Source organism: Sorghum bicolor, chromosome 2 (genome assembly GCF_000003195.3).
Source record: "Sorghum bicolor cultivar BTx623 chromosome 2, Sorghum_bicolor_NCBIv3, whole genome shotgun sequence".
NCBI lineage: Eukaryota > Viridiplantae > Streptophyta > Magnoliopsida > Poales > Poaceae > Sorghum > Sorghum bicolor.
Window position 1 is genome coordinate 75618473 of NC_012871.2, and position 280648 is coordinate 75899120.

Sequence of the window (280648 nt, forward strand, 5' to 3'; positions counted from 1 at the left end):
CATATTGGGGAAGATCAATGCTCATGAGATGTACATGCACATGAACCCTCAAGATGGCTCCTCGTCGGCCAAGAAAGAAAAGAAGGACTTGGCTCTCAAAGCTTCTCACAAGGGCAAAGCCAAGAAGATTGAAGTTGAGTCATCAACTTCAAGTGATGATGATGCATCTATTGCCCTCTTGGTGAGAAGAACCACAAAGATGTTGAAGAAGCTCAACAAGAATGGAGTCAACTTTGACTCCAAGAAGAAGAAGTTCTTCACAAGTAGCAAGAGGAAGCCCATCTCCAAGATGGATTGCTACAATTGTGGTGAGCTTGGTCATCTTGCTCATCAATGTCCAAAGCCCAAGAAGGACAAGTACAAGAAGAAAAACAAAGAGCAAGATGACTCAAGTGATGATGAGAAGAATGACAAGAAGCAATACAAGAAGAAAGGTGGCAAGAAGAAGGAGCACTACAAGAAGAAGAATGGCAAGGCTTACATTGTTGGTGATTGGCTCACCGACATTGAGAGCTCAAGTGGTGAATCCTCCGGCAACGAAAGTGATGATGAGAAGGTTGCCGTCATTGCCATCGATGCTCCATCACCATCATCTTCACCACCATCTACATCCTCTACACACCTATGCCTCATGGCCAAAGGTGACCGGAAGGTACAAAGTGAGGATGAGAGTAGTGAAAGTGATAGTGAATATGAATCACCCTCTTATGATGAACTTGTAAAATTGCTAAACAAGTACACAAAAGTCATAAGAAAGACTAGAAGTGAAAATGAAAAGCTTGAACTTGAAAATGACACACTTCTAGCAAAGCTTAAGTCTAGTGATGAGCTTAGAGACCAAAATGAGATCATGACCACTAAGCTCAAGGAGCTCAAACTCTCTCTAAAAGAGCTCAAAGAAAAACATGATAAACTTGAGAGTGTTCATGATGAGCTTATCACTAGATATAGAGCAATGAAAGAAGAACTAACAACTCTAAAAGCAAACTATGACAACCTTGAGATTGCTTATGAACTTGCAATTGATGAAACACATGTTGCTACTAACAATGTTACTAAGCTTGATGTAGCCACATCTTGTGATGACTTACTTGTGGAGAGCACAAGCAAATGTGTTGATTGCAAAGGCAAGAAAGTGGTAGTGGCCGAGAGTTATGAGGACACTATCAAGCTCAAGGATGAAATTGTCATGCTCAAGAAAGAGTTGCAAGACCAAGCCAAGCACAAGACCATTGTGATTGAGACACTTGATCAAGACAAGAAACTTGCATATGAGAACAAGTTACTCAAGGAAGAAAATCAATATCTCAAGCTTGGTTTGATGTATGACAAGCAAGAAGAAGATGAGACATTCATCTTGGATGAGTTAGCTAGCAACAATGACCCAATCATCAAGAAGCTAACTCAAGAGAACAACAAGCTCAAAAAAGAGAAGGAACACCTAACCATGGGGTTAGCAAAGTTCACAAAGGGGAAGGACCTTCAAAGTGAGCTTTTTATGAACACCGTCATGAAGATGGACAAGAGTGGGATTGGCTACAAGGCTCATCAAACAAAGCTCATCAAGTCACTAGCTACTCATGATCAATCAAGCAAGCTAAAGCCAAAGATATGCTTTGAGTGTGGTCAAGAAGGACACTTTGCTCATGAGTGTAAGGCACCACTACCACCACCCTTGCCCAAGCATGCAAGACCATTTGCCTTCAATGCTCACTACATTGTAAGGAAAGACAAGTGTGGCAAGGTCAAGGTTAGCTTCATGGGGCCGCCCAACAAGCAAAGGCCAAAGAAGATTTGGGTGCCAAAGCAACTAGTAGAGAAGGTCAAGGGCCCTAAGCAAGTGTGGGTCCCTAAATTTCAAGCTTGATCTCTTGTGTGTAGGTGAACTACAAGACCGGTGGATCACATTGGGTAATTGATAGTGGTTGCACTCAACATATGACCGGAGATCCCCGGATGTTCACCTCTCTTGATGAAGATGTTGACAACCAAGAGAAGATCACATTTGGTGACAATTCAAAAGGAAAGGTCAAGGGGCTAGGAAAGGTTGCTATATCAAATGACAACTCAATCACCAATGTGCTCTATGTGCAATCTTTGAGTTTCAACTTGCTCTCGGTTGGACAACTTTGTGATCTTGGATTTGAATGCCTATTCAAGAAGAAGGAAGTAATTGTGACCAAGGAAGATGACAATGAAGTGATATTCAAAGGCTTCCGACACAACAACTTATATGTAGTTGATTTCTCATCAAATGAAGTTGATGTCAAGACTTGCTTATTCACCAAGACTTCACTTGGGTGGTTGTGGCATAGAAGGTTAGCACATGTTGGAATGGGCACACTCAAGAAGTTGATGAAGAAAGAATTGATTAGAGGCTTGAAGGATGTGACATTTGAAAAGGACAAACTTTGTAGTGCATGTCAAGCGGGCAAACAAGTTGCAAACACTCATCCAACCAAAGCCTATCTTTCTACTTCAAGAGTGCTTGAGCTACTTCACATGGATTTGTTTGGACCAACCACATATGCTAGTCTTGGAGGCAACAAATATTGCTTGGTCATAGTTGATGATTTCTCCCGGTACACTTGGACATTCTTCTTACAAGACAAAGCCGAAGTTGCATCAATATTCAAGAAGTTTGCAAAGAATGCCCAAAATCAATTTGATGTGAAGATCAAGAAAATTAGAAGTGACAATGGCAAAGAGTTTGACAACACCAACATTGAAGAGTATTGTGATGAAGTGGGAATCAAGCATGAGTTCTCCTCAACATACACACCACAACAAAATGGGGTTGTAGAAAGAAAGAACCGGACATTGATCACCTTGGCAAGAACAATGCTAGATGAGTACAGCACTTCGGAGAAGATGTGGGCCGAGGCAATCAACACTGCATGCTATGCTTCAAACCGGCTCTTTCCTCACAAGTTCCTAGACAAGACACCATATGAGTTGCTCAATGGGAAGAAGCCCGATGTCTCATTCTTTAGAGTGTTTGGGTGCAAATGCTACATCTACAAGAAGCGCCAACACTTGGGAAAATTCCAAAGAAGATGTGACATTGGTTATTTGGTTGGCTATTCATCAAAGTCCAAGGCATATAGAGTCTTTAACCATGCCACAAACATGGTTGAAGAAACATTTGATGTTGAAATTGATGAAACTAATGGCTCCCAAGGAGCAAGTGATAATCTTGATGATGTAGGTGGTGAACCATTGAGGGATGTGATGAAGAACATGCCCGTGGGAGACATCAAGCCTAAAGAAGATGATGATGATGTGCAAGTCATTGAGCCACCATCCACCTCACAAGGTCCACAAGACGAAGACAAGGATGTGAGAGATGCTCATGAAGACACCCAAGTCACTCATGAGCAAGCGGTGGCACAAGCACAAGATGTTGATGCTCCCCAACCAACCCCTCAAGTGGCACCAAGAAGAACATCACATCTCCTCCTAGATCACTCTCAAGATCTCATCATCGGGAGTCCATCACATGGTGTAACTACTCGTTCTAGACATGCTTTATTTATTGAACATCACGCGTTTGTGTCTCTTGAAGATGAACCAAAGACTATAGAGGAAGCTCTTCGTGATGCGGATTGGATCATGGCCATGCAAGAGGAGTTGAACAACTTCTCTCGCAATCAAGTATGGACACTTGAAGAGCGACCCAAAGATGCAAGAGTAATTGGAACAAAGTGGGTCTTCCGGAACAAGAAGGATGATCAAGGCAAAGTGGTGCGCAACAAGGCAAGGCTTGTGGCAAAAGGCTTTTCACAAGTGGAAGGTCTTGACTTTGGTGAAACCTTTGCACCAGTGGCAAGACTTGAAGCAATCCGTATCCTACTTGCATATGCACCTAGTCATGATATCAAGTTATTTCAAATGGATGTGAAAAGTGCCTTTTTAAATGGTTATATTAATGAGCTTGTCTATGTTGAGCAACCCCCCGGTTTTGAAGACCCTAGGAGTTTGAGATGTCCATGATTGGCGAGCTATCCCTCTTCCTAGGATTTCAAGTCAAGCAAATGAAGGAAGGGGTCTTTATCTCTCAAGAAAAGTACACTCAAGATCTTCTCAAGAGGTTCAAGATGATGGATTGCAAGCCAATCAAGACTCTCATGGCATCAAATGGGCATCTCGACTTGGATGAGGGAGGTAACCCAATTGACAAGACTCTCTATCGCTCCATGATAGGAAGTCTACTCTACCTCACCGCATCTAGGCCCGATATAATGTTTAGTGTGTGTATGTGTGCAAGATATCAAGCAATGCCTATGGAAACTCACTTGATTGCGGTCAAGAGAATTCTTAGGTATCTAAAATACACACCTTGCCTAGGCTTGTGGTATCCTAAAGGTGCAAGATTCCAACTTGTAGGCTATTCCGATTTGGATTATGCCGGGTGCCGGATTGATAGAAAAAGCACATCCGGAGGGTGCCACTTCCTAGGTAGATCACTTGTCTCTTGGATGTCAAAGAAACAAAATAGTGTTGCCTTGTCAACGGCCGAGGCGGAATACATTGCCGCCGGTGCTTGTTGTGCACAAATACTCTACATGAAACAAACTTTGCTAGACTATGAAGTAGTGCTAGACAAAGTACCTTTGTTGTGTGACAACGAAAGTGCCGTAAAACTTGCAAATAACCCGGTTCAACACACCCGCACAAAACATATTGACATCCGCCACCACTTCCTTAGGGATCATGTTGCTAAAGGTGACATATCTCTAGAGAATGTGGGGACGGAAAATCAATTGGCGGATATCTTCACAAACCCCCTAGATGAGGCTAGGTTTTGTATGTTGAGAAATGAACTTAATGTGCTTGACCTATCCAATTTCTCTAAAAGATAAAAGGTGTGTGTTGAAACTTGTTAATAACTTTTGCTTTGCATATCATGCATACTAAAACAAAAAATCCAACTTGCATATAGGGCTTGTCTAACATGGTTAAGATAACCCCCTTGTGTGTGTGAAAAAGCTTAACCTTGGATCAAACTTGACAAGCATTAGTTTACTTTCAAGTATTGCATTACAACTCATATCATATGCATGCTTGTTAGTTGACCGTTTCTTTTCAGTTATTCGTTGAGCATCCGCTGTGTTCGTCCATAGATAGGGGGAGCATTCAAAGCTCATTGTGATTTAAACCCCTAGCTTTATGGCCATATGATGCTCCTTGGTGATTTTCTCGAATTATTTTCTTAAAAAAATTACTACGCCTATGGCTAAATATTTGTGAAAATTTTGAGGGTTGAGTAAAGTCACTCACATCAGTTCCATTTGGTGTTTACCTGTGTGTTTTTAAAAATGGAACTTGGTTGGGTCAAAGTCGGACGTGGTGCTTAGTTGAGAAAGTGCTCAGAGGAGCACCGGACGATGCACCGGACGCTGCCTCTGTGCGTCCGGTGCGGTGAGTGTGCCAGATTGCACTCACCGGACGCAGGAACAGTGTCTCTGCTGCGTCCGGTGCGGTGCGTCCGGTGCTCACCTGGCGTGACCTGAAGCACCGGACGATAAAGCCAGCGTCCGGTGCCCATCGTTCGGTGCAATGCAATTTTGCATATCTCTCTGCGCATGAGTCCGGTGGTCACCGGACGCGTCCGGTGCCATATAAAGAGCGTCCGGTGACCCCGCGGCGGGCGCATAAAGCCCGCGCCCAGGAGTTCTCGTGGACGGCTTCTGTCCTTCTCTCTCAACCGTGCCCGTGCCCTAACCCGCCGCAGGCCGAGCCGCCGTCTTCCCTCCGTCGAACTCGGCTGATCCGCGGTGCCCTCGGCCTCTCCTCACGCCAGATCTACTCCGAGGCCCTCTCCTTTTTCCCTCTCCTCGCTAGAGCTCTCTTCTCTGCGAAGTGTTAGGGTTTGGTGTAAGTCCTTTGATCTGTGCCCCCAAGGTGCTCGAGTTTATGTGTCATTGGATAAGAAAGGTGTTTTGATCTCGATCTTGTTCATCTATTCCTTGTAGCACCTTGAGGAGAGGATTCGTGGTCTCCGGCAGTCTTCGATCGAGAGATTTCTTCCGGAACGCGTCTCGTCCGTGGATCCGCGTTGTTCTCCATAGTCAGTCGGTTGTTTGTCGGACGCTTGTTTTGCAATGGCTCGTACCAAGAACGTTAGTGGTCCGGCAGCTGGCTCAGGAGGTTCCCCAGGGAGTGATGGAGGAGGTGATCCTCCCCGTCGCCTGTCAGCGGCAGAGAAAGGGAAAGGCAAGAAGCTGGCCACCAAGAAGCGGAAGGCCAGTGACAGAGATGCAGAGGTCGCAGAGGCAGTTGCAGCAGCGGCTGAGGCAGCCGAGAGGGGTGGTCGTTCAGGTGCCCTGAGGATTGGGGATGACCTCACGCCACGGCAGCGGCGTGCAGTTCTTGAGACAGAGGCATTCCATGGATCCCCTCCAGGCACCGTGACGATTGGAGGACAGAGGATTAGGCTTGTGGTCAGGGATCCAGCTCAGGAGGATCCAGACACTGAGACAGAGACCCAGGCAGAGGGTCCAGCACAGGAGCAGCCCCTCCGGAGGTCGACTCGCGCTCGTACCCAGGCCACTCCTTGGACTGGTACGCAGGGTCAGTCCACCTCCACTGCTCGTGCTACACCAGCTAGAGGCACTCTAGCTTCTCGACCGAGGCCAGTCAGGATCCACAGGGATCTTTCTCTTGTGTCAGCCAGAGAGATCCAGCAGCTGCGGTTCGTTCCGTTTCCCACCTGGTTTCCAGCTACGAGGGATCCCAGAGTCGGTGCCAGGTTCTACACAGTAGTCGAGGAGGACATCTACGAGGCACTGGTTCGCTCTGAGGCACAGTTCAGGGAGCACAGAGTGATAGACCTAGAGATACTGGGGAACGTGGTTGGAGGAGACATTCGTCAGTACTTCACCTACCTCCACGGACTTCCAGAGTTACTAGCACTCCCCGGCACCTACTGTGAGCAGTGGGTCAGAGAGTTCTATGCGTCAGTGTGGGTCTCTCCAGATCACAGTTACATCCACTACGCACTGGCAGGCACAGACTACAGAGTGACAGCTCAGAGGGCCAGAGAGGTGCTTGGGCTGCGAGCCTCTCCCACCAGGATTCACCAGTTGTGCTACGGGAACGTCGAGCCCCCTCGTCGTCCTCACGGTGGTGAGATACCACCGGTTGACTTCGTGGCTCCCTGTTTCCGTCCACCTTTTGGGGAGGGTTCCAGCAGGACAGTGGGAGATTTGACACGCCCAGCTAGGATCCTCGACTTTGTGTTGAGGAAGACTCTTCTCCCCAGGACAGGTTACAGAGACGGCTTCACTCGTATCCAGCAGTGGCTCGTCGCTCACCTCATCTCCCAGACGTAGTTTGACTTATGGGATTTGATCGTCTCGGAGATAGAGGACACCATCTCAGAGAGCTTTAGGGGCCGGCGACAGTTGCCCTACGCACATTGGATCACCTTGCTTATACTTCGTGCTAGGCCCCTGCCCCTGCCAGCTCACTTGCAGAGGGAGTTGACAGAGTCCGACACTGTCTTCCCCCACTACGACCCCAGGCAGATGTTGAGAGCGCACCACGACCTTCGCGGTGCCCCTCCTCCTCGTGCTCCACGTGGACCGATGCCCCCACCTTCTCCTAGGGGCACTCGCAGTACAGCAGCAGTTGCAGAGACAGAGGAGCAGCAGGATATAGCTATTGGTGCTTTCGCAGATGCAGAGGCAGAGGGCGAGTTTGACTTCGCCTCAGACAGTTCTGATGACGACTATCAGCCGCCAGTGACAGATCTCCCTCCCAGAGCACACGACCATGAGGCAGGCGGTTCTTCGAGTGCTTAAGACCCCGCCCTGCTTGCTATCTTAGAGGGGATGAGGGCAGATCAGCGCCGCGCAGCTGAGGAGCAGGCGAGGCGAGACAGGGATCAGGCTGCCATCAATGCAATCGTGCAGGCTAGGCAGGATGAGCTCTAGTGTCAGTTTCTCACCTTTCAGGAGCAGCAGCTTGCTTTCCAGGCCCAGCAGACAGCGATGATGGCCGCTCTCATGGCCGCCTCAGGGATTCAGCTACCGCAGATTCAGCTCCCAGGCACGTCGACTGTCAGGCCACCTACTCTAGCGCCTCAGACTCAGAGTCAGTCACAGCAGCCTCTCCAGCTACCAGCTCAGAGTCAGCCGTTCTCGACGCCACAGCACCAGGTCTCCCAAGGTGCTATTTCTTCAGGCTTTGAGCAGGTACCTCAGTTCACTCCTCTTCGCTCTGGCTTCACTCCTCAGTCAGCGTCAGCGTCACAGCTTGTGTGGGACTCGCAGACAGATCCGCACCTCAGCTTCACCTACAGTGCTCTGACTGGTGACCCTACGCCTCCTCCTCTGCAGGCCCCTGCAGTCTTTACGGCGCCAGTTACCACTACAGAGCTTCTGTCGTCGTCTGTAGCGTCGTCCGAGCAGCTTGCACCGTCTTCTACAGTACCAGAGACGACAGCTACCACGACCGAGCCCGTGCCTGCTTCGTCAGCCGGACTCGAGCAGCCAGCACAGCCTGTGACAGCTCCAGAGCAGACCCGGACCGCTTCACCAGCTCCTGCAGCTTCAGAGGGTCACTCCACCTCCTCTGCCTCGACGGCCGACAGTTCAGATGATGCAGCTCGCTTCGTGGCCGTGCCGAGGGACTCCTCTGCTCCGTCTCCTCCACCGTCTTCTTAGGTTTTTGGCACTTGATGCCAAAGGGGGAGAGAGGCGTATGATAGAGTTAGGAGTTAGGGGGAGCTAGAGAGGGTGTTTAGGAGTTAGGGGGAGCTAGAGAGGGTGTTTAGATGTTTAGATGTTCATTCTTTTGAAATACTTTTTATGTGTGCTACTTTTTCTTTATCATGCATCACGTTTACTTTCATGCATTGAACTTGTGTGAGATACTATGGTTGTGAGACATGACTTGTGCTTAATGTGATATCTTAATGTCATGTGTTTTGGCTCATGTTACCTTTGCTTCCGCGTTTTACTCCGATGAACTTATGAGCCTTATGTTTATATCCGGTCATATATCTCTCACATATTTGGATGCAGGGTATTGGACTTGGTTGATATAAGCATGACTAATCCCTTGCTCTTATTGTAACATGCTTATTGAAACCAAGTCACTTTAAAAACCTCAACTCTTTTCATACTCGAGGTTGTCATCAATCACCAAAAAGGGGGAGATTGAAAGAGCATCTAGGCCCCTAGTGATTTTAGTGATTAATGACATTATTGATTACTATGACTAACGTGTGTTTTGCAGAGGCAAAGTCATAGGTAAGGTCATGGTAAATAGGTACTCGATGGACAGGGACGTACATGTCTACTTAATAGTGGAAATCGTTTCGGTTTTCAAAGGATTGATGGACTTTGTCAAGACTAGACTAGGTCTAAGTGTCGTATGGTGAAGAAGGGCACTTAGAGTAGTTTAGGACTTTGTTTTCCTTTGACCGTACTATTAAGAGGGGCTTTGATCTAGTAGCTTGACTTAGGCAAGGCATTAGGTTTAGGTGTGGTGCACACTTGGTAAACCTAGCACTAGGCAGCTCAGAGGTAGTCCTTAGATCGAGAGGAACCAACTTGGTTTTGGAGCGATCGCGTTTCGACGAAGTTAGGGTGCCCAAGGGGGCACCGGACGCTGCACCGGACGCTCTGTGAGTGCGTCCGGTGAGGTCCTTAGCCGTTGGAACAACTTGGTGCTTAGGCTTAGGCACCGGACGCTAGCACCGGACGCACCGGGTAGTGTCCGGTCCCATACCCAGGGAGGTTGCAAGCCTTCCCTGAGCACCGGACGCTAGCACCGGACGCACCGGGTAGCGTCCGGTCCCATGCGCAGGGAGCTTGTAAAGTTCCCTCGAGCACCGGATGGTGCACCGGACGCTGGGAGTTAGCGTCCGGTGACCTGTCAGAGTGAAGTACAGGTAGCCGTTATGAAGCACCGGACGCTCGGTGCAGTGCGTCCGGTGCAACATAATGTGCGTCCGGTGACTCCGTTTTCAGTGGAAAACGGTTGGGCGACCTTTGGACTTCGTGGATAGTATTTATACTCCTCCACCTCGTCCATGAGAGCTCTCTTGCCCATTTGAACATCTGAGAAACTTGTTGTGGAGCAAGAGAGAAGCAAGAGCCTAGAGAGGATTGAGATTTGAGTGATTTCTTGATAGAATCCTTCTCTAGTGAGTTCCAAGAGTCAAGTGTGCATCCACCACTCTCTAGAGCCTTGGTTGGGTCAAGTGAGAGTTCATTGCTTGTTACTCTTGGTGATCGCCATCACCTAGACGGTTCGGTGGTGATTGGAGGCACGAAGACCGCCCGGAGTTCTTGTGGGTGGCTCGTGTCAAGCTTGTGAGCGGTTTTGGGCGATTCACCGCGACAGAGTGTCGAAGAATCAGCCCATAGAGAGCACTTGGTCCTTGCGCGGACCAAGGGGGAGCAAGACCCTTGCGCGGGTGCTCCAACGAGGACTAGTGGAGAGTGGCGACTCTCCGATACCTCGGCAAAACATCGCCGAGCACTTTCTTCCACTACTCCTTTACCTTCTAGCATTTACCTTGTTCTTTTACATTCTTAGAATTGCCATGCTAGAATAGGATTGGAACTAGGTTGCAAAACTTTTATCCGGTAGCTCTCTACGACACTCTAGGCACAAGGGGTTGAATTGGAGCTTATAGGTTGCTTAAATTTTTAGAGAAGCCCAATTCACCCCCCCTCTTGGGCATCTTGATCCTTTCAGCTGTCTAAATGGATACTCGGGGTTCTTCTTTAGTATAATTTATTATGAACTAAAGAGACAATTTCTTTCCTCATTTTTTTATTTAGTTCATTTAGTTACAGTAGAGAGAATGACGGTACTCGTTTGGAGCACCGTCCCCATCCTTAAGTACATGTCAGAAGACTAGCTCTAAGGCAACAACATTGTCGACCTCATACCCAGAGATGGTCATCGGCTCACCGCCGCCAATGGAATATCTCAAGATTAATGTGGATGGCGCCGCCTTCAAGGAGTCCAAGTCTTTGGTGCATGGGGCTTCATAATCCGGGACCATGAGGGTTAATTTCGCCGTTCTGACTAGGGTAGAGAACATGATGCCTTGCTTGTAGAGACGATGGCATGCAAACAGGCACTAAGGCCATTCTCAATGGGAGTTTTATAGCCCAGTTTCTAACACATCTATATTTTGGAAACAGTGCATTAGAGTTTTATGGGGATGAAACTCTCTCTACTCCCATGAAACTCTTATCATCTCTCTCTTCATTACTATAGCGTCACATCAACATATTTAATGTGCATGAAACTCTCATGAAACTTCATTGAGACTGGCCTAAAGGCAGCGGAGCTAGCACTTCGGCATCTCCTAGGTAGTGTTTGCTTGAGACTTATTCCTCACACCTGAAGGATGCGATCGATCACTTCATCGTCTAGTGATCGGTGGTGATCTGTTTACAGATATCCGTAGTCTCCTTGAGGATAGTTGTTTGTAAGATTCTGACAGCAACTCCAGCCCAAGTCCCTAAATTAAGCCATTAAATTTTTATTTACATGCTATGATAAAAAAATAGAGGCTCAAATTAAGACTCAACTCCAACCCATCTCCTAAACAAGTAGGATAGGGGGTTCTAGATGTGAGGGGCTGAAATTATAATTTAGGAGGGCATGGAAAATGGGAGCCCAAATAGGAGGTGGGTTGGAGTTGATTTTTTGGATCAAGTTTCTAGATTTAGAATAGGGACTTGTTTAGGAGGTGAGTTGGAGTTGCTCTGAAGTCATGTAACTTGTGTGCGCACGAGCTTATTAATTTGGGTATGATGAATTGATCCCTTCCTGATTTTGTAACTCGTTGGACTGCTCGAGATTTGGCTGAGTCTGACTCTTTTAATATAAGGTCATAAAGCCAGTATGGTGAAGGATCAATAAAAAAATACGAATCAATCAAATAGTCCCTGATGGCCGGCGCGAGAAATTAACCTAAGGCCTTGTTTAGTTCCGAAAAGATTTCGGATTTCGGTACTGTATCACTTTCGTTTGTTTGTGACAAATATTATCCAATTATGGACTAACTAGGATTAAAAGATTTGTCTCGTGATTTCCAGCTAAACTGTGTAATTAGTTTTTGCTTTCGTCTATATTTAATGTTTCATGCATGTGCCGCAAGATTCGATGTGACGGAAAATCTTGAAAACTTTTTGATTTTTGGGTGAACTAAACAAGGCCTAAGGCTGTGTTTAGTTTCCATCCAAAATTTTTTCAACCATCCCATCGAATCTTTAGACATATGCATAGAACATTAAATACACATAAAAATAAACTAATTACACAGTTTGGTTGAAAATCGCGAGAAGAATCTTTTAAGCCTAGCTACTCCATGATTAGCCTTAAGTGCTACAGTAACCCACATGTGCTAATGATAGATTAATTATGCTTAAAAGATTTGTCTTGCAGTTTTCTGAGGAACTATATAATTTGTTTTTTTTATTAGTTTCTAAAAATCTCTCTCGACATATTTTAGACATATTCGATGTGACACACAAAAAAAATTTCATCTAGAGACGCAAAGGGCAGGTGACGGCGCGGGGCGGCGGGGCCGCGGGCGCACGTACGGGTAGTTGCGGCGGCGTGCTTGGCCTGATATGATGCCTGATGGCCGGCCGACGTGCGGTGCCGCCGTGTCCTTCCGCGACGGCGGCGGCGCCCATACGTCGGCAATGGAAAGGGTCGCTACACGTACGGCAAGACGCCACGTAGGCAGCCAAAAAGGCTAGCAGATAGGGAAGACTGACTCACAGGTCTGGCCTCTTCTCTTCTCCGAGACTGTTCGATCGACTGTACTTGTATAGGGCCAAGGTCTGAATCCAGAGTTGCTACTGCCCATGACGCACCGCTCCAAGATTCCTACCAGCACTTGCATATCGTTGCAAAGCCTAGAGAAGATCCCTGCCATGAGAGCTAGCAGCAGCCGTGATTGATTGGCCGCGTACGCTCTAGCCAGGCCTATGAGGTGCCAATAATATTTATCTTATGTAATATATTCTCGTGTGAGCATTCAAACATAATCTTAAGTTCTTAACTTCATTAGCTAGCTAGATGCAAGCAATCAAACATGATAGTATTGCAAGAACTCGGCATGTGTAGCTCCTAGATACAAGTCATACTCGATTCATACCCAAACCAATCACTCTTTGATCATGTTTGCATCCTAGGAATATTAAGAATCTAGTAGATAATAAATATTTTAGATTCTAGAATAATCTCATCCAAACAGACTAGATTCTAAGAAATTTTAACATACAAACACAGAATCCAATAAAACCAGTAAGATTTTTTCCCCCAAATTCTTAAAATCCTTTGAAACCAAACGGACCTTCCTGTGCTAGTACAAAGAAGTCACCTTGATGATCCAGATGAGGGGCAAAACTCGACAGGGTGGCTCAGCGGTGCTGATGACACTGCACGTTCTCAGATCTCGGGGACTGATGTGGACGCACTTGTCATTGTGCTGCTGCAAAAACTGTCAGAATACACCTCCGACAGCATTCTTCAGTAGCGCTAATTAACTAGCTAATCCTCCTTTCCGGAATCTGCATGCTCCATCTCTCATCTTTTGCCGTTTATGGCAAAAACTACGCACTAATCTGATCTGCAAATCTCAGCCTGCTGCAAATCCAGACAGGGATCCTGCTCTGCTCGCACTTTAATTAATATAATATAGCACACTAGCAGTGTGATGAGCCAGTGATGAGTGACAGATCCAGATTTGCTTTGGCAGATCTTCCAGATGCCGATCCATTCCCGTCACTTTCCCAGTTTCCCTGAATAACCGAGCTCCTCAACGCGACAAAACTGAGATCGAGAGGTATTCAGCGAGGGGACCCCCCAGGGGCCAAGGGGAGAGAAAAAAATCTCTCCTTTCATGGCGAGATCAGCAAGTTGGAGCAGCAGAGAGGCCAGAGAGCGTTGGTGCCGCATCTAATCTAGACTAGCAAGACGTCAGGCGGCAGCATGGCGCGGTAGAGTTCCGGAGAGGCTGACGGGACGGGCAGTGCTCGCGTCGTCGTCACCTCACGTGTAGCGTGGCGCGGTGTGTGATCACCGCCACCGCCGCTCCCAGCCACACAAACCGGACGACCCGAGCAGATTGCTTTGCTATTCTTCGCCGTCTCAAAATTAGGAGGCGGATCCACGAAGGGAGGAGAAGGGAAGGAGGGGGAGGAAAAAAGGCTCCTTTTTTATGCTGTCACTGCGGATGCAGGTGACGCTTTCCCAGGCTCTCCCCCCCGTCGTAGACGTCGCCTTCGCCCTCCACACGCACACCCATCCCATCCATCCCGCTCCCCTCGCGTCGCCTTCTATCTTCGAGGGAGAACCGGAGAGCCTTTGCCGCTCTCTCACTCGCTCTGTTTTGTATCTACCCCGTCCGTCGCTGATTCCCTCCTCGTTTGTCGCCATTGCCGCCGGTCGTGCCGTGTCAAGGTAAGTACCGTCAGCGCTGTTCTCTGTTTTTCTTCTTCTTGTGCTTGATCTGTTTCCACGGGCTCCACTGAGCTGCTACTGGTTACTCGTTCTGGATGAGTGGATCGCCTTGGTCATGTTAATAGTAGCATGGGAAGGCGTAGTGGTATAGGAATGTGGACAAACTCTTGGTTCCACGAATCTGGGCGAAGCGAACTTTTTTTTTCCAAAGGAATCCGATTCCTGAATCTTGCTCGCCTTGTTTAAATTACTGGAGGAGTGGAAAAAAAAATAAAAGGAGTGGGTTAGAAAATGAAGGTATATATGGGATCTCGTGTGGTGGAATCTGGAATGGAACCACTCATTTCATGGAACCTTGATTGATCTTTGCCTTTGGGTGCGAGAATTGATGTGAGCCCATTGTAGTTTGTAGCTGAAGCTATGGGATTCATTCTTCAATCTTCAGTCGTGCAAGGATTACATCTTTTGCACGCTTACAACAACACATTCAGCTTCCTGATTTCTCTCTTCTTCCCTGTTTCATTTGAAGGACATGGCGACCTCGGGAAAGAAATCTCTGAATTCGGTGACCTTGCTGTTCAAATTGCCATATTACACACAATGGGGGCAGAGTCTTCTGATTGCCGGGTCGGAACCAGCACTCGGCTCGTGGAATGTCAAGCAAGGAGTGCCTCTGAGTCCAGTTCATCAGGACAGTGAGCTAATCTGGTGTGGGAGCGTGTCTGTTGTTGCTGGCTTCACCTGCGAGTACAAATACTATGTGGTGGATGACAACAAAAATGTTTTGAGATGGGAGGCTGGGGAGAAAAGGAAACTAGTCCTGCCGGAGGGCGTTAAGGAAGGAGATGTAATTGAAATCCGCGACTGGTGGACGGTACTAATCATTTTTATCACTAGTGTGTGTATATTTATGTTCTCTACAGTAAGCAGTGAAGTAGCAGCAATATAGGATCTTACATTTTTAGCTGAATGGGCTGTATCTATTGTTTTCTTTTGGATAAGCGGTGGGTTGTTGTATCTATTGTTGGTTTCCTTGCTATATTTGAAGGCTGGTTATGGGGCACTTCTGTTTGTCAGGTTCACATCAAACAAGTTTCTTCGTTCTGTACTATGTTTACTAATGGTCTTGTTTGCATTCAGGATGCTTCTGAAGCTCTATTCTTTAGAAGTGCATTCAAGAATGTCGTCTTCAATGCTACTGAAGGTGTTAAAAAAGAATCGCAATCGGTGTCCCTCAACAAAAGTTTGGATCCTGAAGGTATCATCATTTATATGAAAAACCAATTGAGTGAGCAGGACCAGAGTATTAAATCTGCAAATATCTGAGATTTCATGATGAATGTATTGGTGAAAAAGAATTGATATAGCATCATGTCTTCACATGTTAAATATATCAAATGAAGTTCTTCCTACTCTAGATGTCTAGAGCTCTCGGTCTCTCTCAGATGATTTATTTTGTGTGCTCTTATGTATTTTATGAGCAAATCCCCGATAAGATTAACCTTGGGGGTGGGGCTTCTGATTTTTTTTCTTTTGAAAACATGCAGGTTACATGTATTTATAATAAAATGTAAAAGGGAAATAAGAAAAAAAAGAATGAATTTCTATTTTTGGAGCACCACATGAAGTTATCAGTTTTTTTGTCTTACATAATACTTTCCCTGAGCAGATATCGTTATCCAGTTCGTAATTAGCTGTCCTCGGCTCGTATCTGGCTCTACTGTAAGTACACTTTAAGGATTTCTTTATCTTTTATAAACTATCCTTAATTGTGTTAATCAGTAACTTATTTAATTAATTCATACCTGCTTGCTGATGTCCCTCACGTCCACTGATAACGAACTTTAGGTCATCGTCACTGGAAGTAACCCTCAATTAGGAAGATGGCAAACTCAAGATGGTCTCAAGCTGAGCTATGTTGGAGATTCCTTGTGGAAAGCAAGCTGTGCTTTACGGAAGTCTGAGTTCCCTGTAAAATATCCTTTTGCACATGATTTTTCCCTTAATCTTTTATTGGACTTACCATACCGATGGATATTGTTTTGCCAGTATTCCTCAATGCACCATCCTTTTAGCTGTTGGCTAACATCACGTCCTTAGATTTTTTTCTGAGAATGATTGTCCTTAACATCTTTCCACATACAAATACTGTCAAATCAGTCAAGCAGGAAACTCTTCATTGGAGCTTGGTCCAAACAGGGAGGTTAATGTTGATTTATCGTCACCCAAGCAATCCAGATATATTGTGTTATCTGATGGTGCTCTCAGGGTAATGTATCCAATAGTGTTATCTGCAAAGATGCATGGGTTTGTTGCAAGAGAACTTTCTAGGAACTCATTGACCATTTTAACTAGAAACCATTGACCATGCTATGATGCATTATAAGCAATTAATAGTATTCAGTATACATGAACATGTGATTGGCATAACAGAACCATGGAACTCCATACTTCGGCTAACAAATCAGAGAATCAGCATGCATCATACACAGCCAACATTGTGTACTAATACTTCATCTGCATTTACCAGGATGCACCATGGAGGGGTGCAGGTGTTGCTGTACCCGTATTTTCAATCAGATCAGTCGAGGACCTTGGCGTTGGAGAATTCCTAGATCTTAAGCTTCTTGTTGACTGGGCAGTCAATTCAGGCTTCCATCTTGTTCAGCTCCTTCCAATCAACGATACTTCAGTTCATGGGATGTGGTGGGATTCTTATCCATACAGGTACGACTAATATTCAATACCAAAGGTTTCCTGCTCATAATGGGTTTTTTCTTGAAATCAGTTAGGACATTATCTAAACAGTAGCAATGCCCCTCGTGTGAATTACAGCTCTCTCTCTGTGTTTGCATTGCACCCCTTGTACCTGAGAGTACAAGCACTTTCAGATGCAATTCCTGCGGATGTTAAGGTATACCTTTGTTATGCTTTCGTATTCATTCATTGTATGTCTTGGCTGTGTTATTTTTATTTCACTAAATGTTTGAATGAGTTGTTCCTCACCTCATTTGGTACTCAATTTGAAATTTACTACAGGAAGAAATTCAGCAGGCGAAGAAGCAATTGGATAAAAAGGTTATAGCATTTGCATATTGTTGTTGATTCTTGCAGCTATTTGACTAAATCTCTAATATTTGGTTATTCCCTAACTTGGAAATGATCTGTAAATTAGGACGTTGACTACGAGGCAGCATTGTCCACAAAATTGTCGATTGCTAGAAAAATATTCAATTTAGAAAAGGACAAAGTGCTAAACTCCAGTTCTTTCAAGCAGTTCTTATCTGAAAACGAGGTACATTCACTGCCATTTCATTTGTCCTGTGTAATCATGGTACTTGATTTCGTATTCCAAACTGTATGGGATAAGCTTTCACACTGTTCTAATAGGAATGGTTGAAACCATATGCGGCATTTTGCTTTTTGCGGGACTTTTTCGAGACATCTGACCACAGCCAATGGGGGCGGTTTTCTCAGTTTTCCAAGGAGAAGGTATTGAAAATTTTATTCTGCATTTGGCACTAGAATCTTTTCAGTTGCTATAGCTTGCTAAGAACATATGTTGTTCTAATTTTTTATGAGAGCACATGTGTAATATGAGCACTAAGATGGTTTCCTTCTGTAATGTGTTTCAGCTTGACAAACTTATTTCTGAAGGTACTTTACACCATGACGTTATACGTTTTCATTACTATGTTCAGTACCATCTATATATACAAGTAAGTATTGTCATTCTGAACTGCTCATAGTATTACTCTCCTGTATATATATATTTTTGACATTATTTTTATTCGCTTTTTTAGTTATCAGAGGCAGCAACATATGCAAGAAAGAAAAAGGTTATCCTGAAAGGTGATTTACCTATTGGTGTTGATAGGAATAGTGTCGATACTTGGGTATACCCGACCTTGTTTCGCATGAATACCGCTACTGGAGCACCCCCTGATTATTTTGACAAGAATGGACAAAATTGGGGTTTTCCTACATATAACTGGGAGGAGATGTCTAAGGATAATTATGGGTGGTGGCGAGGTCGTCTGACACAGGTTATTTAGCATAACATTCATTGTATGTCTGACTGGTCATCTTTTCCTTTTATTATTCATATCCTACTAGCATGTTGCAGATGGCAAAGTACTTCACAGCATACAGGATAGACCACATCTTGGGTTTCTTTAGGATATGGGAGCTTCCAGATCATGCTGCAACAGGTTTAGTTGGGAAATTTAGACCTTCCATTCCTCTTAGTCAGGTTAGTTTCTGTATCTGTTGAGCAAACTAAAACGGGCCAGAGAAATCTTTTGGAGTAGTTTATCTAACTTGTTCTTGACTTCCAGGAGGAGCTTTTAAGTGAAGGTCTATGGGATTTTAATCGAATGAGCCAACCATACATTCGTCAGGAAATTCTAGAGGTTGCTGTGTTCATAATGATGTTCATGTTTCAGATTTTTTTTTCAGTGAAATTTTAGGCCACAATCGTGAAATTTCTTTTTTTTTCTCAGGAGAAGTTTGGATCCTTTTGGACAGTCATTGCAGCCAATTTTCTAAATGAGTATCAGAAGCAGTGTTATGAGGTAGTGCAATGAGTCATATTCTTCGAGAGTAAATTGCAAATCACAATATAAATGTCTCTATTTTGTATGTCAGTTGTGTGTACTTTTAATGTGATCTCGTTTCTAAAATATTACTAGTTACTTTGATCTCACATGTTTTTTCTTCTTTGCTTCACTTGTATAGTTTAAAGAAGACTGCAACACAGAGAAAAAGATTATTGCAAAGATTAAAACAAGTGCTGAAAAGTCACTGTGGCTAGAGAAAGAAGACAGTATCCGCAGTGGCCTTTTTGATTTACTACAGGTAATTTGGGTCTTCCGTTGTGATTTAATTTCATTGTTGCTGACACACTTTATTCTCCTAAGATATCCAGCTCCTTTCTGACTTGGTTCAAGTACTGCTATTCTGCAGAATATTGTCCTTATCAGAGATCCAGAGGACTCCACAAAATTTTATCCCCGTTTCAACCTGGAAGATACGTCAAGTTTTAGGGACCTAGATGAACACAGGTAATGTTAATGGTTCTAAACTATAGTTCTTCTATTCTCCATTTCAAGTTTGAAGGGATTTGATCTACCCACTTGTGATTAAATTTGGTTCAGTCTACTAGATGTTAATAACATAATGTAACAGTGTAAGGGCATTTGCCTATCTTATTTTTGTTATCTACATCTCTTTGGGTACCCTTCTACGCAGAAAATGAAATTAGTGTATTGGTATTTTGCAGTAGACAGCTTGTTCTTCAGAAAACAAAATTAGGGTACACCACCTTTTATGCTTTGCAATGTGTTTCTAATGAATCTGTGTTCATGAATTTTCATCCTCTCGTCGGACATCATTTTACAGCAAAAATGTCCTCAGAAGATTGTACTATGACTATTATTTTGCTCGCCAAGAAAATCTCTGGCGTCAAAATGCCCTGAAGACTTTGCCTGTCCTGTTGAACTCGTCAGATATGTTGGCATGTGGAGAGGACCTTGGCCTTATCCCTGCTTGCGTTCACCCTGTATGATCCCTTCTCTAGAACTGCAAAGTTGTTAACTAAGCCACTGGTTTTTACTCGACGTTAATAATAATGATGAAAACTTCTATACAGGTTATGCAAGAACTGGGGTTGATTGGATTGCGTATCCAAAGAATGCCTAGTGAACCAAACACGGAATTTGGTATTCCTTCTCAGTATAGCTATATGACGGTGTGTTCCCATCCATTATTACAGTATTACACTCAGATAAATTGGAAATATAATGAAAAGGGTGTTCTGATTGAAAATGACATGGAGGTTCAGAGAGGCTGTGTTGATTTGATGATGATCAATTTTTGATGTTTCAGGTTTGTGCTCCCTCATGTCATGATTGCTCTACATTACGTGCTTGGTGGGAAGAAGATGAAGGAAGAAGAAGTCGTTTCTACAAGACTGTAGTTGGCAGTGATGAAGAGCCCCCATCTCGTTGCACCCCGGAAGTAGTGCACTTCATTGTTCAGCAGCATTTTGACGCTCCATCAATGTGGGCAATCTTTCCACTTCAGGTCTGAAACTTGAACTTACATCATAGATCAAGGATTTCTTGTCTAAAATAAGCTGATGAGTCTACTTCGGATTTGGCATTTATCAGGACCTTCTTGCACTGAAAGACAAGTACACCACAAGACCAGCACCAGAGGAAACAATCAATGACCCCACTAACCCAAAACACTATTGGAGATTCCGTAAGTCAATTCATCATTCCCCACCTCTTTATGAAATAAGGCATTTCAATAAGAAAATTTATTTTAAGGTTACTCTTGAAATGTTGCCTTCTTTTTAGGAAAAGCCTCCCATTCAATTTATTGACATGAGACGATAGGCATGTTTTAATTGTTGCATATGGTCTGGTAGTCATGAAGATAGATGAGTTGCATGATGTAGCTTCTGCCTGAAACTTAAACAGTTCAGCATTTGTGTTTGCTACCTTCTACTTAACCATTTGATCTAGGCGTGTCGGAAAAAAACAACAACAACAACAACAATTGATCTAGGCTCATCAAGAGAAGTGGCACAGAAGCTGAATTTAATATCTGGAGCATGATGCCTTGCTAGCCTGTCAAATTTGAATGATTGAATAAACAATACCAAAGTTTTAGGATACCATCATTATCATATGGGCCATTGGCATAGCTTTCTAATAAGCTAAAGTGGTATCTCTCAAGCTCCACATGCGAGTTGCACTCCAGTTGTGTGAACTTAATCCTGAAAAGGCAATTCTTTTCCTTGGATCTAACTTCTCCCTAATATTTTCAGGTGTCCATGTGACGTTGGAGTCTCTGTTGGATGACAAGGACATCCAAGCAACCATCAAGGACCTTGTCACAAGTAGCGGGAGGTCCTTCCCTGGAAAGAAGGCGGAAGGTGCCGACGAAAGCGGAGAGAAACTATCTAAGGTGCAGTTGAATGGTAAAGCTTAGGAACGGATTGCAAGAACAGCTGAAAGCGACCACGATTACAAGTAAATAGAATAAGGCAACAGACTGCATTACCATGTCGGTTCGGGTGGTGATGTTTCTGCTAGGAAATTCTTACCCCTGTGAAGTTCTTTCAACTCTGGAAATAAGAAGTATCATCAATCAAGTCAGCAAGTGAAATAATTCATCCAATTTTGGTTTTCATTCATAAATTTTCTTTGAGGACCCAGTTATTTCTTGTTGGCGTATTTCTGCATCAGCAAGCCATTGAAATGGCATCTTCTGCAGTTTGTGTTGTCCTAATCAACCAAAATCGGTGCGTCTGTAGTGCGTCGCATGTGAATAAATGCTACTAGTTCTTTTAGTTGTCTAATTAATTTATCTGTCTTTGGGAATAGATTCTGTTCCAGATTTGTGTTACACTAGAACTCGTAGTGGGGACAGTTCCATTTATTTTGGTGCTACTACTAGCAAAAGAAAAGGTCATGGCTATGGATGGTTCTCCAGCTGCTTTCCCTCGTAGCCTCTACTTTTGGAGCTTGTTTATTTATGCCAAATGCCAATTCACAAAAACATTAGGGGCCTATTTGGCTCCCCTTGCTAAATTTTAGTTGGTTAAACTTTAGTTAATTTAGTAGCTAAACTTCCAAACACACTGACTAAAAAGTAGTTAAAATAGTTTTAGCTGATTAAAATTTAGTAAGGGAAACCAAACAGTCCCTAAGTTTTCCTTGCTATTGACGTGATGGCCCAAAGTGTTGGTTACACCAAATGCCAATTCATTAATAAACACATTATTTGCAGCAACCCCTTTTAATTGATGCTGTGGTCCTGTGGGTGTGAAGGTTTCTTCCTTGGTTTCCAACTGGTTGGGCACTGTCAACTGGAAGGACAGCTTAGGCACTCTTTCTTGCCTCTGCAATTAGCATGCCCCTTTGTACTAATAGCATTGAAAAGGGTAAGCAGCTGAACAAATGGACTTGACCAACAAGCTCCTGTCATTCCAGGTCCTCTTCTTCTAGAATCTGGAAGTCTAGAGAGTTCGTTTTCCCCGGTAAAAAGTCTAAATATCTTCCTTTTTTTTTGGCGACGGGAATGAAGTCTAAAGTTTTTTATTTTTCTTTCGACCACAAGTCTAAAGCAGAGGTATTTGAAGTTGAATGGGAATTGAAGGGGTACAATGGACGTGCAATTCGCAATCAGTACTAATCTGTATCTCGCGATCTCCATGAAGTCTCGTGGTGGTACAAGTACAATGCAGCACATATGTGTATGCTGTCCTTGTGAAAAGCTCCGAAAGGGCCTGGGCAGCTGATTACCTCGCTGAAATTGCATAGATGCAACTGCCAAAAAAAAAGAGAGTTTATAATAAACCACACCTCTCGTGTGCTTTGCCTCCTTTAACGACGTCGCTTTAAAACACCAAACCCACTCTTTAATATAATCACTTAATCAGTGGTTACAATTTCCACCTCCATCTTCTTTTTTTTGGTTGTACTACTGTTTTTTTTTCGAGCAGACAGATTCATCTGACACTGACAGCACCGACCTTGGAGTCTCTGACAGCAGTAACTGACTGCATTCATCAAAGGCCTTGTTTAGTTCACCCCGAAATTCAAAAAGTTTTTAAGATTCTCTGTTACATCGAATCTTGCGGCACATGCATGAAGCATTAAATATAGACGAAAATAAAAATTAATCACACAGTTTGACTGTAAATCACGAGACGAATCTTTTGATTCTACTTAGTCTATAATTGGATAGTATTTACCACAAACAAACGAAAGTGCTACAGTTTCGAAAACTTTTCAGTTTTCGGACTAAACAAGGCCTAACTGAAAACGAAGATCGTCTTGGAAAAAAAAAAGGCACCGCTTGTTTGCTCTTGCTGACTTGCAGGCCCCTGTCTGTATTCCTCCTCGGTGTCAAATAAAATTCAGTGGGAACACCACCACTGAATTTGGAATTTGGTGTTGGACGATGAGGAAAGCGAGTTCCTCTTGTCTGCCACCTCTCTCTCACTAGTCTCTCTAGAAGGAGTTGATGGTGGCACCCACTGCTTTTTTTCTCAAAAAAAGGCGTGGTTAACCTTTTCTCCCCCATTCAATCATTCACTAAGATCGAGTATGATCACGTTCTAGATTCTGAAATAATGAATGAATGTCGCAAGTCTCATGGTTTAGGTTGAAGGTTGAATTAAGAGCAAAGTAAGCATCCTACCTCACCAACTAAACCATATCAGTAGTTTCTTGCATAATTCATAATCATAATCATGTATGCTGCCGGTCAACGTTACAGGACAGGAGCCCAAGAATTTCTAAAATATTCGCTGTACAAAGAAGACCAAGTTGGGTAAAAAAAAACATACTACATCCGTGTGTGTCGGCACGGCGATTTTGGCCTTTGCCGTCGTCGTGTATCTTGTGTTGTGAGCATGGGATTGCGATGAACTCGGATGCATGCCAAGGAGGTGGGTGCGTTCATGGGTACCCGGAGGCGAGGCAGTCCTCCCAGAACTTGCGGTCCTCCTCCTGCCGCTCCGCCACGCGCTTCGGGTCCTCGGCGGCCTCCGGCGCCGGTGCGAGAGGAAGCGCCGTGATCGCGCCGCCGCGGACCCCGGCCACCGCCATCTGCTCCCACCAGGCGCCGCTCCTCCTCGTCCCCGCCTTGTTCCTCCCCTCCTCGTCGCCGGCAGTTTCGTCTTGTTCTTGGTAGCTGCTGTACTCGTCTCCCTCCACGCAGCTGCTGCACCCGTCGTCGTCGTCGTCCTCGTCCATCTCTGCCTCGTCGTCTTCGTGGCAGCACACGCTGCTGCCGCAAGAGGAGTAGGAGGAGTCGGTCGCCGCCGCGCCCGCGCCGTGCGGGCATGGGTGCGGGCACGACTCGGCGACGCTCTCGCTGTCGCTGTCGTCCATGTCGTCGTCGGCCACGGCGTCGACGACGCGGGGCCTCGGGAGCAGCGCCAACGGCGGCGGCGGGTGCACGGCGGAAGCCATGGCGCGGGGCGCGCACGCGGACTGCGGAGCGCGCGGTGGCCGTGGCGAGAGCGACATGGACATACACGGCCAGTATTTATAGCTGACCACGCGCCGAATTCGCCAAGCGGACAACGACTGCAAAATCCTTTTTTTTTTTGGAATGGAAAAAAGAACGACTACAAAATCCTACTGCTGCAGATACGTATAACTAATAGGAGCTTTTATCAAAGCGCTCAAATCTCTTATCTTATCTTCTCTGTCTACACCTGAAAAGACTCTAATTTATATGTAACTGAACTTCTCATAAATTAATTAAACGGCGATAGTGACAAGTATTAGTTGTAATAACACAGCCGTTTACTCACTTACTTACTCAGAATTTAAATTAACTAGGAGGAATTGGTTAAGCTTCTACCCACTTTAACTTATTTTTATGATCTAAAGTTTTTTATGAGATGGTCTAAATTTTAGATAATATTTTAGACCTTCTATTTAGAACCAAAGTTGTCTTAGACTGTATGATCTAAACAAGTTAAAAGTTATATTCCAAGAAGCAAAAGACTCTATTCAGTCGGTGGTATGGAACATTTAGTTGGCAACGAGACAAAAGTGAACAATTCATATGTAATTCCATTTATACAAAAATAGGTTGTGTTTGTGTGCGTTTAGAGGGATGTAAGCATCGGCGTTATTATATCTGTACTACTGTGTGTTAGATAAAAGGACAATGGCATTGCCATTCAACTGCTCACTTGCCTAAATTAATACGCCAAATAATTAAATAAACACTTGTATAAGCATCTCCGCGTTATCGGTACTACTGTGTGTTAGAAAAAAATACTTAACTTTCTAATTGCATTGCCATTCAACTAACTGCTCACTTGCCCAAATTAATACGCCAAATAATTAAATAAACACCTGTATAATTGCTGGAGTAGGCCTACCTAGATAGAACGTACTATCACAGCAAGAAACACTCACCTAACCTCGAAATTTTCATGTGAGTGAGTGAGTGACCTTCAAAAAAAAAATCATGTGAGTTGGTCGATCGGAGTGCAGTCCACGACGTGCGAGCGCTGAAACGGATGAAATAGACGCGATGTGATGTTGAGAATGATTCTATTCTACGTGTTCTAGAAACGGTAGTTTGACTTGGGCCTTGTTTAGTTTTGAAAAAAATTCGGATTTCGCTACTGTAGCACTTTCGTTTTTATTTGATAAATATTGTCCAATCATGAACAAACTAGGATCAAAAGATTCGTCTCGCGATTTACAGACAAACTGTGTAATTAGTTTTTATTTTCGTTTATATTTAATGCTTCATGCATGTGCCACAAGATTCGATGTGAAGGGGAATCTTGAAAACTTTTTGGATTTCGGGGTGAAGTAAACAAGGCATTGCTCGATTTTTGTTGCAAAATAAAGGTCACGCGGTGTGTTGGGAGAAAGTGGCATGCATAGAGTCGTCTCATGCTCCAAAAGCGCAAAAAAAAAAAGACGTGTGGAAGTGATAGCTCTGTATCTCTCGCACGTGTTTTAGGTTTACTCCCTCGTGTCACATAAAAAAACAATCACTGTTTATATTTCCTTAAAAAAAATCTCGCACTTTATATGGTTTAGTCAAACTTTGAAAACTACAGACAAGAGTAAATAAAATTATTTAGCTCGAAAGCATATGCAAGTTATATGTATAAGGTTTGTATTCAAAATATTTATTGTGAAATCTCTTAGACTCAAAGGATTTTGTTTTTCAAAAACATTGGTCAAAGGTATACATCGGAAACCATGGAGAATCAAACGTGTCAAATATTTCTGGTAAAGGTATGCAGTATTTTTTATTTCATCAATCAAGACAAGTAGGACGAGAAAAATCAGTTCATATAACTATAAGTGTCCATATTTAAGACAAGTGGAGAGAAATTTTTGTTTCTATTTTATAATGTTTCAAAACAATAGACAAATTTACCATATTAGAAACATAAGGCGGAAGAAGTAGTGAACCTAATTGTTTTTTTTTTCAGTATAGAGGGGTGTGAAGCAGGGTCAGCGCAGTGGTGAAGCTAGAGCAAAAATAGAAAGGGTCGGATAGCTAGGGTGCATCAATCTTGTGTGCACATAGTTTTTCTTGAACATATAGGGGTGTGTATAATAATATGGTTAAATTTTGATCATGAGCACAAGTAATTTGACGGTATCCTACGCCTTTGTCCCTGGTTCGGCGCACATACGTGGACGACGGCTTTGGTTTTTGCTAGTTTGAGATGGAACTTTGAATTTCCAACCTAAACATAAAATTGGTTGATATGATTTCCAATCCAAACATAAAATTGATTGATATGACTTCCAATCCAAACATAAAATTGGTTTGGCGCCGTTGTAAAAAGTTATCTTGACGACTTACATATAGTCAGTTTGTTCGTTTGAGTTTATCAGCCGAATCTACCAGCCATTTAGTAACAAATTAACCAACAGTATTTTTTGTCATGGTTTATCAGCCAAGCGAATAAGACAATTTGGCTTCAATCTTCAATTATCATCTGCCTCTCATGTGATTAATGTTTATTAATTTTTTTTTGTGAAAGAAAGGAAGAGATTAAAAAAAAACTGGTTTGTTTGACGAATTACTATGAGTACTAGACGATGGTTACATGCAAGCAAGGCGCACAAAGCACCAGATTGCAAGAAGGAAACAGAGATTTTTTTTTTCTTTTTTGTTGGTCAAAAGCAGAGGCCAGACCTGCTAGCTGACCAGCTAGCCGGGTGCGTGTCTTGCGCCGGCTTTGTTCTAGAAGCGCTGACCCAACCCAATGCATGAGAGGCCGGCGATTTAGCGGTTAGCACCCCTTCCTTCTAGAAGGCAGCCTTTTTTAATTTGTCATCGATGAGCTTCAGCTGGCTATAGTGGCTGCATGCACTGGAATGGATGTCCCTTTCGACGACTAGAGTATATATTTTCTTGCACGACCAAAACAAGTTGTGAATCATGGATGGCCGGGTCGCCACACTCCCTCCCTCCTAGCTAGTACTGCGTGCGTACTACAAGGTACATACAGCCCGGACGCACGCCACGCCACCGCCCGCCGCCGTTTCTTGGCCGCCGATTTTTATTCGATTCCATCCCACCTTTCAAGACTCACAAAAGTAATCAAGTCCTCCTCCTCATCAAGACTTAAGGCACTAGCTAACTCGACATAGGACTTAAGCCACCCAACAGCAACATCATTGCGAAAAAAAAGTAAAAAACCAACAAGAAATTATATGTTTAAATACCTAGAGATATACTCCCTCCGTCCCCAAATACTGCTATTTCTAACAGATTTCAGACAGATTAGTGTGGCAAACAAAAGACCATTCTACCCTCAATTAATTTGGGTTCTACTATTTAATCATGCATGTTAAGTCATAGTTCCCTAGATCCAACGAGCTGCATTTAATGCCAACTAAACAGGCTCAAACAATTATCATGCGTCAAAGTACTACTCCCTAGAAGAAATTAAATGAGCTGGTGGACTACGGAAGTTCCGAGGAGAATTTAAATGGGCTGGTGGACTGAGTATGCTAGTAGAAATAGCAGTATTTGTGGACAAAATTTTTTTCTAGAAATAGCAGTATTTAGGGACGGAGGGAGTACTCTGTATATAAATACGCAAAAAAATAGACACAATTTTAATGCTTAATATAATATAGTCACAAACAAATTCAGTTGAATCGGTCTATCAATCCGATCAACGACACCCACAAATTAAAGCCGATTAAACCACTGATTACAAAATAAATAATGCCAAAATATTCACCGAATAAACCATAAAATTTCGCTTAATAACTATCCTTTTTTTGGATTAAATCAGTTTCGGTGAATATTTTGTCTGACTTTCTAGTTATACTTTCTTAATTAGATCTTGTTTAAATGTATATGTATTCATCTCAATCCATGTGTGTCGAACTGATTTCGTGTGGAACTTAAACTAAATTATACAATCAAACCACTCTAGCACAAAATAGATTGAAATCAATACATAAGCATCCAAACAAGCTCTTAAAAGTTGTTTGAGCATTAACTCACTCGATTGCTAATGAGTCAAAGGCTCAAAGCTCAGAAAATACCTGCAATCGAGAAAGCACAGGGCATGACCACGAGAAAGTTCGATCGCTCTGAAGGAGTGGGCGTACAAGACTAAGGAACAGAGACGCTATGTAAAATTATATTAAATTATATAATCGCTACAAAGGCATAACAGGGCATTTGGTCTAGTGGTATGATTCTCGCTTTGGGTGCGAGAGGTCCCGAGTTCGATTCTCGGAATGCCCCCTTTTTTTCCTGCTCTATTTTTTTTTCAAAAAAAAAAAAGAATCGCTTGTGACCCTTTTAGGGGTAATTCTGATAGGGAACTAATCGAACCAGTAAAGCGGCCTGCTTGGCTGCTCCAGCAGGCAAATCAAACTGTGTGCCTCTTAGCAAACATCGGATGGAATGATTTTTCTTGCAAATGTATATGTGATGAAATATACTTGAAGAAAAATATGTGATGAACATAAATATGCATGGTTATTAACTTATTATATATTTTTTTTCGTTTCTTCTGACAGACAAATCCTGCACGTAACTCAAACTCGTCATGCAGCGTTGTGGACCGGTGCAAGCTTTGCACACCGACTGTTACAAAAAGAAAGATGCAAGTGTGTGTGGAAAACACAAAAATGGCATAAAGCACTGTTTTTTATGAATATAAATTGTGAAGGCATCTTTTGAAGCAAAAAAAGAAAATCGCTCAAGATAGTTTGTCCTTTGAGATGATACTATTAGCCTATGTACATATATTTTTGTAAACGCAAGTGTTGCCGGTTAATGAACAGGGCCACTGTGCGTGGAACAGAGCCCATGGTTTTTTTTGGGGGGGGGGGGGGGGTGGCAAATCCTAATAGATATATCAGCCATTTATATAGCTTGGGGATCATGGATCAATTACAAGGGTCTATAGTTTTGTTATCAGGTGTGTGCAAACTACTATTGACTAGACTACCACCTAGGCCTAGCTTGGGGATCATGGATCAATTCAAGACCATAGCGTTAACTTCCATGATGTTAATTACATGTAGTTTTTTATATATATTAATTTCTATAGACAATATATATAGAAATTATGGTCTCAATGGATAGTTTCTACATAATAACTTTTTATCCAATCACATTCATTATCTCTCCATTTTTAACCAATTATATCACTTCATGTCTTGAATCTCGTGTAGACATGGCTTCTAATTTGGACTCGGTTTCTATGATTTTTGCTCTCTTTCTTTAATAACTATCTTGCCACATCAACAAAATGCTTAGTTGGCACTACAATAAATGTCTATAGAAACTATGACGCTTTCTACACTAGGAGTGCCCTAAACACTTGTAAATATAACATACTCTCTCTGTTTCTAAATATCTGTTGTTTGTGCTTTCTGAGAAACAACTTTTTGAATAAATATATATATTTAAAAATATTAATATTTATAATACATAATTACTATCATTGTAAAGATATTTGAATCTAGTCTTTTAATAAATTTATTTAATGATGTAAATATTACATGTATTTTCTACAAATCGAGTCGAACTTATGGTATGTACACCAACGACTACAATTATTTTTGAGATGGAGAGAGTATAAGCCTGCAATACAGAGTAAGACCTAGCTATACGTCTAGAGCCGATGACTATTACTAGGTAGGTCATTTAAATCTTTTCGTTCAATTTTGTATTATTCTACTATCCGTCGTAACATTATATCAACTAATGTTTTTTTCCCTAAACAATTATTATATGAACTACTATAATTATCCTTCACGTATAATAATTTTGTACACTCTTCCAAGAGATTAATACATGTATAAGATATTTATGTAGAATTGATAACCATTGTAACCCTGTTTATCAAGAGGTAAGCCCTCATTTAATAGTTTGGTACAGTAGTGCCCCAAATTTTGTTGGGTCGGCCCTGTTAATGAATCTAACCAACGAAAGACGATTGAACACAAGCCTTGGAGCACCAAATCACCAAAGAGGGCCGATGTATTATTTAAAAAAATGACACAACTACACAGGTTCAATCCTAATTGTTTGGTACGGGGTAACCCACTGTTTATACCTGTTTGTTTGTAAAAGGCAAGAGCTTCAAAGTTGCAGTACGAGTACAAACTTGTATAATCCTGCCGTCTCGCGATGAGTTAGGTGTGCACAAAATCCTGAAAGTCCCAAGGACCTATTTGTAAGGCGAGGCACCAACACAGCCAATGACTAGAACAGGAGGCCTGCGAGCCCGAAGGACTTGTTTGTAACACATCCTAGGAAAACGAGAACCTATCTGTAAACAGGCAGGGACCTGTTTGTACAGAACAGAAGGAGGCCTTTGAGCCCGAAGGACCTATTTGTCACGCATCCAATAGCCAGGAGGACCTAACTGTAAACGGCATGCAAGCCCGATCCCGAAGGACCTGTTTGTAACGTATCCAAGGAAAACGTGGACCTATCCGTAAGCAGGCAGGGACCTGTTTGTAACACATCCTTGGACCAGGAGGACCAATCGTAAGCAGGCAGGGACCTGTTTGTAACACATCCTTGGACCAGGAGGACCAATCGGTAAGCAGGCAGGGACCGGTGCGCAAAATCTCAAAAAAATTTGGACCATTTCTCGATTTGTGCGTGTCATCCTTGCGCAGGGGCCATGCTAATCTTCTCTGTATCGTTCCAATTTTATCGGATGTCTCCGAAGAGACGAAGCAGCTGGTGCGCTCGCGACTATATGCTGGTGTTTGCGTTGCTGCGCTTCCGAGGTGGTACTAAACAACGTCGCCCCCCTCCAGCACTGGCTCCGCGCCGCGACCGTCTCGCATCGCAGGAGGCGCGGGGGGACGAGCAGAGGCGTGCGCGCGGCTAGCCCGTGGGCTGCGTTGTTTCTAGCGGCCCGCTGAATATATGGGCCTCTTTCTTGTACCACCTTGTTTGGTTTTTTTTCCTTTTTCTTTTTTTTAATAAATGTATAAATAGTGGATCAACCAATATATGCATGGCATTTGGTCAAAAAAAAAAGGGAAAAAAGTCAATATGCAGAGCAGCCCACGGCACGAGCATTGAACGTAGGAAAAACTGAACAGCCCGTTGTCGTTGTTACACTGTACGTACGTACGTACGTGAATGATGGATTATATATGATGCAGTTTTTTTTTTTTAAAAAAAAAAAGCAAGGGAGATGGGAGTTGGATGCTGACTGGCCGGCCGGACGATTGACTGGCGGGCTGTGAAACCGGTTTGGTTGGGCCCGGGACGAGACGATCCATGATGGACATTGCTTTGCGTCCGTTGCTCGCCCGGGTGAAAAATATTTGTTGCAGTCTGGCTGCACCCTCCCGCCATGTAGAGCTGTTTAGATCTTTCAATCCCAGCCTAGGCGATTGATTGCAGTTCAGTCCAACCAAATGCCAAGCAAAGGAACTTAATTAATTTGCGTGGTGAACTTATTATTGCAGGACTTTTGGCCCCGGCCTAACAAACAACACCTAATTAAGAGGGAACGGATCGGATGGTGTACAGTTGTAAGCTAGCTAGCTAGAGATAGATACTATGAGAGACGACGTTGTAGCTACGAATTGTAGAGATAAACCGCGCCCTTCTCTGCTGGTGGATAAGTGTAATGCGTCGTTCAAGAAAGAGACACGAACAAGTGGGAAACGACAAACCGTGGAAAATGGCACGGCTGTGCTTCACTAGCTACTTCCAGGGAGAAATCGACAGAGACACAACAGTCATGCCGATCGAACTCAGAGATTAATTAATGTCCGCATCGTCAGATCCCCATTCACACATGCATGCATGCATGATACGCGTACAGGACCGGACCTGTTACGTTGGAGATATTTTCAGATGGATGACGACAGCCGCGCGCCTCTCAAAACGCTCTCCATCAGTTCGTTTATTACAAGGTTCAGCAGCCACACCCGTTTCAAAGAGATTAGATCAGATGAGATAGATGCCCCCAGATATTTTTTTTCCCTAGTTTAATTTGTTGTGACTTGGGCTGCTGGGGGAATTCACACTGGAACACTTTTTTTTTTTTTTGAACGAACACACTGGAACACTTGGAGCAAATATATATATTCTCCTTGTGGCTTTCCGTTTATGAGAGCCAGCGCCACGAAAATGCACTAACGTCTGCCACATTATAGACACGATGTAACTTATTTAGTTACACAATGAAATATATATTCTCTTGTTATATTGTGTTTATTAGATAGTATAGATGTTAATATTTTTTTCTGATAATTTTCGTTCATAATTAAAGATTCCACGTACAAGTTTGATTTTTAGATAACTTATTATTTGACTTTTAACTGTTGACGCGGATGTTCGTCACACAGTTTCTTTCTTTCTTTCTTTTTTTGGCGACAGATCACACAGCTGTTAGGGCTTGATCTTCTCGGCTTAGGCTGGTTTCCCCATCTATATATCCGTCGACGGGCACCCACCTGAAACCTGCCTGGCTAGACCGGTTTTTTTTTTTTTCTATTGCCGCACACAGTCACCAGCACAAACTGGCCTGGCCCGGACCGGATCAGTTTTCTCTGAACTATGCGATTTTAATTTGGCCTAAACTTGATCCTTTGATTTTTTTTTTCTAGCCCGAATTTTGACTTCCCAAGCTCTCATATATCTTGCTGTCAACAGATTTGAAGAGGGGATCGGAGAGCATGTAGCGATCGAGATCACACACGATAATATATCAATCCCATTTGGTGGGGATTCTTCTCTCTCCCCAGACAATTCAAAAAAATAATCCGATGCGTCTGTATTACGATTAAAAGAATGATAATAATCCGATCAATACACTAATATCATATATCTAATTCATATATATATATTGTCTCAGTACTATGAGTTTAGCTCCACGATCGAGGCCACGACTTCTGAAGTTCTGATCTACTCAAGATATATATACTGCTGTAGCATATCTTTAGTTTTTATATATATGTTATCCATATATATAAATAGCCACGCGCGCATCGCGAGCACATGCACTGAGAAAGTCGGCCGGCCGCTTGTGAGTTGGGACCGGCGCCGGAGCTTTGCGTCGGTCCGTGTGGACGCGTACCGATGGTACCGGCCGGCTGGCCGGCCAGCCAACAGGGCGCCGCGCCGCCGCCGGAGACGAACGACAGTGGAGCACAAGCAAGCCGTTTGTGGAGAAAACTCCACAGTGCTAATGTAGCTGGAGTAGGTACGTACTGGGCGGCATATGCATAACGGACGGACGGACGGATCACGGCTGTGGTTCGGTTCGTTTTCGCCTTGCACGCGTCGGCACGCACTACGTGGCGTACGCGTGTCTGCCGGTGGCGCCCAGCTATGCTAGGCACATGCATGTAACACACATGACACGGCAGTCGGCAGGCACGCGCTACAGCTCGATCGTGTCGTGTGGCAGCAGATGCAGATCCGACTGGCATGGCAGAGGGAGGGAGGGAGGGAGGGAGAGCAAGGCGCATGACTACTACTACTTTAAAAGCCGACGTACGCCGGCCTGCTCCTCCCGTCGCCGCCGCAGATCCATTACTACTACTTTCAAAGCTAGCTGTTCATCGATATCAGGGTTCAGGGGGATCCATCGGAGTTGCACGCTGCTTTTATCTGAAGAAGATGTTGTTCAGAGCAGTGCAGCACGCCCTCAGGTACCGTATATAGGAGCTTCCATTAATATTGATCGGCCTTTAAAATTTTCCTTCTTTCACTGGATTCTTCGTTCCTTCAGACTCACTTCAGAGCGTTAATTAGAGAGAGCAGTGTACGTACGTGATATGATGTACATGTACCTATGTCAATCGCAGGCAGGGAAACAGCCGAGCTGGGGCGCCGGTGGTGGCCCTGCTGCCCGGCGTCGGCGTCGCCGCCGGCCACTTCTCCACGGCCACTACTACAGCTGATGACTCACAGAGGCTGGCCGGTAAGGTGGCCCTGATCACGGGCGCCGCGAGTGGCATCGGTGCGGCGACGGCGCGGGAGTTCGTCCGCGCCGGCGCCAAGGTGGTCCTAGCGGACGTCCAGGACGACCAGGGCCGGGCGCTAGCCGCGGAGCTAGGCGCCTCCTACACCCGCTGCGACGTCACGGACGAGGCCCAGGTGTCGGCCGCCGTGGACCTGTCCGTGGCGCGGCACGGCGCGCTGGACGTCGCCTTCTGGAACGCCGGGGTCGTGGGTTCCCTGTCGCGTCCGGCGCTGGGCGCGCTGGACCTCGCCGACTTCGACCGCGTCATGGCGATCAACGCGCGGGGCGTGGTGGCCGGGGTCAAGCACGCCGCCAGAGTCATGGCGCCTCGACGCCGCGGCAGCATCATCTGCACCGCTAGCATCGCCGGCGTGCTCGGGTCCATCACGCCCCACCCTTACAGCGTCTCCAAGGCCGCCGTGGTGGGGCTCGTGCGCGCCGTCGCGGGGGAGCTCGCGCGCTCCGGCGTGCGCGTCAACGCCGTCTCGCCGAACTACATCGCTACGCCGCTCGTCATGCGGATTCTACAGGAGTGGTACCCGGAGAGGACCGCCGACGAGCACAGGCTCATCGTGGAGAAGAGCATCAACGAGATGGAAGGCGTCGTGCTCCAGCCGGAGGACGTGGCCAGGGCGGCGCTGTATCTGGCGTCCGACGAGTCCAAGTACGTCAACGGACACAACCTCGTCGTCGACGGCGGGTTCACGGTGGGGAAGGTGCCCAACATGCCGCCATTTGCGCAGGGAGCTGTAGCGAATAATTAATGGATCGGAGGGCTGCAATGGCTTCATTCGCGTCTTCTTTTTCGTGAACCAAAAAACTTTTGAATAAGCTGTCTCTTGCATGCGTATGTTTTGTTTTGTGACAAGCGAACAAAAATCCAGCAGCAATATTCGCCGTTCTCTCGATCGGTTCTTCAGCATTTGAATTGAAACGCCGTATCAGGCCATTTGTTGCTTGTAATATCTTCCAATAATTAATTTCATTGGACTACGGATTTACACTTTGCCCTGCAATGATGTCTTTTCCTTTTCATTAGTCATTTCACTTGAGATAAAAGAGTGAGGGCAGTCCCAATACTAGAAACTACACTACATGTAATTTCTATATCTATTAATTTCTATAGACACTATATATAGAAACTGTGATCCTAATGAATAATTTCTACAAAATAATCTTTTATCCAATCACATTCATTCTCTCTCCATTGTCAATTAATCATATCACTTCATGTCTTGTATTTCATGTAGACATAGTTTTTAACTTAGACCCGGTTTTTATGATTTTTGCTCTCTCTTCAATAATTATCTTACCACATCAGTAAAATACTGGCACTATAATTAATGTCTATAAAAGTTATAATGATTTCTGTGTGCTTAAAAAACAAAGTACTAATGATCCATTTATATATTATCAGAAAAACAAAGTACTAATGATCCATTTTTTTTCTAGTCTCATAAGAATCTGTCGTCTACATGTGTCATCTGACGTGGGAGGATATGATGGTGTGTGACACCAGGCGCACTGGTCACGTGTGTGCGCAGCGAAAAAAACTGAAGCAGGACTAAACCTTGGTAGAGTCTAGCATGCATGCACCCAGCAAATTTGGAACCGTCGTCCTATTCTTCAGCACTATTTTAACGGTATATTTTAGTTAAAGAATAATGTTATAATAAATTAATATAAGTATACTAATGATTGCGTGCAGTCACCTCGGCTCGGCTCCATTGCGGCAAGCGTGTGCAGCAACACACAGAATGTTCACGAGTTGAACTCAGGCAGTCAGGCTGGGTCATTGAATCGCCGTATATACGCGTACATCCTCGCGATTACATATATACCAGTACATACATACTGAAACTAAATAAAACTAAAGCTTATCTAACTAAGCTCAACTTAGTACATATACATACTGCATTATGCTTGCCCTAACTTGTATATGTACGTAGTACGTACTTCTATTATACAAGGTTAAAAAAGGAAAACCCAATTGTCAAAAAAAAAGGAAAACCCCAAACACAAGGCTAGGCAAAACAACAAAGAGGCTCATGTGGCACTTGTTAACGGGCCTCTGGAAACAAACCGGCCCACAGACGCCTCCGCTCGGCCCCGAGCAGCCCAGCTCCTCCTGCAATGCGAGACGGCCGCGGCGCGGAGCCAGTGCTGGAGGGGGGCGACGTTGTTTAGCACCACCTCGAAAGCGCAGCAACGCAAACACCAGCTTATAGTCGCGAGCGCACCAGCTGCTCCGTCTCTTCGGAGACATCCGATAAAATTGGAACGATACAGAGAAGATTAGCATGGCCCCTGCGCAAGGATGACACGCACAAATCGAGAAATGGTCCAAATTTTTTTGAGATTTTGCGCACCGGTCCCTGCCTGCTTACAGATCGGTCCTCCTCGTTCCTAGTTCTGTTACAAACAGGTGCTTGCCTGCTTACATATTGGTCTCTTGGTTTTTGGATGTGTTATAAACAGGTCCTTGCCTGCTTTAGTGTTCTTGGATGTGTTATGACCTCACGCTTTTATTATGGACTTCTTTCTGATAGGTCCTCCTGGTCCTTGGAAGTGTTACAAACAGGCCCCTCAGGCAGTCAGGCTTCCACGCTTTTATGACGCACTTCTTGCAGTTTCAGGCTTACTTTTTTTTTTCCCAGTTTGTACTTCAATCTTTTGAAGGTCTTTGTTTACGGTTTGGTCCTGCTCTTGCTCCTGGGTTATGCAACCCAGCCTACCTTTCCCTCTTCATGCTTTTTATTACGAGCAGGTTCTAGATAAATAGTGTGCAAAACTGCAAGCTTGCAAGTACCCAAGTATCACAGTTAGGCCTGAACTTGTATAGTTGTGTCTTTTAAAATATAAAAATATATACTTCTTTTTTTTGCGAGTGAAATATATATAGTTCTGTACTTGTGTTTTTTAAAACAAATATATATAGTTGTGTTAATGTTTTTTTATAACACACGTCGGTCCTCATCGTGATTTGGCGCTCTTAGGCTTGTGTTCAATCGTCTTCCATTGGCTCGTTAACTCCAAGCACTTGCGTGTATATTCATATAATAGATTTTGGCTACTGTTAACCGAAAGAACAAACAATCATGTATTCATATAGATTTTGGCCAGTATCATTCAAAATGAGAAATAACCCTGAGCGAGTTATAAAAAAACTTGAGCGATTTTTGCTTTCTAAGAAATTTTCTTGATAATTGATTCATAAAAGGAGCAATGGTTCAGGCTAATGTCATCTTGCATTTTCCGGACACACCTGAATCTTTCTTTATAACATGTGGTGTGCGCTGCATGACAAATTTGAGTTACATATTATTATTTGTCAGTTGAAAGAAAGAATACTTATCAACTTACCGTAGCTTGGCTAGTTAGGAATTAGGATTGGGATTTAATGATGTTATTCTTTTAGTATATGTGAGTATGTGACGTACTTGTCGACAACGAATCTCGTGTTTCAATAATCTCGAGATCTGTTAGCTTGATCTTAGTCTTTTAGAGATGTTTATACGGTAGGATGTGTACATTTATACAAATGACTACATGAGTACACATGTACGAGTGTATGTGTTATAATAAAGCACACAGCGTACATAAAAAGGATGAGAGTTCATGAAACAAATCTTTTAACTCTAGTTAGTTTATGATTGGATAATATTTGCCATAAACAAACGAAAGTGATACAGTAGTGAAATCCAAAAAGTTTTCGCATCTAAACAAAGCCTACCATGGTTGTGCCCACATCAAGGTTATATATGGAAAGGTTATAATAATCCTTTCTAAATAGTCACTGTAAAAGGGATTATAACTTTTTTGTATATAAATATATTTTGTTGAAAATAAAAATTATATCACAATTGTAGAATTTGATGGGACTTGCAACATTATAGTTGACAATATTTTGATCCTGAAGTCGTTTAGTAGGCCCAAATATATTCATTACAAGCTATTGGATTTAAAATTCAAAATTTTAAACTTTTGAAACAAACTCGGATGTTGACAATAACATGTACAAGAGTTGTAGCTCTTGACGTACTACTTTATAACGGTAAAGAATACATGAGACAGTGTTGACATATAGTCTTCCATACCATAAAACGCTTACTACGTCATATCAAGGCCCTGTTTAGTTCCCTCTAAAAATCCAAAAACAAGATTTCTCGTGACATCAAATATTACGGCACATGCATTAAGCATTAAATATAGATAAAAATAAAAACTAATTGCACAGTTTATCTATAAATCACGAGATAAACCTTTTGAGCCTATTTACTCTATAATTAGACAATGTTTGTTAAATAAAAACGAAATTGCTACAGTATTTCAATCCAATTTTTTTTTTGAAAACTAAACAAGGCCTAATACTAAAACAGAGGAAAGCAGGGATTGGCGCGAGCGGATGGTGTGGATTGACGCGCGCGCGTTGTTGACTTGTTTGTCTCGCCCCCAGTCCCCCACCCCTGGCCCTGGCCCATCGAACGTGCCGTGCCGTGCCGTGCGGTGCGGTGCGCCGGTGCGCCGTGCCTGTGCGTGCGCCCGCCCGCCCGCCCCCCGCGTGGCAGTGGCAGGCCGGCAGGCAGCTTTGTCTAAATGCAATTGGCAGCCTGGATCGGGCCGGGGAACATACAGCAGGAAAGCTACCCCTACCCGGCCGGCAGAGCTGAAGACCCAACACTGAGCCACAGCAGAGGTAGCTAGTAGGAGGGGGTGCTGTGGCAGCATGTTCCGATCAGCCGCGCAGCGTGTTCTCAGGGCCAGCGGGAGGAGCCGGGCCGACCCAGCCACCGCGCCGGCCTTCCTCCTCAGTCGCTGCTTCTCCGCGCCGGCCAGGCCGCCACCGCCACCGCCACAGAGGTTCTCCATCTCACTGACCTAGTTAGCAGTACCCAGCAGCCACCTCCTGGGAGGCTGGGAATCCTTCGTCTGGATCGCAATGACACGCTCATGTTTGATTATTCTTCGTCCGTCCCTCCGTCGCTAGGCTGGCTGGAAAGGTGGCGCTGATCACCGGCGGCGCGAGCGGAATCGGCAGGGCGACGGCGGCGGAGTTCGTCCGGCACGGCGCCAAGGTCATCCTCGCGGACGTCCAGGACGACCTGGGCCACGCCGTCGCCGCAGAGCTGCGCGGCGGCCCAGACCCTGAACAGGACACCGCCGCCGCCGCGGTCGTCCACTACACCCGCTGCGACGTGTCCGACGAGGCGCAGGTCGCGGCGGCGGTGGACCTGGCCGTGGCGCTCCACGGCCGCCTCGACGTGATGTTCAGCAACGCCGGGGTCAGCGGCTGCCTTACACCGGTCCCCGTGGCCGCGCTGGACCTGGCCGACTTCGACCGCGTCATGGCGGTGAACGCCCGCGCCGCGGTGGCGGGCGTCAAGCACGCCGCGCGCGTCATGGTGCCACGCCGCGCCGGGACCGTCATCTGCACGGCTAGCGTCGCGGGGTTGCTGGGCGGCGTCGCGTTCCCGCACTACAGCGTCTCCAAGGCCGCCGTGCTGGGCCTCGTCCGCGCCGTCGCCGGGGAGCTCGCGCGGTCCGGCGTCCGGGTCAACGCCATCTCGCCTAACTACATCCCGACGCCGCTCGTCATGGGCGCCATGGCCGAGTGGTTCCCCGGGGTCACCGTCGAGGAGCGGAGGCGGATCGTGGAGAAGGACATGAACGAGATGGAGGGACCGGTGCTCGAGGCGGAGGACGTGGCCAGGGCGGCGCTGTACCTGGCGTCCGATGAGTCCAAGTATGTGAATGGCCATAACCTCGTCGTTGACGGCGGCTTCACGGTGGGGAAGGTGCCCAACATGCCGCCATTTGGACACTAATTAATTAAGCAGGTGCCAATCCAGGCACGGTGAATGGCTCTCTCTCTTCAGCAAAATCTCTAGTTATATTTTCCCTTTTTGCGATTGGAAAACTTATAAAATAACTTGATCATGTTTTTTTTTGTCTTTCCGAACTTCATAATTCTCGTGATCTGCTAGCTCAGCCCTTCAAAGATGGTGCTTATAGAGGTAAAATTTATGTACATGTGTTCATAGCGATGAGTGTGCGTACGTTATAAGTGTCTGTGTTGTACTGTGTAATTCTCAAAAACACAAGCACACTCATCTATACACACACAACCTAGACCAAGTTCTAAAAATTTCTAGTTCTCTGACTACCTCAAATTTCTAGTTTTTGGACAACCTAGACCACGCATCAATTCCTAAACATTTAGGTCAGTCTCAATGCATAGTTTAATGGCACAGTTACGAAGACTAGGTAACCGAGCCACATAAGTTTTATGGGGATGAAACTCCTTTCTCATCTGATGAAACTCCTTCATTTAATGACTCTGCTAAGTCAGCAATTTTGCTTACGTGGCACCCTATTTAATGTGCATGACATTTTTATGAAACATGCATTGAGAGTTTGAGACTGGCCTTATAGTGATGCAGATGGTTATTACTCCACACGCTTACCATATATCACATACTCCATCCATACCCATAAAGAAAATCGTTTAGGATAATGATATAGTCTCCAAAGTCTAACTTTGGCTCCTTGTTTTTATAAAAATATTTATCAAAAAGTAGTATATGTATATTTTTATGAAAATATTTTTTAAGGCAAATCTATTCATATAGTTTTCATATTTCTAAATTCAACAAGTTAAAAGTTATCATGATTTATATCTCAATGTTTGATTCAAACCTTATCCAAAACGACTTCTTTATAGATATGGAGGGAGTATAATCCGAAGAATCCACGCCAATTGAACATCAATTTAATGTTGAAGGCCCACACAAAAAAAAATGCAAAGCTTATTTTTGCTTGGATTCTAATCCAAGACAAGATCCTCACATTGTGGATAATTTAAATTGATGGGGTAGGCCCTATCAGGATGCGTGTGTCATGTAATGAATACTAGAAATGGGTGGCCACCTATGTGTACTCTTTCCTTTTGCCCAATTGGTTTGGTTACATGATACAACGTGGGAAAGTTGCAATTTGGTGTTGCTCCCACAATCAAGTGAATGCATAACCATCATTGATTGGTGGGAGGAAACAACGAAAGAACTCCCAAAGGACCAGCGACACAAGTTCAATGGTATGGCCATCAATATTTTCATGTGGAACATTTGGAAAAAGTAGAATTGGCACATATTTTGAAAACAAGGTTCAACGACCAAATTGGCATGGCTGGGATGACGAAGGATGATGCACAAATACATGGCGTAAAAATATGTTTTTGAGTTCAACACAAGCACCACAGAGTCAGAAAGCCATGCATGGTATGCTAGATAAGGTGTATGCTAGACAAGGTGACTTCTCATCTCTCTTAGCCACGTCCTAATTGGCAGAGTGGTCCGCACGTTATTTCTTGTTTGTGGTAAGTCAGACAAGGCAGGTGCAAGGTATGCATAGCAACAAGAGATTCGTCGCGGAATTCATGCCTCTATGTATGAGTACTATGAGGTGAATCTCGTCATTGCAAATATATATGTCATATACATATAAGATTCTATTATATGGTTCTGTTGCCGCGGCATCTCAACGGTTCTTTCATGCATGGCCAAACAATTTCAAACTAGGCTCATTGGTGGTGTAATCTACCATATTGAGTACAATCTTTTTGTAAAGTTTAGTAGGATAAATGTTTGTTTTTTTTGTCATCTGTATGCAGGTATGACTTCCACATCCTGCTTATCCGAGAACTGCAGAGGATCTCGTTTGATCCACACACATCCAATCATCCATATGCACTTGATTATTCGTAAGCAGTAACTAATGAATGAAACACTCCTCATCATGCTGCAGGCGCCTGCCTGTTGGGCGCTTTGCTCACCGTGTACCCACCGTCAACCACCAGATTTTGCCCGTTCACATACCTGCATGGCCTCATCGGACGCCAGGTAGAGCGCCGCCCTGGCGATGTCCTCCGCCTCCAGCACGTGCCCCACCATCATCTCGTTCACGTTCCTCTCGAGGATCCGCCGCCGCTCCTCGACGCTTCTCTCAGGGAACCATTGTGCCGCCGCAGCCATCGCCAGCGGCGTCGGGATGCCGTGAGGAGAGATGGCGTTGACGCGCACCCCAGAGCGTGCCACCTCCGCGGACACAGCGCGCACGATGCCGAGGACCGCTGCCTTGGAGGCGCTGTACGCGGCCGGTGCCAGACTGCCTAGCACGCCGGCAGTGCTGCCGGTGCAGATGATGCTGCCGGCGCGGCGCGGGGCCATGACGCGCGCGGCGTGCTTCACGCCCGCTACGACGCCCCTGGCGTTGACGGCCATGACGCGGTCGAAGTCGCCAAGGTCGATGCCGCCCAGCGCAGGCGGCGCCATGTCGCCGCCGATGCCGGCGTTGTTGAACATCACGTCGAGGCGGCCGTGGACCTCCACGGCGAGGTCGACGGCTGCAGCGACCTGCGCCTCGTCGGTGACGTCGCAGTGGACGTAGCGCGCGGCGTCTGGGCCCAGCTGGGCGGCGACTGAATGGCCGAGGCCGTCCTGGACATCGGCGATGATGACCCTAGCCCCGTTCCTGACGAACTCGGCCGCCGTGGCCTTCCCGATGCCGCTCGCGCCGCCGGTGATCACTGCCACCTTTCCAATTAACCTACAACTTAACTCGATTCGCAGCCAGCAAAGCAAGATAATAAGACACTATGATTCATCAGTTCAGCATATACACTCCCTCCATATTTTGTTCAGGAAAAAGTCAATTAATCGTAATATATAGTTTTAGCCATAAATTTTGTATCCTATATATATTATATCATTTGCTAGAGAATCGATACCATCACTTAGGAACTTCGAATAAAGTCTATTGATACAAGTTTTATATCCTAAACTTGCATATAATTTGAATAATTGTTAATAAATGTTTATATAAGTTGACCTTTTTCCGGGTGGAAAAAAAACTCCCTTGTGTGTCTCACATCTAAAGTACATGTTTATGGCTATCTCATCTCACAGAGCTACGGTGCCACTATGTATGATAAGATGGTGTATGGAGTTTTCTTGATTTGCATGAAAAGATTTTATTTTAGAGCCAGAATAACCGGGGCTATCTAGCTATTACATATGAGTCTTTTTTAGACCGAAGAGAAGATATGAGAAAACCGAACTGAACCTTTGGGAGTAGGGAGCTGAGCAGAAGCCATTGGCGAAGCCCGACGACGAGAAGGCTGACGACCGGAGAACTCCGCCCTTCTCCCTGACAAGAATGAGTTGCAGGGCTCTGAACATCTTGTTTTCTCCTGCCCGGCCCTTCGAACAGAGGCCAAGAGGGCAAAGCTGCTTCAATCGGCTGTGAGAGGGCTTCTTTTGGCCCCCTCTTCTGATAAAATACTACAACGGCATGCATGTCCGGGCGCCAAAACAACGTGCATATGTGTAGACTTTCAGATTGGAGATGCTTGCGGTTCAGGGCGTTAGGTGCAGTGCAGGTCAGCAGGGAGGATTATGGATCACCATGATAGTATCATGCAGTATATATGTGTGGGTGTGCATTTTCTACCATTTCAGTTCACCTGAACTAATTATTAGTTACTTTTCCAGTCATAAAATAGTGTTTTTCTCTCAAGCATCAGCCGCATATATATACTGAGAAATGAGAGATCCTCTATTGTCGATTCGGCCTTACATTTTGTCACCGTACACAGGTAGGCTTGATGCTTATAACTCACCTGTGACCTGCCAGTGACAAATGTACGTACAGTCGACTGCAGAGGAACTGATCCTGGTCGGTAAATGCGGCAGTAAACAAATTCTAGCAAGTTAAATACAGAGTAGTAATAGTAATTTAATTTGTGCACCTTTTCTTCATATCTGTTAGGCCTTGTTTAGATCCAAAAACTTTTTGGATTTTGACACTGTAGCATTTTCGTTTTTATTTGACAAACATTGTCCAATCATGGAGTAACTAGGCTTAAAAGATTCGTATCGTGATTTACAGGTAAACTGTGCAATTAGTTATCATTTTTTATCTATATTTAATGTTGCATGCAAGTGCCGCAAAATTCGATGTGATGGGAAATCTTGTAAAGTTTTGGGTTTTTGGGTGTATCTAAACAAGACCTTAGTTGCTTTGTAACCGTCCTGCTTGCTTTATTCAATAATTGTTGTAGGGGTAAAAACCCTCCGGTTTCTTTTGAAAAAAAAAAAATTGTGCACGGAGCACGATTTCCCGTGGAATTTTCCTCAAATGTACTGGAAGTGTACATGCATGGTACACATTTGACATTTAAACATATTTGAGTCAATCAACCAGGACTTTTCGGTATCACGAAACTAATTCTTCTTACAAAAGAAAAAAAAAGAAAGAGTACATCATCTATAATTCATGACGTCTTTAATTAGCTATAGGACGACACAAACAAAACAACAACAAAAAAGTTAGCATAATCTGTATTTACTAACATTACTATGTGTTGGCTAAGACACTTCAAGGATCTAAAAATAAGGTTGCTGGCTTATCGCACTAGAAATTGGTTTTTTTGAACTATCTTTTAGATATAATATATAAAAGATAGTTTTTTAAACATGATTTCTTCCAACAACCCAAAGCCTGATAGATCTTGCAGTGGCTTTTCTGTTAAAAGTGAAATGTAAATGAAATAATTGAATGAAAGAACCTTTTCTTCATGTCTGTTAGTTGCTTTGTAACTGTCCTGCTTGCTTTATTCAATAATTGTTGTAGGGGTGAAAACCCCTCCGGTTTCTTTTGAAAAAAATTAATTTGTGCACGGAGCACGATTTCCCGTGGAATTTTCCTCAAATGTACTGGGAGTGTACATGCATGGTACACATTTGACATTTAAACATATTTGAGTCAATCAACCAGGACTTTTCGGTATCACAAAACTAATTCTTCTTACAAAAGAAAAAAAAGAAAGAGTACATCATCTATAATTCATGACGTCTTTAGGCCTCGTTTAGTTGCTGAAATGAAAAGTTTTCGGCTACTGTAGCACTTTCGTTTGTTTGTGGTAAATATTGTCCAAATATGGATTAACTAGACTCAAAAGATTCATCTCGTGATTTACAGGTAAACTGTGTAACTAGTTTTTATTTTTGACTATATTTAATGCTACATGCATGTGCCGCAATATTCGATGTGACAGGAAATCTTGAAAAGTTTTTGGTCTTTGGGTGAACTAAACAAGGCCTTAGTTAGCTACAGGACGACACAAACAAAACCACAACAACAAAGTTAGCATAATCTGTATTTACTAACATTACTTTGTGTTGGCTAAGACACTTCAAGGATCTAAAATAAGGTTACTGGCTTACTGCACTAGAAATTGGTTTTTTTGAACTATCTTTTAGCTATAATATATAAAAGTTAGTTTTTTTAAACATGATTTCTTCCAACAACCCAAAGCCTGATAGATCTTGCAGTGGCTTTTCTGTTAAAAGTGAAATGTGAATGAAATAATTGAATGAAAGAACCTTTTGTTTTTATTGATCTCATAATGGTATTGTATATATGAAAGGGTGCGTGCTTGAACAGGTGCTCTTCATAGATTAATATACACCCTTCCACTATAGACTGCCAAAATACATGTCCATTTGGTGACATGTTTAACTGTCTAGTCCTAATCACTAATCTCTTCTTGAATGTATGAGATCAACTCTTAAAAAGGTGTCTGTTGGTGAAAGGCGTTTCACAACACTCTCCCTTGAGATCAATGCAACTGTTATTAGGCCCCATTTGGTTCCTCTTGGTAAAGTTTACCGCCTGTCGCATCGAATGTTTAGGCATATGCATGAAGTACTAAAATATAGACTATTTACGAAACTAAATACACAGATAGAGAGTAATTCGTGAGACGAATAATCTTTTGAACCTAATTAGTTCATGATTGGACACTAATTTTTAAATAAGACGAAAACGTTACACTGTTAAACTTTAACACCTCCAACCTCTCCTTAGGGCACTCACAATGCAGACTCTATCATAGAGTCTAAAGTTATTTATTACGTCGAACAATATGGACTTAGAGTCTAAATAAGACTTAGAGTCTTATTTTTTCTACTTCTTTCTTTAATAAATATGCTGCCACATTAGCAAAATACTATAAATAATATGTAATTAATTGTCTTGGACTCTGTGATAGAGTCTTGCATTGTGAGTGACCTTACGTAGCTATGGTTCCCCCTCCCCCCCCCCCAAAAAAAAAACCAATGAAAAAAATCTAAGAAATATATATAGTAGATAGATATGCCATAAAAACTCCTTTAAACTTAGTGAGTGTTGGTATGGACTAGATGAGGATGTAGACCCCGAGGGACTTCTGTATTTTAGTCCCTACTCCCTGATTTAGTCCCTGGCGTTTTGTTAAAAGATACTAAATATGGGACTAAAATGTAGTCTTTAGTCCCTTCTCTTGTGAAACAAACAAACCCTTATTATATATGCAATAAACTATTTTTAGTCGCTTTCAGAACGAGGAGAGCCTCAGCGTGCCGCAGGCGCAGCCATGTTGAGCGCTTTGTTCACCGTGTACCCGCCGTCGACGACCAGATTATGGCCGTTCACATATTTGGCCTCGTCGGACGCCAGGTAGAGCGCCGCCCTGGCGATGTCCTCCGCCTCCAGCACGGGCCCCACCATCTCGTTCATGTCTCTTTCCACGATCCGGCGACGCTCCTCGGCGCTCTTCTCGGGGAGCCACTGCGCCATGGTTGCCATCGCCAGCGGCGTCGGGATGATGTGCGGAGAGATGGCGTTCACACGCACCCCGGAACGCGCCATCTCTGCCGCCACGGCGCGCACGAGGCCGAGGACCGCCGCCTTGGAGACGCAGTAACCAGGAGGTGCGGCCATGTCGCCCAGCACGGCGGTGGTGCTGGCCGTGCAGATGATGCTGCCGGCGCGGCGCGGGACCATGACGCGCGCGGCGTGCTTCACGCCGGCCAGCACGCCCCGGATGTTGACGGCCATGACGCGGTCGAAATTGGCTAGGTCGGTGGCGCCCAGCGCGGGCAGCGCCATGTCCCCGCCGATGCCGGCGTTGTTGAACATCACGTCGAGGCGGCCGTGGAGCTGGACGGCGAGGTCGACGGCCGCGGCGACCTGCGCCTCGTCGGTGACGTCGCAGTGGGCGTAGCGCGCGGCGTCGGGGCCGAGGTCCGCGGCGACTGCACGGCCAAGGTCGTCCTGGACGTCGGCGATGATGACCCTCGCCCCGTTCCTGACGAACTCGGCGGCCGTGGCCTTCCCGATCCCGCTCGCGCCGCCGGTGATCACCGCCACCTTTCCAGCTAACCTACGTACGGATGTAATTGTAAGTTTGTAACTTGTAAAAAAAGTAAAAAAGTAATTAGAAAACGATGTGCAGCGCGTCCGATGTGCATTGCTTGTGAAGAGATGAAGATAACTGAAGCGAAGCGAACCTTTGAGAATCGACAGCGGAGGAGGAGGAGGAGAAGCCGCCATTGACGACGCCCAACGAGCCTGGCCTGAGAACGCGTTGCAGGCCTCTGAACATCCTGCTTCTTCCTTCCTAGTAGCAGCAATGGAGGAGTACGTGTGTTGGTGTGTGCTGTGACTGCCAGGATTCGGCATGCCTTTGCCTTCCCATTTATTTCGGCACTGCGTGCCCCACGTGCTCTCAGACACCTATTAGATCAGCGAGATGCTTGTGGTAGGCTGGCCGCCACGCCGGCGGCCGGTAGGACATGCAATAATTATTTTGGTTAATAGACGGTCAAACTTGGGACTTGTTTAGTTTTCAAAAAAATTTACAATACTTTTCAGATTTTCCATTTTATTGAATCTAGCGGCGCATGCATAGATCATTAAATATAGATAAAAAATATTAACTAATTGCGCAATTTATTTGTAATTTGCGAGACAAATCTTTTAAGCCTAGATAGTCTATGATTAGACAATATTTATCAAACACAAACGAAAATGCTACGGTGTCCATTTTGCAAAAAAAAAAACTAAACAAGGCCTTGATAATATTTGTTTTTTTTTCATATCCTATCCTGTTATTATGTGCACGGAGTGTGATTTGCTCATCTGTACTCTCTCAATCTCTGAATAAATTAATTTCTAGATAGTTATATCATAAACTCCCTCTATCTCTGAATTAATTAATTTCTAGAGTTATCTTATGTTAAATTTTTTTATGTTTGATCAAATTTATAGGAAAAAAACATTAATATTTCTGATGCTAAATGAATATATTATAAAAATATAGTTTATGATGTATCTAATGATACTAATTTGGTGGTATAATCTTGGTGTTCTTTTAATTTCTATAGGTTCGATCAGGCTTAATATAACTTTAGAAATCGATTGATTTAGAAATAGAGAGAGTAATTTTTTGAAGTGCACTGTGAGTGCTGTACCTGCACGGTTCATATGACATTTAAACAGATTTGAATGAGACATCTTCTGTGCATGTCAGCTATGCATGGTTAGGTACTTAGCCCACGAACTATATATGAGACCAGGAAAAAATAAACGTGAAACAGCAACCTCTAATATAAACTTTAAACGTGAAACAGGCAATACTATATTCCTCTAAAAAAACGAACTTACCAGATGGAATCACATTGTAACCTTATCTCCGTTTCATGCGGAAGCCAACCAAAAGTTATATTCCAACCAGATATAGTGATAATAGCTAGCAGCTATTCTATCTGTCCTAAAATAACTATATTTTTGTTTTCCAAATAATAACTTTAAGTAAATACACTTATGTAGTATCATTAGAAAGAAATTTGAATCTAATTTTTTAATAAATTTATTTAGAGATCTAAATATTACACACATTTTTTATAAATCGAGTTAAATTTATGACACAGAAAAAAAACAATAGTTAATTTCGAATGGAGGCGGTATAGCACAACGATCTCACTGTCTAGTCACAGAGAAGGGAAGCCTTCCATAGAACAAATTGCGAATGCAGTTTATAGGCAGGTACAAATACTCCTACAAAAGAGACAACATCATATTTGCCTACCAATTACTCCCTCCATTCCAAATGATAAATCATTCTAAAAATATTAGAGAGTCAAATTATCTTAACCAAAATTATAGAGAGAATTATAAAGATTTATGATCAAATAGATATACTATGAAAATATACTTAATGAGAAACCTAATGATACTTAGTTAGTATCATAAATGTTATTACCTTGACCACTAGTCAAATTTAAGATGATTTGACTCTCCAAGATTCTTAGATTGATTTATAATTTGAGATAAATGGAGTATCTTAGAGGCGTATGTGTGTACATGCTATGTTACCTATGTAACAGATATTACCAAATCAACAGACCGTGCTTAAGGGGCAAAATGGGGAAGAAAAATGTCAGTACATAATAGGGATCACGACCTATCGAGGAGTCCTTTTTAGTTTTTCACAACCGCACGTTTTTCATTAAAAAGAGAAAGAGTGTGGCATACAAAGCATCTCACATGTTAATCTCAAAGATTAACAAACCCAAGAACGACTTATACAAAGTAGCTATAAGAGAACCCATAGCGCAGCACACGAACCACAGAGAAAGTGGTTAAGAACAAAATACACAATAAAAATAAACACTATAGGGAGAGGGCCCTCCGCCACAACCTAACTGACCGGACCTGCAAGGAAACAACAATGCAAAAGACTACTAATAGGGGAGACGAAGCCGTGCAGGCAAAGCATCCACCGAGAAGAGACGACTATGGCGGCGAAGTATCCGCCAGAACAAGATCAACCAGTAGCACGACGACAAAGCATTCACTAGAGACCACATGACAAAGTATCTGCGAGAGTCGACTTCAGCGGCAAAGTTGTCGCCCAAGAAAACGACAACAAAGCATCCGCAAAAAGAGCACAAGTGGCCAAGTATCCGTTGCGATGAACCAGATGACTACGACAAGGCAGACCAAAGTGAAGATTGAGTTGAAGCACACGTAAGCACAACACAGCCAGGAGAAACTCCGGCGAGAGAAGTGGGACCGTGGTAGAAGTACTCCAATGAAGCAACCAAGAAGGGGATGACATCCATAGACACTAACTACATTGAACGAATAGCACGAGAAGGACTTTAGTTTCGTCCCAAAACCGCATGACTCATGCGACGAGCAAAGACTTCAACTATGCCTTCAAGAAGGTAGATGTCACATGTAGCACCGACGCCGACTTGAACCATGAAGTCAAACATAGTTTTCACCCAAGAAACCGTTCGAGTACAACCACTAAAGCATCCCATATACAGCCGATCATATGCCCTCGACCGCCATGCACACCATGAGAGGTTAGCATTGGTTTGCTAGGGAGGCTAGTAACTAGGCAGTCACGACACCTTTAGCCGCCACTGACCGCACCACTGACTGGAGCCCTGGACGCCAGCCACCTGCAGGCGTAGGCAGCCACAACCAATGACCTTGGCCATTGTCATGCACGCTTTTGTCGGCCGTAGGCACCCCACCACCAGATCTAGCCGAAGGGGTAGCCTGACCAATGTGTGTGGGTAGTCGCCGTCGAGGAGTTGGGTGGTTGGTCGGGCACGGCAAGTCGACGCCAGATCCCACCCTTGAGGCCACGGATCTAGCGGGCAAACCGCCAAAGCACAGGTGCGTGGCCCCAACGCTCCTCGTGGCCACTCGGACGAAACCGACCCCAACCACCATCGAGGAGAAGTGTTGAGCTCCCCCAAACGCTAGATCTAGCCACTAGGGTGGGGGTGGTGGAGGAGCAAGGGGGAGGGAAGGGGAGGTGAGGACAGGCTCCTGTTTTTGGGATCCACCCATGGCCGTCGCTGCAAGCTGGAGGGCAGTGACAGCAGTCGGAGGGAATGTCGGGAGGAGGGCTAGGGTTCGCCTGAGCGGTCACGCCCAAGTCGTCCGTTGGTGGCGCTGGGAGGAAGGGAAAGGAAGTATTATTTGTAGACAGTAAACTATTTAGGCCTTGCTCGGCTAGCCTGAAATGAGCTATTTATTCCACACCTCGAAACCATTCAGCCTTGATCAAGATTATACAAATTAGCAAACCATTCCTAGGAACCACTCCGGCTGAGAAATCCTTCCAAGAAACCGAACAAGGGCTTAGTGGGGTTCAGAACGAGAGACCCCTCAGCGTGCTGCAGGGGCTGGCATGTTCAGCGCTTTGCTCACCGTGTACCCGCCGTCGACGACCAGATTCTGTCCGTTCACGTACTTGGCCTCGTCGGACGCCAGGTAAACCGCCGCCCTGGCAATGTCCTCCGCCTCCAGCACAGGCCCGGCCATCTCGTTCATGTCCCTCTCGAGGATCCGCCGATGCTCCTCGACGCTCCTATCGGGGAACCACTGCGCCATAGTAGCCATCGCCAGCGGCGTCGGGATAGCGTGCGGGGAGATGGCGTTGACGCGCACCCCGGAGCGCGCCATCTGTCCGGCCACGGCGCGCACGATTCCAACGACCGCCACCTTGGAGACGCAGTAGGGCGTAGGGGCCATGTCGCCCAGCACAGCGGTGGTGCTGGCGGTGCAGATGATGCTGCCGGTGCGGCGCGGCACCATGACGCGCGCGGCGTGCTTCACGCCGGCCAGCACGCCCCGGGCGTTGACGGCCATGACGCGGTCGAAGTCGGCCAGGTCGATGGCGCCCAGCGAGGACGCCGCCATGTCGCCGCCGATGCCCGCGTTGTTGTACATCACGTCGAGGCGGCCGTGGAGCTGGACGGCGAGGTCGACGGCCGCGGCGACCTGCGCCTCGTCCGTGACGTCGCAGCGGGTGTATCGCACGGCGTCGGCGCCCAGCTCGGTAGCTACGGCGTGTCCGAGGTCGTCCTGGACGTCGGCGATGATGACCCTCGCCCCGTTCCTGACAAACTCAGCTGCCGTCGCCTTCCCGATCCCGCTCGCGCCGCCGGTGATCACCGCTACCTTTCCAGCTAACCTGGCGTACACACAGACCAATTCGACCAACCAAGGTAAGGTGCAGCGTCTCCGATGTGCATAATGCAGCAGGCAGCAGCAAGTAAAACTGCAAATCAAAGAAGGCACAAGTCGAACCTCTGAGAGTCGGCGGCCAAGGAGGAGAAGAAGCCGCCATTGACGAGGAAGCCCGACGAAGCTGGTTTGAGAAGGCGTTGCAGGCCTCTAGCTCTAAACATCCTGCTTCGTTCTTGAATTCCTTCCTATCTCGTTGGCCACAGCAATGGATCGGAGCAGCTAGCTGGTCTTTGTCTTGTGCAGCGAGGCTTCGGCCTGTCTTCCCAGTACTTCCCATTATATTTCGGCACTGCGTGCACCACGTGCTCTCAGGCAGATGCTTGTGGTAGGCTGGCCGCCACGCCGCCCGGTGGTAGTGGTAGGACTGCATAGTCGGCACTGTGCGCGCGGGGAGGTTGGTTACCGGATAGACTCTGGAGGTTTGTTATATTTGGCTTTTAGTTTGCAAAATTTTTTTGGGTTTATGGCCTGTTTGGTTACGTCATATTGAATGTTTGGACACATACATGAAGTACTAAGAGTAGACTATTTACGAAACTAAAAATATAGTTAGAGAGTAATTTACGAGATGAATCCTTTGAACCTAATTAGTCCATGATTGGACATTAATTGCCAAATAAAACAAAAGTGCCAAACACCCCTTTAGCTACTATAACATTTTTATTTGTATTTGACAATTATTATCTAACCATAGACTAACTAGGCTCAAAAGATTCGTCTCGCAAATTATATGCAAAGTACGCATCTAGTTATTTTTTTATCTATATTTAATGCTCTATCCAAAGATTCGATGTGATTAAAAATCTTAAAAAATTTTGGGAACTAAACAAGGCATCGGTAAGCAACAGACAAATATTTTGTTTAGGCCATGCTGATTTTTTTTTTTCATAATATCTTATCATAGCAGGTGCCCCTACATTTCAAAATATAGGATCTATTTGCTTAGAGCTGTAAACTATGAAAAAAAAACTGTTGTAAGCTATGTGCTGGGAAAAATTGTAAACTGTTTGACTGACACAGATATGAAATATATCTATATTTTCATCCATTTAGAAAAGCCGAAAGCAGGATCCAAGATTGCCTCAAAAAAAAAAAAAGCAGGATCCAAGATTGACGTGCTGTTTTTCTAGAGCAAAAACATTTCCCATAAGCTGAATCAAACACAGCCATAATCTATCTGTTTACTTTGATGATCAACTACTGCAATACATGTTTTTTATATTGGTTAAATATGTATAATGTGCGCACGGAGTGTGATTTGTATTGTACTTTTTAAAGTTTACTGGGAGTACTGTACCTGCACGGTTCATGTGACATTTAAACAGACTTGATTTGTGACACTTTTTGTGCATGTTGGCTGCATGATTAGGTTAGCCCACCAACTATTATACCCCAGCAAGCTCTAATAATTGTGTAGGTCCAGTCTGACAGCATCCTGCAGCTACCATGAATCGAGCAGCTCCTTTGGAGCTTCATTCCACATCCAGATAGCTAGCAAAATGATCTCACTGTCTAGTCACAGAACAAATTACCAATGCAGTTTATAGGCAGGTAAAATACTCCTGCAAAAGCGAGAACATCATACTTGCTTACCAATTATCTTAGAGGTGCGTGCATCCTATGTTTCTTATTTAACAGACATTACCAAATCAATAGACCGTGCTGAGACGTGCACAGAATGTGCAAGATATGGGGAAGAAGAATGTCAGTACATACCAGGGATCACGACCCATTGAGCAGTCCAGTGACAGAAAATTCCACCTTCAGCATCTGTATGCAATCAGGGAAGATTACATATGATCATATCCCAATGAAGCCTCTTCCTTTTAAGATTACATTTGGAAATATGTATAATGATTAAGGGAAAAATAAGTTTGGGTTCATCATTCAAAATATAGGAAATCTCAGAGCACCCAAAACTTCCATGCTCTTGACATGCACACATCCTGCTTCTCCTAGTAACCTCTACTTAAAAGTTTGGCTTTGCATTTCTTCTGTAACCAGTACAGAACAAATAATCAAACATGTACTGTCTTAGACTGCTCAACTAGTATATCAGACTTTTGCCAGACTGAGGTGAGAAAGCAGCATCCTTTGACAAAAATACCAATGGCGGACAGCTTAAGCAGCTGCAATGACACCAAAGAAGAAATATGACTTTTCATTCCATTGAAACAATTTGAAAAGGCATTTTCACTATGATTGAAAACAAAATTGAAACCAATAAAATAAATTCCTGTGCTATTGTGTATTGCTCTAAAAACCTCATGTGCTCATTGGTCAGCACCCAAAAGCTGGAAGATTCAGGCTACACTTCATTTGCCCTGCGTTCTCCTGATCCAATTCAAAACGTGAGAGCAGTCATCATCCCCACGGAATACCCTGTTCTCTGAGCGATAGGTTTTGAGATCACGACTTTCGAGCATGCAACTTTCTCTTTTCATTTCAAGTGATTCGGGAACCATCCTTGGACTGCAGCCATGGTAAGCATCACAGATAAATTGAACAATCACCTCAAATGGTTGTGAGGCATTGACCCACTGGTAGATCTTCTCATTGCGGAACCAGGTAATTTGTCGCCTTGCAAAGTTCCTTGATGTACTCTTAAACTTGGCCAGAAATTCAAGGAACTCCTGTGTGGTGCTTTCACCTCCGTTCTGCCTACAGTGCATCAGGTACTCCATGGCTTGCTTGTAACCAATGGCACGAGTTGCAGAGTTGACATGTGGATGCAAACCAATATCAAGCAGCCACGAGGCTTCTGAAAGTAAGCCACATGTGTCAACCAGCATTTCTTCACACCTCAAATCAATTGATCGGTACAGTTCCAAGCGTGGGCATGCAAGGAAAATACAGAAGAAGTCATAATCCATATTCCTGGCTTCACAGCTCCCTCCAGCAGAGACCTCAGTGTCATGCTGTTCACAAAACGTATTGTATGGTAAGGTGAAAGCAGATGGAGGGGAACCTGATGATCTAATAACCTCAAGGCTGCGACTCAATCTCTTCCAGTTATTCACAGACAAGTCTCGAGCTTTGGGGTCACCAGCCCGGACCACTAGCTCTACTGCTTCCTCCCACTGGCCACTCTCCCGAAAACTGACGAGCTCAGACCACACAGCTGAAGTGATGTCCATGGATGACTGTGGAACATTTGGCTTGCCATACATGTACCACCGTAAGTAGAGCCCAGTCCCTCCTGCAACAACAGGCACTCGCCCTCTGTCAAGAACATCCTGCGTCGCTCTCCGGGCATCGCGAAAGAAGGCTCCAACCGAGTAATCATCGGATGCATGCAGTATGTCGATCAAGTGGTGTGGCACCATGCCCATCTCCGTCGCGGATGGTTTGGCGGAACCAACATCAAGGCCGCGGTAGACTTGCACAGAGTCCGCGCTGATGATCTCTCCCCCGAGCCTCCTGGCCACCTCCAACGCAAGCCTGCTCTTCCCAGCACCGGTAGGGCCCGAGATGACAATGACCATATCCTTCTTCCTTTGATGATTCGGAGCCAGAGAGGCGGTTGCCGCCACGGTGATCTTCTTTGCGGAGCGGAAAGATGAGGGCGACCTGTTCTGCGAACACAGGACAGGCCAGGTTGTCCAGACGGCGCGCCGCACGGCTCCAAGCTGTGGCCTCATTTCACAGCACATGACAGGAAACGAGAGTGCCTGCCAAAGATGTAGAGGGATTTTAGAGTACAGTACAACATGGTTCGAGTCTTCGAGATGAAAAATCGCAGCTGTGTACTGGTACCCAGGGCGCTGTTACGCTCTGGACAGAAAAATTGCCCAAACAGTGGGTAGCAGAGGGCTAGGCATTTTATCGAACAAATACAGGACGCAACCAGTGGGTCAAATCGAACTGTACCTATGCGGATTGTGGAGTGGAGGCCTGTTTGGGCATCCTGAGCGGTGAGCGCTGAGGGCCAAATGGGCGTCTATGGGGACTGAGGAGCGGAGGCGACGGTGACCTCCCACACACACACACGGTGCGAGTCGGCAAGGTTGCTCTCAGTAACACTAACACGGGCAGCTGGACAACCAGAATCGAGCTGGTAACTAACCAATCCAGTTGAGTTTTGGCACCTCCACCTCTCCTCCGTCGGCCGTGAACCGTCAGGACAGGCGACGCTCCCCTAGTCCCCTGCCGCCGTCCGCCGGTCACTGTGTGCCTGGTGCTGGGCTGCTGGGCGGAGGGAAGAAGGTCTCGCTCTGGCAGGTCGCATTGGATTCGGAGGACATCCCACGGGCCCATTGTTCCTTTCAGATCATCCCACATCCACCAAATTGGCCTGAAGAAGAAAACGGCCCATCAGGCCCACTCCGGTGCCCGATGCCACTCACCGTAGTCGACTCGAACAGCAAGTAAATTATCTGGACAGTGTTTTTCTCCATCCCAAAAAAAGCCAGTTCTTACATCGAAATAGTTTGTGCGTATTTTTCCGCCACCCAACTTTTTTTCATCGACGTGACCATTGTTTGAATTTTAATATTAGCAACGGCCATCTACATGTCATGTTTACGCCGGCTTTTCATACTCTCTGACTATCTGATTTGTTGATTATATTGTATCCATTCTTTCACGGGTCAAATCTGGCAATAGGCCAATACAACACCTCGAGGGAATTACTTCTGGTAGTGCTCTAACTTATACGGGAGAGCTCATCATATAAAAAACAAGCATTTGTTGGAACCACCACTTAAGGAGATGTGCAATATTGTTCATATGCAAAATGACATGTGCTCTGATCATGGATCAGGCGCTTATTTGGAGTAACCAAATTGTGGAGCCAATTAATACAAGGGAAATGGAACAGCATCTCCTGAGGTGCTCGCTTCGATGGTGTTTGCCTCGGAGGTTAACACCTAACCTTGGAGCCCAATGATACCTGAAACGATGAGGTAAGTGCGGATAAGATATGTGTATTTCTAACAACGGAAATCCACCATGTTGTGTTGTGATAAATAAATCGAGCCACATTACATACAGAGCTCAACAACAGTGGATTAAACCAGGATACATAGAAGATTCCGCCATATAACTTACCACACGCAACACGTCCGCCAGCATTTCCGGTGCTCTTGCTAAGCTCATGTCCACCTAGTGAACCAGAGCATTGTTAAATGAACACCTTTTATATAGGATTGATTTGTATAGCAATCATACATAGTTAGAAACAATGAGTGTCCAAAAATCAGCACAAAAGTGCTGCCTAAAAGACGCTTACTGATAAACACTAGTTGACTCAACAAACTTTTGTTTAACAAGAAATGTCCATATGAAACAATTGATAACCAGACTCAAATAGTATTACATTCAGAAAGCAGTAAAAATCAAGAAAACTCTCCCTAACACAGTATTGTGTCCACCTTTTATGTCTGCCATCATTACATAAACTAACTGATTGGCAACACATTTATCCAAAAGCATGTGAAAATAGTTTGCAAAGCGAGGGAAATGCAGCAAAGGCTAGATACCCCCCAAATTTTCACATTACCTCAAATATTGTGTTTGTTATCTACTCTATAAAGGATAGTGCAAACATACAAACAGCATAACAGAAACTGCTCTAGAGAAACCATACAGATCTGACAAAGACCAAGCCACGAAATTCATGATCCAAGTGTTTACTGAGAATTACCCTTGCCAAGGTCATCCGGGTCAGCATGGACAACTACAGCCCGGCCAATGATTGAGTGTGGCCCAGTGAGAGGGATCTGCCGTTCAAATATGGGTTCCATGTCAAATGAACAAGTTCAAACCAAAATGCAAAGGAAACAGACAACATGGTTACTACTTAGAGAAAGTGAGTATCTCTTACCTGGCTGTCAGTAATATTGACATTAACAACACCTGGGAAGCCAACGAGTAAATTGTCAGTGGGATTATGCGCTGCAGCCTCAGTGGAGCAAATTATTTTTGAAAATAAAGAAATCTACTGTTTTGAGCCAACTATTATAAAGGTTTCTCCAGTACTACAAATGAAGCAAACAGGCAAAAGGCAGTGAGACAAAAATACCATCCTCTCCTGCTGTCACATTCCCAAGATCACCGGCATGGCGGTTCTCATCTTCAGGTGCGCCATGCTCCTTACCAGCAGGATTGAAGTGTGGCCCTAAAGCACAAAACAATTTCACCCATAAGCACATCACAATCAACTTGCCCTGATCACACACACACACACACATAACACAGTAAAGAGATGCAGTAGGTACCAGTCGACATGCAGCCGTTGGTGGTGTCACCAAGCGCGTGCACATGGAACCCATGGAGCCCCGGCTTGAGGCCAGAGATACTTCCAGTCACTGTGGTCGGACCTAAGCATGAACCAGATACTCTCATTACCAACCAACCAATGAATGTGCACAGGGATCTTCATCATAAGTCAAAACATGTGAAGGGAATTACCGTCTCCCTCTTGGGAAAAGAAGATGGTGCCCTTGACATCAGGGCCAGCGAGGACAGCAACTCCCTTCACCATTTTCTCTGTGATCTGCCACCAAAACCCCAAAGGAATAAAATTCATCTCATTAGTAGGCTAAGAGGACATGCCGGCGAGCTATTAGGAAGTGCAGAAGAATCAAAGCCCAGAAGCATCTGTAGTCAGAATACTGTAGCTGAATGCTTCACTGCATAATAAGTCAACGCAGCCTATGTCCATTCAGTCAGTATGCTGCCGCACTAGGATTAGCAACACGCTAATACTAAGCATCAACAGACCTGTTACACAATCAAACACAAATTATGTGTACGCTGTAGGCAATACTACTACCGCCAATCTACACAGTAAACCCAGATCTTCTATCCAACTGATGTACATAAATAAATCTACAAGTAACTCGAATACACCCAGAAATCCGGTACCACACACGAACTGAAGAGCAACAGATCCGGCTAATCCGGCAGAATCGGCGACCACGGATATACAGTCAAAGAGAAGCGACTATATAGAACCCTAATCAGGATACGGGTTTACTGCAGATGAGAAGGGCGCACCTACAGACGAAACGACGAAGAACCCTAGGTTTGGTTCGAGTGATTGATCGATACGATACCTCAGGCGACCCCCGGCGCGAGATGAGATGGGAGAAGAAGAGAGCCCTGCTCCTGTGGAATGGAAGACTCGCGAACCGAGGACTGACAGCCCAATTGGACTGGAAGCGCCTTAAATAAAATTGTCAGCGGCGGCTTGCAGGCTGACTGGCTGAGGCTACCTGACGCAGCTAGATCACCACCTACCACCCATACTTTATAATTTTGTATTTTTTTTAATTGAACTGACACCTATTACTCCATTTATTTTATCCGGCGGTGTAAGTAATTCTCGTTTTTAGATGATAATATATATATATATATATATATAAAACATTTGCAAACCAGATAGGTAAGTGGTAGGAGTGTATTAAACTAAAATCACAAACTGTATTTTCATAATAAATATATTTAAAGGCATAATGTTGATACTATTTCTATATACATTTAATTAAACTTTTTTGAAAAAGTTAATTGGTTTAAATATAAATTTGGAGAAAGAAAGTATTATAGTAAAAACTTGAGAGGTTTTCTTTTTAGCAACCCAAAATGAGAGGTACAGACTTGCTGCGAACCTGACAATGGTTTGGGTTAAAACGGGTTTTTGGTTTGGTTTTACTTTTGGGCTGTATTGGTTTGGATTGAAACATGCTAAAAAGGCTGTTGGGCCAGTTTGGTTTGGGCCCTATTAAAGTGGGCTGAACTGGTTTGGCTGTAAATAATAGAGTTTACAATATTTTTTTATTCTATCTATTTATTTTTTGCTTTTGTTTATGGCTAAATATAAACAATAGCATGAGGTGTCGGTGAAATAGTGGGTTGGAAATGTATTTTAATGGGTCTAGCGCATAAGTGGTATGGTTTGGTGTGGATGATTGAAGTCATGGTCTAATTTGGTTTGGATTTGACTTTCACATAATATATATATGTTTTGGATTGGTGTGGGTTTAGTTTGGATCTCAGCCCGGTTTGCGAGTGCCGAAGGGTTGGCACGCTGGAGGTCCGCCACCGCTGCTTCTTGTTGGCCCAGCTTACTGTTGCCGTATTTTTTAAAGAGGTGGGCTGGAGTTGCTCTAAAACAAGTTGTTTTAGACAAGATTTAGATCAAATATTGGAAATATAAATTATTAATAATATTTAAATTGTTGAGTTTGGAAATATGAAAAACATAAACAGAAAGTCATAGTTAGACTTTAGAGACCGTGTCATTGTCCAAAACGACCTATGTTATGGAGGGAGTGAGTACTGTAGTAAGTGTGTAATGATAACGGCAAAAGGATGAATGAGATCGACGTCGTCGTCCGACTCCTCATTTCAAGCCTATGTCGAGAACGACAATGAGAACAATAATGTGTTGGTGCAGGAACCAGGTGAGTGGCTTCATATACAGAGGTGAAAGATTCAACAGCAGGCAGCATCTGCTGGTTTGCTCGATCCACAAACTATTAGAACCCTAATTAGGATTTCGTGGTTTCTGTGCACCTCAGGCGAAAGGTCTCAACTCTCGACTTGGCAGCTTTCTGCAAAGGTGCTAGCTCTAATCTTCATGACAGGAAGACAATACGGCAACACAAAAGAATACTTAACTATACTCCATGTATAATTAACGCCATCATACAAACATGCATCCATATTGGCTAATAAATATTTAACTACAATTAACTACTACGGCGGTAGCGGTAAATACAGGTGCAAAGCACCACCAGTCAAAACGAGTGCTCCCTCCAATTTAGCTGCTATAAACCTGAGAAATCAGACTGGGGAGGGTCACCGATGCTATCCTATATGCACATTACTCACCTACTACAAATGCATATATCATGATCAACTACATGCTGTTATGCTGTCTCACTTCACGATTCCATCCTGCAGCGCCTTGTCATCAGGTGACACAATCTGAGGCTCAGAGCGCGACGATGGGGCCCGTATGCCTGCAGTGTGCGGTGAAGAGCCTCGGGGAGAAGAGGCTCCTGGCCACCTTCCTGAGATCGAACGCCGCCGCGCGGGGCGCAGATGAGGAATGCTTGGACGATGACCCCCTGGCGATGTGCTCGCGCAGCGTCAGGTTCTCCTGCCTCATCACGTCCATGGACGACGCCAGCTGCCTGATCACCTCCCTCTTCTCCTCGTCCTTCCCGGCCAGCTCCGCCCTGAGCGCCGCCGCGTTCTCCTCGGCCGCCTTCTGCAGCGCCGCGTTCTGCGCCTTGAGACTCTCGATCTCCGCACGCATCTGCTGCTCCGCCTGCTCACGCTCTTGCTGTTGCGACGACGGTTCTGTCTTGATGGTCCCCGCACGCGTCGGCTCTGCTGCCTGCTCTTCCTCGTCTTCTTGCTCGGGGTCATCCACTTCAGACTCCGAATCGTACATGGAGGCCGAGCAGGAAGAGCGAGGCGTGGACTTGCCATTCGTCGACGACGCCTGGGACCGGCTCTGCGTGCAGGAGGACAGGCCGAACACCGTGTGCCGCGTGCCGCTGCTGTGCTTCAGCAGGTCGTACTGCTCCGCCAGGGAGCGGTGCGTGCGGTACAGGTCGCCCAGCATGTCCACCAGCACCGGCCGCTTCTTGTAGTACATCTCAGCGCGCTGGGCAAAGGAGTCCGCGTCTTGGTCGATCAGCTTCAGCATTTGCTTCGTCTTGTCATCCAGCTCTGAGATCAATGGGATGGGAAGGGACAAACACAACGACCTCGTCAGTAAGCAAGAATTCTGAATGCAGTAGAATTCCCAAAAGCCTTAAAGATAACTACAGGACAGAATAACAATGTTATAAATCCCCATGCTGTCATGTAAAGTAGAGTGCAAAAATGCAGTAGATAGATGTTATAGTTTGCTATAATGATTCAGATAACACTAAATCAACCAGGGTGGATTGTCAAGACGATCAACTGATCATTAGACAAGTTTCCAGTTAAGCTGAAAATGGAATTTGCTATAATTCACTGAAAACTTCATGTACTTCATCACGGCATAACTGATAAAACAAATAAATACTAGTATAATAGTATTAGCATTTAGATTTAGAGAAAATAATTATTGCATGACAATAATACAAGAAAAACATGCTGATGAAATAAGTTCTGCATACAGAATGACGACAGTTCCATATGCTAAAAGGCATAGTAAGAAATGAAAGGCAAGGGAGTGAGGCAAAACCTGAAAGCGTGCTGTTCAGCCATGGAGATGGCCTCGCGAGGTTGTGGCTGTCGAACCACCATGCCTGCGGCAGCTCCTCGCCCTGGTGCACCATCTTGTCTCGTCACTTACCTTACCTGAAGCGTTCACAGAAACCAACAGTGTTACACAAACGGGAGTGTTCCGATGCCAAAAGAAAAGAAAAAAAAAACTATTAGAGCCGACAGAATATATTCGTGATTTCGAAATTTGTTGTGATATTTTCAAGTTAGGAAACAAAAACAGATGCAGGAAAAGAACCGATTGTAGCCTGAAAAATTAAGCTGTTCTATCTCAAGGAAAAGGAAACTTGAAAAAAGGTCATTTTCGATGCACCTTGTGTAGTTCATGTCACGGAACAAATCAGAACTTAAAACAAAAAAAAGTTTTCAGCCTACGAATCCTCAGCCCAGGACTGCTACGATTCGTAAAACTATTGGCATGCCATGCGAACAGTTAAACAGCGGCAGCAGAAGAACAGAGGAGGAGTACGTGTACGTAGCCTGGAGCCCTGAACTAGGTAGGAACTGAATCTGTCTGTCAGTCGATATCGTCCTTGTACTGACTACTGAGAAGCCAAAAATCCTACAGCAGCAGCAAGAACTCCTATGGTGGCACGGCGAACAAACCCAAACGGCCGGCGAAACCCCGAACAGGGCCGAGAAACCAATCGAAGCTCGGGCGCCCGTAAGGCCGTAACAAGGCCGGTGACAGCAATAACAGATTCACCCGCACAATGACGACGACCCCGCCCGATCCCGGCTCCAAGAAAGCAATCGCCTCACCACGCCAATCTGAACCTCCGCAGACGACGGCGCAGCCAGACGAGAGCAGGAGGAAGAAAAAAAAAACAGAGAGTCCGGCAGGCAACCGAAGCGATCGAATCGAGAAGTTAGAGAGAGAGAGAAGGGGGGGGGGGGGGGGGGGACAAGTGGGAACCGCACGCACGGCACCTTGCTGCTTGGTTGCGGGCTGCTGCTCCGTGGCGGAGAGGTTGCCGTTGGGCTAATGGGCTCCTGCTACTGGTGCACCTGGCCGCTCCCCTTCCGCTTGCTTTGAGGATGGCGAAGCGGAGGAAGCGGACAAACCTCTCTCCCGGATTTTCAAATCCTGCCGCTCCACGACGACGGCTCTATGGCTTCGATGAGTCGATGGGGATTGGGAAGGGAGATCTTGCGGGGGAGCCCTCCGAGAAGGACTCTATTTATTTGCCAGGCCGGGGAGTCGCACGCGCCGCGGCCGTGGTGGGATCGCGTTTGGTTTTCTGGGTGTAGTAGGGTGCGGAAAGCGTGTTCAGACTGGGCCATAGGTGCATGGGGTGACTGGCAGGTGGGCTCAGGCGAAGTCAATCCTTCCTGGCCAGTCAGTCTATATCTCGGTAAGCGCTGGGTAGCCAGGAGGAGTAATTATTAATTGAGTAGTCTGGTAAAAAAATTAAGGCTTGTTTAGTTGGTGAAAAATTGTAGGTTTGGCTATTATAGTACTTTTGTTTGTATTTTGATAATTATTGTTTAATTATAGACTAACTAAACTTAAAATATTTATCTCGCAAATTACAGATAAATTGTAAAATTAATTATTTTTTCTCTATATTTAATGCTCTATATATACGTACAAAGTCGATATGACAAAGAATCTTGAAAAATTTTAGAAAATTTTGGGAAGGCCTAAATGGCAGCAGCGCGTATGCTAATATAGTAAGCTGGCTCTAGTAGCAGATTAATTGTAAATAAATCTAATAATGTACTAATAACATATTTGGATTTGTTCAGAAAAATAACATATTTAGATTCACTAGGTTAATAGTTACTAGATAAAACTATTACCAACTATTACTAGTGGATTTAGATAGACTAACTCAACTAATTATCTTTCCATATTATATAATTGTAAAAATTTCAGTTCACTATGTATTTATCTTTCCACCTATTCAGTCTATATAGGCTCCAATTCACAATAAATTTTTCTTCAACTCTGATCTCTACTCACACTGACTATGGTTTTCAAAATCGATGGTTTTCAAAGTTGATCCTGTTCAGTTTGGAAATTATCTCTATCTATCTACACCTCTGAACCGTGCTCCGAACGATAAAAAAAATCAAATTGGGAAAAGGATGGCGCTTAGCCTGCCTACAACTTTGCACGACCAAACTACTGACGATTAAGGGTCACTAACAGCTTTCATGATACTAATAGTTAGCTAGTTAATAGGTCACAATTGATATTAGCTGATATTAGCTAGTTTGGCCTAACTAGTGAAATAATTGTTTCTTGTATACTCAGCTAATAGTTAGCTAAACTTATTAGATATGCATGTTTAGATCCATGAGCTAATTATTAGCAGCTTACTAAGGCACTCCCAATTCAGAAACTATCATAGTTTCTATAGATATTAATTACAGTGTCACCTAATCATTTTGCTAATGTGGCAAGGTAGTTATTGAAAAGAGAGAGAGCAAAAATCATAGAAACCAAGTCTAAGTTAGAAACCATGTCTACATGAGATGTAAGACGTAAAGTGATATGATTGGTTGAGGATAGATAATGAGGCCTTGTTTAGTTTCCAAAAAATTTTGCAAAATTTTTTTCAGATTCTCCGTCACATTGAATCTTTAGACGCATGTATGGAGTATTAAATATAGACGAAAATAAAAACTAATTGCACAGTTTGATCGGAATTGACGAGACGAATCTTTTAAGCTTAGTTAGTCTATGATTGGACAATATTTGTCAAATACAAATGAAAAGTCGATTTCCCAAAAAAATTTGGAACTAAACAAGGCCTGAATGTGATTGGATAAAAAATTATTCTATAAAAACTATCCATTAAAACCATAGTTTCTATATATATAGTCTTTATAGAAATTAATAGGTATAAAAACTACATATAATTTCTAGTATTGGGAGTGCCCTAACTATCATCTTCTTGAGTCAAAACAAAATCTAATAGATGCCAAAAACCTATTAGCAATATAGTGGTACGTGGATCCAAACAATCTCTATAAATAATTAGCTAGCTAACTATTAGAAATAGAAGATCCAACCGGACGTAACATAGGAGAAGCCATCTACAAATTTTATTATATTTTTACAGAAAATTTTGGGTACACACAGACACAGCAAAGCATGTATGGTAAAAGATGTGCCAAAATTTAGAGCAACAACGTAGTGTCATCCAGTTCAGACTCGAGAGAAAATGGAGGAGCGTTTGTGTATGGATTGGCGTTGTTGTCGCTGGCGAGGCCGGACCAGGACTCAGGAGCGCGCTGCCAGTGCCAATGCCAAGGGAACGGAGCAAAGTGCCAACCTGGTCGCTTTCTGAAAGCTCGCTGTCGCGGACCCTGCTGCCTGCCTAGCTTTTTTAAACTAGCCGTTGCAGACTCCCACGTAACGCAATGCTGCTGCGTCCAGTGCAACTGTAGTAAAATATTGCTAAAAAAATCCCTTCAAAAAGTATTGCTAAAAACTAAATTATTGCCCTCTCTATCTATATATATAAAAAAAGTTATTCCACGGTAGGTTTTGAACAAGTCATGCTTTTGAGTTTTCATTGGGTTTACAGGAAATAGTTTAAATATTTTCGTCTCCACAAATAGATTTACTATAAATATATTCTATAATTTATCTAATAATACTTATTTTAGTGTATTTTTTGTAGGGTTGATTAATTAAAAAAATATTTAACTAATCTAGAAAGCAAGAATTTGTTGTATTTTTACGCAGGAGTAAAGTGCAAGGCTAATCTCTACCAATAAATAAAATAAATAAAATTGTCAAACGACGCAAATGTTGCCGAAGCCAAAGGTAGGCCTTGTTTAGTTCTGAAAAGATTTCGGATTTCGGTACTGTAGCACTTTCGTTTGTTTATGACAAATATTATCTAATTATAGACTAATTAGGATCAAAAGATTCGTCTCGCGATTTCCAGCTAAACTGTGTAATTAGTTTTTGCTTTCGTCTATATTTAATGCTTTATGCATGTGCCACAAGATTTGATGTGACGGAAAATCTTAAAATTTTTTTTCTTTTTGGGTGAACTAAAAGCCGTAGTAGTAGCATGGAGCGAGACGGCGGCGACTCCGACGCGCGCGTGTGGTCGGTCACGGTCAGTGGAGTCTGGAGTGGTGTGGCCCAGCACCAGTCAGCACCCGCGCCGCGCGCGCGCCAAGCCGACCGTTGCCTCGCAGCGAGCGAGCTCTGTCCAGTGCAGACTTGCAAACCACAGGCCACGCGCTCCTAGATTTCCTCGGCCTTTCGTCGCCCGCCATTTTTTAATTACTGGTTTCTCTTTTTATTTCTCCTCATCAAGATCAAGATACGATAAAATAATCGAGGACATGCATGGGTACCGTCGGCAACGGCAATCGACTACGACGGTGGCCCCAGCGACAGACAGCGCGACGGTCGACGTCGACGGAGCTAGTCGTATCGTATCGTATCGGCACTGGCCGGTGCTTGTCTTCTCGTTTCCCACCGCCCTAGGTGTGGATTTGGGCATAAGGCCACTCTCAATGCATAGTTTCATGATACAGTTACCAAGACTATAAACTAGGTAACCGAGCCACAGGAGTTTCATGGGGATGAAACTCTTCTCTCATCTGATGAAACTCCTTCATTTAATGACCCTGCCAAGACAACAATTTTGCTTATGTGGCACTCTATTTAATGTGCATGACACTCTCATGAAACATGCATTGAGACTGGCCTAAGAGCAAGGTCAATAATAGAGCCAAGTGCTTGGCTATAAGTCAAATAATTAGAGCCAAGTTATACAATAAGTTGTCTTTTACTTGTCTCTAAAACACATTCTCTTTCTTCTCACAACATTTGCTTTTTGGGTCCACTACTACCTATGTATCCGTACCCAGCTTGGTGCTTAACTAAGAGCCAAGTTATCATCTCTCTCCTCTCTTCTCTCCTCCACATCAGCATTAGCTTGGCTATAAGTCCATAATTGTACCTGCTCTAACGCCCCCAAATGTTCACAGTATGAATAGGACAGTGTCATATCTTATCAACTAAACCAACGAGAGAACTGCTTCGGTACTCTCTTTTTAAAAACTACACACATCTTAAAGCAACCTATCTAATCTAATTAATTAAATATTTTTTAGTTCTTTTCCATTGTCCTGTCTGGGCTCGACCCGTCCCAGCCCATGTCCAGCTCAATTGCAGTCTATACCGTTCTGTTCCGGCACCTTCCATTTCCATGTGCACATGCAATCGGCGGCGGTGCTCCACATCCTCGCCGTAGAAGGACTGCATCAAAGAAAAGCAAAATCCAATCCAATCTACCTCCCTTCATCCTCTTTACTCGGATCTTAGTTTCTCCTTGCGCTGGAAGCCGACAAGTAGTGGACGTTCGGATGGCCATGCATGTTCAGATAGATTAATTAATTACGAGGTTCCATATTAGTCTTTGATCAGTGCCATCGTCGGAGAGCGCCGGCAGCTACGAGGAAACGAAATGAGGACCGAACAAAAGTGGCTGGGCCATGTGGACCGGAGACATAAGTTTGGTCCAAAGTTTGGGCTGGGTTCAGACGGGCGGGCTAGCCCATATATGACTCAGTTGGAAAATAATTAAGAAAATGTTTAATTAATTAGATGTGTTGCTTTAAGATTTGTGTAATTTTTAAAATGAGGTGTACCGGAGCAGTTTCCAACGAATAAAACAAGGGGCACGGCATTCATCTGACTCACTCACCGAGCATCTCAGTTTCGCATGGCTGCGTGGGCACGCAGCAGCCAAACTGCCAAGCAGAAGCAGGCGACTCTTTGTTGTCGATTGCAAATTTGCAAGACAAGAATATTGGTAATTTCCTATTCTCACACAAATCTAAGTTATTGGTACCGGCCTATATTCCTTGCCAAGCATGCGGCAGAATGGTAAATTGATCATGCCATTTTTTTTTTGTGTGTGTCAAGTCGCACAATGAAAATCTTCTTTCTCCTGCTCCCATGCCAATTAAACAAACATTAGTTAGTTTTTTTAATCACATTCATATTTTCATCGATTACATTGTGGATTTAAATTAGAATTGACATACGTACCATCTAAAATTACGTGTTCATGAGCTAAATTTGTTATTCATCGGTATTAGATTCCGAGTGAGTGGTGTAATGACCTCATATGAGTGGTACACATGCTTTCATAGTGGTCCTATGCTTCAAAATTGACGAGCTTCGACACTACTCCGCCATCTTTGTCTTTCTCCGTCACATAATTTTCTGCTATGCTGTTAGAATTATTTTTGTTCCACCGAATGCCGTATTCATTTTTCCGTCTCTAATAAAGAACAGAAGAGAAGAAAAAAGAAAAAAAAAACTAACCAAGGGCGGAAGAACCAAACAAGGGAAAAGAAAAAAATGAATAAGTTAGTTTCTGGAAAGGATCCTGGTTTCATCCAACCAGTCAGGCCGAACCAAATGAGGCCCACTAAACTTTTAGCTCTGTAGGCCTTGAGAGCCCAAAGATGGGCCCAACAAAAATACTGCCAAATGATGCAAAAATAAATAAATAAATACTAATCATAATTAATTTGTGTTGCTCAAAAAACTAATCATAATTATTTCGCCAAAAAATACTGACTTTGCTTATTAGGTAACTTATTAGATTAGATAATTCTTGTAACAAAAAACTTATAGATATATAATGGCTCCAGTCGTGGATTTTCGTCGGCTCCGCCACTATGACAGACAGTCTACGTACGCTCCACCAGAGCGGCGACAGCAAAACGAACACACGAAAAATTAAAAAGGAGCCGGGCCGGGCCTGGCCTCGCCGACGCCGGCCGGCGAAGGTTCCACTTGCACGCACCGCTAGGTCGATCAGTTCGTACGTCGCTGTGCGTCAGTGCGTGGAGAGGAGGCTTCTTGGTGTGTCGGCGACGACGCGCGCATATCACCAACACCATCATCGATCGATCGATCGTCGGTCGGCCACCCAGCGTCGTCGCACGTACGTACGCATGCATGAATAATACAAGAAGAAGCAGCAACACAGGCTCAGTTTCGTTCCATGCATGTCTCTAATTAAGCTGCTGCCCACCACCAATCGAACATCCGATCGAGAGGGCGCGCGCGCGTGTGACGAGAGCCCACAGACGCATGCACCTTGTCGCTAGTTCGTCGCACCGGCCGCCGCCACCACCGGCCGGCTGCTTGCTTGCATTGCATTTGCATCCTCCTCATCCACTCCACGTACCGGCCGGCAACGGCAGCGGGTACGGTGGCCGGCCACGCGTAGCGCAGGCTGAAAACGCAGGGTACCACGCCTAATAAATTAAAAGGCGGCCGGGCCGGCGGGACTCATGGATCGACGACGTAGGGAAGAAGCTAGTAGGTCCAAATGCCATGGGGACCGTACGTACCGACCGAGGAGACAGAAAAAAAGCTTGCGTAGGTAAAGGTTGGCCGGCCGCAGATGGAGGAGGGGGATCTCGCTCGATCATCAGGTCAGGCTGGCCGGCGATCGATCCAGCTCTGTACATCTGCGTGGCATTTCATTTGCCGGCGGGCGGTATATATGCAGTGCAGCGGCGCGGCCCGGCCATCATTCTGTCGTCTCTTAATTTGGACTGCACTCTGGAGAGCTAGCGGCCGGCCGGCGGCAGTGGAGCGCCCACTCGCGAGAGCTGTACGTCGCCCCGCCCGGTGGACAAGCCGCGCATGTTGATGTTGGAGGTTGGAGCGATCGACATTTCTGAACAGTAGTCTTTCGTCAGTGCTATGAAGAACTCCGGTCTGCCAGGAATATAATCGTCTCCTCCCGGCCGGCCAGCAGCTCGATCCACGAGACAGGAGAGAACTAGTACTCTAGCGCGAGGAGGAATCTTCAGCCACTGTTTACCGAGAAACGCACACACACACACACACACATGGCAGCTTTCTAGCTACTGGGTGGTGTGGGTTTGCCGCCGGTTCGTTGTCTGCTGGCTTTCACGCGCGCGGTCACTCACGCGATGACTAGCTAGCCATGACCGTTTTGACGTTGAGAGGCAAGAAAAAGGAAATTAATTAAAGGGGCACGGCCTTGCTAGCTACTAGTCGCTTTTAACTTGCCGCGCAGCCTTGCCTTTCGTGTTGGGCAGGCAAAGCTAGCCAAATCACCACGCACGCTCTCACTTCGTCCACCGGTTTCCACAGAACGTACAAATCAACTATGTTATTATACTCCTATATATATCCTATGTTAACCCGGCCCCCCTAGTAGATTTTTAAGGGTGGCAAAATGGGTAGACCACATCCGAAATATCCGAATGATTGTATATATTCGCATGCATCATCCATGTGTATGTTTCTGAAAAAATCAGCTGCATTGCAGGAGTATGCATGCATGTTAGGCCCGTTATTCATAGCTGCTGTATTACAGCAACCGATCGTAGAGTACGTCCACACCATCGAGTCCGATACATTAATTAATTCATCTGATGTCGCCTTCGCCAACCTACAAGACCGGTACCTTGCTGCCTGCGCCGCTCGTAGCCACACGCGTTCCATCCGTCCCGGTACGTAACGGTTGTTGCAGAACATATCCAAAACCATATATGCTAACCATGCTCGGCCCGGCAGCTTGATCCGATGCGGCTGGCTGAACGTTGATAGATAATTACTCACTCCATTCCAAAATTAACTACTCATCTAAATTCCTCAAAAGAAAAATCCTGAATCTAAAGTACTCATAAGATATATTTTGACTTTAATAGATACATAGTTTTCTAGAAGAAGCTCATAGATGGGATTTACGTGCGTTTGTTTATACTCACAGAAATGAGTGTGTGTGCGTTATGAACGCATGGGTTATACTGTGTAATTATAAAAAAAAAAGATGCTTAGCAAAGTCAATGTATCTAGAAAACCAAGAAATCTTCTATAACTTAGAATTAATGGAGGGAGAGTACACAATAATCTTGCGAGTTAGTGCAGGACTATATATGTACCAAATCTCCCAAAATATGTTTTTGTAATTAAAAGCAAGTATTTTTTTTTGTTGCAGGGGGGGGGGGATTTCCATTACTCGGACGAGGATGAATCGTCAGCAAAGACAAACTGAACTCCGATTATAGGCTAAATCGTCCGCAATTACAGACTGAATCGGCAGCGTGTTGGTAAGAGATATTTTTTGGAAGGAGGATACAAGAGTTATCTTAGCACTACCAGTACATGGGGGAATGAGAAATCTGGCAGCCTGGCATTTTGACAAGAGAGAGGGATGTTTACTCTAAATTAAGAGCGCATACAAGGTGTTCAGATCAGATTCGTAGGAAGAAAAGAGGGGAGGGCTCGGCCTCCAACCCAGACCCAGGTTATCAGTCGATGTGAAAGAAGACATGGGGCTTGAACTGTGCGGGAAAAATCAAACAATTCCTATGGAGGTTCGCCTATAACAACAGTCAAGAGACATGCATGGATATTGATACTCGTTGTGTGGTATGTGGATGCTTAAGGCCTTGTTTGGATGTAGTCGGATTCGCATCACTCCACATGTGTTGGTATGGATTGGAGTGGAACTTGAACTAAATTCCACCCCAATCCACTCCAAGGTAAAGTTAATTTTGCCCTTAAGGGCATATGCCCTCACTCTCCCACCCATTGGATTCGCTTTGAGAAATGTGCAAACACACATCTCAATGCGAAACTGCTTTGAGATGTGTGTTTGCACACTTCTCAATGCGAATCCAATGGGTGGGAGAGTGAGGGCATATGCGCAAAAAACTCCCTCCACTCCAACACATGTGGATTGAGGTGAATTCGACAACATCCAAACAAGGCCTAAATGAGGACGGAGCTCATCTTTTTTTTTCAAGTGCAAAACAATAGAACGAGTCTGGAACATCTTCGGTATGGAAGCAGAGAGATTGTTGTTAGCAGAAAAAGAAACTCAGCCCAAGATGTGATAGAAGCGATCTTGGCATTGTGAGAGGAGCCGAGACTAATATGCTGCTTTATTCTCTGGTTTTGCTGGACAGAGAGAAATAGAATACGTGATGGTGAGCAAGGTAGGAGTCCAAGCTGTTTGGCTCATGGGATCCAAGTATACATGGCTGCATGCATGGAACAAATTAAATCGAGGGAACACTGAGAAGCCAACGAGGCCTGCAAGCACAAGGGCGTGGGAGCGACCGCGCCTCTAGATCATGTCAAAGTTAACTGTGATGTGAATTTTGATCCTCGGTCAGGCTCAGGCGGATGGGGGTGCATCCTTCATGATTCTGATGGTGATGTTGTATTGGAATCACTGCAGGTGAGACAATCGATTGCATTTAGGGAGTTCAGACTGCATGCTATCGATGCAGGCGTCACGCATGTCATCGTTGAGATAGACGCTTTGGCTGTGGCGCAAGCAGTCTATTGCAATACCTATGACCTCAGTGCTATGGCAAACATTGTGGCAGAACTAAGTAGTAGCCTGCTTTCTCTGAATTCAACTCCTGACGAGTCCAGCATCAGCCCTGAGAGATTGCAATAGGGTAGCGCATGTCTTAGCTGATGCTCTAGGAAGTGCTTGCTTTAATTTGTGGACAATGAATAAAAACCAAGTATTGTTAGAAGGGTTGTGGTTATTAAATGGTCAAACATAAAAGCGAAGTGATAATAATTAGGCTATGGGCCAATTTGGCAGAGATCCAATTCTAGCTTTTTTTCGAAAACGGGTTTTTAACCTAATTTTCATTAAGAGGAAGTATGCAAAGTGCTCAAGTTACCCAAGCGATCCACAACGGTGGTGAGAGGGGCAGTGGCAGAGCTAGGAATAATTATGCATAAGGAGAGAGCCAGCCAAAGAGTTTCAACATATGTAAATCTATTTTCTACTAACGGTTGTCTTAGCAAACCGCATGTGAAAATAGATTTTCACATACAGTTCTCAGTTAACCACAAGTACAAATACTAGTGCATTAAAGAATATCCTTCCAATGAATGAAAGGAGGGAGGCGAGAGTTTGGGCCTGGAATGAGTGAAGTTTTTTTAGATAACGGGAATGAGTGAAGTTGACTCAACTGTACGTATATATAAACGTTACTATAAGGGCACATCTATCTATAACTCTTATAATCTTAAACCCCACTAAGTATTTATCTAAGCATACAAGCTATCCACCTAAGCAATGCACTGCTATTAAAATCCACTAAGTAAAACCTCAATAACTATTTATCTTAACATGCAATGTGCTACCACATATATATAATTAAAATCCAATAGCACATATGACAATTGTAGTGTACACGCCAGCAAGACAAATAAGTATAGTCCACATTATCATACTACATAATCCATTAATCCGTAATTCTCGCAGCAAAGCGCGGGGTATGCTCCTAGTTATATTAAAGGAGGTTGGATGTAGATAGAAGGAACGAAAACGCTAGGACGATTTTTTTAGCATTGCTAGGACGATTAATTAATGAAGAACGGGTGTCATGATAGTAATTACTACTCCCTCCGTCCACAAATAAATGCACATCTCGCTTTCCAAAAAGTCAATCTTTTTTAAGTTTGACTAGAAATATATCAAATAATATCAATATTTATATCTATAAATAAGTATATTATAAAAGTATATTTCATGCTCAATCTAATGATATATATTACATATAATAAATAATAGTATATTTATATATATATTTAAAAATATTTGATTTCTCAAAAAAACGAGATATGCACTTATTTATTTGTGGACGGGGGAGTACGTCGTCGAAGCCGAGTCCTACAGTACTACTCCGAATTAAGCCATGTGGCGTATGTGGCACTCAGGATGGGGATGGGATCGGAGGTTGCTGCAACCTCCGATCCATCCTGCATCTGCATGTGAGATAGTATGAGAGAGAGAGATGCATGGCGCGGCGGTCGTGGTCGGAGACAGAGACGGAGACACCACGTACGGACAGGTCGGCATGCCCCGTCAGCCGCACGTTCCGTCCGTCCGTCCGTCCGCTGAATGATCTGAGATCCGATCCGATCCGTCAGCAGAGGAGGTGATGGAGTTGGAGCTGGCCAGAGCCCAGAGGGGGTGCAATGCATGTTCCGCCGATCGATCGAGCTGGCACCCCCGGCCCGGCGGCCGTGTCCGATAGCTATAGATAGGTCCCTATCGAACCATGGGTGACGGGTTTGTTTCTTTTCTTCCGCGCCGCGCGTGGTCCCTGATTATGGGGCCACCACCGCCTGGCTGCAGTCAGCTACCCAGTAGCCATCATTCAGATATCCATCCATCCCAGGCCCCAGCCAGCCAAGGAATGCAATGCAAACAGCCAACCCATCGAGAGTTCGAGATGATAAGCGGCGGCGGCGTCCCTGGCTACTACCCAGAAATCCCATTCAGAGGCTTCAATTCGGTCAATCCGCTCGTCGCTTGCAGAGCTGAGATGGTTGTTTATCAATCACTCGCACCGGAGACGACGTAAATTTTTAGACTCATGCGCAGCCGAACATTCACAAAATTGCTTCCTTGCACTAGCGGGGGTTGGTGATAACTGATAAGCATCTGCAATATAGCTAGACAAGAATGATAGTGCCCGTATGCGTGCAACGGGCTGGACAAGAATGAACGACACGCCTCTCTCTCACACTCTCTGATGATAAGCACTCATCTCATCTCAGTCTATATAGTCGTCGTCTCTATAGCTTAGCTTCTGACTACGGTAGGTGGGGCCATGCATCAACCTGCGGCCAGCCGTCAGCCAGCAAGACAGGGGCCGTGCGGTGCGCTGGCATGCATGGCCGCCGCTCCACTCCATGCATGTCCTCGTTCACCAGTCACGACCCTAGGCAGGCGGCGGTTCACAACAGGCCACAGAGCTTATCACGCCGCCTGCACTAGTGCACATGTCCTCACTTATCACATAACAGGACTACTACGACCAGGGGCGAAGCTAACCCTGGTGCACTGTGTAAAGTAACTTTGGCCTCGTTTAGTTCGTAAAATTTTTTGTTTTAGGGTTCACCCATGCCTACGACTACGAGTTCTTCTGTCCCTGAAAGCTTAATCTGTGCCAGTCAAATTTTTTTAACTTTAACTAATTTTATAGAAAAGAACATCAATATTTATGACATAAAATGAGTATATTATAAAAATAAATTCTATGATAAATCTAATTGTATTAATTTCGAAATATAAATCTTGGCGTTTTTTTCTAGAAATTCGATCAAAATTTAAAAAATTTAACTTATGACAACTCTAAAAATTGAATCTTTCAGAGACAGAGAGAGTAATAGGAGTATACATGCATATCCGCACACACATGCATGCATCTACACACAATCGGCACACGAGCACTACCTTTGCCTCGTTATTACGAGTACAAGTCTACCTCTAAGAGCAACTTCATCGGTTTAAACAAGAAACCATTTGTAAATAAAATCAATTGTAACAATTCTCAGCACATCGTGGATCACTAGTACTCCTTGTGTGCGTCATCTAAAAGCTGAGCGATGGAATCATCAAACCATAAACAGAGACCAATGTCCACTTCCAAAGTGATCAAATCAAACTTATATACTCCCTCCATCCCAATAAAAATTATACACATCTCAAACTTCAAGGAATCAACAGAAATCTTAAGTTCGACTATTTTTTTATATAAATTAGTATTAACATTTCTATCTCAAATAAGTAATTTCCTATGAAAATATATGACATGATTAATCTCGCGTTGTCTATTTGTTCTCACAAATATTAGTAGTTTTTGTATATATTTGGTTCAAACTAAGATTGGTTGACTCCTTAGAGTGCCGAGATGATGTACACTCAAGTGACTAGAACCTCCATAGTGCACCTCTACTGTAGACTCGTCACCCCAATTACCACCTACGGCGCATCAACTAACTCATATACTGTACGTGGCATCAATGTCCAAGTCCATAAAGCAGCCCAAAACTAGACAATAAATTACCACTAGAAATTAAGTAGCCCCAATTACTCACAACCTGCTATAATATAGCGCCAGAAGGTTACCACAACTAGCTACTAAGACCCTAACCTAACAAAAAAACCCAATCCAATCTTGCTCAACCCTAAAATCACAAACCCTAGCTAGAACCCAAAGATCACCATACACCCTAGAAGGATCCTCGTGCCGTGATTAGAACACACACATAAGATTTTGCCAGATCAACTCTTAACTCACCATAGTTTGGGAGTTAGTCATGCTAAACTACATTATTCATGTATACTGACCGCAAGCATAAATACATGTGGCTTACCTCTGCTCTGGGAATTTCGATGAGTTTCTGCAGGTAAAAGGGCTGTTTTTTTTTCCTTTTTGAAAAGTAAACAAGGGGCTAGCTTTGCCTCCGATCCTGGGTACATACGTCCGCTGATGGAGATTCGCCGGGTGTTCGCTGCACGTCGCCGCGCAGGTGATCCGGCCGAAGGAACTGCTAGCAGAGCATATGGCATGGATCTCGCATCTGCTACCGCCCAGGTCACGGCAAGATAGACCAGGTGTAGTCGGAGTACTAAGGGCCTTTTTCTTTTCTTTTACTAAATTTTAGTCATAATATAACACTAATTAAAAAGGAGCTACAATAGTTTAATCCTACTACTAATCACGTAAAAATAGATAAAATAATTTTAGCGAGCTAAAATTTAGCAAGCCAAATAGAACCTAAATATATGCCTCCACGTCATTCTAAGCAAGGTACCTCATCAACCTCGTACAGTACATACTACTCCTACATACTAGTATATATACTGTACGTGCTATATAGTAAAACTTGAGAGAGAGACACCCGGAGAGAGAGAGTTAGTACTCCTTTCATCCCGAATTATAAGTTATTCTAAAGATCTTGGAAAGTCAAAGCATCTCAAATTTGACCAAATTTATATAATAAAATAATAACAATTATAATGCCAACTAAATATTATTAGATTTTTTCTTAATTATATTTTTCTAGTATATACATTTTATTTAATAAAATATTAGTACTTCTTTTTATAATTTTAATCAATCTTGAAAATACTTTGATTTTCCAAGATTTTTAGAATGATTTATAATTTGAAATGAAGAGAGTACTACACACAGCGCGTACGTAGTACCTAGGAGTATATTACTGTGATTAGTTAGATCCAGTCCAGCTCAACAGCTTTTAGATTCCAGATATATAAACGTGCCACATGCATGCTGACTCGATGGGTACGGTAGAGCACATCACACACAGCGCATGGATTTTTCAACCGAGATCAATGCCTTCGTTAATTAATTAATTGATTTCTAATAATTTATTTTGAAAAAGATATGACTCATGCTCCAGAAGAAAATTACTAAAACGATCGATGATTTAACGGAACTTCCGGTGTTGTTAGGATGTTGCCGTGACATGTCACTGGTGCAGAACGGGGCTCTTGTCTCGGCTGAGAACCTCATTTCATTCTGGTTTTCCAACCGCGACTAAAGTTCCGTCATCCTTTAGTCTTGGTGATGGAACCTGAACTAAAAGTGGACCTTTAGTTCTAATTTTTAATAGAAATTGGGACTAAAAAGTTACGACAAAAGCGTGCGAGGCTACCACGTATCACACCTTCAATCCCGGTTGGTCTTACAAACTGGAACTAAATGTTTTTTTTGTTTTCTTTTCATTTCATTATTTATTTTGGTTTTAAAATAAGTTTTCGAATACACATTCTACGCCTAATCTATATGTATACGTGCATATATTATAATAATACATTTCAAGCATCATACAATTAAAGTATGAAACTATATATTACATGCATTAAAGTATGAAATTATATAAAAGTTTTAGTCTAGGACGGCATCTCTCCAACCGGAACTAAAAGTTGACCTTTAGTCCCGGTTGGATATACTGTCCGAGACTAAAGATGCCCTGTTGCAAAAGCCTGCGGCTAGCTAGAGCCGCTGGGCAGATGACTTTTCCTGGTGGATGGTGGGTATCTCAAACGGAGACTAATTTTCTATTTCGTCCCGGACGAGAAAACTATCGAGACGAAAGCTAAAATCTATGTTTTATTTTGGTCCAAGTAATTATCGTGACCATGGACGACGTACGCATCGATCAATGGTCACGGGCGCGCGGGGAAGGGGACACGGAAAATAAAGCAAAATTTTCACGGCCAGAAACGCCGGGAACTGAAATGGAGAGAGTGAGAGACAGAGAGAGATTTTGGATTTTCCGATTCGCGCGGAATATATACTGTATATGCATTGAATTTAGCGTGACTAAAACACAATGCATGCCATCGACTCTTTGTCTCTTTCCATCCTTTCACATAAGGCCTTGTTTAGTTGGCAAAATTTTGGTTTTTTGGCTACTGTAGTACTTTTATTTTTATTTGACAAACATTGTCCAATCACGGAGTAACTAGGCTCAAAAGATTCATCTCACAAATTTCAGGTAAACTGTGTAATTAGTTTTTATTTTTATCTTTATTTAATGCTCTATATATGTGACCAAAGATTCGATGTGACGGAGAATCTTCAAAATTTTTGCGAACTAAACAAGGCCTAAGTAGAGTTGGGCCTTGTTTAGTTTCTGAACGAAAACATTTCGTGATACTGTAGCACTTTCGTTTGTTTGTGGTAATTATTGTTCAATTATGGACTAACTAGGCTCAAAAGATTCGTCTCGTCAATTCCGACCAAACTGTGCAATTAGTTTTTATTTTCGTCTATATTTAGTACTCCATGTATGCGTCTAAAGATTCGATGTGACGGAGAATCTTGAAAAATTTTGCGTTTTTGGTTGAAAGTAAACAAGGCCTTGGAACTAGTAATACTGAAGTGCTTGATGAGGACGGGTCATGGCACGATCTAAAGTATGGTACATCACGATTTGTTTTTGGGTGAACCATGCTGTCAAGAATGTGAGAGCCATATATGTGGTGTCTTGAATATGGTAAGATGGACGAACATCTCAGCATAAAAACGCTCGTAGACACATCTATAACGCTACAATATTATTATCTAGTACTTGCTATATATTCTACCGCTCCTCTAATTCTAATTATATGGAATGAGTTACATACAAAAAATATTTTTTTCTATGTCATGAGAGGATAGAAGAAACAAGTAAAGATACACGTGAAGACAAATAACCCTCGCCATGTATGGGTTGTGTCCGTGCCAAAGCAAAGACTTGTCATGTTGGAATGGCGAAAGTCATGCCAGGAATGGCACAAAGTATGAGAGGACCGTGTATGCTAGCAAGACATTTCGTCCTTTTTTTTTTTACTTCCGAACGAACGATGTGCAGCAGTGTAGTAATGCGGTGCAGGTATGCATCATCATTGTTGAAATACGGAGTACATGATTTTACTGACGTGTTTTTTTTACTGTGAAACACATGTTAACCCGGAGTAGACCTGATGCATTGTCTCGCGGGTAGTTTACCACCCCACCTGTAGAGCACATATATGACTTTACATTGGATGCTTTCCTTTTAAACTAACCCATTAGAAGACCTTTAGTCCGGTTTAGTGTTATTCAACTAGGACTAAAAAGTCCTTTAGTATAGGTTAGTAACATATAATATAAAAGGTATATTTTTAGTTCACTGGTGTTATCAACTGAGACTAATATACCTTTTAATCTGAGTATATATGTACTGCTACTAGAGGAGTAATAAGGACTAAGGTGTGCTACTAGAGGACTAATGTTTAGATCCAAAAATATTTTGAATTTTAACACTGTAGTATTTTCGTTTTTATTTGACAAACATTGTCCAATCATAGAGTAACTAGGCTTAAAAGATTTGTCTCGCGATTTACAAATAAACTATGCAATTAGTTTTTGTTTCCATCTATATTTAATGCTCCATGCATGTGCCGCAAGATTCGATGTGACGAAAAATCTTAAAAAGTTTTGGATTTTGGAGGTGAACTAAGGCCTTGTTTAGATCCAGAAACTTTTTGGATTTTGACACTATAGCATTTTTGGTTTTATTTGACAAACATTGTCCAATCATGGAGTAACTAGGCTTAAAAGATTCGTCTTAAATTATGCAATTAATTATCTTTTTTTATCTATATTTAATATTTAATGCATGTGCCGCAAGATTCGATGTAATGAGAAATCTTGTAAAGTTTTAAGTTTTTAGATGCATCTTGTAGGCCAGGTGGGAGCACCGAACCTGGCGAAAAGCCAGGTAAAAACCTTTCCATGCACCATGCACATGCATGTGCCCAGGTCAGGAAAATATTCTAGCTAGAACTAGCTGGTAGCTAGTACATGACAGTATCCTAGTATTCGTTTATTTGTTTTATAAGTTATATTTTTTCTACCAGCTATAAGTGTTTTTTTTCATAATAAATAACCGACTTTTCAGACCAATGAAGTATCTCGGTATGTACAGTACTCCTACGTGCCTGTGCTGGAGTACATCCGTACATGCTACAGCTTGGCCGCAGCACGGCATAATGCTCTGATATACGTATACGTATATTGTACATGGGCGTACTGTCCCTGCGTGTGCCAGTCGTCAACTTATCAGGAGAGCAAGCAAGACTGCCGATTGGATTTCAGATAAGAGAACAAAGTGAATCGGGATTAGTGCAGTAGGAGATCATCAATGATTAAGCCAGCGGAAGAAGGCGTGTCAGGTACAGCCTTTTGATTCCAGTTACCACGTGCATGCCACATGTTATGTTCCAGCAACCAGCATGCAGGAGAGTACCACACTACTGGAATTGCTTGTTCTATAGCTGAGCTCGTGCAGCTTTTTAATAACCATAACGAGCATTGAACGTACTACTAATTTTTTGAAGTCTATTTGGCGAGCTCTCAAAACACCTTACAGTCTGATTTTAGAAGCTCTATTAAACAGATTTTTAGTGTTTATGCTTATCTATTTTCTATTTCACAATCACTATAGGCGTATAGTTTATTCTAGCAAGTCATATATAGAGAAATATTTCCAGTTAGAGAATTTAACTTTTATAGAGAATATTTAGAACAGGAGAGCTATACCAAACAGATCCTTAAAAGGGGTTGCATGTAATGGTCTACAAAATAAAGGAAAGTAGAAACTTCCTTTCTCCAAACGTATTTATGGAGTAGTAGTGACCAAAAGTACCAAACCAACTAACCAAAAATGAACTTTCTTGTGATGAGTTCATGTTTGGACACTGGCTCTTCTCTTATCATTATCAACAACTTGATGCAATCCATCCCATCAACATTCATTGGACCATATAAACTGGTCACGAGTTAGGCCTTATTTAGTTCACCCCAAAAACCAATTTTTTTTTTAAGATTTCTTGTCACATCAAATCTTGCGACACATGCATAAAACATTAAATATAGATATAAATTAAAACTAGCTAATTGTACAGTTTACTTGTAAATTACGATATGAATTTTTTGTGCCTAGTTACTTTATGATTGAAAATTGTTTGATAAATAAAAACAAAAATACTACAGTGTCAAAATCCAAAAAATTTTTGGATATAAACAAGGCTGTATTTTGCAGTCGTAAAAAAAACTCGGGGAGCCAACCGAATGCATGCATGCATGCAGAGGCAGACGACGGAATGCAGAGAACATGCATGGGACTTACGTATACACTTCGTTCGAATTGAAAACGCGGCTCTTCCATCGTTCAAAGGTCAGATTAATTAAGGATCTGCAGCTAGCCAAGAGGTACTAGGATCCAAATCGAATTATTGTTTCCGGACCTGCTTAAACATGATTGATTGTTGCATTCAGATGCAGGCATGCATGCATTTACCATGTGCATTGATTTGTTCTTGTTCCCTCCATTTGTATTTTCTCTTCTCTTCTCTCAGAAAAGGAAAAACATTTTTTGTTACTGTTCTTACACATGTTTGTCATCCATTTCATGATACTTGTACAACTTATCGTGCATTCATGTGCACAAGAAAAGAAAATAAGAAGGTGTGTATGCGAGCATTTGCTTTTGTACCGTGTTTTTTTTAAAAGATAAATTGGTGAAAATTAGATACTGTAATTACTTTGATGGTATATTTTCATGCCACTGATCTAATAATGTATTGGAAATGTAAGGAATCACAATAAAGACGTGCTTTTCATGTCAGCACCGAGAGGGAGCGAATAGAGAATGGTATCCTTAATTTGGAGAACACGATCTCATGATTTAAATGATAGAGATCAAAGGACACACCATCTAGACATTAATTTAGCCATATCACGAACTGGAAACCCTTTTTTATAATTTAAAAATGATTTTAGTAACAAATAAAAAGGTGGTAGAGGGAAGTTACCAGCACCTTTCTCAAAAAAAAAACGAAAAAGGAAAAGAGTGAAGTTAGCTAGCACATGCCAACGTTCACATGAAAAAACAGAAAATGGTTTGGTTTCACATGCGAAAAAGAGAGATAGCGAAAAAGGTCACAAACACAAATATAACATGGAACCATCTTATACAAGCTGTATCTGTATGTATCCATGCAAAATAACTAAAAAAAACATATCATATCATATCATGTTTTGAATCATCTCAAAACTCTGCATAAAAAAATATCCTAAAAAACCACCCGGTTCCTAGCTGCAAGGACGAGTGGCCGCAGCGGATCCACCTGGGCGATCCAGATTGCCACAGCCCCACTGGGTTGTCGTACAGATCAGATCCCCCGCTGCTACCCTCCCAACACCAAACACAGGGATGAACCAATCATGGCCAGCCACGTGCCCACCCCGCCAGCCCCCGGTTCTCTTTAAATACTCGCAGGCAGGCCAACCGAAATCCGAAAGAGCTTCGCGCGAAACCATCCGAGACCTCCAGATTTCCAAGCCGCCTGCCGCCATTCGCGCGACGGTTCCTTCCGCCGCCGCTCGGTCGTCTCTGTCTCTGCTGAATCTTCCCTCCCTCGCCGAACTTTCCGCGGCTTCCCCGGGATTCTTCTTCGCCCGGGAGCGGCGGCGCACGAGGGGAAAGAAAAGTGTCGAATTTTTCTTTTTTTTCTTCTGTTTTCCTTTTTCTCCTCCGCGGGCGCCCTGTCGAGCTCTCTTCCGTTCAGATTCTCCGGTCGCGGCCAGCGTCGTCTATCTCCGGCCGTGGGAGCTTTCCTGGCTTGTTTGGGCGGCCAAAATTAGCCATTCCCCCCTGCAGTAAGTTAAGGCCGGCCGGGCTCGGCTAAACTTCGCGTCTTCTTCTCCGCGGCCGCGCGCGGGGGGGGGGGAGCGAGCGAGGGGATTGGATTCTTCTTCCGGCCGCCTCAGCCTGCCTGCCGGGGCCCGGATTGGAGGAGGGCCGGCGGCATGGGGCTCGGCGTGGTGGCGGAGCTGGTGCGGCTGGGCGTGCTGAGCTCGACCTCGGACCACTCGTCGGTGGTGTCCATCAACCTGTTCGTCGCGCTGCTCTGCGCCTGCATCGTCCTCGGCCATCTCCTGGAGGAGAACCGCTGGGTCAACGAGTCCATCACCGCGCTCATCATCGTAAGCACGCACGCACGCTTCCTTTCTTCGTCTCTCCATAGATGCTCTGCTGCAGCTCCTGCTGTCTCCTTCCCGATGCTCATTATAATGTCTGCTTTTGCTTGTCCGGCTCGGCTTGGCGGCGACAGGGGTTGTGCACCGGCGTGGTGATCCTGCTGACCACCAAGGGGAAGAGCTCGCACATCCTCGTCTTCAGCGAGGACTTCTTCTTCATCTACCTCCTCCCTCCCATCATCTTCAATGCCGGGTAAGCTAAAGGACGACGGCCATTGCTTCCTGCCACATGTTCGGTTTTATTTGTGGAAACAGTTACTAGTAGTATATTTATGAGCTTATTAAGGTTTCCTGGGAATCTCTCTCCCCTGTGTGTGTCCACAGTAGACATGATTGAGTGGAGTGTTGCATGGCTGGTAGCAGGTTTCGATCTTGTTTTTTCTTCTGGGGGCCTAGCTGTCCATCTTACGAATGTCTGGTTCATATACTTGCATGTCGTAAGCATTTTTTTAATTCCACCACTTTCCCCTTTCTGGTAAACATGGCTGTTTTTTTTTCTGTCGTCAGTCTGGAATACGTACCTTACTTGCCAGCTGCCGCCTGCAGCTGCTGATTGGAATTCTTGACCCTTGCTTGATGCTAGTGAGACAATGAAAAAAAAAGTTTTTTTTACTACTGATGAAACGGTAGAATATACTACGCAGTGCTAATCATCTGGCACCTCATGCGGGACCACGAGGGAGTGGTCCTGTTGTTTAGGAATCCTTATCTGATCAGTTTCTAAAACAACCCAAAACCATGGTAGTCTGAACTTGCTGGAGGCTGCGGCATTAAAACCTTGCTCTGAAAGTTACTGATGTAGGACTGAGATTGAAGGGATGCATGCTGTGAATCGTGCAACTCCTTAAGCAGAAACTGAAGGGTCTTTTGAGTCCGTAGTGTAGTGCCAATCCCTTCTAGTTTGATAATTACCTCAGCTTTCCAGTTCTTATACGTATACTCAAGATTCTCACATATTTTCTCACCAGGTTCCAGGTGAAGAAGAAACAATTCTTCCGGAATTTCATGACAATCACATTATTTGGTGCTGTAGGGACAATGATATCCTTCTTCACAATCTCTCTCGGTATGTTCTTTCCAAGCATTATCCTTAATTCTCCCCTTGTGATTTTTGTACTGAGTTGATTTGTAAAACCTGTAACAAAGTTAGTCATATGGTAGGCTGTTGTGTTGTGCTGCTCCACTATGCACTTCCACCTTTTGGCATCTCTGATGTCTGCCACTCAATACTATATTTCAGGTGCAATAGCGATATTCAGCAGAATGAACATTGGAACGTTAGATGTCGGGGATTTTCTCGGTAAGCCATCATTGCGACTTCCACATGATGCACTCCCTATAAATAATGGTGTCACCATGTGGAGCCTCATCTCTTTCTGATCTGTCATAATTGCAGCTATTGGAGCTATCTTTTCTGCAACAGATTCTGTCTGCACACTGCAGGTTTGTTGGAACATCTCATGATCCCTTCATTTTGAAATAGTATCTTTTTCTTAATGAAATTGAAATAGTATCTTGGCTCTTGAGAGGAACCCGGTCCTTACATAGTAATATATTGTACTTGTCATCATTTTGTCGAAAACAGGTCCTCCATCAGGACGAGACGCCCCTTTTGTACAGTCTTGTGTTCGGTGAAGGAGTTGTGAACGATGCCACGTCCGTTGTGCTCTTCAACGCACTCCAGAACTTTGATCTTAACCACATCGATGTAACCGTTGTGCTGAACTTCTTGGGAAACTTCTGTTATTTATTCTTGTCAAGCACCTTACTTGGAGTGTTTGTAAGTCTGATACTCTCACTGTATAACTATCTTGATTGGATCAGTGAACAGTCAAAATTTATGTTCTTTATACCTTTGGCAGTCTGGATTGCTCAGTGCCTACATAATTAAGAAGTTATATATAGGAAGGTGAGTCAAACTAAGAAACACTTACTAGTCAACGATTTTATACACTTTGAAAACATCAATGATATGTTTTCTAAGTATTAACTTGGCTGCTTACTGTGCTGATTTCAGGCATTCCACTGACCGTGAGGTTGCACTTATGATGCTCATGGCTTACCTCTCATATATGTTGGCCGAGGTGCACCTCTGATTAGATGTGGCATGGAAATTCACATTTGTTGTCTTATTTTGTTAACTTACTTTATTTATATGGTATTTGCAGTTGCTAGATCTGAGTGGTATTCTTACTGTATTCTTCTGCGGTATTGTGATGTCCCACTACACTTGGCATAATGTGACAGAGAGCTCAAGAGTTACAACCAAGTAATTATTCCTTGTTATTTTCACTAGTAATGTTCCCACTTTGTTTTTAAAAAAATGAATGCTGACTGAATTTCTTTTGACCTTTTCATTCACTTAGGCATGCCTTTGCAACTTTGTCCTTCATTGCTGAGACTTTTCTCTTCCTTTATGTTGGGATGGATGCCCTCGATATTGAGAAGTGGGAATTTGCCAGTGACATGTACTTCTCACATATAGTTTGATACCTAACTTTAATATATAACGTTCTGTGTTTCTGTTTGCAAAGACTGAAATTTCTTTGTTCCCATGTTCAGCCCGGGCAAATCCATTGGCATAAGCTCGATTTTGTTAGGATTGGTTCTGGTCGGGAGAGCTGCATTTGTTTTCCCATTGTCGTTTTTGTCCAACTTGACAAAGAAGTCTCCATTGGAGAAAATAACATTGAGACAACAAGTGAGTAATTGCTGCATAAATACAACATCTTTCATCTGTTTTTTTGTTTTTGTTTATAAAAGGATCATCTAGTTTGGCTAACTGAATCCTTCGATAGGTTGTAATATGGTGGGCTGGACTGATGAGAGGCGCCGTGTCCATCGCTCTTGCTTACAACAAGGTTTGTGTTCTTCTCCAACTTCGCACCTGCTTCCAATAGAAGGATCTGCCAGTTTCTTCTCCAAGTTTAACTCTTCCTCTTGCATGCAGTTCACAAGATCTGGACACACTCAGCTGCACGGCAATGCGATAATGATCACCAGCACAATCACTGTAGTCCTGTTTAGCACTATGGTGAGTCATCTTGTTCCGATATTCCTTTAATGCAATGTGTCACATTATCATGTAGCATGCCCGTGCCCTGACGAATCTGCATTCTCACCCAAATAATGGATGCCCACCAGTCACCATTGCCCTAACCCAAAAGGCTTCCAAGTCGATTTTTCACATCACACTAGTCACGTCAGGTGTCATGGGAATTAAATCTGGAAGTTTTTAGTGGCAAACAGGACCTTATCCTTTCTAAATAGATTACTGACAGGAAGATGATGTTATGTTCCAAGAACTCACTGCTTAATGAAACACGTGCCTTTGCATGTTCTCGAAAAAAAAAATGTTCCAAGAACTCAATCCGGTCCCCTCGCCCTGTCTGAAGAGACCACCCTACTTTCATTAACTATATTTTTTATAGACATTAGCATGGCTTTCAACATAGCTGAACCAAACCTTTTAGGATTATGATACATGCCATGTAGAATTATACACATACTACATCACCAGATCATTTTTTTACCAACTTGACAATCTGAATGTTTCTGATTTTTTTTAGACAATCTGAATGTTTCTGATATTTTGCAATGACCATCAGGTGTTTGGGATGATGACGAAGCCATTGATCCACCTACTGCTCCCTGCCTCGAGCAACACGGCCCACTCCGAGCCGTCGTCACCCAAGTCCCTGCACTCCCCTCTCCTGACGAGCATGCAGGGCTCCGACCTCGAGGTGCCGTCTGCGCAGATTGTCAGGCCGTCCAGCCTCCGGATGCTCCTCAGCAAGCCGACCCACACGGTGCACTACTACTGGCGCAAGTTCGATGACGCGCTGATGCGGCCCATGTTTGGCGGCCGTGGGTTCGTGCCCTTCTCCCCCGGATCGCCCACTGATCATGCCGGACGGTGAACACTGCCAAAAGAAGCAAAGAGTTTGGCACCAAGAGACGAACAAGACGTGGTTTTGGTGAGTGGAGTTTTTTGGCTGCTAATGGTCAGATGATGATGTTTTTGTGTTGCCGACAACTTCTGATGATGCGTTAGCAATGGCGAGGAGGGGTCAATTGGTTATGAAGAAGAGCAAACCCTGGTAACTGGGGGTATTGAGTTTGTGTATGACAAGGCTGTAAAATTTTGTAGATAAAAACACCCATTTGTAATGTATCTTCTTATTGCATGTAAGCTAGCCGGCCTGTACAACTACTCGTTTTGTCTGGATGACCGAAATTCTGTCAGACACCGGCCAATCCACTTGTATGTGCTGTCCGTTGCCTTGGGAGGCTAGGAGGTGGCCACCTCCACTGTAATTTTAGTTTTCTTTTTCTCTGATTTTGAAATGGGCTTGGTGTGTAAGATGAGCGTCTTTGAAATGAAAGCTGGCCTATGGCCCATTACGATTCTGAGTTATACATTCTTGTTCCTCTCACAAAAAGGGGTCTATACATTCCTGCATGTGTGTGAGAGTTTTTCCACATGTTTTATTGGATGATATAAAACAAAATGAAAAGAGTTTGTCACGAGTTTTATTTGATGATATATAGAAAATAAAAAGGAAAGCGTAGTACAGACCGCAAGACCAGCCCGACCAAAACCCCAGCTAATTTCTAGCGTGTGTAGTATGGCAGTGGCGTGCCTTAAAAAAGGAGTTTCTAATATACTCCCTCCATTCCAAATTATAAATCATTTCAAAAATTTTAAAAAATCAAAGTATTTTTAAGTTTGACCAAAATTATAAAGAGAAATACTAAGGTTTATAACATAGAGTGAGTATACTATAAAAATATAATTAAGAAATCATCTAATGATATTTAATTTGTAGAATGACCAAAATTTTGGTTAAACTTTAAATACTTTAACTCTCCAAGATTTTTAGAATGACTTATAATTTAGAATGTAGGGAATAATATGTAACTTTCTTCGTTTAAGCTATAGATTTTGTACAAATATTGCTAGTCAAAGCTAAAAATAAAAGTTTGCAAACACTAAATCTTGGCACAGGAGAAACTAGTAGAAACGCTAAAGCGAAAAAAAGCACAGATACAACCCAAAAGTGAAATCAGACACGGAAAAAAGAATGAAGAACCCTAACCACAAATCCATGTGACCATGTCACCCTGAAACCTTAGGCCTTGTTCAGTTGCCAAAAATTTTTGCTTCCGAGTACTGTAGCACTTTCATTTGTATTTAATAAAAATTATCCAATCATAAACTAACTAGGCTTAAAAGATTCATCTCGTAAATTATAGACAAACCGTATAATTAGTTTTTGTTTTTGTCTATATTTAATGCTTCATGCAGTTGCCGTAAGATTCGATGTGATGGAGAATCTTAAAAAAATTTTGCAACCTTTTGGAACCTATAAACAAGGCCTAATACCGAGCACAAAATTCAATTAGTACTTCTGCAAGTTTGACTCTTGATGATGCGTGACTTCCGCCATTTTCATGCCATCGTACTTTTATATGAACCATGCCCATTGCCAACCAATTTCCTTTACAAGAGACTGAAAAGTTGATGACTGGCAGCTCGTCCGTGCACCATACAGAAGGATACTGAATTTGATGATGTTATTAATATTGCATCCAGATAGGTAACACATTTACAATAATCAATAATGGAAATTTTATTCAGAACACTACACATTTACAATCAATGATAACTGGTAAGACATACAAAAGAATATATCATCCCACACTAGAAATACAAATGAACAAAATAACTAAAGTAGCAAAAACTAGCTAAAGCTACAGAAGACCGCCGTTTGGTAGCCAAAGCCCACATAAGGCATGACCAATCAAAAATAGCACCATTGTGTTTTAGTTAGATCTAGTGACCCAAAATCTGTGAGATGCGTCGTTCAGCATCCACAGGTATCTCTCTACCCGGCACATTGACCTTTAGAACACTCAGGTATCTGCAGAATGAACATTTTGGACCCAAATGAACACAGTTCAACTATAAACAATAATGTGGTTAAGTGAAAAAAAAAAATGGCAGGCTTACTCTTTAGCAGAAAACAAATATTCATGTTCTGCGATGAATCCAAGCAAAGACTGCAAACATAGCAGTAGTGTAAAAACATTGAAAGACTAGGGTTATGTTACCATAATCTAAGTGACATGTACCTCAAAAGGCAAATTTAATAACTCGTAGAACGTTCGAACGCGATCCAATCTCTGTTGGACTGCTTCACTATCTATTGAAGGTATGGCTGCAAGAGCCTGCAGAGATTTCATTTGCATGAGTGACTAGATATATAGGTCTGTCTTATACTGTCCTAAAGCTGTGACGAACAACAGATGCAGACAGCTATAGCATAATACAGAAGATATAATGTTTATATAATGCTGTCATATAAGTCACCTGTTCTAGAGCTATCGAATTCCTGCATATTTGCTGGACTCCTAACAAGTTGATTGACTTCATTTGAGCAAGTGCCTGGATGAACATACAAATAAGAAATGTAAGTAGGGTATCTCAACATACAAATAAGAAATGTAAGTAGGGTATCTCAATTTACGGTGTAGGCTTAGAACTAAGAACACAAGACTGCAGCTAAAACAATAACAAACCTTTATTGATGCATTAGCAGCAACACTGGAAATCCCACCAAATACGTAATTCCTTTTTGATTCCGTGATATAAGGAGCCATTTCTTCATCCCGTCGTGCAATCTGTTTACATTGGAAGAAGAAGCTTACAATTAACTCGATCCGTTTGCAGCTAAAATAAAAACAAACCTTTATTGGTCGTATACCTGAGTTGTAAGGGAGATAATGAAGTCATCAGGATCTTCAGCATCTTGATCTTCGACGTATTCTCTTTTGGTCATTTCCTGTACGAATTGTGTTGATTGAATTTTTTTTGGCACATAATACATCTAACAGACTGATGCCTAAAGGAACTATAGTGCTACTACCTGCATGTGGTATATCGCCTCTAGTTGCATTTCCAATCTCAATACTCTAACACAATCAATAGATAGCCTTCTGTACTCATTAGCCAGAGATGCAAGACCTTTTGGAATTGCACTAGATGAGCGGGCATGTCGACCATGGCTGTGATTTATGCTCTCTGAAGTGGTTGGTGGACTTATGAATGATTCCCCAAGCCTGAAATTCCTCGATAACCAAAAGTATTACAAATTCATGCAACAACAAATACAATTTTACTTAGTAGTATAAAATGTATAGCCACTGGCAATAATTGTTCTTCACTTAAGCCAAATTTTATTTTAATAGTTTTTTTTGCACGAGATCTGTAGCGTGCACTTTTCTCCAAGTTGGCCCGTGCAGCATTTGTGTCTTTCAGCTAGGTATATACTCAACCAAATTATTCCACAACCAGAATTCATCAACTAAAATGGGTGTCAGTGTTAATGTAAATCAATCAGTATTCGGTATTATCAAAGTGAGGCAAGGAATGCCAATCCAGCTATCAAGACCTCACAAATCTGACATTATTTTACTGAAGAATTTAGGAAGGGACAAGCGTGGTACACTAAGCTAGAAGAGGCTGTAAGAAAAGATATTTAGCAATCATTCACATGACATCCCCATTATGATTGCAGTTACATGACCCCAGTTGTTTAGCCAGCTGGTTACAACTTTAACCAACTGTTAACAGAAAGAGCAGAATTAGGAATTACCACTAATTAACTACAATAGCCACAGAGTAAAACCCAACAGTTATTACAATTGTTCGATGCAAGTAGAATGGTATAGTTTGATCCCAGGCGTTGAACCTCCTCAGGCTTCAAACCAACCTCCACCACAACACCAAGAAGAAAACAGAAAAATAGCAGCAGGGACTGGGAGGAGGGAAGAAAAGGGGGAAATAGAAAAAAACATCGGATTTGGAAAAGCTTATGCAGTTTTGCTCTGTTGCCTCCCCATTCTCTGTACATCGCCAGCTTCTTAATCCTCACTCCCCCGCCCCTAACTGCACTGCCCTCTAATATCTATAGAATGAACCAAACAGACAAGATTGCCTCTACGCAAGGAAGCAAAAGGTGGGCATTGCCTCATTGCTTGGCCCAAGGTCTGTCAGGCCAAAGAGCTTGGAGGTCTAGGAATCTCTGATCTGAAAGATCGGTATTGCACTAAGGGTATGATGGCCATGGCTCAAGAAATCTGAACCTAATAAACCCTGGGCAAGTCTGCCACTTCAAGTAAGCAAGGATGTTGAATGCCTTCTCTCCCTGGCCATTATTACTGAAATTGGTGATGGAGCCAATACCCTTTTTTAGAAGGATAAATGGTTGACTGGTAAGGGCATCCAGGATCTTGCACCCAATCTGTATGCTCTAGTACCAAAAAGAAGGGCAAGCAGACACACTGTGATGGCTGCTCTTGATGAGGAGAAATGGCTAGAAGATATTCAGGGGGAAATATCCGTGCAAGCATTAATGGAATATCTTGAGTGGGATATATTAGAAGGTATGGTACTACAGGAGGGGATCCCTGATGGGCATATTTGGAGATTTTCAGCCTCAGGAGAATATACAGCTAAATCCTCCAATGATGCACTTTTTGAGGGAGCCCTCAGTTTTGCTCCATATGAGCGCATCTGGAAATCTTGGCGCCCCTAAGTGTCACTTGGCTGGTTGCTCACAATCGCTGTTGGACAGCAGACAGGTTGGCTAGGCGAGGTCTTCCTCACCCGGACCTGTTGTCTGCTATGTGATCAGGAGGAAGAGAACATCCAGCACCTCCTCATTGGATGTGTGTTTGCAAGACAATTCTGGTACGGTCTTGCAGCACTTGCCCCGCAGCCAGTCGATTCCTCCTTTAATGCTTGGTGGGATAAGGCGGTCTTGACAGTAAGCGGAGATGCGTGAAAGGGATTGAATTCCCTCATCATCCTAGGCGCCTGGATCATCTGGAAGCATCAAAATGACTGTGTCTTCAATGGAGCTACCCCTAGACTGTATACGGCTTTAAACCTTGCTCGGGAGGAAGCCCTTTTATGGTCTATAGCTGGTGCTAAGGGACTGTCCCTGCACACAGCTCGGGATGATGGTTAGATGGTCTCTGGTCAGGTCTTTCGCCTTAGCCATAGGTGATTAGTTTCAGTAAGAGGGTGTGTGTGTTTGTGTGTGTGTTTGGGTCTCTGTATGACTCCTTTCTCTACTATTAATACAATGATACACAGTTCTGCGTATTCGAGAAAAAAAAACTGGTTATTACAATAGGTGATGCTTTAAAATACTGTAAATAATAAAATTACCTTTCAACTGAATCAGCTAAATATTCCAATGAGTCACTAAGAGAAGCCAACAATATCAGTTTCTGGTCATCATGGATCAAGTTTTCCTGCATAGACAAGTACACGAACAGAAGTTACAAGCAGCAACACAGAGTATCTTACAAATTGATAACTAACATCAGATTGTCAGTGTAAGGCATTAAACAACATCCCATTTTCCGGTATGTACATTGACCTTAATTTTCTATTTGGGTGTTGTATCGATTTATTTAAAGTCCTAATGATAAAAAAAAATGAACATAGTACACCACTTGAGCCAAACTAAAACAAAACAGGCTTATATTGATTCTATATTGGGCTGTAACACATATAAATACTAGATCTTTATTTTCAACGCAAATATAAACCAGGTCTTTACATTTACATTATTAAGTTTTGCAAAGACGATCAAGAAATTGTGACTAAAGAATCTTGAAGAATGCCAACATGGTTGATCATTGATTCAAATGGAATATCAAAAAAATTCAAAATAAAACAAATATAGGAGTAGAACTTATCAACACAAACTAAAAGTATTCAGCAGATTTGTAAATAATAAAAGGTACCTGTTTTATTGGGCACATATCTAATAAGAGATCACTTAGTTCAATCTCTACTTCGACTGCCTCTGCATCTGTTACATTGTTATCATGTTCACTAGTAGAATTTTGCAAAGAAATGTTTGCTGGTTCCAGGCGCATTAAACTCTCAACATCATTCCTTGAAAGGAGAATATAACTTTGCTTTTCAAGGACAGCCTGAAATTTTCACATACAATACAAGAATCAAGAACTCTGCAAGAGACACAAGAAAACAGTGTACTAATGTGTAGGGGCGATAACAATTGGAGTCCATCTGTGTCTCAAACCACTTTCAGATTTTTATTCTCAAAATTGAAATAAAAAGATAATGCCACAAATAGAACTATCAGAAATATCAGAAGTGGAACTGGCAGAGTTGAAATATGCCAACTCAAGGCAGAGTCTGCTAGCTCAGTTGGCATAATGTATCACTTTGTTTTCCTTGATCGGGCAGGAGAGCTGCATGTCATTGTTTTAAAAAAGTACATGGCCGTCCGATTGCATAATATATCTCACATTTAAATTTGGAAAATATATCTACATCCCTAAATGTATCTCACATTTACATTTGGGTAAATATATCTATGTCGCTAAAAAGGGACAACACCAGAATATCGAAGATTATTTTCTACTATAATACATTTATAGAAGCCAACAAATTTATGAGACTTTGAAAGTATTTTTCAAGACAAATCATATGATTTTCACGTTGGAGAAAGTATTTATGGCTGCTGGCCTTGCTGGAGTAGTTAATGGGTGAATGTATTAAGTAGTCAAAATGCCATGAACAGTAAATCCTGGACGTCTACAAAACAAGTTATGTAGTTTAGGGCCTAAAATCATGAATAAAACGCTAGACAGTTTAAGCAGTCAATGATCGTCAAAAAGCAATGTGAACATCAGAATTATGCATGGCATGAACATCACAATTACACATTACATAAAAAGCTGTAGATGTTGGATATATGCGCTCATCCAAATGACATCTTGGCAATGGCAAGCAAAATGAGGAAGGATCAGCAGTAGGGCAATATCTGATACGATAGTTATTCAATAATATTGCTTGATGAATATCATTTAACGAATTAATTTGTGGACAGAATGTAAGACTAAAGTTAACATTCTACCTTCTGGAAGCTGTGCCTTAGATTTTTCTTGAAAAGCATAGTACGCAACTACGGGAAATATAAATCTATTTAAGTATGTATTTATATACCACTACAGTACAAAAAGTTTAACCAGTCTAAACAACGGTAGATATTGGGGTGATCGACTATCTAGCATGTGATGTCTAGGAAAACACTGTGGTCAGTTTTGTTAATTTTGGCCTTCTGCATTTTTAGGTCCCCCTGCTAATATATTACATATCTTTAAAGTTTGGCATCTTTTTATACATTTCCCTATGTATCTGTTGCCATCCCCTTACATTTCTCTCTCCTCACCCATGTGCCTATTGACCATCTGTCACTAGAAATTTATGTTCTTCTACAGTTCACTGCTTTTTGCATCATCCAACATCAATGTGCCTGGCCACAAGGTCTCAAGACCTAACTCCTATGATCTTGATCTCAATTACATATGTTTCTAAAAAAATATATATTTAATTCTCTGATCGTGGATGCAATAAAATTCATTTAAGTGTGTTGAATACCTCCATATATGATGCACGACATCTCTCATGAGCACGTTCTAAAAATGTGCGTACATACTCCACGAGCTCAGTCGCATAGTTTGGCATCAATTGAACCCATCCAAGAACCTAGGAAGAAAAATAAGGAATTGCAACAAATAAATATAATCAAAATTAGAAGGAAAGCCAAGATTTTTTTTGGGTGAGTGGGCGGGGAAGCTACCTCTTTGGCTATTATATCAACGGCAAGAAGCCCTTGAAGCACAGGGCGTCCAAGTTCCACCGATGAACTATACGCTAAGGTTGCATTTACACGTGGTCTAAATGCTGCTGGGCCTATCAAAGGATGCAAGGTAATAAAGTTGTACAAATATATGAGAAAGCATGTAATAATATTTTTTGCAGTCATTATTAACAAGTCTTTGAACTCAATTGTCCATTTCTTCCCCAGACGGGTAGGGTCAGAACAATACAGTAACAGCCCATTCGCTGTTTAATGGTCCAGCAACAATAATAAAACAAACGTATAATATGTTTTTTCATATATGTAATTTTGAAGACTAAGCAATTTCCAACGAAAGTTACATTGATGTAGTTTTAAGAAACATGTGTATAACAAAAAAAATACATGTGTAAGGGCTGATAAGTTTAATGGCAGAGCCAGATTAACCTTGTAAGTGGACCAGCTGATATATCAAATAAATGGCATGCTAATTTGAAAAGATTTTTGGTTTTTGATTCCTCTCAATCTCTCTTCCAATCCTGGTACTTTGCTCTTTTTGTTGTTTTAGTTACGTATCACTTTCCTTAAAACTAATACCATATCATTACATGCATCGATATGTTTATTAAAACAATTTGACTAACATATCAAGTATTATGGGCGCCAAAAAATCTACAAAGATATCTGTGGGCAACAAATTGCTTTTGGACTTCATAATATCCAGTAACCAATTGATGATTCAAGGTTTCAAAATGGGTCAGCCCATCCCGTACTTTGAGGCACGTATTAGTTAAGGTACCAGGTTATTATGACTACAACAAGCTCAGCGTTGTATTGGTTCTAGAACTAGAAATTTAGACAGTTAACAGATGCCAAGGGCACTACATAGGATGCATGAGAAAACATGAGTCTGAGCCAAAACCAATGTGGTATTAATGCTTGCATCATTTGGTTAGCAGTTACCCCAGTCCATGAACACTAGCTACCTTGATCAGTCACACATACCACAGGCACTATGTGCTTGGAGGAAAAAGATTTCACAATACAACTATTCACACCTAACTATAGGGGAAAAATCAACTTTCAACTTCTTGGATTTCACAGTATTAGGACTGTTTGCACCCTAGGAACCCAAAAAAATTTGAAGTTCTGTGGACAGGCTCAAAGTTCCCGTGTTGACTTACTGGATATGGCCTGCTGAACACATTTTCGGTAATCTACAAATATTGCTGGCAAGAAGTGCTCCTTCAGAAAGTTATTCACAAAAGCCAATAACCCATCACTCCTGCACATGTTCAAAAGCAATAGTAAATAAACATGGTCTAGTTATAAATCTTCCAACAGAGAGAATCAATTTTCAGGAAAAAGATGTAGGGCTTAACATGCTTCATTCCTCCAAATCATGCATATCTGCTATTAGGTAGAAATAATGACTTTGTTTTGGAACAAAGTCAATCCCGAGAACTAGTTACATTGTGACTGTCATAACTTATGGCCACAGATACAAGAGCAACAAGTGCCTCATAGAGTTATATCCTACTACCTGGAAGTAAGAAGTGCTGATATTATCTGAAGAACAAATTTTATTCAACGGTTCAATGGCAGATTAGTACCTTCTTTCACTTATATCATCTTTGTTGGTAATTTTCTTATTGAGTTTCATCTCTAGCCTACCCAACTTATTTGAGGACAAAACGGTTTTAGCATTATTCTTCTTATTGTTTAAGTAGCAGTAACTGATGGCATGATGGCTACCTGGTATTTTGCATATGTTCTAAATAGGTCTTAACCATCAAATATTACACAGGTCAATCTACAACAAAAAACAACAGACAGTTGAGACGACCATGAACAAGGTCAGATGTAAATACACTAGCTGCCACCAATGTTATTAAGTCATTGAATTGTTTATCAGCTACCCAGGCAGTAACTAAGCACCGACTGGAGAATATGACTTGTCTTGAGGGCCTAGTTGCATGGCCAGCAGGCCAGGTGATTAGTTGTGACTAATTATATGACTATTCATCATACAAAAAGACATGGGCTCTTGGAGAGTTAACCCTAGAGGTTATGTATGTTAGTACATCAAAACATCTGTAGGAATGCGGTTAGATGGCAATGATTCAAGTAGAATGGCACTAGGTGAAGGAGGGCACTGGTTCTAGGAGGAATAGATATACAAAGTCAGTCAGAGAAGAGACGAAAGCAGGGTACAAGGAGAAGAGGCTTGCTATTTATTTCACACACAAACCTAAACCAAAAGACAAACTAGCAGCCTCCTCTTATGATCAGTGTCACCGCTAGTAAACATGAGCTAACTGAGATGTTCTTGGCAAAAGAGCTTCTAACAAATCTTTAGCTAATCTGAGCTAACCTGATATATCAAATCTGAACTAACCTATGTGATGCACATATGCTGCTAGTTCACCTTGCTGTTAACAGCCTGCAGGTCAGGTGACCAGTCACCAGCAGGCCAGTCAGCCATAATGTGCACATTACGCCTTGGAACTCCCACCACAGCCCACAAGCACACCATGCGACATGAGGTAAAGAATGAGAACCACTGGATGCTGCATCCATCCACTGCCATCCCTGCTTCACTGATGTCAGTGGCTGTAATGCCCATCACCCGGTTTGCACATGGTTGCTGCCCTGATGTCCTCAAGGTCAAGTCCAAGTAAAATCACAGATCCTCCTCTAAATTTGTTCTGTTGTTCTCTGTTATGTGCAACTTAGCAGCAGTAAGGCCTTGTTTAGTTGGCAAAATTTTGGGATTTTGGGTACTGTAGCACTTTCGTTTGTTTGTGGTAAATATTGTCCAATCATAAACTAATTAGGGTCAAAAGATTCATCTCGTGATTTACAGGCAAACTGTGTAATTAGTTTTTGTTTTCGTCTAAATTTAATACTCCAAGCATGTGCCGCAAGATTCGATGTGACGGGGAATCTTGAAATTTTTTGCGAACTAAACAAGGCCTAACACAGTATGGCAGACAAGTCGGTCATAATCACAACTAGCCAGTCCACTAGCAACTTGATTCGACTTTATGACTTAAAAACCATGCCCAGCACTTGTGGCCAAATTATTCCCAGATTCGAAAAAACATTAATTAATAAATAAGCTTCCAAGGAAATAAGTTCCACCAAACTTTCTTCTTCTTTACAAGTAATAACCTCCTCCAGTTTTGGTTAACATAAAAAGTTGTGTTCTGCACATTCTATATGTTATATGGACTTTAAGAACAGTGTTCAACAAGGTGCTCTTCCTCGGTCGCCTCAGCGCTGGGCGGAGGGGTACCGCCTTGCCTAGAGGGGTAGGCGGTAGGCGGTGCCAGCCTATCGGCGGCGCTATGCGCGCAGATCCACCTAAGGCAGGGATGTGTGCGGGCGACGTAGACGTTGACTGCGGTGGGGGAGGAAAGGACATCGGGCAGAGGTCGCCGCCTCACCGGTGGGGGAGGAGATTTGTGGTAATGAGCCATAGTTGAATACTGAGATGACATACCTATGTTCCGATTGCTATGTAGGTAAATAAAACAAACAAAAAGCCTCCTGCGATTGTGCTTGGTACAAAGGCCTTAAACTATTCGAAGGTGGCTCTAAATTAGCTGCACAAATGAACCTTATGCTTATTGAAGAACTCCAGAAACAGCTTTTCTAGACCTTAGCCAATGGCAGCTTTAACTCCAAGCTCTTGATCCTCCAAAGACAACTCTCTTAGGTTTTGACCAATCTTACTACTCTCTTGTACCTTGTCATTCCTTACAAATTTCATAATAGCTAGAATGCTCGAACAAGGCAGCATGGATTTATCACAACTAGCTGTAGATTTATGAAAGGCAAAAGTAATTTTAGATTTCAAAGTCAATGTAAATTAAAGTTAGGAGATCTGACACAATACCCAAGTTGCGAGTACTTCTGAGGCAACATCAACCCTATTTTATTCATAAACTGCAAAAAAAAAATCCCCATGAACAACATAATAATGAATTAATGATAATGTGAGACACATATAAAACAGACAACTACAAGACAGGTCACCTCAAAGACAGGACGGTAAACAGACGCAGCTAGGAAAATTCCTTGGTCAGGTATGACACTTGCTGTTCCATACCCTTCTTGAGGCACATTGGAATTTCTTCGCCATCCTTGACCTGTGGTAGATTAAAAATTGAACATACATGGCATAAATATAAATTTAATAGCAAACACACAAAACCAAGTAAAAACAATAATCAGCCAAGATGCGTGACTCATGTTGAAAAATGTAAAAATAAAGCAAGCAGAAAAAATTAAGTACTAGTCACAACATATTACCAACAGACAAATCCAACAAAAGCTTGACGAGAAACAAGATTTCGTCCAAATGATGCATAATAAGGTGGTCATCAGTACATACCTTCATTTGGCACTGGGGTTGCTGCATCAGTAATGCGGAAAGCGAAAGAAAGGCCTTCAGATCCATCCCTGCAGGAAGAATGTTTCGTGATACAGTGATGTTAAAAAGAGAAGGAAACACAAAGGCTAGAGATATATTTGTATTACTAAAGAAAATATCAGTTTTCGTGTTTAAATTATTTTCTTGACAACAGGCAAATTGAAATTATCTAAGCCATCAAACTAGAACCGATAGATATGATTCAAAGTTGGATCTTCTCCAAAATAAAGCACTAGACATGAAGTAAATGAATAGCCACACAAGCTCTCACTGAGCGAGTGACAGTATTGTAACCTGCAACAAGATGGCCTGTGCCACATGCTAGAGTCAAGCATTGTGGATACAAATAGTCCTATGAAATGGCAACTGTATTCATCACTAAAGTGAGTTTTTTTTCTCATAATATACTCTCCACACTCACCTCAAACAAACAAAAGTGAAGCAACCAGAAGCATGTTTTTGCTGATAAGAAATAAATGTAATCAGCTAATTGTTTCTTCACAAGTTCAGTCCTCTTACTCTTTAAATCAGTAAATGTAGTCAAGCTTCGATGTTCTACTCCAATAGAAAATTTAGCGGGAGCAACGAAAAGATGTCAAATAAGTGAAGCATTACAGATCATATAACCAACACATGTGTCTATTGCTTATGAACCAACATATGCAAAGAAAGCTATAGCCTGCCAAAATACTATCAATATTGAACCCTGTATGCATGAGATTTGTATGCAATTTAAACTTAGAAAAAATAGCGCTTAAGTATGAAAAAAGGAACAGCTGCATGCGAACGGCACATTATATAAGTAAACAGATCAACATTCATTGCTAAGGACATTACATAACAAAATTGACTCGATTACAATATTGTGAATATGCAAGTAAATTATAGTGATCCATGTAGAAGGCCACTCATAGGCGAATACTTGCCTCTTTTCCTTCACTGGATCCTTATTTGCAAGCCTAGCTGTCTGGACAGCTGCATCAGCAGTAGCAGCTTCTGGAGTTGCCCGCAAAATTTCACACAGAAGTTGCTGGCATTCACTCTAACCAAAAAGAAACACAGGTGAGAAAGGAAGGCATAAGAATTCAAAGCGAACACTACAAATGGCAGGACTATACATTTCATTGCACAAGGCAGAACATGATTATAACCCACACTTCTGATTAACAGGCTCATTACATCAAACCTTTCCAAATAAAAAAGCATGACAATATACCAAATTCCAAAACATGAATGGATGCATGTGCTTTTTTTCTCAGACATAATGTATGGATTGGCTTTTTTTCTCAGACATAAGGAAGGAGAGCTGTAAGTCATTTCATTAAGAGAGAGTACGAAATGTATGGATTGGATATTAAAAAAAGCAGATCACATTAAAAATGGTAGGCAGGTAGGGATACCTGCACGACTGATAGAGAGAATGCAACACTGAAACCCCCAGTAGCTTGGGAAGATTCGGAGTCTGGATTCCAGCTTGCATCCCCATTTGCAATATGAGGTGTGTTTACGTTATCAACCTCTGTCGATTTTTGTTCAAGAAGCTCTCCAACAATAATATGGTTCTCTGACAAGTAAAATAAATTTTAATGTTTGCAAATCAATAAGATACAGGTTTGTATGAAACCAAATTAGCTGATACTTAGCACCTACCAAGTATCTCCACAAGACATTCAAATATTGATTTAAGAAGTTGAGTAGCTGCACGCTGAGCATCTCCTGTGGGTGCCATAGCTGGCGAAATGGGACTGACAACTAGTTGTGCTGCCATTACAGATGCGCCACTCTTTGTTTTCTGTTTGAGCATTTGGAACTGGGGAATGGGTCCATTTGAATGCAACACATCATACATTTTTGCAGCTTTGTCTATACTGGATTTTGAAGCCTCTTCAGAATATGCTTTAATCTTTGAAGTGATAACATCATGGATTGTAGGGCGTACTCGTTGGCTGTCATGAAAATGCGACTAATTAAAAAAAAGCCCAAAAGTTAAAGTGAAAATCAAAATAGCACATACAAGATTATCTTCCTATAAACCACAAAATGGACTTCTAAAGAAATCTTTGTAACATGAATAAACAACATGTTCTTGTCATGGGTTAAAATACAAACATGTCAGGTAGTTCTAATTATATCTAGAAGAAGGGAGGGAAGGGAGTTTGTTCTGGTGCAGAGGTACAAATTAATAAGGATGATCTAGTTCTCTGGAAGAAATTTATATGATAACCGTTCATGACAATGTTAAGGCCCAGCCATGGGCTGTGCTAGATCATGCAGAACCTTCTAGGATCAGTAGATTAGAGAGTATTTCAATAAACGATTTGTTAGGAAAATGGTTTGATAAGTTAGGAAGTAGAGGATTATGTTTATAAAATCCCATCTATAGGGTGGCTTAAGTGCCAAGTTGAGTCTCTATAAGAGGACGATAGAAAGGATTTCCAACTCCCTCCAGCATTACTGTTCATCACAGACACTGTTGTAGCCCTTCCTAAGCTGCTGCTGCCCTCTTCCTCTCCCTTTCCCTATCCAATAAATCTAAACCCATAACAGATAAACACAGAGCTTATTCTTCTGTAAGAAAAATGAAAAACAGATGGGACGAGAAATACCATATCACAGCTCCTGCAGCTGCAACCTTTCCAAGCATGGATAAGCATTGTACCAATGTTCTCAGGTACTTCACATTAAGGGGGGCATCTGCCTTTATCATTGATTCCTAAAGAAGCATTCAAAATAAATAAAAATAAGTGAAGGAACTTGACAGGAAACCATTACACCACCGTGGATTTAGAAGCAAAGACAATAAGACATACAAGAAACTCATCTGGTGTAGCACAGGAAAGAAAAATTGGGATTTCACGAGAAAAACTTTTCGAATCCTTCCGAGTGTGTCCATCACTTTCACTCATGTCTAAGCTATTATCATCTGGGCCATCAAATGAAGAGCTGAAAAAAAGCAGAGACACAAGTTGGTAATGTATTCCATTCATTCAGGAAAGGACCATAATTACTGAAATACAGTAGTATGATATGAATGCCACAAATTCTTAACATAACTCATGGAAGGAAAGATCACGCAATAGCTTATGTCTAAAATAACTATATGCATCTGTTTATAGGCATGATATTGTGCTGGGATTAACTAGATGTAAGCTGAAGTGTTTTGATGATCAATCACCCTGAATAAGTATTACTATGAAGCATATAATGTTCACAACTTCACATCAAGCACATATTCATCATATCATAGATACCTCTACTTGCTAACAAAGTTGCCATATACTTTTGGGCATTTGACAAAATCTCCAAAAGAAAACTTTTACCACGAATTTTTTATAGTAATATACTTTTATAACTTAAGAAAATTGCAATACTGTGTGTCTAATCTTTATATTTAATATTCATGACAAACTGCAATTTTTTGGTCATTTATCACCTTTAAAATGTTTTGATTGGAAGCCGCCAGAGTGAAATGCTAGATCTAGAAAGAGTAGGAAGTTGAACATACCCTCCATCAACAGAACTAACTTTTGGAAACCCATCTACTGGGCCACCAATGTGATTGTCACCTTTAATTGATCTAGTTCTCCTTGAAAGAGGTTGCATGCTATTTACCAAGCGCCCAGCAGCTGTATTAGTCAGTACTTCCTCACTGTCAACCATACTTAAAGTCGCAGAGCTGCAGAGAAAATCTTGGAAAGTGAACAATTGTTGATCAATGATGGAATCAAAGCAGTGGACATGACGCATATTATTTACCACTACCAAAGGAGTTACCAAGAAATCACATCAAAATGAGATTCAGTGCAGAACAGTCACCAGTGCCAAAATCATTATACTTAAGTAAATATGTGATATGCCATAGAAAGCATGTAATATATTCCCTCCATTCATTTATCTTCATCGTTTTAGCCTTCGGTGCAATGACCAAGGAGCAGAGCAAAAGCACTCACTTTGCATTTAATCATCTCGGGTTGAGCGCACATGAGGAGTCACAGACAAGGAACAACCAATGAGCAGCAAAGAGGCAATAAATGTAGGCAAGTGGTAGCCAACGGCAACAAGGGGGCAATAAATGTAGGCAAGTCCCAAGCTAATATGAAGGAGATTTTGAATAAAAAGTTTTTGCTTAGATGAAGGAGATAAATGAATGGAGGAGTAAAAAAGAAGCAGCTACAGAAACAACTGAGAATTGAGATCATCAAAGAGAAGGCCAGAAGAAATAAAAGCATACCTATATTCACCATTGTTGTACAAATGGCCATGCAACTCTTCCAAAATTTTGTAAAATAGTACTCCTCGCAGCTTTGTTAGATCAGAACGAACATCTTGAAGAGCACCTACCTTTAAATTTTTGTTAGCTTGTGACAGAAGATTACAAAAATGTTTGCTAGCTCATGATAGGCTACACAGTTGTCTTGAGCCACATGCCATATAAGGATGGACAACCAACCCGAAGGACATAGAATAATGACATAGTAACTAACAAAACCTATAAAATATGTTCTGTCATCACTCTAGGAACTAAATGCGCAAGTGCTTAAATCTATTTAATAACCACAAATGCTGCTGATCTAAAGTTTTAACAAAGTCATCAATATATGTCCATCAAATTAAACCATGCGTAATAACAACTACCAATCCGAGTTAGATTTTGGCAAACCTTTATCCAGTTGTCAGAGAAAATCTATAGAATTCTTACTAACTTGCATTTTGCAATACTCATCATTTTCATCAGGTCTAACTACTAAGACTAGCTAGGTACCCAATGCATTTACCCATTCATCAGAAAGGGCACTGCAAAAGGGGCTCCTCAGTCACAAATGAGAAACACAGCCTAACAGCAAATTTGGATCCTGGACATTTGCTGAGTTGAATGTCCAAGTACAAATTTTGCATTCGCAGATGATGATTAAACTGACGTTTTAACATAAATACTCTGGAACCTATGAGTTCATGTACTGATCCATACTTACTCCGTCTTTCCTAAAAAGAGTGTCGCTATGGAGTTCGTGCTGGTCAAACTCTTAAGTTTGATTAGGTTTGCAGAAAATATTAGCAACATTTGTATCTTTAAATAAGTTTATTATGAAAATATATTCAACGATTCATCTAAAGATGCTAATTATACACCATAAATATTATATATATTTGGTCAAACTTGAAAATGTTTGACTTCTCGGGAAGTGAGAATGACACTCTTTATGGGGACGGAGGGAGTAGCTGTTACAATGCAATGACAGCACAAGTGCAGTTTAGCATTTTGTTGGATTAAAGCAAAGCATACAATATATGTAAACCTTAACTGAAAGGTACATGCAAGGTAAACACAAGATAACCCTCACCCAAATTTTCAGAAAGGTAAAGCATGAAACAAATTATGATTGGTGTAGCGACTAACCGCTTGAAGGCCTTCTCGTTCCAGTATCAGCACTGATTGGACGTGCAATTGCACTGCAGCATACAGCTGCTTCTCTGCCATTAAGTTCTCAATTCGAGCAGGAACCTGCGATATTCGCCATGTTAGCAGAGAATAACTAACTCGAGTTTATGACACAATTCAGGTTGAAAGTAGATCGAATGGTGTAAATAGCTCGAGAACAAATTGTATGATTAAAACTAATTCTAATTGTTCTAGATTTTTTTCACCAGATGTTTACCTCTGGGCTCTGAATTTTTCAAGCTGAGCCTATTGGCCAACTTTTGTACGAGGCATTATAATTAATGAGGCATGTGCATTCGAGAAGGAAAAATATATGAGGCATTATATGAAGGCTGAGCTCAAGCTCCAGTAATGCTTTTATATAAGGTTTTACAAATGTGAAGTTTTTTAGCTTTCTTGAGCCAAGCTCGAACATCACAACCTTTGGCTGAGCCAAGGCTAGGCCCATTTCTAAGCTCAAAAGTCAACTTGGGATTGGCTTGAACCAAAGCATGACCTATGTCAAGAAGCACATGCATCATGCTGAAAAGTGGCTTTCAAGGCCCAATTGTCATTCATATTGCCTTTGACCCTAGAATTTGTGTGTCTCATTAAAAACTTGTTCGTACGATTTCAAGCCTGTTTTTAGGATGTTCTCAAGATATGATCAAAACAACTATGCGCTTCAAAAGACCACACTCAACTTAGAAACTTTGCCGCGGATCTTTAACAGAAGGGAAGTCAAACCATAATCCATAAACCATTGGATTCTGCAAGAACACCTTGGAGAATATGTATCAGACACATATTCACAGCATGGTTACTAAATTCACCTACTTAGATTATGCAAGTAGTCCAAGGTGGAAAGGTTAGCTGTTCAGCATGAAATTTACTATTTTACTCGCATGTGTACAATATTATAATGGCACCATGCACGATCTCCTAGACTTCACCTTCCCATAAATGATTGAAATTGGTTCATACTTTCTTACTGTCAACATTTGGATACTAGCTTACTCACAGAGCGCTACAGCAAGACAGTTCCGCCAGCCAAAATTTGGATAGGCCAACGGCCAATTGGGGCCTAGAACCAAAACATGCTCATGATCTTGTCGGCAAGAGCACATAATCGAAAGAGATGAAGCTTACACACTGACCTTGGCAACATCCTCGACCTGATCCAAAAGGGAGAGCACATGACGCAGTGTGAGGGAGCGGTACCACAGCTGGCCAAGGTGCTTATTCTTCCTGCCAAGCAGCTTTTTGGCCTCCTCCATCTCCCCCTTGAGTCCGGTAATGCTGTCTGCAGACTCACTGAACAACCGCAGGATCTGTTGCCACGGCACGTGAATCAAGAGGAAAATGTAAATTAAACCAACAGCTTATTCAACTACGGTGCATGATTGAAGAGGAAAATGAAAATTAAACCAACAGCTCCACGAGGTATGATCACTTCAGGTGCACGCGGCTGAACGGTTCGTCATCAGGGAAATAAATGAAACAAAACAAAAGGGATCCCTGGGTGATGGGCGGACCGCGACGAACCTGGGAGTAATTCTGGATGGCCTTGTTGAAACCATGGTGGTAGGCGTGGACGACCTCGTCGACGACATCCTCGATGAGATCGCTCTGCTCCTTGAGGAACTGGATCTCGCCCTCGCGGTCCTTGGATGTGAGGATGTGCACGACGTGCGGCAGCGAGTCGAACCGCGCGGCCGCCCAGCTCTCGTCGATCCGCAACAGGCCTTCCTTGAGGTACTGAGCCCCCGGCCCGAGACGACGAGAATTAGCATTTCCGACGATCACAGTTCCGAGACGCGAGGAACGACGGTGGGGAAGCGAGAGGGTACTTACGGATTTGTCGGCCGGGATGGGGAGGCCATCGAAGATGCCCCGGCGGCCTCGGCTCATCGTGCTGGAGGACAACGGCGGAAGCGGAGGAGCTGGGTGGCCGTCGCGCGGTCGCGGCGTCGCCTCCCAAGGAGATCCAGCCGGCGGTGGGGAACGGTCGGTTGGCGACCGCGTCAGCACAGCTGGTGTGTGTATGGTGATGGTGGTGGTCCAGGTCCACAACCACAAGCAGAGCCAGAGGCTTCGTCACTGCGGTCAGCAACAAGGAGCAGACGGGCCGTTCGGCCCAGTGTGCGTGTGTCCGGCCCACGGTAGCCCAGAACTGAGAAGGGGTGACAAATGGGTAGTAGTAGGCCCATTCGGAGGATGGTGCGACTGTGGGAGAGGATCACGATTCAGGAACAGGAAGTGTTTGGTTCGAGGTAGCATTTCGTTTTATTTAACAATTAATATTTAACTATAAATTAATTTGGTTTAAAAGATTCGTGTCGTAAAATATTTTATAACTGTTTTTTATTTTTATAAATAGTTTATATTTAGTACTTTATGTATGTGTCCAAATATTTGATGTGATAAATATAAAAAACAGGAGCAACCAAATAGGACCTAAATTGTTTTCAGTTTTACCTATTTTCTGAAAAGATTATGAAACACTTCGTTCACTGTTCGCCAAACTTGTTGCGTAGGGCGGCGTTGGTACCACACGGCCAGTATGCAAAGATCGATATGACCCAACGCAACAATAGCGCATGCACCCACATCTCTCCTACCTAAAGTATGTACGTAGACCATGAGAAAGCAATAAGTGGCATGTTCTTGGTGATCGCTGAAACCACTGTCGTCCCAAAGATACACGACGTGTGCATGCTTCCATCAGAGTCATGGATGATCCACAGCATCGTATGCTAAGCACATGTCATAGCAAACACCAAATTCCTATCGTAGAGTGGAAATTGCACGTTCCTTATGTCATCACACAGAGTCATTTGTGCATCTTCTTTCACCTTTCACATAGAACGGACAGTTGCGTTTGCGGTTTGCCTAGGCCTTGTTTAGTTTCCTTCAAAAACCTAAAACTTTTCAAGATTCCCCATCACATCGAATCTTGCAGCACATGTATGGAGTATTAAATATAGATAAAAATAAAAACTAATTGCACAGTTTATTTGTAAATCGCGAGATGAATCTTTTGAGTCTAGTTACTCCATGATTGGACAATGTTTGTCAAATAAAAAATGAAATTGTTACGGTATCCTAACCCAAAAAAAATTTGGAAACGGCTTAAATCTACGGCTCACAACTCTGCATGAAAGACTGACTGACTGAGATGTGGTTTTGATCCAAAGAAAACGTGAATATAGCTGGATGTTGCAAGTGCAGTGCCTTTTTAATAATTGTGATATGTTGGAACGATACAAGATCTACATCACCATCAGCTCATAATTAACACCTCCAAACTGCCACAAACAAAAAAAATGTCTTAGGTCTTATTTAGTTCAAACCAAAAACTAAAAAAAAATTAATATTCTCAATCACATCGAATCTTGCAGCACATGCATGAAGTATTAAATATAGATGAAAACAAAAAGTAATTGTATAGTTTACCTATAAATCGCGAGATAAATTTTTTGAGCTTAGTTAGCTCATAATTTAACAATATTTGCCAAATAAAAATAAAAGTGCTATAATATCAAAAACAAAAATTTTTGGAACTGAACACGGCCTTACTCATGGCTGGCCAGCTTTTACGGTTCTGGAAAAAGGTGATGTTATCTTGCAGTCGAAGTACCGAAGCTGGTTCTTGTCCGGTTTGATTTACATATAATAGTCTAACAAAACAACTAGCGTGCATTCAAATCGAATTCATAATAGATTTGAAATATTTTTTAACCAAGTTCTCGGTAGGTATCACTGATAGTCTATATATTAGCCAAACACAAGTACTCCTTCTGTCCAAAAATCATTAATTTATTATTATAAAGGTACCCCCTTAGTCAAAAAAAGAACGCAATTATGGATTGCGTATCAGGTAAAGTGGTTTCCTTTTAACTAAGTTTCTAATAAATATTATTATGTTTATCTTCAAACAAACTTATTATAACAATACATTTTTTAATTATTCAAATAATATTTATTTGATATTATAAATATTGATACTTTTTTTTATTTATAATTGGTCAAACTAGGACACTCTAACATACACCTGCTAGCCAGAGATCTAGATTTCACGTTTGACCAAAATTATGGAGAAAAATACTAAAATTTGTAACGTAAAGTGAGTATACTATAAAAATATAATTAAGAAAGAATCTAATGATACTTAGTTAGTACCATAATAATAATTATTTTATAATATAAATTTGGTCAAACTTAAAAAAGTTTGACTCTCCAAGATTCTTGAAATGACTTACAATTTGGAATGGAGGGAGTACTATTTATCTGTTATAAACTTAGTTAAATTTAAGCTAATTCGATCAGCACATATCTATAATTATGTTTTTTTATAAACTAAGGGAGTACATATTAGTTGATAAGAAGGACTTACTCTCTCCGCACCAAAATAAATGTCGTTCTTATTTCACGAGAAGTCAAATATTTTTAACTTCAATAAAATATGTAAAAAATATTAATATTTACAATATACAATTATCTAGACTTATTTTTTACGTAAAAATAAATTTATTTGAAAATATAAACATTATTAATATTTTGTACTGTACCATTCTAATCAAGGCCTTGTTTAGTTCATCCCAAAAGCAAAAAGTTTTCAAGATTCTCCGTCACATCGAATCTTGCGGCACATGCATGAAGCATTAAATATAGACGAAAGCAAAAACTAATTAGGGCTCCTTTGGATTGAAGGAAAAATGCAGGAAAAACTCAGGATTCCAGATTCCTAAGGATTAAATACTGTTCACACCTTTGGATCAAAGGAAAGGATGATAGGAAAAACAAAGGAAACTTTCCTATGCCATCCATTCTAGAGAAAAATACGGGAAAACTAACATCCACTCTAGCCTCATTTTTCCACTAGGCCCGAGGCAGCACTAGAGATTAGTACACCCCGGTAGACCTTGAAACCAGTGCATTTAAAGTATTAATCAGTTTAGAAAGTGACCTGCCAAGCCATTAGTTAAATAAATAAACTTGGGTTATACGGTTTCTAACATTCCTATTCCTGTGAATTTCCCATGAGTATCCAAACATCTATCTTCTACAGCATTCCTATAGTTCCAAATCCTCTATTTTACAATTGAATTCCTATAATATTTCTATCATTTTCCTATCCCAAGCTTTTGCTATCCTACATTCCAAAGGGGCCTTTACACAGTTTAGCTGAAAAATCGCGAGACGAATCTTTTGATCCTAGTTAGTCCATAATTGGATAATATTTGTCACAAACAAACGAAAGTGCTACGGTACCGAAATCCGAAATCTTTTCGGAACTAAACAAGGCCCAAATTCGACACAAATATCACGGCGGGAGTACTGTCACAAAGGAAAGTCTCTATCGTTATGATTCAACTTGGTACGGAATGGAGGGCACGTTCCCACGCGGCATGCAGGATTTTGATTTTTCTGCCGCGCGTTCACACGGTGTTGATTGATAAAAGGTTGTTGGGTGTCCTCCTACACGCTACAGCTTCCTTCCCTCACGCGCAGGTCACCGCGACCCCCAATGGAGTCATGGACAAGGAAGGCGCCACGTCCTTTGTCCCTGCCCACGCCAAGGACAAAAGTCACATCCCCAAATCCCTCTCAGCTCACAGTCACTGTGGCCGCATTCCCACGTCCATTTCAACACAGCAGCTCCGGAAGCTTCCCATCTCCCTCCCTCCCTCCCACTCCCACCGCTATTCTCTCAACTCTGAGGATCACTCATTGCTCATTGGCCTGAACCCTGTCCTGTCTGTCACAGTTCAAAAAAGGTTCCAGTTCATCATCGCCCAATGTCTTGCTTCGGTTGAAAGCCGCGCGAGATTTCTGCTGCTGCTTTTGTGGAGTTTGGCTTCGGATTGGAGACAGACCGTAGGCAGAAGAGTGTTCTTGCGGGGGCGGTGGTGGTTTTTGGCGAGTGGGAGGACGCGAAAGGCAGGCGTCAGGCGATATGCCTTTCAGCAGCATGATCCATGAGATGAAGGGCGAGATCGGCGCCATCTCGTCGCGCGGCCTGCTGCGGTTCCGGTCGGGGGGTCACGCCGCCGCTGCCGGGCGAGCGTCGGCAGCCGCCGAGCCGGACGAGGCGCTGCGGGAGAGCTGCTGGGCGCGGGTGCCCCCCGAGCTCTTGCGGATGGTGCTGGCCAGGGTCGAGCACGAGGAGGCGCGCTGGCCCGGCCGCAGCGCCGTCGTGGCTTCCGCCGGCGTCTGCCGCTGCTGGAGGGCCGTCGTCAAGGAGATGGTGCGCGTGCCGGAGGTGTCTGGGAAAATCACCTTCCCCATCTCTCTCAAGCAGGTTCATTTTGGTTCCCCTTCCCCCCAACGAACTCTGAATCTCTATTATGTGTTCGGTATTGGTCTGGTGCTTTGGAAAAAGTTGTTTGTGTCACCGGATTCTTTTCACCTTGATTGAGTAGTCATTGTCAGTGATGGTATTTGCCATACTGCGTTCATCATTTTCTAGGGTCAAAGCCTCCATTTCCAAGTTGCGTGTCTGACCATTGGTCGTATCAGGCAGAATTCCATTGTTGGTGTGCTACCTACCTAGTCATATTTGTTAAATTCTGTTTTTGGTCGGAACCAGGTTCCCCAGGCTTCGGCAGAGGTCTTGTTGTGGTTTTAAACTGGGCTGTATCGAATTTGGTCTTTTGACAATAGTTAAAAGGACGGGGTGTTTTGCCCTGGAACTCTAAAAACGAATGTTCTTGAGTACAAGAAATTTGTCGAGAAGGTTAGGTAAGTCGAGATACTATTCTCAACTCAGAGGAGGTAAGATTAGTAGACGGATTCTTTATGAATCTGTTCCTCAAGTCAGTTTGCTTAGAATCAAGTATGCAAGGTCAAATGTTACTTTAGGAACTAGTAAGACTTGTTTTTACAGTCGGCTCTGTCGAAACGGTGGATAGATTCTTATTGTTGTTTCAGTCAGAAGAGGGTTAACGCTTGATTTGAGGTTTCTTTGACTCTGAAATTTTGTTCATCAATTTATTTTACTTTTATTAACTTGCAATTTCAAATATGTAACCTGCAGCCTGGTCCAAGGGATGCCCCAATGAAATGTTTCATTAGGAGGAACCGGGCGACTCAGTCATATTCTCTGTGCATTGGAATCACTGATGGTATGCTTTTCTCACCCCCTATATGTATGACTCTTGAACGAATACAGTGTGGATGTCATCATTGTTGATGGACACTGCTTTTCTTTTGCTCTGCAGCGTTAGCTGATGATGGGAAATTTCTACTTGCTGCACGCAGAAGTCGTAGGCCCGCAGGCACTGAATACCTGATCTCGCTTGATGCAAAGAATACATCAAAAGGTACCTGCATTGGCAAGCTAAGGTGAGCATTCAAGAAACCGTGTCTGAAATTTAAAACACTCTGTTTTTTCAATGCTGTGCATCCGATCAAAAGTATTACTTTGACAGAGACCTGGGTTTACCATATTCTTCTCTGTTAATCAGATCAAACTTCTTGGGAACAAAATTTACTGTCTATGATGCCCATCCACCTTGTACCGGGGCTGTGGTTTCAAAGGGTCCGTCTGCACACATGATCGGTTCAGCCCAAGTTTCTCCTGGGGTGCCTGCTGGGAATTATCCAATTTCGCACATTTCTTATGAAGCGACTTTTGGTTCTAGGTATGGCAAACCATGTGGTAGACACTTATTCTCCCAATGTTAGGTTCATATATTTCTTTCCAAGAAAACGTTCTGCTATGAATAGGCCATCTGCATTTTTATGAGAATTACAAATACTGCAACATCATTTTGATTTTTTTCTCCTAATGACTATTATTGTAGCCCTGTTTATAACTGCTAATTGAATTGCTGATAGCAATCTTATTGTAGAGAATTGCTATTACTAGCTAGCAAGCCAACATAAAGAATGTCTGGGTTCATGACATGCCAATAAATTAAGCGGATTCAAAGCTTTAGTGGAGCAGTTATATTCCAGGACCTGCTTAGGATTATACATTAGTATACAAACCTTATAGATTTAATTATAGAATCTAAAGCCAGAACTTGGTGGTTAGAAAGTAGCTATAGGTTTAATGTAGCGTAACAGAAAATTATATTAACTGCTGACTGCTGGTTTATTACATGAGAGTTGTAAAGATTGTCTAATGTTTTGCAGGTATCCAAGAAAGATGAACTGTGTCATGGATTCCATCCCTTTATCAGCAATTAAAGAAGGAGGGACTGCTCCCACGCAGACTGAATTTCCATCAATTAACTCCAACTCTTTTGCTTCAGTTCCATTCTTCAGGAAATCAGGTCGTCTGGATAGTTCAGGTGTTCAGCTAGCCACTCAGAATGAAGCTAAGATGGTGCTGAAGAACAAGTCCCCCAACTGGCATGAACCACTGCAGTGTTGGTGCCTGAATTTCCATGGGCGGGTCACGGTTGCATCTGTTAAGAACTTCCAGTTGGTGGCTTCAGGAGAGAGTGATCTGAATAACCAGGGTGATGACGACGTGATACTCCAGTTTGGCAAGGTCGGGAAGGACTTGTTCACCATGGACTACCGTTATCCAATATCTGCATTCCAGGCATTTGCCATCTGCCTGAGCAGCTTTGATACCAAAATTACTCGCGAATGAGTCAAGGTGCGATTTTTTATTTGCTGATAGTCCACTTTAGAAGCTGCTCAAACACGCTATTTTTTTTTCTAAATGCTGTACATCACCGGCATGATGTTTCCATGGTACTATAGGCACTGCTCAGCACTCTTTATCCAAGTCATTTTGCTTGGTCCTTAATTTGTACTGCAAATCCTGTACGTCTTTATTTGTGGGACGGAGGGAGTATGATTCAACGACCTGCACCAATTTATTTACTTTCATGTCTTGTTTCCCTGCAGGTGCGAGGGAGGTGAACCAGCAAGATACAGCAAGAATACCTGAGCTTTAAGCCGGAGAGTTTGGTGATAAAGTAATCATGGTAGAGCTGAATACTTCTTCTGTTGAGTACTATCGTGATGTAAATAGCAATCTAGCATTCTAGCTGGAGTGGTTTGCATTGAGGGTTGGCAAGTGTGAACATCAGACCAGAGTATCCTGAAGTTTGACCTTATAGTATTGAAGTTGAGAGATCATACTTGTAACCATCTGAGTATATACAAGTGCTGAAGGTCTGATTTCTCCCTGTGTTCTGTTCTGTGTTATAATTACGTCGTCGACAGATAATAGTTGACTGGAATACAGCATCGCTTATAAATATAAATGGTCTCAAGTTGAGACGTTATGTTAACAAGTAATGAAGCCTCCAGATATCCAAAAAAAAAGGACATCATCAAATCAAAAGAAAAAATTGCATATATGGGGTTGCACATTTGCAACGCTGATGATCCACTAATACTTGGATCATCTCGGTCTTCTCAGCTAAATCTAGTAGCAGCGAATATTTTGTTTGGAAGTCTAAAGAAATAATGAGACAGGTGATTGATGCATGGTTTTTTTGTGATGAGTTGAAATAGGTAGGTAGGTTCAAAGCGTGTTGGCCTCCCTGGGTCCTGACACAGACACAGCCATGCCGCGCTCCTCGTCGGTGGGGCCGTCGTCCTCGTCCCACTCGCCGCACACGACGCTGCGCACGAACTCCATGAACTGCGGGAAGTGGTCGGGCGAGAAGAACTCGGCGCCCATGCGCTGGTACGTGAAGTGGCAGGGCCGCATGAGCTCCGTGGTGAGGATGTTGCTCCGGATGCGCGAGAAGCTGCTGGTGTGCGTCATCACCAGCGACGCGTTCTCCCCCGCGATGCGCGCGCCGTGGCGGCGGCACGCGTTCTTCATCTGCACCAGCAGCGTGTCCGGGCTTGACCCCGTGCTGTGGTGCTGCTTGTTCATGCACACGTCCATCCCGGGCACCACCATGGTGCAGCCATGGCGCGCGAACATCTTGGCCACGGGGCTGTACCCGTTCTTCTTGTTGCTCTTGTAGAATCCCGCCGCCGCCTCGGCGGGGCGCGACCGCGCGCCGTGCCACCAGTGCATGAACGGGATCTTGGCCGACAGCTCCACGGGCTTGCCGCCGAACACGGCGTTGGCCGTGCCCAGGACGCGGTCGCCGTGCCCGACCAGCTGCCCGGCGTACCACGACAGGAAGAAGTCGCCGTAGGGGGTCTCCCAGGACCCGCCGCGCTCCCTGAAGAAGCCGCACGAGTCCGGCGAGTCGTGGTACCGCGGCGCGTCGTGCGGCCCCGCCAGACCCCACATCGCCTGCCCTTCTTCCTTGGCGTGCTGCCGCAGCTGCTGCAGCATGTACTTGTCGTAGCACTGGAACTCCCCCATCCCCGTGAACTTGCGGGCGTCGCTCCCCGGCGGGTACGACGGGTACCGGAGCACGCCGTGCGCGCCCAGACCCACCGTCACGTCCTGCGGTTCCGCAGAGTACGTTGATGCGTGAAACACTGGAATGGCCATGCATGCAATGCAGCAACCAACGGAATGTATATATATATATATATGTTACGGTGATGGTGGAGTCGAAGAAGTCGTCGAAGGCGACGGCGAAGCTGCGGAAGAAGGCCTCGTAGAGCTGGAGCGGGGACTTGCCGTGGAGCACGGGGAGCTCGTCGATGGCGAAGGAGAGGCACCCCTCGTGGCGGCCCCCGGATCGGTCGGTGAAGAAGATGTCGGGGTCGTCGGCGGCGACGCGGCTGACCCAGGAAGGCAGCGTGGGGACGCCGGCGCCGGGAGTGCCGTGGGTGCGGAGCGACACGCGGAGGCTGAGTCCCTCGGCGCGCACCATGTCCGCCACGGCCTTGTACCCGGCCCAGCTGAACCTGTCGGGGGACTCGGGCTGCGCCACCGACCAGAACACCGGCAGCTCCACGCCGTCCGCGCCCAGCAGCCGGACCGCCCGGATCCCCGCCGCGATCGCCGTCGCGCTGTTCACCGTCGCGCCGTCCGTGACCGAGTCGATGGGCAGGCCCACGAACAGCCTCGCCGGGGCCAGGTCGTCCACCTCGTGGCTCTGGCTGCTGTGCTCGCCGGCGCCGAAGAAGCGCCCGACGAGACCGGCCGCCCTGAGGTCCCTGCTAACGCTGCAGCCACCATGCCGCGCCGGTGGGAACGCGACCCTGTTCGGCGCGCGTGCAGCACCCGCGCCCCGGGTGCTCTGCGGACGGTGCGTCGCCGACGCCATCTGCGTCGTCATCCTCGCCGGCACGGTCTCCATGGCGATCGACCAAGCTGTCCGGGGAATGTCCGTACGTGCGTGCGCGAGCGAAGGCAGAACGAGGTCGAAAAGGGAGGGGGCGTGTTCCGGAACGCTCGGCGGCCGGCTCGGTTGCTTTTGCGTCCCCGGCGAAGTATTTATGGGTGGCGGGAAACGGACCGGGGAAAGGGAAAGGGGTGGCCGCGGCGCGCGCGTTGGCAGCCGCAGAACTCGGCGTGGACGTGCGTGAGGTGAGCCCCCGCCCCCGCCCCCGCGCTCCGGGGGCTTTGCTCTGCTTGCTTTGCCTTGTTCGGTGACACAGCCCACGGGCGTTTCAGGGCGTTTTGGCGCGAGAGATTGGCGTCCGGAACTCTCCAACAGACATACATACACGCAAGGTACGTATTAATAAACAACCTAGCTAGGGTTTCCAATTCCTCATAGACCTTAATTTTTTATTTATTTAGTCATGCATCACGTTTATTTGCTTCAATTTATTTTACAGATTTTGATGCCGACGATCTTTGAAGGCATGGATGCTACAGAATCATTCGTCTGGCTCATGATGGCTCGCCGGAAAAGAACACTAGAAAAAACTCATAGCAAAGTAGTAGAGTAATAATAGTTTCTGTATATATAAACGTAAGACGACAAACAATTTCTGTATAACGGTAATGTTACATTGTTACATAGAAAGTGACAGTGAGTAGCGCACAGTTTCCGCAACTTTCAGTGCGCCAAGAATTGATCTAGATTCGTGCCTATGTTATATGTGGAAAACATGTGTTATACATCGCGTACGTACGTACACACGGCCTGCTAATGTATAATAACCAGTAAATATGCATGTGCGTTGCAACGAGAGAAAAAATATTAAATGGTCATAGAAAATGATGACATAATATTGCATATCTATTTGTATTTATCTTTTTTATAAAATTTAAAGTTCGTAATTTATTTTATTGATAACCATGACATAATATTTACAATAATATCTAACTTGGAGACATATTTATTTAATAATAATAATAATAGAAATTAGTCAAATATTATCTTACTCTAATATTATCTCTTAATATACCTTAGTATTATATTCAAATATGAGAAGTTTGTTGATAACTTTTTTTATTTACGTTAAGATTCATATGAAATATGATATATCAGTTAAATGTATGTAGATTATGAATATATGAGCTTATGAAGTGTTCAGATGACATAACAACACATCGTGCAAAGGTAGTGTAAGCATCCTCAAGCATAAATTTAGATAAACTAGTAAATTAGTGAGATATGCAGGAATGATGCTAAAACTTTTACCACAAATCAAGCATCACATTAAATAGACTACCATAAATTTTTTATAATAATTAGAGCAAGATAACTACAATTTCAATTTTATATACTAAAAAGCATAGGCAAGCATCTTCAGCAAAAAATAAATATACTAAAATTTGTGATATTTTTTGTTTAGTGCATGGATCTACTATGATTTACTACGCATTTATCAATTTCCAGCCGATCAATTTTACACTAAAAAGCATAGACAAGCATCTCTAGCAAAGAAAATATAATAAAATTTGTGATATTTTTTGTTTACTGCATAGATCTACATATGTGGAGCTGAACAAAATTTGTTTTGTAATTTTTAGATTTATCTATGAATTACTATGTATTTATCAATCAATTTAAATAATAAAAGAAAAGTAAAATAATAGGATAAACACTTTGCATCTAAGTTTTTATAATTTTTTTATTCTTAATGTGCTGTAATGTATAAAACAGATTTTGCATTGGGAATCTTAGAAAAACTTTTATTCTGTTCTTTCTCCCTCTCAACGTTGAAGCGTTCGGACGGAAGCGGGCCGACTAGGGTTTGACGGCAGAAAATTTTTTCGGACGGAATCCTGGGCGGACTCGGGTTTGACGGCAGAAAAGTTTTGGGCAAACTGAAATTTTGTAGGGAAGATTCGCGTTTTTTTTTTGGACAACTATCGATTCGCGGTTGGACCCTGGAGCGAGATCAAGCCACTAGACATACGATGCGACTGTATTCATCGCGTAAGCCCCCCCCCCCCCCCCCCCCCTAGAACATTTGTAAACTTTTTCTAGCTATGAGACTTTTTTTATCATATTAATTATATAAGTATGTTCCATAAAAAATGGATAAAAATTTCCGCCATAAAACGGGTGAGCAAAATGTCAGGTGATGCGACTCCCTTCCTTATTTTACATATTATATTATGCCATTTCCAACTTTAAATATTACTTTTTAGTTTTGCAACATGTGAATTATATTTTATAAAATATTTTTTCAAGTGGATCTAAAAATATGACTCTTATGTTGTCAACTCTACAAATTTTTAAAATTGATTGTCAAAGTTAGAAATATTTGACTTAAGGAAAAATTTGTACTACATGTAAAAATAGAGGGAGTATTAAATGTTCTTTAGTAGCAAAAATAAAAAAGGTAATATCCTTTGAAGAGAAGAAAAAAGTATAAAAGAAGAAAGAAAAAATTCTACTTAACGCTCAAACCTATTGTTAGTTATCTACGTAGAATTCAAAAAAAAAAGGAGAAAAGAAAAGGTTAACTTGGTACAAGATAAAATCATTTTACCTTTTAAAAAAACAGAATTTATTTTCGGGTGAAGTTTATTGGAGTATGCTCCAAATTCTATTGGTAGACACATGTATGGTCTATGGTTTGGATTACGTACTAGTAGACTTAGAGCCTCTTTGGCACGGCTCTGTAGGGACTTCAGCCAAACGTTTGTTTTGGAAAGGGTTTCGCATAGGGAAACCGGTCAAGAGCCGAAGCTATTTTGTGCTTGTGCTTGAGAAGCCTCAAAAAGAGCTTCACATGGCTTCTTGCTAGGTTCACATTTTTTAAATATAAGAGGATATGTTTTGCCGAACGTTTTCTAGAACGGCTTCACATCCTCTAGAGGAACTGCTTTTTCAAAGGAGCCAGAGCCAAAGCCATTTCCAGAGGAGCCACACCCTGCCAAACAGACACTTATTTCCATGTTTTTGACTATGTAATCAATTTTGTTCCTTTTATATACATGTTTTGTAAACTGCACGGGAAAAGAAGACTACTCATCTTTTTATATTCTGTAAGCAGTCCTCATATAACGTAGGTCATTGATCCACGTCAGGTCTTATTTGGATGTTGTCGGATTCACTTTAATTCATGTGTGTTGGTGTGGATTGAGGTGGAATTTAGTTCAAGTTCCACTCCAATCCATCTCAATACATGTGGATTAATGTAAATCCGACTACATCTAAACAAGACCTCAGTGGTTTTTTCTTGTAAGATTTTTTTCACGTAATAATCTTTTGTTTCATGTTCAACCTCAGATTCGCATCACTCTAACACACTTGAAATCAAGATGAATCGAGCTTATTTATTTGAGCCAATTTACTGAATCTATTAATTATTTAACAATATTTTTCTTTAACAATAAATCAGTAAATAATATCTTCGGCCATGTATTTTGGACTTGAAATTTTGGTGGTGGAGACGTGTTGGATTGAATTAAAGGAGTGTGCAAAAGTAGGCGACAGTACCTGCACGAGGAAGCACAGATCGGCGCTGGCCTTGTTTAGTTCCGAAAAGTAAAAAGTTTTCGATACTGTAGCAATTTCGTTTGTTTGTGACAAATATTATTCAATCATTGACTAACTAGGATTAAAAGATTCGTCTCGTGATTTACAGCTAAACTGTGTAATTAGTTTTTGTTTTTGTCTATATTTAATGTTTCATGTATGTGACTTAAGATTCAATGTGACGGAGAATCTTGAAAACTTTTTGGTTTTCAGAGTGAACTAAACAAGTCCTCTATTCAACGTACAGTACAGTACAGTAGTGCAGCACGAGTAGTTGATTTATTATTTATTTATTTATTTATTTCAGCTGCACGGAAGCACAGTGCGTGCTCGTGACCGGCGACACCAACCAAACAACCAACGAGAAACACATGCCGCGCTGTGTCGCGGTCCCCTGCTCCGGCCGGTCACTAGGCGTTCGTTGTTGCCGTCGACGACGTACGACCGATCGAGAGTGAGCGCCGCATGCGTGCGCGCGTCTCAGACCTCGCCGCCGGACTTGGCGAACCTCCCCTTGATCCGCATTCGGCCGTCGGCGCGCGCCTTGCGCGACTCGTACCGGATCTGCTTGTCGAACCTGCAAAACGTGCGAGAGCAGCGAGCGACACGCATGAGAAAGGTGCCGACACGCGTGGCGACGACGACGGCTCCATCGATGGCTCACCTCCTGTTCTTCCGCTTCTCCTTGTAGCGCGAGATCACCGTGCCGCGGTCGGGGTACGCCACGTCGTACCCGCCCATCTTCTCCGTCACCGGCACTGGCACCGCCACCAGCACCGGCGCCGTCGGCGCCAGCTGCGGCCGCGGGGCTGTCTCCGCGTCTGTCTTCCCGCTGTTGTCGACGTCGGCGGTGCCGCCGCCACCAACCCCGCCGTGGCTGAGGGTGACGACGCTGCCGGGGCAGATCTCTGACATCTCCACGAACGAGGACAGGCACGGCTCGGCCGGCGCCGGAGCCAGAGCAGCGTGCTCGCGCGCCTCCTCGTCCGTCCGGCCCGCCGCGTCGACGTCGCAGCCGGCCGCGATCCACGCTTCCTGCTCCTGTGACCAAACGAAACTATTGCAACTGAGGAGACGGCTCATCAAGAAGCTCATGCTTCTTTCCGTTTTAGCACCGCTACTACCTAGGCCTTGTTTAGATCCAAAATTTTTTTAGATTTTGATACTGTAGCACTTTCGTTTTTATTTGACAAACATTATCCAATCATGGAGCAACTAGGCTTAAAAGATTCGTCTCGTGATTTACAGGTAAACTGTACAATTAGTTATATTTTTATCTATATTTAATGTTCCATAAATGCGCCGCAAGATTCGATGTGATGGGGAATCTTATAAAGTTTTGGGTTTTTGGGTGTATCTAAACAAGGCCCTACTACATCTACTGAAAACCTGTAATATCTTGCCTTTGCAATGCAACGCTGTACTGAACGGGTTGGTTGCGTTGGCAACTCACATTTAAAACGAGAGCTGATTCACCGTACAATTGTTTGTTGGACGCAGTTAAGTTGATGGCAACGGGGCACACCGACACAGTATGTCCCAGAATGGTCACTGTATCATATGTTGGCTTTATAGTGTAGTTTCACAGCTCACACTGTCACCTATCGGCAACTTTCATGGTGGTTTTATTTAAAAATGGTTTCAGGTGTTCCAATTTTTAGAAAATTTTACACGGTCAAAAGGACAACTCAAGAGGCAATTCACATTTTTTTTTCTACCATATACCCAAACAACATCGACAAAATTGCAATGTTGATGGGATCCATTTGGCCTAGTTTGGGTTAAATCAGAGTTCGCAGTGTAATCAAGCAGACCAGTAGAGAGATTCGTAGAGAAGTGACCGGACACTGGACCGAACCTCAGTGGAAGGCACTGCTGCGATGGTTGCTGCATCATGCCAGGCGGCGCCAGCGTCGAGAGCCCCGAAGTCGGCGTGTCCAATGGCAAGCTCCGGCGACGCCCACGGAGGCAGCTGCTCGCCGTCAGCCGGCTCCATCTCCGCGTAAGCCGCCGCCACAGTCGCCTCCAACTTGGCGAGCTCCCCCAGCTGCCGGACAACCTCGTCGGCCATCTCACCGCCGGAGCTCCGGTTCTAGCTCACCAGTCACCAAGCAAGACAACCATTAGAGAAGAGGAAAAAGAGTTCTTTTTTTGTTTTGTTTCCTTTTGTCGGGCAGTGAGCAGTGGCTGTTCTAGCAGGTCAGCAGCAGCACCGTACCTCTGGGGACGGCGGCGTGAGGAGCGGCTGGAGGCCATGGCAAGAGGTGGTGGGAACGATCACGTCCTCCAAGCGGAGCACCTGGGGATCCTCCCAGGCGGAGGCAGGCCACCACCCTCCGTTCCCGGCCGCCGCCGCCTTCTCGTCGTACCCGGCGACGCCGAGGATGGCCGCGAGCTCGGCGATCGATGGGCACCCGACGTACCCTTCCACGGCTGCACGGTCATGGTGGAGAGGCTGCGGATCGTCGCCGTCCCGGTGTCGCCCCTCCTCCTCCTCCGACCCAAAGTGGCAGTTGGCGCAGAGGAAGGTGCCGCCGCCTGCGGTGACGGTGGCGGTGGCGCGGCAGCCGGAGCAGAGCGGCGCCCGGACGTGGCGGGTGGACACGGCGTTGGCGCCGTGCACGTGGCGGTCGCACGGCAGGCACAGCCTCGCGGAGTCGGCCCGGCAGTAAACCACCGCCGGCAGGCTTGTGCAGGATTCGCACGCCGGTGCCTCCTTGCCGCTGGCTGCGTCCGCGGCGGCGGACGACATGGCTTTCCTTCCACTTGCGACAAGAGTGACCCCGGGCGAATATCTGAATCTGGTTGAGAGGAGGAAGAGGAATGCGAGCCCGATTTGCAGTGAGGAGGCAAAAGATTGATGGCGCGAAAGGGAGAGATGACGATCGAGACGTTACAGCTCGCACGATCGATCACCCTCACACCGCCTCACTCGTCGCTAGTGTCTCTTCACATGACTCTTGTAGACTGTAGTCTCCGACGACGGTGCGAGTGCAAGGCCGGGCGGGCTCTATGATTGGAGGATCCATGTGTAGCAAAACTACAAACAATTAATAGGCGCCGCGGGGCAGAAGAGCGAATAATAATACTCCAATGCAACCTACCAGGGCCGTTTGATACCAACGGCAACGTGCTAGGATTGTTTGGTTACCACTTCCAGGCCATAATTCGTCACAACTAAATTTACAAAGTGTGCCTTGAAAATTTAAAGCTACATTTTATCGTATCTAAAAAAAAGTCTTGCTACGTTTTCTTACTGTATAACACGTGAAGTTTACCTTTTTTTTTCCTTCTAAATTTAGTTGTCAACCGAACACTTACTCCCTCTGTCATGTAACACAATGCGTTCTAAAAATTTTAAGACAAAGAATACTCAAATGACATATATATCCATATATTATTCTAATTATAAAATTTCTCCTCGAATCATGGCTTCCTTTTTAATAAACCTTGCCAAATCGAAAAATAGTCATTAATAAAACACATTGTATTTCAACATAAATTTTAGAAATCACAATGCACTTTATTTGAAGACAGAGGGAGTAATAATTTAGTTGAACTTGCCTAAGATGCATTCCCTTAGCTGCTAAAAATTAGTCCTACGTAATCTTACAATTGGGTTATTTTAAAAAAATAAAATCGATGGAGGATGAGTGTTCCACGAGAATTTTACCGTTGCACTTGAAAAAAAAGTTTTTTACCGTTGTTGCAGGCAAGTGGGTAACAGAGAATGCCAAGACACTAGAGGCTGTTTGGTTCGAAATGAACTAATTTTGATTACCGGCCTGGGAACGTTACCGGCCGCAGGTACAAATGAACTAATTTTGATTACATTTGTGTTACGGTGCACGTCACCAAACAGCACATGTGTACCAAGCATAGAGGAAAGATGAGAGGATAACAAAACCCTCATAAATAGAACATCAAAGATCAATTTCTTGACTCATGCTAACTCCAACACTAGACGCGAGCACTGCATTGCGGACCAGTGCTGTCACCAGACTTTGGCCAAAACCCCAAAATTACCTAAACCTTTGACTCGTTATTAGCTCATTAGTAACAGTTCTTGACGGAGGTTCTTCACTCTGTTTTGAAAAGGTTTGTGTTGCCCTATTCTTCAGCACTACTTTTGAGCGAAAAAACATTGTTTTTCTCACATAACAACAAATTGTGTTCTAGGAAGGTTCGAGAATCGACTCCAAAGGTGGCACGAGGTGTCGTCGTTCCGAATCCGCGACGACAAGCCCTGGCCCTTGGTCCTTGGATCATTCATGGTAACAGTGACTGCACCCCTTCAGGTTTGAGAGCACCAGAGAATAGAGAGATGCCCAAACCAAACACATGGCTCCGCTCTCGGCTCCTGCCATGTGAGTGAATGGATTGCCACTTCGGCAGGCGGACGGATGGGCGGCAAGCATATGCAAACCTTGGACAGAAGATGGGCCCAGAGCGGCAGTGGCAGGGCACAATACAGCACCACTGACCAGTCCTCAGTATCATAAATTGATACTACCTCTGTTCAAAAAACAATACTCACGACAAACCTCCGCCCCCCGTAAAATTCTACTCCCTCAGTCCGTAAAAGAGTCAATTCCTTTCCTAGAATATGTGTCAGTTAAAATTTTTTTAAGTTTGACTAATTTTATAGAAAAAAAATAACAATATCTATGACATAAAATACACATCATTTGAAAATATATTCTATGATGAATCTAATACTAATTTGATACCATAAATCTTAGTTTCTTTTTAGAAATTTGATCAAAGTTTAAAAATTTTAACATAAAACAACTCTAGAAATTGATTCTTTCGTGGACAGAGAGAGTACATACATTCTTAAGTTTCTGGATTTTTGTACTTTGATAATTATTGTCCAATCATAGACTAACTAGGCTTAAAAAATTCGTCTTACAAATTACAGATAAACTATGTAATTAGTTTTTTATCTACATTTAATGTTCTATGCATGTGTCAGTAAGATTTGATGTGATGAAAAATCTTGATAATATCATAAATAATTTCAGGGCATGTTTAGATGCAGCCAAACAGCCAAAACTTTTGGAGAAATGAGCACTTTTTGAAAGAATGGGTCTAAACAGGGGCTTGTAAAAATTGGCTGTAAAGATTTGGAATTTGGAACCTTGGAGCCCCAAAACTGTGTAAACTTGCTTAGGGGCCCGTGTCATGTGTCTTGTTGACCAAAAAATTTAGGAAGCATCTAAACACCTATTTGAATGTAAAGTTTACAGCCAAAAGTTTTGGAATGTAGTGCTTTTCTAAAATTGCATTCTTTTCTACACGGAATACTCCGTCGGCTCTGCAAACAGTGCACTGTGCACCTACCAAAATCCTCATAAATTGCAACAGAAACCAAGGGAACCAATAGGGTAGTGAGGTCACCAGTCACAAAGGAGAAGGCATATGCAACGCTCCAGAGTGGAGACACATCTGCCGCCGAAATTTATGCCCAGCCAGGCAGGCAGCTACCCAGACCAAGGAAGGACAGGTCCCTCCCGTCCATCTCATGAATGGGGGAGTTGAACTTCTATATATCACACACATGTAAATCGATTCTGGTTTCTGGACAAAGAAACAAGACAATTTAGGCCTTGTTTACTTCCTAAAAAATTTTACAAAATGTCCAAGATTTCCTATCAATCTTATGCCAACATAAATGAAACAATATATATAGATAAAAAAAAACTAATTGCACAATTTAACTGTAATTTGTGAGACGAATCTTTTGAGTCTAGTTAGTCTATAATTGGACAATATTTGTCAAATACAAACGAAAATGCTACAGTGTTTATTTTGCAAAAAATTTTGGATCTAAACAAGGCCTTAGCATTCGTGTTGGCAACTTTGAAGTCTTGCAAGGGTAGGTATTGTTATAACAGGTAAAAGAGTCATGAAACCTATGACGAAAATACCAAGTCATCTGAGGCATAGTGCCATGCATGGATACCTATGCATAATCATCATAGGCTGATAGGACATGTCTCAAATCACATGGAATGCCAAAATGATAAATCTGCAGTATGCAAAGCTCAGCATGCGGACAGTCCAAAACAAAAGCATGCTGATTAACAAAAAAAAAACTTCACTGAAAATGCTAATGAGAATTGAGTAATAACTGAACATCACCCCCAGTTATAATGATATAGTAAGAGAACCAGATGCTCGTCATTGAATTAATTGACTATTTCACATTTATCTCTGCCACCAGCAAAATAGTTGAACAGGTAGTTGCTTTGCAAAGACGAGACAAATGGTTGTGATGAAATATACTGCTAACACACATTTGCATATCCAAATGATCAGCATGAAAGCATAGGTAAATTGAAATGGAGCACGGCTATTCTCTATTCTAATTTTTAAGTCAAAACCCCAGGAGAAACAACTTGATAAAACATTAATTATACGATGACTAGAGTTACAATTTAAGTTAATCATATGCCCACATCTGCTCACCATAACACTAGCATAACAAACTACCTTCCTGTCAGTAGGGACTTCAATAAAATGCAAAAATATGATTACTGGTGTTATCCTTGTAAAACCATTAAGCCCTACACCTGGCAATACAATTCTAGTTTGACCATGTAAGGAGCACTTTCAGACTGACATAGAATACGTATTTGAGTGACATGTTACAAGAAACGAAATCTGGCAAAAAAGCAATAGTACATCCGATAATTGACCCAATTAAAGCTGCAGCATATAACATCCAATAATTGGTCCAATCAAAGCTGAAGCATTCAATTAACACCTGCTTCATCTATCTTTGGGGTTAGGGGGGGGGGGGCATGAATTCGAGAGAGGAAGCAAATTTTGACCTCATGTAAGCAACTTTGCACTTTAGTCACCACAGTATTTGTCAAAGGAAAGATAAACAGAGTCCTGAATCCTGTGATGCACAAGTCATTAGAAGCTTTATTCCATATATGGGTATATGATACGTCATCATAAAAGGCTGACAGGACATGTCTCAAAATCCTAAGGAATTTCTACATGAGGGGAAAAAAATGGTATGCTAAGCTGAGCATATGGAGTATCTAAATAAGAGCATGATGTATACAAAACTTAGCTTTAAACGCTAATGATAATTGAATATTAGATGAACACCATCCCAAACCTAATGAAATGATAAGACACTAGTGGTCCAACCTAGAAATAATTCCCATTAATCTTTTGTACCAATATAAGTAAGGTAAACATATATCCGTTGTCCAAACACAAATGATTCTACTGAAATATATTGGTAACATGCATATGAAAATCCTATGGCACCAGGAAAAATATGACGACTGACACATAACTGAAACTTTCCTAATTTTAAGATGAAAACAACCATATTTCAAAACGTATGTACTTTTAGTTGCCACACCAATAGAAACAATTTGATGAAAACACTAGTTATATAATGAACAGGGATATACTGTAACTTTAGGTTGACAAAATCATATGGCTGCAACTATTCACCAGGATACAGCAGCATAGAAATGTGTATGTTCTATGAAATGCAAAAACAAGATAACCAGAGTTATCCTTGTCACAGCTTACAAAACCCTGGGTGCTCATAAAATTCTATTTTTGGCCATAGAGGTAGCTTTCGAAATAGAGGCATGTATCACACTACTTTGACATCAGCTATAGTTTCTACCAGAAACATTACTGAAGTTACAGAACATCCAATAATTGGTGCTAATAAATACTAAAGCCTTCATCCACCACTCACCGAATGAAACTGGGAAGACTCACTGAAGCACCACAGCATTGCTCAATCATGACTCTTGGCGCATATTCTTGAATTAGGCACTGAGAGAACATCAATCTCAATTCTCAATCTGAAGTCAAGTCCCAGTACCAGTAGTGTACAAACAGTACAAGGCATGGCTTAATCTGTGCTTGAAACCACCAAAACTGCACCACAGAAGCCAAACCACTCTCTTTCTATACCATCACGATCTAAACTTTTGGCCTGCGGAATTCAAACCATATCTCGTAGTGGTTAAACAACAAACTATCATGAGTGTGCTTCCCCACATATTCAAGGCCCAATTTCGCAAGCCGCCGTGTGCACTCGTCGCCTCCCAGCCTTGAGCAGAACTTAATGTTATGCGACACGAAAATCCGGCCTCTCTGTGGCCTCAGCTTCCCCGCAAGCCTCTCAAGCCCAGTCCAAACAAGCTTATCTGGAATATGGAGGAACACAGCGCTCGCATAAATGAGATCATACATGACCGTGTCCCCAAACTTGCTGAAATCCATATCCTCCCCTCTCACAATCATCGGCCGCTTGTACAGCAGCCCCTGCGCCGGCAGTTCATACCGGAGAGCAGCCATGAGGGACAGCTCGTCCCGCTCCAGGCAGTGGAACCTCCCAGACTCAAGATACCGGATGAAGTGCAGACCGACACGAAGCGTACCGCATCCGATTTCAAGAACCTGCTCCGTGGGCGTCAGCGCAGAGGCGTTAGCAAGGAACTCGAAGACGTCACGGCCACCGGCCCAGGGCTCGCCGTAGTTGCTGTGGTGCTCTTCCACAAGGAGCTCGCCGGGGCACGGCAGCGCAGTGTGGTTGGTTGTCTCTTCTTCCGGATAGTGGGAGATCCCATGGTGCCTACACAATGGGAAATTGCAACACTAAGAATGTCAACTCCACAGACACACGAGTGGCAAAATAAACGTGCCTTGGCCATTGGGGTGATCCAAAAGCGGCGATTCAGGACTACGAAGTGCAGGTGCAGGCGCAGGCATACCTGTTGATGTCGAAGAGCTGCTGCTCGCGGGTGCGGGGGTTGATGCCCTTGCGTAGGCGGTGCCAGGCATCGTGGGCGGCGCCGCCGGCGGGGAGGAGGAGGGAGTTGGACGCGAGCTGGGCCTTGAGCCAGGCGACGTCCGTGGGGGAGGTGGTGACGGGCGCGGGGGAGGCGGTGACGGTGGTGGTGGTGACGGTGGTGGTGGTGTGGGTGGCGGGGGGCGAGCAGGCGCAGAGGTGCGAGGAGACGGCGGAGGAAGAGGCCGAGGATGGGGAGAGCGAGGGGAGGACGAGGAAGACGAGCAGCGCGGCGGAGGAGAGCAGCAGCAGCAGCGCCGGCACGGTGAGAAGCCGCAGCCGCGCCGACGAGGAGGCGCTCGACGGCAGCGCCATCGGCGGCGGAAGGGGAGAGGGGGCGACTCAGAGTGGATCGCAAGATTGGGATCTCGTCTTGTGACCTGGTCTGGTTCCACCGCAGTTGCCCACCGACCACCGTCCCCCGACCGAGAACGAGGGGCTTATTTGAAAATTTTTAGAGCGTGATCAATAATCAGTCCAGTTCAGGGGTTACATTGTAATTACTGTTTATTAAAATAAAATAAAATAAAATATATAGCGTCCTAAAATAGAAAGCCTGCATCCTACATCTCGAAAATTTTAACTTTGACAAAATATATAAAAACACCAAGGCACCGTTTGAATTCTCGGAATTGAACTCATTTTAATAATCATATTTAGACATATATTAACTAATCTAATATGGTTGTAAAGGGTTCTATTTCTATATTATTGTTGGATATATAAGATAAATACTTATGCGGTGCATTTCTACCATAGAAGAGTGAGTTAAAGAGCATGTCATAAGTTGCAAAGTAGAAACATAGATAATCTATAGAACCAATTTCCATCTCACACTTTATGAGTTTGAGATAGGCTTGTATGTGAACTTTAGAAAGTGATGGAATATCAAATTTTAAGTCAAATAGCCTAATTTATTAAGTAGATTTTAATTCCTCTGAATAAAAGAATCCAAACAACTCCTAATACTTATGATACCAGATAAACATCATTTATATTAATCATGTAGTATATTCTTATAGTAAACCTAATTCGAGATAGAAATATTAAAACAATTCTTAGTTAAGGTTGAGAATTTGGTTGACTCATTGAAATACAAGATGAAGGATTATTTTGAAACAGAAGGAGTAGAGAGGGTAAAGTATAAGATACCGTGAACGATAAAAAATCGATCTCATTCATCAGGGTTAAAAATTGCAAAATCTATTAGACCGCAAATCCGCATTCCATGTTCTGAGGTCACAACTCCAAACCAAAAACTTATATGACGATGTTCTTTTAGTTGTATACTAATCTTGTTACCATTGGTAAATGGCTTCACGGCCTTTGAAGTCTTATATGACGAAAGTGTTTGTTGATGGCTCGTTATTTTGAAAATATTTTTAAAAGCTAACCTACCTATTATTTGATTTTCTTGTATCCAAATAAAATATTTTGAAGTTATTAGCAGGCAAACTCAAGAATGAGTCACTGAAGATCAGTTGCATATCAAGAGCTGTAAGGCTATATGGCAATGCCGGCTCCCTGAAACTGTGCAGTGCTATCCAGACTTGAGCAAAACAACATTCACTATTTCAGCATACTCCATCCGAAGGGCAGTAGTGAACAGGCAGTAGTCTGATGTCTCTGAAGGGCAGTCTGATCTGATATGGACATGAAATATTTCCGTGCCTGTTCACTTCAACCTCAATCAAAGAGAAAGAAAGCTTGTCCGAAATAAATTCCACAACCAATAAGTAGAAGGTACAAGCATACACACAAGACTGAAAATAATACAAATGTTCATCATATTTCTGCATGAAATACGACAAAAACGATCCGAGCTGTGACATGTTACCAGCTACATATATCTCTGGAAAATCAAAGAAAATGAACCCTACGAAATACCCATCGAAATATAGGTTCTTACAGAGCAGCAGACCGAACAGAAACATTGATCAGATGGGCAGATATCATCAGATCATCCCGAGTCCGAGAGCACAGTGACGAATTTTGAAGGACAACAGATCAATACCAGAAGATGTTCACCCCCAGCTCAGCAGCGGACCGCGCGGCGAAGCTCGGGTGCTGCTTCAGGTTCTCCCTGAACACATGCCGCGACACGACGATGTTGTGCTCCGACGCCGCCACGGAGTCGACCGCCCTCGCCGTCCTCGTCCTCAAGTTGTACACCAGCAACCCCAGGTGGTTGCCCAGCATGACGATGCCTTCCCTGTCGTCACCCGCCGCCGCCACGGAGTTGGGGCCGCGCCACTCCGGCTCTGGGACTCCCAAGGTACCGGTGTGCCACGGCGTGGGAGCCCGGTGCCGGCGCTCCCACTTGCCAGCATTGTAATCCTCGAGGAACCAGAGGTCGACGTGCTCCTCGCCCCCGAAGTCGGCCGCGACGAGCTGCCCCGCCAGGTCGAACACCTTCGTCTGGTAGGCAGTGGCTGTCGGCGGCCCCGCCATCAGATGGAACGTCTCCGACAACGTGTCGAACACCACCATTGTCGTTGCCGTCTCACTCTCTCCTGCGGCGGCAACGACGGGTGCGCCGGCCGCCTGGCGTGGCGGCCAGTGCAGCCGGCCTTGGAGAGCCACGGGCGTCGTCCTCAGCAAGGTGGTTATCCCCATCGTCTCAGGAAGCCAAGCGCACAGGTTCACCTCCCGAGGCTCGGTGGTGCCAGTGGAGAGGATGAACCACGATCGTCCGCGAAGACGGCGCAACAGGAGCCGGTACTCGCCGGATGGCTCGTGGTAGTAGAAGGCGTACTCGTCAATCATAACTTTGGCGGGCTCAGGACGAATCGGAGGAAGTGGCGAGAGCTCGGCCCACTGACCCATGGCGGGGTTGCAGAGGAGGAAGTTGCCCCAGGACTTCTGGAACTGGAACAGCAGCACGCCGTTGCACGAGGCAAGCAGGAGGAAGGTCTCCATGGGGTAGCGGATGAGGCGCCGTCGGGCCGCCTCGTCGGAGTCGGAGGAGATAGGGAGCAGGTCCAACGCGAGCTCATCCTCGTAGTACCCTGGCCGGCGGTCTATGCACCGCGGCGAGAACTGATATGTGTAGAGGACAACGTTGGCAGGCTGGAGGCGCGCGTGCTCGGCGCGAAAGCTGGTGTTGGTGGTGATGCGGCGCCACGCCGTGCAGACGGCGCCGGCGCAGAGGATGGATTTGGCCGGCAAGCGGAGGAGGATGTCGGTTATGGTGTCGCTGGAAAGGTGACTGATGGACGTCGCTTCCATTCCCGTCTCTGTTTGTTTTCCCAGCTCGCCGATCCTGGTTCAGATCCCTGTTCGGCCTTGGAAACAAGCTATGGAAAATGCCTCCCGTTCACCCACCTTCCATATTCTTCTCCCTCCTTCCTTCTTGGCAAGTATCTCAGCCTGTAAAAGTTCCAAGCGACAATTGTCTCAAACTCTACAGAGTTTACCACTCAAAAAGAGCCGACAAAGAATTCAAGGTCTACAAAAATTCCAAAACTACTACTAATTCTTAAATTTCTAAATAAACTTCTAAATTCCTATTTTATCCTCGTGTTTCTGTCTCACATGGAATTTCCTCTTTCTTATTTGCTTATCAAAGTGCTCAACCACAGTTTGACACTCCACACCACCCTTCTTCTCTAATCTACGGTGGCTTCTATCACTAGATCTATGTCATCACCTTGCCACCGCGCTAGTTTCTCTTAGATTGATGCCCCTGCCTGATCTTACCACTAGTCATGCTTTCCTACTCTATTCAGCGAAGTCGTCCCACCGGTCAACAGCCTCCATCACGGCATCGCCCTCCCCCTTTCATCCCTAACACCTCTGGTCACCAGATCCATAACATCATCTAGCTGCCAAGCTAACCCCTCTTAGCTTGGTTTTGATGCTCCCACCCTGATCATTTTGCTACTAGTTGTCCTTTGCTACTCTAGCTAGTGGCGCCGGCTCACCCTCCTACAGCCTTTACCACTGCATCTCCACCCCCTTTCATCTTCGATAGCTCCCATCACCAAATCCATGACTTCACCCTCGTCACCATGATAAATCCCTCTTGGATTGATGCCCCCACCATGACCTTGGCATAAGTTGACCTTTGATACTAATTCCAAGCCCCCAAACCACAAGCCCAAATCCCTAACCCTAGCCCAAATCGTGAGAGAATAGGGAGGACAAAGAAATTTGTGTGTCGTAGGATGTAGGAATACTCGATTTGACGATGCAACCCCTTGTGCAGAATAGATCAATTAAAACTTGAGATTTACTTACCTCCTTCCTTCTAGATGGCAACGTTGCAACCCGTCCCTAAAGCGGCAACAAAAATGGAGCTTGGAGAGATCTATAGGATTCGGATGAGCTCGTGTCAGAATTGAGGTATACGAATCTGAGAATGAGATGGGGAAAGGGACCTAGAGTCCAATATATAGCATTAGTGAGGAGAAGGGTGCTCACTAGAAGTTAATTATTTCTATATTGATGCCAGCTGTTTCATATCCCATGAGTCACGCAAGGTTCCATGTATGACATCACGGAATGTGTGGGGCCCATTGCAGCTCAATTCCTACTTATGGCCGGCCCTTTAACAGAGTATGCGACAAAGGCAGGGCCGTGCCGTCAGATCTATAGGCCCAGTACGATGCTCTAAGTGAGGCCTGAATCAAAGTACCAAATTTACCAAAAACAATGTATATATTGTAGAACAAATGCAATATATCAAGAATAGTGCCTTTTGAACTCTTGGTTTGAATAATCTCTACTTAAATAACATCATTTGCTTAGTGTTCTTTGAAATAAAATCTTCAATAATATGCTCGTAACATCATTCTCTTAGTGTCCTCCAGCAATCCACTCTCAAGTGCTACAACAATTAAGATATTGTGTCATAGTAGAATGCAAGTATGACTTCAATAATTTAATATGCCAATGTATAGTTATTCATAATTTTGAGGTTGTTCAGTGAAAATGTATTATTAATAATTTAATATGTCAATGTCAAATACCTATAGTTATTAATCATTTAATATGTCAATGTATAGTTATAATAAATTTATCCATTTCTCCTTTCTGAGATTGAGTTCTCAATTCTTCGTTTCTTCTTATGTTTTTAAACCATATTCATATTTTCTAAATCGACTTGTAGAAGATATGGCTTCAAAAGATGAATGAAAAGAATAAAATTAAAATTATACAAAGCAGTTCTATACTTTCATATGAAGAATTTAATTAGTACAATACAGATGGAATTGGCAAAAAAAAAAAAAAAACTACACTCGTGCATGGGCCTCCACCTCGGCCCTCTACCTGTCATTGGTGCCTGCTTGCTAGATGAGTGGACGAGCACCGGCTGGAGACGAGATGATCACGAAGCATCGTGTTGCTGGTAAGTCATGGTTAAAAATACTATTCACTAATTTGTCGTGAGAGAAGAATAAATACGGTTGAAGCGAACGGGCTCGTCACGAGGGCAGCGGACTTGCGGAGACGATCGCGTGGAATGGAGCTAGGCTCTGCAACGGTGCTCTGTTCGTTTGAGCTCACAACAAATCAGAGCACCGTGGCAGATGATGAGTACGTGACAGTAGATTAGTGCCAGAAGATGTCCTCGCCAAGCTCAGCAGCGGACCACGCGCGGTGAAGCTCTGGTGCTGCTCCAGGCTCTCCCTCCCTAAACACATGCCGCAACACGACGATGTTATTGTGCTCCGACGTCGCCACGGAGTTGACCGTCCTCGGCCTCAAGTTGCACACCAGCAGCCCCAAGTGGTGAACGTCTCCGACAATGTGTCGAACACCCTCATCTTCGTCATCTCTCCTGCGGCGGTGGTGGCGGCGGCGCGCGCCCCAGCCGCCTGGCGTGGCGGCCAGTGCAGTGCAGCCGGCCTTCGAGAGCCACCGGCGTCGTCCTCAACAAGTTGGTTATCTCCATCGTCTCGGGAAGCCCAGTGTCCAGGTCCACCTCCCAAGGTCGACGGCGCCCGGTGGAGAGGATGAATGAACCACCAACGGCGCGACAGGAGCCGGTACTCACCGGATGATAGCTCGTGGCAGTAGAAGGCGTACTCGTCAGTTTAGGAGCCGGATGAAGTCGCGGGAACTCGGCCCACTGCCTCGTCGTCGGGTTGCAGTGTCACGCGACTGATAACTGGATTGGATTGGAGTTTCAGGTAGAAAATAGCAGAGAATCCAGGGTAGAAGCAAGAACAGCAATGGGAAAGTTCAGAAGAATTTCAGGTTCAGAGTGTAGGATCTGGGATTCTATTATGCCATATCCATATCCCCTTCTCACCAACTCAACGCCTGCCCACAAGATGAAGCCCATGATTTACAGAAAGCTATAAGAGGTTTCTCGGCCCAATACATCTAAAGACTTTAGCCACTAACTGACGCTTTCTTCTCTGATGATGGAACACATTCAGTCTTCTTCATCTTATTCTTCTTGGATCTGACAGTAGGTCTCCCAGGACTTGTGGAGCAGCAGCATGCCATTGCACGAGGCAAGCATGAAGAGGCGTCATCGGAGTAGCGGTCATCGTCGGAGGAGGAGATAGGGAGCAGGTCCAAGAGCTTGTCCTCGAAGTACCCTCGCCGTCCTTTCTTCGGGAGAAATGTCTCAACCTGAAAATGTTCTAAGCGAAAATTCTTATTACTACTAACTTACTAAGGAAAGTTTTGTTTCTCGAACCCTGTAGAGTTTACAGTTCAAAAGGAGAACTCAAGTTCTATAAAAAAAATCCGCTGACACTAAAAAATGTTCCGCCATGACTTTGGGCAAATGTCATGGACATGCTTGGGGTCAAGCGGCGTGGAGAAGACGGCGAGCCAGGCCAACAACCGTTGATCCTTAAACTTCTAAATAAACTTCTTTCTCCTTATTTTCTGTCTCACCTGGAATTTTCTCTTTCTTATTTGTTTATCAAGGTGCTTAACCACAGCTTGACGCTCCACACCACACCACCCTTTTTCTCCTATCTCTGACGATTTCTATCACCACATCCATGGCATCACCTTGCTAACGCACTAGTTCCTCTTGGATTGATGCCCCTACCTAATCTTGCCACTAGTCATGCTTTTGTTACTCTACCCAGTGGTGTCCCAACGGTCAATGACCTCCACCACTTCACCATCCTCTCCCTTTTCATCTCTAACAACTTCCATCACTAGATCCATAACATCACATAGCCGCCAAGCTAATCCCTCTTAGCTTGGATTGATGCTTCCACCCTGATCTTGCTACTAGTTGTCCTTTGCTACTCTAACCAGCGGCGTTGTCTCACCCTCCTATAGCCTCTACCATCACGCCATTCCCCTTTCGTCCTCGACACCTCCCATCACCAAATCCATGACCTTACACCATCACCATGCTAATCCCTCTTGGATTGATGCCCCCACTGCGATCTTGCCATTAGTTGTCCTCTGGTACCCTAGCTAGAGAAGGGGTGTTGAATTGATTGATAATCACTCGCAAAAAAAAGAATTGATTGATAATCGGGTTCAATTGTATAATATGGCAAAATCATGGAAACAAAGAAAGCTAGACAAAAACTTATGTAATCTTATTATGCTTTATTTTTTTTTAAAACACTATTATATTACTTTCTATATAAGTATATTAATATATCATTTATATTGATTGTTCTATATAGATTATCACTATGCTTGATCTGTTTTATACCAGAAGCAACACAATGACATATAGAAATCATATTCATATTTGATCATAGATACTTGGAACCATTTAATAATTTACATCTGTTAAATAGATGGCCCACTATATAACTTGTTTGTCTAGTTGTTTGTGTGTGATGTAGAGACAACAAGCAACAAGCTGTTTGTGGGTTGTGCATGATCTAAGGAGTGAGGTGTGTGTTTGAATTAGGACTAAAAATTTATTCAAAAAAAGAGAATTGAGACTAAAAATTTAAAGCAACAACTATAAAACCTTGGTTAGAATAAGAGCAATGAATGTGCATCCGCTAAGTTAATGTTACTTTCTTTGTCCCTAAATATTTGTTGTCGTTGGTTTTTTCCGCTGGTAAATTTGATAAGATTTATAAAAGAATACTAGCAATCTCTTTATATTTCTAGATAAATTCAATATGAAGTTAAACTCAATGATATATCTAATGATATTAATTATGTACTATAAGCATAATATCATTTATATAAAATTAGTCAAAATTTATCTTTTTAAGAAGTGAGAACGACAGTTAGGAGTATCTCTAGTAGTTTGGTATAATTTACTTGCTAAACTGATGAATATAGCCAGTTAATAAAAAATAGAAACTTTAAATCTCATTCCTCTCCAACAGTAACCAATAATAGCTTTATAAAATTTTAAATTTTATAGTAGGGTCTACATCTATTTGTTTTTTTACTAGAGCCGATCACATCATTCATGGCGGTGGCCATACATCAGTAAGGTGTCCTTGCTTGGCTAGGTGTTGTTCAATGAAACCAATGCAAGACAAGGGCCACACGGAGGCAGGTCTGTACCGACAGTGATCGGACCAAAGGCCGATGAGGAAACACACCACGCCAACAATATATCTTGTGGCAAATAAAACTCTTTCACACGAGAAGTCACGTGAAAAAAGATCCACAAAGTAGAGATATGAAGTTCTCTCGACTTTGAAAACTTACGAGTTAAGGAGAATATTTGATAATTTTTTATTTTTAAGTAGCTCTTTTATTAAACTGTTGGAGAATTATTTTTTTTTCTCTTTTTACTTGAAAGGTCAAAATAAGGAGTTGTTTTACCGAAGTCAGAGATGCTCTAATAAGTTGCAGCGACATTGGCTGGGGCTTGGTATGTGTGGTCGCGGGCAGTCTTAAATGTGACATGATGTATATATCTTGGTGTATGAAATCCAATCAGCAATAAGGTCAAACACTTGGTGGTGGACTATGTTCTAATGCTTACTACAGTATATGATTACTGCATCATCTCTGATGTCCCATAATAAAGCATGCACGATGCAAAATCAGAGGTGGCCCCATGAGGAATTATAAAGTAGTAATGGTCAACTTCAATCTGATGTACTTTTAAGTTCAACCTATCCAATCAGAGGTGGACCCGCTGATGTCCACACACTAATGTTTCCCGGTGACTGGATCATACAGAAGTCAAATGCATGGCCAATACTAAGGTCTTGTTTAGCTTCCAAAAAAATTTTGCAAAATTTTTCAGATTTCCCGTCACATCGAATCTTTAAACGTATGCAAGAAGTATTAAATACAGATGAAAATAAAACCTAATTATACAGTTTAATCGAAATTGACGAGACGAATCTTTTGAGCCTAGTTAGTCCATGATTGGACAATATTTATCAAATACAAACGAAATTGGTACTATTCACATTTTGCAAAATTTTTTGGAACTAAACAAGGCCTAATCCATGTCATCCATGACAGTCTACTCTACTGCACCTGAATACTCCTACTAGATCTTTCAGTCTTAGCAGTTGGAGCACTGCAACTACTCCATGGTGCAATCCTACTCCTACAACTAACCTTGGCCTTTGATTGATTTGTCTTGCCGTGCCTGTTAATGTGTGCGTGCCAATAACAGTTAGCCTCACAGATCTCTTTCATTGTAGTAGTTGGCCTGAAAGGAAGCTCAAGGAAATGAAAATTCCCAGGAAAAAAGAAGAAGAAGAAGAAGAAGAAGAGTCAACCGTAGCCCCTAGGATCAAGGTTGCCAATGGAAGGTGTGTGTGTTTTTTTTAAAAAAAAAGGTTGCCAATGAAAGGTGCTGTTTGGGCGCAGTATCAGTGGCAGAAGCAGCATGCTAACACGTGCCACGTTTGTGTGTGCGTGTGCGCGTGGGACCAGCATGTCAGTCACTGTACTAGCAGTACACACTTCACACCATGGCAAGTTTGGCTGAAGGTGCCAAAGAATATACCGAGGTGAAAGGGAGAGACGACGAAGAAGAACAGCACTATCATCATTTAGGCCTTGTTTAGTTTCGGAAAAAATTCGAATTTTGCTACTATAGTACTTTCATTTTTATTTGACAAATATTGTCCAATCATAAACTAACTAGGATCAAAAGATTCGTCTCACGATTTACAGATAAACGGTGTAATTAGTTTTTATTTTCGTCTATATTTAATGTTTCATACATGTGCTATAAGATTTGATGTGAGGGGAATCTTGAAAACTTTTTGAATTTCGGGATGAACTAAACAAGGCCTTACTCTGGCAGGAAAATTAAATACTGCTGGTAATACCAGTGAATCAATCTGCAATCATGAACAGACGCATGAGGATGGCACGGCACAATATTGACCCCATCACCAGTATGAAATCCTCTGCATGGTGCCATTGAACAACACCTAGCCAAGCAATTTCCAGAGGATCTAAAATTTTACATAAAAAATTTCTATGAAGCCATTTGGAACAAAGAAATTGGTTGTTACAAATCTTACGGAATTAGGATGGTTTGGAGGAATTCGGCGAGAGGTTGAACCTTGAAGAAAGTTTCCTTTAGATTTGTTCGGCACCGCGAAGCAAAACAGCTTCAACTTAGACAAAATATACTCACTCTGTCCCACGTATAATTGCATTTCTTTGACTCCTATGATTCACGTTTGACCGTTCATCTTATTCAACAAAAATTAATAAATATTATTTATTTTTATGACTTATTTTATTATTAAATATATTATTATAATAATTTATTTATTTATTATTTGTAAAAAAATTAAATAAGACGAATAGTCAAATATAAATCGTAGCAGTCAAAGAAATACATTTATTTATAGGACGGAGGGAGTAATTGAGAAAGTGGAGAAGCCGGAGGAGCCTGTCTACGGAGGTGGAGCTAGAACCGGCTAGAGCCCCTATAAATAGGACCTGTGTATCACCTTCCCTCATAGCAGGTACAATAATGGGCTTATAGCCAAGCTAATGCTGATGTGGCGGAGAGAAAAGAGGAGAGAGATGATAGCTTGACTCTTATGTAAACACCAAGCTGGACACGGATGCATAGGTAGTGGTGGACCCAAATAACAAATGTTGTGAAAAGAAATAGAAAAAAGAAAGTGTTTTAGAGACAAGTATGAGACAACTTATTGTATAACTTGGTTCTAATCGCTTGGTTTATAGCCAAGTACTTGGCTCTATCATTGACCTTGCTCTCATGGAAATCCTATGCTTGTACCGCACTCCAATATCTAAACATTCCATCATACGGCTTTTTATATTTTGTCAATCCTAAAAGGGTGTTATTTTCTTCTACCAAAAAGAAGGAAAGAAAAATCACCGACACATGCATCTAGGCCGGGCCAGAGCCAGGCCATTCCTTGTTCCTTGGATTCAGGCGCCGTGTTCCTCTACCACCACCTGTACAAACGCAGTGTACTGTACGTGCAACGCAACGGTTTGCAGCAGTAACTCCGAGAGGTATGGGCGAGGAGCAGCAGGCAACGAATGGGTGGTGTTCCCCGTCGTGGAGGGTGGCTCCGTGCTCCAATGGCCGAGCACCCCCAAGCTGCCGGTGTCCAGTGCAGACATGTCCGTCTCTTCCAAGGCATCTCCCCTCTCCTCCTCGGGATTCACCCGTGACAAAAGTTTCAGTCTTTCACAGATGGATACTGGTGACTGATGAAAGAACATGGTGAGTTGGTGACCTTCTGCTACTCGTCGTTTTCTCTTGGATCTTTCTGGCAACTAGTAGCCACAGGGCGCTAGTATATAGTACATGTTTTTTTTTTGTTGTCGAGTCAATTCGCATCCTCTTTTTCGTTGTCGTCAATAAACAATCTTGTCTCGAGAGCGACTGTTGCGTGTCAAAGGGAGATTAGCATTGCTTTCAGGCTTTCATTCAGCTAGATAGCTCTCCTGCATGATTCACCAAGAAATGATGACAGACAGCAGAGTAACACAACATAAGGAAGATGGTGAAATTCTTTCTTTTACGTGGAAAAGGGCTTTGATCCCAGTTTTCTGTTGAAAAGAGGCCGGGCAAGTGTATGATTGAAAGCACATACATACATACATAACCTGACCCTGCTTGTTATTGCCCTTTTGTTTGTTCCCTTTTGCAGTTTGATAATCCATCCCATGCATGCAAAATAATGCATTATAGGCACCCTGTCTGCTTGTGTCTCCTTCCCCAAGAGACAAAAAACCCAAGGGCCCTCCAGTGCCTGCCCCTCAGCTTTTATTCTTTTCATGGCTGTGGTCACATCCCTAGGGAAATATAATATAAAGAAAACATCTCTCAAGAACCAGCATGCATATATTAGAAAGAAAAGAAAAAAAAAGCGTGCACAAAAGCTACCAAAACAAATCATCACTTCCTCTGGATAAGCAAAACGTCATACGAAAAAATAGCACTTGTTTTCCTAGATGCTCAAACAGCATACAAGCTCCTTTTTTCCTCTCAACTTTGAATTTGTTTACCATACATTTATACTCCCTGAATACTTGACAGTCGGAGCTTCTTATAATTACCAAACGCCGAACCGAGGTGATATATAATCAGTCTCGAGATTGTAACTAATGCCTCTTGCAACTAACAATGTAGTAATTCCCTAATTTGCTAGGATAGCAGGCCCACAAAAGCAATATATTTTCAGGTGGGGATCCTTTTTCCTCTAGCATCTTAACAACAAGTACTACTACATAGGATTACACTTCAGTGTATGAGTAATTAAATATTGCTTTCTCTATTCTAAATTATAAGTCGATTTAACCTTTTTTATTCATCTATTTTATTATGTATCTTTACATATTATTTATCTAGATATATAGTAAAATAGATATACCAAAAAAAAAGTAAAAGTGACTTATAATTTGGAATATCGAGAGTAAGAACAAATACATTTACACTTCTCTTTTAGTTATTTACTCCCTCTGACCCGTAAATAAATGTATTTCTTTGACTGATACGATTCATGTTTGACCATTTGTCTTATTCAAAAAATATGTATGATTGAAAGCATTTATTAAATTTGTGGGACAACGGGAGTAGACAATAAGTAATTTTATAATTATCTGACTATGGAAAAATATAAAATCTCTTATCATTAATTTTTTAATAATTATACTAGTTAGCTGTTTAGTATTATTATTGTTTTAAAATCCAGCCACCTAGAAAATAGCAAGTCCCATAAATTAATTTTCAGTTTCTGCTCCCTGCTACTAGTAAATTACCATCCTGTCCTTGGTGAATTTGTGCGTAATCCTCCTCCTACGGTCCTACCGGCGTAGGCACATCGAAGCGGAAGAGGACAGCATGTGGTGCAGACCCGTCAGAGTCAAAGCGTTCCGTTCCACTGGCCACCAGCCCCGTGCCCGTGCCGTTCTCTCACTCGCCCCCCCCCCCCCCCCCCCCCCCCCAAGCTTTACTTTACTCGCCCCCACCACCACCACCTCCAACCCCGCCTTCCGCTTCCCACCCGCCCGCCTGCCTCCCCGCGCCGCCGCCTCCGGATCGCGGCCTCCCTCCCTCTCCCTCCTGCGCCGAAGCTTCGCGCGCCAGTCCCGGCCCATGCCCGGCCGCCGGTGACCAGCGCCCCCACCGGCCGGCCATGGGCTGCGTGCACGGCCGCCCCACCACCTCCAGTCCCGCTCCCGCCGCCACCTCCTCCCGCCGCCGGGACCATCCCACGGTCACCCAGCCGCAGCAGGAAGGGGTCGATTCCTCCGACGCCGCCACCGCCGCCGCCGCCGCGGCGCCGGAGCAGCAGGCGGCCGAGAAGCCCGAGAAGGTCAAGCGGGAGCGGCGGTCGCGGTCGTCGCGCTCCGCAGCGGCGGCGGCGGCGCACGCCGAGGTGCGCCTGGGCGGGAGCTTCGCCAACAAGGCGCGCGGCGAGCAGGTCGCCGCCGGCTGGCCCGCCTGGCTCTCCGCCGTCGCCGGCGAGGCCATCGATGGCTGGACCCCGCGCCGCGCCGACTCCTTCGAGAAGATCGACAAGGTGCGCCCTTTCCTCCGCCTCCCTACCTCCGTGATCCGTGTAGCGCGAACGCCGAGGTGAAATTTTTTTGCATTTTTTTAATCTCTCCCTCACCCTGTCCCCCTCCCTCGCTCTCAGATCGGCCAGGGCACGTACAGCAATGTGTACAAAGCGCGGGACTCGATCAGCGGCAAGATCGTGGCGCTCAAGAAGGTGCGCTTCGACAACCTGGAGCCCGAGAGCGTGCGGTTCATGGCGCGCGAGATCCTCATCCTGCGCCGCCTCGACCACCCCAATGTCATCAAGCTCGACGGGCTCGTCACCTCCCGCATGTCCTGCAGCCTCTACCTCGTCTTCGACTACATGGTCCACGACCTCGCCGGCCTCGCCGCCAGCCCCGACATCAAGTTCACGCTGCCCCAGGTTGAGATCCCATTCCGCTGACAGCCTGACACAGCCTCGCGCTCAATTATGTGAAATGCGACTGATTGAGGTGTTTATACGGGGGCAGGTCAAGTGCTATGTGCATCAGCTCTTGTCAGGGCTCGAGCACTGCCACAACCGGGGAGTGCTACATCGCGACATCAAGGGGTCGAATCTGCTTTTGGACAACAATGGTGTGCTGAAGATTGGTGATTTCGGTCTGGCGTCCTTCTTCGACCCCAACCATAAACAGCCAATGACGAGTCGGGTGGTGACACTATGGTACCGCCCTCCAGAGTTGCTGCTGGGTGCGACCGATTATGGAGTTGGCATTGACTTGTGGAGTGCAGGATGTATACTGGCTGAATTGCTGGCTGGAAAACCTATTATGCCTGGACGGACTGAGGTTAGCTACTGAATGCTTCACTGTTGCATTATATTGTCCCTGAAATACCGTATGGCTATTGGCACTCGCTAAGTTGCCATTTAAACGATTCTGTTTACCAAGTCTGAAATTTTCATTACCAAGAGAATTGTAGTGTATTATTTAGTTGTGATCATGCTGCAGTAGTGCACTACTTCTCATGTGGAGGCAAGCCTCCAAATTTTCAATTTCTTACCCAAGCTATATTAGTTTTGTTATCTTGTTAGATAATAGAGCAATAGCAAAATCATATAAAAAATGACATTTTTTATGATTAAAAAGGACATGTTTTCATCAGGGTTAATTGTTTTACTATAAATGTGCTTTCTTGATAATGCAGACCTGTACCTGATTCATTGGAATAAAGAACCATATCAATCATTTGAAAATCTTTATCTTCTTAGTGTCTCTTGGCACCTTTGTTACACGGTAGACCCTGAATCACATGTTTTTCTTCAGAGCTCTGATGCTGAATTATTGTCCACACCAAACAATTCAATGAAATAATTTGGAAATGCAACAGACAGTTTAATGATGGTCATATGTTCAGTCACAATTTTGATTTTCATCCATTGCTTTCCATGATATTTCCTTTTTTTTGATCGGGTGTATGTCTTTCAGGTGGAACAGCTGCATAAAATTTTTAAACTATGTGGCTCTCCGACGGAAGAATATTGGAAAAAATCAAAGTTGCCTCATGCAACTATATTTAAGCCTCAACAGCCATACAAAAGGCGAATAGCGGATACATTCAAAGATTTCCCTCAAACAGCAATTCGATTGATCGAGACCCTACTTGCAATTGATCCAGCTGATCGGTTAACAGCAACTTCTGCATTAAACAGTGATGTAAGTTGCTTCAGTTGTTATCATTCTGTTATTATTTTCTTTACTAGATAAAATAAGACTTTGCTTTTATGAATTAATTACCTTCCCTGATTTTATTAACGACAGCATACTAGTTCACCAGGAATATTAGCACCCAATGGTTGATGGTAGTAACCACTTTCATTTCTCAAAATTTAGTTTCAGAAGAGATTATATAGAAGCTAGTTTAATGCTTCATGTTAGTCCTTGAAAAAAATGTTCCTTTTTCCAGATTTTTATAGGGTTATCGATAGTTCAATTTTTACTCGACATAGAAGTATATGATTTGTTGACCACTTTGGAACGGATTGTAGACAAGCTAGTTAACATGTCATTACTCTATGTTAGTCCTTGAAAAAAAAGGTGTTCATTGTTTCCAGATTTCTAGAGGGCAACAATATTCAATTTTTATGGCACATGGAAGTGTAATGACTTTAGCCACAACAACTTAAAAGTGTTACCTATGTATTGATCAAGATATTTCTGTTTAGTTAAACCACTTTGATTCTTAAAATTTAAGTTTAGACTTATGAAGGCTATGGATCGGACAGGAAGAGAGAGCGAGAGCGAGAGGTAAACGGAGCGAGAGCCCCCCTTTCCCCTCTCCACCTGGGAGAGGAGGTTCTCTTTGTGCCCCTTGGTTGTGTTATTATTTACAAAAATGCCATTAAAGGCTACAAAGGGTCTCCAAACATTATTTTGTAATCCCTAGCCCATGTAATTGGGCCTGAAACGCGATAGTGGGGGTTGCCAACATGTAATACATCCCGAACACCTTGGTACCCGAGTCCAAATGTTATTCCTTTTAAATACAATATTACTGGTCTTATTTGAATGTATGTCTGTAATTTATGCATTGTTACTGTGAACAATTCTTTTCAAAAGCAAGACCCTTACTTTCACTATACATGCAGTTCTTTGCAACAGAGCCTTATGCGTGTGAACCATCAAGTCTGCCCCAATACCCGCCAAGCAAAGAAATGGATGCGAAACGAAGAGATGAAGAAGCTAGACGGTTTGTTGCCCTAACACCCACAAAATTCCATCTATGTTTTCCATTTGTTGTTCTGGATCTCTATATTGTCATCTATGCAAAAGAATGTGTGATGATGTGAAATCTGTAGTTGATACTTTCTTCCATGGGTGATAAAACTTGGGTCAACAGTGCTCATGCTGATGACCGGAAGACAAAATATGACAAAAATGTGTTCAGCTTAGGAAAATTTTATTTCTTGTCTTGAAAGTAACTTTGGCCCACTGCTAGGACATGTACTGATCTAGGAGTATACTAAAGTGGGAGTCTTGGCTGTCGTGCCAAGATTCCAGGATTTCTGGGAACTTGTTGAGAATAATGCTTGGACATCATCATATGGAGTACTGGTTACACATCATGATGAGTCATGAAACAATTTGTCTCCCGTCTTTTCTGTTGTATATTGTCCTTGTTAGATGCAGTTGTCTTACCACACTTTATATTAGCATTCTGGTTGCTCTTTGGCTGACTGGCTTAATTATTGGATGGACAACAGCTTAAGGGCTGCTGGTGGTAGAGCTAACGGAGACGGAACGAGGAAGACAAGGACACGGGATCGGCCTAGGGCTGTTCCAGCTCCAGAGGCAAACGCCGAACTGCAAGCAAATATTGATGTATGTTAATTCTTTGTTTATTGGCATGAACTTGTTTGCATATGCTATGTTGCATGGCATCTGGAAGGGCCAAATTTAGTTTCTTGGGCTAACACAATTCTTTTTTCCCCCCTCTACAGAAAAGAAGGTTAATAACTCATGCAAATGCGAAGAGCAAGAGTGAAAAGTTCCCTCCACCGCACCAGGATGGTGCGCTTGGATTTCCCTTGGGCTGTTCGAATCACATGGAACCTTCATTTGAGCCCCCAGACCCTTCTTCCTTCAGCACTGTATTTCCTTTCGATAAAAGCACAGTGCCTACCTGGTCCGGACCATTGGCGGACTCTGCAGCTGGCAACCAAAAGCGGAAACACAAGTCTGGCCGCTCCTCAAAACAACCAGCAACCGCCCGTGCTAGATGATACATCATGTCATGCTTAGGGCAAATCAAGTCTTCAATACCCCCAAAAAACAAAAATACTTCGCAGTGGTTCCAACAAACTGGGTTAATCTGATTTGGAATCAAGAGCTACAACAATGAATTGTTTTTTTCTCAGATCCATTCATGTATGGATTTTTTCCAAACATCGGTCAATGTATAGGCTGGAGAGGGAGCTGGATTAGTCAATTATGTACATTAGGTTCTCTTTTCCATTCTTACAAGCAGCAACATGTCATGTTAGATTAATTAATTTGAGTGAGGAATGGAACTGTTAGGTCAACTTAGCAAGTCATCACTCTACATAGATTACTTCCAATCAATTGAATATTTTTTACCTGTTATTTTGTCAATAAGTTACATTATCTGTTTTTCCTTTATTACATTTTACAAGATCTTCAAACAGAATCAAAAGCGTAGTAAAATTCAAATGCCTTCCGCTTTTATGCTCCTCCAGATCTGGCACTTGACAAGTTCCATGCCAGAAACTCTAGTAATCTTTGTGCTACTAGCGTGGCCGAAGGTTGTATGTATCACTCGAGTCTCCTGATATGGAGATTGAACTTTTCGCAGATTTCTTCCAGCAGGACGCCGTTTGTTTGGATTAAATAAATTATTTGGATTAGGCGAATTCCTTGGGGGCGCACGAAGTCCGGGTCGATCCTGCTGTCCACTTCGTCCTGCAGCTCGTGGAAGACCCAGGAGCCAGGAGTTGCTGCCAAGGCTTCCGTCACCCTCTGAGGTCTGAGCTGTATGGATCACACTTCACACCACACGCCATGTCTCCTGGACCAGGGAAGCTCGGTCAGATCTGTACCGCTATATGACAGTTACACAGTGCTTAGTTGCAAAGCACACATGAACTAGTTTCAATTAAAAAAACACACACAAATGAAATGAAAAAGGGTAGGACAATTTGGTCAATTTGTGTACTAGTCATTTGGCCAAGTGGGAATTATGTTTAAAAAAATTGACTTGTTGGGAAGCGATAATTACATTTTGTTTTTAGAACAGTGGAGTAAATAACTATCTATTATCCCTATGATATTAGTCCGTCTTTTTGGATCCTAATTAAATTATGTCAGATCTGAGTGGCCGGCCGGCCGGACTGCCGTGCATGCCCGTCAGGCAACGCACAACCATAGCCTTGCACCGCACAGGCGTTGGTTTGGTTCTACTACTACTGACAACTGCACTGATGAATATCACCTCAAGTATGTATTGTTGTTTGATACGTACAAATTCAAAGCAATCAGTGCGGTAACAACACAATGCCAGGATACCACGGCATTTCCTTCTTAGAACAAATAAAAACATGCTATTATCTATCAAAAATCCTCAACGGTCAACGCACAACAGAAACAGGGCATACACATGTTATTCTCTCCACTCCAGAAGCTGAGCGAGCGCTACAACTACAGTTACCAATCAAACAAATGGGATCTAAATGGCTGCACGCTCAATATGCGCTGCCTGCCTTCCGGCCTGCATCAGTGCCAAAATGCATGTTGTTCCTCAAGACTCTAAGACTGTTCCAGTTGTAACATCATCTGGAGAGCCGTGTGCGTCTTCTTTTGCTACGCCACTTGGAGCTGTGGGGTGGGGAGCTTGTCCAGATCCACAGGGATGTCGAGGCCGAACTTTGTCAAGCAGTCCACCATCGTAGGGATGTCCTTGATCAAAGCTTCCTCCAATGTCTGATAGATGCAGAGATATTTTGTTACTGGACAGGTCCGTATATAACAAACATAGATACGAGGAATACGGAGTGCAGCAGTATTGATTCTTGAAAAGCAGCATAAGTTGCTCAACATAATAAATAATGAAAAGGCACTCCCCAGACAATTTAGTACCACGACGTAGTGCCACAAGAATGTGTACTTCTGCAGGGCTGGGGAATACAAGACTAACGAATGCCTAATTGTGGAGGAATCGAACCAAAGATGATCAAGTATCTCACCTTCCTATTATCTTTCTTCTGCCTTTTTACCACCTCTGTAGGCCATTCAGCAATAAGTTTCTCGAGTTCATCTTTCACAAATGGTTTCTTCTGATCAGGCAAATGCTGTGCCCAACCATAAATTTTCATCAGGTGAACACGCCAAATCGCCAATTCAAGGTTTTATATGTAAAAATCATCTCTATCAAACTATTTTAGCTTAAGGACTCTGTAAAATAGTGAAATACTGAAATGTATTATTTTAACATTCAAAATAGCTTGAGATTGAAATGCTTAACGCAGCAGGATACTCAGATTAAGGGGAAAAACATTTGTTATCCAGAAATATATTTGAATATGTTGCTGGCATGAAGAAAATCTAGTATTTTAGTAATACAGGTCTCATGGCAATAATAATCCTGTGCCAAACCTTGTAAAGGAGTTTAATCATGGCAGCGGCATTTTCTGGATTCCGATCAAGCAGAGACCCCTACAACAAGACAAATAACAAGCCTGAGAACAGAAATCTGAAGCAGTGGACACAAACTGAATAAATCACCAACAAAAGGCAAGTGCTAAGTACGTTATGCTACAGAATCATTTAATGTACTATTGCAACTTAACATGGCACGTTGAAGAACAGATTTAGATCGGTCAGTTCAATTTGACACAAAATAAAACAAAAGGAAGAAATACTGTAATTTATTGCTTCTTGTGTAATAATGTCCATTCCAGGAACAATTACCTTTGCACATGCAAAACCTGATGCAAGGGTATAATGTTTGACAGACCTGCCTCTTAGACTATTAATGTTCCAAATAGATTGAGAATCCCCTGCAGAAAAATGGTTTAATACATTAATGGCAATGTTATAGGGAAACTAAGATTTAACTACCAAACAAAAAAACTACTATTTGTCTATTTCATAAATGAAATTAACATCACAATCCGCCTGGATTTCATCATGCAGGTAAGTAGGTAACTGCCCCTGGTATGAACCCATACCACTTGAAACAAGCAATGAAAGATGTTCAGTTCATCCATAACTGTTTTGGCTGCAGTTGCAATAGCAATGCACCTCCAATGCTGGCTTTAGGTTTAGGCCAGCTGTCATATTTAGCTGAGATCAGTAAGAAGAACCAAACTGCTTACCAACTTTGGCAGCAAAGTCCATCCAAATGTCAAACGCAGCACGGTGCAGTTTGACACCTGCCTTAATAAATCTCTCCCCGTATTTTGAGAGTAAATCCCATCTATCAGCATTATAGCAGATGCTGCACAAGACAATATAAATCCATGAAATCAATAATTGAAAGGAGCATGAAATCTTGAAAGGAAATAACGAGTCAAGGAAAAATAAAATATAAATCAACCGCAACAAATTCTGGAGGTTACCATTTTTTGCTAAATTCACATAATTACTAATTAGACATATCACAGACATGTTGACTTGTTGAATAAGATACCTAATTAGCGTATCATAATAATATTTCGAAGAATTTATTTTGTTACAAGGCTAATATGAATCCGAACTATATTGTAAAAAGATAGGACTAATATGATGCAATTAAACATTGAAATCAATTTTATAGAGGCTAGGTCATGGTGTACAGTAATATGAAAACAACGAATGAAAATAACAAGTGAGAACAGATAATGACATACCTGAAGACTATATCAGCTGTGCCTGGTTGCAGCGGTAAGGAATTTCTCGATAGGACATGAATTACGTTTTCCATTAGTTTGGTGTCATTTTGCTCTTTAGCATGTTGCTGCAAAAGGAGAGAATCATAACCAAGTAACTAGGAAAAATGGATACCAAAAGACTTTTTCTCTTGAACAGAATACCAGTAGATAATGAGCAGAACCAATCGTTGGTGTTATTCCATAGACATTATGCGTCCATAAAGCCTTCAACCCTGCATTCATCACTTACCTTAAGCAAACTGAATTGCTGAGTTGTTTTTGTCATGATTTTTTTTTTGGTGGTGGTGGGAGGGGGGGGGGGGGGTTCTAATTAAGTAATAGCTATTAGAGTACATGAAACTGAGAAGTGACATGACATCAAAGTTAATGCCTTTATGAACCAGAATAGATGTCATATATCCTTCAGCATTTCAACCTTATCTAATATTATCATCTTAAAAAATGAACTTGATAATTCATGCTAAGATTATTAGAACAAGCAATATCTTCAATATATCATATCATTAGCAGAAAAAAAAAATAGATGCAGCATTCTTTTCATTAAGATGCAAGGCACAAGTTTCTCTCAGGAAATCCTAAATCTGTACATACAAAATCCATTAGAAACCAGATTCAACAGAAATGGTTAAAAGCTGGAAATATACACTCGGCCTGTATCAGATAAAAAAAAGACTCGTTGGTGTTTAAAAGGGACTCTACCATACTCGATGGCGCCTGCACGAGCACAAGCCTCAGTTACTTTCCTGCAGAGATTCTCATTGAAATTTGCACTGATGCGAAGATTTGATAGTCTCTGGATCAATAATAAGTGTCAATTTAAGGTAGCGTATAGTAACAGAACAAAATTTAGGAGAGAAAGAACATACGTGCTCATCATGTCCAGATTCCAGAGAACAACAATTGCATTGAAAGAAAGCTACTACCTACTAAGTCCTAAGTACAAGGGATAAAAAGGACAGGCATAGAAACCTTTTATCTTTCTTATCCTGCGTCACCAATCTAAAAGGATCTTGATAATTCAGTCAACATCACAATTCCTGACCACATACCCTTATTCCATACGTGTGTTGAAATTTATCAATAGGGCTAAATGTAATAGAAACTATGTTAACTCAGCTGAATGAACACTTCTTTGCAAATAAATAAAGAAAATAACTCTAGAGATCAAGATTAGATATGTGTAGCCATCACCACAAGAGTGATGATGGTACCAACAAATTCGCATATGCACTCATAATTGGTACTGTAACTTGGTAGACAAAATATACAATGAACCATTCTACATGTATGAGGAATATGGAAGAGACTTACAAATACTCTGAGTTTCTGCAAAATTTGAAAAAGAAGTTTGATGTCCTCCTTATTGGAGCAGCTATCGATCATTGACCACAACCATGCATTTGGAGGCATGGTCTTAGCTTCAACAGATTTCAACATTTTCTGGTACATCTCCTCTGCAGCTTCCGTGGTGAACCATGACATGGACAAATGGCAGTATCGAACTTCAGGAAATCCATTTTATGAATAATTATAGAAATCATGCAGAAAAATGTACATGAAAATAAATACATAATCAAAATTGAACAGAATATCTCAAAGACTTAATAACTCTGTATTTGTTGGATTTATCTGCAGAATGTAACTTTACACAAATAAATACATCTCTAGAAACAAAAACAAAATGTCACTTCATGGAACTAGCAAGAGCCAACTGAGGCAAATTAGCAGATCATACATAAACTTCAATTAGCATTAGGTTCAGAAAAAAAACTCTACATTTCTGGATTACAATAATATATTACTGCTTGAGAAAATCTATGATTCAAAGATATTACAAAGACAACCAGAAAGATGGTAAAGTAAATTGATAAGTCTACATCGAAACGTCAAGTTAGCAAATGGTTGCTGGTTTGATAATTCCTATGCAAGGATCCTTTTGTTGCTAACTTAGCAATGGCATGGAAAAGCTGCTACTTATCTCGATAGTGGACCTTCTTTGAATAAACTGAATAAGTTAATAGATAACCTGTAGGATGGTCCATGTCACTTGCTTCAGTTGAGAAGTGTGTTGTTGTTATGTGATAGTGTACTGATTTTTCACTCAAGCATTGAGAAGCTATGGTCGGCGATAGGAGATTACCTAAATTAATAAAAACAATGATTAGTCAGCATGGTTTAATCAATCAAAACTACACTAATCAATGATGGACCAAGAAATTGGTCATTAGTGAAACATTTCACTGCAATAGCTAAAGTCACTCAAAGGTCAGTTAGTTCAGAATTCAGATGCTTTGCAGCAGGGTTCCAAAAAGCGGCACTAAGCACACGCTTCAGCGCGCTTCAGCGCTAAGCGGATGGTTAGCGCTTCGCTATGGCCATAAGCGCTCCCAAAGCGGCGAGCAGCGGCTGCTGGCTCGCGCTACCCGCCGGCGGCGCGCGGCGCAGCCGCAGGGGCCGTGCGCCGTCGACGTCCAGCGGAGGCGGGAGGGGAGAGGGAGGTGCGTACGCAGGGTCACCGGCCGGTGGGCGGACGACGGAGGCGAGGGCGCGAGGCGACTGGCGAGAGGCGGGAGGAGGAGCCGCCGAGCCTGGGACTGCCCCGCCATCGCTGAGAGCCCGAGCCTGAGTGCCGCCTCCGTCGCCTTCATGCCGAGCGCGAGTGGGGGACGGAGCAGAAGATGGAGCATCGCCTTCATGCCGAGCGCGAGTAGGGGGCGGAGCAGAAGATGGAGCGCCGGCGCTGCGAGGAAACGGCGGCGGTTGTCAGGCGGTGTGCCTTAGTGCTAGGGTAAAAGACTATGCGGCGGTGCGTGGGCTTTTTTAGATGGGCTAGTAAATAAAAGCCCATACCGTCTTTTTTTTCATTTATTTTTTCCGTCTTACATACTTTGATAAATTAGCACGTAATCTATATTTATATATCTACAATAACATATTTATCTGCGATTTCATGAATCTATATTAATCTTCATTATCCTATATTTGATCCTCATGTATTTGTAATTAAAAGTTCTTGCTCCATTAGAAAACATTTGATTTTAACTTAGACTAATGTCCATTAGGCTTCGTAGCCTCTTGCCACGGTTCCGCAACGGACATATAGCTTGAGAATTGGAGATCTAGGGAAAGAAGAAGCAGGAATGATGAACAATAGAGATAGATTTCTTTGAGATTTTAGGGTTTTAGTTCTTCTTTACAAGACACAACAGCCTCAGGCATTATATACCATCCTCATTCCTATCGTATATAACGCTCGTTAACTCACTGTCAACTCACACCACTATGTCTTAGCTGTCACCATTACCCTACCTTGAACAATGTCATTTGCTCTGTTGCCAAATATGCAATAGTACTCCTCGTCCTTCTTACCCTCTTCTTCATGGCCTTGGCTTTGCCCCTCCCTCAAAAAGCTGCTTGTCCTCGAGCACTAGTGGATGAAAATCGCCGCTAGAGATCATAAGCTTTCTCCCACGCCATCAAGGTTGGTGAGTGATCAGACCACTACATCTAAATTTGTGACACTGAAAAAGCCTCTTTCTACACCATATGTGAATCTAGAAAATGGATGGATGGCCTGGACAATTATGTAAGGATCATCTGGAACCAAAGTGATATCATAATCCAGTAGCAGCAACGCGAGCGTCCGACACTAGCGTCTGGATCAGACTTTCGGGCGCTAGCAGTTCCGTTTATTGTCATATTTTTCTGTTTGGCTTAAGGTGCTGGGTTGAAATAAGTGGATCAAATCCCTTTTTAATGAGAATGAAGCCGATGCTTCTTTCCATTATTAAAAAAATGTGTAAATCCAAAACATATAATCTCCGCAATTAAGTAGAAGCTATAAACAAGACTAATAGAGGTTGAGATTTTCTGTAGTACATGTGTTTGTATGAAGACATTGACAACTTTGTCCCATGTCTAGTCGGTCTGCTTTTTTTTAGCACCAAGGACTCGAAGTTTGCAGTAAGGGGGAGGTAATAAGAGTTAGTAAGTAGAGCAACTCCAACAGTTTGTTAGAAGTACTTGGCATCTTAAGATTTTTACCAAAAACCACAAAAAACAGCCTCCAACAAGTTGGCAAAACTACTTGGCAATTTTATGAGCTTGGCAAAATTCTCCCTTCACTTGGCAAATATGCCAAGTCCTCCATCACTTGGCATCACGTGTATCGCAATTTGCCAACTAGTTTTGCCAACTTGTTGGAGGCTCAATTTTGTGATTTTGGCAAAAAAATCTTAGGATGCCAAGTTTTTTTGCCAAGCCCAAATAGCAAACTGTTGGAGAATGCCTCTTTTTTTCACTTGGCATTTGGTTTTAAGACTTGGCAAAAATATAGATTTACCAATTGAGTTTTAGCAAACTATTGGAGTTGCTCGTTGAGGGGTTCAAAGTGTGAAAAAAAAAAAGAAGGAAGCCCTAGCTCCCTCCCCTAACATAGCCGAGGGGTAGGGTTTCAAAAGGTGATGGGCCCAACACCAATTGATTGTTTTTGGATCAGAGTTGATATCTGCTCTGCTCCTTCTCTGTTATCTGTTCAGGGCGTGCTAGAGGTCTACTGTGTGTGAAAGTTTTTTTTTTTCAATATGCTCTTTTAAGTAGATTTTCGGAGGATTTGGATGTTTGAGTTATATACTTTCTAGAGTTGGTTGATTGTTTTTACTATTTTTTTCTCCGAAACTTTTTTTTATGTCCTTCGATGTCTTTATTAAAAGTTAATTATAGTTTGGCTACAGTACAATATACGTACACTCGAAAATCACATGCTAAATTGATTTCCTCGCACCCAAAAATTACAGATTACATACAACAGTTGCATTGCACGCCGGAAATGCAAAGGCTCGACGTCGACGGCCGGCCAAAAGAAATGATCAGAGTGAGTAGAGCTTCCTGAGGTTGATGGGCGAGATGTACTTGGTGTCGCCGTCGACGATGTACTTGGCGAGCAGCACGTTGGCGGCCTCGCTGGGGTGGTAGGGGTCCCAGAACACGTGCTTGTCCCGGTCGTCGCACAGGCTCGTCGTCGGCCCGCACGGCACCAGCCCGTCGTACGACCCGCCGTTGCCGCAGCACGCCACGCTGGCCGTCTCGAACCCTGCATGTGATGTGATGTGATGGATTCATTCATTCATTCTCCTGTGCTCTGCCTGCTGATGACTCTCTGAAATGCATATGCTCCTCCCCGGCCGGCAGTACATACATACCGTAGTTGGGGTAGTTTGTGATGAGCTCCATGACGAGGTCGTAGACGTTGGCGAGGCAGAACCTGGCGCCGGGGAGGTTGCCGTTGAGCTCGACGATGAGCTCCCTGAGCCGGGCGTTGTACTGCGCCGCCAGCTGGTTGGGCAGCTTCACGCACTCGTCCTCCCCCACCCTGTTGATGGTCTTCTGGTACGGGATGCACCCCAGCGGCCCCACGTTGGCCACCACGAACTTGCGCGCGTCCAGCGTGTGCAGCCTCTGCATCGTCGTCCAATTAATGCAAGCGTCGTTCAGGATCATCATCATCAGGACACGATCGATCTGGCCATTGCCATTGCCATATATGCTTGGTGAACGCAACGCACGCACGTACCGTGAGCTGGTCCCGGAGGTGGAAGATGAGGTCGTCGACGAAGGCGTCAGGCGACTGACGGATCCTGGTGCCAGTAGACAGCACGGGCATGAGGTAGTTGTTGAGGAAGTCGTTAGACCCAACGGTGATGGAGAAGATGGCCTTCTTCCTCAGAAACTCGCGGGCTTTCTCCTTCCCCAGCAGCGCGTCCAGCTGCCGCCGCGTGACGTTGAAGTAGTCCACCTGCAGGTCCATCCCGATCCGGTTCACGAACACCTTCCCCGTGCCGTTCAGGATCCCGCCCCCGCCGGAGGCGTAGTTGACGCCGTTCAGGATCGCGCCGCCGCTCGTGTTGGGAGCCAGGAACGGCGGCGAGTAGTCCGCCTGACCCAGCATCTCGCCGATGATGTCCGCGATCGTCCGCCCGTTGGTGAACCGCCCCGTCGGTGCCCCGCCCGTCGCCGCGAAGTCGATGCCGTTGGGCGTCATGTTGGCCCGGGATAGAGTCGGGATGTAGTTGTTGTTGCCGGCGTCTACGAGTGAGTCCCCGAAGATGAAGGACGCCCCGCCACCGAACTCGTCCACCACCTCCGCTCCTACTACTCCCAACGCCGTGGCGCACACCAGCACCGCCGCCGCCACGGCGGCCATTGCCGCCGCCCGACTCATGCTAGCTTCAATTCTCGACGGGACACTAGCTCCTTGCAGGCTGGGTACTGCAGGAAGCAGGCCTGTGCTGAGCGCGGTATATAGCTAATTAAGCTAGGCAGACAACGATGGGAATGGGAGTAGGTGATCGGACGTACTGAGGCCTCATTCCTAGTTAGAGCTCGAGGTCTCCATGGAAATAGGAGCAAGGACCAAGGAAATCGACAGCTAGTCAGACAGACAGAGAGATGGTTGATGGTTCACTGTGGACGATGGATGACTGAGGGAGTGTGCGGGTGCAGGTGTTTGGTCGTCTGACGGTGGTTGTGGTCTCTAGCTAGTGCTAACATCGATCTAATTAAGTCAGTCAGTCAGTCAGTCAGCTAGATTATTGAGGCCGGGTAGCTAAACCAACAGGGGTCTCCTCACTACGTACTCTCATCAGTCATCGGTATTCACCTGGCCGGCTAGCCTTCGTCCGTCAGTGTAGTCGTGTACCTTGTGTAGCCAAGCAAAGGTAATATAAGGGACGCGAGAGTCAGCAGGGTCGCTGAGATTTGGCGCCCAAAAAACGGCTTCCTGTTCGGGTGGTTAGATAGGTGGCAGTTAGTTTAGGTGGCCTGAAACAACCCAACAGGGGCAGGGCTTCCAGCCCTCCACCTCCACCGGTACGGTGTGTGCTGACTCGTCATGCCTCTGTTTCCTTGGACCCTGTCTGTCTTGAGGCCTCTCGATCGAGAGTACGAGATGCGCCTCGTCATCAGTTTGCGATGGATTGTGGAACCTTTCGGCGGTAAAAAAAAGGGGGGGGGGGGGGGGGGGGGGGACGATTATCACGAGTACCGAAACTACTCTACCACATATAAATTTAGGACAACTTGTTAGATGTTTTGGACCTGGGGCCAAATAATTCCAATAAATCCCAAAGACCCGCCCATACATGCATGTATATATGGAAAGGTGAGGGACTTTAGTCCCACCTTGCTACTTCAAGTGGAGTGAGACTAACTTAAAAGGTTGAGCTATCTTTATTTTGTTGAAGCAATTGGTGAGAGAAAAAGAAAGAACCACACGCTCGCTTGCTCGCCGGGCCGGGCGGCAGGGTTGGCATGCACGACATATGCGTGAATGGTCCGGTGATTTTCCGCTTCACCCTTGCGGGTGCGCGGCTTCCTTTTGCTACTTGGAAGTTTTATATGCATGGAGGAGATTGTGCTGGCCTATTTGTTAAACAATTATTCTTGTATTATGGCAAGTGCGTAAACGGCAGGGAAAGTTTCCATAATACGGTGATTGAATGCTTGCCTACTTGCTGTGTGTGACGCGGGCCGAGCGGGGCGGGGCGGGGCGGACGCGCATGCACGACATGCGCGTGAACGGCAGGGAAAGTTTCCATAATACGGTGATTGATTGCTTGCCTACTTGCTGTGTATGACGCGGGCCGAGCGGGGCGGGGCGGGCGCGCATGCACGACATGCGCGTGAATGGTCCGGCGATTTCCCGCTTCAACCCTTGCGGGTGCGCGACTTTCTTTTGCTACTTGGAAGTTTTGCATGCATAGAGGAGATTGCGCTGGTCTATTTGGTAAGCAATTATTCTTGTATTATGGCAAGTGCGTAAACGGCAGGGAAAGTTTTCATAATACGGTGATTGATTGCTTGCCTATTTGTTGTGTGCGACGCGTGTATAAATATGAGGCGAGACGTCGTCCTTTGTACCTAGAGATTTATCTCTTTCTCACCACACTACTGCGCTGCCGCCGTCTTCCCCATCCCGTCGCCGACGTGCCATCGGTGTCGGGAGAGCAGGCTCCGAAGCCTACGTCTCCTCGCGTCCCTGCACGGGGTAGGGGGCGTATCAGGTTTTTGGGAAGCGCCGTCGCGACTGCTCGCTGGACGTCTTCTTCCCACTACGCCCGGTGTTCGCCGATCTCCATCGACATCTTCTTCTTCTTCTTCCTTCACGTCGACAACCCCACTGTAAGGATGTCTATCCTTTCTCTGTTATTCGGTTTCATCTCATTTCTGTTGCTAGCACTAGATCTTGTGAACTTGATTCAAATCGTAGTGCTAGTTTTGATTCATATATATGTGATACATGTTGTTAGCCTTTTTATTGTTGTCGGAATTAATTTATGCATCGCTAAATTGCTTTTATTTCCAACACAACTACAACTCTTTCATGTATTTGCACATGACCACATGTCCTCAGGCCTTGTTTAGTTCGCAAAATTTAGGTTTTTGGCTACTGTAGCACTTTGTTTTTGTTTAACAAACATTGCCCAATTACGGAGTAACTAGGTTCAAAAGATGCATCTCACAAATTACATGTAAACTGTGCAATTAGTTTTTATTTTTGTCTATATTTAATACTCCATGCATACAACCAAAGATTCGATGTGACGAGGAATCTTGAAATTTTTTGCGAACTAAACAAGGCCTCAGTCTACAACAAGTCCACATAATAAACTCCAGAAAGTTCATCACTGGTCCCTAAACTTATTCGGACATGTCATCCTCGTCTCTAACTTTCAAAACGACCGTTTAGTTACCTAAACTTGTTTGACCGTGTTATTCTAGTCCCTAAACTTGAAAATCTCTCATATAGGTTCTCAAACTTGTCAGTTGTATTATCCCGGTCCTTAACTTGTTTTTAAGTCTCATCGCGAATCTAAAAACTCATAACTTGTTTATATGAACTCAAATGAAAATAAACTTTATATCAAAATTGTAGCCAGCAACGTGATCTACAACTTTGTAGTTGATTTTTTTAAAAATTGAAATCATTTAGGATCCCAAAATATTTTTTATAAGTTTATAGATTTTGAAATTTAAAATTTAAAATTAAATTTTGTGACACTAAACGACTTCAAATAAAAAACTTTTCAACTACAAAGTTGTAGATCGCTTTGAGGGCTACAATTTTGATATAAACTTTGTCTTTATTAAGTTCATATGAAAAAGGTATGAATTAATTCTTTTTATATAAAGTTTTTAGATTGCTTTGTTTTTTTAGAATCTCCTAATTAAAACATCTGTAAAAATAAAAAATCCCGCTTTTACCAGGCTAGCCCAGTACGACAATTAGCCCGTGGTACTATCCACATGGACCGGAATAATGCAACCCCACCAGGCCATCATCAATTCTGAAGTAATGGGCCTTTGTATCAAAAGGTCTGTTTATACTCCTCCGCCACCCCCACACCCCTACCCCAAAAAATATATATATTAGCATTCAAAAGATGTCTTCAAAAAATACTTTACCTTCTGATAATAGATTGGGCCCACACTAGCTTAATATTGTGGTAGTTCACCTTCAAGAAAGGGAGGTATATCTATACCTATTTATAAAGAGCCAAAATTTCAGTTTGCTAAATTTTCTTCTGCCCCTGATCTTGTCCGTCCTGTCCGTGTTCGGTTTACTGATGCCTTCGTCCACGAGAAAAACAAAATAAAAAACATTCTAGGGTTCCTAATGCAAAATCTTATATTACCGCTCTCGTTACAATGGAAGAGAGAAAAAAAATAATTTTTTTTAAGGTTCCCAATGTAAAATCTCCAATTTACTTTTCTTTTATTTTTTAAATCAGCTAAAAATTAATAAATACATAGTAATTCATAGAAAAATCTAAAAATTATAAAACAAATTTTGTTCAGCTCCACATATGTACATCCATGCAGTAAACAAAAAATATCACAAATTTTAGTACACTTTTTTAAATGCTTGCCTATGCTTTTTACTGTAAAATTAAAATTATAGTTATATTGCTCCAATTATTATAAAAATTTAATGGTAGCCTATTTAATGTGATGCTTGATTCATATTTCATAGCAATCCTAATCTAAATTAAAAAAATAATGCTAGCATCAAACTTCTCATGTTTTAATATAATACTGAGGCATATTAAGAGGTAATATTAGAGTGAGATAAGATTTAACTATTTTCTATTTTCTATTTTTATTATTAAATAAATATGTTTTTAAGCTACATATTATTGTAAATATTAACTATCTCATACCATAGATGTTACGGTTATCAATAAAATAAATTATGGACTTTAAATTTTATAAAAAGGATAAATATAAATAGATATGTAACATTATGTCATCACTTTCTAGGGTTATTTGATGTTTTTCTTCCGTTACAATATTACCAAATTTAGGAAAAGCAATTTTTTTAAAAAAAAATTGTGGCCCCCGGCCCCCACTCCTCCCATGGCTCCGCTCCCCGTCCCCGTCCACCCGCCAATCGCTCCCATCCCCGTCCCGCCGCCGCCACTTCCTCCGCCGGGGGCGGAGGCGAGGCCGACTACGAGGTCTCCGACGACCACCGCGCCGCGTGGGAGCGTCTCGAGCAATCGGTGCAGGAGCTCCTCTAGCGGCGCCGCGCCTACGCCATGGTCCGGCTCGAGGCCGATGGCCAGGTCGACCGTCTTCTCCGCGCGCAGGAGGACGACCACGCTGCATGCACCAGCGAGGAGGAGCAGATCCAGTACCCCTTCTTCACCAAGGGCACGCAGGAGCTTCTCAAGGCGCGTGTCGACATTGCACAGTACTCGCTGCCCGGTGCCAAGGCCAGGATTGAGATGGCCAAGCGCTGCCACGAGGATTCCGATGAAGACCTAGAGGCGGAGGCCGAACTCGTCGTGAAGCAGGCTGGAGAGTTTGTCTTGGAGTGTAGCGAGATTGGAGATGATCGCCCTCTCATCGGATGTTCCTTCTCTTGTGATGCATCAATGCTGGCCACAAGGTACTTCCTCTTAATCATACGGAATTACATATGTTTTGTTTATGTATGTCTCAAACAAATGTTGTGATGAAAGGATGTTGAGAACTGTTACCTATTAATTGTATTATTATGTGGCGGCTGTGGCTGTGGGCTTTTGTCACTAGCTGCGCCGCTGGTTTTGCTTTGCATTGCACTGAGCGATAATAAAAGTGGACTGATCTGACGTGCTGTTTGATGGAATTGTTCCTCATCTGATGCTTTTATGTTTTCTTTACGTAATATTCTTCCCCTTTTAATTTCTATACATATTTTTATATCATTTTTTACTCTTTTTCCTCCACTGTACATGAAGATTTCTGATTTTTTTTATGGGACATGATTTTTTTCTATTTCTTTTCAAGGTGATTTCCGATATTAGTTTGGTAGTTTTGTTTGTTTTGGTGGGGTTATATTTATTTGATTCAAGGTTGGACTAAACTCATTTAAATTTTACAAAAAGTGTACAATTATCAAATAATAAATTCTATACCTATATATAAAAGTAATTTTCACGGAGCACTACTATTAAGTTCTAAAACATCAAGTTTTTTTTGGATGAAAGTAGTATCTCTCTAAACTATCGCAAGAGTCTAGCTTTCTTTCTCGAACTTGAAGATTGCACATTTTACCTTGACTATTTCTCTGTCCTGACCTAATTACACGTGGTTTCAAGATGGTTTCAATCTTTTTAGTTAAAAATCAAGTAATCACATGATAAGTTTTTTTTACCACGAATATATAATGTCTCTAAACTTCTTAAAGTTCTAAGAAAAATATTAGAGATAGATTCGAATGCATATTTAAAATTTACAACATAAAAGATATACAAAGCATCATGAATGCATTCATCATCAACGTTATGTTGCACACATGCATATTTTGGCACCATGAATCATAACATGGTCAGATCAAGCGTGCATGTCGATCAATAGAACTGTTAGGCCTTGTTTGGATATAGTCAGATTCGCATCAACACATGTGTTGAGGACTTGGGGTGGGAAGGTTGGAGTGGAACTTGAACTAAATTCTACCCCAATCCACTCCAACATATGTGGATTAAGGTGAATCCGACAACATCCATGTGAGCTCAGTCCCCTGGGGTGAGCTGTCTAAAGTCTATACACTTGGTTAAGTGCATCCATGACAACTACTGTTATCTCGACAAGGTTATGGTGATGGTCATGTCGCAGGACGCCGACATCTCGGTGCCGACGGGGCGCACGTTGAAGTACGCCGGCTGCTTGGGCTCCGGGAGGACCGCGCCATCGCCGCTGCCCAGCATCCTGACGACCTCGTCCATGGCGGGGCGGTCGTCCGCGCTCTCCTGCACGCACAGGAGCGCCACGTGGACGTGCCTCTCCATGGTGCAGTCGTACGTTCCGTTCCCTAAGCTGCGGTCTACCAGCTCTGGCCATTGCCCGGCTCTCCACAGCAGCCATGCCTGTGCAAGAAAAGTAGAGCAGATAGCTATCATCACAAATTTAATGTGCCTTGTCTCTGACAACATATATATACAACTAAAATTTTCAAATTATCGTGATGTGGGCTAGCATTCAAAATTTAGTATAATTTTTCCTAGTAAATATCTTCTAGTGAGGATATATTCCTTAGTGCTATGACTAGTGGTAGTGTTTTTACTACTAATTAAAAACACTGAGATAATTCCACCAATTTGGTACGTAGTATATATATGTAATCATCTTCAACAGACAATGTGATAAGATTTATATCTAGTAAAATGTATATATTACTAACATATGCGATTAGCTTGTACAGTTTGCCTTCGAATCTGTAGGAGCCAGTGGTCATGGTTCCGCTGATGATCTCCAGGAGCAGCACACCGAAGCTGAAGACGTCAGACTTGACCGAGCAAACTCCATCCGAGGCATATTCCGGAGCTATGTACCCACTTGATGATAATATATACAACACAAATCATTGAAGTTTATTAATTAATGGAGATATTCTAATGTAATAATAAACTATATATACAACTCAACTCAACTTCGGATTTGTTTTTGGATCGACTCTACTTACTGTGTGCCCACAATTCGAGTGGTGTTTGACTCGGCCACGCTAGAGCTGAATATCCTGGCCATCCCAAAGTCTGAGATTTTAGGGTTCATCTGGCTGTCCAAGAGAACGTTGCTGGCTTTGAGATCCCTGTGTACCACGCACAGGCGCGAGTGCACGTGAAGGTAGAGAAGCCCCTGAGCTATCCCCTCGATTATATTCAGACGTTTAGGCCAGTCTAGTGACGCTCCTTTTTTATTGTCTGAAAAAGATGTGCCATGCAAATAAAGTGTGCGTTGGTCAGATCACTTAAGACTGGTGAGAAGATAAAATTTCATAAACTGCACTGGATAAGATTTTGGTTTATATTAGACGACGACTGTGTCATCACGGAAAACATTTTTTTCCCATCAGAAGATTTAATTTCAATGGGAGCATATCATTTCATTTCTGGAGGTTTTTTTTTTTTAAAAAAAAAATATTTCTCAAGGATCGAGATGGCATGGCACTATACCGAAGATGATGAGGTCTAGGCTTTTGTTTGGCATGTACTCATAGACCAGAATCTTCTCGTGCTCCCCTTCAATACAACAGCCCAGCAGCCTGACTAGATTCCTGTGCTGGAGCTTTGCAATGAGCTGGATCTCATTCTTGAACTCCAGCAAGCCTTGCAAAGAACATGGACCAAGCCTTTTCACTCCTATTTCAAGTCCATCAGGCAGCACTCCCTGACAACACCAAACATGTGTATGTATACATGCATTGTGCCAAAAACAAAATGTGTACGGAGCAAGGACTTAATGTAAATGTCTGAACATCACTGAAAATGACTAAAATAGTAAATACCTTGTAGACAGCACCGAAACCACCCTGACCAAGTTTGTTTTCAATAGAAAATCCATTGGTAGCGCCTTTCATCTGAGAGAAGTCGTAGAGCGAAAACCCTGAGTTGCCTTCCTCCAGTCTCCAGAGGTTGATCACATTTTTAACAGCAATAGACAACCTTCGTAATTCCAACCGAGCAATTTCTGAACACAACACAGGTTGGTCAAAAGTTAATGGTCCAGGTTCAGACAAAGGAAAATGAGGATTTTTTTTTAAGTTTCTTTTGTGAGTGTATATAAGCGTGAGAAAAAGAATTATACCTCGCTTTCGCCGTATTTTGATCCATCTATGGAGAAGAAAACTAGCAGACAGCAACAGTAAAGAAACAACGGCTATGGTGGTCCAGAGCCAAACCTTGCTCGCTGCGTTAAAATAAATCCGGGATTAGAATTCAAATCAACTGTGAAATGGTGTGCTCAGGTTTGAAAAAGAGAGAGCAAAAGGCTTGATCTCTTTGGCCTCTGTGTATTCTACTGTTCTCAAAATAAATATATCATATCTAGAGTCTTGTAGTCAAGTTTTGACATGTTTTGTTTATTTGCTAATTTACACAATATAAATATATTTTGTCATGGATAGGACAGACATGATTTGGTCAGTAGAGTTTCTCATGAAAGCCACTTATATGTCTGTAATCCTTTTAGGAAAATATATCTGTATTTTCAGGTCATCTTTCTACATTTAGAAAACAAGTAGTTTGATAACGTCGTTTAATTCCATTATATATGTGAAAACCGAAAAATAATATTAGTGCGATTTGGACGGAATAAAAGGATTACATACGTTTGGCCTGTTTTTGCTTGTGCAGGTCGACTGACAAGTCGGCTGTGTTAAAGAAGGTGTTGTCCGTCTCGTAGCGCACGGTGCACCGCGGCACAAGGATCCTGCCGCCATGCTGCCCGCTGGGAAAAGTGGCCGGGAACGCCGAGATGAGGCCGTCGAGGCACTCCCGGCACCGCTCCGGCGACATGTCGACGGTGCACTGTACCAGGGCGAACAGCGTCAGGCGCTGCTCCTCGAACCACGACCGCCCGGTCGCGTACCTGCTGGGCTTGCCCACGGCGACGCCGGCGATGGTGGTGACCAGCTCGAGAACGAGCGCGTCGAACCGCCGCGCCGCGTTGTCGGGGGTCACGAAGTTAGTGTTGTTCCCGGCCCACCTGGGCGCGTTCCCGCCGCCGCCGGAGACGAAGTCGGCGCCGGAGAGCCGCAGCTGGTACCGGTCGTAGAAGAGGGTGATGTCCCTGAGCCGCGGCGGGCCGCAGCCGAACACGCCCTCGGAGTCGTTGACGGCGCTATACAGGGCGTCGCGGAGCCCCCGCGCGCAGGCGTCGCCCCTGAAGTCCCCCCGGCAGAGCGCGAGGCCATAGGCGGCGTCGGGCGACGCGCCGGCCGCGCCGACGGCCGAGCCATTGGCCCGCGCGCCCGCGACGAGGATGGCGGCCAGCGCGTTGAGGTTGGACCTGTAGGCGGCGTCGCTGCTGTTGCTCGCCCCCGCAGCCGCAGCCGCAGGCATGCCGCACTTGTGCCCCAGGATGGTGTCCTCCGCGGCGGCCGGCGCTGCCCGCAGCGTCGCCGTGTAAGCAACCAGCAGGGCGACGGCGAGAAGGCGGCGGCGGCGGACACCGTGAGGCAACATGCTGGCGCCGCACGATCGACGCACGTGAATTGATCGAAGAGGCAAAGACGTGTGTCTAGTGTGTGTACCTTGGTAGCTGAAGGTAGTAGTAGTAGCAAGGTACGTAGTTGGCATGGAGGTCGTCGTCGTCCATGGAGCTCTTATAAGCACGGATCGGAGGTTGCTGTTGATATATTTTAATGGCTGCTGCTCTAATTAAGCTCTATCATCGTCGATCCAGAAATGTAATAACAATCCAGCATCATCATATAGTTGACCAATAAAGAAAACCTCGTCCGATCCCGGGCTCTGTTGAAAACAATGAAACTGTTAGTTTTCTTGTTGCTTATCTCATACTATAGTTAATTAACAAGCATTAATCACTTGATGAAGAAACTGCTTAGTACATGCATATCTACCTATCACGCCAAGAAAAAAAAAAATTCAAACAATCTGTACAGTATCACTACTGCGGAGAGGATCTTTGCCGAGGGCTTCCGGCCTTCGGCAAAGGCTATAAGACTCTCGGCAAAGGCTTTGCCGAGGGCTGCCTTCGGCAAAGAGCCGTCGGGAAATTTCCCGTCGGCAAAGAGATCTTTGCCGAGGGCCGTTTGTCGGGCACTCGGCAAAGATTTTGCCGAGGGCTGACGCCGGCCTTCGGCGAAAAAAAGATGCCGTTAGGCCACTAGCTGCAACTGACGGCGTCTTTGCCGAAGGTCCAACGTTAGGCCCTCGGCAAAGAATTTTTTAAATTTTTATTTTGGTAAATTCTTTGCCGAGGTTCCCATACAGGCCCTCGACAAAGAATTTTTAAATTTTTATTTAGGTAATTTCTTTGCCGAGGGCTACCATGCAGTCCCTCGGCAAAGTTCTGGAGAATTCTTTGCCGAGGGCCTTGACCATAGCCCTCGGCAAAGATCTGTTTTCTATTTTTTCTGAGAAATTCTTTGCCGAGGACTATGGTCAAGGCCCTCGGCAAAGACAAGAGAAATTTTAAATTTTTTTGTTTGTTTATTTGCATCCAGACAATAGACAGATACATATATATACCATCACACACACAGAGTCCACAACGAGCACATACATCTCACGAACATCAGATATATATATCACGAACATCATGTATACACGAACATCACATATATATATCACGACCATCCAGTAGTCCATAAGTTCACCAAATCGAACCAAAGTTCCAAACCGCCGACACGTACGCACCGTAGGGCTGCGAGAACTCACCATCGTCCCCAACCGTCCTGCCTCTGCGTCGAGGGTGGTGTGTCGAAGGCTCCAGGATCTGGTGACGTACGAGGCGGGTTATTGTATCCCGCTGTCGACTGAGGCTGCACAAACAGTTAGATGTTTATGTGAGACAGTCACATGTGAGATGTTTGGGTTTTATGCACCAGACGTTACCATAGACTCAGAATTTTTTGAAATTTTTATCATAGCATCCACATGTGATAACATGTTATGTCGCCAAGTTTCGTGATTTTCTGAGTTTGTTTTCATTTTATATATTCAAAAAAACGATTTCACGCAACTTGGTCTACATGTTTCGGGGGGTAAACGTTCGATATTTCATGTGGCTTTCTGCATACGGCCTGGAAATGCACTAACAATCATGAATGTTATGATTGAAATAATTAAATACTATTATTTAATGCACCTGTAGTTTGAATTTGAAATTTGTCGAAAAATTCAACAAATTCAAAAAATTCAAAAAATATACCAAAGTTATTTCAAAATGAACCAAACTTTAGCATGTACCTAAAAATAGTGTAGGTGTGCCACAGAAAGAAAAAAAAACATAGATCCGAAAAAACAAAAAAAAATTTGCCGAGGGCCCACTCCAGACCCTCGGCAAAGAGGGGAGTTGCCGAGGGCAGGCTGGCGGGCCCTCGGCAAAGCCTGACCTCCGGTAGAGCTTTGCCGAGGGCTTAACTACGGGCACTCGGCAAAGCCTAACGCCCAGAGCTACCGTTACTCTGGGCCCACACCGCCGAGCGCCCATTCTTTGCCGAGGGCCCAGCCCTCGACAAAGATGGGCCTTGACCGAGGGCGTTTCTCTGCCGAGGGCCCGGCCCTCGGCGAAGAAGCTTTTGCCAAAGGTCACTCTTTGCCGAGGGTTAGCCCTCGGCAAAGATGTCCTTTGCCGAGTGCCCGAAATCCGGCCCTCGGCAAAACAAAAACCCTCGGCAGCGTTGCTGTTTCCAGTAGTGTATGCAGGTTGACAGCAGGCCCCTGAGCCTGAGCCTGAGCCTGAGGCAGGGGTTATCAAGATGAGCACGGTGTTGCAAGAGTTGGCGACTGGCAACAAGGCCCAAATTAATAAGATGGGCATGGTATTTGACTTCAATATACTGTATCACTTGGCATCGTCAGTGATGAGGAAATATATACGAAGACTGTCACTGGCATTTACCAGGAAGTTAGCGCGTATTTTACACTGGCATTGTATTGTATCTGACGTCTGATAACCAAGATAAATCTGGCGACCTGTTGGAGACTGAAACAGGCCAGCCATGGGTCACAATTCAATCTTAACACAAAGTGAGGTAACGCACAGTGTAGCTGCAAGAAATTGCCAAGAAAACAAGTCATGTGTGCTGTTCAAAGTCTGCCGCCATTCTGCTATTTCGAACGAGAAAGAGATATATATAAATACTATATGATCATCTGCTACCTTGAGCGAAGTGGATGATGTGGGATGTCTGTGGACCTGTTCACCGGATGATACTACAATGCAAGAGAAGGGATCTTCCGCCGTCGGGAATGCAGCATGGGCTCTGAATAAAAACAGTTGCAATTGTCCCGACAGACCCGCTCTAGCTCGCTCGCTAGCTGCTAGTCCGACGTCCACTCCATTGACTTGACCTAGGTACTAGTAGTATATACTGGCGTATTTTCATTTACATATAGTATGTTCTATATTCCCCATTGGCTCTGACTACGACATCCTCTAAACAATTCCATGTGCCGGCTGGAGCTACAAGGTCTAGGAATAAGGACGGCATACACAAGAAAAGGACACAGTGATTTAGAACGGATCGACAAGGAGCACCAACGAGGAAGAAGGCCAGGAGGACCTCCGTGGGCTATCCTGCCGACTTGGCCCAATTGACCAGTTCGGTTCCTTTGTTAGCCCAATCCAACCTGAGGCTAAGCAACAAGACTGCGGCCCACCACAGCCTCTGCAAGTACAGATGGCCTTTTAGGCCACTCGAAAAGTATCGGGCCATGTCATGCCAGCCCACGGGCTGCACCAACGGACCAAGAACGGCACCAAAGGCCTCGTGTCGTGTCATATCGGCCCGATGGCTTGACTAGCCTAGCGTGCCCGTGCCAGCCCAAGCCCCATCACCCCACGCTCAAAGCAACATGTTCAGCTCAATTTTTTGAACACATGCAAAAATAAACCAAGTCGGGTCAGTTTTTTTTTCATAGATCACTTCATCTTTCACATATCATAAGATCTTTTCAAAAGAACATCTTTGAGCTCAGTAACACTGAGATGAAGTTCACAGAGCAAATTAAAAGAGATAAGGACACAAGAATGTAAACATAAGTGATAAATTAGCTGCTTAGTGCAATGACTGTCTCATTAAAAATCTTTATGGGTAAAAACTCACACCTCATGAGAAAACCCCAAAAAGGAAAAGAGTGCAGCCCACAGCTTTAAGTGTTCATAAGTCTTACAGTCATCCAGGAAATAAAAGAAAGAGAGTACAAGCCCACAGGCCACACCATTACACGTTCTCATCATCAAGATACAAGTTCTCAAATGCCCTCCACCAGCTCCACACATTCTCCATGGTATGTTGAGTCTTTGTATTGCATGCTTCTATAGCCCTTCACCAATGACAACATCTCCACCGTATTTAAAGTTGACGCCGTCGCCTTTCCTCGATGATCCTGTCAGTTAGATTAAATGTAGATTCTGAAATATTAGAAAGGTACAGTGAAAACATCTCTGGCTAAGATGGAAAGAACATGATATGACAGTTTGTGTTCATACCACAAGCTGATGATGCTGAAGTCGTCGTCGTATTGGTTGACAGTAGTGTCGCTGTCAAGGTATAACTCAGAAGCACTCAGGAAATATAGCACCGGATTGGAGTGTGCTGCCTGCAGCAAAGCACATGCTGATGGCCTTCCTAGCTAGTGGATGAAGAGGCACCACCACCAAGTCGCACATGGCCCCTCGGCGGCACGCTCGACGTACGTACTGCTGAGGATCCAGAGGGAGGACGAGCTCGATCCACCCCTCACCACCGATAACATCAAGGCAGTCATCATATATGCTATATATTGTGATGATCATCAAAAGGAGCGAGTCTCAATCATGAGCTTGTTGGTAGCTGCTCCCTTATGATGATCCTAATCCAGACCCATGTACCCTAGCAAGCTGAACGCGTCCTTGGCCAAGTGATCATTGTAGAGACTAATCTAAACCTGTAACCGTGTAGCTAGTTAGCGCACACTAGCTCTAGGTAGTGTGTTAGCATTAATATAAGAGATCGATCAATTCATGATGGCCTCCGCCTCCTTGGCACTTGCCACACGACAGGGCTCCGCCGACGCCGTACGTCAACGACGTCGAGGGACTGACACAGCGTCACACACCGGAACACGGCGGCGACAGAAACGAGCGAGAGGACCCCTTGAACTGGTGCGCACAAGCACACCAAGGGCAGCGCATGTGGGTGGGCATGCCAGAACCAGACTCGTTCTGGGTGTACACGTACGTACAAAGTGGCAGCGGTGCTCGTTCCCGGGCAACACCATGACCATGTTGTGTGGACGACGTGCCCGCCATATATATACGCGCACAGGCGGGGCGAGCGTGTGTGCGCGGCGTCGTGCGTGACCCCAGACCGCTTCACGCACGTACACCGCCACGTACGTCATGCTCGGAGAGTACGTCGAGTCGAAGAAACAGCTCCAGCAGGCCAGGTAACAAACACGGCGCCCACCTGCTCACGTGGTCTCCGCTGCAGCTACGCGCACGGCATCTTCGAGACGTGGCTACTACACTCCACGATGCCACATCGTCAGGCGCTTTGTCGTCCGTCGTCGTTGTCCTCCCCGCTCTCATGATGCCGCTGTCGCTACTACTGCGTGCTGTCGTCCTCGTAGCGCCGGCCGGTGCCACCGCCGGCGGCGATCGACGTACGACGACGAGGATATTGACTTCGTCGCTATATATTGTACCAGCTGCTGTGCCTCGCCTTGGAGGAAGACTGATCTAAGCCTAAAGGCAACGACTACTACCGGCACTTCATGGACATCGTCAGGACTCAGGGAGCTAGAAAAGCTAGCTGCTAGGTAATATAATCCATCGATCGCAAGTACAGTAACTACTGCAAGAACACCAGTGCATACATCCACAAAAACACGTGCGCACACACACACACACACACACACACACACACACTCTAGCTTTTGATTGACGATTGTTTATACTTGCGTTACTACGTTACAAGTGATGCATGGCGACGCAATGCATAGCGTTTATAGCGTGCGTTTGGATGGATTAGCGTCGTCTCGCCTGGTGGAGGTGGTCTGGACGGCGAAAGGAGGGATGCCAGCAACAGCATCAGCCCAAGGACCATGCTCGTGTACACGCCGGCCGTATCATATATAGTGTGTAGTACTCCCTCCGTTACAAACTATAAGATGTTTTTGTCTTTTCTAGATCCATAGTTTTGTTATGTATCTAGATATATATTATGTCTAGATACATAATTAAAGTTATGAATCTAGAAATGACAAAATGTCTTATAATTTATTAGGACAGAGAGAAAGTATATAGTATAGTATAATATAAGGTTATGAGCTTAATAACTGGATTAATTATCAGAGGATGGTGGAGTTTTGGACATCTATTATGCTATATATATATATGGTGGATCCGTCTAGCTATGTATGATATACGTAATGGATGTATATATGTATGTGTCTCTGTAACTATGTGTGGGCTTGTATGAAATGATGAATAGTATGAATGAACAAATATTGTTACCTAGCTCGATTACAAACTTAGACTGTTGCTCTTGTGTTCTTTTTTATGAGCATTTGGTGCGATTTTTTTTAAAAGGAAAAACCGGGTTTGAAGTATCCCCACCTAAATTTTCATTATAACAGATGCAGGTATAAACTAGGAATAGCGTGTAACCAGGTGCCTTGACACCTACAAAACTACTATTCCTGGTTTATATTGACATTTGTTGCATTGAAAATGCAGGTGGGGATACTTCAAACCCAGTTTATCGATCCTTTTAAAAAAAGTTCACACCAAAACAATCATAAAAAATAACACAAGAACATTCTAAGTTCGAACTCAAGCTAGATAATATAATATTTGCTAATTTAAATATTATATTCATCATATTTCACCAATTCATACAAGCCCACACATAGATCCACCATATATACTACCATAATATATGTCCAAAACCCCATCATCAGGTAATAATCCAAGTAAGCTCATAATAAATGACATGACACCTTATATTATATACTATACTATACTATACAATTGATACGGCCTGTGTATATGGGGCACGGGCCTTGAGGCGAAGCTGCTGCTGGCGTCATGACACCTTATATTATATACTATACTATACAATTGATACGGCCTGTGTATATGGGGCACGGGCCTTGAGGCGAAGCTGCTGCTGGCGTCCTTCCTTCCTTTCGCCTCCACCTCCACCTGGCACGGCGCCGATCGATCCATCCAAAAATGCACACGCATGGATGCCATGCACTGCGCCGCCATCACATGTAACGTAGTAACGCAGATAGAAACAACGTCAAAAGCTATAGTGATGAGAGCGTTTGTGTGCAATGTGCGTACGTGTGTGGACGAAATTAAGCACGGGCGCGCGGTAATTACTTGCGATCGACCGATCGATCCTTACCCTCTAGCTTTAATTTCTACCTCCTCACGGTGTCCATGAAGAGGTCAAACTGCGGGTAGCCATTGCCCTCAGCCTTAGAGTCTGCCTCGGAAGCGAGGCAGCAGTTGGTCACAATAGTGACGAAGTCAATGTCTTCGTCATCGACGGGCGACGGCGCGGCCTGCAGCACCGGCACCAACGCCGTGGTGGGGGCAGCCGCAGCAGTACCGACAGCGGCAAGGGAGGAGGAGGACGACGACGAAGCGCCACCAGCGGCGGCATTGGAGTGCCGCGTAAGCAGGCGCACGGTGTGGCCCTGCTCCATGGCCAGCGTAACCCGCCGGTCAATCGGATGAGAGACGACGACCGGCTGGGAGCGGGACGCCACCGCCGACGACGACGCGGCGAGGCGCGGGACGAAGGCTGATCGGGGCGGCTGCGGCGTCGTCGTCACGGGGAAGACGACGAGTGGCACGTCGTCGTCGTCGTCCTGACGCCGCCTACGCTGCGCGGGGGAGTGCGCAAAGAAGCAGATGTTGCGCGAGCACTCGGCGCCGCGCTGGCACATGACGGTGCGGAACCTGCTGGGGTGCAGCCACGTCTCGAAGACGCCGTGCGCGTAGCCGCAGCGGAGGCCACGCGCACAGGTGGGCGCCGCGGTAGACCTGGCCAGCCGGAGCTGCCGCTTGGACTCCTCGTACGCCGGGCACGGCGTGGCGGAGTACAGGAAGGTTCTCGGGTCGCGGCGCCGCGCGCGCTCGCCCCTGTGCGCGTACGGGCACGACATCCAGACGTGGTCGTTGTTGCTGCGCCGGAACGGGCACCGTTCCACTTTGTACGTGAATACCCAGAAGGAGACGGGCATCCCTGCCCAGAGGCGGTGCCCTTGGTGCGCCCACGCGCACCAGTGCAGAGGGTCCTCGTTCAGCTGCCGGCCGCTACCATTGGGGCGCGTGCCGTCGCTGGCCGCCGTCGTCGACGACAACGGACGGCGGAGTCCAGCCGTGACCAGCGGTAAGGAGGAAGCCATCACGAATTGATCGATCTCGATCTCTTATGCTAATTAATTAATTAATTAGCACACACTAGCCAGATAGCTAGTACGTGCGCTAACGAACTACACGGTCACTGGTGGTGATTAGTTTCTGGCTGTGCAAATATAATCTGCATGCATGTGAGGCGATTATTTTATGCGCGCATGAGCTTGCCGAGGAAGACGATGGAAGTATATCATCAGGCTGCCATCAGGAAACGGTAGTGGTGGTGGTGGTGAGGTTTATTCACTAGCTAGCTATAGTTTCTAGCTAGCAATGGGCGGAAGCTAACAAGGTGTAATGTGTGTGTTGCGAACGAAGGTTTGTTTGTGTGTGAGTTGATGATGATTTGGAGGCCCCGATCGATGAGGCATGTATTTATAGGGGGGGGCTCAAGTGCTTGCACCGCCGGCTCTGCGTGTGCTTGTCTCGTACTCCATCCCAATGTAGCTTCAAGATGGCGCCGCAGGAGACTTTTCTGTGTATGGATCATATATCTCCAGTGACATGATGCATGTCCATTACAGATAGATTCCTCGGCTGCTTCTCCCAGAAGACGCTGTGTGTAAAGATGCTGTCTATCTCTATATATCCAGCTGGTCACTAGGACTGCAGCCGGTGCATGCCATGCATATGCATGAGGAGCGATTATATTTGTCCCATGCTAATGTGATAGGGATCAACCAGGAGTGATGTGTGTACACCCTGTCGCACGCACTTGTGTCATGCATTGTGTGCAGCCTTTTGGTAAGGCAACCCAATGTTTGCGTGTGGTGTTCTTGTGATTCCGACATGTAAAATTAGTTGGGGCAAAAGCCATGTTGCCTTTTCTATTCCTCTAGCTATTTCCTTTTTTAGAGGAAAGTTGTTTGGGTTTCCCCAGGATACCTCGATCTATATATACATATATATAATATATAATACAATAACACACACATCTATAACTATTTTATGAACTATAAGTTCAATATATATAGGAAATATCTATAACACACAAAAAATCATAACACTGAAATAAACCGCAACACGGTAATATATATATGCATGATGCCGTTATAAACATAAACTAGCTAGTGTATAAAAAAGAAGCACTTGTATATTTATATGTTGTAGTTGTTACGTTTGTTTCCTTCTTGTTGTGTATCAGAAATCACGTTATTTTCGCTCACACAGCAAAAGTTTTAAATCAGTCCATGTAAAGATGTAAATAGTACTGTGTGTATGTAAGAATATTCACTCCAAATCCAAACTATATATTGTGATTTTAGGGGAACATGAACATTGATATCATCACGCACACCTCATTGAAGGGCCGGAAGAAGTTTTTTTTTTTGCATCAAATAGCCACAATATGAACATGATTCGTGCCAAACGATAGAGCAAAATCTAAGTACAAAAGATAAATAAATATGGATGATAGAGATCTGACTTTGTATAGAAGAAGGTCGATTAAAATTAGATGCTGCAATGAACGAGCTTCAGACATAACCTAGGAAAAGAATGGATTAAACATAGTAAGATTTTATTTAACAATAACATGTTAGAAGCTTGAAATTCGAAAACCCCAAAAACTTGACCAGTCACAATAATACCTGAGGGGGGTCGGGTTGTACAATAAGATTGGCACCAGACATAGAACGCAAGCGAGATGAAGAGGGCCATGACAACATCTACTTATAGGAATGCCGCGATATCAATGTCGTTTGGTGATGGATATCTACACAAGAACAATTTGCGAGGGGAATGATCGTTGGACCGGCACTATTTATAGGCGCGGGCGAGCAGCGAGATGCCTACGCCGCCACCGCACACTGACATGTCGTGATGCGTGTCGTGATTGAGAAGAAAGTTGGCGTGCGATGATTTCCGCACCGCATTTCTGCGGTGCTTATTGTCGTATACGGCTGGAGCCGTATTACCATAAGATAGCGGCAGACGTAGTTCTGTGGGCAGCGAAATAATGTACCTCTTAGCATTTGTCATATTTAAATGCAAGCATCTCTTTGCACTGTAAATTTTGAGGATGAAATTTTTATCTAGTTTTGATATATGCTAAATAATTTTTTTTTACATTTACCCTTTTAGATGTTTTCTATATTTTGAAAAAATACTATTTATCTACTGTTAGTGGCTATGAATTTCCTTTATCAACTTTGCGTGGCTAAATTATGTATGCGGCTGTGCGTGGTAAACTGACCCATTATAATACCTTTGTAAAAAAAAGAACACCGTAATACCACTCGTGTGTCATCCACGTGAAACTAAAATCCGTGTGTATATACGCATGCACTGTGTCTATCATCTGGAGTATCCTTATTCATCTATAAGATCATCAGCATCATCATCTATATCTCTATCGCTTTATTATATTGTTTCTTTTTTTTGACGGGGAACAGGGAGGGGATATCTTCTTGTTAATTAAACACCGCAAGCCATGTCCTGCCGTTTTTCGATCTATCTCTCTCTAGCTGCTAATCAGCGAAAAGCAAAGGGAAAAAAATAAAGAAGTACTAGCAGCTTTATCTAATATAATATAATTGCATTGCTTGCTTGCCGGCAGACTAATAAAGATACAAGATGTTTGTTATGCGTTTCTCATCTCTTAGCTTTCGATCCAAGCGAGATAGATGCTCTAGCCGCAGGCGACGACGACGACCACGCGCTTGGGCCGGCCGGCGAGCCGCGAGCGTTTCTGTGAAACGGCCGGCGACATCTCCAGGAGGACACGGCAGCGTCCGCAGCAGGCCGGCCCGCGTCCGCGCGCAAACCGACGACGGTGCATGGCGGCGCCGTCTGTCAGCACGCCAAAGCCATCTATCTCCAACAATCATCACCTCAAAATACAAGATCTATTTGTTCATTAGATAGCGCTATAGGTAAAAAATTCCATATCTACTTTTAGTTTTCTCCAACAACAAGATCTAAAAGACAACACTCTCTGCAAATAGGTCTCGAGGAGAGAGGATACCCGGGTTATGTCTCTTCTGTCTTCTGTATGAGTACTCTGTTGGAGGCTATAGGTACTATGTTAGAGCATCTCCAAGGGCTTTGCAAACAAACTTTGCATTTCCCTATTTGCAAAAAAGAGTAGAAAATACCCCTCCAATGGTTTTGCAAATAAGGTTTGCAATTTGGTTAACTTTGCAAATAGAGGTTGAGGCTTTGCATATATGCAAACCTTCCCACCACTTTGCATCTACAATTTCGGCTTTCCACGTCGCACTCCGTCCCCCCGCCCCCCCCACCCCGCGCGATGTCTCTACGCCTGTCCGCCCTCCCTGCCGCGCGCGCCCGCCCTCCAGCTACCGCGCGTGCCCACGAACGACGACGTACGGGGCCACGGCGCGTGAACGGAGGTGGACCTTCCCTCGCGGGGACCTTTCCTCGGAGGAGGACGGAGGTGGACGGAGCCGAACTGACGCGAACGACGACGGCGACGAACGACGAACGCGGCCTGGGCTGGGCGGCGACTGGCGCGAAGACCTGACCTGAGCGGCGACTGGCACGCACGACGTACGTCAAAATGGCGCGAAGGGAAAAAACGCGCGGGCACGATCGGTGAAAAAAAATTCAGACGTGGGGTCCATAATTTGGGTTTGCCAAGTCTAAATGCACAGTCCCTTGGAGTTGGACTATTTTTAGACTTTGCAAATGAGTTTGAGACTTTGCAAACAACACCAAATACAAAATTCATTTGCAAAGTCCCTTGGAGATGCTCTTAGAGACCCATTTTAGGTTTGGATTCCCAAATACACAGCCATAGCAGCAACAGTCGTCGCCTGCGTGCCCTGACACCCGCCTGCGTTGGCGGTTTTCCGGTATCCGTTGGCGTTGGGGAAGCCCACAGCAACCCACACCACCGGCACTTCCGCGCGGCGGTCGGCGGCGGATGCATGTGACGTCATGCGCGCTGGCCGCAGGAGGGAGAGCTGACGTACGTGTGCATGTGTTATGTCTTGGGCCTTGTTTAGTTCACAAAATTTTTTATTTTAATTAATTAACTACCGTAGTATTTTTGTATTTAATAATTATTATCTAATTATAGACTAACTAGATTTAAAAGATTTATTTTGTAAATTACAAATAAATTATATAATTAACTATTTTTATTTATATTTAATGTTTCATATATATCTAAAAAAAATTATGCGACGAGTTAAATTTTTTTACAACTAAACAAGGCCTTGAAGCTAGCTAGCGTCGCAAGAGCGTGCGGAAGGGCCTGCTCATGCCTTGCGTCGCCCTGCCCTAGTGAATCTTTTATTAGGCCTTGTTTAGTTAGAGAAAATTTTTAGTTTGATTACTATAGTATTTTTATCTATATTTGATAATATTTGTCTAACCATGAACTAACTAGATTTAAAAAATTTATCTCGTAAATTATAAACAAATCGTATAATTAGTTTTTTTTATTTATATCTAATGTTCCTTAAAAAAATTGGGAACTAAAAAGGCCTTACTACGAGTGTATGTGACGCCAATGCGGCCATGCCATGCACACGCGACCCGTGGGCTGCAGCATCTGCCTTGTTTAGTTACCTTTTTTTTCAAATTTTTTCGTCAAATTGAATTTTTTAAACTTAATTAATATATGGTTATTAAACAATAATTACCAAATACAAACGAAAATATTACAGTGTTAAAGTTCAGAAAACTTGCCAAAAGGCCTCACTCTCACAGAACGAACATTCCTAGAGTTGGGCTGGTCGGGCTAGGCCTTCACGACGAGTAGGAGTACTACCAGGGATTGTTTAGTTTCCAAATTATTTTTGCAAAGTTTTTAAGATTTTTTATGACATCAAATTATATATGAAACATTAAATATAAATAAAAAATAACTATTCGATTTTAGACATTCGGAAATCCCGTTTTTCTTGGAGGTTCAGTGTAATAATGAGGAGACTGATGTCATTGGGCATAAACATTTGGGTTGGTTGGGCCTTGGCAACTCTCTTTCTCAGGCTAGCCCAGTACGATGATTAGGTTTGCTAAAAAAAGTACGATGATTAGGTGTTTGGATCACCATCCACAAGAACCGGCATATGTGGCCCAATCAGGCCATCATCAATTCTGAAATAATGGGCCCTTGTAGAAAAGGTTTATTTTTATCTCTCTAAACTATCACATGAGTCTAACTTTCTTTTTCAAACTTGAAAATTGGACATTTTACCTTTACTATCTCTCTGTCCTGTCATGATTAGAAGTGGTTTCAACCTTTTCAGTTAAAAATCTAGTAATCAATTTTTTTTAAAAAAAATCCAGTAATCACATGATAAGGCTTCTACCACAAACAATATCTCTGAACTTCCAAAAGTTCTAAGAAGAATATTACAGATAGATACGAACACAAGGAACCCAACAAAATACTTTGATCTTGTGAAAAAATCTTTATAAGATACAAAAAATAAATTTAACTCAAAAGATAAAAAAGTTATAAAAACTAGAGAATGGATGTCTAAATGCATATTTAAAACTCTACAACAGAAAAGAGATACATGCATCATGAATGCATTCATTGTTGAAACTTTCTAAAACGTGTTTAAACATTAAATGTAATGTTTTGGGGATTTTTCTATTTCTTTTTTTCTAGGTAAATTTCTCATTTTTAAGAGCTAAATAAAAATTTTGGAAGCTTCTAAAGATATGTTCATGATACAACTATTTTACTTGGGTCTCGTATCCCAATTTATCTCTATATATTTTTATATTTTCGTGGTTTTGAAAACCTTATCGGGTGTTTGTCGATTTTTAATAGATGAAACAAGGATGAGACCACGTTTGAAATCAGTTCCAAACAAGACGAGAAGGTAAATTAAATAATTTTGAGAATTAAGGAGTGGGTAAAATGTTCGGTTTTGGAGCTCAAGTAGGAAATATAGTTCCATGGTTGTGCATATGTGTTCAACGGGGTCCAGTGGCGGAGGTAGGAATATTTTCTAGGTGTGGCGGTTTATAATGGTAAATCATGTATAATATAACTATCAAATATGCGAGGACACTAGTAAAGGACTTATTGGTATTTATATTACTTTGTGATCAGCAAATAAAATAGACATGGGAGACAGCGGCTCAGCTATTAGATCCACTTGCCAGATAGCTGCCTCCGCCTCTGACTGGGTCTATTCTATAAGAATAATTGAGCGACTAAAAAACAAGTCTTTTTTATCAGTTGAAATTTAACCTTGAAATGCAAACAATCCCGTGTTCTAGGAGAAGAAAATTTCAAAGTGCTAGCAGAAGTTCCATGGATGTTCGATGGCAAGCGACGTACAATATTCACGGCGCGGACTCGGCGTGTCCCGTTGCGGATTCTTGCAGGTAACTCTCACGGTTGGATGCAGGTTTCGATTTCTTCTTGGGCCTTGTTTAGTTACCCAAAAATTTTGCAAAATTTTTCAGATTCCCCGTCACATCGAATCTTTAGACGTATGCATGGAGTATTAAATATAGATGAAAATAAAAACTAATTGCACAGTTTGGTCGGAATTGACGAGACAAATCTTTTAAGCCTAGTTAGTCCATAATTGGACAATATTTATCAAAAAAAAACGAAAGTGCTACTATTCACATTTTGCAAAATTTTTTGGAAGTAAACAAGGCCTTGGTTTCCTACTCCCCCGGCCTGCCACGTGCATCAACGCCGGTGCCACTATACCTGCACGGATGGAATGGGATAGAGCGCCGCCGGGCACCGACGATTTTGTCCTCTGCACCCTAGGGCTTTGTTTAGTTCTGAAAAAATTTTACAAAATTTTTCAGATTCTCCGTCACATCGAATCTTTAGACACATGTATGAAGTGTTAAATATAGACAAAAATAAAAACTAATTACACAGTTTGGTCGAAATTGACGAGACGAATCTTTTGAGTCTAATTAGTACATGATTGGGCAATATTTGTCAAATACAAACGAAAAAGCTACGGTGTCGATTTTGCAAAATATTTTGGATTCCTCCGACTCGGAGTTTCGGACTGTACGTTCAGCAATGTGCGCGCCCATGTTCTCCACGCAAAGACAAACTCCTTCTTTACAATTTCGACAGGATGGATTGATTGATTGATGCGGAAACAGAATGCGTAGGTTTCCGATCCATAGATCCAACCCAGATGCTGATGCCGGTGCAACTGTGCTGCAAGAGCAACTCAGACAGATGCTGGGCACCACGGCGAGATTCCTCTGGATGATGATGCCATGCCACCAATCCTCGTTTAACTAATCCAACAAATCCACGAGAAAAGGACGTCTTTTTCTGTTAAGGTAGGATAGGACTAGGAGCAAGCAATTTTCTCGTCAGTGCCCACCACTGCCCAGCGGCCTGGCCTACCGCCTTCAAGTTCTTGGCACAACCAACCCGACCGGAGGAGAGGGAGAGGAGGAGCCGGGCATATTCTCCCCTCCGGTGCTCCCTCCAGCGGTCCAGCCGCAGCGCCCTGAAAGCGACCGCCAACCGCAGGAGAGGGAGGCGCTCCCACTCTTCTTCCTCGCCGAGCACTCGCTGTACGTCTCCTGCACCTTCTTCCAGTTTCTCCCATTTCGGTTTGTCCACAGTTCCTCTCTTTCCTGTCGCCCCTCGACCTCCCCGGAAGGTCAAATCCTTCGCCCCTAAGATTTTTATTCTCATGGTGCGTTTGGTTCTGGAATCGCTGCCTGCTGCTGCACATTCTCTCTGCATTGATTCTGAAGGAGGCTCCGTGCCGTGGAATTGCTCCGCTCGCTTTCTTTCAAAAAAGAAAAAGAAAAAGAAAGAATTGCTCTGCTCGCTTTCGGTTTGTGTGATTGATGTGTCTCTATGTGCTTCAGCCGATTGAGATTAGCTTGGATGCGTTTTGCAGGTTCAGGTTCATGGAGAGATGCAGCCTGGGTGCCAGCGTGGTGGCTCTCCTACTCTTGCTGTCTGGTGCTTCTCATGGAAGAGGTAGTTCCGTGTCATTCTCTTGCTGCGTTGCTGTTGTATGTAAATTGGCATCAAAGCGATTCCGACAGCAATCTATCTTGAATAGTAACAAACAAGATAATTATTGTGTTTTTTTGACGGTCATAATTATTGTGTGTTTCATCGATTGTGCTATCTCAAATGCTGTAGTTTTGCATAGATAAAAAGGGACAGCTACCAACTATCTGATGGAATTGCCATGTAGTGGTTGTCCGTTAGGGGGTCAATCCAGCAACTGGGTAATTTAACGCGCTAATAACTGACTATTATAATTGGGGAAGATAGTACAGACATGAAACATCTAGGAAAAGCTCTAGCATTGTGGAGAATGGAGGGAAAGTAGATGATTACTAGGTGTGTATCAGTGGCTGCCATCTGTTAGTTCCTGCTACAGGACCTTGTTGTTCGTATAGTGGAGTCCTGATTGCTGCAAAGGAAGCCATTATTGGTGCCCCTACAAAACAAAAGAAGTTAGGAAATTGCTAAAGTAGATGGTTGATGAACTTTAACTGCACAGAGTCGTTACTTTTTTTTAGTTGACATTGCACTTAGGAATCTATTAGCTGGTCGCATTCTTAATATTCATCAGTCTGCCATTTTTTTTATTTCCTTTATTTATCACAGAGCTGCCTGTCGAGGATAGTGACCACAGTTTTATCTACAATCATACTCTCGCAAAGACTCTTGTGGAATATGCATCAGCGGTAAGTTACAACTTTCCCTATTTTTTTTTTCTGACAGACTTTGTTTTCCAACGTATATTCACAGTTTCCAAGTATTTCCACCTTTTTTTTTTTGTCAAAGTAAGCTTAATCTCATGATTCTCTGTTGTTTCTAGGTGTATATGACAGATTTAACTTCTCTGTTTACGTGGACATGTTCAAGATGCAATGACTTGACTCAAGTAAGAGACTGTCAAGTTTATTCTCTTCCACTAACTGAAATACTTTAAAACATAAAGTTGTTCTTTAAAATGGCTATGGGCCAGGATAAGCTGGTTTCTAGTTTTGATATGGTTTCATATTGCTGAAATAGGGTTTCGAGATGAGGTCTCTAATTGTTGATGTGGAGAACTGCTTGCAGGTTCCTATCTCTCCACATTTTGAATTAAGTTCTCATAAAATTTCCATGAAATTGTATGGCTCTTGCTATCAAACCAATCAGGCTTTTCAAGATATACCCTTCCCTTTACCTAGTGTTCTTTGAATAAATAATGTAACAGGCATTTGTTGGTGTAGCTCATAATCTGAATTCGATAATCGTTGCAATCAGGGGAACTCAAGAGAACAGGTACTGCCGTACTGAGCTATTTGCTATTGCTTCCTCTATAGTGTTCTCTGTTTAAACAGAGTTTGCTTTGCATTTACTGTTTTCAGTTCAGATGTGATTTATACTTAGATTTGATTAAGCAGTGTACAGAATTGGTTAAAAGACTTGATATGGAAGCAGCTTGATCTAAGTTATCCAGGCATGCCAAATGCAAAGGTTAATGCCAATGAAGTTTCTATTGTATTCGATTTAGAAAAGAAAAAGAAACTGAAAGTGTGATTCATTTGTTTGTATTCCTCTGGTTAAAGGTGCACAGTGGATTTTTCTCCTCATATAACAATACAATTTTGCGTCTAGCTATCACAAGTGCTGTGAACAAGGCAAGAAAATCATATGGAGACATCAATGTCATAGTGACAGGCCACTCGATGGGAGGAGCTATGGCTTCTTTTTGCGCGCTCGATCTTGCTGTAAGTATCCCAAGGCCCAAGGGGCTTCAGAGATACTGTGCTCTCTTTGATACTTGAATTTGTAATCCTGGAACCAAGTTTAAACAGAACATTTCTCCATAGATGAAGCTTGGAAGTGACAGTGTTCAACTCATGACTTTCGGGCAGCCTCGTGTTGGCAATGCTGCATTCGCCTCATGCTTTGCCAAATATGTACCCAACACAATTCGAGTGACACACGGACATGATATCGTGCCACATTTGCCACCTTATTTCTCCTTTCTTCCCCATCTGACATACCACCACTTCCCCAGAGAGGTATACTATACCTTGCACTGCTGCACATGAAATTTACAAAGCTACTTTCTTTTTTGCATTTTTTTCATCCTGTAAAATGTATGAATGGCATGTTGTGAAATTTCAGGTATGGGTCCAGGATTCTGATGGCAACATAACTGAAAAGATTTGTGACGACAGCGGTGAAGACCCAGATTGTTGCAGGTTTGTCTGTTGATAGCATTGTGGGAGACTGGGAGCTCTAGGTTGATTTCTCATCAGCTTTTGTTCTAACATTCGCCTCCATGATGCTAGGTGCCTCTCCATGTTCAGCTTGAGGATTCAGGATCATTTCACTTACCTAGGAGTCGATATGGAAGCGGACGATTGGAGCACTTGTAGAATCATTACAGCTCAAAGCGTTCGGCAATTCCGACGGGAGCTAGCCAGCAACATCATCATGACAAAGCATGATATCGACGTTTCCATTGTTGAACCTAGTGTACAAACAGATCGGAGCAGTTCTAGTTAGCTGGAGCATTCCTTTTGTCCAAAAAGATTCAGAGAAGAAGCAGCCTCTTCTTAATGTAATAGATTTGTTCAGCGAAGAAGGCGAGCCTTGTTTTCTCTATTATAGTCCAGCCAGATTGGGATGCTTTTTTAGATAAAGGAAATAAATCCGGTTTCATCTCTTGTAACAAAGAGAATCAGAGACCATGATGTAAACATGTAGACTGTAGGTATGTACATAAGAAAGGAAGGAAGATCATAGACACAGTGTATGTTGGATGATGATAGGGATTGCTTCTGTAAATATATATACACGGTGTATGTAAACTTGCAATAACACAGAATGTGGCTGTACAGGTAGATATACAGATGGACCTGATCAAGGTCAACGCGCTTTTGCGATGTGCATGAGACGGCCATGGTTGATTTGATTCGACTTGCGCTGGCAACCCATCCTATCTTATGGCGTCGTTGTGCAGTCCAGATAAAAAGACTGCCCTGGTACTACCAATTAGGCACTTAACAACTCTATTAGTGGTTCCTGTATTTACCTAGATACGGCTTGATTTTTGGTCTCGAATTGCTCACAGCCTGTGCTGTGAGGTGGCAGATATTTCTGCTTGATGTGTGAGATGCCAGTTCAACTAGAGGAAATTCTCCAGGTTTCCCCCCTCACTCCTTCCATTATTCCATATGCCATTCCAATTCACTCCAGTTAAAACCAAAGAGAAGCAGCATCCAAGTACCAACCACAAGGGTCAGTGTTCTTCCCCATTCGTACAATAGTATATGAGAGTCAATATTACAGTACCAAGCAAACAAAAATCGAACAACCTTTTTCCTGTACAAACTAAAGAGCTACTTCTGGCATGTTGTCTGCAAATCACCCCTTTACATCACACTGACGAAGGAAAAATAATAAATCTATGGACAGCTCTACATACAAACAACCCATTTACGTGTACAGACACAATCCGGGATGCAACTCTGTCAGCACATTGTCACACAAATCGTGGTTCCTACAAGAAGAAGACTCTCCCACATTCTTGAATGACGCATACTGCAGGTAGTCATCACAAGCGAAAGCTGGTGTGTTGGTGACATTAAGAATGTAGCCGATTCTCATAAAAATGCACACTCTAAGAGTCTAAGGTCTGAATCTCAGCAACAAAAATACTTCTTCCATTCATCAGCCTGTGTCTTCATGTATAACCTGGAAGATTTGTAAAACAGCTCCATGGAGGCAACTAAAACCCAACCGTGGAGCATGAGGCTATCTGGGTCCGCAGAAACAAGCCTGTTGCAGTAGTATTACTCAACTCTCGACAATTGTCCCTTTCAAAAAGAGACTCACGCCAAGTGACGAAGTTTCCTGGCAAAATTGATAGCAAACACGGAGGCCATCGTTCCCCGCACTATCAAAGCTGCCCGCGGAATTCCCCCCCGGCTCGGCGGCTCTGCATTCTAGTTCTCACGGGCACCAACCTTAATGGTGGACTTCTGAACGTTATCACCTTCACTGCAAGCTTTGCCGGCCAGAAGTTGCGGAACATCAAGGCCATCATTCCTTCCAGAGCTACTGCTGCTGCCAGAACCTTCAGTACCATCCTTCTCAAATTTCCCTCCTCTGACAGTCTCCTTCCTCAAGTCTGGGAAGTTCAACATAAGCGACTCAGCAGCATGTTGAGCATCAGGAACACTGGTGGTTCTTCGGTGTGTTTTTGCCCTTGGGGTAGATGGGCAGGTCCTCGAATCCTTTGTGGAAGGCACATTTGGATCATAGGGATGTGCAGCTAGATAAGATAGTGCAGTGACGACATCTCCTATCAGTGGCCGAGATGCTGCTTGCTCCTGCAAACACATAGCTGCAACAGCTAAAGCCTGGTACAAACCCCTTTTGGGGTACCGACCTTGCAGCGATGGATCAGCGAGTTGGCAGAACTTCCTTCGGTCTCTGAAAAGTGGACGAGCCTGCAAATTTTGTGGAGATCAGACACTTGGCACATGTGAAGAAATAACAGATCATTCTCCTCCCTAAACGGCTAAACCAGATGAATGGAAAAACTTCGTGCAGTTAAACCTACCCATGCAACAAGATTTTGCTCCCCTGAAGGCTGGGTGTGATCGATTGCTTTGCGGCCTGTAATAAGTTCAAGGAACACAACACCAAAGCTGTAAACATCAGATTTTAATGTCAACTGTCCTGTCATGGCATATTCAGGAGCGCAATATCCATATGTTCCCATAACTCGTGTTGATACATGAGTTTTGTCACCAACTGGACCAAGTTTTGCAAGCCCAAAATCAGACAGCTTCGGGTAGTAGTCTTCACCGAGCAGAATGTTTGATGATTTGAAATCTCTGTATATGACTGGTGGATTTGCCTTATCATGAAGATACTCCAGACCCTTCGCTGCACCGGCAGCAATCTTCATCCTTGTATTCCAGTCAAGAGGTTCCTTGTCTGGTGGGCCTACCAAGAAATTGATGTCATGAGTTACAAAAGAAGAAATATGGATGGCAGTGTCGAGATATTGCTATGGATGGCATCAGCAGTAACAAAACATTGATGGTATTTCCTCAAAAAAAACATTGATTTGGTATAGAATACCTTAGCTAGGGGCCTTTGCTGTGGACTGTGGTACACCCAAATATCTGTGAACCGTCGATCTGATTGTTTTTTTACCACATATTACTTCATAGGAGGTAATAATTAAGCTATATTTAATTATTTTTAATTTTGGAAGAAAATGAAGTGTCCAAATATGTTCTCTACTTCTTTTTGGAAAGTTTTGTGCTGATATATTTTTTGGCACGATGGAAGTTAGCAATAATTGTTTTACATGCGACACAACGTGGTATATACAAAGTTGTGTACGACATCATGATTTAATGTGTGACTTTTTTATAAAGTGATCAAAAGAAAATGTGTGTTCTTTGCTTTGGCCTTAATTTTTCAAACAAAATAATACCAAATACGAGGTGCATGACAACTTTTATTACGTGTATTAGTTTTTTTTGCATTGGTCTAAATTTGTCAAACAAAATAATACAAAATAAACGTATTCACGTGTAGTATTAGTTTTTCTTTGCATTGGTCTAAATTTTTCAAATAAAATAATATCGCATGCATGGAGACCTGCACACGTCATGGAACAAACAAGGAAATGCCATGCGCCCACTCATGTCTCTCCCTTGATTTAAGCCAAGAGAAATATTAGCATTTTGGATCCTAGGCAAATCTTCAATTCATGATCTATTTAGCAATTGCTATAATATACTGCAACTTACCAAACAGATGATTTTCTAGTGATCCCAACAACATATATTCGTAAACTAGGAGGCGCTGGTCACCATCTGCACAATAGCCAATTAATCTAACCAGATTAGGATGGTGCAAGAGGCTTAGCATGAGAACCTCCACAAGAAATTCACGATTTCCTTGAAAACCGTTTCTATCAAGTTGTTTCACAGCAATGACCTGGGCAAGATTGAAGATGAAAAATGAAGGTGTCAGGCAGGCAACCGATTAGAACAGTCAGGTGACTTGTCCCTTATCTTCTTAAAAAAATAATGAGAGTTATATCCAAATTTGCAGTGTACAAAAATTAAAACACAATTAGCAAATGCCAGCAAACCTGTCCATTTTCCATGCGTCCTTTATACACACGACCAAAGCCACCTTCTCCCAATAGGCAATCTTTCCTGAAATTCTTGGTAGCGATAGCCAACTCCCGGAAAGTGAAAATCTGTGCCGGGCCATGTGGAATGTTTCCTCCTCTGCGAACAGGTACAGAATCTTCCTTCTTGGAGCCCGAAGCACGTGAATTTGATCGAACTGATCAATTGGAAAGATAAAAGTTATCATATAAATCCTCACTAATGATGCTTATGCTTTCATCAATACAGATAAATCACACAGCTCAGACATACAGAAAACATGGACAAAGAAATGGATCAGGATGCTACTTGCGAGATTCCTAGACCTATCACAAAATTCAATCTGTTATTGATTGCTCCACTGTTGCATCCATGCATTCTGTGTGGTATTAACACACTGCATAGTGAAGTTGGTGGGGAAGGCATGGTACTACTACAGGGTTGCACCACACATTCAGTGTGGTATTAATAACACTCCTAACATATTCCAATTATCCTACCTAGCTTTAAATTGCTAAATACTTCAACCAGACAAGAAATTGTTGTAAATAAAGATATGTATGGTTAGCGATAATTGGAGATGGAAACAAACTCTAGAATTCTTTCCAGTAGAAATGTCAGGCAGCTCACATCAACAAAAATCTGCTGCCTTATGCCTTGATTTGTAATATGAGTAGCCATGTGTATGATAAAAACTTGAAAGCTTATATAATCACTTCTAGGAATTTGACTAGCATCTTCATTACTTCTGCATTTCAATGCCACTGAGAACAGTTAACCCAAGTGGACCATCAAGTGCTCTTGGCATTAAAAACTTCCATCAATTTTTCTGACAGTTATTTAATGTAAGAGATATCTCGGTCTGCAGATGGGTAACAACATGCAGCAGCCACACAACAAACAAGTGAACAATAGCTTGCCTTAAAACCAAGGGTAAGACTTGCAAATCCAGCAACTAAGAACTAAACTTCGATACGTGTGTGGAACTCATCACTCACTCCACCAGCCACACAAAGAGTGAACCCGACTTGAAGCAAGCTCAAAGCAAGAAAATTGACACAGCCATATTCAGCCAGACAACACGTGTACAGAGCACATGGAACCATTGGTGTTTGGTTTGCTCGAGAAAGAATTCCATAAACGAAATTATTGTAACTGCACGCTTCACCACGGAAATTTCCTTCCCTTCCACTCCACCTCTTGAGAAAAAGTCAAAAACCAAATTTATAAGAAGTGGTGCTTTTATGTCCCTTTCACCACTGTCCGAGCAAACAATGGGAGTAACATAGTAAGATTCGCATATGTAAAGCCATGAATTACTTATAAGGATCAGTTAACAATCGGACTAACATTCTGCTAGCAAAATTTGCCCATAATAAAAAAAATAAGAAAAACAATACTCCTACACAACTAATGCGGTGGATACTCGCTGCTGAGATCGATAAATCAAAACCGCGAGAAGCAACTATTACACTCAATTTCTTGTTTACTCGTTGAATCAACAGCTCCAGCTGCGTATTATTACTAAGCAGCTAATACACCTCTGCTGCAAACAAAAGACAAAAATCCAGCCTTTACACCATGGAAAAATTCCAGCCTTTGTCGCACGCAACTACATGCCTAGGCCTAGAGCAGCGAATTAGTCACTGCGAGTAGCAAACATATGTAGCCGACCGAACAGAGCAAGAAGCAGGATCACAAAACTACCAGAGCTCATGTAGTTTCCGTCAAAACCGGGCTAGCGCGCAGCTCAAGACACGGGTTTTACCTGGTGCTGCCTTCGCCGCAGGCCGGGGCGTCGGCGAGAGCGCCGCCAAGCTCTTGGCCTCCTTCCCCGACGAACCGGAGCACGGTAAGCAGCTCATCTCCCCGTTCCTGAACACAGACACACAGTTCCTGCGAATGCGAGCCAATCCGCCAAGAAATCCAGCTCAAGACTCGTCCTTTCCCCCCCACCGGCCGATCTCTCCCGTGAAACCAGCTGAATTTGGGGAGATTTCCGGCCGCCCCGCCGGAGAGAGAGAGAGAGAAAGGGGGAGGGGGAGTCAAGACTGGGGAAGCGTAATATAATAAACAAAAGCGGGACTTTGGGCTGGTAGCGGAGGTCCAAACTATTGGCTGGCAAATTTGGGTGTTTTATAGTGCGGTTGAAATGTTCCTTGGGGAAGGAATTTGGGTGTTTCGTACCTCCAGCTGAGTTGAGGTGGTTGCGTTGTCAATCAAAGGGGTTGGGCTCGAGAAAACAACTGTAATTAATAAAAATATATCTGCACTTTTTCTTTCCTGATAACAGAACCTCGCTTTTCTATTTTGCGTCTTTATAGATAAATTGTACAGTACTACTGTATATGTTTATTGAGCAAATACTTAAGAATTTGTTTGGTTAATCCTCAATCTAAAGAGATTGAAAAGATTATTTTACAGGAGAAATTTGGTCATTTTATTCTAAAAAGGAGATGACATTTATACCCATATGCATGATATGTTGCTCTGAATAACATAAAGTTCAGCGTCATAGAATTGGGTTGTGTTCTCTCCATTTCCCCTTTTCTTTACAAAATGTCAACTGAATTAAAGTAAACTAGGGTGACATGAACAAGAATATGCTCAAACACTATTTCCTCTGGAACATTTATGTGATACGGCTGCAGAGTTGGTTTTCGATCAGTTTGGGCGCCGGACAGAAATGTCGATGTCACATTGTCACTCCTCCCTTTTCAATTTATATTATGATGGGATGTATGATTTAGGACACATGCAAAAGGTCAAACTAACGTGTTCGTATATGGTTGTTTGATTAAAGTTTGGTATGGTGTTCTAGATATATCGATGGGCTATGCGTAATGCAGATGCTAGGTATGTATTCTGTGTTGTATAATAGGGATCACTATTATTGGAAATTAAATAATGGTAACACAGGTGTCCACTATATCGACTCTATTAAGAACTTAAGATCCTTGGTCAATCTGGTATTATTTTAGCTTTTTAGAGTATATATATTTAGAAACATGCTATGTCTACCTCCATAATTTTTAGAAACATGTTATGTCTACCTCGATAATTTTATTTAGAATTGCTGCTCGATCAACTTAATTTCTCAATTTTTATACTAATGGAACCATAAACCGAGAAACTACTTCACAAGGATTTATGAGCCTTCTTTCTCACCTCTGCGCTTCCTCTTCCCTACCACATTTTTTTCATGCAGACGTCCTCCTCATCGTTTGTACCTCCTCAAAGCTCCCCCATCACTTCTCCACCTTTGGTCATCATCCTCATTTCTACATGACCTCCCCTGCGTTGTCACCCTCTCATCTGCCTCTGCCTCCGCCTCCCATGGGGTGACACCTTCTCACCATTTGTTGCTTCCTCGCTATATCTACCAAGGAGTTCCCATCACCCATAATTCTAGTGTGGATGAGCTCCTATAACCCTCATCCACATACTCCCTAAAAAACGTGACCGGAGGGGATGACGGCTCCACCCGTTTTTCATTAAGCAGAAGCCATATAGCTGCTACCTCTTAGTCTGGTGATTTCGTTGTAGTGATTTCCTTGCTAACCCCAATAGTATGATATCAATTTTTGTGATATGTTCGTCGATTCCATGCAGAAAAAGCTTGATGCTAGAGGGCAGACTGCGCTCGGTTTGATGGTTTAGAGCCTGGACTCGATGACGACAAGGTTTCTCCTAGTGTAGAGGATTTTAGACTTAGTTAGGCTGTCAAGAACGTACTAATTATTAAGCTAACATCTATTTGGGATTTTGGGCATAGCGCTAGCTATACTCATGGAAGGGATGAGCACGAGCGAATAAGCCTCCCACGTACGAGCTGTTCGTTTAGTCGATAAGTCATAATTAAAAATATTGTTGGCTGATTTGTTGTGAAAAAAAAATAGTCAGGCTTGCGATGCTGAAGAGGTCTGAGGTTGCTTTTGGGACGTGACATGCATGACCAGCTAGCTAGCGCGAGAGCTTCCACCGCGCCGGCCAGCCGTCGTCCCTTGTAAGGCTAACTAGCTCTGACCATAGGAATGGAGCAGGTCGGCCAACCTCTAGTGTTTGGCTGGCTCGATCTGGGTGATGCATGTGCGGGTGCCTGCCCTGCCCTGCCCTGCCGGCTGCCTCCCAGTCCCAGGATACGATCTTGCATGCAGATGCAGGGCTCGCGTGCGGGATATGCTCGATCAGCCGCAGCTGATGATGACCTGCTAATCACGACGCCATGATTACTACGTACTCCTACATACTACAGTACTATATACGTAGTTTTCATAATTATTTGCTATATATATATATATATATATATATATATATATATATATACAAGCCGGCCAGTAGCTTGGAACCCTGATGTACACGTACTTGTACGTATGGATGGTTCGAGAAGAAAGTTAATTAATAACTGCCGCAGTGCATGCATCATGTTCATGCATGTCGATCGTCGTTCGTTCTCATGCGCGATCGAGAGAAATAATAAACTACAGTATATGCGAGTAAATAAAAAAGCCCAGAGCAGTTGTGTGCTTTCGTTTGGCATCGGATCGGAACACACGTAGCGTTAATAATGCCTGCGTGCAACCGACGGCGTGCGTTCACGGTAACACGTCAGTGTCGTCGCGAGTTTTACAGCTGTGAGTACAGTCGTCCGCCGCCGTCGTCGTTCGTGTGGCTCGTGGCCGTGGAGTCCGTGTCCATATATGCGGCCGGCGCTGCGCTGTTGGCTGCTGGGCCGCTGCCGGACTGCCGAATCTATTCGGCCAGCTAATTTTCGGCCGTTACTAATATTAATGTTGGTTTATTATTAAAAAAAATACTATTTTATTGTTAAAAGTAGTGCTGAATAAGACTGTTTAAACTTATCTAGTAAACCTATATGCCATTTAGTATTGTTTTTTACTCATAACAAATCAACAATATTACTTTAGCTTTTTAGGAAAACGAACGAGCGAACCGAACATAGCCGATCACTGCGGTGCATGGCCTCGCGCGCACGGGGGACAAACCTTAAACCTACGTTTGTTAGTACTACTGTAGCAGGTTACTACCTAGCTCCACATGTACGTGATGTTTTTACATGGATACGATGTAAGTACTCACTCCGTCCCACAAATAAATATATTTTTTTAACCGATATAAGATCTTATTTAATTTTTTATACAAATAATAAAATAAATAAATTATTATAAAAATATATTTAACAATAAAATAAGTCTTAAAATAATAAATAATATTTATTAAATTTTTTTAAATAAAAAGAACGGTCAAATATGAATTATAAAAATTAAAGAAATATGATTAGTTATGGCACGAAGCGAGTACTCGATAAGGTAGTGGTCGTTGTCGTCGCTCTCGAACAATCTCGAGTTCGTTCGATCGAGAAATTAAAGTTCTTCTTGCTCGCGCGTAAATAAATACTCGTACATTTATTTATTTATTTATTATCTCCTCGACCGATCACGCTAGCTGTACATGTGACATACAGATAGACAGCAGTCAACAGGTTGATTACTTGAAGAAACAGTGCACCGATTAGCCAGTGACGCGTCATCTGCGTGGTGTAAACGTGGCCACTGTCGCTGCCATGAATCTGAGACTTGTCAATATTCGATGACTTGACTCCACTCTCTCGTGGTGGCCTTTTTGTTTGGACAGACCCGCAGGCCCAGTACTACATTCGATTTCGATCCGATACATGGGCCACAACCCGCGCCCTAGTCAGCCCAGCCCAGACCAGCCCACGGAGAGATCCGCGGTCCAATCCAGTCCACCACCGAGCGGCAGTGTGTTGCGGAAGGAGCCTCGCCTCGTTCGAGTCAGCCAGAGCCAGCCCACTGACCGCACACACCGCTCCCGCAACGCAAGCCCCCCCGCGCGCCCCGGCGGCCATGTCGTCCTCGCAGTCGCCGGAGCCCTGCACGCCGGGGACGCCCTCCCCGGTCCTCAGCGTCCGCATCGTCTCGCTCGACTACTACATGGCGCCGCCACTCCCGGGCTTCGGCTTCTCCCGCAGCCCATTCCACGGTGCGCTCCCCCTTCCCTCACCCTTCCGTCGGGCGACCTGCTGTCTCCCGCTGAATTTTACTCGCTGCCACGCAGGAGACGGCGTGGAGGAGGTGCCGGTCGTCAGGATCTACGGCTCCACCCCCGCGGGCCAGAAGACTTGCCTCCACATCCACCGGGTGCGTAACTGCATACTACCAAGCTTCTTCTCTCCCAACGTCCCGTCTCTGTCTCTGTCTCTGTACTTTTTTTTTTGGCCCCCGAGCCTTTCGGTGCTCGTCTTCCATCGCGGGTCATGTGTGGCGTGGTTCGGGCGTGTGATTCCCCCTGTCTGGATTTGAATTTGAAAATTTGGAGGGAACTTGCTCTGTGTACCGACCGCACCAAACTGGACTGTATAGGATGCTGTTGCTTGGGTCCATCAGTAGCTCGTGGTCATTCCATTTGTTGATTTAGGTTGGTGGTTTGTTCGTTACATGTACTAACTTAAGAGTTCCAGCTCAATGCCCATGTATTCCCTGCTAACCTTTTCACTGAATGGCCCGCCTGGGCTGAAATTCAGGCATAACTTCAGTTTTGTTCTGCCAAGTTCATGTCCACGGAGGCATCGAGTAGTTTCTTTATATTTGACGATTACTGTATGTTGCTATTTTCCTTTTCAATCAGATTTTTCCTGACTGTCAGATGATGATCTGTTCGCACCTCTAGTATTTGGAATCCCTAATGTGTGAAGTATGTATACTTCAGTTGTCCACCTACATATTCCACATGATTTCGTCTTAAGCTATTTCATCAGTCCCTGATTGTTTCAACTAGTTTGTAAATAAATATCTACTCTCTCTTTGATGTTCAGGTGCTGCCATATTTTTATATACCTTGTCCGGAGGAGCTACTCGATAATCTAGAAAAAGGTGATTGATAGCTTGTTACATATGCACCCCTTGTACAGATTGGAGACCGCTTATGCAGTTATGCTTTTTAATGTTTTCATGCCACTTGTTACATATTTCTTGTTTTGTTCTACATGGTGTTTATAAATTTATTAGATAGGGTACCTGGAACTTGCAATTGTGTCCATTTGCATGCAGATTCTTAGTGAGAGTTTCTTATGGCCTAGTCATGAGATTTTAAGTAGTGTTTTTTGATATCTTTTTAATACACATGATTTGAAATAACTTATTTTGACGTCTTAACTTGTGGCATTTTAGGTGTCTCATAGGTAGACTAGATCTTACTATTAACGTGGCCTGGCTGCTGTATGTCTGTACTACATCTACCAATTGTTTATTGGGAAAAGGCAACCATGTCTAGCAATCAAGGAGCTGCACATTTGTCCTATCAACAGCATACATGTTAGTTTTCATGTGCTGGCTCTTGTCAAAGAATGCCATTCTTGACTAGTTTAATTAATACATCCCTTTCATCTATTCTTTAGGTGATTCATATATAACTGGTCTCTTGAGTGCCCTTGAGAAAGCTTTGCAGGTATTCTTGAGCCACTTGTTTTATATGTTGTATACTTTCTCTTTTTGTGTGCATCATTGTTTTATTGCAGGCTCGTGGTCCATCGAAACGGAAGCATGTGCATGGATGTAACCTTGTTAGAGCAAAGAAGTTGTATGGCTACCATTCGTCGGAGGAGCTTTTTATGAAGATCTATCTGTATCCACTATTTACTCATTTTCATAAACCCAACATTGCTCTACAAATGTGTATACTAGTCAACATTACTTGTCACATCTTTTTCTATCACGTATTGTGGGGATTAGAAATTCTGAATATAGCTTGCTCCACCATTACATTACCAAAAATCAACAAAAAATGTGCCAGATTAGAGTTAATGCTTCGGTCATCTGGTCCACCTCTTGAATTGTAATAAGTGCCTTGCTTGTCCAGACCAAAATGGTGTCACATAAATCCTCTATTGCTGATGTAATTTTGGGGATCTCATGGCTGCAGCCTTGAATGGAAAATCTTATTGTGAAAAAGTTCATTATGCAATTGACTTCTTTGATTTAGTCTCTAGATATTACCCCCATGAAGTTTCTCGAGCTGCTTCCCTTGTGTTGGTAAGTTGTAATGTTGGAAAATTCATTTGTCTTTGGAGACCTAAATAAGTCCAAAGTGAATGGATTTGTGTTTCATTTTTCTTATTTATTTTTTAGAAAGCACTTGCTTTTGCTATTTAGTATTCCTTCCATTCCAAATTATAAGACGTTTTGGCTTTTTTAGATGCATAACCTTTTGCTATGTACTTAGGTATACATTATGTCTAAATACATAGTAAAAACAATGTATCTAGAAAAGCCAAATAATTTGGAATGGAGGGAGTATTTGCTTAAGGAGGCATATGTGAACCATCTTTACATATTATTGTTCTTTCCACCTCATCGGATCTTTTCTCATTACTTATGCATTAACAGTTACACCACTTGTCCGCTTTAGGGCTTGTTTGGATGCACATGTATTCATCTCAATTCACATGTGTTGAAGTGGATTGGAGTGAAATTGCACTAAATTCTATTCCATTCCACTCCAACCCATGTGGATTGAAATGAATACACATGCATCCAAACAAGCCCTTAAAGGCAGTACTGCAGTAGTGACTAGTGGAACTTTATCTTTGTGGTGAACAATCTCAAGTCATGGGTCTTCACTATTTGGCCTGAAAGCATGCCCTTAGTTTGTACCTATATTTTGTGTGGTGTGAACCCATGAGTTTGTTAACCTTTCATGGTATGAATCCATCAATTCTGTTCTCCAACAATCTCATACTTGGCTAGCATGGATGCCACTATTTTCCTCTTGTTCAAAACTATTGGTTAACTATTAGTGGGGCATGCTAGTGTTTTTTCTGTGCCCTTCAATGGAAAATCTTATTGTGAAAAAGTTTTGAAATTCTCTTTCATGGTCTGATTTAAAGCTATCTGATTTCAGAGCGGTGCTGTTTCTAATAGAGCATTTCAGCCTTATGAATCTCACATTCCATATCTTCTTCACTTTTTGGTAAGCACAATGCTTTCTTGTCATAGTGCGTGACATGGTGCTACATGTTTGTTTATTTAACGGTTATTTCTGTTGAATTTATGTTTTAGGTTGACTACAACTTATATGGAATGGGACATATACATGTCAAAGACTTCAAGTTTCGTCCTCCGTTGCCAGATGATTTTCATCCTAAGTCATCTCTTCACAGGAAGGTGGATTATTTTATTGCATTAGAGCTCAGCTATACTATACCTCCATCTTGAAAATAAAGAAGTTCTAGTTCTGTCGTCAGTCAAACTATCTAAACTTTGGTCAAGTTTATCAAAGAGTAATATATATTATGAAAAATATTCCATGAAAAAGCTAACAATACTTATTTGGTATAATAAATATTGATCCTTTGTTTATAAAAAGTTTGTCAAACTCTAGATGATTTGACTTGGTACTATGCTAGAACTGCATTCTTTTCTTGACAAGAGGGATTATTTGTTTATGTTGTACTATTCATTTTTATTTTGAGTTCATACTTTATTCTTTGCTCGTACTAAAAATTTTATTTTTTCTTCTGGATTGACAATGATAGGCACAGTCAGATAATTTGGAAATAAAAAGTCCAACAGTTTGGATATCTTCAACAGTGTCACATTCTTCTACCTTGGGTAGTTCTGCCCCTTCGCTTCACTTGGGAGGAACCAATTTGAGCTTCACTATTCGACAGAGTTCTTCAATGCTTGAAGCTGATTCAAGAATAGAAGGTCTGTCTATCACATTCTAGCACTATTGTCTGGTAATATCCTTAAGATGCATTATAAATTTCAGTTTCACCTTCAGGTATCCTAAATGAGAAATATAAGATGTACACTTCTCTTTCTCAAACAACAGAAGATACAAAAATGGTTCAGTCACTTGAAGCAATTTGGGAGGTATGTTTTCTACATTGTTTGTGTACATGTGCAATGAAATGTTAATAACTGTTAAACCTCTATGTTATTATGTTCAGGAACTGGAACGATTAAGACTGTTGGATGAAACAAAATATGCTGATCTGGGTAGACCTTTAAGGGAAGAAGTTCTTAAAGATTTTCTTCATGGTATTAAGTATGAGAGTGCCCTTTCTGTGTTGTTTTCACAAGAAGGGCCACATCACAAAGTTTCTACCATAGAAGAGTCTGAAAGGCTAGAAAGGTGCTTGAAATCATTGACTGATATTATTGGGACTGTTACATTCTCACAGGATGACTACTGTGGTCATATTGATGTTGGTAATTCTGCTGATGTACAAAATGGCAAACCCAATGCAAGTCTTTGCTCAGGGTCATTAGAACAAAACATGCAGATTATATCTCCAGAGAGAAACAGTGAATATCCTGTGTCCTCATCTGTACCCCAAAGAACATTATCTCAGTTATCTGATGAAGGTGAAAAGGTAGTTCTGGCTCCTCAGATATTAGTTACACTGTGCTGGTTTGCTTCAAATCACAGGCAGTTGTTCAGTTGTTCTCTAGTGTAAACAAAGGCAAGCAAAACAAATAGTATATGCAGGGTCAAACCAATTTTTCCTACAAGCTTATGAAAACCACATAAATTGTTTATAAGTTTAAGATTTACAAGTTTTGGTTGCTGTTCCTGGTTCTTGTTGCTCCTGCTCTGGCCAGCCCCAGAAGGGATGCACAAGAAGGAAGGAGAAAGAAAAAACTACCTTTGAAACTCGAAAAAACAAAAAGTTTGGATGCTACATGATAGTATGATACAGCACTTGATTGTCATTTCTGATCCTATTGTTCTATTTGGCCTGAAGTTTTCACTTTATTGAATCACATGTCTCTTTCATAAGCATTTACTCTTGCTCTTTATCAATTGAACTCCTTGCCTCCTTGGAATTGCGCTTTTGTAGCATGTGGATGCTGAAGCTCTTGGGCTTTTAAGCTGGTTGGCCTCTTCACAAGCTGCAGAGGAACCAACAACTGACGATGAATTAATTAATGAAGTCATCCTCAGCCCTTTGTTTGCCAAGAAGTCCATTGAAGTTGCTTTGGAGTCTGCTCACTTGGATTTTGATAGCGCTTCTCAGCAGGAGTGTCAGGATATTCTTGATTCAGTTGACCCTGTCAGGGAAGCAGAAGAACCAAACCTACATACATCTTACCTCGATTCTGTGAAGTCCAGTTCTGCTGCTTCGCTGGGCAAGACTATTCCTCAGGTTGATGGGTCATCAGATGAGAACCCAAAAGTTTCCCAGGAATGTGATAGAAGCAAGGTCACTAGGAAAGCAGTAGTATCTCCATGTTACACATCTACTAAGAATCCTTCAAAATCAGCCAGTAAGCGTGCAGGAACTGAGCATCTCTGGGGTTCTTTGCCTCTTTCCAGAAAAAAGCGGCAACATGGAGATGCTGATGATTCATGCAGTGCAATGCCATCACAGAAGGCCTTAAGTGCATCTAACAAGAGTACAATTGATAAGGACTATCATGATACCATAGGCAGCACTGACAAGGAATCTTCTAGATTTTTAGGCGTGCATGATTCAGTTTGTCATTCTGTGAGGGATTTGATGAGGCGGAGGAGATCTTTTCGGTGTGAGCAGTTGGAGTTTGGTTGTTCTGGAGCTGCAACATGCACCATGGATAATGAGAGTGAAACTGTGAATTCTGGGGGATTGGAATTTCATGATTTCACAAGTGATATCCCAAACTTAGCACTGACACGAATGGCATTTGTTCAGAAGCCTCCATCGAAGAATGATGCATGTTCTGGTTTGGAGAGCCGTTCAGGCTGTGAGCAACGTGGATGTAAGTACCCAACGAATCTGTATGTTATCTCAATGAATGATACTGCATTAGCATATTTTGAATGCACAATTGCACATAGTCCAAAGCATATTTTACCTTGCCATACCGAGAAATCATTCATTATTCAAGATGATTACATTTACAGTTCACCCCATTATTACAAAAAAATGCATGCATGTAAGCATGAAAAGTTTAAAGTGAAGTAGTTATTTGGAGGGTGTATATGGAGGACACACAAATTTTTCCTCGGGATATGAAATATGCCTTGTATTGATGAACAAAATATATGCCTTGTATTCAAATGGAAGGAGTAATGCCTTGGTACCGCTATTTTTATTAGAATATAAATCAACATCCTAAACAAACTTATGAAGTTATGCTTTTATGAAAGTGCTATTCAAGATATGATCTTCAAGTTTCTAAACTAAATACTTTATAAAAGTATTTGTAATCGAAGGTTTAAAAGTTTGACTCAAACCTTTCCAAAACATCAAGTATTTTCAAACCAGAGGGAGCATCTTGTAGCTCAAGGACTGCTATTATTTTTATCCATATAATTTGCAGAGAAAAAATGTATTAGATTGGCATGCAACATCCTCATTGTTTCCTTGCAGGTAAAGTCCTAGGCCTTTAGGTCTGTGGACATCTTGATAACTAATTATTGTTTCCCCTTCGGAGCAGCTTGGACTGTCAGCCAAATCCAATGGGATGCTCGCATTGCATATTAGCACATATGAACTTGTAATTGTGCCCTGTGTTCCTGTTTATCAATCTGTTACATCACCAGAGCCTTGTTCTACCACAGCATAATCTCTCTTTGAATGCATCCCTCATACTATAACGGCGTAAGGCACACCATAAATTTTATATACATTTTGTTCTTTCTTTTTCAGCTGAAAAATTGGGAGTAGCTGATCTCCTTCCATTTTTCAATCAGAATATGGAGGAGAATAAGCAGAATGAATCATTTCAACATATGGAAAGCAATGACTTTACAGGGGATGTATTGGGTGTCCCAACTCATTTCCAAAATGATGGATCAGCCCTATATTTGCTGACACATGCACTTTCACCGCCATCTGCAGGAGCTGTGAGCCATTGGCTAACCCAAGAATCTAGTTCCAGTATTTTCTCGGGTATCCAAGATTTCCTGCATAATTTTGTTGTCATACTATGGTACAAAAAGTTTCTTGTACAAATTAATTTTCATTTGTTTCTGTATATGTTTCAGGTTATACCAACTATGATGAGGGAGTCCCAGCTGATAAGGAAGAGGCACACAGTTCTACTTTATCACGGAATTCTCCTACCAGATTTACTAAGGAGAATTCTGCAAAAAACATTTTTGTGCATGGAGATGTGATGGAATCGGCTCTATCTAACAAAGAAAGCAAACATTTGGATGAATGGCATGATTTCTCCCAGATATCAGCTGGAAATGAGAAGGATAAGCTCACTCCTCTCAGTCAAATTGGATTTCGTGACCCTGCTAGTATCGGTGGTGGACAACAACTGACTATACTTAGCATGGAGGTTCTACTTCATTCTTTTCTCTTCTGTTCCCAATAAATATACTGCCTTTTCTTCATTCATTGATGGATCCCATGGGATAGTTTATTCACTGCAGACCAACCAACAAGAATTCTATTTCTTATCACTCATGAAAGTTTGACTAGTTAATGACTAAAGGACAAACTTATCAGTCATGAAAGTTTGATTTGCTAATTACAAATAGACAAATTGTTAAATAGAAATATTTTAATGCTTGGGATATCGGCAAAAGTAGAATGCACTTGATATCGAGCTTCTTTTTACTTTGAACAGGTTTTAACAGAAAGCAGAGGAGAGCTGCGTCCTGATCCACGGTTTGATGCCATTAATGCTGTATCTTTGGCCATCGAAGATGATGCTGACAATACTGTGGACGTTCATGTGTTTATATGTGACAACAATTCCAAATCACATAGGAGGTCTGAAGCCACTTGGGATTTGATCTTTTTCATTTTGGGGTCATCAGACTAAAGTGCCCTTAGATTTTAGATAGAAATCCACCGAGGCTTCAAAATTTATCTCAGATGACAGCTACTTTCTATATTTTCTTTCTAAATTTAACTTGTCAGCTGTCACGTCTGAAGCCACTTGGGATTTGATCTTTTTCATTTTGGGGTCGTCAGACTAAAGTGCCCTTAGATTTTAGATAGAAATCCACAGACGCTTCAAAGTTTATCTCAGACAGAAGCTACTTTCTATCTTCAATTTTCTTTCTAAATTTAACTTGTCAGACGGCAGGCCTGGTGCAGTGGTGAGACCGTGAGCTGTCTCACTGAGTCACCAGGTTGTGGGTTTGAAGCAGCCTCTCCGCAGATTTTGCGGGGGAAAGACTTGTCTCGGTTTATCCCTTCCCCAAACCCCACTCATGTGGTAGCCTCCGTCCCTGGGGTATCAAAACCCAGTTTACAGACTCTGGCCAGGAGCCAGGAGCTGGAGGCTTCTAGGTAGTTACCAGCCAACCCTGCCAAACAATTGATTCCCTTAGAACATGGACAAGTGAGATTGACAGGATATATTGGCTGACTAGGATGGTGACAATGGCAACTGATGTATGTTGCCTTATATAGCCAAGTTACTAAATGGTCTATTGTAGAATTTCTTGATACGATCAGAAACTGTGTCCGCTTCCTTGTGTCGTCTTGTGATATTTTCTTTTCTTACTTACATGCTTATAGACCCAAATGTCTCAAAAATCTTTCTTGTATATGCAGAAATCTGGATGGTATTGCCGGCTATAATGTAGACGTCTTCCCTGAAGAAAAGGACCTTCTGAACAATTTTATCAGTGCAGTATGTTCAATTGATCCAGATATCCTAGTCGGATGGGAGATTCAGTTAGGATCTTTAGGATTTCTTGCTGAAAGAGCTGCTTATCTGGGTATAGGCTTACTGAAAAGAATTTCAAGAACACCACCGCATGAGTTGAATCATCCACCTAAGATTCCAGTTGATAACTCTAGTCAGGTGCTTTCTGAAACATCTTCTGCTGATGATATTATTGATGATGTCAGTGAGAATGATTGGAGCCATACTCATGCGAGTGGTATACATGTTGGTGGAAGAATTGTGCTTAATTTATGGCGTCTCATGCGTGCAGAAGTTAAGCTTAATAATTACTCCCTTGAAGCTGTAGCTGATGAAGTACTGAGGCGAAAGATACCACTGATACCAAGCAGAATATTGAACCGATGGTTTGCAACAGGTCCTGGACGAGGAAGACACCGATGCATAGAATACATTAGCAATAGAACTAGAATCAACCTTGAAATAATGAATCAACTGGACCTGGTAAATTGAATTTCCTCCGTGGTATTCTTGCTTTTTTTTCTCCTTCTGAATACCTCAACTTTTAGATTGTCCTAATGTTGACCTGGCATGCAGGTGAATCGAACATCTGAACTTGCTCGTGTATTTGGTATTGATTTCTTTTCTGTTCTTTCTCGAGGGTCTCAGTATCGTGTTGAATCTATGCTCCTGAGATTGGCTCATACACAGAACTACCTTGCAATTTCCCCTGGAAATCAACAGGTGCATTTTCTTGCCACCTATCAATTTTGGTTTTTCAGTATTTGCTTTAGATATACTGTAGTTGCTGATTACCCAATTCTGAACCTCCAATATCATTATGAGTTTATGACAAAATCTTGTTCATTTTAATAAATTCTGCTGATGTTGCATTATGTTAGCAAGAAATGGTATCATTGATTTCTTTAGAACTACAGGCTGGTCATTCACCACACCACATAAAACTCGAAACGTTTTTTCTGCTAAACTGTTAAGCAGTAACAGCATCTTGATGTGCTTCAGTGCTGCTTTGCAGGTTGCTTCTCAGCCAGCCATGGAGTGCTTGCCGCTTGTAATGGAACCAGAGTCGGCCTTCTACCCTGATCCAGTTGTTGTATTGGACTTTCAGTCCCTCTATCCTTCGATGATAATAGCATATAACCTATGTTATTCTACATGCTTGGGTAAAGTTTTCCCATCAAAGTCAAATGTACTTGGTGTCAGTTCATATTCAGCAGATCCACATACACTTGTAGATCTCAAAAATCAGCTGCTGCTTACTCCAAATGGGGTCCTGTATGTTCAACCTAAGGTGATTTTCTAAATTTTCTGAGCAATATCTGATGTTCTTCACATTGCTAGAAAAATTGTGATATACCAACCGACTGAGCTATATCCCGTAGAAGGTTGTTCCCATATTACATTTTACCTAATTACCTCTGTGGTTGGTAGATTGACTTGTGTGATTGCCGTTGATTACCATGCAGATGAAGTACTTGCTAAGTTGCTATATTCTTGAGAATATTGGTTACCATTGCATGTTTAATTCCTGGCACATTCACTATATTGCTGCACATTATGTTCCCCTAGTAAGTACTGACCTTTCCAGAACAATGTCAATGGTATTCTGCAGATAAGAAAAGGTGTACTTCCTCGCCTTCTAGAGGAGATATTGTCAACAAGAATTATGGTGAAACAAGCAATGAAAAAGTTGAGCCCATCACAGCAAGTTCTTCACAGGGTATTCACCTTTAAACCAAGTTTTGAACATCATGTGAAATCCTGAATCTCTTGTGGATAATGTGATTGTACTGTCGTACCATAGTCATTTCATCAGTGCTGGTCCTCTTGTTTTCCCTTCTGCAACATTTGTTTTTCAGTTTTTTTTTAAAAAAAACTGTTCTTACCAATTGGTGGATATGTTATAAATAATTAATTTGTTTGCAGATATTCAATGCACGGCAGCTTGCTTTGAAGCTCATAGCTAATGTAACATATGGCTACACAGCTGCTGGATTCAGTGGTCGGATGCCTTGTGCAGAGCTTGCAGACAGCATTGTTCAATGTGGCCGTAGAACACTTGAAACAGCAATATCATTTGTCAACCAGCATCCTTTGTGGAAAGCTAGGGTCGTGTATGGTGATACTGACAGGTATTATTGTGTTTCTTGTTTTCTCTTTGCAGTATAATGTAGTCATACTATACTTATATACATCTGTTTCTGTTGTAGTATGTTTGTTCTCCTAAAAGGGCGTTCTAGGGAAGAAGCATTCAGAATAGGAAAGGAGATCGCCTCATCAATAACTGCAATGAATCCTGATCCAGTCACGTTGAAGTTTGAGAAAGTGTATCAGCCATGCTTTCTTCTTACAAAGAAGAGATATGTTGGCTATAGCTACGAGAGTCCTGAACAGAATGAGCCAATCTTTGATGCGAAGGGGATAGAAACAGTTCGTAGAGATACATGTCCAGCAGTTGCAAAGATTTTGGAACGGTCTATCAGAACAATGTTTGAAGAACAGGATTTGACGAAAGTAAGGGGTATTACTTAGTCTCCTCTTGTAAGGACCATTTTCCTTGTTTTTATTATTGTTTTTTGTTGAGTGTATAGTTTTGACATTCTTCTACCATTGCAGGTCAGGACATATTTGGAGCGTCAGTGGACACGCATATTATCAGGAAAAGTCTCTATTCAAGATTTCATTTTTGCGAAGGAGGTCCGTTTAGGTACTTACAGTGCAAGGGCTTCCACTCTGCCCCCTGCAGCAATTGTTGCAACAAAAGCTATGTTGTCTGACCCAAGGGCAGAGCCTCGGTATGCAGAGAGAGTGCCATATGTTGTAATCCATGGGGAACCAGGGGCTCGTCTTGCTGACATGGTTATTGATCCTTATGGGCTGCTAGAAAATGGCTCCCCTTATAGATTAAATGAACAATATTACATAACCAAGCAGATTATCCCTGCACTACAGCGTGTTTTTGGACTTCTTGGTGCTGACCTGAATAAGTGGTTTAATGAGATGCCTCGCCCCATACGACCAACTCTTGCGAAACGCCAGTCTGCTGCTGGTCATGGTTCATTTTCTCGTGATGGCAGTTTCATCCGATTAGGATTGAATAATAAAGCCTTAGGCAAAGCAGGCAGAATAGATACATACTACATGTCAAGCCACTGTTCAATTTGTGGTGATATAATTCAAGGAACAGAGACCTTCTGCAACAATTGCTTGAAAAACGAAGCTGTTGTTGCCACAATAGTTGCTGGCAGAACTTCAAAGTTGGAGCGAGAAATCCAGCATCTCGCTGCTGTAAGTCATTTTGCTTGGATCACGTTAAGCATATTTCATATTTGTGTATTTTACACTCATATTTACAGATTTTACTCCACTCGACACAAAAGCTGGAGAATCTTGAGGCTAAACCAAAGTGCCTAGCTTCCGTTGATTTGTGTTTACATAGTTTTGCCTGGTTTTGCCTGAATTATGCTAAGCAAATTAGTGTCATCTGATGAAATATTGGAGTATCATTTACATTCAATTACAGCAGCACATGCTAGTCTATAAATGGATTGCTAACTGTTGTTTGCAACAAGAATTAGTGTCAAAATATCTGTGAACCTGACTTCTAGTGTTTCCTTTAGGGTGCTTGACTTGTGGTTGAGCAACTGTTGCAGTATTTCACGTTTCAACCTTTTGTGCATAAACACAGATAGTCTTGGTCTTAGTTGTTAAGATGAGCTGACTGTAAAGCTTTGAACTTTGTCCAGATATGTGGCCATTGTGGCGGTGCAGACTGGATTATTGAAAGTGGCATCAAGTGTGTTTCCTTGGCATGCCCAGTCTTCTATGAACGGAGGAAAGTTCAGAGGGAGCTGGGAGTCGTCTCAGAATCTGCAGAAGCTGGGTATTATCCTTTCTGCTGCGCTGAACTGTTTTGAGAACATTTTTGAGGCTGCGTTTCTCTGTCCAACCGTGTAAATCATGAAATCTGTAACCTGTACATCACACATGTGTATAGCTGTTGTATGTACATTGTAGAACATGTACTGAATACTGAGGAAATAGCACATACCATGTATAATGTGTAGAACATGTATTGACTACTTAGGAAATAGAATATACCATCTATGATGTACCACCGTGTCACTCGCTGTTCAGTTAAGTGGATAGATGGGGACAAACTGACAAGGCAACACTTGAAGCAATTACTGTGTTTGTAAAACGTAATTAACGACACCAGAGGTAAATGCCACTTGTATACGATTTGGATCTATTCATTTTTCTCCAGTAAGCTACAAGTGGTCGTTCAAATTTCCGCGAGTTCGGAGCTCACACATACCCAAGTATTTGTGATGTCACCTAGCTTGGAACATGACTTTGAGAGGTGAAAAGAAGCGAGCCATGTCTCCAAACGGTGTACTTTGAGACGCTAGAAAAGAAGTTTCTTAGGAAAGCTAGCTTACCAAGAATCTAGCTTCAAATTGAAGCGTGGCCAAACTAATTTGTTCCAAACAGGGAGCAAAGGGGCTCTGTAGCAGTTTTCTGCTGTACTACAGAACAGCAGCATCGATGCCACATTATGAAACAGCATCAAGGAAACCTTGACTACCAAACACGATCACCACATCAAAGATGGAATGCAGGATAAGCTTAACCAAGTTCAGTTTGATTCCGCTCCGAACAAAGGAGGCAACAATTCTGGAAATTCTGACAGGCTACAACCTAAATTATTTCAGTTCCACGCTGTATTGTACATAGTTCATCGCGTGGAACTAGAACTTCCTGTGGTGAGGACGACTGCGTGTTCGGAGGGCACACACTTGTGCTTATTCCTGGAGCTATGGACATGGCACCATCTATAGAGCAGACTGGAACAGAATCTCCGCCAGTTCCTGCATCAGAAAAGCACATCATGATATACCTAATCAGCAATCATCAGCGCAGATACTTGTATTGTTGTGCTACTGCTGTACGCGGTGGGCACTCATCTCATTTACCTGCTTGCCGGATGGAACGGTGGGCTCACCCCACTCTAGAACCTTCTTTTCTAGCGTCTCAAAGTCTCCTTTCCCAGCCTGGTTGAAGCCATAGAGCAATGTTACAACCTACACAATTCCAATCCAATCCTTCCGCAGGCAAATTCCAAACTTGTAAAGTGTCATACCTCAATCAAGGCGCCAATCTCACTGTCAAAGCTCTGGTACCTCTTTCGGACAAGATCATCTAGGGAACCATCCTAACATCACAAAAACAAAACTTCCAGTTCAAAAAGCTGCATGGGAAAAGTTCAGTAGGTCTTAATGTGTTTTCAGTTACCTCAATCAGCTTGGCAACGTTGCGGAGGCCACGAGCCAGGGTGTCCATTCCAGAGATATGAGCAAGAAACATGTCCTCAACATCAGTACTTTCCCTCCGCCTGTTATCACAAAAGAATTCCATGTTGGTTCAATTCCATTTATTTTTCACAGAACAAGAAACATATGACAACAGGGACTGACAATTTTGCATCAAAGTTGAAACCACCAGGTGCAAGTCCACCCTGTTAAAAAAATGCAGCAACTTATGAGTGCAACCAGGCAGTAGACAGGCAACTGCTGATTTGAGTAAGGCCTTGTTTAGTTCGCAAAATTTTGAGTTTTTGGCTACTGTAGCATTTCGTTTTTATTTGACAAACATTGTCCAATCACGGAGTAACTAGGCTTAAAAGATTCATCTCACAAATTTCAGTTAAACTGTGTAATTAGTTTTTATTTTCATCTTTATTTAATGCTCCATGCATGCGATCAAAGATTCGATGTGACGGGAAATCTTGAAAATTTTTGCGAACTAAACAAGGCCTAAAAGGGAGAGAGCTGATTCATGTCACTCACATTCTTAACTACACTCGACATAACTAAGGTAGCCTCTGCAATGTCTGTCATGAACTGATCTGTGTCCCAACCTGTCCATAATGGTAAGGTAAGTTACTGTGCACGCCTCATTTTTTTATTTCTTTTCTTTCTCTAAAAAAGAAGAAGAAAAAAATGCATGTATGCTTCCAATGTAACACAAATAATAACATCAGGTCATATGCTTATTAAACAAACAAAGGAGTTATATACAACAGCGATACATACCAACTTGAGGATCACCAGTGTTTGCATCAATATTTCCAAGCAACCCATTAATCCGTGCAGTCTCCAGTTCATGATGGCAGCTGCAAGTTTAACATGCAGTTCTTTAAGCTATTATACAACTGAAGATAGGAAAGGAAAAAAAAACTTACCTATGTCCAGATAGAGTAGCATGGTTGCACTCAACATTGATCTTGAACTCTCCTGTGTCATGTGATACAGAAAAAAAAGGGATACTTTCAGAACAGATGGTTAAACTCAACATGCTTCACTTGCAGAAAAATGCTGACAATGTATGCACATCCAGAAAATATGGAAACTTTACATTACCTGTAAGACCATACTTCTGTAGAAAAGCAAACGTAGTTGCAACATCCCAGTCATACCTGCCAGAGAAACAAGGATCAGTGCTTCTGAATCCTGTAGGATATTTTGCTAATTTATTCCTGAGTAAGAACCTTACTGGTGTTTTGTAGGTTCCTGTGGTTTAGGCTCTATCAACAGTGTTCCTGAAATAACAAAATCTTAGTTCTATCACAAAATTGACATAGTAAAGAGAATAAACTATGTCAAAGCTATGGACATTGGAACAGGTAATCATAAAGAAACAGGACTGAATTACCCTTGAATCCGATCTTCTTCTTGTGGTCAACAGCAGCTTGAAGAAAGTTAGCCTGGACAAATCCAGCAAATGAGCAAATAATTTTTGCCACAAAGTAAAAAAGATACAGAAAGGAACTCATACCAGATGGTCAAGTTCTCTCTTCATATCAGTATTCAGAAGAGTTTGGTAACCCTCTCTTCCACCCCAAAACACATAGTTTTCACCACCTAGGTAGTGAGTGACCTGTAAGGAGATAAAGGCAAATCAAGAATTGGGCAAAATGAAGGAAGACCAATCCTGGATCACAGATAACCCACCTCCAAAGCTTTCTTAACTTGTGCAGCCGCATAAGCATATACTTTAACCTCTGGGCTGCAACATTAATGAAGAACCTCTTAATTTCTAGTCATACTGAGTCCATAACTTTGCTTATATGAATTATAACACACAAAACGAATAATCCAAGATACCAACCTAGTAGCAGCTCCATGCATGTAACGTGGATGCATAAAGAGCTGTGCCGTACCCCACAATGGCTTTATGTTGGTCTCACCCTAAATGTAATTTAAATGAAATAAAAAAAATTGATCAAACAGGATAATGCAAAATGGCCAGTGTACAGCTAAGTCCCATCAGTTTAAGGTTACACAAACCTGGAGCTGCTTTGCTAGCTTAACTATCTCATCCAAGTTAGCATTTGTTTCCTGCATGTGAGATAACAGTCTTAGGAAATTTCTGACAGACATGTTACTGAACCAAAGTCATCAGCTGTTGCAACATTTCATCTTAAAAAGTATCTAATAGGAGATGAAATGTTTGCTGATTCCAAATGAGTTAGAGCTTCCTATACCTAGATGGTTGGGCGTGAATGAAATAGATGGCCAAAATGAATCCTTTTAGATGAGCATAATATAGCTGGAACTCATCAGGAATCATAATCCTATGCTCAACATATAGTGCCATAGATAATCGACAGCGTCCCATAATAAATTGACAGTAGTACCCAAACTAAATGTAATTTCTAAGGTTGCAACTTAAAAACAGTATCCTAGATAACTCTACCAAGCCACTTTGATTATATTCTGACTTCATGTATTAACTGTTAACACACATGAAACATAACTGATGGACACAACTACCAAACCAATTGTAATTTGTAAGGTTGCATATTCAAAACAAATTCCATGATAACAATAACAGGCCATGCTGATTATTAATAATTTAAGTTCATGTGTTAACAGAAGTATACAACACGAGTGAAGGACATACTTCAAGAGTTTTCCCATCAGGGGCAATATCCCTATCATGGAAGCACCATTTGTCAACTCCCAGCTTCTCCATGAACTCAAAGTGAGCTCTCACTGCAATACCGATTGAAACAGAAGTTAGTTCTTCCAACAAACAGACCAAAATATAACCCAGAAGGATGGAACTAAACACAAAGTTAGGTTAGCCAATCATCATACTTCTTCTCTTAGCCATGGCCAACGAATTTGTGCCATCCTCCCAAGGCCAAGCCTTTGTAGGGGCACCAAAAGGATCGGCGCCAGTACCACGGAATGTGTGCCAGAACGCAACACTGAAGCGCATCCAATCCTAATAGCAAAGCAAACGTGCAAAGGTTTGACTTTATAGTGTAAAAAGGGGTATAGTGAAAAGTAAACATAGCCAGCAGATGGGATTCACTAATCATCATACCTTCATCTTCTTCCCGAGAATCACTTCCTCCTTATTATACCACTTATAAGCAAGAGGGTTCTTGCTGGTTGGACCCTGCAGCACAATCATGAATTGTTCAAGGAACAACGGTTGGGTTCACAACAACCTCACAATCTGATTGAAGAATGTGGCTTTTCATTCGTGGCCTCACCTCATACTTGATTTTCGGGACGCCGGGGAAGAACTCCCCCTCCCAATCATCAGACGCGCCACCATCGCATTTGCTGTCGAGGTCAGCAGGGCAAGTCTGCTGCTCGGCAATCTGACATAGAGCGGCCGAACCAAGATCAGAACCACAACGTCACTACCACTACCATGATTATCAGATCATAGAGTAAATAAAAATAAAAATAAAAAAATGGGGCAGCAGCGACTGACCACGGCGGACAGTAACGACGATGATGCCACCACCAGCACCACCAGCAGCAGCAGCAGCAAACGCTCTGAGCTCTTCATGCCGGGCTTAGATCAGAAAAAACGCAGCACCTGGAGAAGCGCAGCAAACAAATCGAGGAAGAGAATTGAACGGCGCGACGAACGGGATGAAACGCGGGAGGAAGAGAAATGGAATTGAACGGCCCGTCTGAGCACAGGAGACGGGATTCCTACCAGGCAATCTCCAGAAGACCGATAGATGCTCCCCCACGCCGCCAATCCCCGGGGAGGGGATGGGATGGGATAACGACGAGACGATGACCAAGAGGGACTCCACTGAGGAGAGTGCTGCTGCGAACTCGGCTGGTCGTTGAACAGATGAGCCGGCTCGGGAGGGCGATCTGTGCTTATATATATAATAAAATAATAGATAAATAGATAATTACTGGAATCTTTTTCCACCTGAATTCCTAAAATGCATCTTATCTACTCACTTTCGATCCTTTGTTTTATTTATTTTATTTAAAAAAAAGAAATTCAGTTTTGCATTTCACTGTGCCTGTTTCGGTGATCGGCAAATTAGCCGTTTCTGTTCTTTTAGGGCAATGTTTTATCTATTAGGATTTAAGACTAAAATTTACTCGCTAAAATTAGTGCCAGTAGATTTTAAATAGACCTACTAATTATTAACTAGTATAATGCCCGTGCTAACGCCACGATTTTTTTTAGGGAATGCTATAGTAATTTTTTTAGAGTTTTAATTTTGGGTGATTGTTTTTAAATCTATATATATTTTATGAATCATCGGTACATAAAGATATCTTTACATTTTCTCTAACTTTTTAATCAAATATTGGATATCTTCAGGGATGTTGTTGTAGCACTCGTTTGCACGACTCGCCAAAATTTCAGCCAAGAACTTCGTCCTTAGTGATCTTGATAGCCGTGAATGACAGATAATATTTTGTCAATATTTAATCGTTCATTGACGCAAATATAGTTGGAGACTCCATGTGCTTATATTATTTATCGACGACAATCTTACACCATCCCACAGCTTTATGAAATTGTATACAAGAAAGTCTCCTAAGTTCCTGTATAAGATCAGTTGTTTATTTGGCGTACAAATCTAAAATATTTGTTACAACTACAACAAACTTGAATTCGCTGATCACCGTCTCCCTGTCGTTCGCCAATCAGACCGTTCGTCCGCCGACGGCGCCGACGTCATAGGCAAAAAAAATTCACGCTTGAGGAAGGGATACGTAGATCAACTGGAATTCGCTGATCACCATCTCCCTGCTGTGCGCCGATTAGACCGTCCATCCGCCGACGGCGCCGGCGTCACAGGCAAAAAAAAATTCGCGCTTGAAGAACACGCACCTGAGGGCGCTCCCCGGCGCGGCGGAGAGGCTGGCGCTGTGCAAGGCCGACCTGCTCGACTACGATGCGCTGCGGTACGTATACGTGTAACCTATAGTAGTACTTGAATACGGATATACTAAGATCGATCTATGATCACGGTACATATCACGTACCGTAACCAGGCTGGCCTTTGGAGGAAAAACGTTTTCTTCTATATGTACTCCAGTAGGGACCATATACAACACCTACTGGCTACTGCAGCTATTTATTATTTATTATTAAAAAAAGGATCAACCAAAATCTCAGCAAAAATATTTATTACTCCATTAGTAGAATATTTTTGCGACAGAAACTGTCTCCTGCATGCATGCATGCAAAATTCACTCCCTAGAGTTAGATGTGTGTTTTTACTTAGTTATGGTGGAGATTAGTGGGCCGAATTAGTGGGCTGCGATGAGTTTGTTGGGGCGTGAGTTTGTTTGGTCTAACGGCCCAAGAAGTTTTCAATTATAGTGGAGATTTTGCGAATAGTTTATATACAGTTTCAATTCATTATAAAACAACATTTAATTGAATGACGAGTTTTTTAGTGCTAATGGAGGCCTAAAAGTTAACTATTTTTTAGTGCTAATGGAGGCCCTTAATTGAATGACGAGTTTTGCTCTCCTCCCGTGGGCCCTTCATAACGGAGAGGAGATGATTGCTGATTAGGACGGACAGGGGAGGAGATGGAGATAAATAAGGCTATTCTTTTTAGCCAGGAGGCGGCTCCACGTGATGCCCTGAGAAAAAAATATGGATCTCCCGGCAAGAAAACGGGTATTGCACCTGCGTGTGAAAAGATATCTTAATGTTTGGGATTTATTTAGGTGAAATATGAAAAAGTCATGCCTGTTTTGTTCCTTCTACAATACTAGTTTAACATTAATTAAACACATGTTTGGTACACATAGCTGCTGGTTAGTACTAGTTTTATACTAAAAATTAGTCTAAAGTAGCTATGCCTAGCTAGTTGTTTAACAATTAGTTAAGGTCTTATTTATAAAATTAGCTCACCTGTTTAAATACACTAGAACTAATTTAAATTAATTTTTATCTAACTAGCCATTAGCTTTAAATCATCGAGCTGTTTGGTTATACCATTTGAACTAATTTTATTTCCATTTGCGTTGCTACCGTAGTACCGTACGAAGTAGGAACCAACAGCACGCGATGTTTTGTTCGTTCACGAAATGCTAACGCGTCATCGATCGTGCATCTCGTGAAAATCATTGGTGTATGGCAGCGATAGGCACCGACCTGATCCATCATTGAGAGGTGTGCCGAGGGACGTGGAGTGGTGATCACCACTGTGTTATAGGAGTAATAAAAACTACTCAAAAATTATTTTTTTTGACTCAGTTACAGATGAAGACGCTCATAAATATGAGCGTGCACTTGCCCTTGTGAACGTACGCATGCATAACCCTATCTCTATAAGCACCCCCCAAATAATCGAGTTGGACCGGCAAATCTTGAGATTGATAAATTCACCACAGGTGTCTCGTTATTGACGGACACATAGCCTACCTTGCTAGAATGTGTAAGTCGAAATATTTTAAATTTAACTAACTTTACATAACATTTATGACATATTATAAAAATATATTGTACGTTATATTTAATAATACTAATTTGATGTTATAAATTTTGGTGGGGCTTTTTTCTAGAAATTTGGTTAAAATTTAGAAAGTTTGACCTTAAGACAATTACAATATCTACTATAGTTTAACCAAATATAAAGAGAAAAAAGTATCATGCCTAGCAAAACATGTCTCATGTAATACTTATTTGATATCAACTTGGCTGCGGCTGCAGTAGTTATGCTTTTTTGTCTTAGGCCTTGTTTACTTCTAAATTTTTTTGCAAAATAGGAATAGTAGCACTTTCGTTTGTATTTGACAAATATTGTCCAATTATGGACTAACTAGGCTCAAAAGATTCGTCTCGTCAATTTCGACCAAACTGTGTAATTAGTTTTTATTTTCATCTATATTTAATACTTCATGCATACGTCTAAAAATTCGATGTGACGGGGAATCTGAAAAATTTTGCAAAATTAAACAAGGCCTCAGCAAAACACTGTAGGCTCAACCGAAGTTTGCAGCAGCAGCAACTTTTTCCTTTTTTTTTTTTGAAAATATGTATTTGTATTACTGATTAAGAAAAACATACATTCGAGCATACAAATACAGACACATACTGGATACAGAGACCGTTGTGCCACCGAAACTACACGAAGGACTTCGAAGAAAGAAAAAATTACATCGATGCCTCCGGAGTCTTCATGAGCCATCCGCCTTCGACTGCCTCACGAAGAAGAAGCCGAACGCCACCCTGAGCTGAAAACGTCCCATCGCACGCATGCTTTGAATGGAGCCGAAATAGACACCCGTCACGAAGAATGGGATGAAGCCAACAGCGACTCTACAACGGCCGGGGCAGCGCCCCAACGGTTCCAGCTCCCGAATATGAGTTCGCAGCCGGTAGAAACCACCATCGAGCGAGAAAGGAGCTCGATCCGGCCGGCCAACCACCACATCACCCAGACAGCGCCCCGCATCCAACCAAAATAAGGGCAGCAGCACAATCACCTGGCACAGACGACGAGCCGCCGACCTCGGACTCCATTGCCAGGGCTCGACATCAAGAGCCCCATCTCTACGAGCTCGTTGACGGCGCCGGAGGGAAACACCGTCAAGGCGGGGAAAAGCTTGAGAAACTTTATTCGACGACACCGTTGCCGCCTCCGCCTCGCCGACGACGCCCACAAAAGCAAGCCGCAGAGGACCACAAACCTCCCGGCAAACCCAAGCTCCACCGCCAACGGGCGGTGAGCAAACCCTAAACCTAGGACACTTGAAACCTAGCCTATCTACAACATCCGCGCGGTGATTCCGCGGCCAACCATCCGTTCCGGCACCTCGACGGTGACCGGAGAGGAGGAAGGCCGGCGAAATCGCCGCCCCTCCTTGTCGCCCTTTTTTCCTGTAGAAGGGGAACGGGAGAAAAGGAGAAAGAGCCTTCTCAACGGTTGTGCGATTTACAACAACTTTTTTCTTGATGTCGAACACCGTGCGCGTGGGCGAGGTACCCGTCACTTGCGGCCGCGCTGGAATCGCCTCGGCTCGCCGGAATCACAACGCGGTTGGCAGCGCGACGGGTGGAGTAGACGTCACCTTGCACCTGCGTGCATGCGGTGGCAGTGGCGGGAGTAATTTGCGAGACCATTTTTTAAATCTAATTAATTTATGATTAAATAATAATTTTTAAATAAGACAAAAATGTTATAGTATCCTGTTAAACTTTATCAACCCAAACCAAACACCCGTTTCTAACACTACTTGCAGGTGCCAGAGAATAAAAAATGACTTTACTTGGAGGATGAGCTATCAATACAAACAAACTAGAATGACATGGTAGTAGGTCTAATCAAACCATTATTGTGTCCAATGTGAATTTTGTAGTTTTCATAAGGTGACCGACTATTATAATTTAGGCTAAGGTAACTGACTATTATAATTTAGGCTCTCCAGCTGTAAGGCCTTGTTTAGTTCCAAGACGAGAATTTTTTGGGTGTCACATCAAATATGTCGGCACATATTTGAAATATTAAACATAGATTAAAAAAAAATCAAATTACATAACTCGCCTGGAAACTGTGAGACGAATTTATTAAGCCTAATTAATTTGACATTAGTACATATGAGTTGATGTAGTAGTTATGGCTAATAATGAGTTAATTAGGCTTAAAAGATTCGCCTCGTGATTTATTAGTTTTTTTGTCTATATTTAATGTTCTATATATATGTCAAAGATTCGATGTTGTGGATAAAAAATTCTTAGGTGGGAAACTAAACAAGGTCTAATTGGGCGAAGTTGCAGTTGCCCTGTGTATTCCCTGTAGGGAACATGCTGAAATTAGAATCGTGTTATGCCGCCCTATCATAGTGTTTGACTAAGCTAGCTGTACACGTGCCTAAATGGTCGTTCTGATCTGCATGCACATACGATAGTGTAATGGGTGCCTGAAATTGAAATTCGTTCCGTCTCATCTACGAGAGACTAGTTCTCATCATCTCCGAAAAATGACGCCACGGCCTTGTTTAAAGTGTAGCACTTTCGTTTTTATTCGAGTAACTAAACTTAAAAGATTCATCTCGTGATTTACAGGTAAACTGTGCAATTAGTTTTTATTTTCGTCTATATTTAATACTCCATGCATTTAGCGTAAGATTCGATGTGACAGAGAATTTTGAAAAATTTTTAGTTTTTGGAGTGGACTAAACAAGGCCCACAAGTGCTTGGATTGGAAAGAAGGTACCGTGCGTGTGCGCATTATTGCTTACAAAATTCAAAGTTGTGATGCGGATGGTCTTTTCGATAAGCATGTAGAAAATGCATGTAGAAGGATGGGTCGTTTCGATAAGCCAAAGTAGAAGATGCAGGTAGAACGATGGGTCGTCTTTTCGGTAAGACAAAGTATTTGTTGACCTTATCGGTCATTACTTTTTAGCTATGCGACAATTTTTTAAAATAAATCAGTATCAGCATTAGTCGTAGTGGAGAAGATAGTAATTCAAACATCTAAATTTTAGTCTCTCTCATAGATGTTTGATACTAATTTACAATATTAAATATAAACTAATTATAAAATTAATTAGACTAATTTGCGGGACGAATTGCTCGTCAACCTGGATTCAGGTATTCAGGAGCCTGAAGTCACTCTGATGAGGCCTGAACACTGAAGCAACCTCCCCCGCCGCCGTAGGATTCGAAACACCAACGGTCCAGATCTAACAGCAAGTGAAGGTACGAATCCCCCGCTCCTTATCCGCTCTCGACAAGCTGAAAAATCCGCGAGCTCAGCGGAGGGACACGCCGGCAGCCAACAGCCAGCCAGCGATGGCGCCGCCCGCCGTCGCCGCGTCGGCGTTCCCATTCCGCCTCTTCACCGCGGAGGCGCGCCGCAACACTAAGAGCGGCCGAGGCAAGCGGAGCGCCGCCAGGCCGCTCAAGTCCTCGCCCCCACCCCGCCCTCCCTCCTCCGTCAGCGGCGGCGGCGTCGCGGCCACCACGTTCACGCGGCTCCCGCTCCGCGACGCGCCTGAGTCGGTCGAGGTCACGCTCGACCGCTTCCCCACCGCCCCGGCCAACCCGGGGGCGCCCGCTCTCACGCGCGGGAGTGTCCAGCGGCTGGACGGCGAGGAGGAGTTCGAGGCGGGGTTGGGGCCCAACTCTGTCGCGCGGATTCCTCTGCGGGACTCTACGGACGGGGTGGAGCTCACCATTGGCCAGTTCGAGGCCCGCGCGGCCGGCAGGAAAAGCACTGGCGGTCGCGGATTTACGCGGCAAATGGTCGAACGCCTTGGCGACGGCAGCGAGGGGGAGGAGCTCGTCGTCAGCAGCCTCGACGTGTTCGAGGTCAAAAGGGGCAGGAGAGCTCGGGCTCTTGTTCCGGAAGTGCTCGACGACGATGACGACGTCGTGGTGTTCGACCCGGACTACGGCGTCGACAGCGACGAGGAGGAGGAGGAGTTCGAGATGTTCCCGTTCGACCAAAGACATCATGAAGAAGCTGGTGCCGTTCCACGCGCGGATCTCGGAGAGGTAGAGTACGGCGAGGGGGAAGACGACGACGAGGTTGTAGTGTTCCACCCAGACTACGACGAGGACGAGGGGGACGTTGACGACGACGGCTACGACGATGAGGAAGCGGAGGCAGGGGAAGGGGAGGCGAAGGAGAAGGGCGTGCCGGCTGTGATGCGGTGCTTCGACACGGCGAAGATATTCGCCAAGGCCGGGGACGGCGGGAACGGCGTGGTGGCGTTCCGCCGCGAGAAGTACGTGCCGTACGGGGGCCCGTCGGGCGGCGACGGCGGCCGCGGGGGCGACGTGTACGTGCAGGTGGACGGGGAGATGAACTCGCTGCTGCCGTTCCGCAAGTCCGTGCACTTCCGTGCCGGCCGCGGCGCGCACGGCATGGGACAGCAGCAGGCCGGGGCCAAGGGCGAGGACGTCGTGGTGAAGGTGCCGCCGGGGACGGTGGTGCGGACCTCGGATGGAGGCGTGGAGCTCCTGGAGCTGATGAGGCCGGGGCAGCGCGCGTTGCTCCTCCCCGGTGGCCGCGGTGGCCGTGGCAATGCGGCATTCAAGTCCGGGGCAAATAAGGTGCCCAGGATCGCAGAGAAGGGGGAGAAAGGCCCAGAAATGTATGTTCTCTCTACTATGAACTTGACATCATGTGTATTTTTTCTAGATAATCTTATCATGAGTGATCGGAAAGATCAGTTAATGTGTAACTTGTTTTTATTCCTGATGCACTCCATTTGGTATTGCTTAATTCGTGGAATTTCCCAGCTGCCTGATTGTTTTGTGATTCACATTGAAAGATGTTGGAGGAATTTCTTGTGCTTATAAATTACCGACTGATAATATTGATAAGTCATTTGTGTTGTATAAAGCTCCTCAAAGAGTTGAATGCCATTGAAGTGAAATACTTGAAATTTTGAATGACTACAATAGTTATCCACAAATAATCCAGCTCGACGTTTCACTAACATACAACTTTTTGGGATGCTGGTGTTTGGCAGGTGGTTAGAGTTGGAGCTAAAGTTGGTCGCTGATGTAGGGATTGTAGGTGCTCCTAATGCTGGGAAGAGCACTCTCTTGAGTGTTATTAGTGCTGCCAAACCAGCTATAGCCAATTATCCATTTACCACATTGCTACCAAACCTTGGTGTGGTCTCATTAGATTTTGATGCTACAATGGTAGTTGCTGATCTTCCTGGCTTACTGGAAGGCGCTCATCGTGGTTACGGTTTGGGTCATGAGTTCCTAAGGCATAGTGAGCGATGCTCTGTCTTGGTATGTTCCCTTTTCCATTCTTTACTATAATCTTAATATATGCGTCAAATTTCATATGGTTATGACAACATAATCACAAGATTACTTATCTTGGCATGACTGTGCTGATAATTGTTTTATGGCTTGGAGCATTAGGTGCATGTCGTTGATGGTTCTGCACAACAACCAGAATATGAGTTTGAGGCAGTTCGCTTGGAGCTGGAGTTATTTAGTCCATCTTTGGTTGACAAACCCTATGTGGTGGTGTTCAATAAGATGGACCTTCCAGAGGCATCTGAGAGATGGAATACATTTAGGGAAAAGGTACAGTCTGAGGGCATTGAACCTTTCTGCATTAGTGCAATAAACAGGCAAGGCATGCAGGATGTCATTCATGCTGCTTACAAGCTTCTTCAGAAAGAGAGGCAGAGGATGAAGGAAACTGAAGGTGCTTATTTATCCTCTCAGTTTAGCTATAGCTGTGGCCAGCCACAATAACTTACTCAAGGCTGAAGCTGGTTTTACACTATGCTTCATTTCTTTTTGAGCTTTTCATCTTGAAACTATATATTGCTGCAGGATGGAGTGGGCCAGAAAATCTGAACCACGTATCTGATGCAATAAAAAAGGAAAGACGTGCACCCATGAATGAGTTTGAGGTTTTCCATGATAAGGGTACAAATACATGGAATGTTGTTGGAGCTGGAATCGAGCGTTTTGTTCAGATGACTAACTGGCAGTAAGTAGTTTTGTCGCAGCGCTAATTGTTGGTGCCACTACACTACACTACACTACACATTTTCTAACGTCTTCTCCTGATGAAGGTACTCGGACTCCTTGAAAAGGTTTCAGCATGCCCTAGAGGCATGTGGTGTCAACAGAGCTCTTAGCAAACAGGGAGTTAAAGAAGGTGATACGGTGATAATTGGTGAGGTATGTATGCACACTAATCAGGGCACAATGGATCGCTGAACTAAAAGAAGCACAAAAATCATTTTGTCACACACTGGTGGGCACGCACATGGATTATCGCTTTCAACAAGAATTGCTTTCTCTGTAGATGGAAATGGTTTGGAACAACGAAACGGATAGGGCTCGTCCGTCAAAGACGATGAACACACAAGATGATGCTGTCCGGTGGCCTGAATTCGGCTAGAGCAGTAATAGTTCTTGAGCTTCTTCGTAGCTGTAGAGGTAAGTCTTAGTGAAAAGCTTGGCACTAGCCTTACTGAGGCATTGTTTCGCATAAAAAGAGAAACTTCACTGAAGCATCGAAGAGCTGATACTGCTCACAGACCATATGGATGCACCTTTTGATCGTCTTTGTTTCTTTATCTGGGATTTTGAACACATCGCCTCATTTTGCATCCGCTTGATGTTTCGCAGGAAGATACCAGTAGTTGACGCGCAAAATGCAGATCTTCGTGCAGTCTGCATGCAATTGACATGGTTTTGAGGAGAAGAGAAATGCTTCAGATCAGTAGGCGCTTTGTATTTAGCGCTAAAGATGCTTCTACATGCTCCCGCGAGGAGAGCTTCCGTTGTAGAGGACGATGAGCACGTGCAACGCAGCGATTTACATGCACCCCGAGATGGCTCTTGAGAGTAAATTTACATGCACACAGAAAGAAAGTTAAGATAAAATATAAATTTAAGGATTTTGTTTAGGAAAGAAAAGAAAAAAAGAATAAATGGGCATTCAGTTAGGAAAAGAACTACATAATCCCTAAAACTAAAAAAAGGAATAAATGGGCATTCATTTAGGAAAAAGTCTACATAATTCTCAAAACTATTTAGGGTAGACTATTTTACCCTCTGAACTATAAAACCGAATATTCTACCACCTGAACTTTTCAAAACCGGTTAAATAACCCTCTCAAACTCTGATTTGGAGGGTGGTTTTGTCTTTTTCTTTTTTATTTGTTTTTGTTGAATATTTGAAAAAACATAATAAATCATAGAAAAAACATAAAATGGAAAATCTAATCTTGTTGGAACCCCCATGAGTAATACGGTATGCTTTAGTACAAAGTTTTTGCTATAGCTTCATATCTATGTTTTTCTGTAATTAATTAGAATAATTTATATACGCAGTTTCTATGGTCCAATTATGATGAGCTAATTATTATCTGGTTGAAGTATAGTAAAAATTTTGTACCCGTATAACTTTAGTTATAGGTTTATTTAGGTTTAATCTTGTTAAATTTATGCTTATCTATAACTAAGTTATATGTGATCCAATGAATATGAAATTTTTATCATAGTTCAAGCATACAATAATGAGCCCACCATAAAAATTTTACCATAATTGGACCATAGAAACTGCATATATGAATTGTTCTAATTAATTATAGAAAAACATAGATTTAAAGTTATATTAAAAAACTTTATACTAAAGTATATTATATTCTATGTTCACTGTGTAGATCTACTCATCAAGAGTCCAACAAAATTAGATTTTATATTTTATGATTTTTCTGTGATTTGTTATGATTTTTCAAAAAATTGACGGAAATAAATAAAAAAAACAAAACCGTCCTCTAACACCACTCGAGAGAGTTATTTGACTGGTTTTGAAATATTTAGGAGTAGAATATCTGATTTTATAGTTCAGGGAGTAAAATAGATTACACCGAATAGTTGAGAGGTTATGTAGATTTTTTTTCCATATTAAATTAAGTTATAAGTTGCTTTAATTTTTTTTTTCGAAGACGAAACCCCAACCTCGTTATTATCTTCTTACAAGTCCCGCACAAAGTTCGATTGCGTATCATAAAGTGGAAACGGGACATGGGCCCAAAAATTTTGCAAAATTTTTCAGATTTTCCGTCACATCGAATCTTTAGACGTATACATGGAGTATTAAATATAGATAAAAATAAAAACTAATTGCACAGTTTGGTCGGAATTGACGAGACGAATCTTTTAAGCCTAGTTAGTCTATAATTAGACAATATTTATCAAATACAAACGAAAATGTTACTATTCATATTTTGCAAACTTTTTTGGAAGTAAACAAGGCCTATAGCAATCCTCCCCACTTTAGTCAGCAGACAGTACTAAGGCCCTGTTTAGATTGGAGATGAAAATTTTTTGGGTGTCACATCGGATGTGTCGGAAGGATGTCGGGAGAGGTTTTTAGAATTTAATAAAAAAATAAATTACATAGCTCGTCAGGAAACTACAAGACAAATCTATTAAGTATAATTAATTTGTCATTAGCACATGTGGGTTACTGTAGCACTTAAGGCTAATCATGGAGTAACTAGGCTTAAAAGATTCGTCTCGCGATTTTCAACCAAACTGTGTAATTAGTTTATTTTTTTATGTACATTTAATGTTCCATACATGTGTCCAAAGATTTGATGGGATGGATGAAAAAATTTTGGACGGAAAGGGCCTAAGAAGATTGCAGCCACGAAAGGCATGTGCATGTAAACGGAAAAAAAAATTAGGTGCGGACCGTCCTTACCTGGTACGGTGCGGATCTCCACTAATATTACGAGGCATGACTTCGATTGGCTGGAGCCCCCAGCGCTTGCAGCCGCAAGGCCACAATAGATGTCCTCGGCTCTTAGTCTGGTTGGCGTTAGCTCGCACCCACAAGCTAAACGGGCTTGTTAATTCGCGGCGGGTTTGATCATAGATGGGATTTTGGAAAAGCACTGCAATTACAGCTACAGGAGACAGCCGCCATCACGCGGTGCCACAGTAATACTAGGTAGCGACATATATAGTGTGATCTAATTCAATTGGAGGCAGGTGAACGGCGGCCAGCAGCACAAACAAAAAACTGCAGAAGCAGTTGCCTTATGAAGAATTGGAATCACATCGCGCTTCTCCTTGACGGACGCCCCATGCGCCTTGCTGGAATCCAGCAGCTGTATGTCCGGCACCATCGGATCAGGCGAGGCAGACAACGAGCTAATGCATCTTTGGCACTGATGATCTGATGGGAGAGGCAGACGGCGAGGGGGATTATGTTGCAAAGTTGAGACAGGGATAGCGATCGAGAGCAATTGCAGCCTTGCAGGTGGGGGTGGACGACGGTGTAGCAACTGCAATTGGAGAGGAGAGAGCGGCGGCTGACCGACGTTGAGCACGAGGAGACGAACGAGATTAGGCCGAGGCGCCAAGCCATCAGCCGCGGCTGCCGCATGGAGCCGAGTCCGATCGCAAGCCAGCGCTGAGACGTGGAGTCAGCTGTATCTACACTCGTCCACGTGTCGCAATTTTACTGAAAGTCTGCACAGCGCCGGGTGAGGGTTACATACACAATGAATAGGGCCCTTGACGCTATCCTGAATAGCATCGATCAACTAATGATAAATCGAACTCACCAGACACTAGTTGCGTCCTCCGGGGCAGGTGGATGCCTAACCATCGTCCTCGGCAGGGCGAGTATTTAAGCCTGCGTCAGTGGAAGGCAGAGTGAGAACTATGCATCATCGAGGAATCATGAAAATCCCACTAGAACTAATTAAATTTTAAACTGAGTATCTGGTCAAGAGAGGCAACGAAAAAAATGGTATGTGTATTACATACCTGGAGCTTGGGCCAGTGCTTTCCCACGGAAACAAAGCATAGAGAGAACGAATGTTATCGTGCATGTTCCCGCATCGCGAAGAGTTGGGTCCAACACCTGCACCACGCACGGACGACCACAGTAATTGAACCGGCAACTATATATGAAAGAAAAATGCGAAAATAACTCAATTAAGCCTCTGCAATATTTCTATACCTTGCAGACTTCAACTGCTGAAGCCGTCCTAATGATATTCTGTTTCAAACCACTCATTTGCTTCTTATAGTCACTGTAAAGAGCATCCACATCTTGGCTGGGACTGTACTTTGTTAAGCCATTTTCAAGTAATATGTAGTTAACACCTTCTACGGTGTCTTGAAGCAAGATGTGGCTGATTGCAGCCAATCCTTCAAGAGCACCAAGGAGTGAGATGACGGTTACCTTGTTGGCCTTCCCATTGTATGTGTCCTCGCCAACTTTCACAAATATGGACGCGTAGATTTTAACTGTCTGCAAGTATTTGATTTATGTTTTTAAAAAGAAAAAAATTATTAGTGATGCAATCGCAACTTGAGAAAATGACATAAACAAATCAAATTTGGTACCTGTTCTATTGTATTCAGAGAAATTTCGGTTGGATGTTGGAGCCTTGAAGAGGCACTTTCCTGAACCAATAACAGATAGAGAATCTTATTAGTCAGACAAACTGCAGCTACATCACCCAAATTTTTTTTTGACACAGACCATGTACAAAGTTCAACTAAAACAAATGCGATTACCATGACTCTCGAAGATAAGGAGAGAGCTTGCGCAGCAGTCCAGTACATCTCTAATGACATCTTGGCTTCTGCATGCTACAATTTCCCCAAGTTGTACCGTTGTCATTTCTTTATTAATTAGTCTTTTAAGTACAATAATGTACATTGACATTAAAGAAATCCATCATGTTATGAAGTGTGGATGAGCATAGCTTACAATTAATTTGGAACAGAGGAGTACATAACTTAAAATGAATATGTGCTGAAGAAAAACTAACCAGGATGTCCAAATTATTACGAGCAGAAAAAATGTCCCAAAACTTGTCCATAATTTTCCGCTCCTCGTCACGAAACATATCCTAAAATGACAAGTAAATTAGTTTCAAATTGCGGTACTAGTTAGTGCTGGATGTGAGTAGTAAAACCGTGAAGAAAAATAGGAAATCGTCTACTAACCCTCCAAAAAATATATATAGCACACAGCACCTGTACTGTAATAGTATTTAATTTAAAGTAAAACAAATGCCAACAAAAACTAACCTTGCTATTTATTGTGCTATCTTCAATGGAAACACCCAACTTAGCCGCGTACTCCTCGGCGAACCTATCTATTTCCTCTCGTACCTTCTTGGCCCAGTCCGTCTTCTACAATAGTACAGATACAGTACAGTTAATGTTAACATTAGACTGACGAGAGAGTAGAGCGCAATTGATCAGCTCCGTCCAACGCAGAATAGACAGAGATGGAGCGAGTAAATAAAGTTTTGAATTCATTACGCTGTCATCCTCGTCGTCGTCGGGGGCTGGCTCACATGACCGACGACGACCGGCGGTACAGCGGGACACAGGCTGCAGGAGGCGGCGAGCCGTGGCCGTGGCCGTCTGCATCTTCATCAGCTGGCCGCTCGAGAACCGCAGCAGGAAGGGTTTCCTTCCCAAGTTGCTGAGAGGCCTGAGGCCGGCGGTGGCCACCGGAGCTGCTGCATGACTCGGTGGGCGAGGGATGAGGAGATGGACGCCCATCGTCTTCCGGAGGCGCGCGGTGGCTGACGACGACGGAAGATGAGCGGTGGCCGGCCGGTGGATCGGATGAGCTAGCTACTAGACGGCCGGGGACTACATCCCTGCTGGAGTACATCGTCGTACTTTATAGTCTAGTAGTCGATGCCTGGCTCGATTATTCCGAGTGCGTTTTGGCAAACAGCATCCGTTTCGATTCTCATCGCCCCAACGCGTTTCTGGCGTACCGTTTCACGCGTCAAACGTTTGTCGAATTTTGCTTGCCGAGTCAGAAACGGCCAGACGTGTTTCGCAGTGATTCTCGTTATAGCTTTTGAACGTTCCCTCCTACTTGCTACAAGATTAATTACAGCACCTGCCACTGTTTATCCTCTCCCAGACGAGACAATGGCCCCATTTAGTTGCAGAAATTTTTGTAAAATAGCTACTTATTTAGCACTTTCGTTTGTATTTGAAAATTATTGTCTAATCATAGACATCAAAAGTATTAATTTTTTCTAGATAATCTCATCATCAGTGATTGGAAAGGTAAGTTGATGTGCTAACTTGTTTTATTCCTAATGCACTGCATTTGGCATTGCTTAATTCGTGGAATTTCCTGGCTGCCTGGATCCTTATGTGATTCACATTGTTACATGTTGGAGGAATTCCTACTGCTTATAAATTTTCGACCAATAATATTGATAAGTCATTTTTGTTGCATAAAGGTCCTCAAAGAGTTGAATGCCATTGAAGTGAAATACTTGAAATCTTGAATGACTCTAACAGTTATCCACAAATAATCCAGCTCTACGTTTCGCTAACATACAACTTTTTGAAGATGCTGGTGTCTGGCAGGTCATTAGAGTTGGAGGTTGGAGCTAAAGTCGTTGGTTGCCGATGTAGGGATTGTAGGTGCTCCAAATGCTAAGAAGAGCACTCTTTTGAGTGTTATTAGTGCCGCCAAGCCAGCTATATATAGCCAATTATCCTTTTACCACATTATTGCTACCAAACCTTGGTGTGGTTTCATTAGATTTTGATGCTACAATAGTAGTAGTTGCTGACCTTCCTGGCTTGCCGGAAGGCGCTCATCCTGGTTATGGTTTGGGTCATGAGTTCCTAAGACATAGTGAGCGATGCTCTGCCTTTGGTATGCTCCCTTTTCCCTTCTACTCCAATCTTAATATACGTATCAAATTCCACATATATATGGTTATGAGAAAATTACGCGATTATATATCTTGGCATGACTGTGCTAATAGTTGTTTTCTGGCTTGTTGGAACATTAGGTGCATGCATGTCGTGATGGGTCTGCACAACAACAAGAATATGAGTTTGAATCAGTTCGCTTGGAGCTGGAGTTATTTAGTCCATCTTTGGTTGACAAACCCTATGTTGTGGTGTTCAATAAGATGTACCTTCCTGAGGCATCTGAAAGATGGAATACATTTGGGGACAAGATACAGTCTGAAGGTTGTAAGCACACACGATGTCATTCATGTGCTTACAACCTTTTACAGCAAGAGAGGCAGAGGATGAAGGAAGCTGAAGGTGCTTACTTATCCTCACAGTTTAGCTATATATAGTTGTGGCCAGCCACAATAACTTACTCAAGTCTGAAGCTGGTTTTGCACTATTCTTCATTTCTTTTTGAGCTTTTCATCTTGAAACTATATATACTGCTGCAGGATGGAGCGGGACAGAAAATGTGAACCATGTGTCTGATGCAATAAAAAAGGAAAGACGTGCACCCATGAATGAGTTTGAGGTTTTCTATGACAAGGGTACAAATACATGGAATGTTGTTGAAGCTAGTATGGAGCATTTTGTTCAGATGATTTACTGTTAGTAAGTAGTTTTTTCACAGCGCTAATTTGTTGGTGCCACTACACTACACAACACATCTTCTCATGTCTTTTCCTTATGAAGGTACTCGGATTCCTTGAGAAGATTTCAGCAATTCCCTAGAGGCATGTGGTGTCAACATAGCTCTAGCAAACAGGTAGTTAAGGAGGGCGATCATTAAGGTGAGAATTGGTGAGGTATGTATGCACAGTAGTCAGAGCACAATGGATCACTGAACTAGAAGATCGAACCACAAAAGGCCAACCATCGCATTTTGTCATAGCATGCAAACGATTTATCACTTTCAATAATAATTAATTGCTTTCTCTTTTTTTTGTGGCCTGATCTTTCAATTAAACAGGAGGAACATGATTACAATCTTCAGTCAACAGATTAGCAATACAGGACGGGGCTAACTGCCACTCACCCATCCTGTTGCCTTCTGAGACTTGCTTTGCTAAAGTGTGGGTTACTGAATTACAAACTCTGTTGATATACACCAGAGAAAAATCAAGGAAGGAAGCGCAAAGCTCTCTTATTTCTCTGATGATCGGTGAAAGGTTTGGAACAACGAAACGGGTAGAGCATGTCTGTCAAAGACGATGAACACACAAGATAGTCTTTTCGTTGCCCTGAATTTGTCTAGGGATGACCGGCCAACATGCCTAAAAATACTTGCAATGCACAGCACACAAGGAGGAAATACGTTTGAGAACGAGTAAAGGAATTAAATGCCACTGAAAAGGAGTCCATGCGGATGCGTCGTTCGCTGTTGTTGAGATCCAATGAACGACCGCTCAATTAGATTTGGGTTTTTTTCACATAGGCACAAATCTAGATCAATTCGCTTTATATATACAAATAAAATAAGAGTATCCTTATACAATTAATATAGGTAAAACTATTACTCTACTACTTTGCTCTGAATTTTTTCTAGTGTTCTTTTCCGGCGAGCCATCATGAGCGCGACGAAGGATTCTGTAGCTTCCATGCCTTCACAGATTGTCGGCATCAAAATCTGTAAAATAAATATGAACACAATAAACATTATTGATGAATTTGAAGCAAATAATTGTGCATGACTAACAAATAAAATTAAAGGCCATGAGGATCGAATTGGAAACGTACCTTGCATGTATGTATTTCTGTTGGAGCGTTCCGGATGCCATCTTCGAGCTCACGCATCCGTCGGTCATACACGCGGTGTATCTTCTTCACATCACAGTTGAAGGCATACTCTGACAGGCTCTCTTTTGGGTGCTCCTGGCTGAGGCCTTCGAGAGCAGCTTGGAGCAGGATGTGGGCAACAGAGGCCACACCTCTGAGGGCACCGAGAAACGATGTGATAGTCTCCTTGCTGACAGTGTTGTTGAACGTGTCATCTGCGGTTTGCACAAAGATTTGGACGTAGACACCGAGAGTCCTGTGCACCGTTTCCCTGGAGATCTCACTGGGCGTAGTGGGATTCAGGCTTGCGCTATCCTGAAAATTTGTCATGTCGAGAGAGTAGTAGTACAACAAAAGTTAGCTGCCAAACATGCATGGTGATTATTGGTAATGCATGCATGAATGCAGAGGCCCAGAACTCTATTAGCAAACGACGAACTTACCACGACATGGGAAGCCATGGTGACAGCATTGTCTGCTAATCCGCAGAAACATCGAGTATTTTCCCCGGAATTGTAGTGCTGTGCATGCCAACGGCGAAATGATATGGAAATAGCATGTCATCATTGGAATTAATTCTCTCATCCAGAATAATAATGAAATTTTATTTACGCACAGGGCTAATAAGTTAATTAAGAGAGAAATAACGTCCATATACTACGGGGGCTATTTTAACTTACCAGTAGTCCATCGAAAACGCGGTAGAGTTTCATTAGGAGTGAAGAGATGTGACGCCCTTCCTTTGGGAAATTATGGGGCTTTTTCTCCCTTCTACGTCGTCGATTAGCAGGATGTGGATCGCCGTCGCCGACAGGGTTGTGCGCCCGGATGGCAAGGCGTGGGCGGCGAGTCTCGGTCAGGCGTAGGCTCAGCCGCGGCGGCGAGGGCGAGTGCAAGCAGTGCGCACGCCGACCAACCACCTGCCGGAAGCCGGCGACGGCAGCAGGCTGCTGCGCCACGGAAAATGCCGCCGGCGATGGTGAGACGTGAAAGCATCCCATCATCTCTGATGTGATCGGGAAATTAGAGCCGCGCTCGATCGATCAAGGTACACTGACACACGATGACACGGTATAGCTAGGATCGGCCGGCCGGGTTGAATATATACTACACACGGACAGACAGACCAGCGCTAGCTGACTCCTCCTCCTATACCGTACCGTAACCGTACGTATCGCGAACCAAGCAGACACGTACTAGGTATGAGCTGTACGTATCGGACTAGACAGAGACGGCGACAAGTAGTTAGCCGTGTACAGATATAATACTATGCCCTTGTTTGGTTCCAATTTTTTTTAGGAAAATAACATTATAGCACTTTTGGCTTTATTTGACAAACGTTGTTCAATCATAGAGTAATTAGGCTTAAAAGATTCATCTCGCGATTTACATATAAACTGTGTAATTAGTTTTTATTTTCATTTATATTTAATGCTTCATGCATGCACCGCAAGATTCGATGTGACGGAGAATCTTGAAAAGTTTTGGGTTTTGGGGTGAACTAAACAAGGCCGATCTCGTTGTATAAAGGGTATACCACTAATAAAGGCCTTGTTTAGTTTCCAAAAAATTTCAAGATTCCCCGTCACATCGAATCTTGCGGCACATGCATGGAGTATTAAATTTAGACGAAAACAAAAACTAATTATACAATTTGCCTGTAAATTGCGAGATGAATCTTTTGATCTTAATTAGTCTATATGATTGGACAATATTTGCCACAAACAAATGAAAGTGCTACAGTACCCGAAATCCAAAATTTTTGCTACTCGAGTTTAAATTCTGACTGCTTCATCTACACCCTGGGAGTAATTTTTTTTTTGAATTATACTCCCTCCATACCTATAAAGAAACTTGTTTAGGACAATGACACAGTCTTCAAAGCTTAACTTTGATTTCTTGTTTTTATAAAAATATTTATCAAAAAGTGATATATGTATATTTTTATAAAAGTTTTTTTAAGATAAATCTATTCATATGGTTTTGACATTTCTAAACTCAAGAATTTAAAAGTTATTCATAATTTATATTCCCAATATTTGATCCGAACCTTGTCCAAAATGACTTCTTTATAGGTATGGAGGGATCAGTATAGTACAACGCAGACACATACAATGCACGTATATTCATCTCTATAAACATACATATGTAAACTCTACCCATATGAGCAACTTTGAAGGACTAAATTGGCAGATCATGAGATTCATAAAGCCACCACAGACATCTCGCTGTTGACGAGGACGTCACCTACCACTGAAAGCATAGCGCCATTAAATCCTAGAATAAATACAGAAAAATGCGAGCATCTATACCAAGTCGAGGACTTAAACATGAGTGGACAGGTTCCACCATAAGAAACTCAATCAGTTGATCTATTATGACAGGGGTCTCCTTCCCCTAGCATCCTAGATCAATTGGATCACAAATGACAAGCCTTCATTTAGACCAGCTCCTTAGTGACAATTGGGGCCAACTAACTAGTTACCTATGAAACGCCTCAAAAGCACTATGACAGAAGAGGCCTAGGGTGTCAAGAACCTTATTACATCAAAGTCATTCCTCCTACTCAAACTTCTTCACTGAATACACCAGCTCTTTGTCATGGGCAGAAAGGATGCACCAATACGGCAATACAATACACAACCTCTCCACTCTCCACCATGGAGGGGAGCTTAGACAGAGGGGCACTGGGCTTTGCTGCAAAATCATCTCCTAACCTACCAGTGCATCACAAAGGTGGACATCATATTAGTGACGGATCAGTTAATGTTGTTCTGAGACAATGTTTAGACTTGGGATGCCACACTCTCCATAACCTTCCTAGCCGCCCGCAGCCACTGCACCAAAACAACGGTTATAATAAGGGAGGTCCTCCTATACAGACAAGACAACTTCTTGATCTTGCCTTATCTTTTGTTGCCGTAGACTGAGAAAAGAATAATGCATGATCTTATAAGCTCCATGAGTTTCTCATCAGCACCTAATCACAGGTTCATTTTCTTTGAATCCGAAGAGCACGAACTAGACATGGGCCAAATCCAGCATGCCTCCACCTAGTCTGGAAATGAATAAGTGATCTTCAAGTTTTGTCTGGTGTGGCCATAAACTATCATAGGTCAATCCTTTTATTGGATTCTGATTTAGCACTGGCTACAATGCAAAGCGAACCTTTGGAAGAAGTATTTTCTCGAAGACGATGTTTGTGAGTTGTTCCATGAAGCCCCAGAAACAAGCGACCATCTATTCACTGGATACCAATTTGTATATATAAAGCTTCTAGTCACACCTGGGTTGCTTGGGGCGTAGATGACATCCCTAAGGTAACACTCCCTTGTTCGCTTGAGCTTATCAGCCGAATCTGTCAGCCATTCAGCAGTGTTTTTCTCTCACAACAAATCAGCGAGCAGTACTTTCTGTCATAGCTTATCTGCCTGAACCGACTACTACTAGCCTGCAAAGAAGACTGTCATCTCTGGTGCCTCAATTTTGTCTGAACTGACTATTACTACTAACCTGCAAGGAGGACTGTCGTCTCTAGTGCCATCGTTACCCCCTTCTACTATTATACTTTCAGCTCCCCCGTGTTGGACAGTGGTCTCGCCTAATCCAAGATTAATCATGAGATTAACTTAAAGTCTATGTTTTGGTTGGTGCTCGCATGATCAGACTATTAAAGTGAGCACATAAGTACTAAGTTGATGCTCACGGATTTGCTTACTAAATGCTTACCACATAACCTATTTAGACATCATGAAGCGTAAGGTGTTGAAAGAACAGTTGATACATATTATGGAAATATAGAAAGATGGGCTCCAAATTGTTTTTCTAAATCTGCCACGTTGTTTTTCTAGATCTACCAGCCACTACTACTCTCCAATTTATAGAAGGTGTTGTTGAAGGACAAACGGAGTAGTACATTATTATACATTGGCGTACGATGTATAACACATGTTTTTCACATATACTATAGGCACGAATTGTTTGTAAGACGCTTAGGCCTTGTTTGGTTTCCAAAAAATTTTGCAAAATTTTTCAGATTTCCCGTCACATCGAATTTTTAGACGCATACATGGAGTATTAAGTATAGATGAAAATAAAAACTAATTGTACAGTTTGGTCGGAATCGACGAGACGAATCTTTTGAGCCTAGTTAGTCTATGATTGGACAATATTTGTCAAATACAAACGAAATCGCTACAGTGTTAATTTTCCAAAATTTTTGGGAACTAAACAAGCCCTTATATATACAGAAACTATTACTCTACTACTTTGCTATGAGTTTTTTCTAGTGTTCTTTTCCGGCGAGCCATCATGAGCCAGACGAATGATTCTGTAACATCCATGCCTTCAAAGATCGTCGGCATCAAAATCTGTAAAATAAATTGAAGTAAATAAACGTGATGCATGACTAAATAAATAAAAAATTAAGGTCCATGAGTAATACGTACCTTGCGTGTATGTATGTCTGTTGGAGAGTTCCGGATGCCATCTTGGAGCTCACGCATCCGTCGGTCATACACGCGGTACATCTTCTTCACATCATAGTTGAAGGCATACTCTGACAGGCTTTCTTTTGGGTGCTCCTGGCTGAGGCCTTCGAGAGCAGCTTGGAGCAGGATGTGGGCAACAGAGGCCACACCTCTGAGGCCACCAAGGTACGATGTGACAGTCTCCGTGCTGACTTTGTTGTTGAATGTGTCATCTGCGATTTGCACAAAGATTTGCACGTAGGCACCCAGGGTCCTGTGCACTGTGTCCCTGGAGATGTCACCGGGCACAGTGGGATTCAGGCTTGCGGTGTCCTGAAAATTTGTCATGTACAACAAGTTAGCTGTCGAACATAATGCATGCATGGTGATTATTGGTAATGCATATATATGCATGAATGCAGAGGCCCAGAATTTAATGTGTATATTAGCAAACGAACTTAATTACCACGAGAAGGGATGCCATGGCGACAGCATTGTGTGCTAATCCGCATAAGCTTCGAGAATTTGCCCCGGCCTCTTGGTGCTGCATGCATGTCAACGGCGAAATGATATATGGACGCAGCATGTTATTAGCATTAATTCTGTCATCCAAAATAAAGAAAGTTTACACACAAACACAAGCAAATATAGATCATTAAGACGAGAGAAATAACGTCCATACATACCAGTAGTCCATCGATAACGAGGATGAGTTTAACTAGGTGCGAAGAGATGTGACGGTCTTCCTTTGGGAAATTATGCTTTTTCCGCCTATTTAGGGCAAGACGAACACTACTGTCAGCACCAGGTGGGAGTGGACGATCGCCGTCGCCGTAGCCGTCGCCGTCGCCGACATGGTGGTTTTGCGCCCGGATGCAGGCAAGGCGTGGGCGGGGAGTCTCGGCCGCCGGGCGTAGCATCATCTGCAGCCGCGGCGGCGAAGGCGAGCACAAGGCGGCGGAGTGCGCACGACGACGCACCACCGGACGGAAGCTGCAGGCGACGGCAGCAGGCTGCTGCTGCGCCACGGAAAACGCCGCCGGCGATGATGAGACGTGAAAGCATCCCATCTCTACTCCTAGCAGATGCATGCGATCGATCGGGCTGGGAGAGACGAAGAAGAAGAAGAAGCCTGCGTGCGGTCGTCCGCGCTCGATCGAGAGGTACGCTAGCTGCTGCTGCTACTTGTTTGTCCCACACACGATGACACGACGGTAGGATCGGCCGGCGGCCGGGTTGAATTATATCTATAACTATATATACACGGACGGACGGACGGACGGACCAGCTGACTCCTCCTCCGATCCTGTACCGTAACCGGATCCAACAAAGCAAGCAGACACGTACCCATATCAAATTATAAAATTATAAAACGTTTGATTTTTTATCTCAAGTTTGACCACTCATCTTATTTTTTGACGAATTTAGAGGGGCCGCAGCCCCTATAGGAACTTTATTAAATATAAAAAACAAGTATGAAAGCAACAAGTACTGGAAGCAAAAAGAAAAAATGGGTACAACAGAAGCTGCAGCAAGCAGAAAGCTCTACCAGCAGACCAACACTACCGGAATCCGACTCTTTGCCGAGTGTTTTTGTTTTGGCACTCGGCAAAGAGCTTCTTTACCGAGTGCTAAATAAAAAACGCTCAGCAAAAAAAACACTCGGCAAAGAACCCTCTTTGCCGAGTGTTTTTTTTACCCTCTTTGCCGAGTGCAAAAAAAGAAACACTCGGCAAACAAAATTTCAAATCAAAATTTGAAGCCCTAAAGAAATTCAAATCAAAAAATTTTGAACTACAAAGTCGTATAACTTCTCAAGATCTATAATCTTTATTTTGGCCATTTCTTCATTTGGCAAAGTGAAAATAAATTTGTTCACAAATTATATCTCTCTCTTATAGTTCCTAGAACTACAAGAGAGATATATAAGATTTGTGAAAAATATTAGAATTACCTTTTCAGATGAGCAAATTATCAAACAACCAAAATAAACTTTATAGGTTTTGACAAGTTATGAAATTTTATAGTTGACAACTTTTTCATTTGAGTTTATCTTATCATTTAAAACTGCATCTTTATTTGAAAATTTTTAATTTTGATTTTCTGAAATTACCTCGGATGAAAAAACCGACTAAATAAACTTTGTAGGTCTCAATAAGTTATGAAACTTTGTAGTTGATAACTTTTTGATTTGAAATCATGTTGTCATGCAAAAACTACGTTTAAATTTCTCAAATTTGAAATTCAAATTTTGTAAATGGCCTCGTATGGAGAAACTTTCTAAATGAAAATAATAGATCTCAAAAAGTTATAAAACTTTATAGGTTCAGGAAATGAAAAAAGAAAAAAAATAAATTGAATCAAGGCAGCTCTCTATTGAAGACTTTGGATCCATAGGAAGAAGTGTTCTTCAAATCCAGGCTTTACTCTATGCTGCAAGAGCATGAGCTCTCTAAAGAATGCTCTTATGAAGTCTAGGAGATTGAATCTTTCCCCTCTAAAGATGAGACTATTCCTGGCATTCCAAATTCCTCCCCATCAAGCAATGATTATCGTTTCCATAAAGAATTGAGAATTTAACTGAGCTTTGATCTGAGAAAACACATCAGGGAGGCTGCTGTTCATGGGAATTTCCACCTTGATAGAATTCCAACACATTCTTGCAAAAGGGCAATCAAAGAAGAGGTGAGTTACCGATTCTTCTGCAAGACTAATGCAATGAACACAGGAGTAATTGTCAAGATGCATATTTCTTCTCCTAAGTCCTAAGTATATTTCTGGTATTAAGTCTGTCATTGTGCAGAAGCCAGAAGAATACTTTATGCTTTGACTGACATTTACTTTTCCAAAGCTATTTCACCGAGATGTGAATCAGGGATTGATGCCCAATCAGACATCTATAAACCTTTGTTGCAGCAAACTTATCTGACCCCCAGGAGTAAGACCATTTGTCTGGGATATTAGAGAGGGGTATGGCGCTTAAGACATGCTGAATATTTTGCATCTGAAGAAAGGCGATCTGAGATAGTGGCAACTGAAAAAGATTAGAAAACTCATCATGGCCCATGCTAAGGACATTATGGACAGAAATCATCTTGTTCTTTGCAAACGAAAATAACTCTGGAGCAGCCAAAGAGAGATTCTGATGAGCCCAAGGGTCATGCCAGAAGATGATACTTGTACCATTTTCAATAAGAGGGACAACAATGTTTTTGAAGTCAGGCAACAGTTTTAAGATATCATGCCACCAGAAAGATCGTTTCTTTGTATGAGAAGGAAGTCTACCATTGTTGTAATGCTATCCCCACACAATGTGAACCCAAGGTAGATCAACCTTGTTGAAGAATTTATGAAAATGTTTCAGAAGCAAAGCTTTGTTCTGTTGCTCAATATCAATAACACCAAGACCTCCCTCGGGCTTAGGTTTGCAGACTAATTTCCAGGCAGCCTTTGGTGTTTTTTTATCATGGATGTCAGAACCTCTCCAAACACAATGTTTCCTATACTTATCAAGTTGTTTTATTACTGTCTTGGGCAAAGCAAGAGTGCACATGGAAAAGGTGGGGAGGGAGAAGAAAACAGCATTAGTCATTTGGAGTCTTCCAGCTTGATTAAGAAAAGGGGATAGGCCAATCAGGCGTTTTTCACATTTGTTAAGCAAAGGAAGAAAATCTTGAATTTTTTGGTCTAGAGATACCCAGAGGAAGACCAAGGTAAGTGAAAGGGAAACTTCCTTTTGAGCAGCCAAAGGTTGCAGCAAGGAGATCAAACTTATCATTAGGAATATTGATAGGCACCATCATCGATTTGTTAAAGTTAACCTTGAGGCCAGTGCAAAGAGAGAAGCTATTAAGAAGGGATTTGAGGAAGAAGATCTATCTAGCATCAGCCTCCAGGATGATGAGGGTATCATCAGCATATTGAACCATAGGAAAATCAGGAGATGAGGACAGAGGGATAGGAAGTTGCAAAAGGCCTAGCTCCTTAGCCTTGTTGATCATAGATTGAAGGAAATTAGTTGCAAGGACAAAAAGGAGGGGGCAGAGAGGGTCACCTAGCCTGACTCCTCTCCTGTAGTGGAAAGTATTAAGGCCTTGTTTAGTTCACCCTGAAAACCAAAAAGTTTTCAAGATTTCCCGTCGCATCGAATCTTGTGGCACATGCATGAAATATTAAATATAGACGGAAACAAAAACTAATTACATAGTTTAGCTGTAAATCAAGAGACGAATCTTTTGATACTAGTTAGTCCATGATTGGATAATATTTGTCACAAACAAACGAAAGTGCTACAGTACCGAAAACTTTTCACTTTTCGGAACTAAACAAGGCCTAAGAAGGATGTCAGAAGTTTCAGAGAAGAAAATATCCTTCATCCAGGCTAGCCATTTGCGTCCAAAACCCTTTGCCTCCATCAATATGAGCATGGCCTAGTGTTCAATCTTATCAAAATCCTTTTCAAAATCCAATTTAAGGATGACAATCTCTTTTTTGGAGTGGTGGCACAGATGGAGATATTCATACGACCATGCTAAACAATCTTGAATGGTTCTTTTCTTAATAAAACCATACTGGTTTTTATGAATGAGTGAGGTTATCTTGGGTTGGAGTCTATTAGCCAGGGTCTTAATTAACAATTTAACTGAGCTATTAAGGAGGGAGATGGGTCTAAAATCAGATACGGCCACGTCTTATTCAAAAAATTTATGCAAATATAGTTAAAATTTAAGTCATTCTTGAAAACTTTTTATTAATAAATCAATACACGACAAAAAAAAATATTTACATAAAATTTTAAATAAAATGAGTCGTCAAATTTGATGTAAAAAAAAGTCAAACTTAGTATAGGTATGAGCTATACATATCGGACTCGACAGACACGCAGACAATAAGCCGTGCCGTGTGCCCGTGTGTACAATATATCTGGACAGGTGTATGAATTAACCAAGGGTAATCCAGTGACCAAGCAACCACCGTGCTCCGTAGTAGCACTAGCCTGCCCGCGCGCAGCTCCCTAGACGAGACTGAGAAATTGAATAAACCAGCCCGAATTTAAATTCTGATTTCATCTACATTTTGCCACCTAAGAGAGTCCGTTTGAAGGGCGTGTTTGAATTGCGCCTACTAGGATCGTCGTCCCCAGCACTCCTCCCGTATCGTATTTAGAAGTAGTTTACGGCAGCGACATGGTCTCTAAAATATAATTTTTATCTCTTATTTTTTATAAAAATATTTAGAAAAAATGATAGAGATATACTTTTATAAAAGTACTTTTCCACTACTACAGAACAGGCCTTTGGTCACTTGCCCAAAATGAACAATAATCTCGGCCAAAACAGAGTCCGGGACAAAAACATATTTAGTCCCGGTTGGTGAGAACAACCGGGACTAAAAGTCCCCTGCCCAACGGCTATTATGTCAGACATCGGCAGAGGGGACTTTTAGTCCCGGTTGTTCTCACCAACCGGGACAAAAGCCAAGCCTTTAGTCCCGGTTGGTGTTACCAACCGGGATTAAAAGCTTTTGTCCCGGTCCGTCCCACCAGCCGAGACTAGTGTTGGAATTTAGTCCCGGTTTTTAAAAGGAACCGGGATTAAATGTCCCTCCCCATATTTGAACTCTTCTTCTCGTGGCCGAGCCCATCGATCTTCACTCTTTTGCTGTGTTCTTCATTTGGAGTTGCTTGTTCTAGCTTGCTCTCATCTCCGGCTATTGATTCATTTCATCGTTTCTACACCGTCATCGACTTGTTAAGAGGTCACTAGCTTCATCTTCTCAACATTTAGAAGCGGCGTATGTCATTTCCTAGTGTTATGTATATTATTTTTTATTTTATGATTTTTTTAAGAGGTTATTAGCTTCATCGCCATTTCAAAAGCGACGCGTTTTGTTAGAGAAATAGTGGTAATATGTTTTTTATTTTAATTAGTTTAGAAAAAATAAAATCATATAATACTTTAATTTGCAATTTTTGACCGATTTAGTTAGTTAATTATAACTAGTATACATACCACATTTCATGATTATTTAAGAAAATAGAGAATTTTTGTGCTTTTTTAATTTAGCTTGTTTAGAAAAAATAGAAATATAGAATTTTAGGTTTTTTGTTACTTTAATTTCTCTATTAAAAATAAAAACATATAATACTTTAATTTGCAATTTTGACCGATTTAGCTATTTAATTATAACTAGTATACATACCACATTTCATGATTATTTAGGAAAATAGAGAATTTTTGTGCTTTTTTAATTTAGCTTGTTTATAAAAATTAGAAATAGAGAATTTTAGGTTTTTTGTTACTTTAATTTCTCTATTAAAAATTAGAAACTTATAATACTTTAATTTGCACTTTATGACATGGTTAATTAGTTAATTATAACTAGTATGCATGCCACATTTCATGATTAGTTAGAAAATATAGAAATTTTATGTATTTTTAATTTTGTTGGTTTAGAAAAACCAGAAATAGAGAATTTTAGGTTATTTGTTACTTTAATTTCTTTATAAAAAATTAGAAACTTATAATATTTTACATTGCAATGCAGACAATGACACGTCATTGGATGTACAATGCCGATCGCCGCTCCAAAGAATTCATTGATGGTGTGCATTATTTCTTAAGAGTGGCCGAGGAAAACAAGCGGGATGGATTCATATGTTGCCCATGTGCCTTGTGTCAGAATTTGAAGGAATATTCTAGCTCTAGAAATATTCACTCACATTTGTTGAAGTCGGGTTTTATGCCAAACTATATTTGTTGGACCAAGCATGGAGAAAACGGTATAATGATGGAAGAAGGTGAAGAAGAACAGTTGGAGCCTGACGACATTATTGCTCAATACGGTGACTTCGGTGATACAGCAATGGGAGAAGCTGAAGATGAGGCAGATGCAGAAGGCGCACCTGTTGAAGATGATGCTCTTGGTGATGTCATTCGTGAGGCACAAAAAGATTGCGAAAGTGAAAAAGAGAAGACAAAGTTTGACCACATGTTAGAAGATCACAAGAAATTATTATACCCATCTGCCCAGGATAGGCAAAAAAAACTGGGTACAACACTAGAACTGTTAAAATGGAAGGCACAGAATGGTGTATCCAATAAGGCATTTGGGCAATTACTGAAGATCCAAAAAAAATGCTGCCAAAGCCTAATGAACTGCCCACTACTACGTACGAAGCAAAACAGATCGTCTGTCCTTTGGGATTAGAAATCAAGAAGATACATGCATGTCCTAACGACTGCATCCTATACCGTGGCAAGTACTACGAGAATTTAGATGAATGCCCCGTATGTAAAGCATCACGGTATAAGATCAGGCGAGTGTTGGGTATTCTTAACATCATTACTAAAAGTAGACTAAGTTCTCTAAATCTAGCAACGGTGCCAAAAATGCCAAACCTATCCCTCACACCACTTAAGCCAAGTTGTCATCCCCAGCATGATATAAGAGACGCGGTATTGAAATATGCAATTGCTCTTCTAAATAAATAATGAATGGGATCTGCAAGCGCACAGATTAATACCGATGCAGCATTTTAACCGGGAAGTATTCCAGGTATCGTTATTTATATTTTTACCACTGGGAAGGGATTAGCAATCATCACTATTGATTACAGAATAGAATATGAGATTGAGTATCTATCATTGCATGTATAATTGAGAACATTATATCTAACTCTTCATACAGGGATAAGTGTCACATAAAAGATATATGAAATGATAATAGTGACAAGGATAACTAATCTGATCTAGCCACATAATAAATATGATAAGCACCTCAATTAGATACTCTAGAAAGTCATTAGCATGGTATTAGAACGAACTACAAGAATATTTCCTAAGTTATTCTTAACTATATAGTCTAGCATTATCATAGTTAGTGCAAGCATACTTAGCAATCATTGCGAGACAAGACTACGCCCATGCATAGTGATATTAGCAAGGAATATGAGAAACATAGCAATCACTCCCCTGTAATAATGTTGCTCTGCCAGCCCAATACACGAGAGGGGGACTATATAAGAATCAATGAAGCTGTCACTATCACGAACTACCTCACGATCTGGCATATTGGGTACAATCGCAGATAAATACGGTATAAGCACCACGCCTACACAATATCTATCATTTACCCATGGATCCGATGGATAAACGCTATACGATCCTAAGCATGTATATAGATCGTATCTAACTAAGCCAAGTACATAACTATAATAAACTAAGAACAATATAATCTTGAATATAAGCAAGTAGAGCAAAGTCATAAGCAATATATTGAAGTAGAACAAAGTCATATTCATAATATTGAAGAACAAAGATAATTAGAAAGCAATTAGAAGCACAATTAGAGAATTACCAAGAATCCTCCTGACAGATCCGGAAACCAATCGAAGATTGACTCCTTCTAGTTCTAATCCTATGTAGCTATGCTAATCTAGATATCTAATTGATGTGGTGGCTCTAATCTTGATCAGAGGCTTCTTCTCCCTTGATGGAACAATGAATTAGGGTTGAGAGGCTCTCTCCTCCAGGGGCCAGGAGGTCTGGTTTTATAGTCCCTTCAAGTGAATATAGGCCTTGGATCAAACCGACATAGATTGTATGGTTTAGATTCATCCTTTAGGTCGGTGGAGACTTCCCGCAAGGCAGAGTCCTGATTGGACTCCAGAGGTGGGCGGGCGCCCTGACCAACTGGGCGGCCGCCCAGGGTCTGGCCCCGTTTCGCCTCCGCTTCGGTCTCGTGGCTTCTGGAGTCTTCTAGATGTAAGATAATTGCGCAGCACATTAATATCTTTACGTAATCCTGACATGTGGGCCTTTCTTCCATATTTCCTGATAACCCCCTGCAGAAATAGACAAACACCAAAACTCGTGGAATTCTGTCAGATAAAACCCTAAGTCTAGATCTTTATTTCATTTGGATCCTTTTCTTTGTTTATTTGATAATTAAATTTGATACTTAAGGACCGTCAACAGCGAGATGACCCTGGCGATGTTGAGGGGGAAGAACATCCCAGAAAAAAAATCCCTGCAAAGGTTATGTGGTATGCTCCTATAATACCACGTCTGAAACGTCTTTTTAGAAATAAGGACCATGCAAAATTATTGCGGTGGCACAAAGAAGACCGTAAAGTAGACAACATGTTGAGACACCCTGCTGATGGGTCCCAGTGGAGAGCAATAGACAGGGAATTTCCAGAGTTTGCAAAAGACGCAAGAAACTTAAGGTTCGCTTTAAGTACGGACGGTATGAATCCTTTTGGTGAGCAAAGCAGTAGTCATAGCACTTGGCCTGTTACACTAAGTATCTACAACCTTCCTCCATGGTTATGCATGAAGCGAAAGTTTATTATGATGCCGGTGCTCATCCAAGGCCCGAAGCAACCGGGCAATGACATTGATGTCTATCTAAGGCCATTAATTGAAGAACTCCTTCTTTTATGGAGTGAAACAGGTGTTCATGTGTGGGATGAGTACAAACAGGAACACTTCGACCTACGAGCACTATTGTTTGTGACAATCAATGATTGGCCTGATCTAAGTAATCTTTCAGGGCAGACAAACAAGGGATATAATGCATGCACACATTGTTTTGATGACCTTGATAGTATATATTTGAAAAAATGCAGAAAGGTCGTGTACCTTGGGTATCGTCGATTTCTTTCTATGAATCACCCAGTTAGAAAGAAAGGAAAGCATTTTAAAGGTAAGGCAGACCACCGATGCAAGCCTCGCAATAGAACTGGAGAAGATGTATTTGAGATGGTTAAGGATGTGAAAGTAGTTTTTGGTAAGGGACAAGGCAGCCAACCAGTTCCAAAAGATGCAGCGGGTCATGCACCCATGTGGAAGAAGAAGTTAATATTTTGGGAGCTACCCTATTGGCAAGTCCTAGAGGTCCGGAATGCGATCGACGTCATGCACCTAACAAAGAATCTTTGTGTGAACCTTCTAGGATTCATGGGTGTATATGGTAAGCCTAAGGATTCACTTGAAGCACGACAAGACTTGCAACGCATGGAAGAACGAGACAACCTGCATCCAGAGAAGACAGATGATGGACGCCAATATTTAAGACCTGCTAGCTACACTCTTAGCAATGAAGAGAAAGAAATCATGTTTGAATGCTTAAGCAGCATCAAGGTCCCATCTGGATTCTCCTCTAATATAAAAGGTATAATTAATGTGCCTGAGAAGAAATTTCTAAACTTAAAGTCGCATGACTGCCATGTGCTTATGACGCAATTGCTTCCAGTTGCATTAAGAGGAATTCTACCTCCACATGTACGTCTGGCCACCGTAAAGCTATGTGCATTCCTCAATGCAATTTCTCAGAAGGCAATCAATCAACTAGAACTAGCTGCTCTACAGAATGATGTGGTTCAATGTCTTGTCAGCTTTGAGTTAGTGTTCCCATCATCCTTCTTTGATATCATGACACACCTCCTAGTTCATCTGGTCAAGGAGATCAATATTCTGGGTCCTGTGTTCCTACATAATATGTTTCCCTTTGAGAGGTTTATGGGAGTTCTGAAGAAATATGTTCACCAACGTGCTCGGCCAGAAGGAAGCATCGCCGAGGGCTATGGGACAGAGGAGTTCATTGAGTTCTGTGTTGAATTCATTCCTGAACTTGACCCAATTGGTGTTCCTGAATCGCGCCACGAGGGCAGACTGAGTGGAAAGGGAACACTAGAAAAGAAAACATACATCGGTACGGGGGACGATTCTTTCAATAAAGCACACTACACAGTTCTTCAAAACTCATCCGTGGTGGAGCCGTATGTCACAAAACACAAGGACTTCCTACGATCGCAATTCCCAGAGAAGAATGAAGGTTGGCTTATGCGTCAGCACATAGACACTTTCAGTGATTGGTTACGAAAAGAATGTCAGGGTAATGACCAGATCGATGAGCAACTGTATTTGTTGGCTAGGCAACCATCATGGCACATCCTCACGTACAAAGGGTACGAGATAAATGGAAATACATTTTACACCCTAGGCCAAGATAAAAGAAGCACGAACCAAAATAGTGGAGTTCGCGTAGACGCCATAGACCCGAATGGAAACAGACAAACATATTATGGTCGTATAGAGGAGATTTGGGAACTAGACTACGCACCTAATTTTAAAATCCCTTTGTTCCGGTGCCAATGGGTGAAGGTTACCGGAGGCGGGGTGACAGTTGACAAAGACTATGGAATGACAACAGTGGACCTCAACAATGTTGGTTACAAAGATGAACCATTCGTCCTTGCTGCTGATGTGAATCAGGTGTTCTATGTGAAAGACATGTCTACAAAACAGAAGAGAGGGAAAAATGACAACAAATCAACAAACGAGCCAAAACGCCATATAGTTCTCTCAGGGAAAAGAAACATTGTGGGAATTGAGGACAAGTCAGATATTTCAGAAGATTATGAAAGGGATGACCGAATCACGCCTTTCAATGTGACCAAAGATCCGAGCATACTGATAAATGCTGAGGACACTCCATGGTTACGTCAAGATTATGACCAAGGAACATACGTCAAAAAGAAGATCACTATTGTGCCCGCCTAATAAATAGATTGCAATATAGTATGTGTATGTGACAATTGTAACTTAAGATGTTTATATTAGTTTTTCTTATTTTATATCATTTCAAATAATGAAATGACATTTAAGTTTGCTATTATAAGAGATGTGTCAATTATTTTTCAAATGCAAAAATAGTCAAAAATATTCATGACTTTTCCGTTCGAGACCATCTAGGGTTCCGAAATTCAAAATTCAAAATTGAGTGGTTCAAACTTTTCCAAAAGAAATGTTGACCATTAGAAAAAATGTAGAACTTGATGAGTGTAACAAACTTTGTATTCATTACTTTTCCATTTGGGACCATATAGGGTTCGGTCAAAGTGTGTGTTTCTAAAAACCAATGCTTTGACTTTGGTCAAACTTGGTCAAATGACTCATTCGATGACTTGAAATGAAAAAAATTTGAATACAAAGTTGTTAGAGATTATCAAGATCTACATTTGATATATTGTCTATTTTTCCATTTGGATAAATTTGAGCCAATCCTAAGCACATTTGTTCAAAATCCAAGACGGGTATTGGTCAAACTTGGTCAAATGACAAACTAAATTACTTAAAATGAAAAACTTTTGAATACCAAGTTGTTAGATATCATCTAGTCAAACTTGGTCAAATGACAAACTAAATTACTTAAAATGAAAAAAATTTTGAATACCAATTTGTTAGATATCATCAAGATCTAAACTTTTTATATAGACAACTTTTCTATTTGAGAAAGTTTAAGTTCACAATACCCACCAATTCTTGAATCTCACACAAACTATATGAAACTACATGTGTCAATTGTGGATTTTGAACTACACCTTCGCAACACTTTGTCAAATGCAAAAATGGTCTATATATTAAATGTAGATTTTGATGAGTGTAATAATATTGGTATTCATGACTTTTCCGTTCGAGACCATCTAGGGTTCCGAAAACCGATAAGTGGTTATGAATTCTATCGAAATTCAAAATTGAGTGGTTCAAACTTTTCCAAAAAAAAGTTGACCATTAGACAAAATGTAGAACTTGATGAGTGCAACAAACTTTGTATTCATTACTTTTCCATTTGGGACCATATAGGGTTCGGTCAAAGTGTGTGTTTCTAAAAACCAATGGTTTGACTTTGGTCAAACTTGGTCAAATGACCCATTTGATGACTTGAAATGAAAAAAATTTGAATACAAAGTTGTTAGAGATAATCCGATGTAAATGTGAATATTGTTGTAAGCATAAATAAATAAGAAATAGAGAAAAATTTTGGAGATATCATGATGATAAATAAACAAAATTAATGGAGATATCACGTATATCATGATTTTGGAGATAAATGATGATAAATAAACAAAATTTACGTTTAAATATTGCACAAACAAATTTTTCTATCAAAAACATCTGCTTTAAGATAATAAAATTAAATAATACATTTTTGCATTAACAAAATACTAATTATTTTTCATATTTAAGTTTGTTAATATAAGTAATAAAAAGATTTTATGTTTCCAAATTTATTATGTAACCAATTAGACAAAAAGAAATGGAACTATTATTTTTTAACAAATTAATACCTATTATTCTATTTACTATGCAATTATTAAAATTATTCTAATTATTGTAAGCAAAAATAAGTAAGAAACGGTTAAAATACCTTTAATCCCGGTGCTCAACCAGAACCGGGACTAAAGATGGCCTTTAGTCCCGGTTACGAACCGGGACTAAAGGTTGGACCTTTAGTCCCGGTGCGTAACACCAACCGGGACTAAAGACCTTTTAGTCCCGGTTGGTGTTACGCACCGAGACTAAAGGTCCCCGCGTATATTTAAGCGCACAGTCGTCTTCCTGCTCATCCTCCCCGCCGTCGTTGCCCTAATTTCACCCGCCGCGCGCCGCTCCTCCCCGCCGTCACCTCGCGCCTTCGTCCCCGGCCGCCACCGCCGACAGCTCGTCCCCCGGAGCGCCGCGAGCCTAGGGAGCGACGCCGCCGCCAACCATCGTCCCCGACGCCCTCGTCTCCGGGCACCGTACGGAGCGCCGCGCCGAGCCCTCCTTCGTCTCCGACGCCCTCGTCCCCGGCTCCGACGCCCTCATCCCCGGCACCGACGCCCTCCTCCCCGCCCTCGTCCCCGGCTCCGACACCCTCATCCCCGCCCTCATCCCCGGCACCGACGCCCTCGTCCCCGGCTCCGACGCCCTCATCGATCCCCGGCACCGACGCCCTCGTCCCCGGCACTGACGCCCTCCTACCGCCTTCGTCTCCTACGCCGAGCACCCCGTAGGGAGTTGTGTGATCTCGGCCACCAATACTTCGAAACTGTGTTGAAAATCTGTTTAGACACTGTGTTTACCAATATTGAGATGAGATTATTTAGAAACTTTGTTTAGAAACTGTGTTGTGCATTTTTTTATATTGTATATGAATATATATTTAGAAATTGTGTTGTGCATTTTTTTATATTGTATATGAATATATATTTAGAAACTGTGTTGTGCATTTTTTATTGTATATGAATATAAAATTGTGAACTAATTATGTCTTGCTTTTGAGATAATAATAGTATCTTAAAAATTTAAAAACAAAGAAGTAAGCTCATGTGTCTATTTTTCTAGCAAATGTGCTCATGTGTTACAATAGGAATAAATAAGCTCGTGTCAAATTATAGCGGCTCTCGTTTTCTCATGGACACTGTATGTTTAGAAAATAAAAAGTTAGAATGTTGTCGGTGTGATTATATACACGTGCGTGGATTAGCAGTAGCCTACCAAGTAAAGGAATAAGTTCAGGACTCTAGCCACGGAAAGTTAGAATTTTGGTCACGGATGGATCCTACTCATGTTTGTGAACGGCCAATAGATGGACGATAGAGACAAAAACTCAAGATAGAAGTTGTCCGACTTTGGCCATCTTAGGTTAGAAGGAGTCTTACATCTTATATCATTATTAGAGAGTGAGAGCTTCCTAAAAACTCGCTCTTTTATAGTGTGATATATATATATATATATATATATATATATATATATATATATATATATATATATATATATATATATACTAGACGCCAATATTTTGTTAAAAATATTTGTACTAGACGCCAATATTTTGTGAATTCCTCGCTTGTTGCTGCGAGATTTTATTAAAAATAATTTATTATATATATTATTATTACTATATGGTATTCAGTGCATTATGTATGTATACATATAAATTTAACTTGTATGTATTGTATTGTATTGTATTAAATATAGTAAAAAAATTGCTAAGCTAATAGAAAAAACTAATATTCGGTTACATTATAGAGGAATTAATTGGTGATGAAATAAATAGTGTATGTACATGACTTGTATGTTAATAGAATAAAGATTTCAAGTATTTCACATGATGTACATTTTTTGTATTTAATATGGGATGACATGGATTTAGTAGGGAATGATATGGACTAATTAAGCTTAATATGTAAACATATATATGGAGGGCCTTGTTTACTTGAAAAAAATTTGTCTCGCAATGTGTGGACAAAATTTGTGGACAAATATTGTATCCAAATATTGTCTAAGTTTAGCCTATCTAAATAATTTTTGTTGATCACGTCAAAAACTTTTAACACTTGATTAAATTTGCAGAAATGGCCAATCCGAATGACAACATGGATGATGCAATGATGGACCTAATCAACAGCGGTGCCAATCCAGATCCCCAAGGCGAAGATGATGGGAGTCAGTACTTTGTCGATTACGAAGAACTTGTGGGAGACAATCCTGATCAGGTCTATCTATTATCTAGTATATATGTATATATATAAAATTAAAATAAATGACATTTATACTAATATATTTATACTTGTTTGTGTAGCCCTCCAAATCGGCGACAACTTCTGAGAAGAGTAGAAAAGTGCGCGGCCCGAAGAAGCCGTTGGAGGGTCGGTACATTCTGTCGGAATTCGATGAGGGTACAGGACAAGTACTTGGAGCTAATTCTAAAAAATTTGTTGCGCACTGTGGCTACCTTGTAAGGGACAGGCTCCCGGTTAGTGCTCGTGAATGGAGGCAACGGAAAGATAACCCTAATATTAGTTTTGTCTCAGATCGTGACAAGGAATTGATTTGGCAAGATATCCTTCAACATTTCACGCTCGATACACAGGATGAAGCTTTGAAGGAGAAGGTTAAAATCTGGGCTATGCAGAAGATGGCCAAACAATTTCAGGCTTGGAAGAAGACATTATACAAGACTTTTGTTGCACAAGGCCGGACACCAGATTTCACCAACAAGGCCTACGTCAAGTTGAGGCCTTTTTGGGATGAGTTTGTAGAGTTTAAGAACTCAGAAGAGGGTCAGGCACGGATGATCAAGAATCAAGAAAATGCTAAACAAAAGCAATACCACCATCACTTGGGTTCAGGTGGCTACAGGACTGCTATTCCTAAGTGGCAAAAGCTGGAACAGGAGATTCTTGGGAGAGGGATCGAACCAGAATCAATGCACTGGCCCGAGCGCGCCAAGTATTGGTTCTTTGGTCATGGGGGAACTATAGACCTAGAGACCGGAAAGATAGTGTACGGCGAAAAGCTCGAGAGAGTAGGACAGAGAATGGCCTATGCTAGAGGATTAGTTGAAAGCGGCACCTGGCAGCCAAATAGAGAAAAGGATGAGCTGACATACGCCCTGGAGACTGCTGAACACGGTGGGCGAACCAGAGGCTATGGGGAGATATCATGGGAGCATGGCTTCCCTAAAGATAGACCGACTTATAGAAGCCGCCAACGAAAGAAGGAAGAGGAAGCAGAGCGGTTGCATAGGTTGTAGGCAATGGTGATTGAGTCACGCGAAGCGGCTCGTGAAGCGATAGCGCGAGAGAAAGCGCTTGAAGAGAGAATGAACGAGGAGATCAAAAGACAAGTGCAGATTGCATTAAGTTCTATACAAGGGCAAACTGCATCACAACCTAGAGTCAACATTAGCCCCCCCGGTCAGTTGAAAAGTAGTTGCGCTTCCACAGAGATGCCAACTATTCAAGACGACGTGGGGCTGCACTTTCCGGTGGATGACATCACTGAGCCTCTGACAACATGTGAGCTGCACATTCCACAGGGGACTGCCACAGTCATGGTTGCTGTCGCTGTTGTAACTCCTGTCGACCCTACAAGGACACCAAGAATCCATGGGGCGATAATTCCACCTGGATATGCTAGTGTCTCGGTGGATAGAGTTGTCAAAGGCTTCAGTAATGTGCAGCTTGAGATAGAAGGAGGTGATGGAGAGAAGACTCTAGGAGAAGCAGAGAAGACTTTTATTTGTTGGTGCAAGCGCTACATCATTTTTCCTGGGGCATCACCTAGTAGTCTACCACCACCTCCTCGTCATGAATCTAATCCTAGGTGCGGATGAAAATTGACTATACATTTGTTCACTAAATTTATTTTGCATTCTCTTAGTTAGCGGTTTACTCATATACCTTTTATTTTCACAGGTGGTCACCGACATGTCATAGTGCTGCGGGTGATGACGAGGGAGTGCAAGACACGGCTGCATCGCCTCGGTCTCCAACGCCACCACCTAGGGCTCCAACACCGCCACCTCGGGCTCTAACACCGCCACCTCAGGCTCCAACACCGCCACCTAGAGCTCCAACGCCACCTAGGGCTCCAACGCCGCCTCCTCGGGCTCCAACACCGCCACCGGCCGCCCCATCGCCTCCACACGTGGCTCCAGCACGAAAGAAGAGGCCGGCCACAAAATCAAATGTGTCGGCCGCCCCGCCGCCAAAAAAGAAAGCCTCCGAAAAGAAACAAGCTATCATTCCTAAGAAGCTGTCCTATGATCAGATGGCTGATGCAGAAATAAATGCTTCAGTTAAATCAGATGTGGATAGTTTCTTCAAGAAACTTAAGACTGAAAGAGAAGCCAAGCGAAACCCTGAGAAGCCGTACCTCTTACTACGGCCAGAAGATCTACGACAAAGGGTTGAGGCTGAACAAAAAAAGAGGCGTGAAGCTCAGAAAGAATCATCATCTTTATCGGACTATGATCGCACTTTAAGAAAATCCATAGAAGAAGAGAAGAAGAAAGAGAAAAGAGCACGCAAGGGTGTAGCACTGCTCGGGGAACAATCAAAGCAATCAGTGCCCCCGCTAGTCATTGGAAATGAATATGGTTCAAACATTGACGTGCTAGACCAGCAGATACCGGCAGATTTAAAATTTGAAGAGCTTGAAAATTTTTTTGCGAAAACTGGTCTTAGCTTAGCCCAAATGATATCGGGGGCACCAATTGAAAGTGCTCCACAAATTGATCATTGGCAGAAGGAATATACATATGGCAAGAGTTTATACAACCCTGCGGCCCTCAGCAAGCTTGGAACGCAAATGTACATGCTAAACAAATGGTACATGGAAGCGTGTGTCAGAAAAGCAGATGACTATATTTGTGTCCGAATTAGAAACTATCTGTAACACCCAAAATGTGAATTTCAATTAATAGGAATTAATTGGTTTTATTTAAGAGTTTTCGTGAGCATTTAATGTAGCAAATAAATAATTTTTGTGAAAATTAAAATTTATCATAAGTTTAGTAATATGATTTTGTGCATTCATGCTGAGACATATTTTATTTTGTGTTGGTTGTTTTTGGTTAGAAATAAATTGTGCTTTCAAAATTCTATTTGGAGAATGTTTTGGAAAAGAAACCAGAAAAGAAAAAAAAAAAGGGGGAAAGCCTCTCTGGAATCTGGCCCAGCTTTCCCCTCCTCCCTCTTTGCGTTCGGCCCAGTCGCGCTCAGCTCGGCCCAGCTTGCGGCCCAGTGGCCACGCCACACGCGCGCGCGCCCTGATCCCCCTCCTTTCTGCCGCTGGCAACCAGGCCCCACATGGCAGCGCCCTGCCCTTCTTCTTCCCCGCGTATCCGACCGGGACTTTCCCCTCCGACGCCGAGCCGATCCCGAAAACACCGGGATCTCCTTGCTATCTTGTGCACCAAGCGCCTATAAAAGCTCAAGGACCTCCCCGCGACTTCCCTTTGCAGTTTTCCGCGTCCCGGGGTCCCTATCCGCCACGTTCATCGAGTTTTAGATCTCGCCGAGTTGGGAGCGAAGCTGCCGCCGCGACGCGCCTCTCCTGCTCCTTTTCGGCCTAAACGAACCTTCTCGGTGAGCTCGTGGCGCGTTTCTCCATCTCCCGGTGTCCTCGGTTCGAGTTTTGGTGCACGGATTTGAGAAGGGGTACGACGCCGGCGAGCTCAAGGCCTCGGGCCATGGCGCCACCGCGCCGGAGTGAGCAGCCGGCCGGCCGAACCGCCGTTGCCCCTGGGGCAAACCAGGACCCTCCGATCGGAAATCAAGGGCCCAGAATAGATCATACCGTTTCGGCCGCCATCTTGCTAAAGAGTCCCTGGGATTCTGGGGAATTTAAGCCGCGGTCCCTGGCGTCCTGGAAGGAATACGTTTTCCTGTTTTAAAAGCGTATTTTAGCTCGTAGCTCTCAGTTTACGTTTTCAGTTAATTACAGAAATGCCATTGATCTTGTTTAGCTTATAAAATACTCATTTCAACTCCGTTTTTATCCATTCAAATTGCGTTAGGTTCGTAATTAAATGCTCTACGTGTTAGAAATATTAGTTTACTGTTTTGAAACTTTTTAATTCTGCAGTAGCATTTAATTAATTATTTCTCTATAGGAAATCTTAGAAAATTCATATCTTCCGCGTTTTAATTCCGATTTTCGTGAACTTTACGTTTATGTGATCGTAGCGCTGCGTAGAATATTTTGGTGAACCTTTATATTTGTTTTACCACTGTTGGTGTATTGTTCTAATTATAGTTTGTTTGCTTCGTGTATGATTGTCTACATTGGATTGCGCGTTGTTGTTTGATGATTGGGATTAGACGGTGAGCCGTACGTTGGTGACCAAGCCCAAGCTTTTGAGGACCAGCAAGCTCAGGAGAGCTTTGAGCAAGGCAAGTATAACTTGGGACCATCCTTGTTACCCATTCACTTATAACTACATATATATATCATATGCATGCTATCACCTTGTCGACCTTAGCAAAATCATAGATGATTGTTACCTGGATTCCTTGTTACCTACTTGATATGCATTTGGTGTAGATGTGCTAGTGCTTGATATAATCCATGATCGTGTAAGGTGATTAATAGCTATGCAATGAACGTTAAAAGATGATAAATAACTATATGAGATCTTGTCTGTAAGTGATCATCGGGACAACAGTGCAACCATGAGGGCTATAATGGCTCTGGCTTTAGCTCAGTATGAAGAACTTTTCTAGCTTGTTAGAGGTTACCCGAAAGGGCGGAGGGGCTGAACCGACACGGGTATAGTGCGAGCCCCTGTCCCTATGTGTATAGGCTGCGCGTCATTGTGCCATTCGGAAGGGGGGTATCTATATCTGCTCGCAAAGGAAACCTTGCGGCCCTAACATGTTAGACGAACTTTTGAAAGGCTTCATAGTGATCCCTGCCGACCTCCCTAGGAAGGGGGTTAAGAGATTAGCTACCTCGGGCGAAAGGGTAAATCATGACTCATGGGTAAAGATGTACAACCTCTGCAGAGTGTTAAAACTAGTATACTAGCCGTGCTCACGGTTATGAGCGGCCTTGGGGGTTCTTGCTGCGACGACGATGAGCTTATTAAGTTGTTATGTTCATTTGATTATCGTTTATGCTATGAGATTAATTATGCTTACACTTGATCATGGGATAAATGGATTATATATGCTACCTTGACAATTGTTATTTAATTATGAATATGCTATCCACTATTAAAAGCTAAAGGCAGTCAAACCAGTGTCAGCTATTTGAGCCTCATGAACCCCTGGTTATACTTGTTGAGTACGATATGTGCTCACTCTTGCAATTTCCCAACACCTCAGGATATGATAACGAAGATGACTGGAATGAAGATTATCGTTATGAGTACTAGGTTTGGAGTCAACCAGTCAACAGTGTCCCTGTGTGGAGCTTCCGTCGAGAGAGTTGCTTACTTTACGCTATCATTTTTGTATGAGACTATGTGATTCGATATATATTCCGCTATGTAATAAACACTGCAATGGTACATTTGAGATTTGTCTACTTATGTGTGTGACTATTCCTGGGGCACATATGGGTCTTTTATGCATCCTATTTTGTTCTTAAAATATGGGTGTGACAAATTGGTATCAAAGCTTTGTTGACTGTAGGACGCAAACCTAGTTAGCAAATGGTCGAGAATTTAGGTCCTTATTTTACTTACTTCATGCTTCCCACTATGGTCTTGTATTTGTTAAAAGTTTATGCTTCTCTATCTTGCTCTATTGTGAAATTATTGCATCCATCTGATCTATGTCTAAAAACTTTTTGTAGATGCCGCCCCGCACCCGTAGTGCTGCACGCATGGCTGCTGAGGAGTACCGTGCCATGTTCAACCTAGGAGGACAACGTGTGGATGGAGTTCCTGAGCTGGAAGATGAGGAATCAAGGGTGGAAGCTCAGGAGGAAGTGCCTGAAGATGAGGAGATGCAAGATCCACCTCCACCACAGTCTGCTAATGCAAGGATGGGATGGACTACTGAGCTGTGGATTCCAGAGGCAGATCCCAAGGATTTCTTCCATGAGAACTTGGTGCTGACATTGAAACACCATTACCCAGATTTGCAAGCCACACTGGAGTATAACTGCACTGAGCACAAACACCCTCTGAGGAGATCACTTTGGATTGCAGAGCTGATAGTCAAGACACTGGATGCCACTAAGGGGATTCGAAAGGTGGAATCAAAACACATCGCTCGAATCAGCCGGGACACGATGAGAGAGAGCATGGCAGATGCAGCTTACCAGGCCTTGATCTTTTACCGTGGTAGACGCTTTGAGGATGTTCAGTATAATGCAACATACCACTATCCTCGCTTTGTACCAGAGAAGATGACTTGGGCCATAGAAGTTGCAGATGCTTCACAACCAAAGCTTCAAGCACAAGTGGAGTTGACCTATGAGCTGACACTCAAGGTGATAGAGTTGGAGAATGAACTGCACCGTGAGAGGAAACTGATGGAGAAAGAGCGACGGGAAGCAGATGACCTTCGAGCGGAGTTAGGCCGTCCCAAACTTCATAAGAGGCTGCATGTTGAACCCATCTTGAAGGATGCTGCACCCGAAGAATAGAAAAGAACCCATATGTAATAGGAACGTTAGTAGTTTACGAGTTATTTCGAGCCTTTTTCTATGGTGGTGTGAACTTGGTGTGCTTGCTGATTTGTTATTATGAATATGTGTGTTTTGGATTTTTGTAATGAGTGCTGGGACTTTGTGGGCATATCCACAAGTTCCCTAGTTAAGAACCTTAAGTAAGAATATGAATAAATAGTAGGTTGGGGTCATATCCTGTTTCTGTCTTTTGCTGTTTTCTGGAGCAGTCTGCAATGATTCTGGAATAAATCAAATTCTGTTCGTGCAATGTCCATCAAATTTTTCTGGGAATAAGTAGACTTTCATATCTTTCCAATGCCGCAAGAATGACCAAATTATCTATTATGAGCTGTGAGTTATGACTGTTTAAAGTTGAGGTTTCTGCGCAGTCTGGAATTCTGGAACAGTTTCGGTTGTACCCAGTTTTTGGTTAACCTCACGTTGGAATCTGGTAATATGATCTAAATGAAAGTGGTAGATAATTTCTTTATCTTTCTAACGGTGTACAGCATGTATCCTTTTGAATTCTGGAACTCGAGATATTACTGATTTTCTGATCTGCTGATGTTGGATGTTACCCAGAAAATTTCAGATTCGGTTAACTCTTGAAATTGTCATGTTGGACATTACTAAGATGTGTTTATATACCTTGGAATGCAGATGGCAGCAAGGGGAAGAGGCAGAGGCCGAGGCCGTGGCAGTGGCAATGACAATGGCAATGGTGGCAATACCCCAATCACCGTGGAGGAACTCATGCAAACCCAAAATCAGATGATGCACGTTTTCATGCAGCACCTGCAGCAACAACCTCCACCAACACCACCACCTGTTCATGTGAGGGACAAGCGTGGAGAGTTTATGAAAGGAAGACCTCCGGTATTTACACACTCAGCTGACCCCATGGAGGCAGATGATTGGTTGCGCGCTGTGGAGAGGCAGCTAAACATAGCACAGTGCAACGACTTGGAGAAGGTGTTGTATGCTTCTGGACAGCTTCAAGGTGCAGCTCAGACATGGTGGGAGTCGTATCAAGCTGCTCGTCCCAACACTGCTCCTCCTGTCACATGGCTGGAATTCTGTAGGGACTTCAGAGCTCGACATATAAATGAAGGAGTGATGGAGCTCAAACAAGAAGAATTCAGATCACTCAGGATGGGCTCTATGACGGTAGCAGAATATCATGACACATTTGAACAGTTGGCTCGCTATGCTCCAAATGATGTCAGGGAAGATGCTGATAAGCAGCGTCTATTCATGAAGGGCTTGTACTATGAACTCAGGTTGCAGTTGGCAGGAAACACTTACCCTACCTTCCAAGCTCTGGTGAATCGTGCCATCGTGCTTGATAATATGCGGAAGGGTCAGGATAAGAAGAGAAGGATGCTGGCACAAGGATCTGGGAGCAACAACCGCCAGCGATTCAGTTCTCATCAAGGCCATCAGCAGAGGTTCCAGGGACCAGTTAGTCAGTGGAACCGTAACCAGCAACCCCAGCGTTTCCCGAATCAGTCACAGAGTGGGAACCAACGTCCTCCATTCCAACAACGTAACTATAATCAGCAGCAGCATGGTCAGCAGGCACCTCGCTCAGGGAACTCAAATGCCAACTCTACAAAAAGAAGTGCTTCTAACACTCCTACCAGGTGTTTCCGTTGTGGGAAGGAAGGGCATATGTCCTATGATTGCCCAGAGAAGTTTAATCCGCAGTACAACGACCGGAGATCCACTCCTAATTCAGCAAAGGTGAACAACGTGGCAGCAGAAACTGTTCAGGAGGGACCAGAAATCATGATGGGTACGTTCAGCATCAACTCTATCCCTGCTACAGTTTTATTTGATTCTGGAGCTTCGCATACATTCATATCACAAGCATTTGTTAGAGTTCATAGCCTTCCACTAGTTGCAATGAAAACTCCTATGCTAGTTAATTCACCGGGTGGGACTATACCAGTTTCATTATGTTGCCCCTCGGCAAGTCTTTCGTTAAGGGGGGTAGATTTTCCTATCAGTCCCATGGTTATGAGAACTTCAGGCATAGATGTGATCTTGGGTTTGGATTGGATGAAGCAACATGCGACAAATATTAACTGCAAAGAGAGAGTAGTGGTTCTGACAACACCAAAGGGAGAAAGAATCAGTGTTGATGTAACAATGCAAGCACCACTCGCAGCTAAAGTGAACCAACTGACTGATGATGTTGATCCTCAGAATTTGGTAGTGGATGAGTTTCCGGATGTCTTTCCAGACGAATTGCCAGGTATGCCACCTGACCGAGACATTGAATTTATTATTGAATTACTACCTGGTACTGCACCCATAGCTAAAAGACCATATAGGATGGGGGTTAAGGAACTAGAAGAACTTAAGAAACAAATTAAGGAATTGCAAGATAAAGGGTTCATTCGTCCTAGTTCATCACCATGGGGTGCACCAGTTATCTTTGTTGATAAGAAGGATGGTAGTCAGAGGATGTGTGTTGATTATCGGTCACTTAATGAGGTCACTATCAAGAATAAATATCCATTGCCTAGGATTGATGACTTATTTGATCAGCTAAGAGGTGCTTGTGTGTTCTCTAAGATTGATTTGCGTTCTGGTTATCATCAACTGAAGATTCGGAATTCAGATATACCAAAGACAGCTTTCACAACAAGGTATGGGTTATATGAGTATACAGTTATGTCCTTTGGTTTGACCAACGCACCAGCTTACTTTATGTATATGATGAATAAAGTATTTATGGAGTACCTTGATAAGTTTGTGGTGGTCTTTATTGATGATATTCTGGTATTCTCTAAAACCAAGGAAGAACATGCTGAACATCTGAGATTGGTCTTACAGAAACTTAGAGAACATAAGCTGTATGCTAAGCGTAGTAAATGTGAGTTTTGGTTGGAGGAAGTTTCTTTTCTTGGTCATGTTGTCTCTAATGGTGGTATTGCAGTGGATCCTAGTAAGGTGAAAGATGTGTTGAATTGGAAACCACCTACGGATGTAAGTGAAATTCGCAGTTTTCTTGGTTTAGCTGGTTACTACCGTAGATTCATTGAAGGGTTCTCAAAACTTGCAAAGCCTATGACTGCTCTGTTGGAGAAGAATGCTAAGTTTGTATGGTCTGATAAGTGTCAAGCTAGTTTTGAGGAGTTTAAGAAGAGATTGACTACTGCACCTGTGTTGGTATTGCCAGATCTGAGTAAGAGTTTCTCTATCTATTGTGATGCTTCTCGTCTGGGTTTGGGTTGTGTTCTTATGCAAGAAGGTAGAGTTGTTGCTTATGCATCTAGACAGTTGAGGAAACATGAACTGAATTATCCTACTCATGATTTGGAGTTAGCAGCTGTGGTTCATGCATTGAAGATTTGGAGACACTATTTGATTGGGCATAAGAGTGACATATACACTGATCATAAGAGTCTGAAGTACATCTTCACCCAGACAGATCTGAATTTGAGGCAACGAAGATGGTTGGAACTGATAAAGGATTATGACTTGGAAGTGCATTACCATCCTGGAAAGGCGAACGTCGTAGCTGATGCACTTAGCAGAAAGAAATATGCTAATGAGCTTCAGGCGACACCTGAATCTGAGGAGTTGTGTGCTGAATTTGCATATTTGAACTTGGGAATGGTAGTAAATGCTACGGAGATTGAGATCACTCCTACCCTAGAGGAAGAGATATTGAAAGGACAATTGGAAGATGAGAAACTAAAGGAGATAGCACAGAATGTGGCATTAGGCAAAGCACCAGGATTCAGAATAGATGACAATGGTGTATTGTGGTTTGGAAAAAGGATATGTGTTCCGGAAGTAAAGGCTATTCGTGATACGATTCTGAGAGAGGCTCATGAGTCAGCCTATTCCATTCACCCTGGTAGCACCAAGATGTATCTAGATCTGAGGCAGAAGTACTGGTGGTATGGTTTAAAGAGAGATGTAGCTGAGTATGTTGCTTTGTGTGATACTTGTCAGCGAGTGAAAGCTGAACATCAGAGGCCAGCTGGACTGTTGCAACCAATGAAGATTCCGGAATGGAAGTGGGAAGAAGTGGGTATGGATTTTATAGTGGGGTTACCACGTACACAAAGAGGGTATGACTCAATATGGGTGGTAGTAGATCGTTTAACCAAGGTTGCTCATTTCATACCTGTCAAAACTTCATATAGTGGAGACCGGTTGGCAGAGTTATACATGGAAAGAATTGTTTGTTTGCATGGAGTACCTAAGAAGATTGTGTCAGATAGGGGTACTCAATTCACATCTCACTTTTGGAAAGCAGTGCATGATTCCTTGGGAACAAAGTTGAATTTCAGTACAGCGTATCATCCACAGACAGATGGACAGACCGAGAGGATAAATCAGATATTGGAGGATATGTTGAGAGCTTGTGCCTTGCAGTACGGGACTAGTTGGGACAAGAGTTTGCCATATGCAGAATTCTCCTACAACAACAGCTATCAGCAAAGTCTTAAGATGGCACCGTTTGAGGCACTGTATGGTCGGAAGTGCAGAACACCCTTGTTTTGGAATCAGACAGGAGAAACTCAGGTGTTTGGGACAGATGTGCTTAGACATGCAGAACAACAAGTGCGGACCATTCGGGATAACTTGAGAGTTGCTCAATCTCGTCAGAAAAGCTATGCAGATACGCGTAGGAGAGAGCTGGTTTTTGAAGTGGGTGATTATGTCTATCTGAAAGTGTCACCGATGCGGAGTGTGAAGAGGTTTAATATGAAGGGAAAGCTAGCTCCAAGGTATGTTGGTCCGTTTAAAGTATTAGAAAGGCGTGGAGAAGTAGCATATCGGTTAGAATTGCCGGAAAGTTTGTCTGGTGTGCACGATGTGTTCCATGTGTCTCAACTTAAGAAGTGTTTGCGTGTACCTGAGGAGCAACTACCATTGGAAGAACTCTCTGTTAAAGGTGACCTCACTTATGAAGAATATCCGGTCAAAATATTGGAGACAGCGGAGAGAGTCACTAGAAGTCGGGTCATCAGAATGTGCAAAGTACAGTGGAATCGGCATTCGGAAGCAGAGGCAACTTGGGAAAGGGAGGATGATCTGAGGAAATCATACTCATATCTGTTCGAGTAAGCACCGTTCAATCTCGAGGACGAGATTCTTTTAAGGGGGGTAGAGTTTGTAACACCCAAAATGTGAATTTCAATTAATAGGAATTAATTGGTTTTATTTAAGAGTTTTCGTGAGCATTTAATGTAGCAAATAAATAATTTTTGTGAAAATTAAAATTTATCATAAGTTTAGTAATATGATTTTGTGCATTCATGCTGAGACATATTTTATTTTGTGTTGGTTGTTTTTGGTTAGAAATAAATTGTGCTTTCAAAATTCTATTTGGAGAATGTTTTGGAAAAGAAACCAGAAAAGAAAAAAAAAAAAAAAGGGGGAAAGCCTCTCTGGAATCTGGCCCAGCTTTCCCCTCCTCCCTCTTTGCGTTCGGCCCAGTCGCGCTCAGCTCGGCCCAGCTTGCGGCCCAGTGGCCACGCCACACGCGCGCGCGCCCTGATCCCCCTCCTTTCTGCCGCTGGCAACCAGGCCCCACATGGCAGCGCCCTGCCCTTCTTCTTCCCCGCGTATCCGACCGGGACTTTCCCCTCCGACGCCGAGCCGATCCCGAAAACACCGGGATCTCCTTGCTATCTTGTGCACCAAGCGCCTATAAAAGCTCAAGGACCTCCCCGCGACTTCCCTTTGCAGTTTTCCGCGTCCCGGGGTCCCTATCCGCCACGTTCATCGAGTTTTAGATCTCGCCGAGTTGGGAGCGAAGCTGCCGCCGCGACGCGCCTCTCCTGCTCCTTTTCGGCCTAAACGAACCTTCTCGGTGAGCTCGTGGCGCGTTTCTCCATCTCCCGGTGTCCTCGGTTCGAGTTTTGGTGCACGGATTTGAGAAGGGGTACGACGCCGGCGAGCTCAAGGCCTCGGGCCATGGCGCCACCGCGCCGGAGTGAGCAGCCGGCCGGCCGAACCGCCGTTGCCCCTGGGGCAAACCAGGACCCTCCGATCGGAAATCAAGGGCCCAGAATAGATCATACCGTTTCGGCCGCCATCTTGCTAAAGAGTCCCTGGGATTCTGGGGAATTTAAGCCGCGGTCCCTGGCGTCCTGGAAGGAATACGTTTTCCTGTTTTAAAAGCGTATTTTAGCTCGTAGCTCTCAGTTTACGTTTTCAGTTAATTACAGAAATGCCATTGATCTTGTTTAGCTTATAAAATACTCATTTCAACTCCGTTTTTATCCATTCAAATTGCGTTAGGTTCGTAATTAAATGCTCTACGTGTTAGAAATATTAGTTTACTGTTTTGAAACTTTTTAATTCTGCAGTAGCATTTAATTAATTATTTCTCTATAGGAAATCTTAGAAAATTCATATCTTCCGCGTTTTAATTCCGATTTTCGTGAACTTTACGTTTATGTGATCGTAGCGCTGCGTAGAATATTTTGGTGAACCTTTATATTTGTTTTACCACTGTTGGTGTATTGTTCTAATTATAGTTTGTTTGCTTCGTGTATGATTGTCTACATTGGATTGCGCGTTGTTGTTTGATGATTGGGATTAGACGGTGAGCCGTACGTTGGTGACCAAGCCCAAGCTTTTGAGGACCAGCAAGCTCAGGAGAGCTTTGAGCAAGGCAAGTATAACTTGGGACCATCCTTGTTACCCATTCACTTATAACTACATATATATATCATATGCATGCTATCACCTTGTCGACCTTAGCAAAATCATAGATGATTGTTACCTGGATTCCTTGTTACCTACTTGATATGCATTTGGTGTAGATGTGCTAGTGCTTGATATAATCCATGATCGTGTAAGGTGATTAATAGCTATGCAATGAACGTTAAAAGATGATAAATAACTATATGAGATCTTGTCTGTAAGTGATCATCGGGACAACAGTGCAACCATGAGGGCTATAATGGCTCTGGCTTTAGCTCAGTATGAAGAACTTTTCTAGCTTGTTAGAGGTTACCCGAAAGGGCGGAGGGGCTGAACCGACACGGGTATAGTGCGAGCCCCTGTCCCTATGTGTATAGGCTGCGCGTCATTGTGCCATTCGGAAGGGGGGTATCTATATCTGCTCGCAAAGGAAACCTTGCGGCCCTAACATGTTAGACGAACTTTTGAAAGGCTTCATAGTGATCCCTGCCGACCTCCCTAGGAAGGGGGTTAAGAGATTAGCTACCTCGGGCGAAAGGGTAAATCATGACTCATGGGTAAAGATGTACAACCTCTGCAGAGTGTTAAAACTAGTATACTAGCCGTGCTCACGGTTATGAGCGGCCTTGGGGGTTCTTGCTGCGACGACGATGAGCTTATTAAGTTGTTATGTTCATTTGATTATCGTTTATGCTATGAGATTAATTATGCTTACACTTGATCATGGGATAAATGGATTATATATGCTACCTTGACAATTGTTATTTAATTATGAATATGCTATCCACTATTAAAAGCTAAAGGCAGTCAAACCAGTGTCAGCTATTTGAGCCTCATGAACCCCTGGTTATACTTGTTGAGTACGATATGTGCTCACTCTTGCAATTTCCCAACACCTCAGGATATGATAACGAAGATGACTGGAATGAAGATTATCGTTATGAGTACTAGGTTTGGAGTCAACCAGTCAACAGTGTCCCTGTGTGGAGCTTCCGTCGAGAGAGTTGCTTACTTTACGCTATCATTTTTGTATGAGACTATGTGATTCGATATATATTCCGCTATGTAATAAACACTGCAATGGTACATTTGAGATTTGTCTACTTATGTGTGTGACTATTCCTGGGGCACATATGGGTCTTTTATGCATCCTATTTTGTTCTTAAAATATGGGTGTGACACTATCATTACTTCCGTGGTGATGATATTATTTATGTTCAATTTAATGAGCTACACCAACTATGCCACATGGACGCTCTTGACAAATCTCTAATGAGTTGCTTCTGTCTGTAAGTGATTCTTCCTTTCAATAATGTCTCTGTAACTTATCATGTATATATATAACTAATTACAGAAACCCGCTATACATATGCAGAAACATGATGAGGGACCTCAGAGTTAGAAATGACAAGGAGATTGGATTTGTGGATCCAAATGTTGTATTCAAAGACCACAAGACCCCGTATGTTTTATGGAGAACTCAAACAGAGAGAAATCTACGGAGGTTCTTGATCAACCAAAAAGATAAAAGATATATACTCTTTCCCTACAACTTTAAGTAAGTGTCGTTATCGTGTGTATATTCTATTGAACTAATTAATCAAAACAATATGAAGATATATACTAATTTTGCCTACATATATGCACACAAATGCAGCTTTCATTGGATACTAATTGTCATTGATCTCTCGCAATGTCAATTGGTAATCTATGACTCATTGAGAAAACCACAGGATGATTACCAAGAAATGATAGATATTATCCAAGGGTAACTCCGATCTCTATATATTAAATTCTGCTCTTTTAACTTGGTAATGGATAATTAATAATGATCGTTTTATTGCTAGGGTTTGGGCTGGGTTCGTGCAGAAACACAGTCCAGAGTTGAATGCATCACTTTCAAAGCCATCTTACTTCAGTGGGTTTTACGGCAGACACCGGGCAACAATTTGTGTGGCTACTATGTGTGCGAGTTTATGACGGTGTATGCCAAAAGAACTAATCTTGAGCACCTAAAAGTATGTAACATGTATATATAATAAGTATATTTCATTTATTTGTTGCTATTTAATAAATCCTATTCATACCTCTAACTTTTTTCTTTAATGTCTATTAAAGGAGATGTGGCTGAAGGAGCAGGTGTTGGATGCGGTGCGCCTAAAAGGAATTCAGGAGACAATCGCAGGATTTCTTAATGACCAAGTCCTGGATTCCGGCGGCGAGTGCTATTTCAACCCTCAGGAGCAGATGAAACCAAATAACGATGATCATTTGTACGATGCTTGAGTGGTGGAGAAAAATTGTGTTGTAAATACTTTGTCCGTGAAGCATATGTGTAAATATTTTATTATGGACCTATAGATATAATTATTTATATATATATATATATATATATATATATATATATATATATATATATATATAGTGTTTTATAGTATATTTATATGTAATCCTTTAAATTATATAAATTATATAGGTGCGCGTTCCATAAACTACCAGCAAACAATACGCATTCGAAAATAACAATAACATAATTGTAAACCCTAAATGGAAAACCAAATGAAAAGAAAAAGAAAAAAGAAAAAAAGTCTTTAGTCCCGGTTGGTAACAACAACCGGAACTAAAAGTGGAGGCCAGGTGGCACACCCTGGCGCACCTTTTAGTCCCGGTTTCTGTTACCAACCGGGACTAAAGGTGGGACATTTAGTCCCGAAACCTTAGCCCCGGTTCCGTAGCCGGGACTAAAGGCGCTTACGGCCCGGGGCTAAAGCCCTTCCCTGTACTAGTGTTCCACACAAATTTATTCATATATTTTTCACATTTGCAAACTCAACGATTTAAACGTTAATGATTTATATTCTCAATGTTTAATCTAAACATCGTCCAAAACGACTTTTAAATCCGATATAGAGGGAGTAGAGTACTTTGACAATTGAGGCTAGCTGTCTGGCTGTCTAAGGAACGCCTCAAAAGAACCATGAAGGAGGTCTACGTGTCAAGAACCTTGTTGCTAAAAACTCATGCTTGCATTGTACTAAACTTTTTCACTGAATACGCCACCCAAGCTCTTTGTCCTAGGCAGGAAAGGGTGCACCATTGTGCTGACCTCTTCAATCTCCGCGATGTCTATATGCTGGGGATGCCGCGCTCTGCCTTCCTAGCCACCCACAGACCCTGCACCAAAACAATGGTTATAATAAGGGAGGTCCTCATATTCATACTAGAACATCTTCTCAACCTGTAACTATCTTTTGTTGCCGTGACTAAGAAAGAAAAGATTGATGATCTTAAGCTCCATGAGTTTCTCATCAACACCTAATTATAGGTACATTTGGTTTGAATCGGAAGAGCGGAAACTAGACATGGGCCAAATCCGACGTGCCTCCACCTAGTTTGGAAGAAATGAATAAGTGATCTTCAAGTTTAATTTCTCTGGTGTGGCCTAAACTACCAAAGGTTAGATCTTTGGTTGGATTCTGATTTAGGATTGCCTACAATGAAGAGCAAACCTTCGCAAGAAGCAGGTTCTAAAGACGATGTTTGTGAGTTGTGGAATGAAGGCCTAAAAGCAGGCGACCATGTATTCGCTGAATACCCATGCGTTTGCACAAAGCTTCTGGTCACACCTAGGTTTGCTTGGGGCTTGGGTGACATCCCTAAGGTAATAACACTCCTCTAGACAACATCGTTATCACCATGTTAGATGCAATCCAAACCGATCTAAAAGAGCATTGTAGGGCATTCGCGTTAACACCATATCCAAGGTAGTCCCATTGACATCCAAAAGGCAGTCGCTCGTCTACAGAGGCCATATATATCAGCGCTCAAACTTTGAACCCGACTCCAACACGTGAAGAGGCACTAAGGCCAGTCTCAATAGGGAGTTTCATGTCTCAGTTTCCAACATATCTTTCTGTTCCCATGAAACTCTTAATATCTCTCACTTCATTAATACGGTGCTACATCAGAATATTTAATATCCATAAAACTTTGATGAAATTACATTGAGACTGGCCTAATGACGGCAGGCCAACTCTAGTCTGTCATTGGGTTAGAATTCCGCACGACCGCACTTATGTATGAATTAATTTGTGATCATGTTTTAGACTATGGATTAAGACTCTATTTACGTTTGAGATGCATGTATGTCATAGATAAGTTTCAACACCTTGATCATTATATATATATATATATATATATATATATATATATATATATATATATATATATATATATATATATATATATATATATATATATATATAGTGTAATAATTAGAAAACAAATTTTGGACGTGGGGGTGTGTCCCCTACCGTCCGAGAGAGGCAGAACTGTTCCGAGCCGTGCGTGCGCGGGTCGGTTGAGAGTAGGGACTCGAGCTCGAGTCGATCGGCGAAAAGGCAGCAAAGTAACTCGGACTCTTGTTTTGTCTTATAAGTTGTATTTTAGCTAATAGTATTTTTTTCTCTTAACAAATCAACAAACAGTACTTTCAACCATGGTTTTTCATATCAGCGAACATGTTTGCATTTTTCGCCGATCGACCTGTTCCTCCCAAAAATCAAAAACTTTTTAAAATTTCTCGTCACATCGAATCTTGCGGCATATACATGGAGCAATAAATATAAATAAAAAATAACTAAATACACAGTTTATCTGTAATTTGCGAGGTGAAATTTTTTGAGCCTAGTTAGTCTTAATTAAACAATAATTTTCACATGCAAACGAAATTGTTGCGGTAGCCCGAAATTTTTTTTGAGTATTGTAGCATTTTTAGGCCTTGTTTAGTTCCGAAAAAATTTCGAATTTCGCTACTGTAGCACTTTCGTTTTTATTTGACAAATATTGTTCAATCATAAACTAACTAGGATCAAAAGATTCGTCTCGCGATTTACAGACAAACTGTGTAATTAGTTTTTATTTTCGTCTATATTTAATTCTTCATGCATGTGCCACAAGATTCGATGTGACGGGGAATCTTGAAAACTTTTTGGATTTTGGAGTGAACTAAGGCCTTGTTTAGTTCCCCAAAAATTTTGCAAAACTTTTCAGATTCCCGTCACATCGAATCTTTAGACGTATGTATGGAATATTAAATATAGATGAAAATAAAAACTAATTACACAGTTTGGTCGAAATTGACGAGACGAATCTTTTGAGCCTAGTTAGTCTATAATTAGACAATATTTGTCAAATACAAACGAAAGTGCTACTATTCACATTTTGCAAAAAAATTTAGAAGTAAACAAGGCCTTATTTGTATTTAACAATTATTTATCTAAATATAAACTAATTAGGCTTAAAAATTAATCTCGTAAATTATAAATAAATTTTTATCTATATTTAATATTCTATGTATATGCTGCCAGATTTGGAGAATTTTTTGAATTTCAGACGGAATAATGAAAAGCAGAAAAAAGCTTGGGGGCTTGGCCGCCCGCCGTCCTTGTCTGTCCAGAAAAGGGCCCCTGGCCACTCCTTTTCTGTTTTCACCTGCTCGTGCTGCCACTGCCACTGCCAGTACTGCGCTGCGCAGGCACCAGGCAGCTCCTGCCTGCTGGCTTCTGCTGCCTTGTGTGTGGTCGCACGGCTTGCAGCGTGCAGAACAAGACAACAAGCCACGAGCCCACGAGCTTCCAAAAAGAACCGGGCCTTGTTTAATAATACTGAAAAGTATTTCGTTTTTATTTAACAAATATTATCTAATTATAGAGTAACTAGGTTTAAAAAATTTATCTCGTGATTTACAGTTAAACTGTGCAATTAGTTTTTATTTTCGTCTATATTTAATACTCCATACATGTGGCGTAAGATTCGATGTGAGAAGAAATTTTGAAAAGATTTTGTTTTTTAGGTGAACTCAACAAGGTACCTTGTTGCATGCTGTTCGGGCGCTATGTATAGTTGATCAATGCAATGATATGATACAGGAGATTACTCTGAGAGGTACAGTACTCGTACGTATCAGCGTGCCATGCAACAAGGAACAAACAAACAAAGGCCTTATTTAGATCCAAATTTTTTTAATTTTAATATTATAGCATTTTCGTTTTTATTTAATAAACATTGTCCAATCATAAAGTAACTAGGCTTAAAAAATTCGTCTCGCGATACAGGCAAACCGTGTAATTAGTTTTTGTTTTTCATCTATATTATGCTCTATACATGTGCCGCAAGATTCGGTGTGATGAAGAATCTTGAAAAGTTTTTGGCTTCTGAGTGAACTAAGCAGGTAGTTTCCAAAAAAATTTACAAAAAAAATTCAGATTCCCCGTCACATCAAATCTTTCCACTACTGGAAACTCGAATACTCCTGTGTGTGTGAAAACTCACGGAAAAAGGCGAATACACACAGAAAAATATTTTTCTGACGGCGTACCGTCAGAAAATAACACACAGAAATATAATGACGGAAAAATCACATTTTTCTGTGAAAAAATTATGCTCGCCCAGATTAAAATTTAATCTTCTGTGCACATATCCACACAGAAAAATAATATTACACACACAGAAAAAAGAAGCCAATTGCACAGGGAAAACATGTATTTTTCTGTCGATCTAGTGAACTCACAGAAAAATATGTTTTGCCCAAATGCAGGCACCCTCACAGGAAAAAGTTACGCACACAGAAAAAATATTCTATTTCGAAACTGTAGCAATAACATATATATTAAAATATATATTTTCCACACTATAATTTCATGACACATCACAAATGTTCCGACATCAATACATATAGGATACATCACAATATGATCTCCAAATATTCAACACATTCCATAGACGATGTCCAAATGTTCTGACGTGGATACATTCAAAAGCATTACCATCTCATCTCAGCGGTTCAAGTTTCAACCAAGATGACTAAACTACCAAGTCATACAAGTAAGACCACAGCTAAAGATTAGAGCGCTACTAGTTACATTCAAAAGCATTACCACAGCTAAAGATTAGAGCCTCCTACTAGTTAATGTGCAAAAGCACAACACTACAAAAGAAGAAACCACCATCACATCCATGTTTTGCAACTAAACAGCACCATCAAATCGATGCATCATCTCCATTGTTGTCGGAACCTTGATTGTTGGCAACATCTGTAGCATGAAGGTCTTCATTGGTGTGCCCAAAATCATAGGCATTGTTGGCAGATTCTGAGACAGCATGAGAAGAACCAGTTGCCTGAATGTGAACAAAATTACATTAGATTCTACGTGGAATTTTCTCCCAATAATATACCACTTTTTGCAAAGGCTCTAAATTTGATGTAAAGTCATTTGAATATGGTACCATCATTTGAACAAGGTTTATAGTGTTTAAACTGCTAGTTTTCAAGGTTGAAACACTACAAACCTACATAAGGCCATTTCCTCACTGCAATAGCTATGCAAATTCACTGCAGCAGCTATACAACAATCAACATGAGGCCACTTCCTCACTGCTGCACTGTTTGTTGCCATTCTGAATAGTACCCCACAAATACTAATTAGTTTGTACTTCCATTCCATCTTAAGATCTCTAAGTGATGGTATCATTTTCAGCATGAGGCCACTTCCTCACCATGCTCAGTCCAAGTTTCATAGCCTTCCTTAAAACCATAACTACACAAATGCATCTCTATAGTATATCTTTTGTGTCTAAAGTAGTTCCGACATTGTGCACAAGGACACTTAATGGTATCATTTTTAGCTATAGCAGGAATTGAAAATGCACTATTCAAGAATTCTGTGGTTCCATCAATCCATTCATTTGAGGGAGCTTTGCCACGTTGCCAACCATTATACATCCATGATCGGTTTGACATATTAAATAGTTCTGTTTCAAATATTAATATATTAGATATCACAACAAAGGAAGCTCAACTATTTTTGGTGCAAGGAAGACATTCCAAACTTAGACAAGTGGGCACACAAATAAAATGTAGAATAACAACATCATCATACTGCAAACAGATCCAATGAAGAAAGAAGTGTACCTTGAGTCTCAGTCACAGGTCCTCAACAATTCTTCACTATCTTTAAAGTACACACCGCCTCCAATAGAAACCTTTAGTCCTTAGCTAAAAATCTCCAAATCTCCACTGCAGTACATCAGGGACACACAATAAGAATTTTTGGCACAATTTTTTTAATGCTATCATTGAGGCCACTCTGACTGTTATGCTATCTATAGGTACTGAACATGTATGTTATTACAATATCAATAAGAATCATACATACTCTAAATAGACAAGAAAAACATGTTTTACTTCAATATACATATAGACACACATAGAGAAAGGAAGGATACTATATTTAGGGGAGAAACACAGAACCTGAAAAATCTTTTCAGATTTGAAGGAGACAACACCGGAAGCAGACTTTTTGACCAAAGAAACGGGTGGTGGAGATTGATGGGGAGACGAGGGCGTCATACAAGGACATGCAACGGATGGGAGGGAGACCAGGGCGGCGGGATAGGGGATGCTCGTGGTTGGCTGTGCATGCGCTAGGTCCACAACTAGAGGGCCAACCGCTGGCTTGGGGCCGAGAACTGGAGGGGCTATGGCCACCGGCAGCAGGTAGATCTAGGGGCAGCGGGCGGCGTCCATGGAGCTGCGGCCAGCTGTGCGCTGCGGTCTGCCCTGGAGCTGCGGGCGGCGGACCGGCTTGGAGCTGTGGGCGGCGGACCGGCCTGGAGCTATGGGCGGCGGACCAGCCTGGAGCAGGGGCGAAATCATGGAGGGAGTTGGCGGCAGACCTGAGCGCGACGGGATTTTGGTGAGCGGATGGGAGGGAGTCACGCCAGGAGAGGATAAGGTTGCCGCTTGTGGAGGATAGGTTTAGGGGGTTTTATTTTATTTTTTTAATTTTTTTTACTATCTTATCTATTCGACACCGCACCAATACCAAAAGCTAGGCGCCAATGCGAAAAGCAGAGCGGGAAAGGAAAATCTATGCGCGGGACTTAGTTTTTTCCGTGAGTTAGTAAATTTAATCTGAGTGTAAGAAACAACCCGACAGAAAAATTATAATTTTTTCTGTGCGTGCATATAGTTTTTTCTGTGAGGTTAGCAAAAACCGACAGAATAATATTAAATTTTCTGTGTGTATTCACACGCACAGAAAAAGTACTCGATTTTTCTATGAGTAATTGGATTTTTCTGGCGGTATTTTTGAAACTCACACTATTATTGCTAATTTTTCTGTGTGTACCGAGAAAAACACACAGAAAAATTCAACACCCACAGAAGTATTCGAGTTTCCAGTAGTGTTCGGTGCATCAATGTCCAATTAAATATAAATGAAAATAATACTAATTGTACATTTTGCATGTAATTTGTGAGATGAATATTTTGAGCTTAATTAATGTATAATAAGACAATATTTGTCAAATACGAACGGAAGTTGTACAATGTCCATTTTGAAAAAAAAAAACTAAACAAGGCCAAAAAAGCAAGGATTTATATTAGTCTTGTTGTGCACCCGGTGGGGCTCGCTCGCGGCTCGTCACATGTGGTGTGGCATGGGCGCGCATCTCTGATCCGATCCGATCCGATCCGTACGTGTATCTGGCTAGTCCGGCGTAGTCAACAAGTTAAGGTCCCGTTTGCTTAGAGGCGATAAAATTAATTGCCTATCACATCAGATATTTGAAAAATACTTAAAGTATTAAATATAAATTATTTATAAAACTAAAAACACAATTAAAAAATAATTTATAAGATAATTTTTTTAAATATAATTAATCTATAATTAGACACTAATAATCGAATAAAACAAAAATATTACAATACCTGCTTAGCTTGAATGGCCCGCTGGAAGTATATAGAGACGGGAAACAAACGGCGCGTGACCACCCAGGGTGCAATGCAAATGCAACGGCGCACGACGGCACGAGCAGCCATGGACGGATCGGATCGTCGTACAGTATACTACTCCGTCGGACGGACTATTATATATTGTAAAATTCGCTTCTTCTCTTTCTTTCATGGACTCGGGCCTCGTTTACTTAAATTTTTTTTGCAAAATAAAAATAATAACACTTTTATTTATATTTGACAAATATTGTTTAATCATAGATTAAATAGGTTTAAAATATTTGTCTCGCAAATTATAAGTAAACTGTGTAATTAATTATTTTTTTATCTATATTTAGTACTCCATGCATATACCACAAAATTTGATGTGATGAGAAATTTAAAAAAAATTGTGAAAAATTTTGGGAACTACATGCATCATGCTTGCTAGCGGAGTAGAGTACTAGTATAGTTGCTTTGCTAGTACCACCAGCAATTGCAGCAGGCGAGGGAGGGAGAGAGATTGCACGTACAGTAATGCCACTACAACTACACGAACCACAGTACCCATAAGTACACAGACTACTACTGTACTTCGGTGGTGTCGTTTGAATATAACAATATACGTGCCTTGCACATTCTGAAAACAAAACAAAACAAAAATATTTAGAAGTGTAGAACTCATGTTTTGGACCTGCTGGAAGCATCATGGAATATACTAGTACTAAATTCATCCAAAATGCTAGCGCAGGTGATGACAAAAGCCACAGCAAAATATAATACCACAATCAATGCAAGTTACAGTACATAGTAGTTAGTTAGTAGATTCTATCTGTGCACAACAAACTGATGATAAGACAATAATAGCAATACAGTTTAAACTGCTCCATGCATGCATACTAGTGCTAATACTGATCCATTCATGCATAGTAGTACAAGTCGCTTTTGTATGTCCCTTAGCTTTCCCCAAAAAGACAGCATTTATCCCTTAACTGGTTCCATGCATGCATGGGCCGCCGGACACAGAAGAACAGAAAACAGGCACCCCAGCGAGTAGCACGTACGTATTGCTGTACAGCACCATTCATTTCATTATTTCAAATTTCCAACCCAACTCACATGCACATATATGTAATACTGGTAATGAGCAACACACATGAAGGATCGATATTTGTTTCATGCATATAGTAATTCCATAAACTGCTCACACATGAAAATGGTAATACAGGTAGGTAGCACACCGGCCATGCATATACATGCATGAAGGATGGTAGCAGTGGTAACTGAGATAACTATGACGAAGTAGCAATAGCTAGTACTACTACTGGATGGTAGTAGGACAGACGACGAATACTATAAAGACGAACATCTAATACTTGCATGCAAATTGAACATAGTAGTAGATAGTAAGAAACAGCTAGCGCCGCCACGCTGTTGATGGAGTTGCAGGCCTCTGCGTTCTTGCCAGAGGTCGATCGGCTAGGCTTTGCATCCCAGCTCAGTTGTCAGCAGGGTTGCTGGAGACATAGCTGTCGCGTGCGGTTCTTGCCGCGGCCTGGGAAACGGTCACAGCAACGAACACGCTCTTGACGAGATCCTGATCCTGCAGCACAAACAAAATCAGTTAGGATTTAAACAGGTCAAGCAGAAACTTGCGCACATAAAACTACGAAGAGCAAATGCATCTGTATATAAGAATACCAAAAGCAATCTCTCTATCTATATATATACTTACTGCGTCCGCATCATCTGGCACCTGGAGGGGTGCGATCAGAGGCGCCACGGCCTGACCCAGGATGAGTGGGGGCGAGTACTCATCAGCAGCGAGGCACATGCCCAGGAACGCCTGCTCTCCCGGAAGGTGAGGCAGCCCAGGGCTGGGGTAGGCGGAGTGGGCGAGCTGTACTATGCCATACCATCCTCGCATGATCTCGAGCGCGCAAGCCATCTTCTCGGAACCCGCCCGTGCCAGGGCCACCGCCTTGCTGAAGGTTTTCTTCACCTGCGACGACATGGGGGCTAGCTCTGCGTTGGCGGTGGGCGGCACGATGTCATCCACCACCCACTGGCCATCGAATCCCTGGGTGGTGATGAAATCGTGAAAGACGAAAACCCCCTGAAAGGATTGGAAAAACAGTCAGAAACAAGCAGGATCCGTGGAGATCGATGCTTCCCGAAACCCTAGAGAGAAACCCCAATCCCACGCACCAACTGATCGACGAGAGAAACATTTTGAAACATACCTTGAGACAAGCCTCACCGTCGTCCGCCTCCGCTGCTGGCTCTCCCGACTCAGGGACGGCAGCACGAGGCAGCAGGTGGGCGCCACGGCTTCCTGAGCCGCCAGGCGCCACCGCGGCCACAGCGAGGACGCCGGGGACGGCAGCACGCGGCAGCAAGTGGACGGCGCGGCTTCCCGAGCGGACCGGCGCCACGACGGCCGTCGCCGGGACCGCGGCCACGGCGTGCACGCCGGGGGGCAGGCGCGTGCCCACCGGCACGAGCAGGAGGCGCGCGGGCATGAAGCCGCCGCCTGCGAGCACCAGCTGTCCGGCGGCGCTGCCGGGGAGGGGGAGGCGCACGTTCTGGCTAGCGGCCATTGCCTTCCGGTTGGCGTTGGTGGTCGGAGTTTTGGGGTTGGCGTGGGCTGTGAGTGCTCTCTGCTTTGCTCAGGCAAATGCAAATGGGGAGGAGGCCTTGGAGTCGGAGGGTGCCATGGGGAAGAGTTTTTATAGCGGAGCGGAGGAGGAGGCGAGGACGGCCGCGCACGCCGTTCGGCGTGGACAGCCAAGGAATCCCATCTGTTTGCTTTTTCACCCTGATCATCTGGCTTGGCGAACAAAAAACGACAGTATAGAGAAACAGAAAGCAAGCGCTGTGCTGGCTAGCCCCGTACGTCCTGAGAACTCCCATTTCAAAACCCACGAAAATATCGTGATCTAGAAAATAAATAACCACAAATTTAATCAAACACGAAACATTTTTTTGTTTGTAAGATAGAAAAATATTAATATGTTTTAATACGTCTAACTAAATTTGTGATTGTCAAAGTACAAATTTCCATATTATTTTTTTAAGGAAAAAGAGCGAGTACATGGCATTGGCTATTGAGAGAATTGCTTCATTAATTGCCACTAAAAATTATAGCATTTTCTTTGTCGCCGTCAAAAATTCCGAAATTCCCTTACTACCATCAAATAATTTCTTTGTGTGTTTCCCTTGTATTAAAACTTATTGGGTAGTATACTCAGCGGACAGCTGGGGCCCACCATTTATATATCCTCCATTAGGGTCGAGTGGCGACGATAACTTGTTCCCAGTGCAACGTCGTCGTCGAGGCTGGAGGGTCGCGCCCTGTGCCGCGTGTGGCCGGGCTGCAGCTCGCCCAATTAAGCCGCCATGGACGAAGCTCGAGTCGATGCAGATGCCCCGGAGCAGCCCGTGCTCGCCAACGGAGGAACACGATGGCATCCATGATCTGGTGCTACTAACGGTACGTGACGGCCGGAGGAAATGGTGGCAACAAGGGAAGTTTCTCTAGAGGCGCCATTCCACTCGCACATTCCCACCGGCGGATCGGCTAAGCATGGCGCAGTTGCAGCAAGCCGGAGCGCGCGCGAGTAGTTGAGGAGGCAAGGACTGGCAGTGCCAGGGTTTGCAGCCTGTTGAACAGAAGAGAAACACTTTTCCTTTTCCATCGCCCGATGCGGATGCGCAACTGCCTGCTCATGTATGTGCCTCTGCAATTGCAACTGCACCACTCCGCCTCATCCTACAACACGACACGATCGACCCGCGCGCAAAAAAAGAACGTCCATTCCATCGCCCGATGCACTGCGGTACGTGGTGCGCCAGCTAGAGAGAGCAGACGACGAGGCGACCGTCCTGCATGGCCCCCGTTTGTGCCTCTGCAGCTCCATGCTCTCCGATCGGTCCCACGTCCTGCAACACGTACGTACTACTACGATCAACCCGCAGGGTTGGCCGCCGGCACCCCGTCACATGTTATGTTGAAATCTGCATGCTGCTGCTGCTGCGGTTCAAACATTCAAATTCAATTCAACACAGTAAAAAAAAAGTGCTCGATCGGAAACGTCACTTGTTCACGACAAGGAGCAAATAGATGATCCCTCCATAATTTATACTGCACGCAAAAAAAAAACTATATATGGTATCACGTTTCCTAAATGGTACAGTATCACTTTTGTCGCCTTCCCTACTAGCTAGTGCTCTTCGCCGACGACCCGCCATGACACGCAGTAACGATTCCACACCTTTGAGGATCGTGGACGACACCAACTACATAATCCAATACATTAATTAATGGCCGAGACATTAACAGAGGAAACCTACTATAACCAACTAAATTAAAAATGGTGTACATGTACACGTAGTCAGCACGTACTGTGTCCTGTGGAAATTTAACTTACTTTGAAGAAACTTAATATAAATCAGCAATAAATTTGAGGTGCATGCGAGGTGTACTCCACGTTGATAGTACTACTACTAAGTACATGGTGACAAATTAAGGTTGAGTCACATCATCATATATACTACCTTCGTGCCCGGGGCGGGCATGACAAGCGCTCACTGCACGTACGCGGCCGGCGCGCGGTACGCCTCGAGGCGTATCCCGCTTCGCACCGCTTTCGTTCTACTGTTCCTCCGGTGCGTGCATCAATCATCAATATTATAATGCATGGGACGTGGGCGATCATGAGCACCGTTCCAAACACAGAGAGCTAGCTTAGCGAGCATCCGTGCGTGCGACGAGATGGAAAATAGGACTGGCACACGACACGACTGCCACCTGTGGGGCAGGCCGGGTGACTACTGATCATGTGTGGTGCATTGTGGTGCGGTGCGGTGCGGTACGTGGTGGTGGTGCAATAATTGTAACATATTATTACTCTACTACGTAGCGCCGGCTGCCGTGACCGTGAACCGTGGGGAGCACAACCCCTTAATTTGCCGCTTGTTGCGGCCACGACGCCCCCCGGCGCCGGCGCGCCGGCTTCGGCACCCCGCCGGCCGGCTACTGGGCTCTACGAGTACAGACAGCTAGACTCCACGCCAGGGTTCAAAATTTCGCCGAAATTTCGCGAATTTCGGTAATTTCGGTGGTGGCCGAAAGAAAAATCCGAAATTTTATTATATACTAATACATGTGCTATATAACTTTAGACTCATATTTTCTATTGTTTATATTGCATATTCTTCTATTCAATAGATGTGTAATCATAAATCATATTGATACTTGTTTAGATCTAATTTTTTTAAAAATAAAAGCATACTTTATGTGCTAGTCTCTAAAAGAATTTCGGCGAAATTTCGGCCGAATTTCGCAAAATTTAGTAATTTCGGTGGTGGCCGAAATTTTTGCGATAACGAAATTAAAAACCTTGCTCCACGCCAAAGTGATGGACAGCATGTTCCTTCTTTTTGCGTTCTTGTCTGCTTGTTGGCCTGAGAGAGAGAGAGAGAGCGCAACTGCCCCTGCCCTCCCAGGCTCTGGCTGTTGCAGCAGGCCTGCTGCAAAACCTGCAGGAGCCCTGCAGCCTTTCAAGATTCCGGCAAGCCCCCGTTTCTCTTTGCCCCGTTTGTTTTCTTGGCCCGCACGAAATGGCGCATTCTGTTGTATCCAAAATACAGTACGATACTGCCCTTTTTGCATTTTCTGTTTTCTGAGATGCTACATATTTCTGCTGGTTTCTTTTTGAATGAACCTTAAAATTATTGCATGACTGGACTAACGCCGTTAAACTCTTTTTGCCTTCACGTCCGTCACCTCCCTCCACCGTTCCCATGATCGCCCCACCACAAGCTGCCAACACGTACCAATCCGCTGTCACTTTTCGCGTGCTCTGTTTGAACGATGGGAGAGGAATGTTTCGCAGAGCGACAAGATTTGGGCCGTTTCTAAAAAATTTCAAGATTCCTAATCACATTAAATCTTTAGACGCATGCGTAGAGTATTAAATATAAACGAAAATAAAAATTAATTATCTAATTTACTTGCAATTTACGAGACGAATCTTTTAAACCTACTTAATCTATAGTTGAATAATAATTGATAAATATAAACGAAAGTGTTACGGTAGCAATCAAGAGATGGTCTGCCAACCGTAGTCATATCGTCTTTGCCGCGTCGTCGCCTCACCCTTGCAGCGAATCGCCGGAGCAGGAAATCACCGTAGGGCACAGGAGAAGGCGTTGCGGTGGACACTCCACAGCTTTGCTATGTGCGGGGCGCACTCCATCCGCTTTTTTCCCCTGTCCAGGCTTCTCTGCGAGGGCGAGGGCCGACCACCTGATCTGATGCGGTACGTGCGCACGCCCGTGCTCTGGTGTTCTGGGCGACAGGGCTTGTACCCGGTTCCCAAAATGCGAAGAGGAGAGCGCGGACAGCGCGTTCGGCACATCATATTGTTGCACAGTGGGCCACACCGTCACGCCTTAGACGTCGGTTCGTAAATGGTGAGATAAATTTATTAAGTCTAGGCCTTGTTTAGTTCCGAAAAGTGAAAAGTTTTCGGTACTGTAGCACTTTCGTTTGTTTGTGACAAATATTATCTAATCATGGACTAACTAGGATCAAAAGATTCGTCTCGTGATTTACAGCTAAACTGTGTAATTAGTTTTTATTTTCGTCTATATTTAATGTTTCATGCGTGTGCCACAAGATTCGATGTGACGGAGAATCTTGAAAACTTTTTGGTTTTAGGGTGAACTAAACAAGGCCCTAATTAATTTATTATTTGCACATATATTACTATAATAGTTTATTATGAAATCGTAGATTTGTTAGGTTTAAAAGATTCGTCAAGGATAATGATCATGATCGACGCAATTGATTATTATTCAAACACTCGATGAGATAGAATATAAATTTTTCGAGGAGGAACCAAACACGGTGTCAGTCTCCTTGCTGACAGTGTTGTTAAATGTGTCATGCGGTTCACAAAGTTTTGCACGTAGGTACCGACGGTCCTGTGCACCGTGTCCCTGGAGATCTCAAGTGACTAAGTGAGATTGAGGCTCGCGCTATCCTGATAAAAATTGTCATGTGGAGATAGGTGTAGTAGAACAAGTTAGCTGTAATGCATGGTGATTGGTAATGCATGCATGAATGTAGAGGTCCAGAATTCATATATATTAGCAAACGACCACTTCAAGAAAAATTGAATAAGTCAGTCATTTAGCAGTGTTTTTTCTCACAATAAATCAATCAACAGTACTTTCTGTCATAGCTAGCTTGTTCGTTTGAGCTTATTAGCTGAATCTGTCAGTCAGAGCTTATTAGCCAAATCTATCAGCCATTCAGTAGTGTTTTTCTCTTATAATAAATCAGTCAACGATACTTTCTATCATGACTTATCAGCCAAACAACAGCATTTTCTACTAATGCGCAAGAGGAGAAATAACGTACGCATATACATACGTGGCTATTTTAACTTACCAGTAGCCTATAGAAAATGCGGATGAGTTTACTTACTCCCTTTATCCCAAAATAATTGTTCTTTATGTTTTATTCGACAAATAGCTTTCACTAAATATATATATTCCTTCAATACCTAAAAGAAAGTCGTTTAAGACAACGACACGGTCTCCAAAGTCTAACTTTAACTCTTTATTTTTATAAAAATATTTATAAAAAATGTGGTATATGTATATTTTTATGAAAGTATTTTCAAGACAAATCTATTCATATGGTTTTCACATTTCCAAACTCAACAAATTAAAAGGTATTAATGATTTATATTTCCAATGTTTAACCCAAATCTTGTCCAAAATGACTTTCTTTATGGGTATGGAGAAAGTATATATAAATTAAAAAAATATTAAAATTTATGGTATATAATTAGTATTGTTGAAAAGATCTTTGAATTTAATCATTTAAAAAAATTATTTAGAGATATAAATATTGCATATATTTTTTATAAATTGAGTTAAACTTGAAAAATAACAGTTAACTTAGAACGGAGTGATGAAGAGATGTGACAGTCTTCCTTTGGGAAATTATGGGGCTTTCCTCCCTATTTTAGCCTATTGTTAGCACTAGGTGAGAGTGGATCGCCGTCGCCGACATGGTTTTGCGCCCGGATGGCAAGGCGTGGGTCTCGGCGGGGCGTAGCATGTGCAGCCGCGGCGGCGAGGGCGAGCACAAGATCGAGGAGTGCGCACGACGACGACGCGCTACCGGATCCGGAGGGAAGCTGGCGACGGCAGCAGTCTGCTGCGCCACGGAAAATACTCCGTACTAGGTATGAGCTATACGCGTCGGACTAGACAGAGACGCAAACAAGTAGTTAGCCGTGTACAGCGTATATATCTCGGTGTACGAAACCAAGGGTGTATATACCAGCAAGGCAGTAACCAAGCAACCACGCCGTGCTCAATAGTACTAATTAACCTGGCCGCGCGCAGCTCGCTCGGTGGGGCTGCGAAATTAAACAAACACGAGCCCTGAGTTTAAATTTTGACATCTGCATTTTCACACTCAAGGGCCCGGAATGATTTAGAACTGTTTCAGATCTGAGCTGAAAATATTTTAAGCCATTCGAGACAAAAAAAATATCTAACCGAATAGGCCCTAAGAGAGTCTACGACATGCGCATGAACTAGACGTGTTTTAGTTTGTGCCTGCTAAGGAGGTAAAAGAGTTTAATTCCGATGTGGCACAAAATGAATATGTAGACAACGCGCAGAGAATACAACACAAGTCGACAAAGCGCGCGCCTACCATATCCAATTTGAGGAAGTCTTCGACACACACATACAAATTGAAGCTCTTTTGCAAAACATGATGAGAGACAACTTATAGAAGAAAGGTTAGCCTGACAATCCGATTCACAAGTTATGCAACACGACAACAAAGAGTCCAAAACATGCTTTTGAAGATTGCCCTTCTGCATTTCATGTGTGTAACAAGTTAACATAGAGGAAAACTATTACCATATATACTTGCAAAATGTCTACCAAACTGGATGCATTTACATGATGTCCTCTAAAGATGACGACGTGTGCAG

At 42.8% G+C, this 280648-nt stretch overlaps 28 protein-coding genes, 3 long non-coding RNA genes, 1 other non-coding gene and 1 pseudogene across 50 annotated transcripts; 12 read left to right on the plus strand and 21 right to left on the minus strand.

Annotated features, from left to right (window-relative positions):
• On the plus strand, positions 14014-21841 carry LOC8072271 (4-alpha-glucanotransferase DPE2). Its single transcript, XM_002461120.2, has 23 exons — positions 14014-14448; positions 14978-15322; positions 15589-15706; positions 16118-16170; positions 16297-16424; positions 16588-16717; positions 16979-17175; positions 17284-17362; positions 17488-17526; positions 17624-17743; positions 17839-17940; positions 18084-18167; positions 18252-18494; positions 18575-18700; positions 18786-18860; positions 18951-19022; positions 19186-19305; positions 19414-19511; positions 19849-20008; positions 20099-20197; positions 20335-20532; positions 20619-20712; positions 21284-21841. Exons 2-23 carry the CDS (start codon positions 14981-14983, stop codon positions 21445-21447), a joined length of 2841 nt encoding a protein of 946 aa, XP_002461165.1. The 5' UTR covers positions 14014-14448; positions 14978-14980; the 3' UTR covers positions 21448-21841.
• Positions 28660-28731, plus strand: TRNAP-UGG. Its single transcript has one exon. It is a non-coding gene; the product is annotated as a tRNA-Pro (tRNA).
• On the plus strand, positions 33521-35460 carry LOC8072272 (momilactone A synthase). The gene is made up of 2 exons (XM_002461121.2): positions 33521-34130; positions 34287-35460. The coding sequence occupies exons 1-2, from the start codon at positions 33907-33909 to the stop codon at positions 35206-35208; spliced, it is 1146 nt and encodes a 381-aa protein (XP_002461166.1). The 5' UTR covers positions 33521-33906; the 3' UTR covers positions 35209-35460.
• On the plus strand, positions 36701-37183 carry LOC110433147. The gene is made up of 2 exons (XR_002450547.1): positions 36701-36869; positions 36994-37183. It is a non-coding gene; the product is annotated as an uncharacterized LOC110433147 (long non-coding RNA).
• Positions 39055-40505, plus strand: LOC8078184 (momilactone A synthase). Its single transcript, XM_002461122.2, has 2 exons — positions 39055-39304; positions 39432-40505. Exons 1-2 carry the CDS (start codon positions 39171-39173, stop codon positions 40267-40269), a joined length of 972 nt encoding a protein of 323 aa, XP_002461167.1. The 5' UTR covers positions 39055-39170; the 3' UTR covers positions 40270-40505.
• LOC8078512 lies at positions 41646-43984 on the minus strand (annotated as a pseudogene).
• On the minus strand, positions 46646-48278 carry LOC8072273 (momilactone A synthase). Its single transcript, XM_002463301.2, has 2 exons — positions 47833-48278; positions 46646-47705 (listed from the first exon to the last, which is right to left on the minus strand). The coding sequence occupies exons 1-2, from the start codon at positions 47925-47927 to the stop codon at positions 46895-46897; spliced, it is 906 nt and encodes a 301-aa protein (XP_002463346.1). The 5' UTR covers positions 47928-48278; the 3' UTR covers positions 46646-46894.
• LOC8073978 (momilactone A synthase) lies at positions 51341-52645 on the minus strand. The gene is made up of 2 exons (XM_002463302.2): positions 52439-52645; positions 51341-52322 (listed from the first exon to the last, which is right to left on the minus strand). Exons 1-2 carry the CDS (start codon positions 52537-52539, stop codon positions 51515-51517), a joined length of 909 nt encoding a protein of 302 aa, XP_002463347.1. The 5' UTR covers positions 52540-52645; the 3' UTR covers positions 51341-51514.
• On the minus strand, positions 54345-56880 carry LOC8074406 (tRNA dimethylallyltransferase 9). 2 transcript variants are annotated; one of them, XM_021453915.1, is made up of 2 exons: positions 56445-56880; positions 54345-56049 (listed from the first exon to the last, which is right to left on the minus strand). In XM_021453915.1, exon 2 carries the CDS (start codon positions 56029-56031, stop codon positions 54694-54696), a length of 1338 nt encoding a protein of 445 aa, XP_021309590.1. In that variant the 5' UTR covers positions 56032-56049; positions 56445-56880; the 3' UTR covers positions 54345-54693. The 2 variants fall into 2 exon arrangements, with proteins under 2 accessions (XP_021309590.1, XP_002463348.2); XM_002463303.2 differs by having other exon boundaries at positions 56249-56880.
• Positions 57020-59601, minus strand: LOC110432872 (superoxide dismutase [Cu-Zn] 2). 3 transcript variants are annotated; one of them, XM_021453923.1, is made up of 8 exons: positions 59437-59601; positions 58790-58874; positions 58597-58698; positions 58401-58496; positions 58203-58234; positions 58023-58098; positions 57428-57481; positions 57020-57269 (listed from the first exon to the last, which is right to left on the minus strand). In XM_021453923.1, the coding sequence occupies exons 2-8, from the start codon at positions 58860-58862 to the stop codon at positions 57247-57249; spliced, it is 456 nt and encodes a 151-aa protein (XP_021309598.1). In that variant the 5' UTR covers positions 58863-58874; positions 59437-59601; the 3' UTR covers positions 57020-57246. The 3 variants fall into 3 exon arrangements, with proteins under 3 accessions (XP_021309598.1, XP_021309599.1, XP_021309597.1); XM_021453924.1 differs by having other exon boundaries at positions 59378-59597; XM_021453922.1 differs by having other exon boundaries at positions 58790-59101; positions 59437-59582.
• On the minus strand, positions 60981-63739 carry LOC8074407 (protein NETWORKED 3A). Of its 6 annotated transcripts, none has more exons than XM_021453921.1 (3): positions 63534-63739; positions 62568-62683; positions 60981-62062 (listed from the first exon to the last, which is right to left on the minus strand). In XM_021453921.1, exons 2-3 carry the CDS (start codon positions 62659-62661, stop codon positions 61317-61319), a joined length of 840 nt encoding a protein of 279 aa, XP_021309596.1. In that variant the 5' UTR covers positions 62662-62683; positions 63534-63739; the 3' UTR covers positions 60981-61316. The 6 variants fall into 6 exon arrangements, with proteins under 6 accessions (XP_021309596.1, XP_021309592.1, XP_021309595.1 ...); XM_021453917.1 differs by having other exon boundaries at positions 63539-63738; XM_021453920.1 differs by lacking the exon at positions 63534-63739 and adding an exon at positions 63371-63495.
• On the plus strand, positions 83253-88424 carry LOC8074408 (sodium/hydrogen exchanger 2). Its single transcript, XM_002461123.2, has 14 exons — positions 83253-83953; positions 84082-84200; positions 84976-85073; positions 85248-85307; positions 85404-85450; positions 85593-85787; positions 85870-85916; positions 86025-86091; positions 86176-86276; positions 86374-86475; positions 86570-86708; positions 86806-86868; positions 86958-87041; positions 87616-88424. Exons 1-14 carry the CDS (start codon positions 83777-83779, stop codon positions 87925-87927), a joined length of 1611 nt encoding a protein of 536 aa, XP_002461168.2. The 5' UTR covers positions 83253-83776; the 3' UTR covers positions 87928-88424.
• On the minus strand, positions 89566-107606 carry LOC8078513 (exocyst complex component SEC8). 2 transcript variants are annotated; one of them, XM_021454750.1, is made up of 26 exons: positions 107409-107606; positions 107100-107312; positions 106712-106885; positions 105534-105638; positions 104367-104476; positions 103641-103811; positions 102946-103078; positions 102742-102848; positions 101786-102081; positions 101536-101699; positions 101062-101177; positions 100097-100164; positions 99739-99851; positions 99599-99648; positions 96882-96982; positions 95698-95810; positions 95496-95603; positions 93830-94021; positions 93246-93331; positions 90937-91129; positions 90775-90852; positions 90590-90691; positions 90381-90455; positions 90143-90238; positions 90021-90070; positions 89566-89931 (listed from the first exon to the last, which is right to left on the minus strand). In XM_021454750.1, the coding sequence occupies exons 1-26, from the start codon at positions 107463-107465 to the stop codon at positions 89844-89846; spliced, it is 3159 nt and encodes a 1052-aa protein (XP_021310425.1). In that variant the 5' UTR covers positions 107466-107606; the 3' UTR covers positions 89566-89843. The 2 variants fall into 2 exon arrangements, with proteins under 2 accessions (XP_021310425.1, XP_021310426.1); XM_021454751.1 differs by lacking the exons at positions 107100-107312; positions 107409-107606 and adding an exon at positions 106258-106638 and having other exon boundaries at positions 89575-89931; positions 106712-106843.
• Positions 111083-114708, plus strand: LOC8074409 (tubby-like F-box protein 11). The gene is made up of 6 exons (XM_002461124.2): positions 111083-111858; positions 112594-112681; positions 112778-112901; positions 113024-113200; positions 113697-114168; positions 114423-114708. The coding sequence occupies exons 1-5, from the start codon at positions 111514-111516 to the stop codon at positions 114160-114162; spliced, it is 1200 nt and encodes a 399-aa protein (XP_002461169.1). The 5' UTR covers positions 111083-111513; the 3' UTR covers positions 114163-114168; positions 114423-114708.
• LOC8078514 (inactive beta-amylase 9) lies at positions 114751-116839 on the minus strand. Its single transcript, XM_002463306.2, has 2 exons — positions 116033-116839; positions 114751-115935 (listed from the first exon to the last, which is right to left on the minus strand). Exons 1-2 carry the CDS (start codon positions 116738-116740, stop codon positions 115048-115050), a joined length of 1596 nt encoding a protein of 531 aa, XP_002463351.1. The 5' UTR covers positions 116741-116839; the 3' UTR covers positions 114751-115047.
• LOC8074410 (zinc finger protein CONSTANS-LIKE 13) lies at positions 120589-123517 on the minus strand. Its single transcript, XM_002463307.2, has 4 exons — positions 122547-123517; positions 122187-122420; positions 120993-121369; positions 120589-120905 (listed from the first exon to the last, which is right to left on the minus strand). Exons 1-4 carry the CDS (start codon positions 123078-123080, stop codon positions 120809-120811), a joined length of 1242 nt encoding a protein of 413 aa, XP_002463352.1. The 5' UTR covers positions 123081-123517; the 3' UTR covers positions 120589-120808.
• Positions 126664-129572, minus strand: LOC110432183. 2 transcript variants are annotated; one of them, XR_002449596.1, is made up of 3 exons: positions 129091-129572; positions 128067-128951; positions 126664-127235 (listed from the first exon to the last, which is right to left on the minus strand). XR_002449596.1 is itself a non-coding variant. In XM_021452143.1 (2 exons), the coding sequence occupies exons 1-2, from the start codon at positions 129480-129482 to the stop codon at positions 128297-128299; spliced, it is 1047 nt and encodes a 348-aa protein (XP_021307818.1). In that variant the 5' UTR covers positions 129483-129572; the 3' UTR covers positions 127765-128296. The 2 variants fall into 2 exon arrangements, 1 of the variants encoding a protein (XP_021307818.1); XM_021452143.1 differs by lacking the exon at positions 126664-127235 and having other exon boundaries at positions 127765-128951.
• LOC8074411 lies at positions 130931-133505 on the minus strand. The gene is made up of 2 exons (XM_021454906.1): positions 133407-133505; positions 130931-132536 (listed from the first exon to the last, which is right to left on the minus strand). The coding sequence occupies exon 2, from the start codon at positions 132393-132395 to the stop codon at positions 131175-131177; it is 1221 nt and encodes a 406-aa protein (XP_021310581.1). The 5' UTR covers positions 132396-132536; positions 133407-133505; the 3' UTR covers positions 130931-131174.
• LOC8074412 (probable serine/threonine-protein kinase At1g54610) lies at positions 142493-147198 on the plus strand. The gene is made up of 7 exons (XM_021453169.1): positions 142493-143062; positions 143180-143464; positions 143553-143870; positions 144510-144737; positions 145670-145770; positions 146285-146402; positions 146522-147198. The coding sequence occupies exons 1-7, from the start codon at positions 142676-142678 to the stop codon at positions 146801-146803; spliced, it is 1719 nt and encodes a 572-aa protein (XP_021308844.1). The 5' UTR covers positions 142493-142675; the 3' UTR covers positions 146804-147198.
• LOC8078515 lies at positions 148017-153266 on the minus strand. Of its 3 annotated transcripts, none has more exons than XM_002463309.2 (11): positions 152973-153253; positions 152493-152606; positions 151778-151926; positions 151166-151259; positions 150608-150678; positions 150425-150531; positions 149912-150033; positions 149505-149593; positions 149190-149249; positions 148781-148885; positions 148017-148517 (listed from the first exon to the last, which is right to left on the minus strand). In XM_002463309.2, the coding sequence occupies exons 1-11, from the start codon at positions 153160-153162 to the stop codon at positions 148398-148400; spliced, it is 1221 nt and encodes a 406-aa protein (XP_002463354.1). In that variant the 5' UTR covers positions 153163-153253; the 3' UTR covers positions 148017-148397. The 3 variants fall into 3 exon arrangements, with proteins under 3 accessions (XP_002463354.1, XP_021308846.1, XP_021308847.1); XM_021453171.1 differs by having other exon boundaries at positions 148040-148517; positions 151778-151920; positions 152973-153261; XM_021453172.1 differs by lacking the exon at positions 148017-148517 and having other exon boundaries at positions 148870-148988; positions 152973-153266.
• On the minus strand, positions 155166-157143 carry LOC8074413 (GDSL esterase/lipase At2g23540). Its single transcript, XM_002463310.2, has 3 exons — positions 156039-157143; positions 155668-155923; positions 155166-155558 (listed from the first exon to the last, which is right to left on the minus strand). Exons 1-3 carry the CDS (start codon positions 156684-156686, stop codon positions 155335-155337), a joined length of 1128 nt encoding a protein of 375 aa, XP_002463355.1. The 5' UTR covers positions 156687-157143; the 3' UTR covers positions 155166-155334.
• LOC8078516 (cysteine-rich receptor-like protein kinase 19) lies at positions 162586-165969 on the minus strand. The gene is made up of 6 exons (XM_002463311.1): positions 165114-165969; positions 164292-164473; positions 163960-164173; positions 163470-163707; positions 163188-163341; positions 162586-162873 (listed from the first exon to the last, which is right to left on the minus strand). Exons 1-6 carry the CDS (start codon positions 165967-165969, stop codon positions 162586-162588), a joined length of 1932 nt encoding a protein of 643 aa, XP_002463356.1.
• Positions 169508-170254, minus strand: LOC110432492. Its single transcript, XR_002449929.1, has 2 exons — positions 169967-170254; positions 169508-169863 (listed from the first exon to the last, which is right to left on the minus strand). It is a non-coding gene; the product is annotated as an uncharacterized LOC110432492 (long non-coding RNA).
• LOC8074415 (zinc finger CCCH domain-containing protein 20) lies at positions 171369-175607 on the minus strand. Its single transcript, XM_021452998.1, has 2 exons — positions 175477-175607; positions 171369-175373 (listed from the first exon to the last, which is right to left on the minus strand). The coding sequence occupies exon 2, from the start codon at positions 173878-173880 to the stop codon at positions 172888-172890; it is 993 nt and encodes a 330-aa protein (XP_021308673.1). The 5' UTR covers positions 173881-175373; positions 175477-175607; the 3' UTR covers positions 171369-172887.
• On the plus strand, positions 181211-184727 carry LOC8074416 (lipase). Of its 3 annotated transcripts, none has more exons than XM_002461127.2 (11): positions 181211-181381; positions 181717-181799; positions 182442-182521; positions 182656-182721; positions 182853-182900; positions 183040-183107; positions 183230-183302; positions 183395-183556; positions 183659-183853; positions 183960-184036; positions 184127-184727. In XM_002461127.2, the coding sequence occupies exons 2-11, from the start codon at positions 181727-181729 to the stop codon at positions 184341-184343; spliced, it is 1059 nt and encodes a 352-aa protein (XP_002461172.1). In that variant the 5' UTR covers positions 181211-181381; positions 181717-181726; the 3' UTR covers positions 184344-184727. The 3 variants fall into 3 exon arrangements, with proteins under 3 accessions (XP_002461172.1, XP_021308671.1, XP_021308670.1); XM_021452996.1 differs by lacking the exon at positions 181211-181381 and adding an exon at positions 181390-181506 and having other exon boundaries at positions 184127-184629; XM_021452995.1 differs by lacking the exon at positions 181211-181381 and adding an exon at positions 181393-181470 and having other exon boundaries at positions 184127-184629.
• On the minus strand, positions 185037-190121 carry LOC8078517 (probable serine/threonine-protein kinase PBL7). Its single transcript, XM_002463313.2, has 5 exons — positions 189750-190121; positions 187960-188159; positions 187613-187802; positions 186406-186794; positions 185037-186292 (listed from the first exon to the last, which is right to left on the minus strand). The coding sequence occupies exons 1-5, from the start codon at positions 189844-189846 to the stop codon at positions 185786-185788; spliced, it is 1383 nt and encodes a 460-aa protein (XP_002463358.1). The 5' UTR covers positions 189847-190121; the 3' UTR covers positions 185037-185785.
• On the plus strand, positions 193803-206872 carry LOC8074417 (DNA polymerase zeta catalytic subunit). Of its 5 annotated transcripts, none has more exons than XM_021454206.1 (23): positions 193803-194005; positions 194081-194163; positions 194838-194895; positions 195420-195469; positions 195540-195646; positions 196011-196053; positions 196922-196990; positions 197080-197184; positions 197556-197727; positions 197804-197895; positions 197973-198398; positions 198867-199764; positions 200658-200900; positions 200996-201297; positions 201589-201734; positions 202527-203103; positions 203197-203343; positions 203636-203911; positions 204233-204340; positions 204547-204752; positions 204831-205134; positions 205237-205908; positions 206367-206872. In XM_021454206.1, exons 1-23 carry the CDS (start codon positions 193870-193872, stop codon positions 206535-206537), a joined length of 5391 nt encoding a protein of 1796 aa, XP_021309881.1. In that variant the 5' UTR covers positions 193803-193869; the 3' UTR covers positions 206538-206872. The 5 variants fall into 5 exon arrangements, with proteins under 5 accessions (XP_021309881.1, XP_021309880.1, XP_021309885.1 ...); XM_021454207.1 differs by lacking the exon at positions 193803-194005 and adding an exon at positions 195193-195336 and having other exon boundaries at positions 194083-194163; XM_021454205.1 differs by having other exon boundaries at positions 193803-194163.
• On the minus strand, positions 207071-211800 carry LOC110432936 (xylose isomerase). Its single transcript, XM_021454211.1, has 21 exons — positions 211645-211800; positions 211414-211521; positions 211187-211297; positions 211015-211089; positions 210783-210912; positions 210586-210677; positions 209970-210020; positions 209791-209870; positions 209634-209688; positions 209458-209559; positions 209335-209386; positions 209176-209221; positions 209043-209098; positions 208865-208916; positions 208716-208795; positions 208470-208540; positions 208098-208138; positions 207916-208015; positions 207764-207835; positions 207597-207674; positions 207071-207491 (listed from the first exon to the last, which is right to left on the minus strand). Exons 2-21 carry the CDS (start codon positions 211489-211491, stop codon positions 207456-207458), a joined length of 1458 nt encoding a protein of 485 aa, XP_021309886.1. The 5' UTR covers positions 211492-211521; positions 211645-211800; the 3' UTR covers positions 207071-207455.
• On the plus strand, positions 217660-221315 carry LOC8078518 (probable GTP-binding protein OBGC1, chloroplastic). The gene is made up of 7 exons (XM_002461129.2): positions 217660-219026; positions 219408-219681; positions 219817-220108; positions 220240-220399; positions 220485-220593; positions 220721-220854; positions 221047-221315. Exons 1-6 carry the CDS (start codon positions 217720-217722, stop codon positions 220814-220816), a joined length of 2238 nt encoding a protein of 745 aa, XP_002461174.1. The 5' UTR covers positions 217660-217719; the 3' UTR covers positions 220817-220854; positions 221047-221315.
• On the minus strand, positions 223010-224770 carry LOC8078519. The gene is made up of 4 exons (XM_021453628.1): positions 224756-224770; positions 224402-224695; positions 224206-224302; positions 223010-224071 (listed from the first exon to the last, which is right to left on the minus strand). The coding sequence occupies exons 1-4, from the start codon at positions 224768-224770 to the stop codon at positions 224037-224039; spliced, it is 441 nt and encodes a 146-aa protein (XP_021309303.1). The 3' UTR covers positions 223010-224036.
• LOC110432976 lies at positions 226597-228054 on the plus strand. The gene is made up of 4 exons (XR_002450319.1): positions 226597-227095; positions 227235-227496; positions 227634-227793; positions 227875-228054. It is a non-coding gene; the product is annotated as an uncharacterized LOC110432976 (long non-coding RNA).
• Positions 228626-230314, minus strand: LOC8078520. The gene is made up of 4 exons (XM_002463315.2): positions 229638-230314; positions 229401-229478; positions 228919-229272; positions 228626-228808 (listed from the first exon to the last, which is right to left on the minus strand). Exons 1-4 carry the CDS (start codon positions 229959-229961, stop codon positions 228695-228697), a joined length of 870 nt encoding a protein of 289 aa, XP_002463360.1. The 5' UTR covers positions 229962-230314; the 3' UTR covers positions 228626-228694.
• Positions 272764-274234, minus strand: LOC110432476. The gene is made up of 3 exons (XM_021452962.1): positions 273863-274234; positions 273355-273735; positions 272764-273222 (listed from the first exon to the last, which is right to left on the minus strand). The coding sequence occupies exons 1-3, from the start codon at positions 274217-274219 to the stop codon at positions 273118-273120; spliced, it is 843 nt and encodes a 280-aa protein (XP_021308637.1). The 5' UTR covers positions 274220-274234; the 3' UTR covers positions 272764-273117.

Bases quoted from the DNA above. Each gene is read 5' to 3' on its own strand.
- LOC8072271 (XM_002461120.2), top strand. From the start codon at position 14,981: ATGGCGACCTCGGGAAAGAAATCTCTGAATTCGGTGACCTTGCTGTTC. The intron at 18,861-18,950 runs GTTGCTGTGTTC...TTTTTTTCTCAG, and splicing joins TTCGTCAGGAAATTCTAGAG to GAGAAGTTTGGATCCTTTTG. The intron at 19,512-19,848 runs GTAATGTTAATG...ATCATTTTACAG, and splicing joins AGGGACCTAGATGAACACAG to CAAAAATGTCCTCAGAAGAT.
- LOC8072272 (XM_002461121.2), top strand. From the start codon at position 33,907: ATGGCAGAGGGAGGGAGGGAGGGAGGGAGAGCAAGGCGCATGACTACT. The intron at 34,131-34,286 runs GTACCGTATATA...TGTCAATCGCAG, and splicing joins GCAGTGCAGCACGCCCTCAG to GCAGGGAAACAGCCGAGCTG.
- LOC8078184 (XM_002461122.2), top strand. From the start codon at position 39,171: ATGTTCCGATCAGCCGCGCAGCGTGTTCTCAGGGCCAGCGGGAGGAGC. The intron at 39,305-39,431 runs GTTCTCCATCTC...CTCCGTCGCTAG, and splicing joins CCACCGCCACCGCCACAGAG to GCTGGCTGGAAAGGTGGCGC.
- LOC8072273 (XM_002463301.2), bottom strand. From the start codon at position 47,927: ATGTTCAGAGGCCTGCAACGCGTTCTCAGGCCAGGCTCGTTGGGCGTC. The intron at 47,706-47,832 runs GTTCGCTTCGCT...ATCCGTACGTAG, and splicing joins TCCGCTGTCGATTCTCAAAG to GTTAGCTGGAAAGGTGGCGG.
- LOC8073978 (XM_002463302.2), bottom strand. From the start codon at position 52,539: ATGTTTAGAGCTAGAGGCCTGCAACGCCTTCTCAAACCAGCTTCGTCG. The intron at 52,323-52,438 runs GTTCGACTTGTG...TGTGTACGCCAG, and splicing joins TTGGCCGCCGACTCTCAGAG to GTTAGCTGGAAAGGTAGCGG.
- LOC8074406 (XM_021453915.1), bottom strand. From the start codon at position 56,031: ATGTGCTGTGAAATGAGGCCACAGCTTGGAGCCGTGCGGCGCGCCGTC.
- LOC110432872 (XM_021453922.1), bottom strand. From the start codon at position 58,907: ATGAATTTTATTCCTTTGGGGTTTTGGTGGCAGATCACAGAGAAAATG. The intron at 58,497-58,596 runs GTACCTACTGCA...TTTGTGCTTTAG, and splicing joins CAACGGCTGCATGTCGACTG to GGCCACACTTCAATCCTGCT. The intron at 58,235-58,400 runs GTATTTTTGTCT...TTGGCTTCCCAG, and splicing joins TGTGACAGCAGGAGAGGATG to GTGTTGTTAATGTCAATATT.
- LOC8074407 (XM_021453921.1), bottom strand. From the start codon at position 62,661: ATGGTGCACCAGGGCGAGGAGCTGCCGCAGGCATGGTGGTTCGACAGC. The intron at 62,063-62,567 runs GTTTTGCCTCAC...CATTGATCTCAG, and splicing joins GCTGAACAGCACGCTTTCAG to AGCTGGATGACAAGACGAAG.
- LOC8074408 (XM_002461123.2), top strand. From the start codon at position 83,777: ATGGGGCTCGGCGTGGTGGCGGAGCTGGTGCGGCTGGGCGTGCTGAGC. The intron at 86,476-86,569 runs GTACTTCTCACA...TCCCATGTTCAG, and splicing joins TGGGAATTTGCCAGTGACAT to CCCGGGCAAATCCATTGGCA. The intron at 87,042-87,615 runs GTGAGTCATCTT...AATGACCATCAG, and splicing joins TAGTCCTGTTTAGCACTATG to GTGTTTGGGATGATGACGAA.
- LOC8078513 (XM_021454750.1), bottom strand. From the start codon at position 107,465: ATGAGCCGAGGCCGCCGGGGCATCTTCGATGGCCTCCCCATCCCGGCC. The intron at 101,700-101,785 runs GTAGGTGCTAAG...TTTACTTGTCAG, and splicing joins ATGTCTTGTGGAGATACTTG to AGAACCATATTATTGTTGGA. The intron at 94,022-95,495 runs GTATTCAACACA...TGAAAATTTCAG, and splicing joins GTCGTGCATCATATATGGAG to GCTGTCCTTGAAAAGCAAAG.
- LOC8074409 (XM_002461124.2), top strand. From the start codon at position 111,514: ATGCCTTTCAGCAGCATGATCCATGAGATGAAGGGCGAGATCGGCGCC. The intron at 112,902-113,023 runs GTGAGCATTCAA...TCTGTTAATCAG, and splicing joins ACCTGCATTGGCAAGCTAAG to ATCAAACTTCTTGGGAACAA. The intron at 113,201-113,696 runs GTATGGCAAACC...AATGTTTTGCAG, and splicing joins GAAGCGACTTTTGGTTCTAG to GTATCCAAGAAAGATGAACT.
- LOC8078514 (XM_002463306.2), bottom strand. From the start codon at position 116,740: ATGGAGACCGTGCCGGCGAGGATGACGACGCAGATGGCGTCGGCGACG. The intron at 115,936-116,032 runs GTAACATATATA...GCGGAACCGCAG, and splicing joins TCTTCGACTCCACCATCACC to GACGTGACGGTGGGTCTGGG.
- LOC8074410 (XM_002463307.2), bottom strand. From the start codon at position 123,080: ATGTCGTCCGCCGCCGCGGACGCAGCCAGCGGCAAGGAGGCACCGGCG. The intron at 122,421-122,546 runs GTACGGTGCTGC...CTGGTGAGCTAG, and splicing joins TCACGCCGCCGTCCCCAGAG to AACCGGAGCTCCGGCGGTGA. The intron at 120,906-120,992 runs GTGAGCCATCGA...CACGTTTTGCAG, and splicing joins GAGAAGCGGAAGAACAGGAG to GTTCGACAAGCAGATCCGGT.
- LOC110432183 (XM_021452143.1), bottom strand. From the start codon at position 129,482: ATGGCGCTGCCGTCGAGCGCCTCCTCGTCGGCGCGGCTGCGGCTTCTC. The intron at 128,952-129,090 runs GTATGCCTGCGC...CCCATTGTGTAG, and splicing joins CAGCTCTTCGACATCAACAG to GCACCATGGGATCTCCCACT.
- LOC8074411 (XM_021454906.1), bottom strand. From the start codon at position 132,395: ATGGAAGCGACGTCCATCAGTCACCTTTCCAGCGACACCATAACCGAC.
- LOC8074412 (XM_021453169.1), top strand. From the start codon at position 142,676: ATGGGCTGCGTGCACGGCCGCCCCACCACCTCCAGTCCCGCTCCCGCC. The intron at 144,738-145,669 runs GTAAGTTGCTTC...CTATACATGCAG, and splicing joins CTTCTGCATTAAACAGTGAT to TTCTTTGCAACAGAGCCTTA. The intron at 146,403-146,521 runs GTATGTTAATTC...CCCCCTCTACAG, and splicing joins AACTGCAAGCAAATATTGAT to AAAAGAAGGTTAATAACTCA.
- LOC8078515 (XM_002463309.2), bottom strand. From the start codon at position 153,162: ATGAAGGCGATGCTCCATCTTCTGCTCCGTCCCCCACTCGCGCTCGGC. The intron at 152,607-152,972 runs GTACGCACCTCC...TTATTAATTTAG, and splicing joins CCACCGGCCGGTGACCCTGC to GTAATCTCCTATCGCCGACC. The intron at 150,034-150,424 runs GTATGTCATTAT...TGTCTTGTGCAG, and splicing joins ACAGCTGATATAGTCTTCAG to CATCTGCTATAATGCTGATA.
- LOC8074413 (XM_002463310.2), bottom strand. From the start codon at position 156,686: ATGAGTCGGGCGGCGGCAATGGCCGCCGTGGCGGCGGCGGTGCTGGTG. The intron at 155,924-156,038 runs GTACGTGCGTGC...ACGACGATGCAG, and splicing joins ACCTCCGGGACCAGCTCACG to AGGCTGCACACGCTGGACGC. The intron at 155,559-155,667 runs GTATGTATGTAC...CATCACATGCAG, and splicing joins CACAAACTACCCCAACTACG to GGTTCGAGACGGCCAGCGTG.
- LOC8078516 (XM_002463311.1), bottom strand. From the start codon at position 165,969: ATGTTGCCTCACGGTGTCCGCCGCCGCCGCCTTCTCGCCGTCGCCCTG. The intron at 164,474-165,113 runs GTATGTAATCCT...TGTTGTGTTCAG, and splicing joins CAAGCAAAAACAGGCCAAAC to AAATTGCTCGGTTGGAATTA. The intron at 163,708-163,959 runs GTATAGTGCCAT...CATCTTTTTCAG, and splicing joins CCTAGACCTCATCATCTTCG to ACAATAAAAAAGGAGCGTCA.
- LOC8074415 (XM_021452998.1), bottom strand. From the start codon at position 173,880: ATGGCTTCCTCCTTACCGCTGGTCACGGCTGGACTCCGCCGTCCGTTG.
- LOC8074416 (XM_002461127.2), top strand. From the start codon at position 181,727: ATGGAGAGATGCAGCCTGGGTGCCAGCGTGGTGGCTCTCCTACTCTTG. The intron at 183,854-183,959 runs GTATACTATACC...GTGAAATTTCAG, and splicing joins ACCACCACTTCCCCAGAGAG to GTATGGGTCCAGGATTCTGA. The intron at 184,037-184,126 runs GTTTGTCTGTTG...CCATGATGCTAG, and splicing joins GAAGACCCAGATTGTTGCAG to GTGCCTCTCCATGTTCAGCT.
- LOC8078517 (XM_002463313.2), bottom strand. From the start codon at position 189,846: ATGAGCTGCTTACCGTGCTCCGGTTCGTCGGGGAAGGAGGCCAAGAGC. The intron at 188,160-189,749 runs GTAAAACCCGTG...CCAATTGATCAG, and splicing joins TGCGGCGAAGGCAGCACCAG to TTCGATCAAATTCACGTGCT. The intron at 186,293-186,405 runs GTAGGTTTAACT...CAAAATTTGCAG, and splicing joins AGCAAAATCTTGTTGCATGG to GCTCGTCCACTTTTCAGAGA.
- LOC8074417 (XM_021454205.1), top strand. From the start codon at position 193,870: ATGTCGTCCTCGCAGTCGCCGGAGCCCTGCACGCCGGGGACGCCCTCC. The intron at 194,896-195,419 runs GTGATTGATAGC...TCTATTCTTTAG, and splicing joins ACTCGATAATCTAGAAAAAG to GTGATTCATATATAACTGGT. The intron at 196,054-196,921 runs GTAAGTTGTAAT...ATCTGATTTCAG, and splicing joins GAGCTGCTTCCCTTGTGTTG to AGCGGTGCTGTTTCTAATAG.
- LOC110432936 (XM_021454211.1), bottom strand. From the start codon at position 211,491: ATGAAGAGCTCAGAGCGTTTGCTGCTGCTGCTGCTGGTGGTGCTGGTG. The intron at 210,913-211,014 runs GTATGATGATTA...CTTTGCTATTAG, and splicing joins TTCTCGGGAAGAAGATGAAG to GATTGGATGCGCTTCAGTGT. The intron at 209,387-209,457 runs GTATGAGTTCCT...GGATTTGTCCAG, and splicing joins AGAGAGAACTTGACCATCTG to GCTAACTTTCTTCAAGCTGC.
- LOC8078518 (XM_002461129.2), top strand. From the start codon at position 217,720: ATGGCGCCGCCCGCCGTCGCCGCGTCGGCGTTCCCATTCCGCCTCTTC. The intron at 219,027-219,407 runs GTATGTTCTCTC...GGTGTTTGGCAG, and splicing joins GGGGAGAAAGGCCCAGAAAT to GTGGTTAGAGTTGGAGCTAA. The intron at 220,400-220,484 runs GTAAGTAGTTTT...CTCCTGATGAAG, and splicing joins GTTCAGATGACTAACTGGCA to GTACTCGGACTCCTTGAAAA.
- LOC8078519 (XM_021453628.1), bottom strand. The intron at 224,303-224,401 runs GTATAGAAATAT...TGCGTGGTGCAG, and splicing joins CAGCAGTTGAAGTCTGCAAG to GTGTTGGACCCAACTCTTCG. The intron at 224,072-224,205 runs GTATGTAATACA...CCACTGACGCAG, and splicing joins AGCACTGGCCCAAGCTCCAG to GCTTAAATACTCGCCCTGCC.
- LOC8078520 (XM_002463315.2), bottom strand. From the start codon at position 229,961: ATGATGGGATGCTTTCACGTCTCACCATCGCCGGCGGCATTTTCCGTG. The intron at 229,479-229,637 runs GTAAGTTAAAAT...TGGCATGCACAG, and splicing joins GCGTTTTCGATGGACTACTG to CACTACAATTCCGGGGAAAA. The intron at 229,273-229,400 runs GTAAGTTCGTCG...ACAAATTTTCAG, and splicing joins CCATGGCTTCCCATGTCGTG to GATAGCGCAAGCCTGAATCC.
- LOC110432476 (XM_021452962.1), bottom strand. From the start codon at position 274,219: ATGGCCGCTAGCCAGAACGTGCGCCTCCCCCTCCCCGGCAGCGCCGCC. The intron at 273,736-273,862 runs GTATGTTTCAAA...CAATCCTTTCAG, and splicing joins ACGGTGAGGCTTGTCTCAAG to GGGGTTTTCGTCTTTCACGA. The intron at 273,223-273,354 runs GTAAGTATATAT...TTTGTGCTGCAG, and splicing joins TGCCAGATGATGCGGACGCA to GATCAGGATCTCGTCAAGAG.